The 288,358-nt window shown below is 34.9% G+C and overlaps 1 pseudogene; it reads left to right on the forward strand.

Moving 5' to 3' along the window:
- Positions 1 to 113,718: 113,718 nt before the first annotated feature.
- On the forward strand, positions 113,719 to 229,423 carry LOC137760593 (serine/arginine-rich splicing factor 4 pseudogene; annotated as a pseudogene).
- The last annotated feature ends 58,935 nt before the right edge of the window (positions 229,424 to 288,358 follow it).

Below are 288,358 nucleotides of genomic sequence, written 5' to 3' on the forward strand. Positions count from 1 at the left end.
AGTTTAATACAAAAACATTAAAATAAGCATTTTTCTTTAATTCTATTAAATGCTCATTATCTCCATAAGCAGTAGTTCTCAAAGTGTGGTCCCCAGAACAGTAGCAGCAGCACTATCTGTGAATTTGTTACAAATGAAAATTCTCAGATCTTATCCAGAAATACTGATTCAGGAACTCTAGGGGTGGGACTCAGCAATCTAAGTTTTAATGAGATCTTCATATGATGCTGATATGTTGTCAAGTTTGGGAGTCACTCGTTATAATATAAAAGTGAGTAGGATTTAAAACAAAATATATAAAAAGCCAGATAGACTTGATGGTCTGATAAGTAGGGCAATAATGCAGTAAGAGGAGGTGCAAGGGAAATAAAGTCACCATCACATGTGCCATGTTAACTGACTTTAGAAAATTGGTTAGAGTAATAATAGTTTATAAATTTGTAGTAAATTGAAGCTATAAAATTGTTTTCAGATATTACATCATATTGATTTCTCATATTAACCTTCTACATTAGATAGTAGAAACAGAATGTTGGTCCCAATCTACAAATAAGAAAACTCAAAATTTTGTCAAAGGTCACCCAGTTGGAGATACTATTAGAATTCATCTTCTTTCTTTGGGACTTCTTGTAACATATGTTAAAATAAGACCCCTATGAAAAGATACTGATTAAAATATGGTACATTTTAATCATTCTATATCAATAATGTTTCTAATTTTGGTTATTACTCTTAATATTAAGTAATATATTAAAGTGTATCAGATGAAAGATCTTCACTTATTAGAACTTTCATGATGTGTGTGGTGTGGTTTATTGAGAAACATTTACCCTCCGGTACAAGTTACATTTAAAGTTCATCTACTGTATTGGTTAGATATTGTTATATTGCAAAATTTATAATAAAATACAAATATTTGAAGAACATTTTTGTCTTTAGGTTTCTATCTCATACTAAAACTTTGGTCAAGTTATCACTATTTTCTTCACACATGAGGCATTTTTTGAGTGCGTACTTTATGGCATGTGCTTTTCTAGGCATTAGAAAAATAAATATATGTCCTAAGTCTTACACTCCCAGAGCTTTCTTTATCTAGAAATAAAACAAAACTTAGAAAAGGCCAAGCCACCGTCACATAGCCTGAAGTATAGCAATAGCCTCCTCAATGCTTTCCCTGCATACACTCTTTTCCCTGCCACAATAGACAATGAATCTTCTCAAACATAATTGGTTTTATATCATTTCTCTGCCCAAAACTGTCTAGAAGCTTCTCATTATATTTAATGAATAAAATCCTAAGTATTTTCCATAGGTGACAAGGCCCTACATTATCTGACCCCGTTGTGAGCCTCTGAGTTACTGTGCTTTAACTCTCTTTTTATTGTTCCTTCAGTATGATAAGTATATGCCTAACCTAGATCCTTTGGACCTGCTGGTCATTTGGTCTGGAACACTTTTGCCCTAAACATTTACATGGCTCGTTTTGTCATTTTATTCTGGTCTTTTTCAAATGTTACCTTCTTACCTCCTTCTCTGACTGACAACTCTATGTAAAATAGTCCCACACACCCAATCTAGTCATTTTCAAATCCCCTCGTTTTGCCATATTTCTTGTTCAAAGTGTGATCACATTATATACCTGACAGTATATCATATATTATATATGAATTTTATGTTTCTTGCTTAACATTTTCTATTATAAAGACTGTACCAATAATTAGATATTAATTATATTTTGTTTATAATTAGTTTCTTCCTGTAGTATTTGCATTACTTGAAAGTAGAATTTTTTGTCATTTTGTTCAACACTATATCCTTGACACTAAGACTTAAAAGTTAGAACATACAACAAACTATGCTTTAAAAATAATCAGGTCATTTTATAACGAGAAATTTTCATTAATGATGAAAAGTAGCACGTAGCATAATTATGCCTTAAATAACATTACTACCAGGTATCATGTACAAGATAAATAGATAGATTTGAATTAGGAAATAGACATAAAAAGATAGCAGGAGAGTTCTTCTATCCATTGTAAGATGCATACTGCTCTAGAAAATAGGCATAATGAAACATATGAGAGGTGAAAATATGATAAATTTTGTAGAACTTTTAAAAGAACCAAGTAACACAAGGAGAGACAGTCTCACCTCATCCACTGATTTTTATGTACATTGATTATCTGATAGGAAAAATAAAACTTTATGAGAAATTCAAATGTTTTTGATTTTTTTCATATTCTATAAATGAGTAAGTGATAAATTTTGTTAAACTATATGTTAAAGAAAGATGGGAACTTTCTACTTTTTACATAAAATCTATGGTGGAGTATGTGTATGTTTGTGATTTCTCCCACAAAACAAGTTCATGGAGATAGGACTTTTTTCTTATTTGTCATTAAGTCTCCACAAAATATAATGAAATACTTTTAGATAATAGGTTCTTAATATATAAATGAAAGAATAGCATGAATCTATGCTTTTATTTCCAAAGAACCGAGAGCTCTTTTTCTCTTTGCTATTTGAGGTCAGCTACTGGCTATCCTTTTTTAGAGGTAAGGCATTTTTCACTTTAATTTAGTGTAAATCCTTACTTTGTGGTGCTGTCAGCCTGTAGGTAGTGTTTTCATTAATCATCCATCGTTTTCCTCTTCCTAGTTATACAGGTCTGATGTGTAGCCTGCAAGATTCTGTACAAGAAAAATGCCCATTATAAGTAAGGCACCAATCTTTTGGAACAATTGCACTAGTGAATGATGACCTTTATAAAATGGTGGGCAATTAAAAAACCTCCAAAATATATTTGGAAGCATAAAGCATCTTAACTAAGTTCCTATAAGTAAATCTAATATCTTGAAAAGAAATAAGGCAATGATTCCCAATATTCAGTATTCATGAATCAGTGTGAAGAATTTGACTGGTTTTTAAGATACAAAGTGCTAATTTTAATGTTTCTTCTTTGGGTATGAATATAGATGAGAAGTAAATTTATAATATTTTTGGAAATCCTGCCTCAGTGGGAAATATTAATAATTAATAAATCATTATGATTTATGGTTGATAACAAAAAATGTTACTCCTGGTCTATCTCAAAGGGAAAATTAGTGCACATGTATTTGAAGAGGAATCAGGGAGCTCTGCATACTTTGAAGGTGAGGGTGGAGAGATGGACTCAAACAATTAAGTAGACTTGTTTCCCTTGTAGAGGGACTTAAATAGATATTATTTCTTATTGTTTCTTTTCTGCTCCTAGTCACTTTCAGAAATATTCTTTAAGGATTCAAAATTCACAGTGGTAAAATAAAATACATATTTAAAAGTGTGAGGTAATGATATAAAATATTGGTGATAGCATATTAGTACAAAGTGTTAATAAGTAATGGTAGTAGTTGTGTGGTAAATGTTACTTCCTGTAGGTGGATTTAAGATACACATCTGTTGACATAACTTTAGCATACCTACCATTGTTGAAATTTAGATATGGACTCTCTTTTTGATTTAAATTTCCTGTTATGTAGTACATGAAAGTATTTTCCTTCTCCCAACCCCATGGAGTTAACAAATAATAAACCAAAGAAATGTAGTTTGCAGCAACAAAGAAATTTGAAAAGTCATTATAATCGTCTTTGATGGACATTATAATAGTTTTATCATCTACCTGAAGTATAATTTTCAGGAAGATTTGTCAATATCATCTTTATGGTTTGTGGCATGTAAACATAATGACTTGTTTGAAAATGTTTGCTATTAACAATAATAGTCTCCATTATTGAATGCATATTATGTATTTATCATTATACTAAGCTTCTTACATATGTTATTTCATTATTCCTCACAATATTGCTATGAGAGAATTAATAACATCCCTATTTTACCAATGATATTTTACTGGGTTTGTACTGATTTTACTAGGGCTTCAAAGGGCAAGTCAGTATCCTAAGAGAAAGGAGAAGAAAGAATTTTAAACATGATATGTCTGACTCCAAATCCCTTGTTTGTTTTTTTTTCCACATTGTTAAAATGAAGGTCTCTGTAAATGTTGGCTATTGGGTGGGTATTGTTGCTATACTTCCCATGTTTCACTGAGGGATTAGTAGTACCATAAAAATACAAAGAATCTCCTTGCTTGTCCTTGGAGACCATAAGGAAGACATTAAAGCTATTGCTCTATGTAGTCATTTTGCAAGAAGATGGGAGTGGGTAATAGCAGAGCTCTATGGAACCAAATGGACAATGGCAGCTGGGAGGAAGCTGGTTGAGCATCTTGTTCTTGTAGAATTGATGGAGCTAGTATAGGGCTGAGCAAGAGCTGCCTGAATGAGAAATTAAATAGCTCATATTGTTCCTAAACTCTACTGTGGTCAACTGAGCTGGAATTTGCTCCTCAAGCACTTAGAAATTTTGTTTCAGTTGGATGTAGACTCAAAGTTAACTATACAAAAATTGATGTATGTTTGATGACTAAAGCTGTTGAAGCAAAAGTGTGAAACACTCAAATTTTTTTTTTTGGCCTTGCTACTCAGCTTGTGGAATCTTAGTTCCCCAACCAGAGATCGAACCCTGGCCCTCAGGAGTGAAATCGCTGAGTCCTAACCACTGGACCACCAGGGAATTCCCTGAAACACTCAATTTTGATGGATAAAATATCTCAACAATATCTTGAAGCAGATGCTATTGAAATTCCACCCTGTAACCCTTTGCCCACCTGAATTCCCTAAGGCTCTGATAGACAGTTTCCTGCATTTTGAAAAATTCTCATCTCAGGCACCATTGTTTCTCTTCTACCAAAGGATATTAAGGAAATTGCCCAGCCACAAGCCAGGTATTACCTGGAAGTAGAGGAAAATTTGTACCCCCCAGGAACAACTGTCACCCAATGGAGAGTGGTAGACAATGGACAAAATTCTTTAGCTTTTCTATTGTCCGACTGTCTTGTGTAGTGATTCTATTTCAGATTTCGAATGGTTTCTCAGAGGGTCCTCAGTGGAACTAAGCTGCAGTTATTTATGGCAGTAACTCATTTATGCACATCTTTAATTGGCTTTTCTTGCTTTGCTATCTCAGTTTCCTACTTCTTCACATGTACCTCCTGGTATCATGTCCCAAATAAACTACATGTACTGAAGTCCTTGTCTCAGTGTCTCCCTTTGGTGAACCCAATCTAAGACTATTCTCTAAAGAATTCCCTTAAAACTGGAGACATTGCTCCAATAAGTGTTTTTACATGATCACATTTAATGCTATCAATTGTTTAAACTTTGTTCTTCCTAATAGACTACAATCTCTGAGTATGGCGTCTGTTTTCTTATCTCTTCTCCCCATCTCTCCCTTTTTTTCCTCATAGCTAGTTTCCCCTTGTACCTAGCACAGTAGGTGGCACATATTAGGTATTTCATAAATATTTGCTGATTACCTGAAGTTCCTACCATGACTATGTGTGGTTGGTGTTATTGTATTATTTTATAAATGGAGTTAACTTGCCCAGTGTTACATTGACAATTGACAGAGACAAGATTCTAATTCAGGTCTCTGTGTAGAAAACCCATGCTCTTTCCACTATGTGATCTTCTCCAACAGCCTAGACCAGGGAAAAAATGGTCACATTATAATAGTCCTTTTTGAGATTCTATTTTACTGGCTACCAAAGAGAAGAATGATTAAATCTGAAAACTTTCAGATTCTGTAGTAAACCTCAGTAGTATTTCATAAGTTTATGGGAACATCATGGTCATAAAATGCTTTTATGCAGTTTACTTGTGATCTGCCACCCATGTATATGCCCTGGAAATTAGCGATTATCATGTATACAATTTAATATGAATGGTAACATAGCAAAAAAAAAGGGGGTGGGGATTCACATTTGAGCCATTTCTCACTCTCATTTCCTTCCCCTACAATTATTCCTTTATGTTTGAAGAGTGTTATACATTCAATATTTTTGTAGAAGATGTGGAATTGAATAAAATTTATGTTCTACTTTCATTTTACAAACCATGACAAGTTTATCAATCCAAATAGTGAAAGCACTAAGGAGGGAACATCTTTTGGAAACCAAACATTTGCCTATGACAAAGGTATCAGGAGATTTTCAGGATATTCCTATTAAATATTTTCATTCATGTCAAGTTTAATTACATATGCTTTATAGTATTTTATGTGCTCATATATAAGACAACCTGATTTTCTAATTGTGACTAACCAGCCAGAACTAAATTTTATCTACTAAGATTATAGAAATATATATTAAATAAATGCATTTAGCAATTTAAATATATACTTATAATATTCAATTTAATAATATAAGCATTTAAAATTGTATGTATAAAATATTAAATTAATTTAGAAAAGTAACTTTTGTCACTCTCACAATACACTTATAATTTTTTAAAACCATCACATGCACTTTCAGTATCAGTCTTCATTACCTCTAGAAGCATATATTGAGTCATCAAACTTCCAATTTCATCTTTATTTCTAAGTTATTTGAGATATAACACTTTCGGTCCAATGGGAATTGTATCCCAAGTCAGGATATCATTTACATAGCGTGAGGACAATTTCTGTCTCTCCCTCCCTCCCTCCCTCCCTCCCTCCTTTCCTTCCTTCCTTCCTGTATAATTGTGATCTTTCAACATCACTCATGCATGCATCCTCTATCCATTTCTAAACTGATATCTAAAAGGCCTTTTTTTTTTTTTAAGAAATCAGCACCACAGAGTTAATGAGTTTTTAATTTAGCCCAATCTCCTCTCTGGGCACTTTTTAAATTTTATTTATTTATTTATTTATGGCTGTGTTGGGTCGTCGTTTCTGTGCGAGGGCTTTCTCTAGTTGCGGCGAGCGGGGGCCACTCTTCATCGCGGTGCGCGGGCTTCTCACTATCGCGGCCTCTCTTGTTGCGGAGCGCAGGCTCCAGACGCGCAGGCTCAGCAATTGTGGCTCACGGGCCTAGTCGCTCCGCGGCATGTGGGATCTTCCCAGACCAGGGCTCGAACCCGTGTCCCCTGCATTGGCAGGCAGATTCTCAACCACTGCGCCGCCAGGGAAGCCCCCAGGCCTTCTTTTTAAAGACATCTCACACTTATAACTGTGAATTAATTTCTCTATAAATAGCTATTAACCCTCTGTGTTTATTTTCCTCTTTTTTTACTGTATTCTATGAGATTCAAAACTAGCATTAATTGAGGTCATTTCTGGCTGTTGTGCCTTTCCCAAACAAAACATCGCTGTTCAGTAATTTAGAGTGGCCTTTAAATAGCAAATATTTTAAGAACATAAAAAGGCAATTCTGCCTTTTATAGAGAAAAATTTTGGTAAAAAGTTATCCTCATATTTGAGTATGTTGACAAATTAGTTTGCTATCTAGAGCAGTCTCTTGGCCCAGTTTTCCTGCATTCATAGTGAATAAGGCATTTCTCCATTTTTAACAAAAAATTTAAGTGCTGGCATTGTTCTCAAATGTAGAAACTTTTATACTTTTTATTTTTAAAGATGGATTTTACAGCTATTTTTGCTTTAACTACATATGATATATGTGTATATGCCCATATATATGGATATATGTGTGAATGTATATGTATATGTATGTTTGTGTATATGTATTTATTTGTAGGAGCAGTGGTAGCCATTTTTAAGAGATTTTTGAAAGATATTTAGCTCAAATGAAATAGTCTATGAAACTACATAAAAACAGTAGTGATGATATGACTAACATAATAGGCTAATGTTTATTTAATGTTTACTTTGTATTAGAAATAGCTCTAGGTACAATATATAAATTATTTAACATATACATGTTTTACCACAGGTGAGGTTAGCTAAGTAGAGAATAAAATCATGTTTCTCTAATGCACTTAACCCAGTCTACTATGTTTGTATTCATTAATTATTCAGTTGTCCTCCTAGAGATAAGGCTTGATCATTTTTGTATTTTAATTATGGCAACCCCCTTTGGGGTAAAGTTGTTCCCAAGGAAGAAGAGGTAACTAAATGGTGCCTGTCAAAAACTTGTGCCATTGAGGTCTTCATTTATAATATTCAGAAGCAGAAGCATTAAGGTTAATAGCAGTAAGACTGGCCATTGATACTATGGATGTATGCTTATCCCATGTGTGGGTAGCTCTTTTGTCGATGCCATAACTAATTATGCACACAGACTAAAAATTCTAATTCCTTTTATATAATATATAGATTCATTTAACAGTAATAATTTGTATTTGCTTTTTCATTGTTTTTTGTTTTAATGAATCACTTGGTCAGCCTGCTCCTTCCAAAAATAAATGAATACACCTAATGAACAAAACAGAACAATATGGGTCAAATTTTTGCAACTCTTGACCCTGAAGCAAGACAGATTTCCAGATAGTATCACAGACAGCAAAGCCATTTTATGCTTTTATTTCCTCCTGTTTCTCTGCCATTCCCCATCTAGATGAAGAAGAACTGATAAGAATGGTGTCATTCCATGAAAAACCTATTGTATAATGTTTTTTATTAGCTATGCTTCACTTTTTTGGATCCACTCAGTAAAAATCATGACAAAATCTAATCAAAAGAATATTAGAAATAAATTGTCATACTCCTTTCCATAAAATGTAAAACAATTGCTAGTGTTTGTTCTGCAATGGTTTACTGTATATATAAGTGAATGGGCACACAGAAAAGCAGTTATCTGATGAGTAGGGGTGATAAATATTCATAAATATAGTTAATACTAAAACATTTTCTTCTCTACTACTTATTCTACTTTACTTATTTCCATTTGCTGGAGTGGTAGATATATTAAAATATTAATTTTCCGCTTTACTGGAATGATTTCAGAGTCAAGTGCCATTAAAATTCTGAATGTAAATATGAAAAAAGAGGATATGGCTCACTCTACTCTTCATTGGGCTCTTAAACTATTTATTTGCTTTTTTTAAAACAAGCTACTATTTCTAAAACTTTTATTGCTTTGCAGACTTATGCAGAGGCTAGAAAAGGTGTCACAATCTTGTGAAATATTGCCTGTAATTCAGAAAGCATTGGATAGTCCCCTACCATAAGCTTGTAAAACAAAGGGCAGCTTTTTGGAGACAGGCAACATGTGATGGTCAAGGCCACATTTCACTGCCATAAAGGGCACTTCTTCTGCACTCTTCTCTTTTTTAAGCTATTATATATTTCAATTATAGGGATAAGTTGAAAAATGCCACACAGGGCACCTCTATGTGTGTAAAGCAATAGTGAAACCTTAACAGGCTTAGAGCACTGGCCAAAAGTAGGGTGAAAAATCCTGACGAAAAGTTTGTCATTGTTACTGTCCAAAGGGGATCATAAACATTGGATTATGAATTTAACCTGATGCGAAGGAGATGTCATGATTTCCATCTCTTTTTTAATTATCCCTTATGATTTTTCTTTTCTTCACTGCTAAATCTAACTCAGTTGGCTTGTTGGATATAAGACCACGTAGAATCTATTACCAACCCTCCACCCCACTCCTCCATCAGAGGCACTTATTAGAGGTAGATGACTATACTGAAGCTAATTTAATAAATGTTATTTTTAAAAATCAGCACCCTTTCCCAATATTCATTAGGTTACCAGTTCTAAGACCTGTTCCCTCAGTGGCCATGCCACCTTAGGGCCCTGGTATATCATACCTGGTATATCATACCTGGTATACCCAAGAATATTTACGTATTGACCACAAACGGCTTGTGAGTCTCCTGCTCTATGGGAAATAACCATGTTCTGAACTGAACCTGACTCTGAAGAAAACTTTACCAGAGGTTGACAAAGGAGTTCCCACGCAATATGATAACAGCACCCAAATCTTTTGTTTCCCATCTGCATATCTCAATACAACCCGTGTTCTACTGATAACAAATAGCTAAACTTTTTTGAACCAAGCACATTTCTAAGTACTTTACATACATTAACTAATTAATACCTACAACCACCTTGTGAGTTATTATTTCCATTTAACAGATTTTAGGTAATTATCCCAAGGTCACATAGCTAATAAGAAACAGAGAAGGAATCCAAACCCAAGCAGCCTGACTTCAGCACTCCTGCATTTAACACCAGTGATGTACATCCTTGCCTTAATGTGGAAAAAAGAAGAGATACTCCTTATAATTTGTTTCTGATCTCATAGACACTTATCTCAGAGTTTTTTGCTTTTGATTATCACATTATTTAAATTTAATGTCATTTTAGAGGGCCAAAAAATACTGATGATAAACTAGATGAAGATTAGGTGGGAAAACAAAAGTGACAAAGGAACTTCATTATGACAATGTTAAGACTTTCCAAGTTATTTACCTGTTTGGAGATAATGGCAGTTTCCTGATATGAACACAGGAAAGGTGCTCAAACTTATTTTATTTAATTAACTAATTAATTAATTTGCCTCTTTTTGGATATTGTACTTGTGAATGTTAGACATGGTTATGAATAATATTAGGTGTCTATAGCATCAGATTTGCATAGCATTTTATTAGTTCTCTTGCATGTTATAATAATGCTCAAAACTTCTCTATAATAGAAATTATTATAGTTAATTTTTGGAGCAAAAAATATGTCATATAAATAAGCTTTGAAGAAATTTGAAAAAAAATGTGTTTCTAGGAAACATTAAAGTTGCTTGCTGCATGTCATAAGATACTGATTTAAGACACTGACATTTGTTAAACAATACTCTGACGTCAGTGATCTAGCTCTAATTAACTCAATATAGTTCATACTAGTTCTACTTAAATCTGTATGGATTCTATTTGTATTGGGATTAGAGCTAAGGGTACCTACATTCACAGTATAGGCACTCTTATCTCAAACTATTTGTACATTTTAAACGTTTCATATAGTAATTCTTACCTTTCTCCTTACATAATTTTTCATCTTCCTAGAATGCTAATTCACTTATTTATTCAGAAAATTCCTAAATATTCTTTAAAACTTAATCCAAGTATCAACTTACAATGACTTCCTCACCCAGCTTTCCAAATTTTATAAAACCCCCTTTGTGATATTGATGAAACTTTACTATACCTCAGCCATTATCATTTATCAGGTTAATTGTTGACTTAGTTGTTCTTCATCACCAAAGTGTATGCTTTAGGAGAACATGAATCATATTTTACATCTGTTTGTTGTGTATATATTTATTTACTCATTTTTTTCCTCTCATTCTAAACACTAAAAACCTCTTAGGTAGTCCATAACATCTTTTTGTCAAAGTTATTTCTCACTAATAATAATGTATTAATATTACATGTGAAAAAGTACTACTTAGAGATTGATGAATATTTTCTTCCTTCTAAGTTTAGAGTTAAAATACAAACTATGGAAATAAAATAAATGAAATTCGACACAAAAATACATTTCTAATACAGTCATCTGATATTAAAATGGATTACCAAGATTTGTAACATTTCCCTTTCTGTAAATATTTGAAATAAAATTGGTAAGTTTTTTTAATCCGAAGAAAGGTGATTAAATGAACACTTTTAAACGTCCCCTTAGCTTTAGAGGTTTTTAACTACTGTAGGAGCACAGCAAACAACCTACTAATGCTTTACTAACACCTTTTAAGAATGTAATAAACAGAATTAAATTTTTAGTAACATCTATAGTATTTTATATGCTTTATATGATCATATTAAAAGGTAGTATGGAGAAGTAATTTGCTGGTCTGAAATTTAGAAAACCTTTAGGAAAGAGCATAGCAGTATTTATGAACATGTCATTGGCATAATAAATAGTTGTGTTGAATTTAAATTCTACCAATCAGTTGTGTGATTTGGGTTAGATATTTCACTTCTCAAACCTTATGTTTCTCTGCAAAATGGGTATAATTAATATCCATATAAAAGAGATCTGCAAGTAAATTACTTATTAGGATAATTGCTTCACAAATGGTATCAATTTATTATTTCATACATTTCATTTTTTTTCACATTCTATCCATTTATCCTTTACTTTCCACATTTGTAAGAGAAAGATAAAATCTGCAATATTTATTTCTCTCTAACTTATGATTATTAGATAATATTTGAAGGGAATTTGGAAATATGAAATAAATGCTCTCAAAATGACAATTATTGCATTATTTCTTATCTAGAAAATTTAAATATGTCTAAATGATGCTGTATACACAGTTTGGTCTATATAATACTTTGCTTGTTTTAGAAGATGAATACAAATTAGATACAGTAACTTAAGTTGTGTATTTTTGGAATAAAGTAAAATTGAGGAGGAAAACTAAATACAATTGGTATAAAAATGGAAATTTCAGTGGCTTTCAAAAATTTTTGAACTTTACTTGCCAAAAGAAACATACAACTTAACCAAGTATATACTCACATATATGCAACAGACACGAAAGTTTCATGAAATAATATTTAATTTCTTGGCAGACTACAAATGCCCACAGATTTTTAGACATTTCTCCTAGATTTCCATTTATGCAGAGGTGAGCTCCATATCCCTGTTCTTGAATTTTGGCTGACTCTAACCGGTTTAACCGATGGAATATAAGTAGAAGTTATATTGTGCTTCTTTTCTGGCCCAGGCTTTGAGAGACTAACAGCTTTTACTTCATGGCCCTTGGAACATTTGTCCTTGGAGTCTGACACATAAGAAGGCCAACTATCCCAAGCCGCCAAGCTGTGAAGAAACCCAGACTATGTGAAAAGTCCATGTGCGAGGTTGGGTGGGGGGCAGAAAGGTGAAGAGAGAGACCTGACCAGTCCCCAGGTATTCCAATCAACAGCCTTTTGAAGCATCCCAGCTAAGATTCCAGCTTACCTGGAGCAGAAACAACTGTTCCCCAAGGTTTTTCTGTCTGAATTCTGGGCTCATAGAACCAATAAAACACTAGTGATTACTTTTCCTAATCACTAAATTTTAGAGTAGTTTGTTATATGGCACTTGGTGATCAAAAGTCTTATTGTTATTACACAATTTGCATTCAGTTAATCTGAAAAAATTGGTCTTGATTTCATGACCTACTGAGGGATTTTAACCTATAGTATGAAAAACACTGCTCTAGACTTTCTAATAAACAAAGCAGAAACATGTAACTTAAAAAAAATCAAACTCCTTGCTTCTTTGTAGTAGTTTTCCAGTGGGGGGCAAAAAAAAAAAAAAAAAAAAGAAATCCTAAATCTGAAATCTAGTGTAGTTTAGTGGAGAGTTTATGGCTTTTATTGTCAACTTAAAAAAAAATTGGCCTTAGTCCAGTCCCCGGTTCTTGACAAAATTCCTTTACCTTTCTGACCTTTAATTTTCTTTTCTGTATTATAAAAAAAGTAATTCTTACATAAAGTTTTTTAAAAGCATGATATGAAATAGAAAACCAGAAAACACCCCATACCATAAATTAGTATGAAAACATGTATATAAGTTGCCATATTTATCACTCCATCTAAAAATAATGGATAATAAAAACAAAGCTAATACATTTTTACAATTCAGTGTAAGTAAAAACAATACCACAAAAGCCACAGCCTTGAAATATGCCTGTGCTGTTTGAGGCAATTATTAGTGACTCTAGCTTTGTTGGTGAAAATCTCATGGTTCAGTGAAAATTACTTTACCATCTCTCTGATCTTCACGTGTGAACACAGTTTCGGGTAAATAAGGCTAAAACTATACCAAAACAAGCTTGACTTTGGCTTCTGCAAATTGGATTTCTTTGACTTTTTTTCCTTCTGAGTTAGAATTTCTCTGGTACTTTAAGATGACCTACCTGGTTATCTCAGAGCCTCTAACTCTCTTCTTTTCAACTACGAAAATTTCTTAAGCCAACCATTTGCACTTGTAACTGATGATACCTGCGTGTGAATAACATTGCACACTATGTTGCCCCCAGGCTATCTCCTTTAGCTCTAAAGGTGGAGTGAAAGTTTGATTCTTTTATGATTTTCACTATGAACAAGAGAGAAAAAGGACTTTGAAGGCCTTGGGTATAGGCATGGACTCACATTATACTTCATTTTCTCACAAGGCTGATCAGATGATGACTGTGGTTGACGAACAGAAGGGAAAGCCTTTAGACAGTTCTGCTTCCCTAGAGAGGACAAGCTCCCTTGCTCCTTTGTGGAGGGCGGTTTATGAGCTCTCTTGTAGGGAAAGCATGTGCCATTTTTACTCTCTTTTTCCAGTTCTTCTAATAATGGCACAATAGGACATCATCCAAAGCTTTCCTGAAGCCCACCTCAGCCTTGTGTAGAAAATACATTGTTAGAGTTAGGAGTATGAGCTTTTAAAGTCAGATATACCAGGTTTCAATTTATTCCCCTTCCCCCTTATTTGCTGACTGACCCTGGACTTCACTTTTATGACACTCAGATCTTTCATCTGTAAAATTGAGTTAATAATGCTAATCACATAGAATCATATTTTTCAGTTTAATGAAATAACATTTATAAAGCATCTCTCATATAATATGCAGAAGATGCATATTAAATCCCAGCTATCATCATCCTTATAATTCAGTACATAATTGAGATCCAGTTCTTTTCCTTTATTCCCTAATCTGAGCAAGGGATTGGAAATAATATTAAATACCTACAATAAGGTAGGCATCATTTTTAACAAATTAGATAAGTTATTTAGGCATCGTAACAAATCCATAAAGTAAATTTTATTATTTCAAATTTTTATATGAGGAAATTGAGGTACAAATAAATCACATAGCTAAATACGTAAATAAATCAGGCCCTTTAATTAAAATATGTGACTTCAAAACCCCTGCTCTTCCACACCATGCTGTCCTTCCCCCCATCTTCTCCCAATATGCATTTCTAAGACTAGATGTATTTTGTGCTTTGAAGAGCAATTTACATAATTCCAAACTGTATATATGGGACTTTTATCACCATTCTTTTCTTCACTTATTTTGCCACTTAAGAAAACATCTGTATTTCTCCAGTGATATTTTTACGGCTGGTAAGTATGTTTATTTACTTTTTAATGAAGAACTGAGGTGTTAAATGTATCTATATGTAATAAAGGAATTCAGGTGAACTAACATTTATGTGGTTGTTTTTAAACTCTTTCAAAGAACATCTCATCTATCATTTTATCTAATCCTCATATCCATCCTATATAATAGGCCCAGCAGATGTTATTCAGCTTTTAAGAGTGGGATTCAGAAAAACAAGAGTCAATAAATAGAGTAGACTCATTGGATCTATGTAATTCAAGGCTTACTGAGAATCAGTGTGAAAGCAAACATTTATTGCACCCTGGTCTTTATATGGATTAACTTGTATGAGTGTATTAGAGGTGTTCTTCCTGAGGAAGCATGTGCCAAGGGTACACGGGCACACCCTAACAGCAGCCTTCTCCTGCTTTTCAGATATGAGGGTTATCTAAGTTATTAGTCTAGATTCTCCAGGAAACAGAAACTAAGAAGGAAGTATTTGTGCAAAAGAGAAAATTAGGGAGGGAACTGGAGAAGCCTGGGAAAATCACGACTCTGCAATGCTGTTTGACCCCTATGAAGGAGAGGGGGAAGGCAGGAAGGAAGGAGAGTGGTAGACTGCAGTACTTCTAAGAATGTTTGGACCAACCTGGAAAAGGAATCTGTCGAGTCAAAGTGTCCCATTAGAAGAGCCTTCTATCTCCTAGCAACAGGCCTGACATTTTTTTTAGTATCCTGTTCAGTCATTGGCTGGGAGCAGGCCTTGAAAAGCATGGCCTTGGTTTAAATAAGGAAATAGATTTTAGAGCACAACACGTGGTACCTGCAATCACTTATGCGCCCCACACTAGGGAATCTGAGAAGTAGATTTCATGGTCATCACATGGAGGATGCCCTCTGTATTGGAAATCACCCTATTTTCCTTGCTTGCTTGTAGTAAAGAGCTTTTGGACTCAAACTGATATGAACTTTAATCCTATTTGCCAGTTTTCTACTTTTGTGTCTTTGAGCAATTTCCTAACCATTCTATTCCAGTTGATAACAATCTGGAGAGGATATTATGGCTTCTATCTTTATCTCTTTCAAGTGTGTATAATAAAATATACCCTCTAGGGTTGTGTCAATCAAAGAGATAATGTGTATTAAGGACTTAATACTCATTAGGTAAGTAAATAATAAATAGCTATCATTATTATTACAATAGAAGCCCTCATAACTTAAACTTGTTCATTATTTCTAAGACAAAAAATACTGTTTTTATGAAAGTAATTAATGTTTTGGAAGTCGTCTAAAAAGGTGTCTCTAAAAATTGATTTTGAATTAGACATGAGCAAGAAAAGTGAAAAGATTTGAGACAAATGATGAAAACCCAGGATTATGAATTTTGAATGCTTCACAACTTCTCACTCTGGCATAGCAAATAAAAATCATGTCATTGCATTTTAGTTGTCTTTGTGAGACAGAACTTGAGGAAATTAAAATAAGTAGACCCATGCTCAAAAAAGAAAAGCCCTTTTTTTCCCCAATAATGAATGTATCCTAATATGTTTTCAGTTAAAACCAAGTGTTTAATGCATGTATATGCTATTTATACTATTTTCATGATTGTCTGCTTTGACTTGTAAACAGTAATAAAAAATAACCTTTATGATCTTGTTGATATATTGTAAAGGGGCTTCTATTCTATTACAGTTAGACTGAGAACTGTCATTTATAAAACAGGATTAATAACATCCACCTGCCTCAGGTGGTTAAGATTAATTGAGATTGCTTATTTAAGAGCACTAAGTACAGTATATAGGGCAGAGAATATGCACAGTACCTATTAACCTTGACCCTTCCTTTAATTCTTCCCTTGCTCTTGCTCTTCCTTTTTACTTATTCTATCCCTCTTTATCCCATCATAACTTTCTTTCTTTCCTATGATCTCATACTGTTATGACCAAGAACATTAATTTCAAAAGTTTAGTTTCTGTTTTAATTTAGTTTCCTACTAGAATGGTTGCAATCAGATGGAAGTGCTGATCAGATTAAATCAGAAATGTGGTCTTCCATTTAAATTAAATATCACATAAAAGTACAGCCACTTATTCATTTTCTAATGAAGATTCAATACCTTCAAAACAATCTAGGAAATTTTTGGTGCTTCTTGATGGATTTAGGGAAGAGGGGTTTATAACACCAATTAGCTTCATTATTTTCCCTTTAAAGTTATGTAATTTTCAAAGAACAACTTATCCTTATAAATCCAATTTTCTAACTTAAAGTATTTCTTTTGAAAAACTGTTTAAAATTAATAAAAGTTGGATTTATAAAAAAAAAAACATCAGGAGTTGAAACACATTCATTGTACAATTCATTATCTAGCTTAAAAAAGTTCAGTTCCATTAATGATCTTGTGAGATATGTGGGTAGGGGGAAGCTGACCTTTAACAAATTCAGCCTAATCAGTATTAAAGTATTTTGTAAATATCTTGTTAAAATTGAGGTATCTAGGAAGAACACAAATATATGGATCGAATGCAAAAAAGTTAATTTGTGCCATAGTCACATAACTGAAATTTATTTTGTTGTAAAATGCTTTGAATGGGATCAAAGATCATATTTCTAATGCACACAGGAGAGGTCTTTGCTGAAACTTGATGTAATTAATTATGCTAAATATCTTAATATTTTATGTGCTAAGAGTATAATATGAATTTTATGAATTATTAAAATGTATATATATAGCTTACTTGAGTGCATTAAAACATTTCTTATGGTAGTAACTTTAGTTCTTTTGAGGAGAAATTCCTAAACAATGATATTATCCACAGAAGTGAGAAGTCATCAGTTTTAACTTCCAGTGTGTTGAGTTTATATTGCATTGTGCCATTAAAAAGTCATTTTCTCTCTGTGATTCTGTGCCTCCTAATAGGCAGATATTAGGGTATTTATCTACCTGGCAATATTCTCAGCCAATATTTGTCAGTTTTACTCTGCACAGTTACAGCAGAAAAGGATTGGAAAGGAAGGGAATAAAGAAGAATAGACCACTAAGAAAGCAAATATGTATACTACAAATGGGTTAATGTTTTCACTTTTCTATACTTTTTTAATCATTCCATGTATTTTTTTCACAGGGTGAAATTTCTTAAAGACAACCACATAGTTTCTTCATCTATACGCAGAATTGTTTTTTGAAAGGCAGCTTTCATCTCTCCTTGTGACAGGAAAATAGAATAAGAATATTTTAAAAACCTATTTGAATGTAGGATTTCTTGATTTGAAAATTTATCTTCTCTCTTAAAAAAACTTTATGAACAGAAGGATGCTTAGATGAGTGGAAGGGCGGTAAAATAAGTCAACTTGGGTATGTCTTTCAGAACTTTCTCCTGTGGTTTTAAAATTTTAACTACTGGGACTTCCCTGATGGCGCAGTGGTTAAGAATCCGCCTGCCAATGCAGGGGGCACGGGTTCGAGCCCTGGTCCGGGAAGATCCCACATGCCGCGGAGCAGCTAAGCCCGTGCGTCACAACTACTGAGCTGGCGCTGTAGAGCCCGCGAGCCACAACTAGAGAAAGCCCGTGTGCAGCAACGAAGACCCAACACAGCCAAAAATACATAAATAAAATAAATAAATTAAAAAAAAATTTTTTAAACTACTGATTCCCTGTATCCTAAGGCCATGGAAAGAGAAATATCCATGATGGTAATCAAGGTCCATGCTATTAGCCATAGGAAATCTTTTACAGTCATAAGCATCATTGAACAGACTGGTAGAATAGCTCAGAGTAGATGTTACAAAGAGAACAAATATAACCAAGATGATGACATGCCAAAATCTATTCATTTGAAGACATCTAATATAGTAGTTATTTCTCAAATAGGAGAATCAGAATGTAAACAAAACAAAACAAAAACAAAACCCACATAAGTATTTTCCCATGCTGAAAGATTTAGTTCATAATATAAAATAAAACTGTCTAAACTGTAATAAAAGAGTTTGTAGATTTAGTAAAGTAAATGACCATTTCAAGGGAAATAAAAAATATTTGAATTAGTCAGATTGATGTCCAAGTACAATCCACAGGACAATGAAAAAGTTCTAGACATTGATATAAAATCCTATAATACTTCTCAATATAATAGATATTTATGCTAAGGTTAATATGTAGTAAAATATGCAAGACTTATTTTTCTTTTTAATTTATTTTGTAAGAATATGATTTAGTTAAATGCAATGACCTTTGGAAACAGTTTTATATTTGGAATTGTTTATATAAGTTGAAGCCTAAGATATTAAGTAGTCTATACCACTATTACAAATAAACATACAATGTAATGACTCAACAACATAGAAATATAATTGTCATAAACAAAACAGCCCTGGGCCATACCACAAATGCAGGGATAAGGGTATTATTGGAGGGCAGTGGAGGTGGGCTGTTGCATGTAGTCTATAGGGAATCCTTTGTGATTCTTCCGTCTTCAAGACTTGACTTCAGGGTTGTTCTTGACATCTCTATCTCAGTCAGCCGGCAAGGAAACCAAGCATATAAGAAAATTTTTATGATCAAAGTCTATAAGTGACTCATATTACATTCCATTGGTTGTATATCATTCAAATAGCTGCCACTAACTTTGAGGGAAGCAGAAGACAACATCCAGTTCAATGTGCAGAATTTCTATGTGATGCATAGTCTTCTTCTTAGGTCAAGGTGTAGTTACTTCTGGTTTCAAGACGTGTGAACTCAAATGATAAGGCATCTACACTTTGAAACTCAATATACAACAGTAGATTGAGGTAAAGATATCTATACAAAACAAAACAGAAAAGTGGGAAATAAGAAAGCCCTGAAATTGCAAGGATGAAGAAAATAATGATTCTATTTTGTAAGGAGGCATTGTTAAGAATCCTACCCTGGCAATGAAGGAAATTCTTTGATTAGAAACTAAATGTTCTCTCAAAGAAAAACCTCAGTGTTCACAATGGCTCCAACTTTGCCCTCTTGGGAATTATTCCTTGCTTATTAATTTCCATGCCCACTTTTGTAGTGAGTGTTGAGAATCTAATTTGCTTAGGGTATAGTGCAGCTTTTATTTCCTACTTCCTGCTCTGTATAACCTTGGAGGCCTAAGGTTTATTTACAGTTGAGACAATTAAAGACATTTGGGGAGCTGCCTTCTCATTTCCTTGGCTATATAATTTCCCTTAAAATCATGATAGGCTACAGATCTATTATTTCCTAGTAGTCATTTCCAGGTGCAGGAAGGTGCACCCAAAGTTCTCTCTTACACATAGTTCTTAAGCCTTCTTTATTTTTATTGTTTCTTGACCCCATCATTTTCTCAGGCTCTCTACTTAATGGTAATCACCACGAGATCATTTAAAATAAAAGTGTTTAGTGGGAAGATAAACACTTTGTATTATATTGCCACAGATCTAAATGGGTCTTAAGATGTCTTAGTGGGAGTTTGTTGTCCAAAACCTTTTTCAGCCCAATCTTATATTCTTTAGGGTTCAGAAGCAGTTGTTTCCTCCAACCTATTAATGGGCTTAATTTTTTCTTTACCAATGAATAACTGTTTCCCTGAGCTCATCTCTATCTTGTAATACCATACCAAAAGGAATAAGGAGTATCTATACCTATGAATAGTTGATTTTTTTCCAACCATTTTCTTTAGAGCTGTAGGTCTATTGACTGACTTTCCTGTTTTTTCAGGTGGCAATTTTACAAAATATTTTGCCATTGCATAAAATAGGTTTCCAGATTTCTAGCCTATAGTTTTTTTCCCCTTGCTGTCTGCTTCCTAATCATTATGACAAGACCACATATTTTACATTTTTTACAGCACCTTTCCACTTTATAGTCTCAAAACAGACTCCAAATGTAATGGCTAAATACAATAGAAGCATATTTCTTGCTTGCTAATCCAGGACAATTCCAGGGCATGGTGGTATGGGGCCACTTACCTATTAGAAGTTATTCAGAAACCCAGTTTAATGGCATCTTTATTATCTTAAATTGTGATCTTGGCATCATAATAATTAACACTATTTCAATAAGCTGGAAGGGTTAAGATCATGGAGGGCTTCTCATGGAAAATTTTCTGGGCCATACATGAAAATGGCACATAAAAATTTCACTCACATTCTATAGAGTAGCATGCAGTCACATGACCACACCTACCTACAAGGGAATCTGGGAAATATAGTCATTGTACCCCCCAAAAAAGAGAATGTTTTTGTGGAAAGCTAGCAGTTTCTGTAATACTAGTTTTATCAAGTGAAAATTAGAATTGAAGTAACTAATTTGAGAAATGTTTCTAGGGTTAGATATAATGTATATTAAGCATGTAGCATTATTCAGTTTTCAAGTAATATTGTGTTTAATAATATTATTATTTATATTATTGACTATCACATTCAATCGAGGCTTTAATCAAGTCCCAAATTAGTGAATTCTGAAATTCACTGTTCTTATGTATCATATGTAGATATGAAATGCTTAATTATCACATTCAAATTTCTTTTGTGCATTAAATAGGGAGAGGAGTTTAGATGATTCAATGACAGATTATAATGGAAACATGATTATTTGGAAACAACATACAACTTTTTTCCTCTCCTTATGCCATATACCAATAATTCCAAATCAATCAAACACTTAATTTAAAGTAAAAATATGTTAACTCTTTTATTAGAAAATATGGGTAAATATTTTTGGAATATTGAGAAAACTCTTCTGAGCATATGTGAAATTTGTACTAGACAAACAAAAAGCATTTATATTGAGGAGAAGTCAATGGATATTATCAAGTCTGACAAACGGAAAAGAGGACTGCATAAAAATGAAAAGCCTGAGAAATCTGTGGGACATCCTCAAGCATACAAACATTTACATAATGGGAGATCTCAAAGAAAATAAAAAAAGGGACTGAATGAATATTTTATGAAATAACACAAACTTCCCAAATTTGATGAAAAGCATTAATCCTCACGTCCAAGAAGCTCCATAAACTCCATAGAGTATAAACTCAAAGGGATCCACACCTTGACATATCATATCAAACTGTCAGAAGTCAAAGACAAGAAAAGCTGAAAAGCAGCAAAAGAAAAGTAACTTACCACTTGAAAAGTATCTTTGACAAGATGAACACTTTTTTTTTTTTTCTTTTTTAATTGGAAAAAATGTGCACCCGAAGGAACTGGAATAATACATTCCAAGTACTGAAAGATAAAGACTCTCAACTAAGAATTCTATATCCAGCAAAACTATCCATTAAAGACAAATAGAAATTAAGACTGAGATTAAAAATACTGAGAGAATTCATCCCTAGCAGGACTATACTAGAAGAAATATTTAAAGGTGTCCTTCAGACTGTAATGACATGACACTAGATGATAATTTAAATCCACACAGAGAAATAAAAAGCATCACTAAAGGTAACTACATAGGTATATATTTTTAAAAAGTATAAATGTATTTTTGTTAGTAACTATTCTTATTTAAAAATAACTGCATAAAATAATGATTATAAAATTTGTTGATCAATTTATGAGGTGTAAAGATAAAATTTATATGATAATAAAAGATAAGGAGGAGCGAATCAAGATATGTTGAAGCAAACTCTTATAATCTATTGCAATTAATATCTTAAGAATCTGAAGTAGATTATTTTAAGTTAATATAATCATTGTAATTCCCAGAGAAAATACTAAGAAAACATCTCAAAAAATAGATTAAAAAATAAAATTAAAATGGCAGCTACAAAATATCTATTTAACACAAAAGAAGACTATACTGGAGGAATGGATAAACAGAAAGGATATAAGACACATAAACATGACAAAATATCAGAGGTAAATACTGTATTATCAGTAATTGTATTAAATATAAATGACTAAACATTCAAATCAAAAGGAATGAATGGAATAATACATTAAAAAATAATGATCAAACTTTGCTGTCTAAAAGAGACACACTAGATTAAAAGACACAAGTAGTTTGAAAGTAAAAGAATGGAAAAAGATATTCCATTCAAACTGTAACTAAAAGTGAGTTAGAGTAGCTATAGTAGACAAAACAGAATTTAAGACAAAAATGTTACTAGAGATAATAAAAGGCATTTTATAATAATAAATACAAATATATATACACCTAACAAAAAGGCCCAATATACATGAAGAAAAACATACGATAGATGGGAAAGATAGATAAATCAAAGATAACAGTTGGAGATTTCAATATCCATATTCAGTAATGAACAGAGCAAAAAGATGTCTTCTATTTCTTTGTTGCTCTTACATGAACAACATTACATACCAACTACACCTCATAAACATTTTTAGAACACTAAGCCCCAAAACAGTACAATATACATTCTTCTCAAGTACACAAAGAATGTTGTCCACGATAGACATATGTTAGGCCACAAAACAAATGTTAATAAATTTAGAAAAATTGAAGTAATATGAAAATATTTTCTGATCACAATGGAATAAAATTATAAATCAATAACAATAATTAAGATATTCACAAATATGTGGAAATTTCATAGCACATGCCTCAATAAACAATGGGTCAAGGACAAAATCTCAAAGGAAAGTAGGAAATACATTGAGATGAATAGAAACAAAACAACACTAGCACTTAGGGGATGCAGCAAAAGTAGTACTTAGTAGAAAATTTACACCTGCCAAGACCTATATTCAAAAGGAAAAACGATCTCAATTTAATAATTTAACCTTCTTCCTTAAGAGAGAAGAAAAAGAAAACTAAATCAGAAGCAAGCCTAAGGTAAATAATAATAGAGATTAGAGTGAAAATAAATGAAATAGAAAACAGAAAAACAATAAAGAGTCAAAGAAACCAAACATTAGTTCTTGAAGTTCAACAAAATTGACAAACCTTTAGCTAGACTGGCCAAGAAAAGAGGACAGAAAACTCAAATTGCTAAAATTAGGAGTGAAACATGGGATATCACTATTGAAGTTACAGAGGTACAAAGGAAAATAAGGATAACATAGATGATTGCATACCAACAAATTGTATAACCTAGATGAAATGGATGCATCCCTAAAAACACACAAATTATTGAAACTGACTCAAAAGGAAATAGAAAATCTGAATAAGCCTGTAGCAAGTAAAAATATCTAATTAGTAATCAAGCAGACACACACACACACACACACACACGCATAACACCCCAATATACAGTCCCAAATGGTTTTATGGGTGAATTTTATCCAACATTTAAAAAAGAATAGCAATCTTTCACAAATTCTTTCAAAGACTAGAAGAGCTAATATGTCTCAATTCATTCTATATATTTCTATTTATTCATTTCCATCTATTAATACCAAAACTAGACAAAGACATCACAAGAAAAGAAAAATGCAGACCAATATACTTTATGAATATGGATGCAAAATCCTCAACAAACTGCTAGAAAACCTATGCCAGCAACATCTACAAAGGATTATATACCATTACCTAGTGGGATTTATCTCAGCAAAGTTGATTTAACATATGAAAATCAATGTAACAGACCATTTTAACAAGGAACAAAAATCACATACCACCTCAATAGATGCAAAAAAGTCATTTGACATACTCCAAGATGCTTTCATTATAAAAACACGCAACTAATTAGGAATAGAGGAGCACATTCTCAACGTAATTTGGGCCATCTACAAAAAAACCCACGGCAAATATCGTACTTAGAGGTGAAAGACTGAACGATTTCTCTCTAGGATTAGAAATAAGACAAGGATGTGTCCTTTCACCACTTCTTTTTCAATAGTGTATTGGAGGTTCTATCCATGCTAATTAGGCAAGAATAAGAAATAAAAAAGACATCCACGTTGAAGAGGAAGAAATAAAACTCTCAATTCACAGACAACATGATCTTGTATATAGAAAGTCCTAAGGAACACACACACACACATTCATATGCCTATAACACTATTAGAACTTATAAATTTACAGTTTAGTAAGGTTGAAAGTTTCAAAATCAGTATTCAAAAATCAATTGTATTTCTATGTAATAGCAATGAACAATTCAAAAGCGAAATTAAGAAAACAATTCCCTTTACAACAGTATCGAAAATAATGAAATACTCAGGAATAAATGTAACAAATTAACAAGAGAAGTGTAATATTTGTACGTGGAAACTATCAAACATTATTTAAAGACATTAAAGAAGTCCAAAATAAATGGAAATATTTTCCATGTACATGGATTAATAGAATTAATACTGTTAAGATGGCAATACTCCCCAAAATGATCTATTGATTTAATGCAATTTTTGTCTAAATTCCATCCTCCTTTTTAATTTTTTGAAAATTAAGAAGATGATCCTACAATTCATATGGAAATGCAAGAGGCCCAGAATGGCCAAAACAATCTTAAAAAAGAACAACAAACTTGAGGAATTCACACTTCAAAACTCACTAGTAGGCTACAGTAATCAAAACAGTATGGTACTGGCAGAAGGATAGACATATAGATTAATGGAACATAATTGAAGATCCTCTAATAACCACATATAGTTAGAGTCAATTGATTTTTTCAAGGGTGCTTGTAGAATTCAATGGGGGAGATAGTAGTCATTTTGACAGTGGTTCAAATGCACATGAATGAAGTTAAACCCCAACATCGTACCATATACAAAATTTAACTCAAAATATATCATAGTTGTAAATTGAGTCAAAGCTAAAAATCTCTTAGAAGTAACTCTTAGACTAACATAAAATGGGAAAAAAAACATTTGAATATTTTCCAGTGATGACATACACATGGCCAATAAGCACATGAAAAGATGCTAAACACATTAATCATTTGGGAATTGCAAGTCAAAAGCACAATTAGATGCCCCTTCACACCCCCTAAGATGGAAATAACAAGTGGCAAAGATGCGGAAAATTTGGAACTCTCATACATTGCTGGTAAGAAATCCAAAATGTTACCATCACTTTGGAAAACAGTTTCTCAGCTTTTCAAAATATAAAAATAAAGTTACCATATGACCCAACAATTTCACCTCTAGTAATTTACACAAGAGAATTTAAAACATATATATACGTAAAACTTGTTCATGAATGTTCATAATAACATTATTCATAATAGACAAAGGTCTATCAACTAATGAATTTAAAACAAATTATGGCATATCCATACAATGGAATATTATTTAGTCTTCAAAAAGAATAATGTACTGATAGATACTACACAATGGATGATGGAAAAATGATGTTAATTTAAATAGACCAGACACAAAAGACCATACATTGTAGTATTCTGTTTACATAAAATGTATATAATAGGAAACTCCATGGAGACAGAATTAGATTTGTCTTTGCTAGGGACTAGGGAGAGTCTGAATGGAAAATAACTGATCTCATGTCAAATAATTTCATCTTTATCGTCCTCATTTCATTCTGTTTTGTATTTATATCACTTTGTCAGAGAGACTAGGCTCTTTCCCAATTTCATGTTCATTTTCGTTGTAACATTCATTATCACCTATAATTTTATTTTTTACTACTTTTCTCCCCCTACAAGAAGAAAGCTCTTTGAGGGACACAAACTTGGCCTCTTTTGCTAATTTCTATGTTTTTGATATGTAGTACAGTATTAATGCTGAATTTATTATTGAAAAAGAAAAGACTGTTATCTAAACTTGCTTAGTGCACCTCTCAATTTAGATACTTACATATTTGTATTTTTACTGTTTTGGAATTGTTGTAACTACATAGTAAAATTTTGTGCTGTGTAAGAACTTGCAGCATGATTTATACAAGTATTGTGCCCCTATATTTTTTTTTTATAGAAGTATTTATTGATGTACTTATTTTTGGCTGCATTTGGTCTTCATTGCTGCGCAGAGGCTTTCTCTAGTTGTGACGAGAGGCAGCTACTCTTCTTTGTGGTGTGCAGCCTTCTCACTGAAGTGGCTTCTCTTGTTGTGGAGCACGGGCTCTAGGCAATTGGGCTTCAGTACTTGTGGCATGCGGGCTCAGTAGTTGTGGCTTGTGGGCCCTAGAGCACAGGCTCAGTAGTTGTGGCGCACAGTCTTAGTTGCTCCATGGTGTGTGAGATCTTCCTGGACCAGGGCTTGAACCCGAGTCCCCTGCATTGGCAGGCGGATTCTTAACCACTGTGCCAGAAGGGAAGCACCCTGTGGCTCTACATTTAACATCCTATATGCGTATGAGCTTCTAAATAATTACTAGCTAAAATTAGTCATAATAGAATACATTGATGACAAGTACTCTAAACAATGTCTATAAATACCTGTAAAAGGAGCCAATCATTATTTTTAATTGTAATCTTTGATTTATAAAATTAGTTTTAAAATTTGTTGGTGACAGTATTTGTGCATAATTCCAACTACAAAGTAAATATGAGGGTGTAAGTAACTCCGTACAAAGCACAATTTCTTTTTTTTAAAAAAACTTTATTGGGGTATAGTTGATTTACATTGTTGTGTTAGTTTCTGCTGTATAACAAAGTGAATCAGCTATAAGTATACTTATATCCCCATATTCCCTCCCTCTTGCGTCTCCCTCCCACCCTCCTTATCCCACCCCTCTAGGTGGTCACAAAGCACGGAGCTGATCTCCCTGTGCTATGCAGCTGCTTCCCACTAGCTATCTATTTCACATTTGATGGTGTATATATGTCAATGCCACTCTCTCACTTCGTCCAAGCTTACACTTCCCTCTCCCTGTGTCCTTAAGTCCATTCTCTAGGTCTCATTTTTATTCCTGCTCTGCCCCTAGGTTCTTCAGGACTATTTTTTTTTTTTTAAGATTCCATATATATGTGTTAGCATATGGTATTTGTTTTTCTCTATCTGACTTACTTCATTCTGTATGACATATTCTAGGTCCATCCACCTAACTACAAATAACTCAGTTTCATTTCTTTTGATGGCTGAATAATATTCCATTGCATATAGGTGCTACATCTTCTTTATCCATTCATCTGTTGATGGACACTTAGGTTGCTTCCATGTCCTGGCTATTGTAGATAGTGCTGCAGTGAACATTGTGGCGCATGACTCTTTTTGAATTATGGTTTTCTCAGGGTATATGCCCAGTAGTGGGATTGCTAGGTCACATGGTAGTTCTATTTTTAGTTTTTTAAGGAACCTCCATAATGTTCTCCATAGTGGCTCTATCAATTTGCATTCCCACCAACAGCACAAGAGAGTTCTCTTTTCTCCACACCCTCTCCAGCATTTATTGTTTGTAGATTTTTTGATGATGACCATTCTGACTGGTGTGAGGTAATACCTCATTGTAATTTTATTTTATTTTTTTTAACATTTTTATTGGAGTATAATTGCATTACCATGGTGTGTTAGTTTCTGCTTTATAACAAAGTGAATCAGCTATACATATATATATATATCCCCATATCTCCTCCCTCTTGCATCTCCCTCCCACCCTCCCTATCCCACCCCTCTAGGTGGTCACAAAGCACCGAGCTGATCTCCCTGTACTAATGTGGCTGCTTCCCACTAGCTATGTATTTTACATTCGGTAGTGTATATATGTCCATGCCACTCTCTCACTTCGTCCCAGCTTACCCTTCCCCCTCCCCGTGTCCTCAAGTCCATTTGCTACGTCTGCGTCTTTATTACTGTCCTGCCCCTATGGTTCTCAGAACCATGTTTTTTTTTTTTTAAGATTCCATATATATGACCTAGAGTCTGTCATACAGAGGGAAGTAAGTCAGAAAGAGAAAAACAAATACCATATGCTAACACATATATATGGAACATCATTGTAATTTTGATTTGCATTTCTCTAATAATTAGTGGTGTTGAGCATCCTTTCATGTGTTTGTTGGCAATCTGTATATCTTTTTTGGAGAAATGTCTATTTAGGTCTTCTGCCCATTTTTGGATTGGGTTGTTTGCTTTTTTGATATTGAGGTGAATGAGCTACTTGTATATTTTGGAGATTAATCCTTTGTCAGTTGCATCGTTTGCAAATATTTTCTCAGATTCTGAGGGTTGTCTTTTCATCTTGTTTATGGTTTCCTTTGCTATGCAAAAGCTTTTAAGTTTCATTAGGTCCCATTTGTTAATTCTTGTTTTTATTTCCATTTCTCTAGGAGGTGGGTCAAAAAGGTTCTTGCTGTGATTTATGTCATAGAGTGTTCTGCCTATGTTTTCCACTAAGAGTTTTATAGTGTCTGGCCTTACATTTAGGTCTTTAATCCATTTTGAGTTTATTTTTGTGTGTAGCGTTAGGGAGTGTTCTAATTTCATTCTTTTACTTGTAGCTGTCCAGTTTTCCCAGCACCACTTATTGAAGAGGCTGTCTTTTCTCCACTGTATATGCTTGCCTCCTTTATCAAAGATAAGGTGACCATATGTGCGTGGGTTTATCTCCGGGCTTTCTATCCTGTTCCATTGATCTATATTTCTGTTTTTGTGCCAGTACCAAACTGTCTTGATTACTGTAGCTTTGTAGTATAGTCTGATGTCTGGGGGCATGATTCCTCCAGCTCTGATTTTCTGTCTCAAGACTACTTTGGCTATTCAGGGTCTTTTGTGTTTCCATACAAATTGTGAAATTTTTTGTTCTAGTTCTGTGAAAAATGCCATTGGTAGTTTGATAGGGATTGCATTAAATCTGTAGATTGCTTTCGGTGGTATAGTCCTTTTCACAATGTTGATTCTTCCAGTCCAAGAGCATGGTATATCTCTCCATCTGTTTGTATCATCTTTAATTTCTTTCATCAGTGTCTTATAGTTTTCTGCATACAGGTCTTTTGTCTCCTTGGGTAGGTTTATTCCTAGGTATTTTATTCTTTTTGTTGCAATGGTAAATGGGAGTGTTTCCTTAATTTCTCTTTCAGATATTTTCATCATTAGTGTATAGGAATGCAAGAGATTTCTGTGCATTAATTTTTTATCCTGCTTCTTTACCAGCTTCATTGATGAGCTCTAGTAGTTTTCTGGTAGCATCTTTAGGATTCTCAATGTATAGTATGTCATCTGCAAACAGTGACAGATTTATTTCTTCTTTTCCAATTTGGATTCCTCTTATTTCTTTTTCTTCACTGTTTGCTATTGGTAGAACTTCCAAAACTATGTTGAATAATAGCGGTGAGAATGGAAAACCTTGTCTTGTTCCTGATCTTAGAGGAAAAGCTTTCAGTTTTTCACCATTGAGAACGATGTTGGCTGTGGGTTTGCCATATATGGCCTATATTATGTTGAGGTAAGGTCCCTCTATGCCTACTTTCTGGAGGGTTTTTATCATAAATAGGTGTTGAATTTTGTCAAAAGCTTTTTCTGCATCTATTGAGATGATCATATGGTTTTTCTCCAATTTGTTACGGTGCTTTATCCCATTGATTGATTTGCATATATTGAAGAATCCTTGCATTCCTGGGATAAACCCCACTTGATCATGGTGTATGATCCTTTTAATGTGTTGTTGGATTCTGTTTGCTAGTATTTTGTTGAGGATTTTTGCATCTATGTTCATCAGTGTTATTGGCCTATAGTTTTCTTTTTTTGTGACATCTTTGTCTGGTTTTGGTATCAGGGTGGGTGGCCTCACAGAATGATTTTGGGAGTGTTCCTCCCTCTGCTATATTTTGGAAGAGTTTGAGAAGGATAGGTGTTAGCTCTTCTCTAAATATTTGATAGGATTCGCCTGTGAAGCAGTCTGACCTTGAGCTTTTGTTTGTTGGAAGATTTTTAATCACGGTCTCAATTTCAGTGTTTGTGATTGGTCTGTTTATGTTTTCTATTTCCTCCTGGTTCAGTCTTGGAATGTTATGCTTTTCTACGAATTTGTCCATTTCTTCCAGGTTGTCCATTTTATTGGCCTATAGTTGCTTGTAGGAATCTCTCATGATCCTTCGTATTTCTGCAGTGTCAGTTGTTACTTTTCCTTTTTCGTTTCTAAATCTATTGATTTGAGCCTTCTCCCTTTTTTTCTTGATGAGTCTGGCTAACGGTTTATCAATTTTGTTTATCTTCTCAAAGAACCAGCTTTTAGTTGTATTGATCTTTGCTGTCGTTTCCTTCATTTCTTTTTCATTTATTTCTGATCTGATCTTTATGATTTCTTTCCTTCTGCTAAATTTGGTGTTTTTTTGTTCTTCTTGCTTTAATTGCTTTAGGTGTAAGGTTAGGTTATTTATTTGAGATTTTTCTTTTTTCTTGAGGTAGGCTTGTATAGCTATAAACTTCCCTCTTAGGACTGCTTTTGCTGCATCCCAAAGGTTTTCAGTCGTCGTGTTTTCATTGTCATTTGTTTCTAAGTAGTTTTTGATATCCTTTTTGACTTCTTCACTGATCTCTTGGTTATTTAGTAGCATATTGTTTAACCTCCATGTGTTTGTATTTTTTACAGTTTTTTTCTTGTAATTGATAGCTAGTCTCATAGCGTTGTGGTCGGAAAAGACACTTGATACGATTTCAATTTTCTTAAATTTACCAAGGCTTGATTTGTGACCCAAGATATGATCTAACCTGGAGCATGTTCCATGAGCACTTGAGAAGAAAGTATATTCTGTTGTTTGGGATGGAATGTTCTATAAATATCAATTAAGTCCATCTTGTTTAATGTGTCATTTAAAGCTTGTGTTTCCTTATTTATTTTCATTTTGGATGATCTGTCCATTGGTGAAAGTAGGGTGTTAAAGTTCCCTCCTATGATTGTGTTACTGTCAATTTCCCCTTTTATGGCTGTTAGCATTTTCCTTACGTACTGAGGTGCTCCTGTTGGGTGCATAAATATTTACAATTGTTCTATCTTCTTCCTGGTTGATCCCTTGATCATTATGTAGTGTCCTTTTTGTCTCACATAATAGTCTTTATTTTAAAGTCTATTTTGTCTGATATGAGAATTGCTATTCCAGCTTTCTTTTGATTTCTATTTGCATGGAATATCTTTTTCCATCCCCTCACTTTCAGTCTGTATGTGTCCCTAGGTCTGAAGTGAGTCTCTTGTAGACAGCGTATATATAGGTCTTGTTTTTGTGTCCATTCAGCCAGTCTATGTCTTTTGGTTGGAGCATTTAATCCATTCACATTTACGGTAGTTATCAATATGTGTGTTTCTATTACCGTTTTCTTAGTTGTTTTGGGTTCGTTATTGTACGTATCTTCCTTCTCTTGTGTTTCCTACCTAGGGAAGTTCCGTTAGCATTTGTTGTAAAGCTGGTTTCGTGCTGCTGAATTCTTTTAGCTTTTGCTTGTCTGTAAAGATTTTAATTTCTCCATCGAATCTGAATGAGATCCTTGCTGGGTAGAGTAATCTTGGTTGTAGGTCCTGCTACTCCCTTCTTGCTTGCAGAGTTTCTGCTGAAAGATCAGCTGTTAATCTTATGGGGATTCCCTTGTATGTTATTTGTTGTTTTTCCTTTGCTGCTTTCAGTATTTTTTCTTTGTGTTTAATTTTTGATAGTTTTATTAATATGTGTCTTGGTGTGTTTCTCCTTTGATTTATCCTGTATGGGACTCTCTGCGCTCCCTGGACTTGACTGACTATTTCCTTTCCCATATTAGGGAAGTTTTCAACTATAATCTCTTCAAATATTTTCTCTGTCCCTTTATTTTTTTCTACTTCTTCTGGGACCCCTATTATTGGAATGTTTGTGCTTTTAATATTGTCCTGTAGGTCTCTGAGACTGTCCTCAATTCTTTTCATTCTTTTTTCTTTGTTCTGCTCTGCAGTAGTTATTTCCACTATTTTATCTTCCAGGTCACTTATCCGTTCTTCTGCCTCAGTTATTCTGCTATTGATTACTTCTAGACAATTTTTAATTTCATTTATTGTGTTGTTCATCATTCTTTCTTTGCTCTTTTGTTCTTCTAGGTCCTTGTTAAACGTTTCTTGTATTTTCTCCATTCTATTTCCAAGATTTTGGATCATCTTTACTATCATTACTCTGAATTATTTTTCAGGTAGACTGCCTATTTCCTTTTCATTTGTTTGGTCTGTTGGGTTTTTACTTTATTCTTTCATCTGCTGTGTATTTCTCTGTCTTCTCATTTGGCTTAACTCACTATGTTTGGGGTCTCCTTTTCATAGGCTGCAGGTATGTAGTTCCTGTTGTTTTTGGTGTCTGCCTCCAGTGGGTAAGGTTGGTTCAGTGGGTTGTGTAGGCTTCCTGGTGGAAGGGACTGGTGCCTGTGTTCTGGTGGATGAGGCTGGATCTTTTCTTTCTGTTGGGCAGGACTGAGTCCAGTGGTGTGTCTTGGGGTGTCTGTGAAATTATTATGACTTTAGGCAACCTGTCTGCTAATGGGTGGGGTTGTGTTCCTGTCTTGCTAGTTGTTTGGCATGGGATGTCTAGCACTGGAGCTTACTGGCCGTTGTGTGGAGCTGGGTCTTAGCATTGAGACGGAGATCTCTGGGAGAGCTCTTGCCAATTGATATTACGTGGGCCTGGGAGGTGTCTGGTGTTCCAGTGTCTTGAACTCAGCTCTCCCACCTCAGAGGCTCAGGCCTGACACCCAGCCAGTGCACGAAGACCGTGTTAGCCACATGAATCAGAAGAAAAGGGAGAAAAAAAAAGAGGGAAAGAAAAAATAGTAATAATAAAATAAAGTTATTAAAATAAAAAATTAAAAAAATGTTATTAAAATAAAAAGGTAACCAAAAAAACGGAAGAGAGCAACCAAACCAATAACCAAATCCACCAATGATAACAAGCATTAAAAACTGAACTAAAATAAACATAAAAATTAGAAGCTGGTTAGTCTCATCCAGCAAACCTCAAGTCTACAGTTGCTCCCAAAGTCCACTGCCTCAATTTTGGGATGATTCGTTGTCTATTCACGTATTCCACAGATGCAGGGTACATCAAGTTGATTGCGGAGATTTAACCCGCAGCTCCTGAGGTTGCACGAATTAATTTCCCTTTCTCTTTTTTGTTCTCTCAGCTCCTGGGGTTCAGCTTTGGATTTGGCCCTGCCTCTGCATGTCGGTCACTCTCTGGCATCTGTTCTTAGTCCAGACAGGAGGGGGTCAAAGGAGCAGCTGATTAGGGGGCTCTGGCTCACACCAGCCGGGGGGAGGGAGGGGTACAGAATGTGGGGCGAGCCTGTGGCAGCAGAGGCCAGCATGACTTTGCAACAGCCTGATGCACGCTGTGTGTTCTCCAGGGGAAGTTGTCCCTGGATTACGGGACCATGGCAGTGGTGGGCTGCACAGGCTCGTGGGAGGGGCATTGTGGATAGTGACCTGTGCTTGCATACAGGCTTCTTGATGGCTTCAGCAGCAACGTTAGTGTTTCATATCTGTTTCTGGTGCCACACTGATAACCGCGGCTCACGACCATCTCTGAAGCTCATTTAGTTGGTGTTCTGAATTTCCTCTCCTCACACGCCCTGACACAATGGTCTCTTGACTCAGGCAGCTCCAGACATTTTCCTGGACTCCCTCCAGTTTAGCTGTGGCACACTAGCCCCCTTCAGGCTGTGTTCACACAGCCAACCCCAGTCCTCTCCCTGGGCTCTGACTTCTGAAGCCTGAGCCTCAGCTCCCAGCCCCCACCTGCCCTGGTGTGTGAGCAGACAAGCCTCTCGGGCTGGTGAGTGCTGCTCAGCACTGATCCTCTTTGCGGGAATCTCTCTGCTTTGCCCTCTGTACCCCTGTTACTGCGCTCTCCTCCGTGGCTCCAAAGCTTTCCCCCACCACCCACCCCCAGTCTCCACCAGTGAAGGGGCTTCCTAGTGTGTGGAAACCTTTCCTTCTTCACAGCTCCCTCCCACTGGTGCAAGTCCCATTCCTATTCTTTTGTCTCTGTTTTTTTCTTTTTTCTTTTGCCCTACCCAGGTACGTGGGGAGTTTCTTGCCTTTTGGGAGGTCTGAGGTCTTCTGCCAGCGTTCAGTAGGTGTTCTGTAGGAGTTGTTCCACATGTAGATGTAGTTTTGATGTATTTGTGGGGAGAAAGGTGATCTCCACGTCTTACTCTTCCGCCATCTTGAAGGTCCTCCCACAATTTCTTTACTTATCAATGTGACATTTCAAGGAGGGTCTGGAGTAAATATGACATTGTTAAGGGAAAATTTTATTTATTAATAGTATAAATGTTTGAAGAGAGTTGTGATTATTAATGAATTAATGTATTACATATGCTCAAGTAGCTTACCAATTCCTAACTATTTTAGTGAGCAAGTATACTTATTTATTTATAAACTATTTTCATCAAAAATTCTATTTTTCACTGTTTTGTCTGATTCAGTGGGTTTGCAATACAAGTCTTTAATTCTGACTTTAATATCCCAAACCTACTGTACCTTTTCCCAAATTTATCTTAGCCAACTGAGGCTTTGGATAGATTACAATGTGGGTTTCAGCCATATCCACAGTGAAATTCAATAGGTTCATAGAGTGCTTTATTTATTTACTTTCTCAAATTAAATGTCTTCAGATGGAGCTTGAACTCTCTGATTTGCCCTTCACCTCATTATATTTATTATTTTCTCATATTACTAGGCTTATTTTTTTACATTTGTTGTCTGCCTCCTGCAGAAGTTTGGATTTTGATGCCTTCTAGAGTAATCTTTAAATAAAAAGCCTTGCTAAAATCTGACTTTATGTCAAATGAGCACTGATCTTAGATGTTGTGGTCTCTTGTATATGTTTTCCTACTATCATGTGTTTTCTTACTTTAAGAAAAGTTTTACTACAAAAATCACCTAACAAATTAATAGAAACCCATTACAGGTTAGAAATGTAGTAATATTATAACTTGTTTAGATTATTTTTGAATTTATTTTCTTTCTTTTCCACATTGCAAGACAATCCCTTTATTGCTGACAAGAATATATAGCAAATTGCACAAATATTTCAGAAATTTGTAAATTCACTGCTTATATTATTTCTTTAAAAAAATCTTGTAAAATTTTTTCTTGTACTGGAATGGAAGCCAGCAATCTAGAGATTGAATTTTGTCTTATTTTCCTTTAATCAGAGATAGTTTCAGTTCTTAGGAGGGAAATATAATGAAACAAGCAATGAACTTAATAATGAAACTATATATTTATCTACTTATCTATTTTTTAATTTTTTTAATTTGTTTTTTTTACTTATCTATTTTTAAAATAAATTAATGGAGCTTATTATTTAGCTCTTAAATGGAAAAAAATTCATTAAGGGAGAGATTTATATATGTAAAATATTATTACTTATATACATTATAAATTTATATTATAGATAGTATTGTATCATGTATATTATTTACATATTTCTTATTTATATTTACTGAGCATAAAGCAAAATCAAAATGTAGAAACCTTTCTAAAGAAAATTCAAAGCTATAAAAATATTTCCCTAATTTTTAGATGTTCTCAAGCAGAGTGAAAAACATGTTAGTTTATAGACAGTAACAAATATTTTAGTATTCTGTTCCTTTCACATCCATTTTTCATGCTTTAGTAAAGTGAAATTTTCTAATCAGAGTAAAGTGGCATGGTGAAGGTGTAGATAATATATTTGGATGAAGGTTTTTAATGAATGTGGTATTTATTAAGACACAATCCATTAAAAGAAGACTTGCATGGTTGTCTCACATTATTTCATTGATTTTTACTTCATGCATGATTCAAGGTGAGAATTATTCTTTATGAGAAGTACTCTCATTTCTAATCTTTAATCTGATAATGCAGTCCTTTTTATTTGTATAGTTTGGAATATTTCTCATGTATAAACTCTACATGCCCTAATAACTATAAGTTTGAAATGGAGAATCAGAATTAGCATAATTGTAGATATTTAAGGGGTTCAGTATATAAAAATTATTATTTTTTTCTGGTAATTTACTCTTATTTCCAAAATTTGGTTTTCTGACAGAAAATAATAGGCTAGATTTTTTTTTTATTAATTAATTAATTAATTTATGGCTGTGTTGGGTCTTGGTTGCTGTGCGAGGGCTTTCTCTAGTTGCGGCAAGTGGGGGCCACTCTTCATCGCGGTGCGCGGGCCTCTCACTGTCCCGCCTCTCTTGTTGCGGAGCACAGGCTCCAGACGCGCAGGCTCAGTAGTTGTGGCGCACAGGCTTAGTTGCTCCATGGCATGTGGGATCTTCCCAGACCAGGGCTCGAACCCGTGTCCCCTGCATTGGCAGGCAGATTCTCAACCACTGCACCACCAGGGAAGCCCCTAGATTTTTTTTTTTAATCGAAGATTTGAAGATCTGAACATGTCAACATCAAGTATGTCATTGGTAATGACATTACAAGGGTTTAAAATGGAATACAAGATTAAACTTTCCCATGTAATTTGAGAATCATTTTACAGGCTTACCAAAGTTTATGCCCCTGTATTAGTAGAATTGTTTAAAACACACACGTATACATACACAAGTTCTATGGTAGTAATAAGATTCTTACCTATAAGAAGTAAAATAGAGAATTAAGACAATTTTCTGGGTAGTGCAATCCTAAATAACAACCTTAATTGTCCAGAGAATTGTCTCAATTTTCCACCTCACTTTGTGTGTGAGTCTACACCTCAAATAACAGCCTTAGAAGGGAAACCTGTCACCGAGTTTGCAACTTTTGTGAGGTCAGACTGTGAAAATCCCACCTTATCAGGTAAATCAGAGACACAAAGCAATTGCCCTTTAGAATTACCTGGTACCTAGTTCATTGTGTGCAAATGTAGATTGATTGTTAATGAAAATGACATATACTGTGCCATATTAGTATGAAAAGGAATAATTGCATACAACATAATGTTTTGTAGTTTTCTAGTATTTTTCTTTCCCCTTTCTAGGCCATGAAATAATGACCTTATTAATCTCTTCATCCTTGGTTCCTTGAATAGTTTGAATACAGACCAACTTTAAAAAATAATACTTTTAATGATGAATATATGAGAGAAAAAATTACATGTAGAAAAAACAGCTTTAAAGCATTGACATCACTAGATGTTGTTGATACTAACTAAATTGTATTCCTGAGCCTCTGTTGATAAACTGTACAAGAAGAATTAATATCTTTCCTGTGAAGATTTTAGTAATGTAAATATATAGTCATATCCTTAAATAGACTGAATCGATTAGCAATCATATTGAAAGGAGGGCATACTGACTATTTCATATCTAAAAACGGTAACTTTAAACTGTATGTAAAATTGATAATAGTAGAAATGAAAACAATATTAAAATAATTAGGGATCCAATGTGCATCATTTACATTAATTATCAGTAAATAAGAAGACAGACTGTACTTCTTGCTATTGTTGATTTTAATGACTTTTAGTTCACTAACCACACGTCATGTTTTAATATATACATATTTAAAAATCATTTTGCAATAGTGAATCAAGAGAACAAATGACAATAAGCAGAAAGTTAATAAATCTATTTATCTCAAACCTACCTGTTCAACAGTATTTCTAATAAGCTGGCAGCTTTTTTAGTGTAAAACACACCAAGAAATCCTACACTCTAAACTGCTTTTACAACTCTGCATTTTTCAATCTCAGCATTCTTACATGGACAACAGAAACTACCAAAAAGGATATAAACAGTTTCACAGCTCTAATTTTGAGTAAAACATAATATAGTTGTTTTCTAATCACAAAATAGTACATCTCCATTGTAGAAAATTCTTAACATTAAAGATAACAAAGGAAATAAATATCATCCACTATTAAAAAATAAATAAGCACTGTTAGCAATAGAAATATAAATGCACAGAAACATACTAACACATAAGTACATCTTAAATAAAACTAATATGAGGCATGACTGATTTGAAAATATATATAGATTTATCACTTGAAAATATATATAGTTTGCTTCCAATTAAGATGGAGTAAAAGAGACTGGTTTTACGCTCCCATCTTAAACAGCTAAAAAAACAGACAAAATAAATGAAACGATGACGTTCAATTTGTTGGCCATCAGACAATGAAGCACAGTCGTCCCTGAGAGACAAAAACCGGACAGGGCCCTGAGATTTACTGTACTTAATGCCTAGAAAAGATTCCAGATTGCAGTGCAAGGAGCAGAAACCCAGTCAGAGCCCAGCAGTCTTCATGAGTTGAGGAAATAGATCTGGATGTTGGAGAAGACAAGGCTTCTAGTATTTGAAGGTCAGAGTACCAGAGAGGAGAGAGCTGCACAGAAGAGAGAACTCTGAGATCTGCTGAGGATCCCCCTTGAATTTTCAGTTGAGTACCAACCAGTTGATACATGTGAGAAAGCTATCCAAGCCTAAGGAAAGAATCACTTGAAATGATAAGAGGAAACAGTGTCTGCAGTGCTGTTGTATTCTAGGGCTGGAATTAGTGCCTGTTCCCTCCAGCCAAAGTGGAGGACCTCACAATTCATGGGGAATTGGTTTATAGTGCCTCAGAAGTGGGCAAAAATCAGCCCTATATCTTTTGATCCTATCAAAAATTGTAAAAAGCAAGACCCAAAATGAACAAATAATTTTCAAGAAACCATTGCATCCCAAAACAAAGCTGAAGATTATGGAATACAAAAATATCCAGGACATGAGATAAAATTCAGGATGCTTGGCATCTAATAAAATCACCCAATGTGAAGAATATACATGAGGAGAAAGATCAGTCATAACTAACCCAGAATTGATACAGATGCAATTTGTAAACAAGAACATTACGTTATTATGACTCTACTCCCTGTGGTCAAAAGCCTAGAGGAAAGGTTACAGTGGAAACAGAATATATAGAACATGATCAAATGGAAATTTCAGAGATGAAAACTGTAATGCCTGAGATAAAAATTACAGTGGATGGTAGTATCAGTAGATTCGATAGTGCAGAAGAAAATATTAGTGTACATGAAGACATAGTAATAGAAACTATTCAAAATGAAGCACAGAAAGACAAAAGACTGCAGAAAATTAACAATTCATGACTTTTGGAGCAATTTCAAGAAGTCAAATAAATGTGTAGTTGTAGTCTCTAAAGGAGAGAAGGTAAAGGGGAAACTAAAAATATTTGAAGAAATAATGGTTGAAGATATTCAATATTAGATGGAAACCGTAACCCCACAGATCCCAGAAGTTAAACAAACAAGCAAAAAGACCCCTAAGCACTAGAAGTATGAAAAAAAAAAAAAGAAACTACAGAAAGACCTATCAACATGACATTGCTAAAAATGAGTTATAATGAGAAAATCTTAAAAGAAGCCAGAGAAAAGACATATTATGTATATAGAGCCAAAGGATGACAGCACTTTTCTCATTGGAAACAATGCAAGTAAGAAGACAATAGAATAACATCTTTAAAGTACAGAAAGAAAAAAAAAATCTGTCAACATAGAGTACTAAACCAGGTGAAAGTGTCTTTCAAAATTGAAGGGGAAATAAAGAATTTTTCAGACATACAATAGCTGGAATTCATCATCAGAAGTCCTGCAATATAAGAAATGTTAAAGGAAGTCCTTCAAGCAGAAGCACAGTAGTATAAAATGAAATCTGAATCTACACAGAGGAATAAAGAAATGGTAACACCATTTGTAAATATGAGACTATTTTCATTATTATTTAATTCACTTTAGAAGATAATTGAATGTTGAATATAAGAATAATGGCAATGTATTGAAAAGTTTATAACATGTGTAGAAGTAAAATGTATGATGGAAGTAGCTCAAAATCCAGAAGGGGAGAAATTGAAGTATACTGTGGTAAAGTTCTTATACAATGTGTGAAGTAATTTAGTTTAATTTAAATTAGAGATTGATAAGTCAAACAATAAAATATAAATCCTAAAACGATATCAAAAGAACAAAAGCAAAAACAGAGTAATAGCTAATAAGTCAACAAAGGCACTATAACATTTATTTTTAAAAATCACTTAATTCAAAAATAGGTGGAAGAACAACAATGAAAAGGAACAGGCAACTGATAGAATACAGAAATATATAAAAGCAAGATAGATTTGAGTCAGTTATATTAAATAATCACATTAAGTGAAAACGGTCAAAGTATTCCAATTTCTTTAAATGCCAATGATTGAAAAACTTGTTTTAAATCCTCCTAACACATTTGGAGTTTTAAAAATTTGTTTTACTATTTATGATATTTTCATTATAATTTGCATTCTTTGTTATCTAGAGCATTACAATTTCATGATAGAGTGCTATTGATTGAACTATTCATTTTTTAACCTTTTTACATAAACATACAGTAGAATACTTGCTGATGTACATTCTATGAATTTTAATACAGGTATAGACTTATATACCCACCATCATAAGCAGGATCCAGAATAGTTTCATCACCCAGAAAACTCCCTCATGTTATCTACCTTTAATCTAAATCTTCCATCTTCCACCATGCTTAACCTCAGACAACTATTGATCTATTATCATTCTAAATAAAGATTATTTAGAAAACAAATAATAAATCATGAAAGTATTTATATATTTGTAATACCACCTATTGCAACATAGTTTTGTTGTTGTTTTTTGTTTTCTTTTGCGGTTGTTGTTATTGTGGTTTGGAATAATCTGGTGTGGAGAATAAAACTGGTGATACATAAGAGATAAGTGATGGGAGAGAGAAAAAGGGGAGATATGCAGAAGGGAGGTGTGACAATTGCTGGAGTAGGTTAGATGGGTTTTTGTTGAGTGGGCCAAAGGTTCGTTTGGTTTTCTTCCATAAGATGGCTCTAGTAGCACTTAATTGTCTTTAACTTCATTCAAAACAATTTTGTTAGATTGTGACAGCTGCCATATCCGTGTGCATTAAAAAGAAAATTATCAAAACTGGTGAATTTTTGTGTAACCATTTTAACATTAAAGATGGAAGAAAAAAGCAACATCTTCAGCATATTATGCTTTATTATTTCAAGAAAGATAAAAACGCAACTGAAACATGAAAAAAAAAGAGATTTGTGCAGTGTACGGAGAAGGTGCTGTGACTGATCAAGCATGTCAAAAGTGGTTTGTGAAGTTTCATGCTAGAGATTTCTCGCCAGACGATGCACGGTCAGGTAGACCAGTTGAAGTTGACAGCGATCAAATCGAGAGATTAATTGAGAACAATCAATGTTATACCACGTGGGAGATAGCCGACATATTCAAAATATCCAAATCAAGTGCTGAAAATCATTGCACCAACTTGGTTATGTTAATCGCTTTGATGTTTGCGTTCCACATAAGTTAAGCGAAAAAAACCTTCTTGTCTGTATTTCCGCACGCAATTCTCTACTTAAACGTAATGAAAACGTTCCTTTTTTTTTTTTTAATTTATTTTAATTAATTATTTATTTATTTATGGCTGTGTTGGGTCTTCGTTTCTGTGCGAGGGCTTTCTCTAGTTGTGGCAAGCGGGGGCCACTCTTCATCTCGGTGCGCGGACCTCTCACTATCGCGGCCTCTCTTGTTGCGGAGCACGGGCTCCAGACGCGCAGGCTCAGTAATTGTAGCTCACGGGCCTAGTTGCTCTGTGGCATGTGGGATCTTCCCAGACCAGGGCTCGAGCCCGTGTCCCCTGCATTGGCAGGCAGATTCTCAACAACTGCGCCACCAGGGAAGCCCAAACGTTCCGTTTTTAAAACAAATTGTGACGGGTGATGAAAAGTAGTTACTGTACAATAATGTGGAATGGAAGAGATCGTGGGGCAAATGAAATGAACCACCACCAACCACACCAAAGGCTGGTCTTCATACAAAGAAGGTGATGATGTGTATATGGTGGGATTAGAAGGGAGTCCTCTATTAAGAGCTCCTTCCAGAAAACCAAATGATTAATTCCAATAAGTTCTGCTCCCAATTAGACCAACTGAAAGCAGCACTCGATGAAAAGCATCCAAAATTAGTCAACAGAAAATGCATAATCTTCCATCAGGATAACACAAGACCGCATGTTTCCTTGATGACCAGGCAAAAACTGTTACAGCTTGGCTGGGAAGTTCTGATTCATCTGCCGTATTCACCAGACATTGCATCTTTGGATTTCCATTTATTTATGTCTTTACAAATTCTCTTAATGGAAAAATTTTCAATTCCGTGGAAGACTGTAAAAGGCACCTGGAACAGTTCTTTGCTTAAAAAGATAAAAAGTTTTGGGAAGATGGAATTATGAAGGTGCCTGAAAAATGGCAGAAGGCAGTGGAACAAAAGGGTGAATACGTTGTTCAATAAAGTTCTTGGTGAAAATGAAAAATGTGTCTTTTATTTTTACTTAAAAGCCAAAGGCACTTTTTGGCCAACCCAGTATCTAGGGAGCAAGCAGAGGGACAGACTTTAGCTATGTGCCTGGACAATTTATCCATAGTAGTAGAAAATAGTAGATATTTATGGACATAGTTTCAATGTCAATGTTCAATGTCAATAAAAAATTATAATGAAATAACCTTGGTGGAGTCTCTTTCTAAGTGGAGGAATGTAGCACAACCTCCCACACCTAAATATCACTCCCATTTCTCAGCATCTGTTAAAAATAGGAAGTTTTAGGGGCTTCCCTGGTGGCGCAGTGGTTGAGAATCTGCCTGCCAATGCAGGGGACACAGGTTCGAGCCCTGGTCTGGGAAGATCCCACATGCCGTGAAGCAACTAGGCCCGTGAGCCACAATTACTGAGCCTGCGCGTATGGAGCCCGTGCTCCGCAACAAGAGAGGCCGCGATAGCGAGAGGCCCGCACACCGCAATGAAGAGTGGCCCCCGCCTGCCGCAACTAGAGAAAGCCCTTGCACAGAAACGAAGACCCAACACAGCCATAAGTAAATAAATTAATTAATTTAAAAAAATAGGAAGTTTTATATGCATATTATTAATATAAATATAATTTTATTTATCTGTTATCTCTTTATATATTATACTTTCATCTATCATACTTTAAGTCTAGATTTAACTGGTTTTTTGTATTCAACACATCAAAATTTGTATAATGTATCTGTTTATAAGTTTATTTGTTTCAGAGTCATCTCTCTCCTAGGTTCTATTATCCAGGAAATGTCCAACCCTGACTGTATTATTGACCTATATTTAATAAACTTTTTCACAATTCGTACCTAGTAGTTGTATAAATGAGTAGATTACTTAGTATTGGACAACTTCATTGCTGAGAGATTAATTTTGGTTAACTTCTTAGTGGGCTGTAGTATGTATTTAAGCAAATACTTTTCTGAAAGTGTAATTTAGTAGTTTAGTGACCGATTCCTTGTAAGTCTGTAAAGAAACTTATCTTTATAAATCATGGACAGCTTGTCTGGGTATACATAAACAATCTATTTTTAGATCCGTAGTAATTTCACAGGTCTAATCTGTGTTATCTATCAGTATTCACATCTCTGTTTTCTAGCTCTCCTGTTTTTTTAACAATCACCAGGTGAAATGCAGTAATAATTACAGTCCCTTGCACTATCAGAGTTGTTTTCTCTGTCTACTTATAGCACTTTACCTCTGGGAAACATAGTGTATCCATTGCCTGTACCCCTCCCCTTTTTATCCCCACTGGGATCTATAGTTATTAAGTAGCAGTAGAAGGCTGGAAGAAATATACTACCATTTCAAAAAGCACCATCTGTAATCTGTGCAAGAGAGATTTTTGTTAGGTATAGGGCCTGTATCTCCCACAAAGTACTATGGGCATACTTCAGTGGGTAGGTACAGGATCATTCTCTTCATCCAGGTGGGTGAGATTGCTTTGTTCACTGAGGTGAAGTTTGGATGGGCCACTGGTGATTTTTGTCAATTCAGTTACAATGTCCTTTTTTTTATTTTGTTATTGATATTCTTGGTGTAGTTGTCTTAATCCCAGCTTAGTTAGATTTGTGTGGATATTGAGAGGGGATTTGAATGAATTCTGACTATAGTTTGGTAGTAGGAAACAAATAAAGAGCTTGGTCATACTGATTAAACTAAAAATATTGGCGACGCATGCCAACCTTTAAAAAGTGTCATTTCAAGTTATAGTTCATTATAGAAAACAAAAGGAAATAAACTTTGTGATTTTCTTAAAATAGGGAATTGATGCCTAGAAGTTGATTTTAGTAATAGAGTGAAGAATGTATTAGAGGGACAGAAAACTGTGTCACAAAAAAGTGTCTTGTTCTATGAGTCTATTTTATTAATTAAGGTTTATCTGCAAGCCATATATCTGCACCCCATGAATGATATGACACAGTTTAGCCTAATCTGTTTTATTTTTTTCATCTTGACTAGCGCCCAAAATCTCTGGCCTCAGAATCCTGAGATGGCAATTTGATTTAAACCATTGCCTTATCTACAAAGGCAGTATAGGATGCCATTTCACTGACTGTCTTCCTTTACTGCTAGATTACAATTTTTGCTCCCACTAAACACTTTCTGGGTGCTTCGTACCAGCATCACATTTGGCCTGACCTTCACATCTCTCCATATCAATATTGTTCTCATAGAATTGGGGAGGATAGCATAGAATATTTCAGACAAGATTTCCCTACCAACAAAACACAAGGACCTAGGTAAAAATATCCTAAGGGGTTCATAATATAAACCTGACATTCAAAGATGAAACAGCATAAAGGCAGTAACACTAGATAGTAAACTATTGTGAATTAATAATTAATTGGACTTTGTGAAAGATCTACTAGGTGCAAAAAGTAAAATATTTGAAAATAAATTCAAACCTCACACTGGTCAGAATGGCCATCATTAAAAAGTCTACAAATAATAAATGCTGAAGAAGGGGTGGAGAAAAGGGAACCCTTCTACACTGTGGGTGGGAATGTAAATTGGTGTAGCCACTATGGAGAACAATTTGGAGGTTCCTCAAAAAAAAAACAAAAATAGAGTTACCATATGATCCAGCAATCCCACTCTTGGCCATATACCCAGGCAATACTATAATTAGAAAAGATACATGCACCCCTATGTTCATAGCAGCACTATTCCAAGACATGGAAACAACCTAAATGTCCATCGACAGATGAATGGATAAAGAAGATGTGGTATGTGTGTGTGTGTGTGTGTGTGTGTAATGAAATATTACTCAGCCATTAAAAAGAATGAAATAATGCCATTTGCAGCAACATGGATGGACCTAGAGATTATCATACTAAGTGAAGTTAGTCAAAAAGAGAAAGACAAGTACCATATGATATCACTTATATATGGAATCTAAAATACGACACAAATGAACATATCTATGATAGAGAAACAGACTCACAGACATAGAGAACAGACTTGTGGTTGCCAAGGGGGATGGAGGTGGGGGAGGGAAGGTTTGGGAGTTTAGGATTATCAGATACAAACTAGTATATAGAGGATGGACAAACAACAAGGCCCTACTGTACAGCACAAGGAACTATGTTCAATATCTGTGATAAACCATAATGTAAAAGTATATATGTGCATAAGTGAAAAAAAAGAAAAGAAAAAAAATTCAAGGATTTTTACTCAGAAATCATTGAAAGAAAATAATACCTTTTAATTGTTTGAGGGGATAATGCATCATTCAAATAAAAATTCTGTAAATATAGTACTAAATAAAGAATTGTATTAACGTTGAGAAGTTAGGACTAGAGATGCAGGTTGGAATTACATATATTCCACAGAGTTGATTTGTGTTATTCAAGCTAGTTATGTTATATAAAGCTGTTGCATATTTTCAACTAAATCCCAGAAAGAAAATGAAGAAAAATCAGAAAAGAGGAAAAGGTACATGTGAAAGACACACTGAAAAGTTCTGGAAATGAGTAACTGGAGTGCCTGAAAAAAAGAAGAGAGAGAATGGGTATGAACTAGTATTTGAATATTGTTAGATAAAATATCAAAGTGGGTGAAAGATGTTAATTCACTATTAAAATTTGGTGAAATAAAAGCAGGATAAATACAGTGTAAATCACGGACCTGAAGTGAAAGGCTTTCAAGTATTTACAGTTTGGTATAATATTTGCTGTATATATAAAATATCCATCTTTATAATTAGAAAGTTTCCTTCTATTTCCAGCTAGCAAAAAGCTTTTATCTGAATGGGTTTTGAATTTTATTGAATAATTTTCCCTGTCTCTTTAGACAATCACATGATTTTTCTCTTTTAATATATTTTTGTGCTGAATAGCACTGATTGATTTTTAAATGTTAAACCACCCTCGCATTTCTGGAATAAACACAAGTGAGTTGTGATGTATCTCATTTTATATCTTTTTAGATTTGATTTCCTAATATTTTATATTGGAGTTCTTAATTTTTATTTATGTGAGAAATTGGTTTACAATTTTCCTTACTTATAATGTCTGTAAAATTTTGGTATTAATATCTTGCTGTTCATATTAAAAAGAATGCAAAGTGTTTCCACTTTGTCTCTCTTTTGAAAGAATTTGTGTGAGGTTGATATAATTTTTTCCTCAAATACAAGATTTCATATATAAAACTGATGCAAAGAATTTTCTCTGTGAAAATTACTTATGACAAACTTAATACTAATAGTAGACAAAGAATTTTTAAATATTCAAATTTTCTATTACATTTTGTACCTGTTTTGGTAAATCTAACTTTTCAAAAAATGTATTTTTTACGTAAAATGTCAAGTTTATTATCACATCTTTGTTATAAGATGGTCTAATTATATTCTTTTTTAAAAAATTTTATTTATTTATTTATTTATTTATCTATGGCTGTGTTGGGTCTTCGTTTCTGTGCGAGGGCTTTCTCTAGTTGCGGCGAGCAGGGGCCACTCTTCATCGCGGTGCGCGGGCCTCTCATTATCGCGGCCTCTCTTGTTGCAGAGCACAGGCTCCAGACGCGCAGGCTCAGTAATTGTGGCTCACGGGCCTAGTCGCTCCGCGGCATGTGGGATCTTCCCAGACCAGGGCTTGAACCCGTGTCCCCTGCATTGGCAGGCAGATTCTCAACCACTGCGCCATCAGGGAAGCCCCCTATATTCTTAATTCCATACTTGCAATTTTTTTTTTTTTTTTTCCTGTCAGATAACCAAGTTAGCTGTATTGGTTTTAAAGCATGTTTTCTATTTCCTTGATTTTTACTCTTATCTTTGTTATTTCATTACTTCTATTGTCTTTGGAATGTGTTTTGCGTTTCTTTTTCTGTCACATTGAGCTAGAAGCTTAGCTACTAAGGTCCTTAGATCTCTAACATCTTTTTTTGTTTGTTTGTTTTTTAAAGGCATGCACTTCAAGCTAAACATTTCCCTTAAAACACTGCTCTAGCTGCATCCCAGAAGTCTGATGTGGCATTACCTTATTATAATTCTCTCAAAGTACATGCAGGTAGAGAGTGGGGAAGGAATATTTTCTCAGAGAATGTTTGAGGTGATATGACTGAACATAGAGTGAATAGAGGCTGGATAGCAACATCAACAGATACCTGTTAAAAGCATTTTGTAAATAGAAGACAGAGGCTACAACGCTAAAGGACACTTACAATTGAAAGGATGATGGCATTTAAAAGAGAAGGAAAAACAAATAAATACTGTTCTTTCCCATATTATTATCTCACCTAAGATTTTGTAGCGCAATGTCTTTACAGAAATAGGCAATATACTAATTTTATTACAGTAGGTGCCAAGTCTATAACTTCCCATGTAGTTAATCATTTCCTTTTAATTGTATTCTGCTCTTTATTCTTTACTTTTAAGACTGTTTTCCATTTCATTTATGACATATATATTTGATATTTCACTTAATATTTGGACACAAACTGATTCATTGAGATTTTTAAAGCCCAGAAATAAGCCACGTATTATTTTTATACAGAGTTTGTTCATGAATTTTTATGTTATACTGAAGGTTTTTTTTTTTTATATCAGTAGCAAGAGAATTACATTTATGGACAATTATGTTGTATAATATAAAAGCAAAACTTACCCAGTGGTAATTATTTTTATATTCCATTTCTCATGGACCTAGTCAAGTGGAACTGGGTGAAATTTGTTTGTGTAGAAATGAATAAACTTAATCTGTATACTGTAACATTGTAAATCCTAATTACAATAATTTGAAAACAAGGAGAGCAATCCAAAAGGATAATTTCAGTACTTTTAGAATTTATGGCAAATACATTGAATACACAGGTTGAAAATTCTTATTTGTATAGCATTATTCAAGATGTAGGAAATTCTAGATCAAGAAAAAAATGCACAAATTATTAGATAAACAGTGAGTAACTTAAATATCACAAATAAGAGATCTGGATTTACATAATATATAGGACTTTGGTTTGAATTGCATTACACACACACACACACACACACACACACACACACTAGTTACTTAATTCAATGAGGGCTTATTATTATGTTCCATAGACTAGTTACTCTGCTGTAATAACAGAACTAAAATAAACATGGAACTGACCCTGAAGAAAGTCAAAACTGCTCTATCTTGACTGGTTACATAACTTGAAATCTTACCTGGATCAAGATATAATTTTAAACTAATGAGTAAATGAGAACAAATTTATTATTAAGAAAATTATTATAGAGGTAGTTATGATTTCTTGTAGTGTATACTGTGATTTTGTATGAATTACAAAGTAGTTTTTTACTATAAACATTTTCACCCTCATAAGAGTTGGTGAGCTGAGTGCAAGCTAGATTTTAGTCCTATCTTCCTCCCTGCCTCCCCCAAATACACTTCATCACCACATCTGGGTGCCCTTCCAGATGTGGTAGTCCTGGAGCTAGTTTACATGGGTCCCATGGACCCAAATTCATACTCCTGAAATTATGTTAACATTCAATCTATGTGATACATAGATTTTTTTTCTTATGGAAAAGAGGCGGAGCATTAATCAGATATTCATGATAGTGTATTCTCACAAAATGGTAGAAACAGATTATAGGATTAAGCAATTCAATTTTTAAAAATGAAATTTATTATTTTACTAACTTAGCTGTACTTAAATTATTTTGTCCTGACAATAATGGCCTAGTTAAGGTAATAAATGCATTAAGGCAATCATATTGTATTATCTGTTATAGGAAACTTTACAAACTGTAGATTTTTACAAAGAACTTGTAAACACAGATGACAAAATTTGGAGGGAGGACTCTTCTTTTGGAACTTATAACTAGAAATTCTTTTTTTTTCTCTTTCTTCCTTTTTTTTTTTTTTTTAATTCGGGGTATGGTTGCTTTACAATGTTGTGTTCATTTCTGCTGTACAATGAAGTGAATCAGCTATATGTATACATATATACCCTCCCTCTTGGACCTCCCTCCCACCCCACCCATCCCACTCATCTAGGTCACCACAGAGCCTAGAGCTGAGCTCCCTGTGCTATACAGCAGGTTCCCACTAGCTATCTTCTTTTACACATGATAGTTTTATACTTACCAAACTCAATGGGATGAGAAGATTGAAAGGAAAATTGCTTATTCATAGAACTGAAAGATAAAGCCTATGAACCTGCTTGAGTTGGCTAGTTTCTATCTATTTAAAATCAGTTTGAAAAACACAGATATTAACCATTTAAATAATGTTTCATTAAAAAAAATAGCAGTGACTGTTGTTTCAACAAATTTCAGAACTTTTATTCACAAAATTATGTTTGTGTATCTCTAGCCACTTTATATAATGTTCATTTAAATTCTCTACACGGAAATGCAGCTAGTCTTTTAAATTATGTTTTTCAGATAAATGACAATATCAGATGTCTGTCTTTGTCAGTAATTGTTTCACTTAATAGACATACATAGTATTAAATGAAGTTTTAGAAAAAGCTTTTCCTTTGTAGGTGTCGAATCCTTACCTTCAAATCTTTTCCTATAAGCTGTAAAAAAGTGAAGTATTTCTGTCCACTCCTAAACATGACACAGTTAGGGAGTGAACAGGAAGCTTTTCTACCCCTTGAACCCACTTGGCTCTGCATGTTCAAAAAGGAGTTTAAGAAAAATACAGTGCAAGTGATTTTGAATGATTTTGACCTTAACTAGAGTCTTTCCTAAGATGTGCAGTCCTGTTTTTTCTTGTTCTTTTGACAGATGTAAGGGATACTGCGTTGTGGACTGCGTGATTCCCTATGATTGACTTAGGCAGGGTGTGAATAGTGCTGCAAAGCAGGGGAGCAACGTTGAGCTTTCAAAGTGACAGACTGGATACAGAGTGATTGAAGAGGTGTATGTCCTCACATGTATGTGATGGGCTTGGGGAGAAAGAAGGAGGAGTGAGGGGGAAGGAACACATCACTTGTATTCATACTGGTTTCTTCTTTTTCATGTGCATTATTGCCACAGTGTCGGAAGAAATATATAGTTTAGATAGTATGGTTCAAACTTCTTTTCATCCAAAGAATAAAATAAAACTTACATGAATAGATATATTTCAGTTTTAAGACAGATGAATATATATACAAATAAGCATATAAAAATATGCTCAAGATCATTAATCATTAAGGAAATGCAAACTAAATTCACGATTGGACTCTACTACACACATTAGAATGGAGGAAACTGAATACTGGCTATACAGATTGTCTTAGTTTGAACTGTTATAACAGAGTACCGTAGACCAGATGGCACATGAAAAATAGATATTTATTTCTCACAGTTCTGGAGGCTGAGATCAGGGTGTCAGCATGGTCAGGTTCTGATGAGAGCCCTCTTCTGAGTTGCAGACTGCTGACTTCTCCTTGTATCCTCATATGGTAAAAAGAGGGCAAGAGAGCTCTCTGGGGTCCTTTTTATTAAGGAACTAATCCCATTCATGAGGGCGGAGCCTTCCACAGGCCCAACCTCCTAATACCATCATGTTGGGGAGAGGGTTTCAACATATGAATTTTGGGAGGACATGAATGTGCAATCCATAACACCAAGTACTGGTGAATACCTGGAAGAACTGGACCTCTCATACATTCCTGATGGGAATATACATGGTACCATTGTTTATATAATGTACCATTTATTTAATGGTACAAACACCGTGTGGCAGTTTCTTAAAGAGTCAAAGGTAAACCTACCATATGACTCAGCCATTCTAATCAAGTATTTAACCCAAAAGAAAAGAAATCATGTATTCAAACAAAGACTTGTATATAATGTTTGTAGCAGCTTTCTTTGTGTTAGAATTTGGAGAAAAAGATCAACAGATAAATGAATTAAAAAATTGTGGCATATCCAATCAATGAAATCTACTCAGTAATAAAAGGAAATGAACCATTGATGCTCACAATAGCATGGATGAATCTCTATTAATTTTGATGACTGAAATAAGTCAGACTAAAAAGAGAAAACACTCTATCATGCCATTTATATAAAATTATATATATGTATATATATATATATGTATATATATATAAGTGCAAACTAATTTATAATGACAGAAAATAAGTAAATGGTTTCCAGTGAAGCTAGGGTGGGGAGGGAGGAAGGAGATGGGGATTACAAAAGACCATGAAAGAACATTTGGGAGTGATGGATATGTTAATTATTGTAATTGTGCTGATGACTTTATGGGAATATACCTATGTCAAAATATCAAATTGTATAATCTAAATATGTAAAGCTTATTAGTATGTCAATTACACCTCTAAAATATGGTAAAATTTGATAAAATGTGGTGAAGCTATATTGTGTTTTCAGAAATGGTGGTAGCCCATATAAAATGGGCTAGCACAGCTTCTAAGATTCTTGGAGTCAGATTCCTACTTCCGAGACCCTAATATATATCTACTATACACTGTAGCTTTCGATGGTGAAGTACCCAAAAATCTCCTGGCATACAATTCTTGGTCAGATTGAATTCCCATTGCAAAAATGCCTATTAGAAAAGAAAATTGTGAGGTATAAATGGAAGAGGATTTATTCAGTCAAGAAGCACATATTTGTTGAGCATCATCATGTTGCAGACGTAGGTGTTGAGGCTGGGAATACCAAATAGAGCAACGTAAACAGGCTGCCATAAGAGGGGAAGATTTTAGGTGGAGCTGATAAATCTGGACTTTAATAGGCACCCTGTGTGATTCTGATCCAGAAGTTAGCAGATGATGTGGAGAAAAATTAGGTGAGAGCATTCAGAATGAACAACCTTTACACAGGAGGTGTCTCAGACATCTTGACACTTCAAGGAGTTCTCTCATAAAACTTGACATCATCATCACCAAATATTCATCTTACACATATAGGAAATATTTTGATTTGCAAATGGGAGAAAATTTTTTGAACTCATACAGTATATATACCACAGTGATTTTTAAATTAGAAATTGTTTAACATCTTTACTGATTTACCTAAAAAAATAATTTTCACTTGATTTCATTTTCACAGCATATTTTTCTCACACATTGTCTTTGGAGCCTAATATACAGTTCTTAGATGTCAGGTATACGCCTCTTTAAAATTTTTGTTTCAAAAATCAGTGTTTTCCTCCAGATAAGAAGTCTCTTTGGTGAAGTCTCTAGTCAAATATTTTGTTCCATTCTTACAATGTTTGTTCATTTACTTATAATTGAATTTTAAGTGTTCTTTACATATTCTGGATATAAATTCTTTATCAGATATGTAATATACAAATATTTCCTCCAAGTCTGTGGCTTTTTAAAATTCTCTCAACAGTATTTTTAGAGGAGCAAAAAATAAATAAATAAAATTTTATGAAGTCCAACTTTTCAAAGATTCCTTTTAAATGTCACGCTTTGGTATTGTATCTAAGACATCTTTGCTTAACAACAACAACAACAAAAATCCTACTGAAGTTTTATAGTTTGGGGTTTTACATTTAGAACTATGGGCCTTCCCTGGTAGTGCAGTGGTTAAGAATCCGCCTGCCAAGGCAGGAAACACAGGTTCGAGCCCTGGTCCGGGAAGATCCCACATGCCACGGAGCAACTAAGCCCATGCATCACAACTACTGAGCCTGCGCTCCAGAGCCTGTGAGCTGCAACTACTGTGCCCGTGTGCCACAACTACTGAAGCCTGCGGGCCTAGAGCTTGTGCTCCACAACAAGAGAATCCACTGCAATGAGAAGGCCACACACCACAATGAAGAGTAGCCCTTGCTCGCCACAACTAGAGAAAGCCCGTGTGCAGAAACGAAGACGCAATGCAGCCAAAAATAAATAAATAGATAAATAAATAAATATATTTATATTAAAAAAAAGAATTATGACTTACTTTGAATTATTTTTTCCTTGGTCGTTTAAGGGAAAAAAATCAAAGTTTGTTCATTTGTTTATTTAGCATATGAATATTCAGTAGTTCTAACACCAAAGGATGAAAAAAATTGTCCTTTCTTCACTAAATTACCTTTGCACCTTTTTCAAAAATCAGATGTCAACTTATGAGATGGTCTATTTCTAGACTGCCTATTGATATTTTGTTCCCTTGATCTATTTGTCAGTTTTGATTCTAGTTCCATGCTGTTGGTAATGACAGTTTTAAAATGTCTTAAAGTCAAGTTTTGTTTTGCAAGCAACTTTGTCCTTTTTGAAGTTGTTTTGGCTATTCTTTGTATTACCAGATTAATTTTAGAATCAACTTGTCAATTTCTAGAAAAGGGCTTGTGGAAATTTTGACTGGAGTGCATTGAAGCTAGAGATCTATTTGCGGAGAATTGACGTTTTACCCATATTGAGTTTCTCAGGCAATTAACAAGCTGTATGTCTCCATTTATTTAGGTCTTCTTTCATTCCTCTCAGCAGCATTTTATAATTTTCAGTTTACAAGTTTTGCGGTTTTTTTGATCTGATTTATCCGTAAATGTTTTATGTTATTTTATGCTATTGCAACATATACTGCTTTGTTAAATTTTAATTTCCAATTTTTAATTGTTGGGACATAGAAATGCAATTTACTTTTGTATATTGGTCTTGTATCCTGCAACCTTGATAAACTTACATAGTATAGTTCTCATAGCTTTATTTTTGTATACCCCACTGAATTTTCTATGTGGAAAAACATATCTGTGAAAAAGAACGATTTACATATTCTTTTCAAACTTGGATGACTTTTACTTCCGTTTTCTTTATGTATGGCACTGGCTGAACCTTCCAGTACAATGTTAAAAATAATTGGTGAGACATTTTTGTCTTGTTCCTAATCTTAGAGTGAAAGCATTCATTGTCTCTCACAATTAAATATGAAATTAGCTGCATAGGTTTTCATAGATGCCCTTCATCAGGCTAAGGATATTCCTTTCTATTCCTGATTTGCTGAGTTTTTAACAGGAATAAATGTTGGATTTTGTCAAATGCTTTTTCTCTTTCCACTGAGATGATCCTATGGTCATTTTTTTTTTAGTTGGTGAGTATAGAGAATAAATTGGTTTATTTTTGAATGTTATATTACCTTTGTTTAAATCCCTCTTGGTCATCATGTATTATCCTTCTTATAGATAGTTGACTTTGATTTGCTAACATTTTGTTAAGAATATTTGTGTCTATGTCTATGATAGATGTTGGCCTGAAGTTTTCTTTTAAAATCCTTTTCTTGTTTGGTCTCATAGAATGTGTTTGGAAGAATTTCCTCCTATTTAATTTTCTGGAAAAGATTGTGTAGAATGGTATTATTTAATCTTCAAATATTTGGAAGAATTTTCCAGTGAAGTTATCTAGGTCTGGAGTTTTCTTTGTGGGAAAGTTTTACTTTACAAATTTAATTTCTTCAGTGCATAAAGAGCTATTAAGATTACCTTTTCTTTTTGCATGAACTTTGGTAGTTGTGTCTTTCAGGGAATTTTCCCATTTCATCCGAGTTTTTGAGTATTGGCATAATGGTCACAGCTTCAAAGTCATCTTTCTAAAATCTTTGTAACACTGGATCTGAGATGGGCAAACCTTATTCCTGCTTTTCCAGCTGCTCTTCCCATTAGACTCTGCCAATAGAGGGCACCAGAAAGGTTACACAGCAGTGGGAAGAAGGCTTTGCTCTGATTACGTGCTTCCTAATTGCTTTCTGCTCCTGTTAGTAACACCCCCAACACTTCTTCACAGTGGTAGTTGATTCCAGCTTACATTCTCCCCACTAGTAGTAACCAAACTAGGCTTGAGTCCCTTAACGACATCAGTATCAAATAATTAAGGCATGTTCCTCCAAGGTCTGTGTGTCAGACCCACAGGGCATCTCTTTGATCTCAGGCTCTTTCTCAAATGTCTGAATTTTAGCTCCAAGGGAACCCTCCTCTAAACCTGTGAGTTTTAAAAATTATTATCTCTTCCTTTTGTTCTCCCAGCCACAGGGATGGTTCTGCTTCCTGCAGTTGCTGCCTTGTGACACTTTAGTATTGTTCCCGGTTTGTCTTCTCAGTGTTCAATACCTAGTTAACAATTATTTCTATTAAATTATATTTGTTAAAACAACTGGAATGGTTTCTGCATTCTACTTACACCCTGACGAATCTAATAAGTATATGTTTATTTTCACCTTATTCACATTCTCATATTACTTTTAATTTCTTTATAGTTGAATAGTTATAAAACAGAGACTAAGCCAAATAAAACATTTTGATTTAATTCAGATACATCTGATCTTTAAATTTGAGTGCAAGGAAAGAAATGGCTTGACATTTTTCAAACTTCTGCTTCTAATATGACACATAATGCAGTCTGTAAAAAAGAATAAACAAGAAATGTGAGTAAAAATGGATAAGGCCCCTTGTTTTAGTCTGGGTAAAGTACAGGCTAGACAACAGACATATTTTATAATGTCCTAAACATTAAAAATCAGGATTGTATTAGACTAGACTCCCGAATTATTCATGAGATTTGATTTGAATACTAAGACATGATGAGAAGAAAGAAACACAACTGAGATATAGTCTGATTGTCTCAAATTTCCTGTTGATGCCCATGAATTTGCTTATATTTGTGGGATTACTGCAAACGTTTTGGCATTTATTGCCTCTGTTAGCAATTTGGGATTTTAGGAAATATAAAAGTAGCTTTATGATATTTTATTTCCTGCTCAATTAGTGTCTAATACTTTGCATGACTGTCCAAGTGTGGAATTGTTTGGTATGGCAGATTTATAGCTAAAGACATGTGTATTTTAAAAAATTTCTAGACATCATAATCCCCTCTTGTTTTTCCCTAAATCTTCTGAGTATACTTGGATAAGCCATGTTACATCATGTCAGGTGTTACTGGATAATTTCATTTTCATGAAGGGGCTGTTTTCAAAAGTTGCATTGAAACTTATGTCCTCAAAAGTATGTGCAACTGCTTCTGTCTCAGCAAGAGATAAACTGGCTAAACATTGAAGATTAACTTTGGGGGATCACCATTTCTATTTGAAAGGAATTCTACATAGGTATCAAATTGGATTGGAGACTGCTGTAGCTTAGCTGCAAAATGTGAGCTAAAACTTAGGGCTGAATATTTTACTGTGCTGATTCATCACCTCAGCAGAGAAGAAATCATAAATATTTACATTTTACATCTCATAATCCTTGATTTTATTACCTCCCATTTGTAGACTGGTAATGTTCTTATGGCTATGAGAAAGGTATAAACTTTTTGAAAATCCTTTATAAAATACTTCAGTAACACTGATACTACTTCTGCTCTGCATCTAGAACTCCTATAACAAGGCAAACCTCAGTTGAGGAGAATCTTTGTGAGTGTGCTTATTTGCATATAATTTTACTTGTTTCATTTTCTTATGTTTAATATGGGTGCATGGAGGGGGAAAAACAAAACCTAAATTTATTTTTCCTGTCAATTGGAATGTCAAAAATATCCAGTCACATAATTCCAGTCAAAGATCTGTTCAAAGATTGAAAAATGATTAAAAACCATAAGTTAGCCTAATGGTAGAAAAATGCACATGTTCTTGGCTTCAAGAATACATTCTTCATTTTATGTAGGATGAACCATGTAGTAGATTCAGAGAGAAAGTGAATAAATAGTATACTATATAGAAAGCCTATCATTCCTAGGGAAAAATATATTTGTAGCCCTCACAACAAAATCCGTCCTATCAATTTCTTCCTCTTGATGGTGAATGCTCTTCAAAATAGCCATCAGACACTTTTAATCCCTATGCAAGTAATTTTAGCGAAGTTAATTAAAATGAGAGAGTGGCTAAATAAGAACGGAAACAGAATTATTAAGATTGTTAATGTATATCAAGATATGATTCCTATTTGCCAATCCTGTAAAATAACACAGGAATAACCATGCTACTTACCACTATAAGAATGCATAAAATCCTCCAAGGTTGTCAGCTCCAAATCTATCAATATTCAAGAGTAGTTGTTTCTATATATCACCATGATACTAAAACAATTTGTTAATTTCCTAATAATTAGAAATGTCAAGCCAATTTCTTCTTGTTTTTAATAGGACAAAAGAAATCTGTAGGTTAGCTGAAGTTTAATGTTTCCACTTATACTAGGCCTGGTGTTGATGGCAGAAGGTTAAATTTTGCTTGTTTTGACCCATTGTAAATTTTTCCATTTGACTATATACTAGTTCATCTTAAATAGATTCTCATGCTATAGTTAATACAAGCTTAAAAATTACTGACTGTTTAGTGCTTTCAAGTTTCATGGGTAAATATTTAGGATGAACAGAAGTAATTCATACTTATAGGTAGTTATTGAAACATGTTCTCATATACATTACAAATCTTTCCCTAAGGAACATTGCTAAAATCCTTAGCCAGAGTTGTGATACTGGTGTTTGTTCTATTCCTGTCAAGGACTATTCCTTCTAACATCGTTTTAATTCTTTGCATCGCTGTACGTGTTCTACATGTATCTTTTACAGTTCAACAGGTGTCTTGGTAGTTCCTCAGGCTTCAGCCTTTAAACTCTATCTTCACTAAAGAATTAATAAACTATATATTTTTTCTTTGTTTAAATTTCAGACATTGCCCAAATCCATGCAAAATGGAAGATTCAAAAGTTGTAACACTCCTTGGATATACAAATGTCTACAACCCCCTTTGCGCAGTATTTGTTGCTTGTGAATTTTCTCCAAAATAACCTTTCACAACAGTAGTGAGAACTTTATATAATTCCCTTGAAATTATATTAAAAAATAACACATTGAACTGAGTTCTGATGAAAGACTATCACAATTATTAAAAGTATTTTTCTCTAGTTCTGCACTCTATTCTCTTGGGGCCACTGGTGGAAAACTTGGGAACAGAAAATCTCTGTTTGCCTGGGTATTTCATTGTATACTTCAGTATCACTAAATGTAGCAACCATAAAAATATAATATTATAAGATGACAAACTATTTGTAAGATTCACTTCTCTACATTATTTAGGCATATCAAAATCTGAAGCATTTTACTTTGATAATGTTTTGAAATCATATCTAGACTAGTAAAGACAAAAGAAAAAAAAAAAACCCACATTCTTTTGTGTTTTGTTTGTAGACCATAGACAAAATACTTCTATATTCAATTTTTTGGTTTCGTTTTTTTGATACCTTGATCTATTTTGCTTTTTTTGGTCAGAGATTCTGGGAGTTTGATTAGTACACCTATTTTTAACAGATGATTTTAATTTTAGGACAAACTTAATTTTGGATAGATTCCTGGAAGGGTTTAAACCTGAAGCCTGGACTATTCCTTCAGTATACAGAATCACATATGTAATTTTTTAGTGAATTTTTTCTGAAAAATGTTCTTTGCTACTCTGAATAGAACACTGGCAGTTTTATTTATATCCATATTTTAACACAATATTTTGCTCAACTGAAATTAATTTGGTATAGCTAGGTATTTTAAAGATCTTAGAAATTTAACACATTCTTTTTTTCTCATTTTCTTTTTACTGAGTAAAGTTACATAATCAACCAATAGGAGTTCGATTTCTATAGATCCTAAAACTAGAAAATAATCTAATCTGTTATTTTTAATAAAGATTTTCTTCACTCTTGGTAGAATTGTGTATCTCCCAAAGCATACAAACCTGAATTAATTGCAATTAAATTCAGTTAAAATGCATTAAGTGCCCATCAAATTATTTTCCTATAATTTCTTATTTAATCCTTGTTATTTCATAGAAATGTGGGTATTTTTACCCCCATTTACAAATGAAAAAAGTTCAGGGAGATTGCAGAGGGTTAGAGTGCTAACTTTCATACATTATAATAAAAGTCTTAATTGGAAAGCTATATCTACTAATATTAAAACCACTGAATGGTTTGGAATGGCTTACTGATTAATCAAAAATGTCACATCATAGGGCATCTCAATCCATAGTGACTGAGTCTGTCAGTCTGAGGATGCTTTACTTTGAGCTTTCATAAAAGGGATAATTTGCAATTCAAAATTGGTTTCACCTTTTCTAATTAGGTGAAATTACAGTTGCCATATTATAATTAAAGGTTATGTGACAGACAGGAGTATTTATTTGGATTATATCAGATTATTTTTCTGGTTTTCTGAAAATTGTAGCTTTTAATGCACATGGATTTTTAAACATTCTGACAAATATCTACTTTTATTTGAGTATAGATATTCCTTTCTGAAATTGAAATGCAGCTATGATTGTCTGTATTATGGGACTCATATTCAAATGCATTTCTCTCTGTACCAAACTGCCTAAAGGTATTGATGTCAGAATATTTCCCTTCTAATGAGCACATGATGTCATAGAGATGCTATGAAAAATATCACCGTGCCTCAAACTGAATTATAGTAATACCACTTAATAATGCTTTTTAAAATGCCTCAAATTATATATCATAGGAATATTGAAATATAGAGGTATTATGCAGGAATTGCATTGCCAAAAAATAGCTTAGAGTTTTTGCCCATTGAAAAGTTTAAAATGTATGAAAAAAAAATCTCTGCCAAAAATATAAGAGCTTAGACCTTGATGTCTCTCTCTCCCCTCATAAACTTGAATAACCTAGGGGCAGTTTAGAGTAGTGCACAGAAAGTGAAGTCAGATTGCCTGGGAATCAATATGGAGAGCTTTTTTTTTTTGCCCCCTACCAATAAAATGGGGCAAATGCCTTGGACTGTTTTAAGAATTAATAGTTAAAGTGCCTAGAATATCGTGTAGCAAATAGTTTGCTCTCCAGAGATGTTAACTCTCTTTTGGACAGAAACTGTGTAATAGAAGTTTTGATAACTCTTTTCAAGTTAAGACAGCTGACCTTTTAATTTACTAAAATTCCTTATCTATAAAGTTTCTTTAAAAAGTGTGCTTTTTGCTACCATGTGATTTGTGAGTAACTAAATTGATCTCAGCATTATATAATTCTTGTCCCTATAACTCTTCTTGGAGTTTTAATCAATATTTTGCCTTTAGTTAATAAAACAGATTTAGCTCAGGATTGGTCTTCAGTGACCTCAAAAAATTTTAGATCTGTGGTATGTTGATTATATTCCTTATAGATTTTTCATTTAAAAAATTGTCTACTTCAAAATTTTAATATGTTTAATTATTAAAAGAAACAAGAACATATATCCAACTTCTATCAAATTATATGGAAATATAATTGATAGCAAAAATGCATTCTGAAACTCAATAACAATGAGAAGAACAAAACAAATATAAATTCAAGATTTATTAGGATATAAATGGGCATTTTTTTCTTCCATTAAGTCAATGGAGATTTATTGAGTATATGTATATAAGATACTCTACATTTAGAACATTAACTTTAGGACTAAACTAAAATGCCAGAAATGATTGCAAATGATATTGCAGTTTCCCTTTGGTATTTTGCATTTGAGGTCTCATCGTAAGATTTTTAATGTTTTATCCCAGTGTAAATGTCAAACAAATAACTACTTAGGTTTTATTCTTGGGATTGTTTATAGACTATTTCTTTTCCATACTAAGATATTATAGCAACCATTTTTATTCAATCAAAATATTTCATTTCAATATGATCCCCCCCAAAAGCTTTTTATAAAAATGAACAGCTACTTTCTCTAATAATTTTGCCACCATGGCAACTGGAGCTTTCAATGATGATACCATGCAAACAATAAGATTGAATTGTTATGTTAATAGAATTTTTGAAGTGATTAGTTTATGAAGATGCTTTGTCTTTTCTAGTTCAGAGATTTGTGTAACATTGCTAAACAAATTATTCTGAAAATATTAACTTGTTTACTTTAATCAGTTATTGTCATCTGACTCTATTATCACTGTCTTACAATCTTCCATCATATACGTGTTACAGAATTGCCTAGCTTGATTCTTATCAATTCACTGATTATCTCATGTTTTGAAATTCATTTGATGTCTTTTCCTGGCATCTTTTTGATTTTGTGGATGCGTTTCAATACATGGGACAATAACAGACTATAGTAAATAGAAAGTATCTTATTTAGGTCAGACAAGCTGACACATCAGGGAGTATGATTTGTGTGAGTTACCCTTTATTTCTTGCTATTTTGCAAGGGCTTTCTATCATGTATGGATTCTTAGAACATTTGTGTCATTTTGATATTCAGAAAATGTGTTTAAAGTTGGGTCTGTGTCTATATGTAGAGAATGCCATCAGCAAATTCTTTGGCCTGAGTTACTGAGTGATGTTAGGGCTGGGGAAACAGACCTGGCTGGGAATCTGTCACTTACAGATCTATCCTGTGTCACTTTTTCAATCACTGTGGATGGGCAAGTATAAATGAGTGTCAGAAAATAGATTGCTTAGACCATGTTTTCCTTAGGATATTGAAGTTGCCTGGAGAACATTTTAGTTTGTTATTGCAACAGAGCTATTAATCCAGATATAGCAAATAAAAAGTTATAGTATCCAAAGAATTGGGAGGAACTACCAAGTGAAGCCATAGATACAGCTGTGCACTGGCTCTTCCTCATTTTAAAACAGTCTGCACACAAAACGTGGAGATTATAGGAACTAACTGGAAGAGCGAAGGCTAACCAAACACCCTTGCCTAAAACTTTTAGGTAACTTTCAGCAAAGCCTTTTGTTTTCATGATCTGAGTAATTTGCCCAGTTTTACAATATGATGGATAAGTAGAGATATGTATGTATATACATGGAGAGGGCGACAAATTAATCTTTGACATATAAAAAGTCTCTACTGTTTTTAATAAAACAGGTATAGATACTGCTTTCAGAAAAAGTGTTTATCTACAAATCAGTATCAATTGCTTATGATGCTTGAGTCAAAAAGGACTAATGCTTTAAAAACTCTGTTGACTTGACATAATGTAAACCTGTTTATTTTACTAAATTTATAAATTTGGTTCATTAATCACACACCTAATATATGCAAAAAAGGTGATTTATATTTTATTGGTTATGTTAGAAATTGTCCATAATTTTAACCCAACTCATATTAAAAGTAGTAAGTCAACCTCTACACATATCCAAGCTCTTCAAAAATGTATTTCTGATTTACAAGCAGGTCATGCTGCTCAATATCAAAAAAACAAACAAGCCAATCCAAAAATGGGCAGAAGACCTAAACAGACATTTCTCCAAAGAAGATATACGGATTGCCAACAAACACTTGAAAGAATGCTCAACATCATTAATCATTAGAGAAATGCAAATCAAAACTACAATGAGATATCATCTCACACCGGTCAGAATGGCCATCATCAAAAAATCTACAAACAATAAATGCTGGAGAAGGTGTGGAGAAAAGGGAACCCTCTTGCACTGTTGGTGGGAATGTAAATTGATACAGCCACTATGGAGAACAGTATGGACATTCCTTAAAAAACTAAAAATAGAACTACCATACGACCCAGCATTCCCACTACTGGGCATATACCCTGAGAAAACCATAATTCAAAAAGAATCATGTATCACAATGTTCACTGCAGCTCTATTTACAATAGCCAGGACATGGAAGCAACCTAAGTGTCCATCAACAGATGAATGGATAAAGAAGATGTGGCACATATATGCAATGGAATATTACTCAGCCATAAAAAGAAATGAAATTGAGTTATTTGTAGTGAGGTGGATGGACCTAGAGTCTGTCATACAGAGTGAAGTAAGTCAGAAAGAGAAAAACAAATACCGTATGCTAACACATATATATGGAATCTAAAAAAATTAAAAAATAAAAAAAATGGTCATGAAGAACCTAGGGGCAAGACAGGAATAAAGACACAGATCTACTAGAGAATGGACTTGAGGATATGGGGAGGGGGAAGGGTAAGCTGGGACAAAGTGAGAGAGTGGCATGGACATACATACACTACCAAATGTAAAATACCTAGTGGGAAGCAGCCGCATAGCACAGGGAGATCAGCTCGGTGCTTTGTGACCACCTAGAGGGGTGGGATAGGGAGGATGGGAGGGAGGGAGACACAAGAGGGAAGAGATATGGGGATATATGTATATGTATATGTATAACTGATTTACTTTGTTAAAAAGCAGAAACTAACACACCATTGTAAAACAATTATACTCCAGTAAAGATGTTAAAAAAATGTATTTCTGAATCTCAAATTGAATTTTATTTACAATTTTGAATTTATATTTTTTGTCAGGTTTATTTCTTCATGGTTTTTGAACTTTCTTCTTACATCTTAAAATTATCTGCTTCCTAAATCAATCACTTACCTATACCCAACCATATGCAGAAATATTTGAAATATCATGGACCTTGTTGTAAATTTAGTGGTATATTCTCTTATGTTGAAATAGGGAATATACTAGTTAAGCTTGCTTATTTCACTAAATTGAACAGACAAGAATGCCTCATACTGTAAGAAGAAAAAATAAAGGTGACTAAAGCGTAGTATCAAAATAATTTCATAAACCCAGAGAAATCAAAACAATAAAGTTGTTCATAAAGAAGAAATGTAATTGAACACTTAAGATCAGGAATAACTGACTTTCTTATGTGGTTGCCAAAGAATCATAAACATTTACTGAAAATGTATTTTGGGCAAGGGAATATTTGCTGGAGATTGTGAGCTGAGAAAGTCACCAACATTGACCTCAAACAACTTATCGTTTAAGTGGATGGGGTCAATTAAAGTTGCAAACTGGTTATGAATAAATAATGTTTTGTTGGAATTTATAAAGAAGTAAATGAAAAAGAATGCTGACCAATAAAATTATATCCACATATGTATGCCATTTAAATTAAAAAATAATAATTTAGGGAATTTCAAGGAGAAGAAAAGACCATTAGAGCTATAAAATGTAAAGAAAGTAATGAAGTGTTTTCCAAGGATCCATATATTCAGATTTTTCTCCTCTTTACCTTCCTCCTTTTTTCCTCTTCCTCTAAACTCTCTCTACCTGGATATCTGATAACTAAGGTCATTTTCCTGCTCTCCCTGTTTCAGGTCAGGCAGTCATTCCCTTACTTCCTTGAAGGCATCCTAATTCTCTAATCTTCACATATCACTGCTCCACACTGTTACTACCATGACCTTTCTAAACAGAAATCCAATCAGTTTTTCTCTTGCTTTAAGACCTTCAATGGACTATTATCTTCTAAAATACAAACTACTTAATGACATGCACTCATGAACTGGACCTGGTTTATCTTTTTTGTCTAATTTCTTGATTTTTACCTGAGGTTCTAGCAACACTAAACTAATTATAGTTTTCCACATATAACTTGCAGTTTATTTCATCAGTGACCTTGTATATGGTCCATTCACCCAAAACATTGCTTCCATTACTTCACCTAGCTGTGCCCTGCTTATCATTAAGGGCATATATTAGAACTCTCCTACTCCATAAACATGTCCATGATATCACCCTCAACTCCTGCACTTTGTTATGCTTTATAAGCATCACCTTTTTATACTTTATCAAAGCATAATTGATGTACAATAAACAGTACATATTTAATGTGCAAAATTTGGTGAGTCAACATGTATACACTTATGAAACCATCACAATAAAGATAATAAATATATTCATAACTCCCTAAAGTTTTCTCATAATCTAGTATAATCTATCCTTCTGTCTCTCCCACCTCATCCCCAGACAACCACTGATCTGCTTTTTGTCACATTAGATTAATTTGTAATTTTAAACATTTTGTATAGATAGAATCATAGAATATAATGGAATCATAGAATATGGGTCCTTTTTTGTTGTTGTCCTGGCTTTCTTCAGTCACAACAATTATTTTAAATTTCATCCATGTTGCTTCATGCAGCAATGATAGGTCCTTTCAATCGCTGAGTGGAATTCATATTGTATGGATATACCACAAGTTGTTTATCCAGTCACCCGTTAATGGAAGTTGGTTTGCAAATAAAACTGTAACCAACATTTGCATATAAGCTCTTGTGAGGACATATTGTTTCATTTCCCTTGAAAGACTGTGGAATGACTGGGTCATTATATGGATATATATGTTACTTTTTAAGAAAATGCCAATCTGTTTTCCAAAATAGTTGTTCCATTTAATATTCTCACCAGCAATGTATGAGATTTCCTATCTCTACAGTCTTGCAAGCACTTGGATGAGCAGCCTTATTAATTTTAGCCATTTTAATAGGTAAGTAGTGGTATCTGATTGTAGTTTGATTTGCATTTTCCTACAAAGGATGTTAAGCATTGTGCTCATTTGCTATTCATATATCTTCTTTAGTAAAGTGTGAAAATTGCCCATTGTGGAGGGAAGTTTTTTGTCTTTTATTATTGTATTGTAAGAATTCCTTATATTCTAGATACATGTCCTCCGTAAGATTTTTTTACAAACATTTTCTCTAAGTTGGTGGTTTGCCTTTTCATTTTCTTAATAGCATCATTTGAAAACATTTCAAATTTTGATGAAGTCCAGTATATTCCTTTTTTTTTTGTTTGATAGTTTGCAGTTTTTATCCTAACTACTACTTTTTGAATGCTCTATTCAATTCTGTATGAATAGTGAAGTCTTTCTATTCTGGTTAGTGAGAACACGAACTATTCCCAACCTCTGCGTGAACTCTGATGATCATTCGACTTTTCTGTCTTGTGGTTCTTTCCCCAGCTTTAGGTGGTTTCCTTGTACATTTTTGCTGACCAGAACTCAGCTGAAGATTTGAGGGATCACTGTATAAATTCTGTCTCCTCAAGTTAGGGAGATCACTGGGTCCTGTTTGGACTCTCCCTTCACACTCTGTGGCCTAACACTCTCTCCAGCAGTAAGCTGGACCAATTGTAGTGCTTATCCTGTCTATGTCCCTTCTCTTAGAGTCACTCTGTTGAGCTACCTATTGTCCAATGATTGAAAACCATTTCATATATTTTGTCCATTTTTAAAAATTCTTTGAGGCAAGAGAATAAACCTAGTTCATTACTCTATCATGTCCAGGAGCAGAAGTCTATAATTGTCTTTCTATGGGTTTATGTCCCTCAATGAAACTTGAACTCCCTGCAGGCATAGGATCTAATCCATATAAGTATTCAACAAATCTGTGTGAATAAAATGAATGCATTTGCTCTGGATCCATGGTATTTATTTGGAAATGAGAGGACCTGCTTTTATTTTATTCTTCTATTTTAATCCCAATATATTCTATTGGAGAGCTCTAAAATGAGTAAAGAAACAAGGAATGGAAACTAGAATACAAGTCCTTTCCTCATTGTTGGGCATTTCTTTGCTGTCTTTATTTATTGTTCTTTTTAACTTGCTCAGCTCAGCTTTGGAGATAGAGCAAGGCGGATCTGGTATCTATGTTCAAGGAGCTTGTGTGACTGAATATACAAATGGACAAGAGCCATACCACATATTAAAATAGAACTCTGACTCACAACCCACAGCACCAGCCCAGGAAACCAAACCATAACCTCTCTAGCCTTTGGCCCAAAACAGTCAGGATTCACTCGATCAATAACTGATAGCTTCCCTAATATTTGGCTCTGCTGCCAGTTTAGGACACACCAGAGGAAGCCAAATTTACTGCTCTAATAAATCAGTTATGACGTCCCATTTCTAGTTAGCCTGACTCCAACTTCCCCGTGCTAACACCTCCAATCAGGGTATATCTGAAGCCTTCTTTTTTTTTTTTTTTTTTTTTAGTTTTTACTCTAAAGATTTTTCATTCCTCTGCCTGCCTTTGAGTCTCAGCCTGCCTTTGAGTCTCTGCCAAATGCAAGTGATGTTGGCTGACTTCCTTGCTTTAGCAAGCACTGAATAAATAGCTTGTGCTTGTTCTCATTTGGGTGGTCTTCGTTTATTTCCACAATCTTATAGTTCAGTGGGAAATGTAGTCCTAAACAGATTAGTGTGTGTGTGATAAATCATGAGAAAGAGGAACTGTGCCTGTAGAAGGGAACATAACCTAGGGCTTTGGTGATGAGACAAGTCATTGAACTGAAAAGTATAAATGTTAAATTTCATCTGTTGATATCTTTAGATAAGAAAATCCCCCCATTTAATCTCCATGTACATTTATTTCTATTATTTATTTATTTGGGCAAGAAATTTTGGCATCCTTATGTACTATAAAAATTATGACATTGTTTCTAACTCATAGAACTTGCTATACCGGGTACGAAGAAAAACAACATATACTTCATACATTATTTGCTATTGCTTTATTTTACTCCATTCCAAACTTACACCATGGAAAGAAAAAACAAAAGAAAATAATATCTATTACAAAGCAATCTAGTGCCAGACGGAGTGGTAGTGATTTTCATATTATACGAAATCTCATTTAATTCTTAGAATTCTTAATTCTATATTGTTAGCCTCATTTTACAAGTGAGGAAACTGAGACACAAAGAACTAAAATAACGTGGCCAAGGTCACGCACCTAGCAAAGTTTTGAACCAATATGAACACAGGTCTCTCTAACTATAGATAGAGGTTTCTTATCCTCCTCTGAGCTATTGACAATTTGAGCTGGATAATTCTTTGCTGTGCTGTCCTGTGCACTGCAGGATGTTTAGCAATATTCCTGGCTTCTACCCTTTAGATGCCAGTTGTACTCTCCAATCATGACAATCAAAATGCCTCCAGATACTGCCAAATAACCCCTGGGGGGCAAAAGTTGTCCCCAGTGAGACCCATGGCTGTAGGTTATCTACGTATGAGCTTTCCATCAGCTATCCTAATCTTTCATAGTTGATCATTCCATAATATTCAGTCAACTCCTTGAAGTGCATGAGTGCATACATACACACACACCTCACTCACTGTCCCCCCTCTCCCCCTCCACATCCCTATACATTCCCTAATGAAGTTAGAATTGTTTTCTTTTCAGCAGAGAATTCTCTTTTAGTTTTGTAATTATTGTCTTGGGAGTCAACGTATTTATCAATAAGGCCTTAAAGGAAATTCTGACAAACGAGCTGATTGTCTCAGTCTTTAACTGCTTGGGAAGAAACCCACATTTGTAGGTAGAACAACTTCCTACTGATCATTTCTTTGTTTTGAGAATCCTTTAAATTAGTCTAGCCACCTTGCTCTCTGTCACTCTCTCACAGTATTCTCTCCCAGCCTGTCTCACTTTTGTTTTTACTTCACATTCCTTCTACTTCTCTTTCTTCCCTTCTCTCTCTCTTCTCTTCTCCCTTACTCCCAATCCCCTTTCTTCACATACCTCTACCTCCTCTATTTTCCTTTTCTTTCTATCTCTCTCCAAGTCTTGCATGGCCCAAAATACATAGACCCCAGAATCCCCTTTCTCTCTCTCTGTCTCATTCTCTCTTCTGCCTTTGTAGCTCCCTGCCAGTGCAGCTGTCCAATACAGCCTTTGATGCTACTCTGTTATCTTTGGCACCAGCTCACAGGCTCCACTGGGCTGAAATTGGAACTCTTCCATCCCCATCTCCTTTCTTTTGTCCTGCAATATGGTTATCCTGGAGGCCACTCAGCTGCCTCGCAATATTAGAGTAGGTGACAAGAACAGGGAATCGACTCTCTGAAGCCAGAGCTAAGTGGCTGAACATCTTACAATAGTGAACACCTTTGTGGCTGCTAATACTTTATTCCAAACATATGCAGGGGGTATTTTGAAATGAATTTCAGCATCTCTCACTTTTCCTTCAGCAAGCTGTGGTATCTGGCAGCGTTTTTCAAGAAAGTACTTATCTTTGAAAATCAGACTGAGCTGAAATTATCCTGATTTCATTGTAAAACCGCAGACTTGAAGCAACATATTTTCTAAATTCCATGGGGTATGCCAAATATTTTTAAACTGCACAGTAAAATTGAGCTGAATAAAGGGATACAAAAAGCCTGAAATAAAACATTTCTTGTGACTAATTTGACACTGCTTTAAGCCTGACTCCTCCTTTTAAAAACCTCATTTCCTATTTAGAGTTGAATAAAGAGTATATATTAACTCTGAACCTTGGACAAACTCTTTGATAAGAAAGAACTGACTCTTGATCTTAGGGTCAATGATGTAGCATCAAAGAGTATGGATTTATTGTGGCCTGTGGCATCTTAACACTGGCGCAGAATTGGTTTAGATGATTTGGAGGAATAGAAATGTTAAAATTGTGTACTGCTTCAGTTCCACATTACAGTAAGATGTTCCTGTGGAGAAAAATCTAATTTTAAGCATACCATGATTTTCCTGCATAAACATGAAAAGTTAAGAACACACAACTTCTCTTTAGAACACTGCTCGTACAAAAGATCTTTATCTGGTTCATTCTTGTTTGCTGTTACTCTGTGCGGAAAACCATGTGCTACACTTAGTCCCATTTGCTTATCCCACTATACAGCCACCTGCAGACTGATTATTTCCTTTTAAAGCAGGAGTAAAATCTTCACTTCCCTCCCTCCTCTAGGCAGCCTCAGCAAAAAGGCAGTTCACACAATGATGTTTTGTGAGAATAGATCCCATTAGCAACAACAGCAACTTAGATTTATATAGTGCCTTATCACACATACAGCAAAGCAACTCCAGGCATTTTCTAAAATGGAAAGCATTTCCTTTTAGGTTTCCAAAAACCCTTATTAAACAACAGCAGTGACAACAACAAAGACTAACTGAACATGTGAACCAATAAGGGGAAACAAATGTGTTCTCATTCTAAAGCAAGGTGAGGCTGACTTCAAATCAAATTGCCCATTTCATTGTTTTGTAAGCAGATAACACTGGCATTCAGAGGCCTGATGAGAAAGACAACTTTATTTGGAAGAGATTTTGTCCAAATGTAAAATACTGTTTACCTTAATCCAAGTGCTTTGTTCAGTAGAGCACTTCTTCAGCAAGATTTTAAAGAACTTTGATTTATTACTATGATGCGTTGCATTACTTTTTTCTAGGTCAAGTTTAAGGTAGAATGCTGATTTTTATTTTCCTGTGTGACTAAGAATTTAACCAGTTGGTGATTAATTTTTATGGACTCAATTTTAAAAGTTGTCTTTTATAAGGGTACCTAGCTGCTATGGCTCTGGGTAGCAAAATCAACCCATGAATGTTGAAGCCATTTAGTTGCAGAGTAAATAATCTGTATTAGCATATGCATCAATTGATAATTAGTGTAAAAATATGAATGCTTCTATAATAGATATATCACAGTATTATCTTTATTATCTTTTTAATGTTTTTGTTTCCACTTTTGATAAATATGGCATTATGTATTAGATTATATTCAACATCCAAAGTTAATTTTATTTATTTATTTGACTGTGCCACGCAGCTTGTGGGATCTTGGTTCCCCAACCAGGGACCTAACCGGTGTCTCCTGCAATGGAAGCACAGAGTCCTAACCACTGGACCACCAGGGAATTTCCCGAAAAGCAAGATAAATAGTTGTAGAAAAGATAAAAAGAAGGCAAATGAGAAAACAGAAAGTAGTTGCCATACAGCTGACAATTGTGACCAAACATTTTGCCAAGAATTAAGAAAAATTGAATAAAGTAAATGCCTTTATTAATAGAAGTACAAAGCAGAGATAAAAGAGCTCTTAATGATACAGTAAGACAAAAGATGAAAATAAAGCAAGAGCAAGCAAGCATAGGAAATAGGGGGAAAAAAAATCACCCCCTCTTCTGAATTGATATTAGCCCCAAATAGAATAAATAGAGCTAAAAAATGTAGTGAAGCAATATGGAAGAAGCAAGCAAAATGGGATAGAAAACAACAAAGAAAATTAAAAGATTACACAGTAAAATAACATTCACAATTATCTGTAGCAACTTTCATATTAGCTTAAGACTGAAAATAGCCTAAATGTCCATCTATGTGGAACTAGTTAAGTACATTGTTACAATCATTTAAAGAAAGATGAAGTGAAAAAAAAAAAAAAAAACAGTTTAGATAGCTAATTATACACTAACATGGAACACCCTCTTGCATGTAATATTAAACAAGATAGCAAGACACTTAATCATGTGTATATAATAATACTGTGTGTGTGTGCATGTGTGTTTCTGAGCATTATTCTTTTGTGAGCATATATTATCTCAACTAGGACTGCTAATATTGACAGCACTGACTGCCTCAGAGGAGAGAAATGGGTGGATGGAAAACAGGGATAGGAGAGAGATGACTTTTACCCTTTTTGAATATGTCCTATATGGATATGTTTATTAAAAAATGAACCTAAGAAAATAAGTTATGTTATATTCAAAAACTTTTATAGTTATTTGAGTTATGAGTAAAAATACAATAAAGTTAATCCCATGATAGCAGGATTGTTGCTTCACTTTTTCCTTTATTCATATCCAGCAGCTTGCCCAATGAATAAATGGCAATTACCTCAAATAATCCCATTTATAGGAGGAGGTCTACCTGTTTATATTATTGTACTATAACCAAGCCACTATCTTTTTATTGTATAGTCAATTTTAAGTCTACTTCTAATGCCCATAATAATACTTACCACCCTATGAGTTACAAATCACTTCTAAATATAGGCATGCAGACTTGAAAATATGGAACCACTTCATGAACCTGAACATGAAAACACCTCTGTTTCTTTTCACCACTTTCTTTTTAAATTATGTCCCTTCACTTTTGTCTGCAAGATTATCTCCTATATTAGCTCTGTCCCTTCCAATAAAAAAAATGCAAAAATGCTGAACCCACTTATATTCTAAAAATGACCCTTTTATCTAGCCACTCCCTCTTAAAGTTAAACTCTTAAAAAGAGATCTACACTTGCTTCTTACACATTTTTCCTTTCTTTTGCTGTAAAATCAAATCCAATCTCACTTCAACCCTGACATTGTTGCAGAAACTGCAACAAATGCTGGTTCTGAAAGCTAACTTGTTCTGTCCTCACTTTCCTGCACCTTTTAAAGTTGTTGACCGCTCTCAAATCTCCCTTCTTTTGTTGGTTCTACATACCACTCCTGATTTTCTTTCTGATTCTGCTTATACCATCTCAACACTTTGCTAGTTCTTCTTTCCTCTTGCCTCTTAAATATACATGTTCCCAATTTCCATACTTCCCCTTCTCTTGACTAATTCTACACATCTTCTGGGTGAACTTTTCTACTCCCAATGTTTTTACTACTATATGCGTGATGATCACCCTCGTCACCTGTAGACCTATACCTTATATGAACCACTACAACTTTCTACCTCAAATTCTCTTATATAAAACTGTTCTTGTCTCCACACTTGTTCTGCTCCTTATTCCAGTGCCATTCAAATTGTTAATATTGTTGATTTTTCTATCTTCTAAATGTTTTTTGAATCTATCTTTTCTTCTCATAACCCCTCAGCCATTGCCCAAGTTCAGAATCTTTTAATCCTTTACCCGAACAGAGACCACATATGAATTGGAGTGTTTTGCCTTCAAAGAACCATAAATTGACTTCTTACTTTGCCGTTTCCAACTTTTCCATTGTACCTTTCTTTTATCAACAAATACAACTTTCACAAACACATGTTTATTCTATTACTTCCTTTCATTAAATATTTTATTATCTCTTTATTTCTATAGGCTTAAGGTCAAATGCCTGAAAGTTGTGTATAAAACCTTTCATAATCTGATTCCAGATTGTCCTACTTGCATTATTTCTCACTATTTCTTTTTGAGTCCTTGTTTCACTGAAGCTTTAGGCTTTTCATTTCTAAATGTATGCCTTTGTGAGAAAACCTTTTTGTCCTAGCAATGCACTTCTATCTCTTTTATGACCACTGAGACATCACCCAAACTTTCAAACTGAGCTCAGCTATCATAACCTGTATGATGCTGACTTCTCCATGCTAGAACATGTATATATTTTATCAAAATTAGACTATTTATTACATTATATAGTATATTTTGATTCATGTGTTTGCTTCCCTCACTTTAATGCAAGCTCTTCTAACAACACGGGCTTCGTCTCAGCCATCATATAGTCCTGATGCGTAGCTTACTGCCAGGCACATTAGAAACCCTCTATAAATGTTTTTTGAATTGATAAATACATTGTATTTTATTAATATTTGAAAAATACTTCTTATTTTTCAATGTAATTATATATAATCTCAATTGATTTAATTAATAACTTTGTGAAACTTTAAATATTATTTCCATTTTACAGAGGGAAAAATTAGGGCTTGTAAAAGTTAGTTTCATATTGTTCATAACAGCAGGCTAGGTTATGCAAATTAACACTCATGCTGAAAACAATCAAAAAAATGAATAAAACATTTTTGAAAACCTCACACTTTTAAATAAATGAAAGAAATGACAAAACAAAATGGATTTACCAGAAGCCATGTGAAAGGAAAAATAAAATATAGAGAGGTAAGAAGCTTGGAAGTGTTTTACCCTCAAGGGAAGTTAGCACCTTCATTTTGACAGCCATATGGAGACTGAGGAAAAAAAAGTCAAATTCAGGCTGAAACAAGGGAGTAGGTCTCACAGTAGGCCATGCCCATAAAAATGGAGTTCCAAATTGCTGGTTTCTCAGCGTCACAGTAAATCAGAGGAGAAAAGATCTTGTGGAATTACTGTCTGACATTATCTCTTGAGTAAATTGCCTGATTCTAATCCCATGGATCTTCCAGGGAATTTCAATCCTTGAATTTATTTTAAGGTAATCTTGGCTTAATAATGACTCATGTGCTCAAATAGGGCTAATACAATCCTCTCTTAAAGAATGTATCCTCAATGTAGTTCTGAAGTAAGTTTTTGTATTTGTAGTTGTATTTCTACAAATAGATTTCAAATAAAATATCCAGCACATAGTCAAAGATAGCTAGAGGTACAGGGAAATTAGACTTCAGGATAAAGACCCAATAAGATGCCCAAACTGTAGAAATAGACCTACAAGTATTTCACATATTAGAATCATTGAATGGAGACAGTAAAAAACAAACAAAGAAACAAAAACCTTCCGAAACTGTATTTTCAATGGTTAAAGAAATAAAAGGCAGTTTTTAAGGTAGTAGCTCTATTGAAGAAGAATAAAACAAAACTTACGGGAATTAGAAAAAAATGCAATAACTGAAGTTAAAAACTTGATGAATGACAGAATTACTGTTTAATTCATGAAGGAATATCTGGTTTTGGACTTGTCTTCGTACAATAGAAAAAAAGAGAAGGAAGGAAGGAAGGAAGGGGGAAGGAGGAAGAAAGAGGGAGAGCTGGAGAGGAAGGAAGGAAAAGATATTTGACACAACCATTTTCAGTCTGAGATCACAGTTCATAGAAACTGAATAAGCTTGAATTTGCAAGGCAGAGTAAAGAAGAAGACAGGTAGGCAGTGAAGCGACTCCAGAAATTAGCATCTTTGGCTGAACAGCTTAATGAATGCCTTTAGCTCAGAATCTCTTATGAAGCTGTAATCAAGCTGTTAGATGAGGCTGCAGTCATCTTAAGGTTCTCCTAGGGAGACACACTTCCAGGGTCATTCATATGGCTGTTAGAAGGCTTTAGGTCTTCACTAGATATTGCCTGAAGACATCAGTTTCATACCATTGGACCTCTTCATAGGAAAGCTCTCAAACGATGGTTTGCTTTCCCCAGAGCAAGAGTTCCAAGACAATAAGGGAGAACCAGAATGGGAACAAGAGTGAGAGCAAGAGAGTGAGAGAAAAATGGAAGTCATTCTTTTTTGCAACCTAATCGTGGATATGATAGCCCATCACTTTTGGTATATTATAATCACTAGGTCAAGTCCACACTCAAGGAAAGATGAATACACAGGGGCATGAGTACAAGGAATTGGAGATCACTGGGGGTCATTTTATAGGCTGTCTTCCACAATATGCCCTCTGGTTTCACAATAATTTACTTCTCTCCCACATTTAAATACATTCACCCCTTCCCAAGTTGCCCAATTATGATCCCGTTATAGCATCAGCTCGGTTCCAGAATCTCATCATTTAAATCAAATCCACTTGTGGATGAAACTCCTTCAGTGTAGTTCTTTAGGTACGGCTCCTCAAGTTTGTTCCTCTTAATCTTTAGTTCTATGAAACTAGAGAGACAAGTTATCTGCCTCCCACAAATCCAACATACAACGTTGGGACAGACATAGGGTAACTACTTCAGAGATTTCTGTTCAAAAATGGGGAAAATGAGAGCCACAAAGAGTCACTATAGCAATTCTAAAATTCATACGGGCAAATGTTAAAAGATTCTTAATTAGGTTCAGGATTGAGAATAATTCTCCATGGTTCTCAACTATGCCTTCCTGGCTCCTGATTCTACCCCGGGAATTATCCTTCCTTTTTCATGAAAGGTAGCATCTGTTTGTTGCTGAATAGCAATTTTCATTCTGTGTTCTTCCAATAGAATATGGGGGTGGCGTCCAACTGTTTCTTTTCATTTTGTACCATCTCTGTCCCATTTAGGTCAAACTGCCAGTGTTTCTGCTGTTAAAATTCTCTCAAAAATTTTGTGGAACTTCTGTGGATCTCATGGGATTCACACCACTAGATAAATATCATACCTACTAATCTCTTCAGGATCAACCTTTCTCCACCTTGGGCTCTTGCTGCAAATACTAGGACCACACATTTAATCTTTCTAGATGTCCTATTTTTTGATTGAGAGAATCGGTAAATTGCATCCTTAATCTCTTTATAGGTTATTTCGTATGGCTCTATAATATTCTGAGACAACAACTTTGATATAATGTCTAAACAAGATTTTATATTTACTCTTTGGCACATTTTTAGACAACTCCTAGAGAGAGAGAGAGAGCGCACGCAAGAGGAAAGCTAATTGGAAGTCACAATATTTTTGTAAGCAAACGTGGAAGCAACATTCCAACATATTGGCCATATTCTCTTCATTAGATGTGATTGCCTAGGTTCAACCCATACAAGAGCAGAGGATTACACAAGCATGAATAATAGGAGAAGGGAATCACTGGAGGCAATCTCAGAGGATGCCTACCATGTATGATTCATTACCAGGAAGCTATGAGGTGAACAATTCTGAGAGTTCACACAAGATGGGGAAACATTCCAGTTTGAAACAGCCAGAGTGCAGAAATCCTGTTGTGCACGTATGTCATTCAGGAGAGATACCTGAAGTATTATATCTTCATAGTAGAGCTAAATTCGTTGCCAACTAGAGGCTTCCCTAAACCCACACTAACAACATTTTTAAAAAGCTGAGAAAGGATGCAGCTGACCCACAAGTAACTAACTGTCTGTGATGAGAAAAAAAAAAAATCAAAACTCTTTAAAGAAAGGCTACAAGATTCAGATATTTAACAATATAACATCCAATCTAACATCCAATCAAAAGTAAGTAGTCATGTGAAGAAGGAAATGTGACCCAATACCAGGAGAAAAATTAGCCATTGACACTAGCTAGCAACAAATACTAAAATGATATAGATGGTAGAATTAGCAGATAAGGAGTTGGTAAAAGTTTTATATGTGTCAAAGAAGAAGTCTCAAGGGGAATAAAAAACTATTATAATTGAATCAAAATAAAATGCAACATTTTAAAATATGTAGGATGCAGCTAAAGAAATGCTGAGAAGGAAATTTATAGCACTAAATGCTTATATTAGAAAAGATGAATGGTATGAAATCAATCTATGTCCCTACCTCAGTACTTGAAAAAGAAGACCAAAATGTATCCAAAGCAACTTGAAGAAATGAAATAATAGAGAACAGAAATCAATAAAATTGAAAACAGGAAACCAATACCAAAATTTAATGAAACAAAAAGCATGTTCTTCAAAAAACTCAATAGAATTGATAAATCTCTAAATGTCCATCAGCAAATGAATGGATAAAGAAGATGTGGTATATGTACACAATGGAATATTACTCAGCCATAAAAAAGAATGAAGTAACGCCATTTGCAGCAACAAGGATGGACCTGGAGATTATCATATTAAGTGAAGTAAGTCAGACAGAGAAAGACAAATATATGATATCACTTATATGTGGAATCTAAAAATATGATACAAATGAACTTATTTACAAAACAGAAATAGACTCACAGAAAATAAACTTATAGTTATTGAAGGGGATAGCAGGATGGAGAGGAAGTGATAAATTAGGAGTTTGGGATTAACATATACACATTACTATAAAAAAATAGGTAAACAACAGGGACCTACTGTATAGCACAGGTAACTATATTCAATATCTTGCAATAACTTATAATGGAAAAGAATCTGAAATAGATTATATATGTATAACTGAATCACTTTGCTGTACACTTAAAACTAACACATTGTAAATTAATTATATTTTAATTAAAAAATCTCAATAGAATTGATAAATCTCTAGCATGACTGACAGAGATAATAAAAGAGAAGACACAGAGCAATAATACAGGAATTAAAGAGTATCACAACAGATCCAGTGTTAATAAGGAAATACTATGAACAACTTTATACTCATAACGTCAACAATTTAGGAAATTATGCCAATTCCTTGAAAAATACAAGTTACCCAAATTCAGCCAAGATGAAATAGATAACTTGAATAGTACTATAAATATTAAATAAATTAAAATTTTAATTTAAAGTCTCCCTGAAAAGAAATTGCAGGCTTAGTTGGTTTCACTGGAGAATTTTGCCTAATATTCAAAAAAAAAAAAAAAAGTTAACATCAGTTTTATACAGTCTCTCCCATAATATGTATATATATATTTGTAAAAGGAAACACTTCCCAACTCATTTTATGTGACCTGCATTACCCTGATACCAAAACCAGTCAAAGAGAAAACAAGGAGGAAACTACCAACCAATATTTTCCATGAACTTACATGCAAAAATTCTCAAAACATATTAGGAAGTCTCATTCACCAATGTATAAAAAAATATATACATGATGACCAAGTGAGCCATGCTGTACACAGAAACTGCTGTTAAGGCAAGAAAAAAAATACATAATGATTGGATGGAAAAATATAAAAATGTCTTTAATCACAGATGTCATGAATGCATACTTCAGACACCAAAATGATACTGGATTTAATATGTAAATTTAGTAAAGTTCCAGAATACATATTAAATATATAAAAGTAAAATGCATTTTATATACCAGCAACAAACAATTTGAAAATAAATTTAAAATCACACAACTTATTTTAACATCAAAACCATAAAATTTTAGGGATAAATTTAATAATAGGACTGTATTTTTCAAAACTCATTGAACTGTAGACTTACAATGGAGGCCTTTAATGTATGTATGGAAGTAATTTATACCTCAATAAGTTAATAATAATAATAATAAAAAGTACAGATTGGACAGTTATCTCCTGAATAGTCTTCAAGAAAATTCATTTAAAAAAGAAGTGAGAAGTAATCCTTGTTGGAATTCCAAATTACTAGTTTTCCCTTAACCAATAATTAAATGTTGTACCTTTAAATAAGTCCTTTAACCCTTCTGTATAATTTGTTGCACAACTTTTTGTTTAACAGTTGTTATGCAATGCACTGTCAGAGATAATAAGAATAATCAGACACGAATTTACAACATCTACAGCCCTATCTACATCAGATATTCTGCCTACATTCCTGTTTAAAAAAAAAAAGAGAGAATGACATGTCCCAGCTCTCATCAAAGGCCATTTTTATTACCTCTTGCCTTTCAAGGACACATTCATTTCTATTATCTTCTTATTCCTGAGTCATCTGTTTTTCCCAATGGACCACTACCAACAGCATATAAATATGTCATAATAGCTTCCATTTTAAGAAAATATAGGTAATAGCAACAACAGTCTCCCTTAGCTGTACAAGACCTCTTCAATTACCATCTCACAACTCTTTCCTCTTCAGAGCAAAATTTCTTGATTATTCTGTATTTATTGTCTCCACATCTAAATTGTCCATTCATTCCAAAACACATTCAATCTAGCTTTTGCCCCCACCATATAGTAAAAACGGCCATTACTATGACTAACAACAATGTTTCTTTTAACAAGACTAATGAGCATTTCTCTTTATCCACTTATAGGACCTTTCACTGTCACTCATCCCAGTTGACTATCCTTTCCTTGAAGTATGTCTTCCTTGAAACAATTGGCTTCTGTGTTACAAGCTTTGCTAGTTTTTGCTCTAATTCTCCCCTGTTGCCTCCTTTCTTCTCTATCCAAACTCTCAACATTGTGGTACCCAGGGCTCAGCTACTGGGCCTTTGCTGTTTTTTCCTAATCTATAGAGAAAAATAAGAGCTACTTAGAAACATTTTTCCATCTGTCTCCTTCACAAAATCATGGTGATGAAATGAAGTAATGGTGATGAAAGTACAGTAGAGGTTCGCAGTAATAAAAATGATTTTACTTAAATCCATGAGAAAATATTTGTGGAAAAGAAGAACAATAGAAAATTTGCTTTGCCCCAAGTTTATGAAATTTTGTGAATTCTTCAAGCCAGGAATAATTTTATTTTTTTTCTCACTAGGCTTACATTTACTTTCCAGAAACTTTCAACTCACTGAAAACTACCATGTTATACTTACTGTTTTAGAGTAATTTGAGAATAAATTATAATTACTAGTAGGTTTTTAAGAGATTTTATTTCAAATCCATTAGCACTGATCATAAATCTATTATCTTCTAAATCTATTTCTATAGTAGGTTACAGGTGTATGACAAAGTATTTTCTTAGAATTTTTAGAGCTCTCACACTGCATAGTATAATTCAGCACTTAATAGAGCCTTTATTGTTTTGCCATTGTTTTCTTTATATATGTTCTTTCTTACCAAATTGTATGTTTCTGATAATAAGTATACATTTTTGCTATCTTCCTTTCCATATATAGCCCTCCCCTCCCCATCTACCTGCCCTGGCCACCTACCCACCTGTCCTCGTAATTCAGTACTGACAAAATACTAGGCACTCAACAAGTATTTTCTATATTACTGCTTGAGGCTCTTCATAAAAAAAATTATAATGTGGTAAAAATGGCCCAGAAGGGAGAAACAAAAGCAGAAAACCATGGTGAGGTCAAAGCTCTGAGTGAAAGAAGAGGGGATTTATCCTGGAGCATGATGAAAAGAGGAAGGAAATAATGGGGGTGGTTGCTTTCTCTGGGCCAAGCCCCAGCAGCCAGCTCTATTGGAAAGCCTGAATCAGCAGCCTCATGGACCTAAATTAAACATTTTGCTAATATGTAATTCTCTTCATTTATCTAATTTTACTTGGGTATTAAGTAAATCAGATGTGGGCAAACCTTTTGCCAAATTAGTGAGTAGCTTTCGAATAACAAGAAAAATGATCATTTGCAATATTCATTGAAACTTGTTAACGTGAATTATAGTGAATGAAGACCTTCAGCAAGGTTTATTAAAAATTCAAATTTTTAACAATTGTAGCAAAAGTTTGGCTATCGATGCATTGTTGGTAAGACAACAAGGTAAGACAACACGTAAAAGGAAACTTTCAACTTTGCCAATTAACGTGATTAACTTGCATGAGGGAGAAGAATACAGATCCAAATGCTTTCTTACATTTCATAAAAGAGTTGCAAAATGATTGAGCCAGTACCTTGGAGCATTTTTTTTGGCATATGGTATTTCCACCTAAAAACCTAGCAACTTAGAAATGCTTGCAACTTGAAAAATATCTGTTGCTTAAAGAATTGGTGAGTGTACCAAAATTATCATTGTCACTGTGGCTCTGAAAGTTTGAGATATTATTAAGCAAAGCCATATATTTCTTGCAGGTACATGGCCATTATAGATGACTATTTTTTGTTGTGCTCAATTGGATTTGCTGCTTCCCAGTCTAGTAAACAACTAATTCTCCCAACGCTGTTCGCAGGGAGTTGAAGCTGCAGCTCTTGCCTATTCAGCATCTCCTTTAATTTGTAAGCAGTCCCATAAATCTTTCCGACTTCTAGGGACATAAAGACTCCTATGATGAAGTGGCCAGCGTGGTGCTTAACAAGCTGAAGGCTAGCTTTTTCCCTTCATGCATCCTAGGGACCACTGTCTTATTCCTGGCAAAGTAGATCAGATTTTGAATTCCAGCCAGGGTAATTAACACGCTTTAGGATCTCAATACACAAAGCAGAATGGTCAGCATTAGCAAAGATGTCTTGTGAATGTTCTCTGAGTGGTAGAAAAGAAAAAGAAATGGCCAGCTGCAGCAGGTCTTTGGGAGTTTAATGAAAGTGACCCATTAAATACAATTCCACCTTGGGAAGAGTTGTGTATATCAACACTCTAAGCTTTGAGGCAATGTCTTTATTATCTGTTTTTCAAATGCATTTAAAAAAATAGGAATGAAGAATTAGCTGGGGTGTCCTTAACATTCCCTAGAAAGCCAATTTCACTGAGAAAGTTACATTCCCTAAAATACAAGTATCGAGAAAAATAATGTTTCTGTTCTAAGAAGAGCAACCTTCCTGATAGTCATTTAGCTTACCATACTCTGAAAACTCAAAATTGAAAGCTGCCCTAAAATAGGTTTACTGATGGAGCTAAAATGACTGGATATTTGACACATTTGTTATCAAGTTTTCATAAAGGTTGCATTTGTCTAGATTCTGAAGCAGTGTTTTGGAACCTTGACAACCATGGTGAAATAATTTGGAATTGTTTAGGGAGACTCAAGAGCTATGATCAACATTAAACATTCTATGCTTTAGGCTTCATGTTATTTCATTGGTTTCCTACCAAAATATTATCTGAGACAGATAAATCAAATGTGTATGTCATACTTTTTTGAAAACTATACTTCATTTTTTAGACCTGTTTTAGGTTCAAAGCAAAATTAAGTAGAAGGTACAGTGATTTCCCATATATCCCCTACCACCGTATATGCACAGCCTCTCTCACTATCAAAATCCCACACCACAGTGTTGCTATAATAGATGAACCTATGCTGACACATCATTATCCCTCTAAGTTTATAGTTTACATTGGGATTCTCTCTTGGTGTTGGGCATTTTATGGGTTTTGACAAATGTTTAATGACATGTACCCATTATTATACTATCATACAAAGTAGTTTCGCTGCCCTAAAAAAATCCTCTGTGTTCCACTAATTCATCCCTCCCCACCCCAACCCCTGGCAACCACTGATCTTTTTACTGTCTCCATCATTTTGCCTGTTTTAGAATGTCATATATTTGGAATCATACAGCATGTACCCTTTTCAGATTGACTTACTTCACTAAGTAATATGCATTTAAGCTTCCTCTATGTCTTTCATGGCTTGTTGGCTCATTTCTTTTTAACATTGAATATTAGTCCATTGTCTGGATGTACCACAAAATTTCTGTATCCCATCACCTGATGAAAGATATCTTGGTTTCTTCCAAGTTTTGGCAATTATGAATAAAGTTGCAGCAAATATTCATGTGCAGGTTTTTGTATGGACGTAAGTTTTCAACTCCCTTGGATAAATACCAAGAAGTGCAATTGCTGGGTTGTATAGGAATGTTTAGCTTTGTAAGAAACTGCTAAACTGTCTTCCAAAGTGACTGTATTATTTTGCATTCCCACCAGCAATGAATGAGTGTTCCACATACTTGCTAGCATTTGGCATTCTTAGTGTTTTGGATTTTGGTCATGTGTAATACTTTTGAAAGTGAGTTCCTTTGATCAGCTCATTTCAGAATAACACTTTTGTATTGATTCTATTATATATAACAATATGTAGCTTAACATGATATGATATAAATATTATAGTATACATATGCATGTGTGTATGTCTGTAGGTGCATTTGCATGTAGGCACAGTGCTTTTAAATTATAACATTTTTACTTGAATATTTAGCCACATAAAAAAGACAGAAGATTAAATTGTCATTCCTATAAATAGCAAGTGCCTGATTAAATGTATGTTTAAGATAGAGAAACTTGTAACTCTCTGGTATGGGACTGTATATATTTGTATTCGGCAATAGGGAAGCAGCTAAGGAAGCAATCTCAGAAATGGTGTCTGATGTTAAGTTCTAAATCATGCCCTTTACTCACTGGCTCGTTAGCATAGCTTATTCTTTTTCAAGAAACTACTTGAGAGATGCTCCAAATTATTGGTTTGAATGCGGAGAAGCAGGGCAAATCCTCATGGTACGTTTTTGGTTATTACTATCTATTACTCATTAACCTCTTGGCCAAGGAGTGGGAGTTACCAATCTGTGTAGTAAAGACGAGAAAAATGTCAGTCTATCAAATTAAAAATATAACATCAAAAACTAATTTCTAATTAAAGCCAGAGTAGGTCGCTTATTTAAAACATTTTTTTTCAAACTCCTGGAAATGGTTATTTTCCCCATTTTCCTCTTTTATAAAGAGAGAGAAGTCGAAAATCATGTGTTAGGTTTAAGGCAAGATAATTATTTGTTTGTGTCATTGCTTTAACTAAGGTTCTAAATGAAAATCAAACCCTATTATGAGGACATATAAAAAATTCATCAAATAATAAAGGTAATAATCTCAAGGACTAGGTTATCTCCTTTAGCTTCAATTACACTGACTATTTTCTTTGAAGCAGTCAGCAGGAGAGGGTGTGTTTCTGTGTGGATATGTGTGCATGTGCTTATGCATACTGCATCTAGCAAGAATAGTCCAGGGTACACAATCTCTTTTGCAAAGGTAGCAGAAGTCACCAAATCCATAGATGCAATTGCTTTGACACTAGAATGTTTTACACAAAAGTTAAATGAATTCCCCCAGTAATTACGAATGATGTGCTCTAGTAATGCATCTGTAACTTGTGTTCTCCTAAGCATAAAGAAGAACTATGAAAATGTTGCTTAGACTCAGATGAATAGTCAAAATTTTTTAAAAATTATTTTCTTTAAAATGTTTGGGGTGAACAGATTATTTTGTTGCAAATATAATATGAGTGTGTTAATACATATCATCTTTGTCTCTTTCTAGATATTAAACATAGATATACACATGCACCTATATCTATATCTATATATATATATACCTTACATCATTGATCACCATATAATTTACATATATACTGTTGAGCTTTTGGTTATTTTCTGATTGATCACCAATGTCCATGTTCTTTGCCTTTCAAAGTGTTTATTCCTCAGGAGTAATATACGTCTGCTGAAGAAAATTAGGTAGCACTAATAAGCAAAATAAAGGTAATAAACATTGATAAGATTCCAAAAATATCAGCTATTAAAATGAATAGCATCGATGAACTTACAGGAGTAAGAAACAGTTGTGGTTTGGAGTCAAAGAAATCTGGATATAAAACCTGATCAACAGCTTATAAGCTCCATTACTTTTGATTAATTTACCTTACCAAAAAGGTTCATTTTTATCATCTGCACAACGGAAATGATAATCGGCACTTTTTTTGTGAGGACAAAAATGAGAGAATGTAGCTATTGCTATTAACTGTTTTTATTATTACTATATTATTCACCTTTGCTATTATTTATTCAAGATGTAACAATTGATACTTATTCACTTCCTTTATTTAATATATTATACTTTTAAATATACTCTTTTGGTAATTTGTTATTTTCATTTAATTGTGCATTTTGAACATTGCCCATGCCAATAGATATGGTTTAGCAACACTCTTTTGAATGACCCTTTAGTGAATGTTTCATTGAATGAATGTTCTATCATTTGGTTACTAAATGCATTATTTTGAACACTTAAGTTATTTCCAATATTGCGTTTGTTAAATGATGCTTGAATAAATATTCACATAGCCAAACTTTGTGTAAAATCTTAATTATCTCCAAAGATTATTATATTTTGACAGCATGTGTATTTTATAAATTTGATAGATATTTCAAAACATCTCCTAAAACCTTTATACCAATTTATATCACATTCTCCAGCAATATATGAAGCTGTCCAGTGCTTCTGTCATAAAAATGTACCAATGACTAAGATATTTGGAAGCTGGTCTAGCCAGTTGGTAGTATAGATACATTTAAACAGTTTTTCCAGTTTCTTAAGAAAGTGTCATTATCCTTGGAGAACATGGAATTTAAGAATCTGGATTTTGAGAGGGCAGACAGAAAAAACAAGAAGAACTACAATTCTGCAGCCTGTGGAATGAAAACCACATTCACAGAAAGACAGACAAAATGAAAAGGCAGAGGACTTTGTACCAGATGAAGGAACAAGATAAAACCCCAGAAAAACAACGAAATGAAGTGGAGATAGGCAACCCTCCAGAAAAAGAATTGAGGCAAAGACCGAGAAGATGCAAGAAAAGTTTAACAAAGACCTACAAGAATTAAAGAACAAACACCTAGAAGAATTAAAGAACAAACAAACAGAGATGAACAATACAATAACTGAAATGAAAAATACACTAGAAGGAATCAATAGCAGAGTAACTGAGTCAGAAGAACAGGTAAGTGATCTGGAAGACAGAATGGTGAAATTCACTGCTGCAGAACAGAATAAAGAAAAAAGAATGAAAAGAAATGAAGACAGCCTAAGAGACCTCTGGGACAACATTAAATGCAACAACATTCACATTATAGGGGTCCCAGAAGGAGAATAGAGAGAGAAGGACCCGAGAAAATATTGAAGAGATTACAGTCAAAAATTTCCTTAAGGTGGGAAAGGAAAATAGCCACCCAAGTCCAGGAAGTGCAGAGAGTCCCAGGCAGGATAAACCCAAGGAGAAACACGCAGAGAGACACAGTAATCAAATTGACAAAAATTAAAGACAAAGAAAAATTATTGAAAGGAACAAGGGAAAACCAAAAAAATAATATACAAGGGAATCCCCAAAAGGTTAATGGCTGATTTCTCGGCAGAAACTCTACAAACCGGAAGGGAGTGGCACGATATATTTAGAGTGATGAAAGGGAAGAACCTACAACCAAAATTACTCAACCCAGCAAGGAACTCATTCAGATTCGAGGGAGAAATCAAAAGCTTTACAGACAAGCAAAAGCTAAGAGAATTCAACACCACCAAACCAGCTCTAATACAAATGCTAAAGGAACTTCTCTAAGTGGGAAGCACAAGAGAAGAAGAGGATCTACAAAAACAAACCCAAAACAATTAAGAAAATGGTGATAAGAACATACATATCAATAATTACCTTAAATGTGAATGGATTAAATGCTCCAACCAAAAGACACAGGCTCACTGAATGGATACAAAAACAAGACCCATATATATGCTGTCTACAAGAGACCTACTTCAGACCTAAGGAGACATACAGACTGAAAGTGAGGGGATGGAAAAAGAGATTCCATGCAAAAGGAAATGTAAAGAAAGCTGGAGAAGCAATACTCCTATGAGATAAAATAGACTTTAAAATGAAGAACGTTACAAGAGACAAGGAAGGGCACTACATAATGATCAGGGGATCAGTCCAAGAAGAAGATATAACAATTATAAATATATATGCACCCAACATAGGAGCACCTCAATACATAAGGCAAATGATAACAGCTATAAAAGGAAATCAACAGTAACACAATAATAGTGGGGATTTTAACACCTCACTTACAGCAATGGACAGATCATCCAGACGGAAAATTAATAAGGAAACACAAGCTTTGAATGACACAAAAGAGCAGATAGATTTAATTGATATTTATAGGGCATTCCATCCGAAAACAGCAGATTACACTTTTTTCTCAAGTGCACATGGAACATTCTCCAGGATAGATCACATCTTGGGTCACAAATCAAGCCTCAGGAAATTTAAGAAAATTGAAGTCATATCAAGCATCTTTTCTGACCACAACGCTATGAGATTAGAAATCAATTATGGGGAAAAAAGTGTAAAAAACACAAACACATGGAGGCTAAACAAAACATTACTAAATAACCAAGAGATAGCTGAAGAAATCAAAAAGGAAATTAAAAAAATACATAGAACCAAATGACAGAGGAAACACGACAATCCAAAACCTATGGGATGCAGCAAAAGCAGTTCTAAGAGGGAAGTTTATAGCAATACAATCCTACCTCAAGAAACAAGAAACATCTCAAATAAACAATCTAACCTTATACCTAAAGGAACTAGAGAAAGAAGAACAAACAAAACCCAGTTAGTAGAAGGAAAGAAATCATAAAGATCAGTGCAGAAATAAATGAAATAGAAACAAAGAAAACAATAGCAAAGATCAATAAAACTAAAAGGTGCTTCTTTGAGAAGATAAGCAAAATTGATAAACCATTAGCCAGACTCACTAAGAAGAAGAGGGAGAGGACTCAAATCAAGAAAATTAGAAATGAAAAAGAAGTTACAACAGACACTGCAGAAATACAAAGCATCCTAAGAGACTACTACAAGCAACTCTATGCCAATAAAATGGACAACCTGGAAGAAATGGACAAATTCTTAGAAAGGTATAACCTTCCAAGACTGAAGCAGGAAGAAAGAGAAAATATGAACAGACCAATCACAAGTAATGAAATTGAAACTGTGATTAAAAATCTTCCAGCAAACAAAAGTTCAGGACCAGATGGCTTCACAGGTAAATTTTATCAAATAATTAGAGAAGAGCTAACAGCCAGCCTTCTCAAATTCTTCCAAAAAATTGCAGAGGAAGGAACACTTCTAAACTCATTCTATGTGGCCACTATCACCCTGATACCAAAACCAGGCAGAGATACTACAAAAAAGGAAAATTACAGACCATTATCACTGATGAATATAGATACAAAAGTCCTCAACAAAATACTAGCAAACAGAATCCAGCAACACATTAAAGGCATCATACACCATGATCAAGTGGGATTTACCCCAGGGATGCAGGGATTCTTCAATATATGCAAATCAATGTGATACACTGTATTAACAAATTGAAGAATAAAAACCATATGATCATCTCAATAGACATAGAAAAAGCTTTTGACAAAATTCAACACCGATTTATGATAAAAAAACTCTCCAGAAAGTGGGCATAGAGGGAACCTACCTCAACATAATAAAGGCCATATATGACAAACCCACAGCAGACATCATTCTCAATGGTGAAAAACTGAAACCACTTCCAATAAGATCAGGAACAAGACAAGGATGACCACTCTTGCCACTATTATTCAACATAGTTTTGGAAGTCCTAGCCACAGGAATTAGAGAAGAAAAAGATATAAAAGGAATACAAATTGGAAAAGAAGAAGTAAAATTGTCACTGTTTGCAGATCACATAATACTGCACATAGAGAATCCTAAAGATGCCACCAGAAAACTACTAGAGCTAATCAGTGAATTTGGTAAAGTTTCGGGATACAAAATTAATACACAGAAATATCTTGCATTCCTATACACTAACAACAAAAGATCAGAAAGAGAAACTAAGGAAACAATCCCATTCACCATTGTAAGAAAAAGAATAAAATACCTAGGAATAAACCTACATAAGGAGGTAAAAACCTATACTCAGAAAATTATAAGACACTGATGAAACAAATCAAAAATGACACAAACAGATAGAGAGATACACCATGTTCTTGGACTGGAAGAATCAATGTTGTGAAAATGACTATATTACCCAAAGCAATCTACAGATTCAGTGCAATCCCTATCGAATTACTAATGGCATTTTTTTTACAGAACTAGAACAAAAAATCTTAAAATTTGTGTGGAGACAGAAAAGACCCCAAATAGACAAAGCAATCTTGACGGAAAAAAAATGGAGCTGGAGGAATCAGACTCCCTGACTTCAGACTATACTACAAAGCTACAGTAATCAAGACAGTATGGTACTGGCACAAAAACAGAAATATAGATCAACAGAACAGGATAGAAAGCCCAGAGATAAACCCACACATTTATGGTCAACTAATGTATGACAAGGGAGGCAAGGATGTACAATGGAGAAAAGACAGTCTCTTCAGTAAGTGGTGCTGGGAAAACTGGACAGCTACATGTAAAAGAATGAAATTAGAACACTCCCTAACACCATTCACAAAAATAAACTCAAAATGGATTAAAGACCTAAATGTAAGACCAGACACTCTAAAACTCTTAGAGGAAAACATAGGAAGAACACTCTTTGACATAAATCACAGCAAGATCTTTTTTGACCCACCTCCTAGAGTAATGGAAATAAAAACAAAAATAAATAAATGGGACCTAGTGAAACTTAAAAGCTTTTGCACAGCAAAGGGAACTGTAAACAAGACTAAAAAACAACCCTCAGAATGGGAGAAAATATTTGCAAACGAATCAATGGACAAAGGATTAATCTCCAAAATATACAAGCAGCTCATGCAGCTCAATAATAAAAAAAACAAACAACCCAATCAAAAAATGGATAGAAGACCTAAATAGACAGCTCCTCAAAGAAGACATACAGATGGCCAAGGAACACATGAAAAGCTGCTCAACATCACTAATTATTAGAGAAATGCAAATCAAAACTACAATGAGGTATCACCTCACACCTGTTAGAATGGGCATCAACAGAAAATCTACAAACGACAAATTTTGGAGAGGGTGTGGAGAAAAGGGAACCATCTTGCACTGTTGGTGGGAATGTAAATTGATACAGCCACTATGGAGAACTGTATGGAGGTTCCTTCAAAAACTAAAAATAGAATCACCGTATGACCTAGCAATCCCACTACTGGGAATATACCCAGAGAAAACCATAATTCAAAAAGACACATGTACCCCAATGTTCATTGCAGCAATAGCCAAGTCATGAAAGCAACCTAAATGGCCATCGACAGCCAAATGGATAAAGAAGATGTGGTACATATATACAATGGAATATTACTCAGCCATAAAAAGGAGCGAAATTGGGTCATTTGTAGAGACGTGGTTGGACCTAGAGACTGTCATACAGAGTGAAGTAAGTCAGAAAGAGTAAAACAAATATCGTATATTAATGCATATATGTGGAATCTAGAAAAATGGTACCGATGAACCAGTTTGCGAGGCAGAAATAGAGACACAGATGTAGAGTACAAGTGTATGGACACCAAGGTGGGAAAGTGGAGGAGTGGTGGTGGGCTGAATTGGGAGATTGGGATTGACATGTATACACCAATATGTATAAAACAGATAACTCATAACCTGCTGTATAAAAAATAAATTAAAAAAAAAATTTTAAATCAATTAGTATCAAGCATCAAAAAAAAAAAAGAATCTGGATTTTAAATAATTTTTTTTCTTTGGTTTTAAGGGGAGAAATCAGTAGGTTTTTCGTTTTCTGTTCCAATTTTTCTTGTACTCTATTTAATGTCTTCTGATTTGTTTGGTTTTGTTCTGTTTCTTGTGAGTTTGTTACTATTTCACTATTTTGAATGTTGATGATACTCTCCACTTTTTTTCTTCTTTTTAAAGTTAATTAATTACTTTTCATGTGTTTGATTCTTTTTTCTTCCAGTTTTATTAAGATATTATTGACATACAACACTCTACATGTTTAAGGTGTACAGCGTAATGATTTGAATTACACACATAATAAAATGATTACCACAAGTTTAGTGAGCATCCATAATCATACAGATACAAAATGAAAGAAATAGAAAAAAATATTTTTCCTTGAGCACCCTTAGGATTTGCTCTCTTAACAGCTTTCATATATAACATACATCAGTGTTAATTATATTTATCATGTTGTACATTACATCCCTAGTACTTAGATATTTATCGTATAACTGGAAATTTGTACCTTTGACTACCTTCATCCAATTTCTCCTCCCCCCATGCCACCCCCACTTCTGTTAACCACAAATCTCTTCTCTTTTTCTGAGTTCGTTTGTTTTTGAAATATAAATGACCTACAAGACTCTGTTAGTTCCTGTTACAGAATGTAGTGTTTCAATATTTCTATACATTTCAAAATGATCACCATGAAGAGTTTAGTTACAGTCTTTCACCATACAAAGATATTATATAATTATTGATATTACATAATTGTAATTATTATCATATTCCCCACACTGTACATTTCATACTCATGATTCATTTATTTTGCAACTGGAAATGTGTACCTGTTAATCTTCCTCACCTGTTTCTCTCCTCTCCCCACCCCCCTCTCCTCGGGCAAACACCTGTTTATTTTCTGTATCCAAGATTCTGTTTCTGTTTTCTTATGTTTATTCATTCATTTTTGTTTTTGTTTTGTTTTTTGTAGATTCCACATATAAGTGAAATAATGAAGTATTTGTCTTTCTGTTTTACTTACTTCAGTTAGCATAATACTCTCTAAGTCTATCTGTGTTATCCTAAGTGACAAGATTTTATTTTTTTTATGACTGAGTAATATTCCATTGTGTGTGTATGTGTGTGTGTGTGCATGTGTGTATATATATATATATATATACACACACACATATACCTATATATATATATCTCACATCTTCTTTATCCATTCACATATTGAGGGATCTTAGGTTGCTTCCATATCTTGGCTGTAGTAAGTAATGCTGCAGTGAACATAGGGATACATATATCTTTTCAAATAAGTGTTTTCATTTTCTTGGGATAAATATCAGGAGTGCAATTTCTGTATCATATGGTAGCTCTATTTTTAAGTTTTTGAGAGCCCTCCATAGTAGCTGCACCCATTTACATTCCCACAACAGTTTATGAGGGTTCCCTTTTCTCCACATCCGCATCAACACTTGTTATTTGTTATCTTATTGATAATAGCCATTCTGACATGTGTGAGGTGATAGCTTATTGTGGTTTTGATTTGCATTTCCCTGATGATTACTGATGTTGAGCATCTTCTCTTATGTTTGTTGTCATCTGTATGTCTTCTTATGAAAAATGTATATTCAGGTCCTCTGTCCATATTTTAATTGGGTTGTTTTATTTGATGTTGCGTTATAAGAGTTCTTTGTATATTTTGGATATTAACCCTTCAAAGGATATATCGTTTGCAAATATATTCTTCCATTCAGTAGGCAGCCTTTTAATTTTGTTCATAGTGTCCTTTGCTGTACAAAAGATTTTTGGTTTGATGTAGTAATTTATTTTCACTTTCTTTTCCCTTGTCTGAGGAGACATATCCAAAAAATAATACTATTAAGACCAATATCAAAGAGCATACTGCTTCTGTTTTCTTCTCGTTTTATGGTTTCAGGTCTTACATTTAAGTCTTTAATCCATTTTGAGTTTATATATGTTCATGGTGTGAGAAATTAGTCCAGTTTGATTCTTTTGCATATAGCTGTCTAGTTTTCTCAACACCATTTATTGAAGAGGCTGTCTTTTCCCCATTGTATTTTATTGCCTCCTTTGTCATAGATTAATTGCTCATATAAGTGTTGCTTCATTTCTGGGCTCTCTATTCTGTTCCATCAATCTATGTGTCTGCTTTTGTGCCAGTATTATACTGTTTTGATGACTGTAGCTTTTTAGTGTAGTTTGACATCAGGGAGCATGTTACCTCGAACTTTGCTCTTCTTTCTCAAGATGTTTTTAGTTATTAAGGGTCTTTTGTGTTTGCATACAAATATAAGATTTGTTTGTTCTAATTAAAGAGAAGAAATCCATAGGTTTTTGATTTTCTGTTCCAATATTTCTCATACTCTATTCTCTGTGATTTATTTGGTTTTGTTCTGTTTCTTGTGGCTTTGTTATTATTTCAATACTTTGAACATTGGTAATGCTCTCTAAATGTTAAAATATTAAAAATTTCATGCATCTTACTGAAAACATTAGTTTGTATTGCTTAGTCAGAAACAGAGAACTGGGGATATCATAAACATACTCATATCTTTCTCTCAATAGATTCGGTTTGTCCCTGAATTTTCGTAAGAAGCCCATATTTGATAATGTTCTGTCAAATCCATAGTGGAGGCTTGGCAGATTTGGCCAAGCTATTGGCTGACTAATATCAGGTGTATCAAGTTGTGCATTTGTTCTTGGGCACATTAGAATTCATAAAATGTACATGAATTTTTGCATTCTTGTAAGAAAATTAACTCAAGCTTAATAGAGGTTATATATTTATAAAAGCAACATATATGTGGAGAAAGAAAGTGAGGTAGTAATTTCACCACTACTGGTTTTCAAATGCTGGAAAGTTACAAATATGGTAAAGTGAAAGAAGAATTAAATCAATGACTGGGGACAAAAACAGCAAGTTTGTAGGCATTTAGAGATTCAGTTGAATTATTGTACATTGTCATTGTTGTTTAATTAAACTTTATTTTTCATAGAATCTATAGACTATTTTTTTATAGAATCTATTTTGTCAACAAATTCCTGGGATGTTTTGTACATCATCTCTTCTTTGGACATTTTCTTATCTGTGCTCTAGATCATATTCCTCCCTGACTTCTCATAAATCTTACACTGGAATATTCAATTTTAATCTTCACTTTTTCCGTGTCTACTATCATTCCTAAAAACATTCAAACATGTATGAATATTAACCATCTAAAAAAAATGGGAAACAAATATATGTAAAAGTTTCACAGTGCTCCTTTTTATAGGTATTATAACCATTACTGTTCTATCTTTGAGGACACTAAGATTCAGAGATAGGGTCTTGTCCCAAGTCACAAGGAGAAGCATCACTGACATTGAAACTCTGAGCTGTAGGATTACAAAGTCAGTGTTCCTTCCAGTATTTCACATGACTCATTGTCTCTCTCAAATGTAGTATTGTTCTACTGAGCTTATGGAATATAGTGTACTAAGATACCAAGGAGCTAATTTTTCTAAGAAAGCCCTGAAGTTTGCCAAATATTTTAATCTTTTCTTAAAGGAACCATGCCAGCATGGCGCTACCTGGTTCAGTGAGTCATATTTTTCTATAATTCAAGTACCTTTCTCAACTTATTCTCCTTGTGAAAAACTGATGAAGAATCACACCAACTGCAATACATTGTGCCTGATTTTTGTGAATTAGCATGAAGACTAAAACTCCTAGAAAATTGATGGTTGGTGGAATTTACATAATTTTGGTCATATTAAGAACTTCCAGTTATTTAAATATAATTTGTCCCTTTCTACTAGAATAGCATTCTTTTTTTATGAAATGAAGCTAGCAGCTGAGGCCTAATTCATTTAAATTCTGTTATACAGTCAGTGAGCAATTGATAAGTATCTCTTCCATAAAAATGATACTTTGAGGATGAATTATCTATGCTAATATAACTTATTAATACAGTCATCTTTTATAGACCACTAGAAATTCCCTCACACATATTTTCTTCATAGTAAATTAACTATATGTTTCTAAGTCATCCAGATACACGAGTTGCTTTGTTTCAGGTTCTAGTACATTCTGGTACATATAAAATGAAGAAGAGTATTTCCAATTATGTGCTCCTTACTTTCTGAATTCTCATCAAAATTTACTTTTGACCTGTGATGTCATCAATATTAAGGGGCTATAAATTATCTAGATATGTCCGGATTCTTACTATTTTTCCTTCAGCTGTGTTGGAAAAGTTGTTTCTTCCATGTAAGGAGAATGTTTTTCACCTGTATTCTACATCTAACCCCCACTGCCATCTCATTGTTCTGGATGCATCAATTATTCCTTCTCACAGTTGAATCTTCAAATCTACCTGTGTGTTCCTGCTTTCCCTTCAACATATAACCCAAGTTTCTTCATTTAAAGTAACAAATACCCCCAAATCTCTATCTCAACCTTATATCTCCCTCTAGAAACTTCTCTATATTTCTGCTTTTTGTGACAGCTTTCATGTTCTTTATATATATGACCCTAACTTTTTATTTGCATAATGGTCTAACTTCTTAACATTGCCATGTACAGTTTAGTGTAGAGCAGATAAACAAGAAATCTAAATGTAGTATAATGATGGCTTTGAGTAGGTCATTGGTAAGAGAGATAGAGAGAAATGGTCAGATTTGGCATATATTTTAGAAATAGAATCAACAGAACTTGATCATGAATTTTATGAGGGGTAAGATTGTTAATGTAGTAGAAAGGTATCAAGAAGAACTTCCAGTGTACTAGGTGGGCAAGAAAGTTAAGCCTCAGGAGAACATGTTTGTAGTAGAAATGCCAAGAGTTCACCTTTGCCATTACAATTTTGAGATACCTAAGAGAATTCCAAGTAGATTTCGATTCTGAAGCTCAGAAGAAAAATCAATTATAAACATGCATCTTGGAGATGTTAGGATTAATATGTTTTTTAAAATTTTGGAAATAGAATGACTCTATAAGGCAGAGCATCATGAATGAGAATAGACTTGAGCCTATAACTGGATCATAAGAAGTGCCCCAATTATACTTCATGTTCTAGATGTAATATTTACTTATGTCAATTTTAGTCAATTTATTTGAGACAAATAAATAAAAACCCTTATTTGAAAATGTCAAAAATTTATTTGGGCAATTAAAGTGTTAGACTAAAATCTTCAGGTCATTATCTGGCTCTTCCATTTCAATCACAACCACATCTATCTATCATTCAGTTCTGCCAACACTTCTTTCAAACACGTTTCAACAGTTCCATTGTTATAACCCTTGTTCAAACTACTGTTTTCCAGGTAGGAGTCAGAGAAAGCCTTTCAACACATAGGTAAAATCAAGTTACTCCCCTTCACAAAGCTTTCAAATGATCCCATCACACTTAGACAAAAATCCAGAATCCTCATGAAAGCATAAAAGATCTTTTCTGCTCCCATCCCTAACTATGTCTCTAACCTCACTTCCTAATCGTCTCTTCATTACTCTCTGCATTCCAACCATACTGGACTTCTTAATACTCCTCCAAGCCTGGTGCTTCCTCTGGGTATCCATACTTATAATTCTTCAGCCTGTAAAGCTCATCTCCCACATACACCCAATGCTTTCTCTTTAATCCAGTATCTACTCAAATATCAACTTCCTAGGGAGTATTTCCCTTTTCACTCTATGATTGCACTTGTTCTTGTCCCCTTACTATATATACCCTAACTAGGTTTTTGGGTTTCAAAAAAATTTTTATTAAGATTTTGGGTCACAGCAAAACTGAGCACAGAGATATCTCATATACTTTCTGCTCCCAACGTGCATAGCCTCACCCATTATCGACATCACCCACCACAGTGGTATGTTTGTTGCAATTGATGAACCTACACTGACACATCATAATCACACAGAATCCACAGTTTACATTATGATTCATTCTTGGTGTTATACATTCTAAGGATTTTGACAAATGTATAATGACATTTATACATCATTATGGTATCATACAGAATATTTTCACTGCCATAAAAATCTTCTATGCTCTTCTGATTCATCCCTCCCCTCCCCCAAGCCCCTGGCAACCACCTATCTTTTTATATCTTCATAATTTTGCTTTTTCTGGGAATATCACATATTTGGAATCATATAGTATATAGCCTTTTTAGATTGATTTATTTCACTTAATAACATGCATTTAAGTTTCCCCTATGTCTTTTCATAGCTTGTTGGCTCATCTCTTTTTAGCATTGACTATTAGTCCATTATCTGGATGTACCAGAATTTATTTATCTGTTCACTTACTGAATAATGTCCTTTTCTGTTTTCAAGTTTTAGTAATTATGAATAAAGCTGCTATAAGCATCTGTAGGAAGGTTTTTGTGTACATAAGTTTTCAACTCTTTTAAGTAAATAGCAAGGAGTGCACTTGCTGGAATATGTAGTAGGTTTAGTTTTGTAAGAATGAGAGGTCCTGTTGCTCCACATTCTCACCAGTATTTGGTGTGGCCAGTGTTCCAGATTTTGTCCATTTTAATAATTATGGAGTGGTATCATTGTTGTTTTTATTTGCATTTCCTTATGGCATATGATGTGGAACATCTTTTCATATGCTTATTTGTCATCTATATAACTTCTTTTGTGAGGTGTCTGTTAAAGGTCTTTGGCTCATTTTGCAATTAAACTGTTTGATTTCTTATTGTTGAGGTTCAAGTATTCTTTGTATGTTTTGGATAAAAATACTTCATCAGATGTGCATTTGCAAATATTTTCTCCGAGTCTGTGGCTTGTCTTTTCATTCTCTTGGCATTCTCTTTCTTGGAGCAGAAGTTTTTACTTGTAATGAAGTCTAACTTATTAGCTATTTTTTTCATGGGTTATGCCTTTGGTGTTGTATCTAAAAAGTTAGTGCCATACTCAAGGTCATCTAGGTTTTCTCCTATGTTAACTTCGGAGAGTTTTATGATTTTAAGTTTTACATTTAGATTTGTGATCCATTTTGAGTTAATTTTTGTGAAGGATGTAAGGTCTGTATCTAGATTCATGTTTTTGTTTCATTTGGTTTGGTTTTTGCATGTGAATGTCTGCTTGTTCCAGCACCATTTGTTGAAGAGTCTCTCTTTGTCCCATTGTATTGCTTTTGCTGCTTTGTCAAAGACCAGTAGATTATATTTATGTGGGCCTATTTCTGGGATCTCTATTCTGTTCCATTAATCTGTTTGTTTATTTATTTATTTATTTTGCCAATACCACATTGCCTTGAACTGTAGCTTTATAGTAAGTCTTAATGTCAGGTAACGTCATTTCTCCGACATCATTTCCTTCAAAATTGTCCATTCCAGGCTTTTGCCTCTCTACATAAACTTTAGAATCATTTTGTTGGTCTCTACAAAATAAATTGCTGGAATTTTTATTGGGGTTGTGTTGAATCTATACATCAAGTTGAGAAGAACTGACAATTTGGCAGTATTGAGTCCTTCTATCCATAAAGGTGGAATATCTCTTTATTTATTTATTTAGTTAGTTAGTTTTGATTTTGATTTTATTCATCAGAGTTTTGTAGTTTTCCTCACATTAACATTGTCTATGTTTTGTTAAATTTATACCTAAATTTAAATTTTTTGGATGATAATGTAAATGGTATTATGTTTTTAACTTCAAATTCCACTGGTTCATTGTTGACATATAGGAATGCAATTGACTTCTGTATGTTAGCGTTGTATCCTGCAACATTGCTATAATCACTTATTAGCTCTGGAAATTTTTTTTGCACAGTTCTTTCAGATTTTCTATAAAGATGATTATGTCATCTGTGAACAACAGTTTTATTTCTTCCTCCCAAATCTGTATGCTTTTTATTTTAGTTTCTTGTCTTATTGCATTAGATAGTACTTTTAATGTTACGCTGAAAAGCAGTAATGGGGAAAGACTACATGCATTGTTCCTGATCTTAGAAGGAAAGCTTTAAGTTTCTCACCATTGAGTATGATGTTAGCTGTAGGATTTTTGTAGATATTCTTTATCAAGTTCAGGAAATTCCCATCTATTCCTAGTTTACTGAGAATTTGTATCATGAATGAGTGTCAGAATTTCTCGAATGATTTTTCTGCATCTATTGATATGATGATGCGATTTTTCTTCTTTAGCTTGTTGCTGTGATGGATTACATTAATTGGTGTTTGAATGTTGAACCACCCTTGCATACTTGGGATAAATCTCACTTGGTCATGGTGATTTGTTAGTATTTTGTTGAGGATTTTTACAAATTTATTCATGAGAGATATTGGTCTAGAATTTTCTCACAATGTGTTTGTCTGTGTTTGGTTTTGTAGTAATGCTGGCCTTATAAAATGAGTTAGGAAATTTTCTCTCTGCTTCTGTCTCAGAAAGAGATTGTAGAGAATTGGTACCCTTACTAGGCTTTCACTTTTTTCTATAACTCTTTATTAACTTGCTCAATATTCATATGTTTATTTGTTTATTACTTTTCTTTCCCCCTCAGGAATGTGAGCGTAATGAGATTAGGATTCTGTCTATTTTGATTACTCTAGCTTTACTGCTAGTACAGTATTGGACACATAGTAGGCATTCAAATATTTGTGAAGAATAAATAGAAGAGGGTATATATAATAAGTGCATTTATGCACTTAAATATTAATGTCATTTATTAACTTAGTGTTTATTCATTATCTACATCTGCCATTTTTTAAATGAGGTACAAAATGGAAGATTTTCAACTTCCTTAAATCCAGAGTAAGAAAAGCAATTTAAAACGTCCTGTTGATGAATAATTTTGTGATTGTACAATACTGCCCCCTACTATTTCAGATCCTTATCGAATCACCCTTGACAGATTTATTTTCAAAGGTTAAGAGATGAACTTTTGGGAGTATTTTTTTCTATTTGTCACAGATGTGTCTATAATGTAGGTATATTTAGAATATTTACTATCTTTATTGTCCTGTTCAGCACCTTTTTTTGCATTAACAAGAGTTTTCCATGACAGAGTTTTGCTCCATTGGATAATTCAGATTAAATAATTAATTTAATAACTTAATTATTAAAATACAGTGAGATTTTGCTGAATTCAATGAACACTACTTATATTTAAATGAATATTAATGAGCTTTGTGATTGTCCCATGGAGCAAAACTCATCTCTCATTAGGTGGATTCCCAGAATGCCTAAAGGTGAGCAGACACAGCTTTAGATATGTAAGGTAATTTCATACTCAATTAGTTCTTTACTTGACACCACAGATACATTTCCAGAACTGTGGCTTGAAATGGCAAACTTGTTTTCTGCTGTGACAAGTCAATGAAATGGTAGAATTCACAGAGAGTTTCTGTGATTGGTTTAAGGCCATTCTCTATTATATTAATAAGTTGGCATGTTATGACTCGACTCACAGAAAAGAGAGTATAACGAAAACAGTTAAAAGATTCCTAACTTGAACTGATATTACTTTACATTTTGTACAGAATATAGCATTAGAAGTACCTACATGCACATATTCATATGCACATATCAGTGGCATTGCTTGATTTCATTAACTGAGTGATTACCACATGGCGGGAAATTTACATATAATATTTTTCTTTCTAATAAAAACTCTGAATGTTGGAACTGTTATTTTCATGTTATGGATGAGAAAGCTGATTGTGATGTGTTTAAGTTACTTGCTATGTTAGCTTGCTAGTGCTACCGTAACAAAATACCATGACTAGGGGGCTTAAACAATAGAAGTTTATTTTCTCAAGTTTTGGAGCCTGGATGTCCAGGATCAAAGTGTCAGCAGTTTGCTCCTGAGGCCTCTCTCCATGACTTGCATATTGCTGCCTTTTTGATATGTTCTCCCGCAGCCTTCCACTGTGTAGGTACATCCTTCATATCTCTTTCTCTTCTTATAAGGAAGTAAGTCATATCAGATGATTTCACCCTTATGACTTCATTTAACCTCTGTTACCTCTTCAAAGGCACTATTTTCAAATGCACTCATATTCCATGGTGCTGGAGTTTAGGGCTTCAACATATTTGGGGGAAACAATTTAGTCTATAACATTTGTCAAATATCACACTGGTAATAAGTGGAAGATCAGTGATTTGAATTCAGCTCTTTTCAACTTCAAAGTCCAAATTCCCATTCTGTATACCCCATAACATAAATTTGCACAGGATTCAGAGTAATGGGTATTAAGCTAAAAAATATTGATATACTTGAAGTATCAACTGCAGTTCATTGTGTCATTACAACAGATGAAGAAACGTTTCAATTTATCTAATAGTTTTTAAGTTCTCAGTACTTTTAAAAAGATTTTCTTATATGTAATATAGAAAACACACTCAAGCAGGGATATGCTGATCAATTCTAGTTATTAATTGTACCTGCACACGGAACATTAATCTTTAGTAAACTTTTGAAGATCACTGTTTTAAATTGGCTTATGTAATATTGCTCCCAACATAAATTTTCAAAAATGACACTCTAGTTGCTATTATCACTTAGTATAACTAAGAGATAGAAAGTCTGAAGTAAAATTCTTGTTATTAATGGTTAATATATTATGGCTCATAAGAATATAGAAAACAGGGATTTCTTTAGAATTGTGCTACCCTCTTGGGGCAAGCTTACAACACTCCTGGTCTGTTTAAAGTAGGAAGACAGCATTTTGGAACTCTGATTATTATACCCCAGCTGCACTAGGCCTGGGTATCCTGTTGCTGCATATACATAAAACTAACCCACACATCGAATTAATAGTGAACATCTGTGAAATTTTTGTTAGAGTTCAGAGGGTTTTGAGTTTTAATCACAACCCTTCAAATATGTACTTACTCGTATGGAGACCTATAAGGTGTCACTGAACACTGAAAAATCCTTACACTTATTACAGCATTATAATTAAAATGGGCTTTTGGACACAGAGAATTGTGGGTTTGATCCCTACTCTCATGCTACCATGTTGTTTCCAGAAAGCTACCTATAATCTCTAAGCCCCAGTCAAATTGTTTGAATAATGGAGAAAAGTAACTATTCACCTAATAGGATATGAGATCACCTAACATGGTTTTTGGAGCATGGTAAATACCTGGCTTAATCAGTGGTAAACATAGTTATTACAACGATTTTCAATTATCAATTTAATTGTGTAATGATTTACTTAAGGTCTGTCTCCCTCTTTTGAGGCAAATTCCATGGATTTACAGACTGTTGTTTTTTCTAAATTTTTTGCATAGCTAGCTCTTGGTATTTGATTTATAGAAGGCCCAATAAATGGCTGTTAAATAAATGCATTCATTAACGATTGAGCTTTTTTATTTGCGTACTATGTTCAGTTATATTTGTAAAATTCCAAATCAAGTGACTTAGAGAAGAGGAAGAAAAAAAACAAGGTGCGTATCTTCGTATTCAGTAATAGTTTCTATCAGTTATCAACAGACTGGAAACACTATTGGATAAAGGAATGGATGATATTAAGCTGTAAGAACAACTATGTTGATTCATTATCTTTGATATGTTCCCTGTGGCTAGTTTCAGTTCAAAGAGCAGGAAACTGCAGTTTAAAGATTCTTGTCCTCATTAACTTTGTCATGCATAATTTTTCTTATATCTTATCCAGCCTCTTCAATAACTTGTAGTTGGAGAATCTTCAGGTTAACTTAGTCTGCCATTGTGCTAAAGCACAACTTCAGAGAAAGACAATAATGTCTTTTCAAAGATAGTTTTTAATTCATTCAGTAATTATGTGCCAGGCAATCTACTAAGTTCTTGGAAAATATTTGTGATCAGTACAAATTCCTGCCCTTGTGGGGTGGTAAAAACAGATTTAAAAAAATATATACACAAATAAAATAGCATATTTAAAGATGCCAATTACTATGAATAAAGAAAATGAGCAGAAAAGGTCAAAAAGGTCTGGGGTGGGTAGATACAAGACAGAGAGGAATAACCCTTTTGGAGAAACTAAGATCTGAGTGAAATTGTTGGGAGCTGAGGGAGTAAGTCAAAGAATGTTTGAAGAAAGGCTGCTCTAGATAGAGAGAATGGCTACAACAAGGTATAAGTTGAAGACAACAAGGAGGACAGAGGGGCTGAAACAGAGTAACAAAGGAAGGGTAAAAGTAGAAGAGGTGAAGTCATGCAGTCAGAGAGATTAGATTTTATAGAAAATTATCTTTGGCTTTTTGAAAACATTGAATACTGTAATTCTATAAGCTAATAAATGTTGGCTTCCAATTATGATATGATCTCTTTAGGGCATTCACTATTCCTCATTGTATTCCTAGGGCATATCATTGAATCTGCCACAGAGTAGTTGACTGATAAAACTGAAGAAAGAATCAATCACTTGGATACTGATTATGTAATTTTTGTACCAAAAAGAAAAATCGGATTTCTAAAACTGATCATCTAAAATATCAAATATTTAGTTCACTTAATAAGCCCCTCTAGGGGGCACCCCTGGGGCTCCCCTGGTGGCACAGTGGTTAAGAATCAGCCTGCCAATGCAGAGGACACAGGTTCAAGCCCTGGTCCAGGAAGATCCCACATGCCAGGGAGCAACAAAGCCCGTGTGCCACAGCTACTGAGCCTGTGCTCTAGAGCCCATGAGCAACAACCACTGAGCCTGCGTGCCACAACTGCTGAGCCCGCGTGTCTAGAGCCCGTGCTTCACAACAAGAGAAGCCACCTCAATGAGAAGGCCACGCGCCGCAACAAAGAGCAGCCCCCGCTCGTTTCTCAACTAGAGAAAGCCCGCGCGCAGCAACGAAGACCCAACACAAATAAATAAATAATAAAAAGCACCTTCTGTACATTTTGATGGCTATATCTTTGTCATTTTTATGGGAAGTATCTCAGAGATAGTGTGCATAGAGCAATAGAGAAAAAAATTCCCATACAACTCCACACAGAAAGAGAAAGAGAAAGAAAAAAAAAAAAAAAAAGACAGGGGTGGAGGGAGAGAGAGAGCAAATGAGAAGGGATTTTGTCAGTTTTTAAGTACAGTGTCTCTTTGGTATTGGCAAGGGATTGGTTCCAGACCCACCCAGGATAACAAAATCTGTAGATGTTCAAGTCCCATAGCCAGCCCTCCCTATTCACATCCGCAATTTCAACTAACTTTGGATCATAACATAGGTAGTACATGATCCAGGGTTTGTTAAGTCTGAGGATAGGACGGTCTAACTGTAAAGATTTTGTTTTAAAAATCACAGTTTGTCTTTGTTTATCTTCAATTAGGTTTGTGAAAATGATGTAATTAAAATCCAATCCAACTTGTTTGGAAGCTTCAATTATCACCCTCTATTTTATTCTCCCAAAGTAAAGGAGAAACATCTTTGTGCATTACTGGAAGTATATCCCATGCCCATCATGACTGGGAGGCAAAAGTTGGTTAGCTATATATGTATATGTAATCAGTAAATTGAAATATTAATCTGATATGTGGGTAGATATTTTTATTAAAATATGAAATATTTCCATAATGGCAAAATTCCTAGGGCCAACTAGACATTTTTCTAGACATAGATATCAATAGGAATTACATAGATAAGGAAAAGATTCGTAAGCAAGTTTAACTCAACTTTATAATAATATAAATTACAGTATAATTGAAAAAGCTTTTTCTATGAAATTCGATAATGTTAAGGTAACTTGGGAATATTACAGTCATTTCAGAGTTTCTTTGTACTTGATAGATTTCCTCAGATATTAAAGTGATATTTTTTTAAAGTGATTTTTTTGCCACAAGTTACTTTTTTCCCTTTAAAAAAAGAAATATGCATTTACTTATTAAACTTGTGTATACGTTTATGTGTCATAAAAAATGTTTAAATATTCATACATCTCTGCATATAAACTTTATAATATAATTTAACATCTATAATTTACTTTAAGATTACAATATTTTCACCTCTGAACTGTGAGTACTATAAGACTAGGAGATTGCTACACTAATTATTCTTGTTCTTAAATAGTAAGATAATTACTGCAGCAATATTCTATTCAAAATGAATATTGGATCTACCCCCTGGCAAACTTAAATTAGGAATCTTTTTCTTTCATTTTTGCAAGATGTTCTTCTTTTATCATTTTTAAACACATATTTTAATGTTAGAAATAGCAACGCCATTAAGAGGAGACTCCGTATTAGGTAAGAAATTCATCAATGTGGTTTTACTGCTTGTATTCAAATTTTGAAGTTATTCCATGTACAAATAATGGCTCCATTAGAATCTGATTCTGCTGACTTTGCCCAACCAAATGCACACACATTAGGGTATGGCTATCAGAATAGCATCAGCTAGGTTGAAAGTTATTAACACATCTGAAATAAGGAATGAACCAAACCATGAAGATCATCAATATTTTGATGAAAAATTATTATTTTTTCTATACGGAAGTACTGCCCACCAACCCCAGGCTGAAATGAACATTCCCTACTTAGAGTCCCACTGTACACTGAATGTATTTCTATAAAATACCTTTAACATTTTCTTGCAACTGGTTTTGCATGTGTGCCCATTTGTGCTTGAGGACAGTAACTATGGGTTACTCTTTGGTATCCCCAATTCCAGAAAGAAGCCCTGGCACACAGAATGAACCTCAACTAATGTTTGTTCAATTAATGAATTAATCTGAGTTTTAAAAATAAGTCACTTGTTTCTTTCCCACACAACACATTCTATGATTATATAAGGCCTTTTTATTAGTCAACATAAGTCATATTATTCAAAAAGACAGACCCCAAAGCATAGTGGTATAATAAGCAGGCAGGCACACACGTGCATGCGTGCGTGCACGCATGCACACACACACACGCACACACACATACACTACATGCTCAGGTCAGTCTCATGGGGTTGAATGCCATGGTTACACTCCTTATGACAATGCCATATAGCACATTTGGTTCCAAGGCTTCTGTGGTAGGAAAATAAGGAGATAGATGAGCCCCAGCGGTTCCTAACAGCCTTTAATTACTTCTGCTCCCCTTTCTTTCAGACACACCAATTATAGAATTCCAGCCTAACTGCAAGGGAGTCTGGTCATGATAAAACACTGGATTGATATTTAGTGACCGCACACTGTTTCTGGCACAGTCTTTTTCTTTAATGGTTTCAGAAGTGTCTTCCCAAAGAGATTGCAAGCATTAAGGACAAAATACATCATATTGTTTTTGTATATCTCCTAGATATACAACATGACAGATATTTTGGAACTTACTTATTTTTTTGAAAGTATTTTTTTTCCAAATTGTAGTGATCACTATAAATATCCACTTGTGTATCTTTCCTCTAAAAATTAGGTGGAGATATTAGAAGTTTCTAATTGGTTGATGTTATTAAAACCACGGTGTTCCTTTGAGGAGGAGGGAGGAGTTGTTAAGATGGTAAGATGTGAGCATCAGAATCCCTTGAGGTGATTTTCCAGGCGTATGTGCTAAGACTCCACCTTTGGAAAGTAATGTGTTTTGGGTGTGGCATAGGGGAATATTATTTCGAAAAAAAAAGTTCTTTTAATTATTGTTCAAACTCCCATTGTCTGAGAATAATTGGTAAGCCCTCTAAATTTTGAAAAATTAAACAATTTCTCAGTTAAGTAATTGCTTTGACAGGCCTACCAAACTTTTGGAACAAGGAAAACCAGAAAACCATGTGAATGGTTTATTTATGTGAATGGCTACATTTGGTATCTTGATGCCTTGGGTTAATCATTATTTTGCTGTCTCTATTTGGATAGTCCAGAACAAAAGAACTGTATTCCTATGTTCACTCTTTCAGTATGATTCTGAGGAGTGGCATTGATTTATTTTCTACATAATCTGTATTGTGTGCCAGAAAATTCGAGCTGAGCTTGTTCCTGGATTTAAAACTATACCACATGCCTCAGCCTCTCTTGTGGTTACTTATGAACTATAGTCAATGCAGTGGGAGAAATGATGTATGTCACTTTCAGGTCTGGATCAAAAACAAACAAACAAAAAGCAAACAAACATATCCATGATCCTCTCCCCTCTGTCTGACTTGACTTGAATGGATAAAGTACTGAAGATGTATTAAATATGGGAGTCCTATTATATGGAAAAAGTCTGCAACCCTGAATCATGTGTTTGGGGGGATTCTCACCAAGAATACTTGCGTTGTCTGGACCATGAATGAGAAGTAAATTTTTCAGTGCCAAGTCCTTCAGTTTTTGGAATTTATTTGCTTCAGCAGTTGGTATTATCTTAACCCTATCTTAACCCTTAATCAGATTGTTTTTACTAATTTTAGGTAATCACTAATAAATGTTATCTTCTAAGTATTAAACCTTACAGCTTTTAAAATCTGTATATTCCTTTAAATATCTGTCACATGGGCTTTGTGGCATTAAATTTCTTTAGGTTTCCACTGCTAAATCTTCATTGGAAAGTACGAGTATCTAGATATGTATAATCTAAATGACATTTATTTTCAGTCACAAATTGTGATTCTGTTTGTATTTCCAGGAAATGAATATATATTTATTTGCATTCAATACATACATACACACACATACACAGAGGCTTGCACACAACTGATTCTATCTTCACCAGATAATTAATTGTAAAATGAGTTGAAGACACCACATCAATTGTGCTTGAGTCAATATGTGAGCATATGTATGGAACAGCAATGCTCACCCTTTTTCACTAGGACATACACGTCTGATAAAATTCACATAAATCTTATGTTCCCAATGGTTGTGGCATGACTAAGATAGACTGCTAGTTATGCACATTTCCATAGCTGTAATTTCATTCATTTCCCTTCCTCTCAAGAAAGCATATGAATCAGCCTGACATTAGAGCAATGGCCTCTGAAATGTTCTAATCAAGTAAATCATTTACTTTCAAATTTTTAAAGTAAATTCCGCAAAAGTTGGTTATCTTAACTATGATTAATAACAAATTACTTGTGGCACTTTCTATAATGAGTCTCACTACATAAGTGATCCTGACTCTGGCCAGGTTTCAATCTTGGCTCGCTATCTATTAGCGATATAGCCTTCTAGAGCTCAGTATTCTCGTCTGTAAAAAATGGGAACAGTAATATTAATGATTTGAGAGGTAATCTATATCTATATATTTCTATATATTTCTATATATATATGTTGCTTTTCATTATGTCTGCCTCATAGTAACCATTTAGAAAATATTAGCTGTTGTATCAGTCAGGGATGAATAGCAGGAAATTAGATTAACTTTATCAAGTGAATAGTATTTTATAAAATCCTCTGTTTTATTCTTCTTCAAGTCAATCTTGGTTTCCATATCTTTCTTCATTGGGGCACTCACTCTTTCTTATCCTGACGTACAGCAAGGGAAGTTAACTAAATTTGCAAAGGGATTGTATATATGGCAAAAGAGAATACTGGATTAACCTAACGGAGACACAAACCTGACAGGCACTCACATTAGAGAGAATTTCTCTGCTCCAGGTCAATGTGCACAAATATAATTAACTTGAATAGGAATTAGCTATTGCACTTAAAAAAGAGTAACCTTATTTTTAAGTTGATTATTTTCCTACTTAGGAAAACACATTTTTTTTGAGAGACATCAGTATTACCTTTATGATAATATCACAGTCATATCTGTGCATATAGGAGAAAAGATTATTGCCCTGCATTCTAGGGATAGACCTGTGAATTTTATAATAATGAGCAAGGGCCTGGATGTACAATAAATCTCTAACAATGGGGCTAGATGATTTTTTCCAACATAGTAATGTTTGTAAGAGTAGAAGCTAAAGAGTGGAGAGCGTAAGAAATTGTTCTCCCTTCATTTTTTTGTTGAACGTATGTGACAGGTCCTAGAGTTAAAAGTATAAATGATATGTTTCTCATTGTCTATTTAGGACTGAGAAGCAAATTAATATTTATAAAATAATGTGCATTAATTAAAATTTGTTTAACAGTATAAATAATAATACAATTGATGAGGGGATATAAGACCCATAAGAAAACAGATTGTAATAATTTTCAAATAAAAATAGTAAAGAATTTCAGGGGATAATGTAATTATAATCCTAAAGGGAAGATGAAGAAAAATTCATTGATGGGAAGTTGAAAAAGTATATGAAAGTTAAACACTGAGATATCTGAATAAAAATAATAGACTAAATAAAGACAGGAGATCTATGCCTCCTTCCAAAATCCCACTAAAATGAGGATTTAAAAAAATAATTAAATATATGCTACTGGAGAGACTAGGAAAAAAAGACAATGGCAACAAAATCCTCCAAGTTGGAGAGCAGATAGTTGAGTGATAAATAACATAGCCAAACCAAGAATACTCAATCATAAGAGGGAAGAGGGAAAGTTGAGAGGCAAACTTGATTTACCTTAGAGATTCCCTAAAAGACTCAAGAATTATATGCACAAGATACTTTTGGAAACAAGAGGAAGATGGAACTAAAAGCCAAATAGCTGGTAGGAAGCCTAAGAATCACTTATAGGACTAAAAACTCAGAGACCAAGATGACAAATATCTGAGGAGAACATTCACTTAAAAAATCCTAACAGACTAGAAAAGTAATATCATCAGATGCAACAGGGAATCACACATAGATGAACACTTTTTAATAAGCATAATAAATATATACTTATCAAGGGAAGCTTGTATAATATAAAGGGACAAAAATGATAAAAAGAATGAAGTATAAAAATTAAGCATAAAAACATGAAAGTTGAGTTTTTTACACAATGAAATGTATGGGACTAATATAATAAGTGACTTTTAAGATCAATCCAAGTAATTCTCTAAGCAAAAAAAAAAAAAAAAAAACAGGAAAAGATAAATATGGGAAAAAAGGTAAAGAAAACTATAAGAGAAAAGTTAAGAGATAGGAGTAAAAGTACCATCCAACCATGAAATAGGATAATAGGAATTCCAAGAAGGAGAAAATATTAAAATGTAAAGAATAAATTCTTTAATTAAATAACAGAGGTAAATTTTTCAAAATGAAAAGAAGATGAAAGATATCAGATTGAAGGGCCTATGGAGGATTATCAGGAAAAAAAACAGCACAACACTGATCAAGATGATGGAGTAAGAGGACATGGAACTCACCTTCCCCTATGAGCATATCAAAAATATATTTATATAGAAAAATTCTCACTAAAAACTAAATGGAGACTGGCAGAAAGACTCCTGTACTATCAAGGCTGTAAGAAAGATCCACATGGAATAATCAGGGAAGAAGGGAAGAAAAGCAGTCAGGTTCAACCTGTGCTCCTGGGTGGGGATTCAGAAGAAAAGGGAGATGACATGGCAGAGATCCTCCCTGGAGAGTGAGTGGTTTGAGCCACGTATTGAGTGCCCCAGCCCTGGGGTCCAACAAAGGGAAGACAAGACCCCTTGGCTGGTTGAAGTGGGGGTGGGACTAACAGAAGGGCTGTGGGATGCCTGGGAACCTTCCATGAAGAGTGCACGAATACTTTCTTGCTCCTGAGGCAGGGCAGAGAATGTGAATTGAGAGCGCACTCTTGGCTGACTGGTTTCCCACAGCCACCCCAGTGTGCACCCCAGCCTGAGCTGAGTGAACACTCCAGCCCTGCTTGCCCATGTCACAGCTTTATGGTCAAGCAAGAGCTGCCATGACAGATGAAAGCCTTCAGCTCTGAGACACGGAGGGGCTCAGACCTGAAGCAGTATCTGAGCAGGGAAGGGGCAGCCATCGCCGGTGCTGACATGGATGGTGCATCAGAGCCAGTCCAGATCTCTGATCATGGCCAGACTGCCACAGCTTGTGCTCCAGACTTTGCCAAATGCCTGCACTGGCCCCTCTTGCTCCAGTGCTGCTCCCCTCTGGAGCAAGTGTGTCAGTGTTGGGAAGGGGGTAGAGCTCACACTCAAAGGGAGCTGAGTTGGCTCAGACCCAAACTTCAGGGCTTCTGCACCAGCAACTTGGGACCTGACCCCACCCCCCAACAGGGTGATGACAGTCACTGAGCACAGTACAAGCTCTGGCTGAAAATTGTCTCTGGCCCTAGACCCTCCATCTCCATCCCCACCTCCTACCAAGGTGATAGTAACCGGAATACCCTGAGGAAAACCTGTTTTGTATTCACATCAAATCCAGTTCTCCCTCCAAAGCCACTGGACACAGCAGACTGTATAGTGACACCCCACATAAGGATACCCCTTCTAGACTGCAATAGGTAACTGTTCCACCTTATTACATAAAGGCAGAGAAATTTGTCTCAACTGAAAGAGCAAGAGAAAACTCCTGCAACAACAACTAATGAAACAGAAATAAACAATTTACCAGATAAATAATTCAAAGCATTAGTAGTAAAAATGCTAACTGAATTAAAGGAAAGAATATATGAACACAGTGAGAATTTTAATAAGGAACTAGAGAATACGAAAAAGAACCAGTCAGAAATGAAGAATACAACAACTAAAATGAAAAACACACTAGAAGGAATAAATAGCAGACTAGGTGACAGAAGAATGCATAAGTGATCTGGAAGATAGAATAATGGAAATCTTCCAAATGAGAGCAGCAAAAAGAAAAACAAAAAATAAGATAACAGTTTAAGGGATCTGTAGGAAAACATCAAGTGTAACAACATTCACATTATAGATGTCCCAGACAAGGAAGAGAGAGAGAAGGGGATTGAAAATGTATTTAGTGAAATGGCTGAAAACTTCTCAAACCTGAAGAAGAAAATAGATATCCAGATGCAGGAAGCACAGAAGGTCCCAAATAAGATGATGTGTGTGTGTGTGTGTGTGTGTGTGTGTGTGTGTGTGTGTAATGATCTGGATGTTCCCAGTGAGACTGAAAAAGAAAGCATACGTCGAAAAGACAGTTAAGAATGTCTTAACAAAACCAAGATTATAAAAATAAATGTAAATGAATCCTTTAATGTCACAAACATACGTCCACACAGAAACACACATACTTGCGCAGATATGCATTATTTATGATCAGGCATAACGCAGGCTTGTAAGTAAAACCAAAGATTTTGATCTTTCCTTTGCCTCTGATGATATTCAGTGAAAAGGGGAAAATGACTTAAGTTATGGCAGCTGAAGTCAGTTTGGAAATTTGAGGGATGACCTTATCCAGAAAACTCAGATAGTATGTATTTTGAGGCTGGATATCATTCTGTGTGTATGTGTGTGTGTGTTTGTGTGTAATAGTATGTATGTGTATGTGTATTTTTGCCCTCTGTAAATATTAAGCTTCAGCATTCAAAACTCTGCTTTGCAATTATACATTGCTTTTTGTAATAATCCGATTAATTGAAGGGGACCTTGGCATGTGTTTATAAACATTTTTAGGAAAAGCTAAATGCAAGTATTTTGAAGGAAAACACTTCCACTGTGCTTTTCAACTAGTCTAAGACAGAACAGTTCAACACAGCTTCCGAAAGACAGGGCTGAACTTTCCCAGAGTTCTCCTTTGTGCTTGAGAAAATAATGTATCAATCAATTAAAAACACCTCAAATAGGGGCTTCCCTGGTGGCGCAGTGGTTGAGAGTCTGCCTGGCAAGGCAGGGAACACTGGTTCGAGCCCTGGTCTGGGAGGATCCCACATGCCGCGGAGCGGCTAGGCCCATGAGCCACAACTACTGAGCCTGCGCATCTGGAGCCTCTGCTCCGCAACAAGAGAGGCCGTGATAGTGAGAGGCCCTCGCACTGCGATGAAGAGTGGCCCCCACTTGCCGCGACTAGAGAAAGCCCTCGCACAGAAACGAAGACCCAACACATCCAAAAATAAATAAATTAATTAATTTAAAAACAAACAAACAAAAAAACAAACAAACAAAAACACCTCAGATACAATCTATGAAATATACTTCTCTATTCTACAATCAACAATGTTGATCAATAACGGAGCTCTTTTTCTTTACTTTCGTGCTTCATCAAAAACTATTTTTTCCATGAGAAAGAAGTGAGGGAATAAAAAGAAATCCAAAATTACAGTGGAAAATGTGTATCCTTTCCACAGTAGGAGGGACGTTAACTGTGCAAACAGGTTATTTAAAATGACTCAGAACTGGCTTGCATCTGTGCCCCTTGGACTGAGTGCTGATTATTTACAAAGCAGTTTTACCCCTGACATGGACCTCTCTGGATGGCCGTTAAGGAAACCCAGGGTTGCTATAACAGGCCTTTTATTAACACCAAAGTGATAATTTCAAATAAGTGGTCAATTCTGGAACAAAGGACAGGAATAGCATTTACTTGTTATGCAATGTTCAGACCTCGGACAGCATAATAAGGACAAGATTGCAGGATGCATTTTATTTGCATATTATTTTATTAACATTGACACTGGCTAAGCAAATAGAGACCACATATGGAGCCCCAAAGAGGTCACCACCCTTGCATGAGAGGTTTTTGACCTATCTAACCAGACCCAGGGATCAGTAAAAAGAGTGGTATGAACATACACATCTTGGCTAAATTCCAATGGTGTAATTACCTTCTTCCTACATAAAATTCTTCCTGCCTTTCTCTCTTGAGAAGTTATTTTTCCACCTCCCTTCCTAAATGCCGTTGTGCTGTGGAATGGCTGTCATATTGGATCCCACAGGTGCCTGCCTTCAGCTGTGAGCGAGTGATCTCTGTAGATAAGGCATTTGGAGATCCTTCTGTATGAAAGGTGTAATATAAATATATTGTTCATCTCCCTTGGGAGGTTCACTTAACGCGACATGCCAAGACTTATTGGTAAGGCAGTCTGGTAAACCCACTCTCTTATCAGGACTTGGTTTCACTTTAAGAGTGAGTTTTAAATTGTATGTCTGATTGTGTAAATGCCATATAATACTAATACTTGGGCCTTCAAATGTGCCTTTGCCTGAGAATGTCAAGATGTCACAGGAACTCTGTGATTTCCTCTGCAGTTTTTGGGTGTAGGAGGTAACTGAGGTGATGCCAGCATTGAATAGGGAACTATTTTAAACTGTTCCCGTTAAGGTAAAAATCTCTGAGAGGCTCCCCACAGTAAACACATGAAAATCCCTCTAATAGTTATTAGCAAATTAAGCAACAATAGAAGGCATTCAAAGTATAACACCCAGATTTTTATGTCGGTTTTGAAATTTTGGATCCAGTTGAATCCTAACAATATAGCCTAAGGTTGGCATTATAATTACAGGGCTCTCTCTGCTAAGGATAGTGATTTACCATCTATGCAATCTGTATCTTACCACGAGTGTGCTGAGATGTATTCAACTTCCCAAGGCCTCAGTTTCTTCTCCCGTGAGTATTTCAGAGGGTTCATCGTAGTAATTAAATGAAAGATATTTATTAAATACATATAACATAATATATTCTCAGTGTATGGTGTGTATAGTGGCAATAATTATAATTATTGAAATTAATTACTAATAAATTACAGTTTCTACTTATTTTCTAAAAGAAATAGATGCAGAGATGACTTCCCTATATACATAAAATATTAAAAATTATGAAAAGATACTTACAAATCTCAAAAAGAAATAGAGAGATGTGATGATATCAGAAAGTTAACTCTTGAGAGTTAAATTGTATTTTGAGTGTTTTAGCAGCAAAGGCTCAGAAATATGGAAAAATGAAAAATTATGAAATAATAAAATGTTTAGATAGTTTTCATTGTTTGATAAGATAAAAATTCCAGATCATTAGTAGAGACAAACATTCTGTGATATTGAGGTAGGTTTCTTTTAAGTTAGTGGTTTAATAAATTTTTAAAAAATTATCATTTTTAATGCAACTATGCTGTAATACCTAACCTAACAAGGGATTTTGACTCTAGGAGATTGATTCTGTCCAAAGGTTCTGCATCAGTGTCGTCCAATGGAGATATAACAAATATAGACACGTTTATCATTTAAAATTTCCTGGTAGCTACATTAAGAAATGTAAAAATAAATAAGTAAAATTAATTTTATAATATATTTTATTTGACCCATTATATTTAAAATACTAGTATTTCCATGTGTAATCAATATAAAAATTCATTAATGAGATATTTTGGATTATTTTTTCCATACTAAGTCTTTAAAATCTGTTGTGTATTTTATACTTACAGTACATCTTCATTTGTGCTAGCCACATTTTAAGTTCTTAATTGTATTCAGATGTCATGGTTCTAGATTCTAGTGCTTACATGTTGGATAGCATGGTTCAAAATTAACTTTACATGGACAGACATAATATTCAATGATGTAGAAAAGCAAACAGAAAAGGAAGAACAGGCATGAAGATGTTACAGAAGTTCATATACCCACACTCTTGATGATATGATCATTGACTGCTATGTCCAAACTTGCATTAATTTTCCATTTATTCTTATATTTAACAAATATTTGAGTACCTATTATATTTCTGAATATGCAGGGGAAATGTTTAACCTTTCCATAGTAGGAGGATTATTAAGTAGGCAAACCATTAGCGTCAAACAGTGCAGGAAATATTATAGTCACTGAGGAAATAGCAGCAAGCAAAGTGAAATCCCTGCTTCTGAAGCTTGAATTCAAGTAGGGTCAGGCAGACAATAAAAATATAAACAAATAATGTATTTTTCCAGGTGATGATAATTGCTATGAAGAAAAAATAAAACAGAATAATAATGAGGTAGTGGAATTCTTGAACCCTGCTTTAAATAGAGTGGTCAGTGAAGTCCCCTCTGATGTAAAATGTGAGCAGAAACCTGTATCAAGGGGGGATTTGAACCAAGAAGTTGCAGGGGAAAGAGCATTCTGGAAAGAGAGAAAGCCAAGCACAGAGGGTTTCAGAAGGAAATTCAAGATGAGCAGATTGGCAGATTTGAGGGACAATAGGGGAGCCATTGTGCTTAGAGAGCTGCTACTGTGGTGGAACTTGTTAGATGATGTCAGATAAGAATTTTGGATGTTTCTGGGGGAGCTGGAGGGTCAGTGGAAGAATATGAGCAGGGAAACAACATGATGCCGTATAGGTTTTGAAAGTCCATCTGTCACTGTACTTTTTTTGGAGAAGAGATAGTACTAGAGGAAGAGTGGAAGCAGTGACAGCCCAGATAATAAACTATGTTGTCTTGGCCCAGACTAGTAAAGATGATAAATCATCTTGATGAAAATCAAAATCAGCTACTAAATATATAAAGCCAGTGGCTTTGTTTTACTTCCTATTAAAATCATTATTGAATGAACTGTTCTATCAGTAGGGCAAGCGTATTCGTATCTTGCAAATTTAATTCCCTATGTGGCATTTTGTGAAAATTTCAATATTGAATTCAATACAAATTGTTCTTGTGTGTCTTTGACATTGCAGTGCACTGTGTCATGATACGAAGAAAACAATCCAATGATCCAGTGCTCTCCTTTCTTGCTCTCTGTCCAGGGGCTTATGGTCTGATAAGGAAGACAGCAGCACAGATTTATATAGAAAAAGTCAGACAATGGTATGTGTTATCAGAAAAGGCAAACCAATGTAAAATGAGGAAATAAACAAGGAGAGAATTGAATTAAACATAGAGACTCATTTATTCGTGTACCTATTCATTCAATGACTATTGTCAGAGACTGTGATATGTATTAACTATTCAAAGATGACTAAGATTGCAGAGTCTAGAGATGGTTCATGGACAAAGGGTCTACCTGTGAGGGCTTAGCCTGAGATGTAGAGTCACAGAGTTGGGTAGGCTACTTGGATGTTTACTCAGGACAGTTGTAGGTAAGTAGCATAGTTAGAAAAAGATTCTGAAACACAGTGGCATAAGTCAGGAAAAGGCCAAATCCAGAGGGGCAGTACCAAGTACAAGGTCCAAAGGACAAGGTGAAAATCCAAGTCAGAAGACATGAAGATCAGGAACTGGTTAAAGCAGAATATGAGGTAGTTCAGAGCAAGCAGGCTGGTTAACACAAAGACAAAGAAAATGATGGTTGTGTGAATGAGGGGCAGGCCTTAAGGTTTAAAGGAGCTGGACCCCACTGGATAGGTTGTGCCTTTGGTATATAATTGGAATTGACAATGTGGGAGGACAGTGACAGACAGGTTTGGATAGAAAGGGATTCCTTCCAGAAGTAAAATTTGAACAATGGTATGTATGCCGGGGATTTCAGTGTGTTACCAGAAGAATAGTATGTGTTCAGCAGATGTAACATACCAGATATTTGTGGGAGGACAGGTGAAGTGAAACTGAGGCAAAGCGATGAAGGGTTTTAAACGTTAATATATATGTGTGCGTCTTGATGAACCATTGAATGTTTCGATCAAAGTGTGAGTGATGTGATGCAAATTATTATTTAGGAATATATTTTAGGGCTCAATGTATAGGACAGATCAGAAAGAAGATGCAGAAAGACAAAGCTCCTGTGAAATCCAAAAATGAAGTAATTAAGTATAGGACCAGGGTAGGGAGTGGAAAAGAGTAAAATGATACAAGAAAAAAAAAAATTGAAACATAGTCAGTGTTAGCTAACAAAGACAGGGCAGTACAATTGTATAATTTTTGCCTGGTCAAGCCTTCTAGACTTCCCCTCATTTATATAAGCTACGTAAAAGAGATCATGTGTGGTAACAATTTTAGGCCTTCAGGGAATATGACTTATGACAAAGGAGAGCATGGCAAACCTCCCCAGGGAAAACAGGCAACCTAAGAATAACAAAGTCTGTTGGGACACATGCTTCTCTTCTACCCATCCATCCCATCTTATGTAGTCTACTACTTTAGCACCAACCCAGTTATATTCATTACTTTAATTTAGAAATATTGGTTGAGCAATTTACTCTTGCCAGGCATTGTACTGGATGCTTGACTATAGTTGTGAACACTCTGCTTGGACCCTGTTGATGAAGTTTAGTTGAGGATACAGGTGATAACTATTAAGGCACACTTGATAAATGCTATGAAAGAAACAACATTATCTGAGAGAAAATAATACAGTCAGATCAGTGTGTAGATACTTGATTTAGATAGACTAGGCAGGGAAAATGTAGCTCTCTTCTACCTTTTCTCTCTTTCTTTCTTCCTCCCTTTCTAATTTCTCTCCCTACAGAGATTTCAGGAGAAATCAGAAATTGGAGGTAAATTTTAGAGTCATTTATATAGAGAGAGTAATTAAAATAATGGAATGGAATATTAATCATGGGATCAGATAAAATCTGGGTAGAGAATGTATATAGATAAGAAGAAACAGACCAGAGCTTTGGAACATTTGAACAGTCAGCACCCATAGAAAGTGAGATGAGCCAGCCATGGATATTGAGGGATGAACTGGAGACTGTAGTATAAGGAAAGACATGCAGCAAACATAAAGAAGAATAAAGAAGTTGGGAATAGCCTATTTTGTCAAAACCTGTTTGAAGTTAAGTAAGAAAATAATAAATATGTAACCATCGACTGTGCTAGCATAGAGGCCATCAGAAGGCACATCTTTGACTTATAAACCCTGAATGCACAAAACTAGCTCGTCTGCTTCATCACCCTCTTTATTTTCCAACTGTTTCTGTTGAATGAAGGCTTCTCATTCTTTCAAAACACTAATCTTACTAGAGTCAAATCCCTACTTGTAAGAGAAGGACTTAATCCTTCTATAATCCTCTTTACCTCTCTATTGAATCGTTCTCCTTAGCAAACAATTAATGCTCCACTCTCCTCTGTCTTTAAAATCAAGTATACTATTCAACAAAGCTAAGTTTCCAGTTCATAGCGGTACCCTATGATTACTTTTACTTTGTGTCTTCCTTGAGAAACCAGGAAAACGGCTTTTGGTTTTTGAATGAAGCGTGAGGTTAGGCCATCAACAGAGAATGAAAGTTTGGTGAAGCTTGGGACATTTTGAGAAAGACAAGATAGAAAATAGAATGGTGGGGAAAAGGTTTTAGGAAGACATAGTAGGAAGGCTGGTAGTGATGATATCTCAGACAAGGCTCAAATTTTCACTTTGTCTGAAGTTTAGGATACTCAATAAAGAATAAAAAAGAATGAAATGGAACTTTCCCCCTTCTCCTCATCTGAAGAAAGACATCCAACCCAATATGTGTATGCGTTTCATAAAGTCTCTATTTTTCTCAGCAATCTAGGACGTTAAGGGCTCTTTTTTTGCCCAGAATACAAAGAGACAAAAGAACAGTAAAAATTATTCATCACATTCAACTATTAGTTAAACTGGAGTTACATAAAAGGGTGTGGCGAATTGAATTGGAGGCACAATTCCAAAGAAAATTATTATAGCCCCAACTGAAATATTTATATGTTAAGATACCAGTGGCCTAAAGCATCAGAGACCAAATATGCATAATGAGGCATAGTATTAAACTGTAATTGAGATCTGCTAGATACACAAATAGGCCAAAAAAAAAAAAAAAAAATGACCTTTCTCCTATGTCTAAAAAGGAGGAGAACAAAGCTCATGTCCTCAACATGAAATAAAAATTAGTGATCAGGGATTTAGGCTATAATTATTTTCCCTTAATTTTGCTGTTATCATTACACTGTATCTATAATATATACATTGATATATTTACCTTCAGTTTTTTTTGTTTTTTTTTTTCCATTTGGAATTCTGTTCCCATGGCACATAAAATGTCCTGGACTCTTCAGTAATACAATGTTGAACTTGATCCTAGGTTGTATCTGTAAATAGTGATGATGACATGGAGTATTAGACAGAAGATTAGGTATAGGAAAGAAGTTTCCCTTTTTTACTTGCTATTGGAAGAAGAATATACCGCATATCTTTCGTATGGCCCTATCCACTCTCCACCCTTCTCTACCCACTTTGGGCCCCTGGAATCTGCTTCAATTACTTCCCTTTCCCTCCATCTTCCTTTTAGTTCAGCAATGGAAGTTCCCAGTAGGATATATGAAGATGGAAGGAGACAGAAATCTGAAGAACAAGTTGGCTACATTGGGTTGGCTGCATCCTTTCTCTAAGGAGCCTTTTTATATATGGCTATTTTGTCCAGGATTCGGTAACCACTTCCTGCACTGTTCCTTAAAGACTTAAGGGATGATAGCTTTCTGCTTTTACTAGGCCTAGGATAGTGTATTATCTCTTATTAAACTCTGCTCACACTTTGTAAATTATCCTTTATCAAAACCTTCAAATTACCAGATTATGATATATGTTTCCTTCTGGGACCTTGACAGATCAAAGGACTGTCATAAGACAGAAGATATTTGATCTGGGAGATTAGGTATGATAAGGTAATATTAGAGTTTATAAGAACATTGAGTCAGGCTTGGAATGGTACATATATGGTCTGACTCAAGATTCAGTGAGACAAAAATCCCTGCCTCTCTAGGTGACGTCAGGAAAATAGGAGACCACAACTGCTGAGGAGATTGAGCACAGAGCTCTACCAAATTAACTTAAGAAATTAAAAATTCAATTTAATTCTAGGGCCATGCAAGGAAAACATACAATGATCCTGAAACACCTTGTAGTACCAGAAATAGAGGATGTGTTCAAAGCACAAAAGGGTGGGAGCAAGTCAAAGGAACACAGGGAGCCAAACTGAAAGAGCTCTCAAAGGCCAAAGCTGGAACAATTTGAGCAACAGAATAAATAATAAATAAATAGCATAGCAATGGATTCTCACCCAAAGTAAAAAAAATATATATGCATAAACATATGATGATGAATACATGATAATGTAAATAAAAGACTAAATAAATATATAAATGGAGATGAGAATAATCTTCTTTGTAGAATAATCCCATGTAATAAATATAGGTATTCCCCTTTTTAGGAAGCAGAGCTTAATTTCCCTCCCTTCCCCTGAGGGTAGGCTAGACTTCAGTTTTTCTAAGTTCTTTAGCTATACAGTTTGACTCTTCACTGAGAAGAATGTGATGGATTTTTGAAAGACTGAAAGCATGTTATTCCTGCTAACTCCAATACCCATACCGTCCCCCAGCCCACAGCCTCATCTAATTTTGGCTTATACAAATGGTACTTATTATACTTGTGGTAGCAAGAAACAAATTGATCCAAATAAGGTCTGTTTTGTTTTGCTTCATTTTTTTAAAAAAGCCTCTACTCTACATTTTTTCCAAAGAGGGGAGAATAGACAGCAGTTTTGTGTGTTCCATTGATTTCTATAGACAAAGAAAAATGTACTTAATAGTTCATGTGCTAAGATGTATTGACTGATTTTACCCGCTGACTTCAGGAGGATAAAAGGAACGTATCTTTCTGGACGCAGAGATGAGAAAACTTTCCTTGTGCTACTGTCTGGGTAGTTCAATGCAAATCATGATCTGACTGGAGAGTCATTGTTCGGAAGGAACCTATAGAGGCACAATTTCCCCTTTGCTCTCAAAGAACTATAGGGAATGGTTATCACAAATATTGTACAACTGAAAGAACAATAAATTAACATGAATTTATTGAATACCTGCCTTTTCAAGACAATTTACTAGATACCAGTAGATATTGGGGAGGGGGGAGAAAAAAATGATACATGTTTCTAGTGTTGCATTATACATTTTAGAGAAAAGAAGCCTGGGCAAGTTTTATGAAAAGCAGAGTTCTTTTTTTTTTTTTTTTTAAAACATCTTTATTGAAGTATAATTGCCTTACAATGGTGTGTTAAATTCTGCTTTATAACAAAGTGAATCAGTTATACATATACAATATGTTCCCATTTCTCTTCCCTCTTGCATCTCCCTCCCTCCCACCCTCCCCATCCCACCCCTCTAGGTGGTCACAAAGCACCGAGCTGATCTCCCTGTGCTATGCGGCTGCTTCCCACTAGCTATCTATTTTACATTTGGTAGTGTATATATGTCCATGACACTCTCTTACCCTGTCACATCTCACCCCACCCCCTCCCCATATCCTCAAGTCCATTCTCTAGTAGGTCTGTGTCTTTATTCCCGTCTTGCCACTAGGTTCTTCATGGCCTTTTTTTTTTTTTTTCCCTTAGATTCCGTATATATGTGTTAGCATACTGTATTTGTTTTTCTCTTTCTGACTTACTTCACTCTGTATGACAGACTCTAACTCCATCCACCTCATTACAAATACCTCCATTTCATTTCTTTTTATGGCTGAGTAATATTCCATTGTATATATGTGCCACATCTTCTTTATCCATTCATCTGTCGATGGACATTTAGGTTGCTTCCATGTCCTGGCTATTGTAAATAGAGCTGCAATGAACATTTTGGTACATGACTCTTTTTGACCTATGGTTTTCTCAGGGTATATGCCCAGTATTGGGATTGCTGGGTCGTATGGTAGTTCTATTTGTAGTTTTTTCAGGAACCTCCATACTGTTCTCCATAGTGGCTGTATCAATTTGCATTCCCACCAGCAGTGCAAGAGTGTTCCCTTTCCTCCACACCCTCTCCAGCATTTATTGTTTGTAGATTTTTTGATGATGGCCATTCTGACCGGTGTGAGATGATATCTCATTGTAGTTTTGATTTGCATTTCTCTAATGATTAATGATGTTGAGCATTCTTTCATGTGTCTGTAGGCCATCTGTATATCTTCTTTGGAGAAATGTCTATTTAGGTCTTCTGCCCATTTTTGGATTGGGTTGTTGGTTTTTTTGTTATTGAGCTGCATGAGCTGCTTGTAAATCTTGGAGATTAATCCTTTGTCAGTTGCTTCATTTGCAAATATTTTCTCCCATTCTGATGGTTGTCTTTTGGTCTTGTTTATGGTTTCCTTTGCTGTGCAAAAGCTTTTAAGTTTCATTAGGTCCCATTTGTTTATTTGTGTTCTTATTTCCATTTCTCTGGGAGCTGGGTCAAAAAGAATCTTGCTGTGATGTATGTCATAGAGTGTTCTGCCTATGTTTTCCTCTAAGAGTTTGATAGTGTCTGCCCTTACACTTAGGTCTTTAATCCATTTTGAGTTTATTTTTGTGCATGGTGTCAGGGAGTGTTCTAATTTCATACTTTTACATGTACCTGTCCAATTTTCCCAGCACCACTTATTGAAGAGGCTGTCTTTTCTCCACTGTATATTCTTGCCACCTTTATCAAAGATAAGATGACCATATGTGTGTGGGTTTATCTCCGGGCTTTCTATCCTGTTCCATTGATCTATATTTCTGTTTTTGTGCCAGTACCAAACTGTCTTGATTACTGAAGCTTTGTAATAGAGTCTGAAGTCAGGGAGCCTGATTCCCCCAGCTCCATTTTTCGTTCTCAAGATTGCTTTGGCTATTCGGGGTCTTTTGTGTTTCCATACAAATTGTGAAATTTTTTGTTCTAGTTCTGTGAAAAATGCCAGTGGTAGTTTGATAGGGATTGCATTGAATCTGTAGATTGCTTTGGGTAGTAGAGTCATTTTCACAATGTTGATTCTTCCAATCCAGGAACATGGTATATCTCTCCATCTATTTGTATCATCTTTAATTTCTTTCATGAGTGTCTTATAATTTTCTGCATACAGGTCTTTTGTCTCCTTAGGTAGGTTTATTCCTAGATATTTTATTCTTTTTGTTGCAATGGTAAATGGGAGTGTTTTCTTAATTTCACTTTCAGATTTTTCGTCATTAGTGTATAGAAATGCAAGAGATTTCTGTGCATTTATTTTGTATCCTGCTACTTTACCAAATTCATTGATTAGCTCTAGGAGTTTTCTGGTAGCATCTTTAGGATTCTCTATGTATAGTATCATGTCATCTGCAAATAGTGACAGCTTTACTTCTTCTTTTCCGATTTGGATTCCTTTTATTTCTTTGTCTTCTCTGATTGCTGTGGCTAACACTTCCAAAACTATGTTGAATAATAGTGGTGAGAGTGGGCAACCTTGTCTTGTTCCTGATCTTAGTGGAAATGGTTTCAGTTTTTCACCATTGAGGACAATGTTGGCTGTGGGTTTGTCATATATGGCCTTTATTATGTTGAGGAAAGTTCCCTCTATGCCTACTTTCTGCAGGGCTTTTATCATAAATGGGTGTTGAATTTTGTCGAAAGCTTTCTCTGCATCTATTGAGATGATCATATGGTTTTTCTCCTTCAATTTGTTAATATGGTGTATCACGTTGATTGATTTGCGTATATTGAAGAATCCTTGCATTCCTGGGATAAACCCCACTTGATCATGGTGTATGATCCTTTTAATGTGCTGTTGGATTCTGTTTGCTAGTATTTTGTTGAGGATTTTTGCATCTATGTTCATCAGTGATATTGGCCTGTAGTTTTCTTTCTTTGTGACATCTTTGTCTGGTTTTGGTATCAGGGTGATGGTGGCCTCGTAGAATGAGTTTGGGAGTGTTCCTCCCTCTGCAATATTTTGGAAGAGTTTGAGAAGGATAGGTGTTAGCTCGTCTCTAAATGTTTGATAGAATTCACCTGTGAAACCATCTGGTCCTGGGCTTTTGTTTGTTGGAAGGTTTTTAATCACAGTTTCAATTTCAGTGCTTGTGATTGGTCTGTTCATATTTTCTATTTCTTCCTGGTTCAGTCTCGGCAGTTTGTGCATTTCTAAGAATCTGTCCATTTCTTCCAGGTTGTCCATTTTATTGGCATAGAGTTGCTTGTAGTAATCTCTCATGATCTTTTGTATTTCTGCAGTGTCAGTGGTTACTTCTCCTTTTTCATTTCTAATTCTATTGATCTGAGTCTTCTCCCTTTTTCTCTTGATGAGTCTGGCTAATGGTTTATCAATTTTGTTTATCTTCTCAAAGAACCAGCTTTTAGTTTCATTGATTTTTGCTATTGTTTCCTTCATTTCTTTTTCATTTATTTCTGACCTGATCTTTATAATTTCTTTCCTTCTGCTGGCTTTGGGGTTTTTTTGTTCTTCTTTCTCTAATTGCTTCAGGTGCAAGGTTAGGTTGTTTATTCGAGATGTTTCCTGTTTCTTGAGGTAGGCTTGTATTGCTATAAACTTCCCTCTTAGCACTGCTTTTGCTGCGTCCCATAGGTTTTGGGTCGTCGTATCTCCATTGTCGTTTGTTTCTAGGTATTTTTTGATTTCCCCTTTGATTTCTTCAGTAATCACTTCGTTATTAAGTAGTGTATTGTGTAGCCTCCATGTGTTTGTATTTTTTACAGATCTTTTCCTGTAATTGATATCTAGTCTCATAGCGTTGTGGTCGGAAAAGATACTTGATACGATTTCAATTTTCTTAAATTTACCAAGGCTTGATTTATGACCCAAGATATGATCTATCCTGGAGAATGTTCCATGAGCACTTGAGAAAAATGTGTATTCTGTTGTTTTTGGGTAGAATGTCCTATAAATATCAATTAAGTCCATCTTGTTTAATGTATCATTTAAAGCTTGTGTTTCCTTATTTATTTTCATTTTGGATGATCTGTCCATTGGTGAAAGTGGGGTGTTAAAGTCCCCTACTATGATTGTGTTGCTGTCGATTTCCCCTTTTATGGCTGTTAGTATTTGCCTTATGTATTGAGGTGCTCCTATGTTGGGTGCATAAATATTTACAATTGTTATAGCTTCCTCTTGGATCGATCCCTTGATCATTATATAGTGTCCTTCTTTGTCTCTTGTAATAGTCTTTATTTTAAAGTCTATTTTGTCTGATATGAGAATTGCTACTCCAGCTTTCTTTTGATTTCCATTTGCATGGAATATCTTTTTCCATCCCCTCACTTTCAGTCTGTATGTGTCTCTAGGTCTGAAGTGGGTCTCTTGTAGACAGCATATATATGGGTCTTGTTTTTGTATCCATTCAGCCAGCCTGTGTCTTTTGGTGGGAGCATTTAATCCATTTACATTCAAGGTAATTATCGATATGTATGTTACTATTCCCATTTTCTTAAATGTTTTGGGTTTGTTATTGTAGGTGTTTTCCTTCTCTTGTGTTTCTTGCCTAGAGAAGTTCCTTTAGCATTTGTTGTAAAGCTGGTTTGGTGGTGCTGAACTCTCTCAGCTTTTGCTTGTCTGTTAAAGGTTTTAATTTCTCCATCGAATCTGAATGAGATCCTTGCTGGGTAGAGTAATCTTGGTTGTAGGTTTTTCTCCTTCATCACTTTAAGTATATCCTGCCACTCCCTTCTGGCTTGCAGAGTTTCTGCTGAAAGATCAGATGTTAACCTTATGGGGATTCCCTTGTGTGTTATTTGTTTTTTTTCCCTTGCTGCCTTTAATATGTTTTCCTTATATTTAATTTTTGACAGTTTGATTAATATGTGTCTTGGCGTGTTTCTCCTTGGGTTTATCCTGTATGGGACTCTCTGTGCTTCCAGGACTTGATTAACTATTTCCTTTCCCATATTAGGGAAGTTTTCAACTATAATCTCTTCAAATATTTTCTCAGTCCCTTTCTTTTTCTCTTCTTCTTCTGGGACCCCTATAATTCGAATGTTGGTGCGTTTAATGTTGTCCCAGAGGTCTCTGAGACTGTCCTCAGTTCTTTTCATTCTTTTTTCTTTATCCTGCTCTGCAGTAGTTATTTCCACCATTTTATCTTCCAGGTCACTTATCCTTTCTTCTGCCTCAGTTATTCTGCTATTGATCCCATCTAGAGTATTTTTAATTTCATTTATTGTGTGTTTCATCATTGCTTGGTTCCTCTTTAGTTCTTCTACGTCCTTGTTAAATGTTTCTTGCATTTTGTCTATTCTATTTCCAAGATTTTGGATCATCCTTACTATCATTATTCTGAATTCTTTTTCCGGTAGACTACCTATTTCCTCTTCATTTGTTAAGTCTAGTGTGCTTTGACCCTGCTCCTTCATCTGCTGTGTGTTTTTCTGTCGTCTCATTTTGCTTATCTTACTGTGTTTGGGGTCTCCTTTTCACAGACTGCAGGTTTGTAGTTCCCGTTGTTTTTGGTATCTGTCCCCAGTGGCTAAGGTTGGTTCAGTGGGTTGTGTAGGCTTCCTGGTGTAGGGAACTAGTGCCTGAGCTCTGGTGGGTGAGGCTGGATCTTGTCTTTCTGGTGGGCACATCCACGTCAGGTGGTGTATTTTGGGGTGTCTTTGGCCTTATTATGATTTTAGGCAGCCTCTCTGCTAATGGATGGGGCTGTGTTCCTGTCTTGCTAGTTGTTTGGCATAGGGTGTTCAGCACTGTAGCTTGCTGGTCATTGAGTGCTGCTGGGTCTTGATGTTGAGATGGAGATCTCTGAGAGATTTTTACCGTTTGGTATTACGTGGAGCTGGGAGGTCTCTTGTGGACCAGTGTCCTGAAGTTGGCTCTCCCACCTCAGAGGCACGGCCCTGATGCCTGGCTGGAGCACCAAGAGCCTTTCGTCCACACAGCTCAGAGTAAAAGGGAGAAAAAAAAGAAAGAAAGAAAGAAAGAAAGAAAGAAAGAAAGAAAGAAAGAAAGAAAGAAAGAAAGAAAGAAAGAAAGAAAAAGAAAGAAAGAGGCTATAGTATAGTAAGCAAAATAAAGCTATTGTAAAGCAAAGCTATACAGACAAAATCTCACCCAGAAGCATATACATATACACTCACAAAAAAAAAGGAACAGGGGAAAAATTAATATATCCTGCTCCCAAAGTCCACCTCCTGAATTTGGGATGATTCGTTGTCTATTCAGGTATTCAACAGATGCAGGCACATCAAGTTGTTTGTGGAGTTTTAATCTGCTGCTTCTGAGGCTGCTGGGAGAGATTTCCCCTTCTCCTCCCTGTTCACACAGCTCCTGGGTTTCAGCTTTGGATTTGGACCCGCCTCTGCGTGTAGGTCGCCTGAGGGCGTCTATTCCCCGCCCAGACAGAACGGGGTTAAAGGAGCAGCTGCTTCGGGGGCGCTGGCTCACTCAGGCCGTGGGGAGGGAGGGGTACGGAGGAGGCGGGGCGAGCCTGTGGCAGCAGAGGCCGGCGTGACGTTGCACCAGCCTGACGTTGCACCAGCCGGCGTGACGTTGCACCAGACGGCGCACAGTGCGTTCTCCTGGGGAATTTGTCCGGGGATCACGGGACCCTGGCAGTGGCGGGCTGCACCGGCTCCCGGGAGGGGCGGTGTGGAGAGTGACCTGTGCTCACACACAGGCTTTTTGGAGGCGGCAGCAGCAGCCCCAGCGTCTCACGCCCGTCTCTGGGGTCCGCCCTGATCGCCGCGGCTCGCGCCTTTCTCTGGAGTTCGTTTAGGCGGCGCTCTGAATCCCCTCTCCTTGCGCGCAGCGAAACAAAGAGGCAAGAAAAAGCCTCTTGCCTCTTCGGCAGCTGCAGACCTTTTCCCGGTCTCCCTCCCAGTCAGCTGTGGTGCGCTAAGCCCTTCAGGCTGTGTTCACGCCGCCAGCCCCAGTCCTCTCCCTGCGATCCGACCGAAGCTGAGCCTCAGCTCCCAGCCCCGCCCGCCCCGGCGGGGGAGCAGACAAGCCTCTCGGGCTGGTGAGCGCTGCTCGGCGCCGAGCCTCTGTGCGGGAATCTCTCCGTTTTTCCCTCTGCGCCCCTGTTGCTGTGGGGTCTGCGCTGATAGCTGCGGCTCGTGCCCTTCTCTGGAGTTCGTTTAGGCGGCGCTCTGAATCCCCTCTCCTTGCGTGCAGCGAAACAAAGAGGCAAGAAAAAGTCTCTTGCCTCTTCGGCAGCTGCAGACTTTTTCCCGGTCTCCCTCCCAGCCAGCTGTGGTGCGCTAACCCCTTCAGGCTGTGTTCACGCCGCCAGCCCCAGTCCTCTCCCTGCGATCCGACCGAAGCCCGAGCCTCAGCTCCCAGCCCCGCCTGCCCCGGCGGGGGAGCAGACAAGCCTCTCAGGCTGGTGAGCGCTGCTCGGCGCCGAGCCTCTGTGCGGGAGTCTCTCCGCTTTTTCCTCTGCGCCCCTGTTGCTGTGGGATCCGCGCTGTTAGCTGCGGCTCGCGCCTGTCTCTGAAGTTCGTTTAGGCGGCGCTCTGAATCCCCTCTCCTCGCGCACCAGGAAACAAAGAGGGAAGAAAAAGTCTCTTGCCTCTTTGGCAGCTGCAGAATTTTTCTCGGACTCCCTCCCGGCTAGCTGTGGTGCGCTAACCCCTTCAGGCTGTGTTCACGCCGCCAATCCCAGTCCTCTCCCTGCGATCCGACCGAAGCCCGAGCCTCAGCTCCCAGCCCCCGCCCGCCCCGGCGGGGGAGCAGAGAAGCCTCTCGGGCTGGTGAGTGCTGCTCGGCACCGCTTCTCCGTGCGGGAGCCTCTCCGCTTTGCCCTCCGCACCCCTGTGGCTGCGCTCTCCTCCGTGGCTCCGAAGCTTCCCCCCTCTGCCACCCGCAGTCTCTGCCCGCGAAGGGGCTTCCTAGTGCGTGGAAATCTTTCCTCCTTCACAGCTCCCTCCCACTGGTGCAGGTGCCGTCCCTATTCTTTTGTCTCTGTTATTTCTTTTTTCTCTTTTGCCCTACCCAAGTACAGGGGGAGTTTCTTGCCTTTTTGGAGGTCGGACGTTTTCTGCCAGCGTTCAGTGGGTGTTCTGTAGGAGCAGTTCCACGTGTAGATGTATTTCTACTGTATCTGTGGGAAGGAAGGTGATCTCCGCGTCTTACTCTTCCGCCATCTTCTCTCCTCCTAGAGATTTACTTTTAATGTCCTTGACACTGGTGGCTTTGACTGGTTCTACTGAAGTGCAAGGCTGGCATAGGCTAATGTAGTTGCCCAGTCCCTGAACGGAACCGTTGTCCCTGGAGTACTTCCGGTTACAGAAGACGTCTGAGGCACAAGAAATGATCATCAAAACTCATCCTTCCCGAATACAGTGAAAAATCAACAATTTTCCCAAGAAATCTGCATCACCAGAAGTCCTTCCTGAGTGACGTCTGTCGGCAAGAGGAGATTGCTTGATGGGAGGTGAAGGTGACGAAGAACCAGCTTTCAACGTTATCCTTCCATCCTCACAGCCAGCTTAGAAACGGAGCAGAGAACGTAGAATTATCACCATTTCACACGTGTGAAAATTGATCTCAAAGAAACACCTCTATCCAAATGACAAATAGCAGAATTCAGACTCTAAGCTGATTTCCTGAGCCCAGGTCCAGTGTTTTTTCACTGTAGCTCAGCTGCACAGAAACCGCCATCATCCCGAGCTTACACTGCTGAAATGTGTGCACGGTTCCTCCGCCATAAGCTTCTCTCAAAAGCAGAGTTCTTTTTGAAATATATGGATAAGTAACTAAATTGACTGAGAAGAGAGATTAAGTGTGTATAGAATGTATGATCATAAACTTTTATTTTGGTGGACCAGACAAAGCCAAGGTGCTGTGAAACATCATCTTGTAACCCCTGGCTGTTAGAGCAGCCATGCCCAGACTAGCATTAGGAGGCACCACTCCTACTAATAGAAACTTTAAGGGACTTACTTCTAAAGAAAATTGATTTTAGCAGGTAACATTTCAAGTTCTCTTAATTTGAGGACCTTAATACTATAGCAAGCCTAAGCACAGCAATGAAGACAAAATATAGTCTGAGAATTCTGATGCAACTTCAGAATGACTCGTTTGCAGACCGTAATTAATGAAAAATGTTTCACATAAAGAGGATAAAACAAATTTCTCATGAAACAAATCTCTGTTTGAAATATAAGGGTGAATGCAAGATGCAAAATGTTGAAAAGATTAAAAATTCACAAAACATCTCACAGAATTATTAAATTACTAGTAATCCTTACTTAAGATGATCTATTCCTAAATTGTTTTATTTGATTAAAAACAAATACAAACATTATTTGCAAGGGTTTTGGCTTTCTCTGAAGCTCCATACACACTGTTAAACAAAAATTATTTGGATAAATAGTCACAGTTATTCGAATGCTGGAACCATTTATAAGGAAGCAAGATGGCTAAATAAAAAGACCTTATCCAGAATCTTGTGTTTGAACTCAATTAAGTTTATCAACAAAGAAAGAGAAATTGAGTTTATCATCAGTCTTCAAAAATGTTACAACTTTTACAATGTCTGTTTTGGTACATATTTGTCTCTGTGCCTCTAATATCTTGAAAGTATCCTTCCTATGGCAAAATCCTGGTTATTCTTATGACTATCCTCCTGTGTTTTGACTCCCTAATGGTTTTCTAAAGTCCTTTTGCCTCTCCTGGTATAGTTTTTCCACATTCATTCATTTGACATCCTTTTATTTTCACCTTAAAATTTATTGGCAATCTATTATATTTTTTGTCTACCCAGATTGAAATTTCTTTCCCTTCAGGGCAAGAGGGGATCCCTATTTTCTTTTCTTTTTTTTTTTTTATGAGTGTTCTGAACATTTAAATTTTATTTTTAAACTAAGTTAACCTGTTAGGGGCCCCTCCATCCTTCTATATAAAATTATCATTTTTGACCACATGTTTATGCAATTTAAAATATTTACAATTTATTTACAAAGTCAATTTCAAAAGCACATACAGGTTTAAAATCAAATTGATAAAAGGAATTTAAGTCAGAAAGCATACACCGTAAAGCTGAAGTATTCTATTGTGTTCAACTTCAGCTTCACTTCAGCAGTTACTTTCACTATGTATATATAAAAATAGTTGTATATTTTGACACTTCAACTTCTTTTCGGATTGGTATATTATAGCTCATTTCTACACAATTACAAATTAGGTGTTCATCACCATCAATTTTTTTTTTATGTGTATTAACATTCAGTAAAATTTTGCCTTTATTTTTTTTATTTTATTTTTTTTTAACATCTTTAGGGATCCCTATTTTCTATCTTAAAAGCTTCACCCTAGCTAGTGAAACTGTAATTTAAAACCTGTAATTTTAAATGATTGGCTGGATGTTGCAATACTACAGAATGTAGCATGAGTTTGTCTGTGTCAGTGGCTGTTTAGCTGCTTAGCTCATGGAGAGTTTTTTCCTTTAAAGAAAGTGAATATTATTCTCTAGAGGAAAGAGATGAGCTTGGGAGAAAAAGCTGATATTGGGAGCAGTTTAATGGTAGAGACGGCAAGTTAGACATGGAATGGAATTTCAGATCTAGTACTTACCAGATGTATGAATTCGGGTAATTTCCTCATGAAACTGGAAATGGACAGGCTTTTTGAGTCTAACTGCATTCTCTTTAAACCAAATCTCATCAGGTTAATTAATGTGAAAACAAAGATTCTATCTTACTTCAAGCAATTGAAGAAAAGCGTTGTCTTTCCTAAAATATGGAGGAAACATCAGCTACGTTACTTCACAAACCATCCTGAAAATCCTGTTAGAATATGACTATCTTCTTGATAAAACTGCACTCTTAGTTTTCCTCAATGCAGTTCCTTTTCAAATGGCTGCAGCTCTCTTCTCTGGAACCCTCTAAATTCCCAGTTTTTCCACTCCTCTGGTCTGTGTCTCTCCAATCTCATGGAAAACAGTTTTCGCTTCTCTTGACTTCTCCAAATCTCCTACTCAGACTCACCTCAGCACTCAACTCAGCAGAACAAAGCTGAGTCAAGCATCCTGTGAGGTATCTTGAGGAAGCAAAGGAATCATCCTCTTTAGAAACAGAATGGGGCAATGTAAATGGTGACTTTTCCCATTTCTGAATCCTGTTACATTTCAACTCTCTTATTTTAGTTACCTCATCTATAATGATAGTAATAGAACAGTACACACCTCCTAAGAATGTTATTAGGATTTTAAATGTGATAATGCATATAAAGCACTTTACAATTGTCACATAAAAAGGGATTAATAAGTATTAGTTTTGTAGTAGCTTGGTCAGTAGCTTCCATGGATTTAGTGGACACTTCTGGTCATTAAATCATTTCTTTACTTGACCTACTAAGATTGCACAACTGACAAATTCTAGTAATTTTGTGGAAGCCATTTTCATTCTTTGTTTAAAGTTTACTTCCATGTTTCTAAGTTCTTGGACACCTGGAAAATCACTTATCTCAAATGATTTTCTAAGCCAAGTAGATGATCATGATTTCCCAAATGAAATGATCAAATTCTCACAAGAATTCAGTTCACTTGTGCCTTCCTCTACAATCTGAATTTTCTTATAATTAAAAATAATTGTTTTGGCATGAATTAAATACCTCAAACACAAATCCCTCCTTTTGGAAGGTACACAAACTTTGATATTTATTAGCCCTGATATTCTGGAGGAGTTATTTAATCTCTTATAGTTAATGCACTGAATCATAATTTTCTATCTTGGATTGCCCCCAAATCCTGTGCATATCTAATTTGGATATATGGAGAAATGCTCCTATTTACAGATTGCTGGCATGCTTCATTATAATATGTATTCTAATGTACTAACCTAGATTGTGCCTTCAAGACAACCTAATTTCTAGGCATTTCTGTCATTGAATCAAAATTGTTAACTTAGTACATTTTTGTAGACTCAGTGACCATAGCTTCACATACTTTGATAAGAGGAACGAAGATTAAGTGCACTGAAATATATAGAAACACCCAGAATTAACAATACTTTCTCTACATTGTACATGTGCCAGTATGAATAGGTAATATATAAAAATAGTTCTGTATTTCTTTTTTCTATTTCATAAGACAGATTTACTCCAATTTCATGGCTTGTATAGCTTGATGATTGTGCTTGATAGATGATATATTTGATCATATTGCAAATATAGTTTCTCTACACTGATAACCTGTAATGAAATATCATTTCCTTCTAAATGAAAAGAACTAACTATATCTTCCCTTCTAATTGCTAAGGTACTTTAATAAAGCATGAAATCTATTATCCAGTTACTCTAAGAATGAGACTCAAGGTAGAAATTCACCATAGCCCAATATTTGATTATTAAAAAAAATTGCCTGATTGTAGCTCTAAAAACTATATATCTTGACATCGTGATTTTATTTTTTCTATTTGTTGCAATGTGGAGTGACCTTGTTTAAATAAAATGTACTCAAAAAGTGAGAAATTACTCCTAAAGCTAGTTAAGGAATGTTGTTTAAATATTTCTTTAAAGAGTAAGAATAATTTTGCAATTTTTCAAGCAATTGTTTTAGGTAGTATTAAACTTTTATGTATTAAATGGAAGCCTATGTTTATATACATTTGTTTCAAAAAAAAAACAAAAGTACTAAGACCAATAAGAGGAAATTTTTGTTCACTTTGGCTTTCTGATACATATTATAAGTTAAGTATATTTTAGTTGAAAAAGATATATCAAAGAAACATGGAAAACAATCTGAGTTCAAGCTTATTTTTATTTATTAAATATTGGTTAAATTACCCAGACTTATAAACCTTATATATTTTGTCTTAAGATGTTTCAAAATTAGCTTGAATAATGTCTGAAAACAGCAAGAAGAAAATTTTGTCTGTTTTCAGTTTTATGTGAACATCAAATTGTCCATGTAATGATTGACTTGATTAATCTGTTCTCCCAACATTAGTCAATTACTTATCTGCCTTCTGTAAATGATATTCCCCTTCTCTGAAGATTTTAACTCTATGAAGAGTTAACACACATGATAACTCAACACATTGAATTGTGTGCTGCAAAACAAGCAAAGTACTGAAGAGCCCAAATAATGGACTAAATAGAATATAAAAACTCATTAACAAGTGTTTCTTGGCACTGGCTCCATGTTGAATAGAGTTATTCTAATCAACCCTGGACTTTGAAATAACAACTTAGGAAAGGAAAATTTTGCCACAGGAGATATGAAAGTTATGCTCTCATTTCTGAAAAGCAGATTCTAGCTTCTGATTTAATATTTGAGACAGTATATATGAAAGTGACGAAGGGAGTGGGTTTTCAGTAGGACTTATTTGGTTTTGACTTAGTTCTGCCATTTAAACAATATTGAACAAATTGCCTAAAGTTTCCTTATCTGCAGGTTAATACACATGCAAAAGCTCAAAAGTAATTCAAGTAAGGTATTTAGTATTAGTATATAAAGCATTTAGTATTAGCAATTAAAGTATTTAGTATGATGGACATTATACATATAAGAGCTAAAAAATAAGTAGCTAGTATTTATGTATTATTATGTATTTGTTAAATGTGTATATATTTCTTTCTTCTAATCTTTCTTCTAGGTATTTATTGCAGGTTGGTTTCCCTAGAAGCAGAGATCAGAGTTCAGGAAGAGAAAGAGACTCTTTCTGATCTCAATCTCTCTGATCTCGAGAAAGAGATCAGAGTTCAGGAAGTTTATTAGGGAGTACAGTCAGAACTAGTACCTATGAGGAAAGGGATGGAAACAAGACTGGGCAGTGGGAGAAGCTGTGTGTCAGTGTAGTCACAACAAGGTTTCATTCAAGTCCATGGGCAGCTCTGCAGCTGGGATGGCCCTTCAGAGTTGTCTCTTATGGTCATGAGGGGGCTGGATATCTGTACTGTGATTTCTACTAGTCACTGGATATAGGCTTCTCCGGGAAGAGGGTAGGAACTTGAGCAATGCAGCTGTCTTCAACTAAGAACAATTCCCTGAAATGACTTACAGCTGAGCATTGTCTTCAGGCAGCATTCCCAGCAGGTGGAATGAATCCTTCTTAAGGGGCATTCAAGCAGCAAATCACAGCATCCATTACAATGGTGTATTTCCTCAAGGGCTGCGCTTCTGGTGCTTGTTCAGAAACTAAATTTGTTTCTCCTGTTTTTGTTATTTTTTAATGTTTTAATTTTTAGGGACTATCCACTGCTGTACCTCGTTTGGAATCAATTAAAGAAAGGTAAGTTTGCTATTAGTAGATGTCTCAGAATTCATGGATTGAACTCTTTGACAATTTGCTATGCTTCTTGTATGTACTGGGCTTGGATATGGGTTTACAAATGCTTTTGGAACATTTTGGATAGCTATATGCTGAGTCAGTGTTGACAGATAAACAACACAACTAAAATGGACCTTGTAAGTAAAAGAAAAGGAAACTTTCAGGTAAGTGAAATAATTAAGGAAAGGAACTATCATTATTCAGTCTAGAGAAGAAACTTTGCTTAGGTTTTGAGACCAGGGATGGTTCATCCCCACTGTGCACAGAAAGGATAAAAATGGCTGTATTTTTTATTTAATAACAAGTGGAAATTTGATAACAATAAGGTTGGTTGTGTGTGAATTGTGCCAAATAATGGGAAAAACCAAAGCCTAATTTTATTATTTAAATTTGATTTGGTTGCAGTGTTTAGCAACATTAAGAGAAAAGGAAATTGTTGGAAGGTTACTTGTTTAAAAAATCTCCCCATATTCCAAGGAGGAGTTGGAAAACCGAGCCACAGGGCCTCTTTCATGGACTGTGTATAAGGAGTTTGAGATCTTTCTCTCAAGAAGACAGACATTAATGTGATTTAGCTATCATTCATCCTACCATAATATTTCTTACTTTCAAATTTCAATTTATCAGGGATGATTGTGACTGTCTCAGATTCAGTAAGGTGTCCATTCCTAGATCAAATAATTATAGGCAATGGGTAGGATCATCTCACATTCTTGTGGAAGCTCTCTTGTGGTAAATGGTGTATCAGGGAGATGGAGTTCCCAGAAGGTGGAGACTCTATCCCAGTAATAATTTATTTTGTTGAATTAACTACTGTTGGCCAAATTGAGACTGTATTCTGCTGCTTATTCTCTGTAGGCAAAGATCAAAGGTGTGTGTGCATGGGTGCGTGTATGTTGTAATATGGAAGTAAGTAACTGAGAGAGAAAAGTTTAGAATGTATTTTAAAATAAGATAGATTCTCATCTGTTTGGAATAATTTAAATCATGCTTCTTTACTAAATCAAGAAAACTATATCATATATATGATTGTAAAATAACATACCCCCATATACTGGGCCTGAAATGAAAGAAAGCCTATTTCCCAAATAAAATAATAAAGTGTAAGTATATATTTATCCACGTATGTGGGTATACGTATATGTGTCTATATATTCCAGTATATATTTTAAAATTACAGAATAGCATTGTTTTCACCTATTCAAGTTATAATAAACCTTGGTATTTTTCATTAATTTTGTTGGTAATATATCCATATCCTTGATTATTTTATTGCCTACCATATTGGGTGAGTAGTTGTGTGATGTTGGTTGAATATAAATATAGACTTAATTTAGAAATTAGAAATCTAGAAATTTGGTAGCTGGGTAACTCTACCAATGAGAACCTGTATCTAAAGTATAAATATATTTTTAAAGCAGCTTTTGAACTTTTTAACCTATAACAAATAATTAGTCTGTCTATAAATCCTAGTCCAAAAACAAATTGACAGATTTTAGTAGGCTCTTGATCTATAGAAAAATATATGACAGAATATTTTCTGTAATTAGTAAGTCAATTAGACATTGATTATAACACTGTAGCATCACTGCAATTTTTATTGTCACCATTCTGGCTTAGCAAGCTGGTATACTTCCTTAAATGTTGTAGCAGTTTTTGGTTTAATATTTGGAATTAATTTCTGAAACAGCTCAGATAGACTAAGCATTCAGCCTGTCATTTTTCTAAATCTGATAGGATGGAATAAGAAGTAGCTGGAATATTCTAGAGCTATATTACAGGCTTCAGTAATCACAGGGGTCCATGATTCATTTCCAAAGAAAAGTTTCTTTCCTAATATGTCTGATGTATCGCTTTTTATTGGCAATTTTCATATATGTGTTGGCGACCCTGCCATTTGTTTTTATTGTTGTTGTTGCCTTTTTGTGGAGAAGGTAAAGAAAACCAGTTCAGGCCCTCTGGTTGTTTATGTCTGCAGCCAGTTACTAGTGCTGCTCCCCTCCTTTGCTGGGTTCCTTTTTTGCCAATCTTTTCTTGGAGACCTGATTTCTGAGCAGATGCTCTTTTTAATCTCATCTCATGTTAATTTTAAATATTTATTCATCAAATGTTTCCAGTCTCCAGTAAACTAGGAATTGGTTTTTGTATTGCTTTCATGGCACTCATTGGATTGTTGTCTCATAATTTACATGTCTGTCTCTTTCAAAGTATTGTTAGCTCAAAGGGAGCAAGGATTGTGTTTTGTCATCTCTACAGAACCAGAGTCTAAGCACAGAACATATTCTAGACACCTAATAGCTTTTGATTGAAGAAATAAGCAATCACAGAACATGACTGCAGAGTTGGAATCTTAGCGAATAGAAATTCAAGAAATTAAGACAGTAGAGAATGGAATGGTACTATTTTATTGGTTTGTAGAAGATTACATTAAAAAGAGAGTTATTTTCAGGGGGAAACAGGGTCTACCTATACTTTCTCATTCTCTTTAGATGAGTCTGACTAGACTGTGCATTATGACACAGAAAAATTAAAGTCACCAGAGGTCAGAATTCTCTGCCTTTCTAATTCTTCATGAACATCCGTCCACATTCATGTTTGACCTAATATGTCCTCCTCTCTTTCCTATGGTTTTCTCTATTCTTCTGACTCTGAATTCTTAATTCTATATCTCGTTCAAGCCTATCTCCTTTTTTGATGATGCTTTTAATATCTTTTATTCAGCTTACTGTATTTACTTCTCATCCTCCTACTCCCACCCTGTTCTAGCTTTTCCTTTGTGTTTTTTCCTTCATTCTTTAGTTTGAGCAAATGCACAGCTCAAAGTCATAGATTGTCTCTGAGTAGCTACTCTACTTATCAAGATTTGTTTTCAAACTAGAAGGCCGGGAAAGGGGCTCCAATAATCATATGTAACTGTGCTATTGGCTTACTTAAAGCTTGGGACCTGCATTCCTGTAAAATGAATCCTACCTGTGAGTTTTTTCCAGAACTCCAGTATGTATGATCTGTATTGATTAACAAAGAACACCCTTCAGTCCCTAACATTTTTTTGCCAAACCAGTAAAATCTAAGCCTTCAGAAGTATAGGAAGGATCAGAAAAGATGAATACAGAACCATAATTTTAGGCAAATCCTACCAGTTTATGTATACCTCTGTAGCAACTAATGAACAAGATTCTGTATGACCTCCTAGAGAGAGGTGAAATGCTTAGGAGTCTTGAAGTCAGAGAGCCTGATAGCGACTCTCAGCTATGCTTTTACCTGTTGGTGACCTTTGACAAGGTGCATACTTTCTCCGTATCTCATTTGATTCATAGGATTTTGGGGAATATCAAATATAGAAACTCATGTGAATTTCTTCACTGTTGCGTAGTAAGTACTCAATTAAATATGTTATTAGTATTACTATTATTACTTTTTCTACTACAATATATTTTTGATCTATTCTCTATACTTGTTCTTAAGCAATTTCCTAGACCAACTATAATAGCACTGGCAAGAAATATGTTTCTAATTCCTAAGAAAAATTTCCAAACTACAAACTACAACTTACAATTTTGCTCTCATATTATTGGATAGCTATTGGTGTTTCTGAAATCAGAGGTCTTCAAAAAAAAAAAATCAAAGATATTCAGTGTTTAATAGGGTTTGTCTTCTTAGAGAATTGCTTCATAAATTTTCCTCTAACCGAAGGAATCTTCTTCTGTTCTCTGAGCATAACTGGAATTTTTAGCAGCTGAATACTCTATTTACCTTAACATTGTCCTTTCCTAATCTAGCCCAGTCCTATGCCATCAAAACTGATACCGCCATAACAGTTGTAAGGCCCATTCATTCCAAGGAGGACCCAGATACTGGTGATCTCCACTTTGCCACTACTTGTGAGGATGAAGCTGTAGTTTATTGACAGTGATATGTATTTCCACTTTGAGGAGCTAAAAAAACAGAAGATCAAATTAAATCTAAATTAAATAGAATAAAATATATGATAAGGATGAGATTAGAAATCAATGAAATAGAAAATTTAAAAACAGAGAAAAATAAAAAAGCCCAAGGTTGATTATGTGAAAAGACTAATAATATTCACAAATATTACCATCAACAAGATTAATAAAAAGAAAAAGAGAGAAAACACAAACTACCAACGACTGGAATAAAGAGGATATCACAAATGATCCTATGGACATTAAAAATAATAGAGAAATATTATAAACTATTTGATGGCAATAGATTTGACAGTTTTACTAAGTATATTCCTTGGAAAACACAATGACTAAAACTGACCAAAAAAAATACAACTACACATGTAATCTATTAAAAAGGAACTGAAAATTATTAATATATCCACAAAGAAAACTATAGTCCCTGATAGTTTCACTGGTGACTTCTACCAAATATTTAGAAAAATTCCAATTATATACAAACTTTCACAAAATGGAGAAGCAAATACTTCTTATTTTATAAAGCTATGATAACTTTATGCAAGTTACTTGTTTTTTCACACCTCATTTTCCTCATACCCAAAATGGAAAATTGATATCTCACAGAATTCTTGGAAAGATCAAAGAAATAACCTGACAATATGATGGCTATATATGCCTGGAACATGGTTGGTGCTGTTCAATTTGAATTTTTATCTGTAAGTCTATTTCAGAAGGGAAGAATGAGACACCTGTAAACAGCACCCATATCTGGGTTTTTATTTCAAAATTTTGGTAAGCATGTTGACACTTGATAATAAATTTTTCTTGTACATTTAGTACAGCTCCTTTCTCTCCTTTAGAAAAACTAAGAAAGAAAATTTTTTCCAAAAATTTCAATATCTTCATTTTATTTTCCATGAAAATAAAGAAGCATCTTTTTCTAACCTGTCTTTGCTTACTTCTTTCAACAGTGTATTTGATTATATTTATTCATCCTCAGGGCATTGTGATGTTTGGCTTGTGCTAATTCAGGACTCCTACTGATTTTACTTCAATAAGGTTTTCATTCATGTTTTTACTCCTGTTGTGATTAGAATAAAGAGTCCAGAGTGTTAAGCAAATGTGGTTCAGTGAGTTTCTTTACTGTTCTTTCATCCCTCATATCTGAATGGAAGGAATAGCTCTTCCTCACCATATGCTTTTGCTTGGTTTGTCTTTCTTAATTGTCCTGAATCCATTTTGAGTTGGAGTAAAAACACTCATATACTTAGTGTAGAGAGAGAAACTTTAAAGTCTCAGCAATTTCACTGATTTGGTAAATACTAGGATACCAAATTATCTGCAAGGTACTTACTACTGCTGAAGTTCTTTGAAGTATATGTATAATGAACCCATTCCAGAAAGATACAGACATTATAGCTGGCTTCTAGTCCCTATACTAGTTATCTACAGTTGAACATACATATCTGTAATTGTTTGTCAATGTCTTACCTAAGTTAGATTATTACAGACACAATGACCTAGTTGGTAATTTTCTCTAAGATCCCTAAAAACTCAAAAGCACTGAAAAAATATTTTAACATTTCTGCTGCTTCTATGAAAAAAATCTGTAGCTTAATGTTGTATATAAATTGTGCCTCTTTAATCTTGCTATTATTGCCTTCATTACTGATAACTTTCTCCCATGAGGTTGTGTGGAAGGGATAAAGGGGAAGTGAACCTGAAACTTCACCAAAGGTGAGAGTTCATAGCCAATAATGTGCCTTTTCATATTTGACTTAATCCTCACAATAAAACTTAAAGACAAATGTTAATGACAATTTTATAGCAAAAAAAGTGGTAAAGAGAAGTCAGTTCACTTGCTTAAAATCACACAGCCTTAAAGGGCAGGATCAGGGTTCAAAGTTAGGACTTTTTGACTCTGGAGTTTATAATACTTTTTTTCTAAATCACTACTTGTTTGAAGGACTTTGAAAAAATGATACTGAATTATAGTAGACCCAGCAATAACTCTCTGTTTCATGCTGTGTCAAATGATATCTTTGTGATATATAAAACAACATGACACAACTGTCATATAGTCATTTTAAAATATTTTTAAAGCCACCACAAAATTGCTTTTCATAATTTCTATTGTGAATAATGGCAAAGGGATTAACTATTGAAGTGTTAAATTATATGTATACCCATGCTGTGTGTGTATTCGTGTAAAATCTATTTTATGTAAAATAGATAATACATAGATCTAATACATTTCAAATGCCATTGTTTTCACTAGACTGAACTGTCATCTGTTCTAATAACATGAAACTCCTATTCTACTGCAGTATCACAAACAGCTACACTATGTTTTTCTGACAAGCTCTATTTTTATTTTATGCTTCATTTTTGAAACTTCAAAAAATGATACCAGTTCTTTTCAAGACAATGTCTTCAACACAGTGGGGCAAACCTTGCTTTTTTTTTTTTTTTTTTCCTGAGTAGAAGAATTATAGGTGATATAGTTCTGATATAAACTTTATCTCTGTTCATAACTTTATCTCTGTTCAGAAGCTTGTAGAATACCTTGATAGTTATGCAAACATGTTAGATTTCAGTCAAAAATTGTCATGCTGTATATCCATGAATACATTCATATTTGGGAAGTATATTTCCTTGTTTATAATTCAGGTTTTTAAGTATTGTGGTTCCTGCTTCAAGTGTCTTGAAAAAACTCTTTTATTTTTAAGTATGCATGTATACATACATGTGCACATATAGGTAATTATAAAGTATTCTTTTATTCTGGGCAAAGTAGTGTTTGTGAGTCATTTTATGGAGACTACTGGTCTTTTTTTTTTTTTTTAACTTTCTACTCCTGTTCAGTCTGGCTGTCTGGATTAAAATCGTCTATGTCATTAGTTTTGTTACTCAGCCTATGTCTGTATAAGGCTAATAATCCAAATGCAAACTGAAAAAGTATCTGAATTATGAACATAAATAGAGACTACATGAAATTAAAAATGAATATTTACAAAAATGTACGTTACTTTTTCATTAAAATCTCCATGTGCATTAAGCAAATCTATAATCATCTATGTATTTGTATGTATGCATATATATACACATATATATAAAATAGCTATGAATGCTAATATTTATCAAGCAGCTACTATGTGACGGGTACAAATTCAGATTATGTACAGCAGAAATTTATGTAATTTGGAAAACCTTTAAAAACAAACAAAATACAAAATAACAAATATAAAATAAAGTAGGAAAGTAAATATTTACTTAGGATAAAAAATAAATTACTACCAGTTACATAATTTAAAAAATCAAACCAAGCCATAAATGGTGCCAAATCCAGAAAAATTATATTTTATTAAAATATCTATAAAATTCTATTTTTTCTGGTTACATGTTATTTGACCATCTCTTCATACAACCATTTTGTCATTTATTTTAGAAACAGAATAGAAAGATAATTCAGTCTTTCTACTAGGCTGGTAGATTTTCTTTTTGTCTGATAGTTTAGAAAAGATTCTCTCAGCCTCACAATTTATCTATGATAATGCCATATAACTTTTTGGATTGTTGTCAAATTTAAGAAAACTTTTATCAGGTTTCTTTTATATATTATTGTAAGATTTCAGAGTATTTCAGGTATTCTTTTGGAGTGACTCATCTTCAATACTTTAAATTGACAATACTCATTAAACAATTTGTCATTCATGTCTCCTCACTGCAGTGGGTTATTATGAATATGTTATCTTTGTAAATATCAGTATTTTGTGTGAAAACAGTAAAAAATTTAAATCTTTTCCAATGTGAAAAATATTTGTTAAATAGATTAGCAAATAATTCAAAACTATACTACTTCTATTCAAAATGTATCTTCCACTTAATGAATTGCTGATTTTAGAATGATCTAAAAAAAATTACACTTTACTTCTCATTGCTAGAGAAATTTCTACTGATTTTATACAACAGATGCAAAAATTATTTTATTGTGTATAATTCATTTGTAATTGTATATACTTCTCTATCAAATGTATTTCTGACAGGAGGAAAGACTCCATTTGACTTGGCATCTAAAAAACTGAGTTCTCTGCTTACAGTTGTACATGTTTGGTGATTGGAAGAATCATTCACTAATTTGATTCTGGCTTTTTATGTTTCAGTTCTCAATTTCCCTCCACACTCCACATGCTTCTTTTGCATGCAGAGGACATTTTCCATATTAGGACTCAGTCTCTGGCCCTGCTTCTTTAGGTCAAAATGGTGAGTTAGTTTTCAGAGTGAGCAGTAGCAACACTTTTCCTGGAAGCCATTTCTACATTTTCATGACTGACATATCTACCATGACTTCTGTGACTAACAATATCTAACTGTATAGAAAATGACTACAAACCACTAGAGTATATCTCTGGAACCCAGACACAGTATAATCTCAACTCAACATCCGTCTAGCGAAATCTCCCAGCAGTAGTTGTCACTCTAATGCCGTCATAGAAAAGAGAAAGTGTCATGAATGTGAGAAGACTGAGTGGGAAAAGTCATTGGTATTCATTAATTACAGGTAAACTTTTTTTGTTGTTTCAAATTTTCCAAAAATCATAACCATTGGAACACATTGCCAAGGCCTCTTTATGGGACGTGACGTATACTAATTTTCATGATAGCATTACTCTCTAGTGCTATTTCACATAAATTATTTGATCCAGGAATAACAGAAATTTTTGAGGTGTAAACAATTTTAGTCTCTAAAATGAGAGGAGAAAACTGAGAAAGAAAGAGATGAAAAAACTTTCTCAAGATTACAACTAGACCCCAGGCAACTTGAGTCAGAAGTTTGCTCTCCTATACCTCTCAGGCATTTTTATTTGGATAGAAAAAAGTGACTTCAGAAGGTGTCAGTGTCTATAATTGGTCTTGCATCTAATCAGCTTACCCAGTGATTGTTTTAAGCTTCATTTAGGTTTTTATTCTCTTTACTCACACAAAACTGAATGGTGTGTAAGGCCTGAATTTGGCCTTATCCTAAGCAATCCTGTTATCTTTAACATCGATAACAACTAGAAGAGTGGCAGACACAAAGCTAGTTCAATGAAGAGCAGAATCAATGTTAGGATACATTTTGGTATAGAGCAATGTAAATAAAGGAATTACAGCTACATGCATCAACACAGATAAACCTAATGAAGATAATATTCATCATTAGAAGGAAATTGTGGAAGATTTTACACAGTATGATTCCATTTATATGAAGTTCAAAATATACAGTATGTTGGTGTGTGTGTATGTATGTGTGAAGAAAGCAAGAAAATGCAAATGATAACCACAAAATTTAGAGTAGGTATGGTACCCTAAATGGTATGGTACCTTGAATCATAGAAGGGCACAAAGGGAACTCCAAAGTTATTGGTGTTACTTATTTTATCTTTCTTTCTTATGCCTTTGAAATATATTTAAATATCTTAGCTATTAAGTATTTAATTAAAACAATCAACACATTTCAATGGGATTAGAAATAACCAGGTAGATAGTAGAATAGTTTCAGTGTGGGAAAGACCAAGCCAAAAGTATATAAACAGGAGTAGAAGAATTGGGTGAAGTTGGAGGCTTGAAGAAAAAGTATTCAGGCTGGACATTGTTATTCTGTGGATGGCTTCATGGAAGAGCACATCTAAATGTAGGTCAGAATTTGTGAGTGTGGACTCATTGAAAAGGCCAAGTGAGGTAAATGCATCAATGGCCAGTGTCCAAGTTGAGTCAAATCTCCTCAATAGAGAATGAAATAAGAATGGCTCTATGATTACTACTGTTGGAGTGGCAAGTGTTTGAGAGCAATCCAGGGAGCCAGAGGGCTGATACTGCAATGTTTGGCAGCATTTCAGTCTTTTTCAGCAGATATATGTCAGACTTTTACTATCAGCCAGAAATTGTGCCAAGCCCTGTACTAAGATATTGAGCAAACAGCCACATGGATACTGTGATTTTCAAAAGTACAAGTTCTCTTGCCATTCAGGAAACATGCTTCAGAATAAGAGATGGAGAACACGATAAAAATCTGGTTTCTAAAATACTGGGGCAGACCAAAAAAAAAAAAAAAAAAACACTCCAATTTGGCAAAACTGAGTTATAAGATGGAGATCCCAATTACAGGGCAGTTATTATTAAAAACTCAGCAATTGCGGACTAGGAATTTAAGCTAGAATTTCGTTCATTGGTTAAGTAAGGTAAGAAGATTAGAGAAACAACAGCAATGTGGTAACTGAAGAAGGAAAACCTCTTCTTTGAGTTTATAAACAGAAGGCTAAAAAGGATGATTTTGTCTGGGATTAAAACAAAGAATATGTTGTCATAAAAGATATGTAGGAATGAAGTGGTTTTCTTTGATAAGAAAGAGTTGTTATACTACTTACATATTTTGTGTGTAGTAATGAGGGTGGGAGCAGGAGAATTGAGAGAATGTTGTAACAGTGAATTGAAACCGACTTCGCTTAAAAAATGTAAAACTTTGAATTTAAGTTTAAAAAACCAACTTTACAGGTATTACAAGTGAAAAGATCAGTTTAGCAATATTTCATGTAAAATTAGCTGGATATTTTAAGTGGAACACAAGTTAAAAACAGTAGTTTATTTATAAGACAATGAAATCAGATCCACGTGTCAGTAGTCACATCTGCCTCTGTGATTTCATAGATTATTTTTTTCTTACGACTATATTAATATAGGAACATTTTTGGTTTATGTTCATTGATGTACTAAATGTTCATCATATTCAGTGATGTGTGAGGCTATTATAATAATCTACCATAGTTTCTGGTACATAATTTGCTAATATTTCTTTGCACTTTCTTGCTCACTCTTCACATTTCTCTGCCTGGCTCTGTGCCCAGGGTGGCTGATCTTTGTGGATTGTGTCAGTGAGCATTCTGCTTCTGGCTTCTGGTTGCATTTAACTAATAAGAGGTATCAACAGGAGATCAGAAGGCAGGAAGATAGATGAACAGGTGTTTAACTTCTTAACTCCCTCCCACTGGGCCACTTTGGTCTCTACCAAAGTCCACAGCTCCTGCCAAGCACCCCTGTCCTACAACCAAAACTATGCTCACTGGGTGGCAGTAACCACTCCATCCTCTTGCCCCTTCAGGCCTAAAGGAAGTAAGAGCTCTTCTCTGTTGCAAGCCCCAGAATGCTTCAGCAATTATTACTGGTTTCATATAACACTGCCCACACTTTGTAACAGTCCCTTTTAAACCCTCCTCAATTACCCACTTGAAAGTGACATCTAATTCTTTCCAGAATCCTATTTGTTACACAAAATAACCAAAAGTTATTATTTGAATGAAGTTTACTTTTAAGATTAAATGAGATAGCAGCCCCAGTTTATTTGTATTGGTCAACCTACACCTGAGGTAACTATTTAGTTCTGGAAGTCAGTTCCAACAGGAAAGATGTGTAATATGGTGGATGAAAGAAGGGACCCCAGAGCCCCCGACTGACACACCAAAAGCACAGACAAAATTTTACTTTTTAAATTTATATTTCCCTAGATAAAAGGCAAAATATTTTTAATGCCTACAATTATCCAGTGATAAAATAGCAACTCTTTGAAGTAATGCATACCCTTTCATTGGAAATGTTCAAGCAGAGGCCCAATTACCATTGTCAGGGCTGTCTGAGGAATATTGCCATATTAGGTACAAGTTGAACTTCGTAAGCTCTCAGATCTCTTATTATTCTGAGTTGTTTTTATTTTAAGGGACCATTTGCATGTTCTTCTAGAACAGACTACAGAACAGCATTCTCCCACTACAAAAATGTGGGAGAATGCTCCCAATAACCCTAATCATAATATGATATAATTCGAGACTTTGAGCATAAAAATCCAATTCCCAGGTTACACAATTGCAAGGTTAGAGATATTGCAATACCTCATTGTTTTCCATACCATTTTGACTCTTAAAAAAATAAGTAGACTATATCACATTATATTAAAAGAGTATAGAAACCAGGAGGTGGAAGACAGTTGGAAATTTGCAGGTATTGAAGGAAAAGGGAGAGGAAAAAACCTAATGTTTCTGTTGCATTATTACAAAGTCAGTGATTTCATACCTTGGTTTTAAATATTTATCAGATTAATAGCGATTTTCTAAAATTTGGATTCTAATTACACTTAGTTTTTTTCTTTTCTTTAAAATATGGACTCATTTGGCCTTGTATCTAACTCTTTTAAACTCTATGTGCCCAATCTAAGAAACATAGAGTTCAGTGTATGTTTTGAACAAGTGTGTTTCTAACCTCATGATTTAGGAAGGAAACCTGCCTTCTCTTCCTGTCAAAAGCAGCATTCTTTTTCTGGGTTTATGCAGTGAACTTATGCAAGAATTCAATATCACCTAAATCACTGGGGCATGCTGCCATCAAGTTAAAAATCATATTTTACACAATGGTGCTTTCTTTCAAAAAAAGTGAGAAAACAATGAACTTACCTTACATTATGGGGAGAGTCTTAAGAAATGGAATCAATGAAAGAGATCAAGGTCTGTCTAGTTGCAGTTATAAAACCTATCAGCCTCTTAAATATCCCAAGTGTCAAAAATGAGGGAAGGTAGACAGCTTTACCTCTAGAGATATCGTGACCTTTCTCACTGGGTGGTTCCCTTTGCCTTCATGAAATCCAGGTCGGAGATGTCTGGAATTGCAACCTTTTAAAACTAAAGCACGTCTTTCATTACTTAACTTAGGGTCCCTGGAAAACAGTCTTGTGTGATACTTCTCTGTGAGTGCTAATTTATGATTGTTGTTTTGATGGAAACCTGTCAGGTGGCCTTCTCTCTCTCTACTTCCTCTACATTGATTTATTGGTAGGAAGAAGATGCAATTGCAGTGGCAACTTTTTCCATTTAAGCTTCACAGATATAGTGCACACAGTTTCCAGTGATTAAACAGAATGCAACTGACAGACTGCTGGCCGGCAAACTTTCATTACTGAATCATGGAGAGGAGATGACACAATTTTTAATGGCATCGGCTTTTTCTTTCTTGGTTATTTAGGTCACAAGTGATTACAATTTTGGCATCTCCAACCTTATCCCCATTTGGACATATAAAAATCATCTAAGTTGGCACCCCAAATGTCAAACCTTGATAGGCAGCTTTAGTTTCAGAGTGATGGATGATCAAATGAGAGGTCCTACAAGTCAAGTATGTTTGGAGAAAGTATGCAGGGAAAACTTTAAGTACTTACCCAAACTCTACCTGATGCTTTTTGGGAATAAATATTGTGTTTAATTATTTTCCACAGAAGAAAATGAGTCAGACACATTTTAACACATAGATAACAAGGGTGGGATTAATAATAGATCTTACGTCTACGCCTATCCTTCAGTCCATTTGTGTTTCTGCCTAAGTGCTTTTAGTTACTGGCAGAGCCAACAAAGGTACTGGCCTAAAATGGGCAGAGCAAGAATTTAGGGGCACATGCCTATGGCAATTCAATTTGATTTGATGCAAGTCTTGTTAATGCATTATGAACCAAGATCTTGGGAATTAAATTCAAGGAAAGTGATCCCTGAGTTTCTGTTGCTGCCTTGATCTCCAGTGCTTAAAGAACCTACACTGCAAAATTTTAGATATCTAACTTTAAGAGGCTTTGCTTGAAAATTAGAATTAATATTTTCAACTATTTGGAGCTGCCAAATGATTTTCTTAGGCATCTAGTTACCCACAGAGATTTTAGGCAAGTAGGCCTTATTCTTCTTTGCATCAGGGTAGGAATATTGAAAGGCTATTGAAAACTATTTTTAAGTGTACACATTTTAGAAATTGTAATTTAACAATATGATTCAATTCAGACTTTCTAGGCATCTGCTATGTTTAGGTTCTCTGTTAGGTATGGAGATAAAGGATAAAAATTTTAACTAGGTCAATAGTTTTCTTTTTTCTCCTCAAGGAAAGCATTGATAATTGTAGAATAAAAAAGAATGCTATCAGTTCTATAATAAATATACAATCCATGTGCTCTGTTATACAAGAGGAGAAAAAATTATTTCCATGTATCCACACACCAACTCACCTAAACCCATTATTTTTTCTGTGAGTATTGAGGAAAATTCCACAGATGCTAGCCTAGAAGAATAAGAACATGTCCCTAGTTGGACACTAAGGTGATTTTAATCTGTGGGAAGGTAGCCAGGGTGCAATGATTAGCTGAATACTCCAATAGTAATATGCATGAATATGAGTTTGTATGAGCAAAGTTTCCCCACATCAATCCATACAAAGAGATATGTTGTTAAACATTGTGGATATTATCTCCAAAAGACTTAGTCATCTAAGTAGTTAGTGGACAAAGCCCTGTTCTTTACAGAGTATTATAGGCCAAATAAATATAATTATATTCAATAGAAATGGTCTTTATAATTTCAACTCTAGTTTTCACAGAGGTAAATGGGCATATGAACAATATCTTAACTGAGAAAATGGGACCTGGCTTCATGTTTCTACATCATACATACTTAGAAAAAAAAGGAGGATTTATGACTTTAAAGGTTAACATATCTGTTTCTTATATGGGATTAATAGTGAATTCTTTTGAAACATGCTAGGATTCTATCTGGAAGGAATAAAGCCATATTCACTCTAAGACATGCAAAGTTTATAATCCCCCTTTGGTTTCCTAGCCCCTGGTTAACCTAGTGGAACAGAAATACTATTGGCGAAGGAGGTTAACTTAGAACCATACTGATGGTTACAAAAATGTTCTTTCCATGATGCCCCTATACCTCTCTTAATATTAGCCTAGTTAGACTGGACACCTTTATAGTGGAGGGAACAGAAGCAACCAAAAGTACTCAATACCAGTGAAGTCATGCAGACACTGACCAAAAAAGTTTAAGTGCAAAGATGATACCTAAGCTAGCAACCGTAACAATCACCATAACAACAACCAAATCACTCTGGAGAGATAGTGTTTAATATGTTAATCCTACATTAATCCTACTATTAGGTAGATTGTTTAGACTTGAAGCTAGCATTCACCTCAAGTTGAGGGCAGGGAAAGCTTGAAGAAATTGCCCAAATGACTCCAAAATGTGGGTGGAGAATTGGGATGAGGATATTAAGAAACACAATAATGTTGCATATTATTGGCTCAATTTAAAAAAAATCTAGCACCTAAATTAAAGTTAAATGCAGAGTAATTTACGTGGAGGAGTGTTAGTTTAGATAACATTTGTTTTGAACCTGCTACCAAGACTTCCCACACTGGATAAAACTCTTCAAATGTGGGTACATAGGCAAATTTTGGAGAAGAAATATTAGACCCAAATACATCTGGGAAGAATAACTTGAAAGTGGCCTTACTGAGTTATACACAGAAGTTAGATGTGAGAGAAAGAGAGGAGAGAGAAAGACAGAGACAGACCAAGAGACACAGAAAGAGAAAGAGGGAGAGGGAGTGTGAGTCATGGGACATGCAGGGGCCTCATTGTGCTAATGAAGTCACATCATAGAGGAGCATCACAGAAAAGATGTCATGCAATCCGCCAATGTAGGCTCACTTTCCTCAAGGACTGGATGAGTGCCAGCACTCTGTCCTTTACCGTGATCCTCTCTTGAACCAAATGACACATCCTGCAAAAATATATGGGCAGGAGAGAAGTTTTGAATAGGATTGTTTTTAACTGAAATGCCTAATAAATGACAGAAATGACTGACTTTTCCCAGAAGTTAGCATTTGATATAGAAATTGAGCTCTATAAAAATAAAGTTTTATTTTTTGCATACCTGAATTTCTGTGGAATTTATATCTTTTCTGTCCTTTTCCTGGGATTCTTGATCCATATAGGCTCAAGGAGAAAAATTCCATTATCCAGTAGCACTTATAATTGGAGAAACCCAAGTTCCTGTACTTTGATGAAAGATAACTGAGTCTATAAACCTTTACAGAAGGTAATAAACACTTCTTCATATCTACTTATATGAATTAAATATTTATTTATATCTATTTATTGCTACCCAGTTTTAGATATTACCAAGTGTTAACACCATTTTTGTGTAAGGGCTGATTTTTTCTTTTATAATTTGTTTTATTATTTTATAATTTGTTTTCTAGGTATTTATTTTATAATAACACTGTTTTTCATTTATAATTAATTCAACAATATAATTCAACTCAGCATTTCTAAACATCTACTATGTGCAAGTTCTCTGCTAACATTTAATATGTGCTAGAAACTATGCCAGGTACAAAGGATACAAGGGTAAAAGTTTTCCTCTTTAAATGAGTTTCCATTCTAAAATATGTCTCTTTTATAATGAAAATGCTGTTTCATTATATATATTGTAAGCAAGTAGATGGAGAGAGGTTAAAAGAGATTACAGGAGCCTCCTTATACTGGAGCAGTAGGCAAAGGTCTACTAGGTCTTGCCTTTTCTCTCTGCTACCACTAAGCCGATCCTTGGCAATCTTCACTGGAACTATGTTTTTTTGAGTATAATCTCTGCTCTCGAAACAACTCATCTTAAGCTTGGTTTTCTTGAATGCCACAATAACTTACAACTAGAGTGAGAGCAATATATATATAAAACAGTTAAAGATTAGTTTCATATTAAGTAAATTAGTATAAATTAACAAGTTAATTTCAATGAAGACAGTTTTGATTTTGATCAATAGAACTGAATTCTAATTCCCCACAAACCAAGTGTAGTAGGCCGATTTCTGAAGATGGTACCTGCTACATTCCTATGCCCTGGTTATTCAGTCAAACACTAATCTAAATACTATGTTGAAGGAATTTTGCAGAGGTAATTAATCTCAATTCAGTTGATCTTAAAATACAGATATTATCTTTGTAAGCCCATTGAGCCCATTGAGTGAGTCTTTTCAAAGCAGAGAGTTTTCTCTAGCTGGCAGCAAAAAAGGAAGTCAATTAAAGATGATACAAACAGATGGAGAGATATACCATGTTCTTGGATTGGAAGAATCAACATTGTGAAAATGACTATACTAACCAAAGCAATCTACACATTCAATGCAATCCCTATCAAACTACCACTGGCATTTTTCACAGAACTAGAACAAAAAATTTCACAATGTGTATGGAAACACAAAAGACCCCGAAAAACCAAAGCAATCTTGATAAAGAAAAATGGAGCTGGAGGAATCGGGCTCCCAGACTTCAGACTATACTACAAAGTTACAGTAATCAAGACAGTATGGTACTGGAACAAAAACAGACATATAGATCAATGGAGCAGTATAGAAACCCCAGAGATAAACCCATGCACATATGATCACCTTATCTTTGATAAAGGAGGCAAGAATATACAATGGAGAAAAGACAGCCTCTTCAGCAAGTGGTGCTGGGAAAACTGGACAGCTACATGTAAAAGAATGAAATCAGAACACTCCCTAACACCATACACAAAAGTAAACTCAAAATTGATTAAAGACCTAAATGTAATGCCAGACACTCTAAAACTCTTAGAGGAAAACATAGGCAGAACACTACATGACATAAATCACAGCAAGATCCTTTTTGACCCTACTCCTAGAGAAATGGAAATAAAAACAAAAATAAACAAATGGGACCTAATGAAACTTAAAAGCTTTTGCACAGCAAAGGAAACTTAAAAGCTTTTGCACATCTTCATAAACAAGATGAAAAGACAACCCTCAGAGTGGGAGAAAATATTTGCAAACAAAGCAACAAAGGATTAATCTCCAAAATATACAAGCAGCTCATGCACCTCAATATCAAAAAAACAAACAACCGAATCCAAAAACGGGCAGAAGACCTAAATAGACATTTCTCCAGTGAAGGTATACAGATTGCCAGCAAACACATGAAAGGATGTGCAACATCACTAATCATTAGAGAAATGCAAATCAAAACTACAATGAGGTATCACCTCACACGGATCAGAATGGGCATCAGCAAAAAATCTACAAACAATAAATGCTGGAGAGGGTTTGGAGAAAAAGGCACCCTCTTGCACCGTTGGTGGGAATGTAAGTTGATACAGCCACTATGGAGAACAGTTTGGAGGAGGTTCTTTAAAAAACTAAAAATAGAACTACTATACGACCCAGCAATCCCACTACTGGGCATATACCCTGAGAAAACCGTAATTCAAAAAGAGTCATGTACCACAATATTCATTGCAGCTCTATTTACAATAGCCAGGACATGGAAGCAACCTAAGTGTCCATCGACAGATGAATGAATAAAGAATATGTGGCACATATATACAATGGAATATTACTCAGCCATAAAAAGAAATGAAGTTGAGTTATTTGTAGTGAGGTGGATGGACCTAGAAACTGTCATACAGAGTGAAGTAAGTCAGAAAGAGAAAAACAAATACTGTATACTAACACATATATATGGATTCTAAAAAAAAAAAAAAAAAAGTTCTGAAGAACCTAGGGTCAGGACAGGAATAAAGACACGGATGTAGAAAATGGACTTGAGGACACGGAGAGGGAGAAGGGTAAGCTGGGATGAAGTGAGAGAGTGGCATGGACATATATACACTACCAAATGTAAACTAGATAGCTAGTGGGAAGCAGCTGCACAGCACAGGGAGATCAGCTTGGTGCTTTGTGACCACCTAGAGGGGTGGGATAGGGAGGGTGGGAGGGAGACGCAAAAGGGAGGGGATATGGGGATATATGTATATGTATTGCTGATTCATTTTGTTATACAACAGAAACTAACACATCATTGTAAAGCAATTATACTCCAATAAAGATGTTTAAAAAAAAGATATGAAGCATGAGAAGGATGGCTTTGAAAATGGAGGTGGCTATGTGCCAAAGAATGTAGCAGTGCTAGAATCCTAGGGCAGCCCCAAGCTCACAGGTAACAAGGAAACAAGCACCTTAGTTCTATAACCATGAGGAACTGCATTCTGCCAACAATTTCAATGAGCTTGGAAGTGGATTCTCCACCAGAGCCTTCAGATAAGGTCTCAGGCCAGCCAATAGCTTGAGACCAGAAAGAAAGAACCCATCCATAGCATGCTAGCTTCTGACCTACAGAAGTTTGAAAAGTTTGAGTTTTAAGCCACTGTTTGTGGTAGTTTGTTATACATCAGGAGAAAACTAATACACCAGGAAATCTTATTCAATTAAATGAGAAGTGCTGAGAGTCAGTCTTTTCATGTACAAAATGGAGGGAGTTACAGGACATACAGGTTTATTGTGATCCTTGAATGGGTGAGAAAAAAATGCTTAATAGAGAGTGAAATCTAGTGCAAAGATTATTGTCATTATTAATAGACCATCCGCAGGGCATAAATAGTGATATTCAGAGTCTAGTTTTGCCTGTAGCTGTTGCTAATTTTCACAGTGGCTAGTCATATATTCCATTCTATTCCTGTCTGGGGGTCCTTTTGTGCAATCCTGTGGGATTCCCGTATGTTTCTGTGAGCCTTCCAATTAGAATTGCTATTTCTTTAAGTGTTTAATAAGTATGTATGTTAAAATTTTTAATCTCCTTTTTGCATCCCTCTTTAAAAATTTTTAATAGTGATTTTGTCCATTCCTATTTCTATTCAGGTAGTTAAGGACACAGTCCTGGTCTTCTGTATCTTCAGCAGACAAATTAGGCTTATACAACTATAGATAAACCAGTTTATCATGAGACCTTCCATAGTTATGCAAAGGAATGGGCCAATTCCCCTTATATCTTTACATAGAAATCTACCATGCTCACAGCTGACTTTGTGGAAGCTGACTTTTCTCTACAAGTAGACATTAAAATTTTTCAAGGGTTTCTGGTGGTAGGGTACAAAGAACAATGAGAGTGGGATGATGATTACCTGACGTAGGAAGGACTGTATATTCAAAGTGGCATCCTGACTCCGTGTGAAACGTATAATATTTGGCAGCCTTGGCAAGGCTTTTTAAATATTATTTCATAAATACTCTACTTATATGCCTCACAAAACAGCACACACGTTTTATTCTTGTAAATGTTGAATCAATCTGTTGTAGTCTAAAATTGTAAAATTAGAACGTTATAAACATATGTGTAAAACTGTTTGGATTGAGCCAAAAGGCTTGATCCTGCTCCTTGAGATGAAATGAAGGGATTCTTAATACAGATCCCATTCAGCATAGCCAACTGACTTCATTCTTGTTCATCAAGTGATTTTATCCATATCTATTATTTCTAGCAACACGTGCCTAATTCCTCTCATCCAAAAGTATTTTTTAAAATCATGTGTGCTGAACTTCTATCCCAAATATGGATAACATATCTACTTCTAAATAATGCCTGGAAATAACCCTCTAGGGAATGAGGAGCAAACGTTGGACCATTTGTATTTTCTCTTCTTCAATTACTCTTGTATTTGCAAATTTAAACAGTCTCTAAATTAGAACAAAATATCTGAGTGCTTTTAGAATGTTAAATCTTAACCAAAATATTCCTATAGATTCCCAAATGTCTCTCTGTATTTTCAGAAACTGTCTGAGGAGACAGAGGCATATCTTCAAAAACTCTGTGACCTGTAAGACTGCTAGACCGTTGAGAGATTGTAAAGTTATACCACAAAGAAGCAGAGACAGATCAAGAATGCCTAGACAGCTGGTCTGCACTATTTGCCAATTACTGCGTCTGAGATTGCAGTCTGGCCTTCATGTACAGAATTGCTGTGCCAGATATTATCTTTTATAGTGTGACAGTTTTGAAAAAGTTGGCCTAATAGTCAATTAAATTTCCAACTGTGAGAACTCATTGATTTGACGAACTTATATCATCGAGCTTATTCTCTGATTTCTTTCACAATTTCTTGCTGATTGGCAATCATTAATTCCATGTATTATTGAATTTCTTCTGGCTGCAGACTCAGTTTTCCAATTTGGAGGAGGCTAACTAACCCATAAGACCTAGGACCCAGGATTATCTTGGTTTACATTAAATGGGAATGCATGATTATGAGGTAAAAAGTGTGAAAACAAGAGAGAGTAGTACAAATATTCCTCTTTGAGCGTTTACATAGTTCAGTGGAAAAAGGATATAGCTATCATTTGCTTGACATCATGCCACAATATTTTTCTTGCGTGTCTGAAACTACGCGCTGATTAGTATTTTTTACAATTGTTTCAGTAAGTTTTCATCTCTATGTGTTTTTCTGCTGCTGTTTATATAAAGAAGCAAAACATATGCAAATAATACTCAAAATATCAATTGCTGATGACCCTAAAATTGTGAAAGGCAATACTACATTTGATTATTCCAGCATTTCAACTGCACTTACTGCTGTGGACCAATGCAGAAGAAATATCAGCTCAAGAGTTCTTCAGTTATTATCCATATTTCTTACTATTTGGATTGAAAATGGTCGATTAATTACATTGATAAGGGAAGGAGGATGACATTTATCTCCTTGTGTTGTCCCTTCCTAGCCCAGTGGCTGCTTATATTTTAATTTGAATGAATGAGCAACTTTCACACCAGAGAAAATTTATCATTACACAAGAAAATCACATATAATAAGAAACCAAAAAGAACTCTCCTTAACCGTCGTTGATACCACATAGGACATATCAACGCTGGATGGTTGCATAGATTGTTTGTTCACATCACTTCTCTGTTGAAAATTCATTTTCTGTGGGGTAAAATACTAATTTCTTTTTTAAAATTTTTTTATTGGAGTATAGTTGATTTACAATGTTGTGTTAGTTTCTGCTGTACAGCAAAGTGAATCAGTTATACATATACATATATAAATTCTTTTAATGACATTAAAACTCTTTCATAGGCTAGTACAAACCTACCGTATTTCTTTTTTCAGAATTGAATCAGCGATTTATTCCTTTTTCTGACTCTTCTGTATCTTATGACCTTCCAAATGCGTCATTTACTTTATACTGTCTTCCTAATACCTTTGTTAATGGTGTTTCTTTGATCTGTAGAGCACTTTCTGTCCATCTTTTGCCTATTTCTTCATGTGATAGTCTTAAACTACTATTTCAAGATAAAATTTAAATACTACTATCCATGTGAAGCTTTCCCTAATCCCTCAAGGCAGAATTTTCTGGGTGATCCCATCATTTCTACAGACATCCATCATTAAGATCATTCTGTATTATACACAATTGTCTATTTTTCTGGCTCACTATTAGACAAAAGACTATTTTTAGGTCAGGAACTATGTTTTATTCATCTTGTGCACTTTTCTTTATCAATTATTGTGCAAACAAACCCTTTCTAACAGTAAGACATAGGATCCAAAGGTACAATTGCATGAGAAATACGGGGACTTATTTCTCTTGCCTGATATAGTCCAGCTGGCCAGGTGGCTGTGCTCTGTGAAATCATTAAGGGACCCAGGATTTTTTCATTGCTTTATTATGCTTGCTCCGTGACTGTGGCTGATGGTGGCTCCTTTCTTCTTTCCTTTCTGAAGAAAGGAAAAAGAGGCAGTACTGGGAAAGAAGATTTTTTATAGATGACCTGGAAGTTGCACACAATATACACACAATAATTTATGCTCACATCTATTGGTTTAAATTCGGTCTCAGGGCTATCCCCAGCCACAAGATAGACTAGGAAATGTTAGTCAGGTGGTCAGGCGCCAGACAAAATCCTGATGTGTGGGGTGGATTTTATTGACAAAAAGAAGGACAGGATAATGGATACAGGGGAATCATTAGCAGTCTTTCCCAATGTACCCAAATGGAGTATTTGGCATATAATAGGAGGTGAGTGGTTATTGTTTAATAAGTGAATGGAATTGCGTATGGAAATCAGTATAAAAAGGAGACTATATTTTCTAGATATTTAAAGAAATATTAAACATTGAGCAGATTCTATACCTTAGAATTTGCAATATTTCATGTGAATACAATTAAAGTGATTCATTCCAATGGGACTCATTTATATGTGCCAAAACCTTACCTGCCAAAACAGTAAGATCTCTCAAAACCAAAAGGGTTTTGTATTTGTATAGTTTTGTATTTTGTTGGAGTGACCTAGTTTAGACAAGATATTGAACATTTCATGGCACTGTAGGTATTTTGTATTTAGCATTTTGAATGTCATCTTAATTAACTTTGGTGGAAACTGAGAAGGTGAGAGATACTACAAACATCTAGAAGTTTCTAACATCCAACTAATAAATGAATAATTTGTTTTCTCCTTCTGAGAATAAAGAATGATTATATGACCTTAATTATGCATTAATTATATACTTTAGTTATAATTACCTGAGCATTTATAAATCTGCTCTATTATATTATAATTGGAATATTAAGATTTTGTCATCACTTGAGGTACTCTTAAAACAGCTTACTTTTCTGCCTTGATGAAGTCAGGTGGGGAAGTAAATGCAGATAATTAAATAAACTTACTTTTACAATGCTTTATGTTTAAATAAGAATCAAAACAAATATACCTGTGATTTGTACTATCTATAAACACTAGATGGAGCTCTATCACTAATGCCAACACTAATACTAATACACAATATATATGTATATGTGTGTGTGTGTATGTTTGAAAAGACATATGCACACTTAAGAAGGAACCTACCCTACAGATATTGTGAAAGTCAGAATGCAAACATGGAACCTGGGAATGATGAAGCATTGTTAAGGACCATTTCTTGTTAAAGATTATGTTAACGACAGTCTTAGTGTTTTTTCCATACCACTTTCACCCTCTTCAAATTCATGATTGTTTATATGTGAAAGCACAGGACTATACTAGTAGGAAAGGGTAACTTTTCTTTAAATCCCTGGATTCTTTTGTTGTTCATAATGACCTGTGTATTTTCAAGACGCTGCAGGGACACTTCAGGTATTGATAAAACACAGTAGTATACGGTAAGTAAAGAATATTCGTTTATATGCAAAGAAGCCGATTAAATAGGCAAAATGCCTATATATTTTGTTACTCAAGACATAATATAGGACCAATAACAAACTCCAATATTAACCTACAGAGAATTCCAGAACGGAAATTTAATGCCTCAAGTTTTTTTTTTTTTTTTTTTTCATGGAACAGTAATGTTTTTCCCGCTAACAAAGATATTAATGGTTCTGAACAAAAATTTACCTTTCTGATTCTTTTCTTTAGTTATTTTCTCTAAGTATTCTTCATTCACCTAATCAAGTAGAAGAATACTGGGACAATTTTGGTTGTAGGCTCAACTATGGATTATCTATCCAAAAAAAGAACATATTTCCTTTAGTTATCAGCCATTATCTAGTCTTCCTTTCTTATGATGTACAAGATTTTTGCTAAGTTCCTGAGTGTCCAGATACAGATTAAATTTTCCAACCTTCTTTTGCTAGACAGGCCAATGAATACATTATTTCCATGATGTCCATATGATGTGTGCAACTTCCATGCTGTGACCTTAAATGAAGGTCTTATGCCCACCCTCCCCCTTTTCTAGTCACTCTGCTTGATTGTTTCAGTGCAGATACTTGCTGGAGCTGGAGCAGAGTCCCTGAGTGGCAGAAAGTGGTGTCATCAGATACAAGACACTATACTCCTGACAGCATGAATCTACCATACATAGGTTGGATTGCTTTTGACCAGATGATAACCTGAGACAGAAATAAAATACTGTTTCCTTTAAGCCACTGTTATTTCAATTTTCTTTGTTGTTACAGCTCAATCAATATCCTAATTATTATATATTCCTTTGTTTTAGAGGCAGTTCTTAAGTAATTTCGTTCTATTTTGTGATCACATTGATTAAAAAAAAAAAAAACAACAAAACAGAATCCATTTAGTGCTTATTATTTACTTTTCTAAACCCATAGAACAAATGTAGAAGAAAAGGACCTCAGAGAACACCTAATTTGACTCCATTTATAGAGAAAAAAATTAATTTAAAAAATAAAAATTTTAGCATGGTAATTTTTTTCTTACCAAGTGGATTAGAGAACAGATTTGGAAATCAGAGAGAATGTGGTTGAGTCATTGCTCTTCCACTGACTGTATGTTCTGAGGCAAATTTACTGGACTCTGAAAGCCTTAGTTCCCACATCTGTACATTGGCAATAGGAACTTTTCCACAAAGTACTGGTGAGGATTAAATGAGACAAATAAAGCATTTATCATAGACTCTGACAAATCACAGGCACTGAAAAAATGTTAAACATTACAGAGTCATCATGATTTTCATCAAAAATTTAAATTATTTCTGCCACTACTATTACTTGGAAACCATCTAATATGACACACAAAAGAGATATCTTGTCAACGCCAAACTCTAAACCAGCTATCGTCTCAGATCTTTTGAATATTGTTCACTCTTCTCAATAAAAATAAAAGTCCTAATGACTTGGCTTATACATTGAAATTATGATCAGGATTATCATCAAGATCTGGCTAGTTGAAGAGATCCAATTCTTTTTAATTGTAGAATCATAACAGTTGTGATAATTCCATGTTAGAATTCATAAAAACATTTATGTTCTTTTACCTCTCAATAACCCTAAGTAGATATATCTTCATAAAAATGAGTGAACAGGAAAAATAAAATCAACTTGAAGCCCGTGTATGAAAAAGCACTGAGGCATAAAAGATTGAAGACTCAGAGGTAAATATTTTCCTCTGAAGTAGATATTTTGCAAATAACAGATGTTAACCATAGTATTTAATTAAAAATTTAAGATAAAATGGACACTGAATCTGTGAAGCAAGATTAACCCACATTCAGAAAGCAGAATGAGATGAGTAAACCTGATAGAAAGAAGTTCTTCTAGGGACTTCCTTGGTGGTGTGGTGGTTAAAAATCTGCCAGCCAATGCAGGGGACACAGGTTCAAACCCTGACCCAGGAAGATCCCACATGCCAGGGAGCAACTAAGCCCGTGCACCACAACTGCTGAGCCTGCTCTCTAGAGCCCGTGAACCACAGCTACTGAGCCCGCATGCTGCAACAGCTGAGGCCCACGCACCTAGAGCCCGTGCTCCGCAACAAGAGAAGCCACCGCAATGAGAAGCCTGCGCACCGCAGTGAAGACTAGCCCCCACTCGCCGCAACTAGAGAAAGCCCACGCGCAGCAACAAAGACCCAATGCAACCAAAAATAAATAAATAAATTTATTTTAAAAAAGTTCTTCTAAATAACTATTGAGTCAACAGTTATGCTAAACAAAAAAATACCTATAATCAATGAAAGAATGACAATCACTTATAATTTATTGAAAAAATTGTGAAAAGTAAAACATTGTATAAGTGATAGAAAATGCAGACCATCAAATAATTTATTATTAAGTAAAGAGAAAACAAAAATTAGTTAACTCATCTTTCACCTCCCAAAAAGTGAAAAAAAGAAAAACCAAAACCCAATTGACCTAAGGAAGCAAAACTGATAAAATCTTAAATTTGAGGGTATTGATAAATACAATCATAAAAATAAAACCAAGATAATAGTCCCAGGTCATATATGTATATGAAATGAACAAAGCCTTACAAATCAAATCAAGGAAAAATATAAAATAAAAACAAAATAAGAAAAAGATAGTGGCTATAATGAAAGTTAGAGTGGATGTCCGTAGTATATACATTATAAAGAGAGAGTAAAATTCCAAGTTTAACATGGCTCTCATCTGCTTTAATTGCAACTCCCTGACCTGCCCCAGTCACCTTCTCTCCTTCTCTCTCACTACGATACCGATGTGTAGGCTTCCAGGCTGTTCCATAAACAAATCAGTCACGCTTCAGCCTCAGGGCCTTTGCATTTTGTTTGCTCTGTCTGGATTGCTCTGCTCCTGCATGTCAACCAGATTAACTTTCTCTCTTTGTTCTGGTGTCTGTTCATATTTTATCTTGCTAGAGAGGCTTTCTTCCGCTGCTTTATATAAAATAATCCTCTTATATGCCTATTACTCTTTGTTTTCTTTAAATAACACTATTTTTCTTCGTAACACCTATTGCATAGCATGCTATATATTTATTTGTTTTTGCTGTCCCCCCCTTAAAATGTAAGAAAATGAGGACAGTTATTTATTGTTTTACTCAATGTTGTTTCTCTAGTATTGAATACACTAATGAATGAAATAATTATATGCTTAACTAATATAAAAATTTCATCAAAATAGATGGTTATCTGGAAAACACAAATTATCATAATTCATTCAACAAGAAAGAGCAAATTCTAATGTATCAATCTTAGAAATCATTATAGATAGTTCAAGACAGGACTTGTGGGGATTAAATGAGATAACTGAAACATTTAGCATAGAGTTTTTACAAGTCATAGACACTAAAAATATGTTAAACATCACAGAATCATCATGATTTTCATCCTTTGGTAGTAGGGACTCTCCAACCTCTTCTTGGACCATCTAGGAAGGAATTCACTTACCATTAGCTTCAAAAATATCCAGATGCTAGGCACCTAGTATTACAAGACAGCTTCTGTAAATGCCTAGCATTTTAACCCCTACTATGTGATACACAAATAGTTTGCTGATCTACCAATAGCCTTTATCTCAGTCTATTCTATTTAAAAAAAAAAAAAAAAAAAAACCTGCATGAGGAGGTCTCATTATATCCAGTACTGCCTGGCCCCATCATCATTCTCTCTGTGGGATGATGAGAAGATTGGGAGACTTGTGGCTTCTATTGCTGAAATGTAAATTTCTCTTATAAAGCCTAGTCCCTAACCCACTGTTATGAGACTGTGGACACAAGCCAAGTTCCATGATACATGGTAACCTAAACAGGAGGTGATGATTGTCCTCCCCTACCTTAAATGATAATTTTGTTACCTTAAAAATTGTATTAATTTTTAAATTATATTAGTTAATAATTAAGGTTAGAAAATTGACCATGTGGAAAATGAATATGCATAAATTAATGGTATTTCATATTAGAAAAATTCAAATAGAATAGAGAATGCTTACTTGATTGTCTCTTTAAAAACTAACTGCAGCTAAGTCTATTGCAGAATAAAAGAAATTCATTTCTTATCTATTTTTAAATTCTATTAAATTTAATTATAAAAAAAAAAATCATTCTCACAACAACCTTTATATCCTAGGCAGTGCTTGAGGCATTTTCCTATAGTCCAGAAATCAATAAAGAGAGCATCTTCTCTATTTCTGTTTGGTGTGTGTGTGTGTGTGTGTGTGTGTGTGTGTGTGTTTGTGTGTGTGTGTTATAGCTTGAAGAGGGAGGCTGAGATGAATCTTGCTGCCTAATAAACTGTAGGAAAAACTGTAGTCTAACCAAAGGAATAGGCTATTTAAATCTCTTCTGCAAGTTTTCTTAGACCATTTTTAGCTTTAACATGTCTGTTGGCAGAAACCCTAGAACTATATGACTTTGAGTTTTAAATGGTGCATCCTCAAGATTCACTGAACAATTATTTGCTACTTATTACATGCTAGATGCTTTACTAGGTTTCATCACATGTGTTTTCCTGTATAATAATATGTGCAATGGACCTTGAGAAATTTGGACTGAGTTCTATGAGAGGAATGTCCATACAACTAATGGAATGTCCTATGGCTAATTAACAATACTCCCTGTTTCCATCTCCAGCAAATATTTATTAAGTGTCTTCTACATGACAGACTTGCAGAATCCAGGGAGCAGTGATGGGAAAGGAGGGTGTAGGCAGATACATCAGCCACTTGGTTCACTTGTATCATTTGTTTACATATAGCGTTCTTTCTGATTAACTGGTTGTTAAATTTTTTTAATATTATCTTTGCCACTGAAATCACTAGAATTAACTATGGAAGTCAATAAGATGACAAATATAACAAACGGTTGGCTTCATATTTTCCACATTTTAAGAGGATTTTAGTTTTAGCATACTTAACAGTATCATGATGTACTAAGTCATTTAACCATTGAAGAAACATTTGATTATGGATTATTCTCTATAAACAAAACTTATGGTCTTCTGAGAAGAATACTAGTGCTACTAAAGTCTTGCTATGAGTGCCACTACTATTGATACTACTTATACGTTTACTAGTGCTAAACTATGCAGTCCTCAAATGACTTCCTGATATGTACTTTAAATAAAACCAAAACTTCTAACCATGGCCTATAAGACTCAATATGACCCAGTCTCTGCTTGCCTTCCCTAACTAATCTTTATTTACCCTTCTTACTGTTTCAATATTTTTAAACCATAGTTGCCTATCTCAGTGTTTTTGTACATGCAGTAATGTTACTTTGGAATGCATTTCCTATAACTTTTTACATGGCTGCCTCCTTCTCATCAATAAGTTTTAAATTAAATATTAGCTCCTCAGGGAGATTTCTATCCACAATCCTAAACACGATAGCATCCTCTCTTCTCCAAATCACCACTTTATCTTTTTCACTGCACCCAACAGTTCCAGAAATTATCTTTATTTATTTATTTATTTGTATGTTTCTTGTCTTTTTCTATCATGGGCCTTATGTATTTCTCTAAGGAAGTGATTTGTCTGCCATTGCCATATCAGAGTCTAAAAGAATGCCTAGCATATACTATACCTGTGTGACAAACTAACATTTGTGCTTATTCTTTGATAGGTAGGTACTGAGATATGTACTTTACGTGGATCTTCCATGTAATTTTCTCAACCACCACATTAATCTGTTAACATAATTAATGTCAACTTAATCTTTCCAATAAAAAAAAAAACTGAGACATATAAGCATAATAAATGTTTATTTATTAAACATAAATAAATGTCCAAGGTCACCAAGCTAGTATAGTCTGGAGCCAACACTGCTTGATTGCTAAATCTAGCTCTTCTCCAATATCCCATTTACATGGAACTACCTTCATAAAACATTTAACCTATTTGGGCATTAAAAAGATAGAAAGAAGGAGAATATTTTCTTGTATATATTTGTAGGGACGTAGGGTGGTTTTTGGGTATAAGTTTTATAATATGACAATTTCATTCAATTTAATTCTCTTTAATATTATATGCAGGTTGATCATATCCTCCTGTCTACAAAATCATAATTATTAATTTGTGGAAATGTTTCAAGAGAGTTGAAGGTAGAGAGAGGTGTAAAATATTGTTATTACTCTAATATTTATTATTTAGAACATTCTTCATATTTTGAAGATGAATTCCAGTCATTAATTATTCCCTGTCATGTTGCCTTGGTTACAATTATAGTAACTGAAGCTGTCAAATGCTGCAGGCAGAGCATGAAGAGTATTGGGTCAGATTAACACTGAGTTACATAGAATGAAAATGTAGTCATCTTCCAATTTAAAGCTCTTTCCAAATTCTCCTAAAATGGTTTTATTAGAAACATATGGCACAAATAAAACACATATTTGGATAATTTCCTTACTAAAAATATTCACTTCAAATTGGTGTCATTTTATTCTACACTAGAACGTCTTGCATTTTATAAATGATCTCATTCAGCCACATGCTCAGATACTTTGTACTTTACATGCATTTACAATGGACCTCAATTAGTGTGTTTCTGCTTAGTAAGTAACTATTCAGAACACAGAGTATAACGACAAAGATACCACATAATTCCACCATAAGAAACCTGAATATGCAGTGCTAGTAAGTTATACCTAACTTGGAGAATAAGAGTTTTTTTTTCCCCTCACTCAAGGATGTGAGATACAAAGCATTTTAAAATCCTTAAGGTCTATCAAAAAGCTATGCTTGTATACCCCGAAGGAAATGAAATTAAAGAAAAATCCATGATAATACTGTTCATTTTTATATATGCTGAGAATCTTTAACTGGTATTAGTTTTTCTGCTTCAAGTCATGGTATACCAAAGAAGTGCAAGATAGCTGGCTTACAAGTGTTAGGTCAGTTTCCATTCACCAGGGTTATAGAGGAACAACAAGCTCTCCGCATTATTTTTAAAGGAATTATTTTTATTTCACAGCTAGGATGTGTTTCTTTTTGTGTCATTGCTCATGTCTTCTAGTTCTAATAGTGCGCTGACCTCACAAGATTGTCACAAAAGTGAAGTAATCCTGAGTACTGTATTATATAAAATTTTGTTTCACAATAGGAATGTGCATATATACTGTAATAATATTGTTTGAAAACATGCTTCAGAAAATTTTAGATATCAGGATAGAAAGATTTTTATATCATAAGAACTCAATCAGTGTTCCTTGACAAAAATCATGGAGCAGATATTTAAATTGAAAGTCCTATCATGGGGATACCCAATTGTATAGCCATGTGAAAATTAAAAAAAGACAAAATTATAACCTCTTATTTCAGGGACAATACCCTTGGTGCCTGGACAGGAAACCAAGCTGAGGCAGAATGCTGATATGACTGTTTTTCATTCTGATAGTCTAATAACTCTGATTGGTTGTTATTGAGAAGTCATGTTCAAAGTCCATACAACTTTTTCTCTTGTGAACTTTCTACTAAAAATACACAGTCATTGATGAAAAAAATACATTTCTTCAAAGTCAAGAGTCATGAGACAAAAGTTTTGAAAATGCCAGCAAAATGTGCTGTGAGAGATTATGGTATAATGTGGTCCAGTGCATCCTTAGAGTGGATAAAAGAGTTATTAACTGTCTATAATTCATGTAGAAACTTTTAGGGTGAGATCTGAATATGGAGTAATGTTTTGCCAAGGTAAGGTCAGATCTCAACTCTTTGCATCTGGACATGTCATTACAGCCGATGCATATGGACATGTCATTACAGCCGATGCCTTACTCGTGAACACCATACAGTAGAGTAGCAATCTCTCTGTGTCTATCTCCATTCACATTCTAAGCTGAAAGCTCCTATGGAATCAGGACTAAAATAGGTTCAGCTGCCTATCATTTTATAGTCAGAGCTTTCACCACATGCTTTCCTGACTCTACCTATCCTTCTCCTTATTCCCTCAACTTTTACTTTTTAATACCCACAAAATACCTTTACCACCTATTCCTGGAAACTCAGCCACCATTGACTTCAGAGTATAATTACTTTGGTGACGATCATGGAGGGCTCCTTTCTATGCCTTTAATAAATTTTAGGCTCTCAGGGCAATGGCTCCTCCCTTGTTTATCTTTCCATGAATGGGGAAAAAGTCTTCTTTTTTTTTTTTTTACATTTGTTTTTCAGTCTGTACCAAACCATCTCATTTTTTAGAAATACCAATTGTACAAGATAGAGATTTCTTATTCCTCATACATAAGTAAAATGAAACTCAGAGAAATTCAATTCTTTGCCCCAAATCACTATACCTGGATTGACTACAGATCTTATAATGTTACAATAATGAGAATTTCTATGGACATGAGCATTTTTTATTCTAAGAATGATAATCCAATTTTGAAATGATTCTGAAAAACAAAGCATTCCCAAAGACAATAGAGAAGATTCTTAATTTATTGTACTTTCTTAATTATTATTCCAAATTTTGTTTAAACTTTATACTGAATATTTTATATTTGATGAAATACTTTATAATATTTTATTACTTATTTTTTATATTATTTCCTCTGAGTGAAGTCATTATTCTATTATTGTCCCCCTCCAAACAGTATATGAGATTTAGCAAGTCATATTAAAACCTTCATTCTTGAAATATGCTAGAAAATAGTATGTCTCCTTCCCACTCCAACATTTAAGGAGATTAATTTGCATTAAATTACTTAAAAAGACAAGTATTATTTGATAAGATCTCATTAATCTTCATTAAATATCTAGTTTATGTCTAACCAGGTATCCAGAGACAAGGAAGAAATAAGAAATAAGACAAAGAAGTCCTAAAAATCCTATCTAGTAGGAAGCATGTTTTCTGCAGTCATGGATTTTCCCATATTCTTGGCAATAGAGTTGGAGAGAAACAACTGTAAATCTAGTCCACTTCATTTCAATATTAATAGATACAAAATGAAAATAACTAAAGTTTTCTTCATAGTGACATCCTAAAAGGTGCTCTTATGATAAATTTAAGAAAGAAGAAGAAAGAAAACTTTCTTATCCAACAAACAAGAATGTTTAATCAGTGTCAGCCTAAACTAAAATGATTTTTTTTTTTTCATATAAACTAGATTATTTTAGAAAAGTCAAAATGAGGAAAGAGGTGGGGCTTCTGGCTATGGTCAAGTGAGGAAGCTGGCAAATTTTCTCCCAGAAAAGCAGCTCTAAAGCGGAACAAAATTGACAAAAACAGCTGGTTTTAAGCTCTGTAAATTGACCAAAGGCTATTTATGAGAAGTATTTATGCTTGAAGAACTGCTGAACTTTGAGTAGTAAGGAAGTATGTAGTGTTCTTGCCTGTGGCTACTCTCCATAGTTCAATCGATGTAGCGGTTTTGCCAGGGCGGAGCCAGCCTGAGAGGATAGGCCTCTTTGTTACTGCTGTCAAAAAGGGAGTGATGAACAATCCCATAACTAATAGTATTACTGATGAAGTAGGTGACCTTTGTGGTATGTGAGTAAGGAGGGATAATTGTTCTACTTGCCTGAGGCTGTGGCTGGTTGAGGCCACATGCTTGGTTGAGGCTGCACACAGGCACAGTGGAGACCACAGAGAGCCCAAGCTCCCCACACACTCCTGGTCAATCCTGAGTCTGTGTACATGTATAGAGAATACTTGAAAGGGACCACCAGAAAGAACAAGAGGCATCAGATTGGTAAAAAAGACAACAACAACAACAACAAAATCCTCTGAAGTTTGAATGTGTAGCCTTAACCGTGAAAAGATGTATTGAAAGCCTACTGCTTCAAGGTGGTTGAGCACAATTTTTCTCAAATCATTAGTAGCTACTAAACTACACAGACACAGAGGTGACTCCTAGGAAGCCTGGATAAAAATAAATCAAGAATTAAAACAAAAATAAACTGACTGTCGTCATTAGGGACTACAAATTTGGGGGTAAATAGATTTCAAAGATTTAGTGCAGGCAAGTACCTAAACCTCCAAACCCAAAACAAAGCATACTAGCAAACAAAACCCTAGCAGTTATTTTAACGTATAAACAGTAACAGCATGAATCTACAGGTGTAAAAATAGAAATCAGAGTTGCTACAATATATTATTTTTTAAAACATTAAGAGACATGCAAAGATGCATAGAAGGTAAGTGGAAGAAACAGTAAATAGATGTTGATTTAGCAGATAAAGCCTTAAGAACAGTTATTAAAACAAAGTCAAAGGACTAAAGGAATCCATATTTAAATAATTTAAAAATAAATTATAATAACAATGACTCAACAAACACAAGAGTCCAAACAAGGACATAGATATTATTTTTTAAAGGAAATTATGCAGTTAAAAACTACAACAATTGAAATTTAAAACTTCATTAGAAGGGCTCAATAGCAGAGGTGGCAAAAGAAAGAATAAGTTTGGGAATAGATCAATAAACATTATTCAATAAAAAAACAAAGAGAAAAAATGAAGAAAAATGAGCAAAGCCTCAGAGACCTGTAAGATTGCATCAAATGTACCAATATATGTGTAACAGAAATCTCAAAAAAAGAAGAAAAAGAGGACAAAAAATAATTGAGAAAACAACAGATGAAAAAATTTCAAATTGACGAAAAACATTCCTCTATACATTTGAAGATAATACATAAACCCTAATGTCTAAGTAGAATAAATACACAGAGATGCATACCTACAGGTATTATAACATGCATGATACAGGTGTATCAAACTGTTGAAAACAAAAGACAAAAATCAAATCGTGAAAACAAGAGAAAACCAAACCATCATATACAGGGAGAGGGCATCAGTAAAGTTAATCATTAATTTCTCATCTGAATCAACAGAGACAGGAAAGCAATAGAATGAGATATTCAAAGATCTAAAAGCCATCAAACAAACCAACCATGAGAAAATAATTCTATCTCCAGCAAAACTCTCTTTCAGTAATAAAGGCAAAATAAGGATATCCACAGATAAGCAAAGACTGAGATAATTTGCTGTTAATGAACTTTCCTTAGAATACTAAAATTATTTCTTCAAACTGAAAGAAATTTATATCACAATGAAGATCCTCAGAAATGGTTGATATGTAGGTTAATATAAAAGGTGGTCTATATACAGGGTTCAGTTCCAGATCACAGCAATAAAGAGAATATTGTAATAAAGGAAGTCACAAATTTTTTGGCCTCCCAGTGCATTTCAAAGTTATGTTTACACTATATTGTAGTCTATTAAGTGTGCAATATCGTTATGTCTGAAAAAAAAAAAAAAACAATGTGCATAGCTTGATTAAAAGTACTTTATTGCTAAAAAAATGCTCGCTATCATCTGAGCCTTCTGTGAGTTGTAATCTTTTTTTTTTTGCTGATGGAAGGTTTGAAATATTTCAAGAATTACCAAAATATGACACAGAGACTTGAAATGAGCAAACGCTGTTGGAAAAATGGTGCCAACAGACTTGCTTGTTGCAGGATGCCACAAACGTTCAACTTGTGAAAAACACAATATCTGCAAAGCACAAAAAAGCAAAGTGCAATAAAATGAGGTATGCTTATATGTTTATTCAGTCCTTCATTTAACATCTTTAAAACATTTAAACTTGATTGAAGAAATAATTGTAACACTGTATATGGTTTATAACTTGAAAAAGCCAACTAATCCCAAAGCAAACTGAAGACAGGAAATAGGAATTAGAGCAGAAATTAATTAAAGAGAAAAAAAATGCAGTACATAAAGTTAATGAAAACAAAAGTTTATTCTTCAAGGAGATAAATAAATCTGACAAAACTTAGATACATTGATGAAGAACAAAAAGAGAGAAGACACAAATTACCAAAATGAAAAAAGAAACAGGAGACATCACTACCAACACTACAGATATGAAAAGCTTATGAGGGGATATTATGAACAACTTTTGACAGCAATATTGATAACTTAAATGAAATAGACAAATTTCTAGGAAGACATATATGACCAAACTAACTTAAGATAAAGTATAAAATCTCTATAGACCTATAACAATAAAGAAATTGGATTAGCGTTTTAAAATATTCCTGTAAAGAAAGACCTAATCTCACATGGCTTCACTGGTGAATTTTTCCAAATATTAAAAGAATAAATAATACAGAATTATACTTCAAAACTTCTAGAAATGGAGGGAACACTTTTCAGCTTGTTCTGTGAGGTCAGTATTATCCTGAGACCAAAGCCAGACAAAAGAAATCACAAGAAAATAAAATGACAGTAAATTATCCATCATGAAAATGGAAGCAAAAATCCTTAACATTATACGAGCTGGTAGACTCTAACAATTTTTTTAAAGATTGTGCTCTATGACTTAGTGGGATTTGTCTCAATGATGCAAGGTTGATTTAACATCTGCAAATCAATTAATGTACTACACCATCTTAATAGAATAAATCAGAGTTGTTAATATTTTTCTGTAATGGGCCGAATAGTAAATATTTTAGACTTTTCAGTCCATGTGACAGCTGATGGGACTACTCAACTATGCTTAAGATAGTAAACAAATGGTCATGGCTCTGTTCCACTAAATATTTATTTATAAAAATATTTATTTACAGGTGGTAGCGTAGACTTGGCACATGAACCGTATTTACCAGTCCCTGGAGTAAAGGAGGAAAAACACATGATTATCTCAATAAACAGAAAAAGCATTTGTCAAAATCCAATACCTTGTTATGATAAAAACTGGCATAAGTTAGAAGGAGACTTTGTCAACCTGATAAAAGACATGCATGAAAAACCCACAGTTAAAATTCGGCTAAATGGTGAAAGACTGAATATTTTCACCTTAAAATCAGGAACAAGGGAATAATACCCAAACTTACGACTTTTATTTAACAAGACATTGGTGGTTCTAGCCATTGAAATAATCCTTCCCTCTCCTCCACAAACTGATCTACATTGAGAAGCAAAACTGTCTTTATTCACATATATCGTATTTGTTTAGGGCGGAAACACCAAGTAATAATTTTTAAAAAACAGAATTAGTAAAGAAGTTTAGCAAAGTCACAGGATAGAGAGGAGAATACAAAAATTTAAAGCCACCTATATCACAAAAAGAAGAAAGGAACAGGTTTGGAACAAGGTACCCAAATGGTATGAGGTCCTTGTTAGCTCTCCTCAATGTTAGTGGAAAAAGCAGTGATAGGTGACAATGAGGTGCAAACACCAGAGCTCAGTCAGACACCAATGTGGCTGTAGCTGCTGAGACAAGGGGACTCCAAAGCTGAAATAAATGCTGTTAGCAATGAACACCTATCCAGTATAAAGCTATGGGTGTTTTGAAAGCATCAGAAGTTCATTTAGTTGAGCCTTAAGCAACCAACCACTCGAAAATGAAAGCGAATGCAAAATCTTGCTCACTGGTGTGGAGTAATCTCTTTCTTTGTGTCCCCTAATTCCTTTATAGTCCATCTAGTCCAATCTTAACTAATTTAAGAAGATGATTATGGGTGGGGCCAAAATCATCCTTTCCCCAGTAGAAGCCAAAAGCCGTACACGTATATCTGAGTAAACTGGGGAATTTGCGGGGAGGTGAATGACTCAAACGTGGTTCTGCTTGATGCAACCAAACAAGTAACCATCCTGTGGAGTGGGAATTCGTGAATTCAACTGATAAAGTTTGGACAGATTTCACAGTGGGGAAAGGAAGACAGTATGATTTTGCAATAGAACTGTTTGGGCCAACTTAATGTACTATTGTTGTGTTTTCCACTGCTGAGTGTATATTAAGTTTTTGTTTACATGTTTTTATTGTGAATTTTCATAAAATTCAGAGGGGATTATCCTGATCTGAAAGGTCTGCGTATAGAGTAATACCAATATCATTGGAGCATCACAGCTCTAAAGACCCTTTGAGCTATAGGTCTCTCTGACTGATTATTTGGCTTATTAGAGCCTATGACAAAGGGAGGCAGATCCAGAGATACCCTTTAAGTTTATCACTTCTTTGACATGACTGCCAGTTGCACATCTTTTGAAAAGTATCTACTAGCTTCCTACTGGGTTCTGTCCAAAACAGAATGCCTAACCTATGGAGATTTTGTGTTTATCTGGTCTGACATTCTCAATTTGGGGTGGGCCAATTCAGACTAAATGACTAACAAGGTGAGAAGGACCGAAAAGCTTCTCTGTCAAATGGAAATTCAAGAATACAACTGACCCCCAGTGGTACCTCAGCTTTACATAAAAAAAGTAGTAGTTAGGTCTTTGTGGGAAACTTTTCAGCCATTCTGCTGTATGAAACAGAACTGCCAGCTCAGTAAGACCTTTGATTCACAGAGGTTTCTGTAAATGTCTGGGCCTGGTTTGGTTAAGCTGAACACAAATTGTGTCCACTAAGCTACTGCAGTTATTCAAACTCAGCTATTCCAAACCAAAATGTTTGTGGCCACTTCACTCAGTAGGCAGAACTCAAGTTCATTTTCATAACCCTGGCCAATACTTCCCTTAGTGAAGCTTATTATATTTTATTGACTCATGGGCTCTTGCTTGCATCTTGTTTTGTTTTCAAATTAGAATACTACAGACTGATAGATTAAAGATGGGTCAAACTGTTTGGGGCACTCGCACATTTACCCATGATAAGGGTTCATTCTCTGATGAGACTAATTGTAATAATGCTGTTGATTGAGACTGTGCCACCCAGAATGGCTACCATTGTTGCCTGGATCCATCATCCTACAAAACATGGAAATATATCCACTATTATAAACTGGGCACAAAGTAAAAGAATCTGTTTTTATTGCAGCAGCTACCATGGCATACTAGGTTTGTGAGTCCTGCCAAAAGTTGGCTGAATCTCCCTTACTTACATTTTCAGGACCCCCATTAAAAACTGGACATCCAGGCTTGGGTCAGCTTTCCTGGTTGGCAGCCCCTCATACATGTTGTCAGACAACTTTGCTGGGATAGTTAAGTACATCTTCATGAAACTCCCCTGGGTGGGACATTTGAAAGCTTTTGTCTGGTTTCTTCTGGACCTTGACCCATATGTCCTTTCTCTTTGCTAATTTTGACTGCTATCCTTTCACTGTAATAAACCATAACTTTGAGTATCACAGATATTTTGAGTCCTATAAGTCATTGTAGTGAATCACTTTGCCTGAGAATAGTCTTGGGGTTTCCAACATAGTCTGCCATCCTCTGCCAGAAGGCTCTGACTATTATTTGATTGTAATTCCCCTTAACTTTCCTGAGAAATCAATGAGAAATATCAGGGATGGCTCCAGCTCTTATACCTCTGTGCAAAACACTTCTCAATACCTCCAGATGTCTTCTAATCCCACCCCTATAGCCCTCACTCGATTATTTCTTGTGTCAGAGGACTGCCACTTGGCTTGTTGTATGAACAAATAAGACAGGTTGGACAGACTGCACTCAGGCAGTCCCTTCAAACAAGAACTTAGTTGTTTGCACTAACTGTGAACCCTAAGGACTATTCAGCCAGCCAAGAGCACACATTGGAAGCAATGTCAACCTGTGCCCTCAGACTGATAATGGCTATGCTAGTAGGGCCTCAACAAATGTAAGCAACACTTTCATGCCAGAGCTACCACATGTGGCCCTTGAACTATACTTCTTGTGTGGAAGTCAGGCATTAACTTGCAATCCTCCCCCATAAGCAATAACTTTCACCTTAGAGGTGGTCATAAGAACCGTCAAGTGTTTAAGGAAACAACAGCAATAGGTTATGCAATCCTCAGATGAGATAGCCAGAGGCACAACATACTAACTATTTATGTAAACCCTGTGGCCATGTATTTCTACAAATAGATCTATTCAATTAGAAAAGGTGATCCAAAATGTTTTCCTAACTTTAACTGAAGTGAGCTATCAATATTATATCACCTCAGCTCTAGAGAGCATTCAGGACTGATTCAGTTCACTGAACAGGACTGTTGTGAATGATAGAATTGCCCTAGATTTCCTCCCTCCAGGCTAAATCAGAGTCTGCACATTCACTAATACATCCTGTTGTACCTAGGTTAATTGCTGAACAAATGGCAATGTCAATATACAAACTTAAAGAAAATGCCACTGGCTTTTGAAAGTAGACCATGATGGTTTAAGGGATCTATTTAGCTGGCTTATTCTGGGTCCTTAGGCCATGGATGACATTCATTTGCACATTAACCTCATCCTGCTGATGATAATCCTATTGACTGTATGAGAGAAGTTGAACAGATTTGGCCCCAGCCTCTGCTGGCCAGATGAATCAGTGGTCAGCAGAATTCATAATCGTGGAAAACTTCATCAGAAGCCAAGACAGTGTAGAAACAAGGGATGGATATTATCGAGATACAGTTCTCCATGCTTCTCTATTTTCTGTGCATCTTGCAAGTCAGGCACTAACTGTTCTTTGTTCTGGATATCTTTTCAATGACATTTATAAATTTAACAGCCTTGGGAGACAGAGAAAGGGTTTCCCACTGGAGCAAATGGAAGGCCTGATTGCTGACCATTTCAAAAGATTCTAGTTCCCAAAGCTCAGGGTTCCTCTTCTGAGAGCATGTGTAAGCATCTGTGCCCATCTGTGTCATTCCTGTGGAGCAAGGAGAAATGGAACCAATATGCTGATGCTTATGCTGCCTTTTGTGCCATGAGTAAGAAAGGCCTTTGTCTCTAACCCAGAAGTCTTGTGCCTCTTATTAGCATCTGTGAACATGTGACAGACTAATTTGTTAACTTGTAACTAAGATAAAATATCAGACCCTTCAGAGTAACAACACCAAAAATAAGAGTAATTCTGTTTGGGATCCTCCAGATATACCCTCCTTGGGTGTCATAAAAAGCAGTGCTTTAACAGCTCCTAGGAAGTTATTTTGTCAAATTCGAAAGAGCCTGGGCTGTAGAATCAGAGGCATATGAAGAGAAAACCCAGGCTTTCTGCTTGTAAAAGACCAAGAACATCCATAACATAGGGGTATTGTGACAAATAATGTGATGGTATTAATAAGGTTCTTATCCAACACCTGGCCTGCCAAAATCAATCAATGATATTTTTTTCTCTAAGAGTTCTTAAAGATTTGGATACTAAATTGAGAGGCGCATAAAGAAAAGGAGTACAATATACACTAATATGTATAAAATAGATAACTAATAAGAACCTGCTGTATAAAAAAAATAAAATAAAAAGAAGAAAAGGAGTACAAATAAAAATATTTTATAGTATCCTTATAAAGATCATATACTTATTTAATAAAGGAACTGAAAATACCAAAAAATAAATAGAAAAAAAATCAACTATAATTTCATCATATAGAACAAATAATTGTTAATAATTTATTGTATCTTCTTTCTTAGAAAATACTAAGAAGCAGATTTTAGAAAATGGGATATATACAATTTTGTATCCTGAAGTAGGAACATCTTGAGAGTGGTTCTGGTGAGTTTATTTTCAAGAAAGAAAATATAATAATATCACAAGCCAGAGAGCTTGCTGTTGAATTTTTGTTAAATCCACCAGTTAAGAACATAAATAAGACTTTCATAGAGTCTTTTCTTTAGCCCAACCATCTGGGCATTTGCTGTATTTTGATTAAAAGCAAAAAACCCATTAGACAAAAACTTACAATGCAGTTAAATTCCAGGCCTCCACAGAGAGAAAACCAGAGATAAAATAATACGTAAAAAAATCTAAAAAAAATCATTGTTGCATCAAAAAAGTCCATTAATTATAGTAATTATCCATGATTGGAACTTTTAAAACATCTGCAATAAAACAAGTGACTATGCTTAAGCATGCTCATTTCATTTTTCAATCATTTAAATATAGCTATTGTTAAGGAATTAGTTGGAAGTCATTAAGAAAGTAACTTTCAAAAAACCGGTTCTGGCACATGACAGAGACAAAATTGAAGGATTAGTCAAGGAAAATGTGCCCAAACATTATGATCTTAATCATTATATCTAAATTAGTGTAAAATGAAGAAAATCCAGTTGATAATTGACTTCAATTATACTTCTTTATTTAGGTAAGATCATTAATTATATTAGCTAATTAAAAACTGCAATCACGCAATTGTAATGAATTCTTATTCAGTGAAGACAAAGACCATTTATTCATTTAACAAGCATTCTGTCAGATAACTGCCATATGCCTTGCCAAGAGGTTGTCATCATAGGTACAGAGAAAATATGGTAATGATTCCAATTCTGATTATCCATTTGAATCACTATGTGTCTAGAGTTAGAAATCCCTTCAAAACTGAGAGTGCAAAATAGGTGAAGGGGATTGAGAGATACACACTTCCAGTTATAAAATAAATAAATCACAGGAAAAAAAATTTGAGAGTGTGTGTTGAAAATAACGAAGAGGTATAACGTAAAATTTATTCTGTGATAATATAAATAAAATTATAATTACAAAACAAGAAAAAATTTCAAATATATTATTAAATTAGAAGAATGAACAAAACAGATGTATATCATCTCAATTTTTAATATAGATATATTAAATAGATAAACTGAAAAGAGTACTTATACATGGATAGTGGGGCTGTGGGTAATCTTTGTGTTTTTTGGATTTCCAAAATTTCAGCAATGGACAAGTGTTTATTTTACAATATGAAACAGTTATTTTTAAATGGGAAAAGTCCTATATGTCAATCCCTTTTCCACAGGTCCTTATCTTGTTGAGTAAAGTATATAGTTATTGCAAATATATGAGTATAATTAAAGCAGAAAAAATCAAATCAAGTCAGATGACCTGGGTTTCAGTCTGGGTCAACCATTAATCAGATCTTTGATTCTGAGCATAAGATTTTGGGCCTATTTTATTTGTATGTTGATGGATTTTGACTGGGTGAGCTCTATACTTTATTTCATCTCTAAGAAAATAAGCTCTGTTCTTAAAGTAGCTAAGAGGAGTCATATAGCGCCAGTCTCTTTAAAGCACACATGCACCCACACACATGCACACACACACACACACGAACATGATTGCTTAACCTTGATAATAACAATAACTCCTGTCTCATAATAGTTCTTCTTCACTATTGATTCAACTACTTATATTTCCAATAATAACTGTATTTATCAGGGTTTTGCAGAGAACCAGAAGGACATATGTATCTCCTGTTGAATTATTATGGAGTGAATCATTTCCACATTTGGGCTATTATGCTACTATGAGTATTGTGTACTATTGATAGTTTGTGTGTGGACACATGGCTTTTAGTTGTTGAGTTGTGTTTTTCTTATATTCTAGATATGTCTCTTATTAGATATATGATTTATAAACATTTTCTCTCATTTTGTGGATTGTCTTTTCACTTTCTTAATGGTTTACTTTGTAGTACAAGGTTCTAATCTTAATGAAATGCATTTTAAAAAAATACTTTGCCTAACACAAAATTGCAATAATTTATTCCTATGTTTTTTAAGTGTATTCTAGTTTTAGCCCCTAAATTTAGGTCTTGGATCCATTTTGAGTTAATTTTTGTACATAGTGTAAGGCAGGGAGGGACCCAATCTCATTGTTTTGCATGTGGCTAAAATCCAGTTGTTCAAGCACCATGTGGTGAAAAGACTACTCTTTCTCAGTGAATGATTTCAGCATTCTTATCAAAAATCGGTCCATCATAAACATATGGGCTTATTTATTGGCTCTTAATTCTATTCCAGTGATCTACGTATCTACTCTTATGCCAATATCACACTGTCTTGATTAATATAGCTTTGCAATAAGTTTGGAAATCAGGAAGTGTGAGCCCTCTAACTTTGTTCTTTCATATGATTGTTTGGGTTATTCTGGGTCTCTTGAATTTCTATATGCATTTCAGTATCAGCCTGTCCATTTCTGCAAAAAAAGTCACCTGGTGCTTTGATAGGGATTGCATTAAATCTGTAGACCAAAAATTGGGAAGCACTGCCACCTTAACAATATCATGGCTTCTAATCCATGAACATGGGATGTCATTTCATTTATCTAGGTCTCCTTAAATTCACATGCATTTTTATTATGCTGAATACAAATCCCTTCATATCTAAGACATCTGTAGATCTCCCTCCTTATTTAGTTCTACCACCTATTAAAATAGAAATACATATAAATGCTGCCCATTTTCAAGAGAACTCTGAAGACTGTAAATGATTTAGGGTTTCTCTATTATTGGGAATGCATTATTTAGGTATCAAAATCATTGTGGTTAAACGTTCTGCTGTTTTCTGAGTGTTCTTTGTATAAAACTTATCAAAGAAAAAGGTAGCCAGTGAAATACATGATCTTTTAACTTATACATAATGTACATTATCCTATTTATATATAAGTACAAAAGTACATGTGTATGTAAGATCATAGAAAAACTTTGGAGGAAAATACACCAATTTATTATAGTAGCTACTTCTGCAGAGAAAGGAGCAATGAGACGGAGGAGAAGAAGAGGACTAAGCACTCCTTACTTGAATTTTTTTTTTTTTTTTTTGCCATAAAAATGTTTTCAGGTATTTTTGGTGTAATTTTAAATGTGAGTAGCAATAAATATAAATATGCCCCAATAAAATGAGTTTTTTCAATATGTATCACCCTAAGAGTAAATAACCTGGCTGACCTTGAGATTGCAGGTGGTGCTCAATAGCAGGTTGAAAGGTTTGAGGTCATGGTGCTGTACGTTAGCTGAATGAATATATTTTAACCATCTGAAGATCTGGTAAATAAAGTAGTATATTTGGTCATCACTGAGGTGTTGTGTCTTCAAGAGCTGATAGAGATCTGTTTCCATGAGGTCCTATACCACATACACATGTTTCATTTGCTTGATGTTTGGCGCTTGAAGTTTCTTTCTCCAAGAAAGAGCTAGTGTAGCAGTTCAAGTCCAAAGACTATCTGCTGGTAGAATTTCCTCTTACTTAGGGGAAGTCAGTCTTTTGTACTCTTCAGGTCTTCAGCTGATTAGATGCAGCCCACCTGATTTCTGGAAGGTAATGTGCTTTATTCAAAGTCCAGTGACTTAAATATTACTCTCATACAGAAACACCATCACAGAGTCTTTCAGAATAATGTTTGACCACATATCTGGGCACTGTGGCCAGCTAAGTTGACACATAAAGTTAATCATCATAATGACTAAGTACTAGTTATCATTTAAGATCACTTCAGTCCCCAATATTCAGATATCACAGTAGAGATATATTGGTGTCCCTAAATAGGTATTACATATTACTTCTTTTCCAAACTCTAGGATTTATACTCATTACAATAACTTCACGTGCTCTCTTACTTACGTAAATGAGCCAAATGAATTTAGTTCCAGGTATACTTCAGTTTACCAATAGACTTGCTCATAAAGATTTGTGTGTATATTGAATTGTTCCATATGATTCCCCTTGTAATATCAGATACATTTTCTCTGTATTTCTCATAGATTTTCAGTTGGGTGTGGCTCTCAGACTTTCAGCCTTATGTTTTTGACCCTTTGTATTTCCATTCATTTATTATATTAAATAGTGAATACATCTATGACTAAACAATTAAGAATGCTGAAGCTCTTCACCATTTCAGGGAGGTCTGTAATAGTGATTTACTGTGATAAATGGGAAAATGTCAGTAAAATATTCAACCCATTAGTTATTTGTTTAACGGCTGCTATATTTATAAAATGGAGTTTACTGCCATAGGTGAGATGAAAGTTAGAATTCTTGTTTTTAACACAGGCTTTTATAAGATATATAGTACTTTAAATTATAAGTACTCTGATATGTTTTCCCTGATTGAGTGTTTCACTTACTCATTGAGAAAACTACTGAAAGGTTACCATGTGTAGAGAACTGTTTCAGGCCTTCCCTGGTGGCGCAGTGGTTAAGAATCTCCCTGCCAATGCAGGGGACATGGGTTCAAGCCCTGGTCCGGGAAGATCCCACATGCCGCGGAGCAACTGAGCCCGTGCGCCACAACTACTGCGCCAGCACTCTAGAGCCCGCGAGCCACAACTACTGAGCCCACGTGCCACAACTACTGAAGCCTGTGTGCCTAGAACCCGTGCTCCACAACAAGAGAAGCCACTGCAGTGAGAAGCCTGCGCACCGCAAGGAAGAGCAGCCCCCGCTCACCACAACTAGAGAAAGCCCGCGCGCAGCAACGAAGACCCAACACAGCCAAAAATAAAATAAAAAATAAAATAAAAGAAATTAAATTAAAAAAAAAACTGTTTCAGATGCTGAGGGTACCAATAATAGAAAAAGGTACTCCCTCATACCCTAAAAAAATCAATGCCATGATAAAGCGTATATTTAAATTAATCATAAAACTAAATATGTGTGTAAAATGTGTAGCCATTTTTAATAATTGCTATGGAAAAATAAAGCAGAAGAGAAAAATGGAGTGAAAGTGCATTTACAAATAGAGTTGGATCAAAGACAGCCTTGTTGAGAAAGTGACCTTTCTAAGTGGTAGAAGGTATAAATAAAAAGGCCCTAAGGCAGTAGTGTCCCCTGCAGTTTTTTAGAAGGCCAAATGTTGGCCCATGTGGCTGTTGAGCAGTAGCTGTTATAGTGGGAGAATGGCAAGAGATAAGGTCAGAAGGGTAATGAAGCATTGAGCTTTGGGAGCAAATTGTGGAGTCTTATTAGTGATACTCGTTTTTACTCTGAGTGATATGGGACACCACCAGCAAGTTCTTAACACAGGAGTGATGTTAACTGATTATAATTTTGATAAATGCTTGGGCCATGGGGAAACCCCTTAGAAGAACACTACAGTAACCCAGGACCAGGGGAAAAGCAAGGGTGGCTCAGACTAGGGATGTAAAAGTGGGTGAAGAAGATAGGCTATTATGAAGAAGCAGACTTTTTTGTATTTGCATAGAGAAAATGAAAAATCAGGAACCACTCCAACCATTTATCCTTCATATGTGGAAGCAAGGGAAGAGTGTGAGAAGAATAAATTCCAGATATTTTTCTTTTCACCAACTCTTTTAAACATACCGGTCAAATGAGTAAAAATATGTAACTTCTCCTGCCAGGCTTTATGTATCTTGTTGGGACAATGAGTCAAAGTTCCTAAATCAATAATTGTTTATATTATATGGTTCCAGAGAAACAATGTATAAAAATACATTCCAGTGTAATTTCTCTGTAATCTGTTCCTCCTGTTCCATCAAGTGTGACAGTATATTATTATATATTGACAGAAAACGTCAATATGGATGACGTTAGACAGTGGGCGGAAAGCATTTTGGTGTGCTGGTTTTGTCTTCATAATGACAGCATTGATCTGTATTTCAGTTTACCCGTTGTGGCAGCTCACAGTTAATTTGCCCATATCTACTTTGGTATGAGAAGTAATATGGTGAATGTCAGATGGGATCTGCAATTCATAGGAACAACTCTGCAGTCTAACGATTTTTGTCAATTGTGAATTAATTATTAATCTGATTTGTCCTTCTTTGTTCAGATTTCTGCAAATGTTAGTAAATCAGGGTCTGCTCAAACTTTTAGTAGAACTGGCGTGATAATAAGCAGTCACTTTTTGGTTTACTTACTTTCTTTCCTCTTGCCTGATTAAATCAACTATTCTGGTACTGTCATGGCTTTGGGAATTACCATTTTCTCAATTTTACAATCCTTTACTCAAAATAAATTGTCTGCTTAGTGATTTTCATGTTCTTTACCCTTCATTGTTTGAGACTTCCAGCATTCTTCTTTAAATAACATGAAGGCGTTCATACTATTCGTAGGTCACCAAATCATGGTAGCAGTGAGGAGGGGGCTTTGGATGTTGAATACACCCAATTAATGGTTAATAACATAGACAAGTATTTATAAGAAGCATCATGTTCCTTATCTATGTTATTGTATTAAAAATACTTGTTTCACAGGCTTATAATGAGCATTTAATAAGATAATGTACACAGAACTCCTCAGTTTCTGAAAATTGCTTTGTTAGTGTGCCTATTAGGGTTGGAATGGGAGGCAGACCATAAGCCCTTTAAATCAAGTTATTTATTCAAAGATGACTAAAGATGTGGCTTGCCATTTACACACAGTGTATTGACTCTTTTTATCTATTTAGTTGGGGATTCAGTCAAATCATTAACTGAACTGGTGGAAAGTCAGCACAATTGGCATACGCATGATTGTATTAAAATCATTATTACAGTATTTATTTGATTCGTTCATCTTTTATACATAGAATCTATAAGGAAAGCTGTGTATTAAAGTGGTTTGCATTCTCCAGTTAAAAGCTGAGAATCTGTATACCCTGCTGGCTTAGGGTGCTTTGCTTTTTCATAGTTTATTGGCTGATTTTGAAAGCAGCTAGTCTAGAAGGCTGAGAGGGCCATGTTAAATTCCAGCTTAACTGAAGTACGAGCTGGGCTTGCAGAGGTTGTTCAAAATAGCCTGGCTTCCCAGTTCATACGCGTGAGTGTGACAAGGAGAAAATTAGACACCTGGCAGCTACAAGTGTTTTGTTTTTATGTTTTTAGATTCATGGCCAAGATTACTTTGTGAGTGCCAAATTACTACCTTAATTTAAAAGCACACAAACACATTAGATTTTTACCACCTAGAAAATCATGTTATATCCTTGCTTAAAAACATCTCCATTAGCAGAGAGAGGGAAAAAAATATTTTTTCAAAATTAATTCCCATCTGATTTGCAGGGTTTGGACCTTGAGAAATGTCTGACAATACTACTAAACTGTAGGAACAGTTTCTGTGTTTTGAAATGTTAATTTCATTGCTGGAAGCCTATTAGGATAAAGAGTATAACTGAATGGCTTAGGGGTTGATGGTGTTAAATGAAAGTCAAAGGTCTGTTTTGTTTTGTTTTGTGTTTTTCATTTTGCTTGCAGTGTGGTTTTATTTGACTTTTCCAGTAGACACAATCGTCAGCTTTAACATAGGATGGAAAAGAAACTTGTCATAAAACTTTTATTAAAATAGATCAAAATTCTATACAAGTTACACCTAACTCTAATATCCACTTTTAAGAAGCAGAAAACAGTGCATTTAAGAAAAACATAATCCAAGAGGCAACTATGTCACATATTTTTGCTCGAAGGTAGTTAATCAGTCAGAATTTAATGATGGAACATCCGAATATGGAGAAAAAGAACACTGGTGACCAAGAATGTGAGAAATGTATCTTACTGTTTGATAACAAAAATACATGCCTAAAAAAATGAGCTTAAAGCCCAATTTCTGAAAGAAGTGGGTTTTTTTTGTCTTTTTTGTTACATTTTCAAGTTTGTTAAGCTAGCGAATTGTGACATGAATTTGGTTAAACAAAGACAAATGTGCCTGGCAATGCAATTGGGGCTTTTGAGTGCTTCCTCATTCATAATATTTGCCTACATAATATTAGGCAAAATTTGTTCTTAGCAGCCAGCTTTCCGTGCCACGCTCCTGTTCCTATTCCACATTCCTATCCCATTACACCTATTGACCCAAAGCTGTTCACTCTGCTCACTTTCACTGTCCCTCTTCTTAAGTCAATCGCAATGATTTAGGGAATATTAACAGCTTTGGCTCCTTCACAAATCATTTTCCCAAACTTCCAATTCCTCCCTAAATTTCTTCCAGTGCAAATCAAATACGGGTTTCGGTACTCTTAGAGGTAGCTCTGGGTATCTCTACTGACACAACAACAGTTCTCCCTTAAGCCCCCTATTGGCATCCTTTTCATGGTGACTTCTCTTCTAATTTCCTCTCTAAGTTTCCACTGCTAATTATCTCTGGCAACTTTCAAAACTGGAGACCTTTCAGGAATCTAGAAGAGCAGGAGAGAACCTGTCAATGTGCCTTCTTTCTATTGCCTACATAAAGGCAAGTAAGCTTAGCATGTTATTCAGGATCCTTCCTGTTCTGTCCCAAATCTCACTTTCAAGTCTCATTACCTGCCCCTTCCCCAGGGCACCCTAAACATCTTCCCTAATAAGTATGCCATTGTAAAACTTTGTTCCTTTGGGTGGTGTTCCTTTTTCACAGTTTCTTACCCAGTAAACCTCTACTGATCATTTAAGCTCAACTTTAATATTGCCTCCTCTATGAAGTCTTTTCTTCCTCTATGAAGTCTTGTAATTACTTACAAAGGCAATCACTACTCTCCCAGAGATACTATAGTACTTTGAACAGCTCTAGGAGAGCCCTTAGGATCCAAAAGGTGGTTGGGTCTGCTCTGAATGAAGTTATTCCAGAATATATCAGCAATGTAGCACGGAGAATTTTGAATCAACTCCATCCTAAACAATGCAAGAGATGACTCAGAAAGAGAACAGAATGCACCTTATCAAAAACTCACGAGTGACTTTCTTCCCAAAAGTATAGTTGAGGCTCAGAGATTAAACATTCCCAATACAAAGGCATTCTCTTTGACATGACCAGTGAAGGAAAATGGATTTTATAATAATCTACTAATGTTCTAACAGGATTATGTCTTCTTGCCTGGAATTGGAGAAAATGACCTTGGCAAGACGTTGTACGGATTCTTTTTTTTTTTTTTTTTAAGGTTTAGAGAGTGACTGTGGGAGCAAGGGTAGGGATGGAGGTTATTTTATTTATTTATTTATTTTTGCTGTGTTGGGTCTTCGTTTCTGTGCGAGGGCTTCCTCTAGTTGCGGCAAGCGGGGGCCACTCTTCATCGCGGTGCGCGGGCCTCTCACTATCGCGGCCTCTCTGGCGGCGGAGCACAGGCTCCAGATGCGCAGGCTCAGTAGTTGTGGCTCACGGGCCTAGCCGCTTCGCGGCATGTGGGATCCTCCCAGACCAGGGCTCGAACCCATGTCCTCTGCATTGGCAGGCAGATTCCCAACCGCTGCGCCACCTGGGAAGCCCACGGATTCTTGATAAGGGAGTTTCCCTGAGCCACTATAAGGTATGGAACAGAGGGGATATACTTAAGGAAGAAATATCTACCTGACTAAGTATTGAAACTGAGCAGGACCCTGTGAGGCTCCTGGATACAAATCCTTTATGTGTCCCCCATGTTTCTTGTTTGCAGGAAATAGACTTCATTCAGCCTCCTTGACCTTCGCTGAGTTCTGAAGGGCAGGTTCACACAGTTGCTAATCAGGGAAGGGAGACAATATTGTCAAGAAATAATAGTGCAAGTTTGGAGCAGGGTCCTCATTCCTCCTTAAGGAATATGCATAACACTATCTTTGAGCTCTTCTGCAGAACTAAGGCCCCCACCAGGTGGAGGATGGCAACTTCAGACGGAGCACAAGATTCCTGGAGCACCACCCTGCTACCTCACCACCAGCCAATCAGAAGAAAGTCACACACCCTGCAGCCCTCACCCCAAATTTTGCCTATAAAAACTTTTCCCCCAAAACCATCAGGGAGTTCAGTGTTTTTTTAATTTTTAAAATTTTTTTTTATTTTTGGCTGCATTGGGTCTTCGTTGCTGCATGCGGGCTTTCTCTAGTTGTGGCAAGCGGGGGCTTCTGTGCATTGTGGTGAGCAGGCTTCTCGTTGTGGTGGCTTCTCTTGTTGCAGAGCACGGGCTCTAGGCGCACGGGCTTCAGTAGTTGTGGCATGTGGGCTCAGTAGTTGTGGCTCGAGGGCTCTAGAGTGCAGGCTCAGTAGTTGTGGCGCACGGGCTTAGTTGCTCCCTGGCATGTGGGATCTTCTCGGACCAGGGCTTGAACCCATGTCCCCTGCTTTGGCAGGTGGGTTCTTAACCCCTGCGCCACCAGGGAAGCCTCGAGTTCAGTGTTTTTGAGCAAGAACCACCCATTCTCCTTGCCTGGCCCTGCAATAAACATTTCTCTGCTCCAAACTCCAATATTTTGGTTTATTTGGCGTCACTGTGCATCCGGCACATGAACTTTGTTCGATAACAATTACTTTGTTTGGTAACAGTATATTGTTTTGTTTTGTTTTGTTTTTTTAATTATTTTTGGCTGTGTTGGGTCTTCGTTTCTGTGCAAGGGCTTTCTCCAGTTGCGGCAAGCGGGGGCCACTCTTCATCGCGGTGCGCGGGCCTCTCACTATCGCGGCCTCTCTTGTTGCGGAGCACAGGCTCCAGACGTGCAGGCTCAGTAGTTGTGGCTCACGGGCCCAGTTGCTCCGCGGCATGTGGGATCTTCCCAGACCAGGGCTGGAACCCGTGTCCCCTGCATCGGCAGGCAGATTCTCAACCACTGCGCCACCAGGGGAGCCCACAGTATATTGTTTATGGCTATGTTTTTCTCAGTTCTGAAAACATTTTTTCACATTAACTAGATTATAATAAAGACCAAAGAAGCATTAGCATTATATGGGAGATATACTCCTTAGTTAAAAGATTGAGTGCAACTTTCATCCAATCAAGAGTAGGAGTGGTGCTCTCCTGTTGTTTTCCCCATCCTTCTTAAGAACAGGTTAATTGATGACTAAGGAAAAAAACAAAACAAAGCAAAACAAAAGAGAAACTAGAAAAGAGGGGCAAAAGTAGAATCTCATACAATTTGTTAGATAAGAAGGAAGGCTGGACTTAAGAAATGGGTGGAGAAATACTGTCTAAATAAAAGTGTTGGAGAAGAGAGAACTGGCCTTCAGTAACTTGCAATATCTGCTGCTCAGTACTGGCCATGTGTTGGTTGCATTAACAGTGAGAAAGATTAGGGAAACAAAATGTGGCTAAAAGTCAGCTATGGGTCACTGCACCCAAAGACAGATTATCCTAGAAAGGCTACTCAAAAATAAGACCTTATCAGGCAGTGCTTAAGTTCTTCAGAATTAGTTGTAATTGGTTTCTCTATTAGAACAGAACTGAACATGCAAATGGGACCACCTTTTGAAAAATAAGGAAGATGGAAACGGGGAAATTAAGATGGGGGCTGACAGTCTCTCTGTCTGTCAACACCTAGGGAGGGACTGTAGAGGACTAACACATGAGTGAACTAAGAATATTGATGGGCAGATTTAGATTCAACATATGATTTTAGAAAAACTGCTGGGTTTATTTCACCACTAGTAAGTCTGTCCAAAACGTAACAAGAAGGAGGAAAACTATTAGTACCAAGTTATACAACTACCACTTCTACAGTGAACTCTTTTCTTTGGTCACAAAATAATTGAATGAAGAATAAGAATTCTTTCTACTCTTTCTTCTGGAAAAATTGATACAGGGCCAATAAATGAACTGTCTAAAATGGTACTGGGTGAATTCTGACACCGAAGGAAAGATTCTAGTATTTTATATTCTAAGTTACTCTTTCTTTTTTCTAAAGAACTCAAAATTTTCCTCATTTGTTTATCTCCTTAAATGTATGTGGAAGTTTGATTTTCAGAGGCTTATTTATAGTTTGCATGCTCTCTTGAGCAACAATCTTTTTAAATGTTTAAGTCAATATGTTTTTGTTCCTTTGTTTTTATTTTTCTCACTACATTTATGATCTTTGCCTTTTCTGCTCAGTTAATCTTTGCAAACTTCTGATATGGCTGAAGGTACCCTATCCACTTATTTTATTAATCTCCCTTACTTCTCTACTGGATTGTGACCTCTAGACAGCAGAGCTTGTATCTTTTTTTCATGTGCATGATCTTAGCATCTGTTACAGTATTTCATATATAACTACTCAGTATATTGTTTGATAAGTAAATTCTATAACTTATTTTAAATAATATTCTGGGAAGTAAGATGAAACTTTCTATATAAAATTTTAGGCAATAAGCTGTTTCAGTGATCTATTTCTGTGTAATAAATCATACAACACTTAGGGACTGAAAAACAATACCACAGTTTTGTGGGTCAGGAATTTACTCAGGGCTCATCTGGGTGATTCTATGCTCCAGTTAGTGGTATTCATCTAGTCACTGGGCTGGGCTCCCTCCATCTCAATGAAATCTCAAGGCCCCTCCATGAGGCTAGTCAGATGTTTTACATGATGGCTCAGGATTCCCAGAAACCAAGGTAAAGACTGCCAGTCTCCTTGAAGCCTAGATTCAGATTTGAATAGTTTCACTTCAGTGGTACTTTATTCATCGAATTAATCACAGATCATCCCAGATTCAAGATGAGGAAAGGTAGACTGCATTAACAATGGGAGGAGTGTAAAGAAATTATAAATATTTCCAATCTCCTATATATGAGGAGAAGAAGTAGAAACTTGCTTTACACTTAATCTCACTTTCTGTGCCTGCATTAGATCTCCATCTATGGATGCTTGAATAGAAAAATAAATTTTAGAAAGGAAAAATATTTATTCATCTTATGGCTCAAGCAATTTTGGCATAGATTTCTCTTGCCTTGATTACTCTAATTGCATATGTTCCTTCAGTGTCCAAATTCTTCTGATTTATTCTTTGCAACGCCTTTGTCATTGCCTTTTACATTTTCACACTGAATACTGAATGCTGTCAGTCCCCAAAAACTTGGTTAGGTCCATAGTAGTCCATTAATTACATCAATACCTTTCCAAATAGAGATGAAGAAGACAAGGTTCAAGGCTTTTAGAGTCCTCCTCCAATAGTCCATTGCCCCTTGTCTGTGCCACTTCCAGACTTTCTTTATTTATATATAAATATCTATATTATTCTTTCATGTGCCTGCTCATAAACCTGTCAAACTAAGTACTAGCATTTCCATTTATATTTTTATTAATTTATTTCTATTCTAAATTTTAAAACATTTTTATAAATCAAGTCAAATACATTTTAACATGAGACAGAGAAGAAACAAATAATTAAGTAGTTAAATATGAGCCAAATTTAAACTTTGTAACCTGGCACACAAGAACTTTGCAAATTAGTCTCCAGATTACTTTACACTCCGCATGAATAAAGACTCCACTTAATATCTATGTGACATTCCTCAAATATACTTTGCATTCTCCCAGATCTCTGCTTTGGCTGATGCCACTCCCTTCGTCTAGAATGCCATTCCTTTGGCCCCATCTGTGGAATCACAGTAATGTTTTAGCCCCTGCTCAAATGTCACTATTTTTATGAAAATCTGACTGTCATGATTAAAAATTATCCCTTCCTTCTAAGGATTCCTAAACTGCTTTCATTGTACTTCCTACTGTAGTTCTTATGTTATAAATCATTATAGTATTGATATTTACAAAGCAGTTTGTCTTTGCAAAAATAAAATGCTCCAGATGAGAAGAAATTGTATGATTTGCACAGTGTAAAAACTCAGTAGATGTTGGAATTAATAAATGGATAGAGGTATCAAAGATTCAGTAGTTTTTTTTTTTTTTTTTTTAATAATTGCTTCTTACTTGAAAATATATAAGCTATAATGAGAAAGCAATTTCTGGACAAAAACCTAGGAGAATGTCCCGCAGAGAATTCAGACATTTGATTAAGTAGAATCACGCCTATTTTCTCCAAAGAAGAGAAGAGTGTTTTACCAAACACTAAGCAATAAAATACTCCTCCTTCTACATTAAAATTACAAATATATATTTAAAAAAAGAATGTTGAATCATACTTGGTAAATTCAAGTATTTTTGTGGATTCTTAATGTGTATGCAGAAATGTCCTTATACTTAGTTATCAGTATTTTCAAACGTTTAATCATAAGAGTTAAGGAAATGAATACATAGTTTTGTTTTGTAAATGTGAATGTCTTGAGCATTCACAATGTTTTCATAATTTACAAATATAATCAACAATACACAATTTTTGTTAAAGCTAATATACAAAATGTTTGAATTTCCTAAATATTCCTTTTGTCTAAATTGAGATATGGCTGAAATTAGTAGAACAATGACATTTTGTACACGTTATGAAGCATAGGCCTTTAACTTAATATAAGAACATCTTCCCTTTACTCTATTTTGAACAAATGATACTAAATGAAACTAGAGAATAAGTAGCTCAAAACATCTATATGGATCGTGTTGACATTTCACAAGAGGTTTAATTTGCATTGATTTTCTGTTCCAATAGCCCTAGTTACTAATTCACTTATGACTAACTAAAGCATATTACTGACTGGCTTGACTTATGCAAGTACAAAACTTAGAGTTTTTGCATGGCTAGAATAGACATGAATAACTTTAAGTTATTATTTAAAGTCCTTTAAAAGTCTTTAAAATTTACAGGAATGTCTCACTTTGCACTAATATACCCATTTTCACTTTGTAAACGGTTCAAATGCTTTTAGTCCCATACTGAATGTCTCTTTAGGACAGCCCCTGGTCTCTCAAAGGCAGTATACATAATGAAATGGAAATTTCAATGACTTTTTTCCAGAAGTGTGGAACAATTTAGTAGTCTCTAGAAAATGAATATCAATAGACAGCTTGGTAATCATAGGAAACTTGTTAAAATTTGGTCACATTATAACTCCCTGCTGTCTCACCTGTAAAAGTCTCTCACATTTTTTAGAATATCTTTTCTTTTTCCTTTGAAATAGTAAAAGTCTTCGGCTTTATATTACCTGTTTCAGTCTTTGTATTGACTAGTTTATAAAAGCTCCTAATTTATTATCATATGTAGATTATTGTTGAAGAATAAAGTTTGGGGAATTTTTAAGGAATAAAACTAAGAATATTCATCATAATAGCAATACTAATAGCTGATACCCAATTAGGTTAATGCCTAATTAATACCTAATAACTATTATATATTATATATTGAACATGGACTATCCATCCAGTGTTATAGTGACCATTTTACATACCTTATCTCATTTCACGTTCCACATTGGTGATCACATAGGAAGGTAGCTTTTATTTTCCCTTCTCTATAGGTGAAGGAACTGAGGTTCAAGGAGGCTGAGCATCTGGACTAATTAAATGTCAATTAAATGGCAGAGATGAGAGTCAAACTCAGGTCTCGTATATTCTAAGTCAAGTGCACATGTCTAGCACACATATCATACAATTCATTCACTCAGTCATTAAAAGTCTCAGTTTCTAATATGTATCAGCTGAAAGGAAAACAGTAAAAAGACAAGGTTCATGTGTAAGTTCAGTTTGGATCAACGGAATCTTTTCAGTATTTACTATAGGCTAACATGTGAAACATTAGTAATAATTACTTAAGTAGATATTTAGAAAACATTCATTAAATTCAATAGAATAATATACTTAGGGTATATAAGAGAACAGAGGAGAGACAGGATATAGAAAGACTTAACAAAAGATGTGGATATTGAGTTGGGTTTAAAGGATACAGGAAAAGCAGACGGTGGGAGGGGTCTCCAAATAGAGTGATAGCATATGCAAAGATACAGAGAAGAGAATGTGTGCATATAAGCACTTCATATTACCTAATGCAGGATTTGAGATGAAGCTGGAAAAGTAGATAAGATTGCATATTGGAGAAAGTTTTGTCCAAGTCTGCACAACATACAATGCTATGGTGTACCTCAGTCTTTGCTCAGATTTTCTCTTATTTGACAGTCTGTCAAATCTTGTCTTGTCCAAGTTGCAAATTTTTACCTATCAGAGGCCGGAGAGCCTAAGGCTTAAGATTATATACTCTAGAACCCTACTAACTGGATTCAAATACTAATGTTGCCACTATTTGTGTGACCTGGGGCCAGGTTTTTTTTTTTTTCCTTTCACTTTGTTCATCTATCATATACTGTCAGTTTTGCATTAATGTAATTAATAAATGTTATTATTATGTTTCTTAAAACTCCAGCTCCTGCATGACACTTTCTAACTGTTTCTGTAAAATTATTGCTCATTTCTTTCTGTCTCCACTTAACATACATGTAGTAGATACTAAATAAAAATAATTAAATAAAGGAATGGAGGTGTGGTTTTTTGATAGTGTAAGCATTGCATATCTTGAGGTTTCATATTCTTCCGAAACAACTGAAATAATTATGTAATCTGGGTTATCCCTCAAATAGCTTAGAAATTGTATAACATATCTCATACCATTTATATATTTATACACATACACAAATATAATAAAATAGTAAACAAAATTATCTGTTGAACTTCTAAAAGCAGCTAAAGAATTATAATCCAGGTAGTTCCTTCACTATTTTTTTTTTTTTAGCAAAAATTGAGTCCAGGTCTCAAAATAAGGATTTTCTTAAAAATAAGAACTATTAGATTTATTGCCTGAAATGTTTTCCTATGGAAACGTTTTTCATAGTCAAAAGTAAGAAAGTAATATCCTTCAACTAACAGAAGTAAAATTATACAGAGGAAACAATTCTGAACTGGTCAAAATCTCATTAAAATTGCATGAGGAGAATTATGTATGCCCCTTTCACAATTTTTCTTTATAGCAGAATATCAAGTAATCCATGATTTGAGAGCAAACTTTAGTTTTATCCTAGACCTACTTGACCTTGTAAGTGTTTCTTGATTTTAAAGGATGACATTTAATTAAAACTGCCTTGCTGAAGTAAGGTAATTATTGGTGCAGATAAAAGAGATTTACAGAAACCCAAGGCAGCGGATTGGCTAGAGGAACACGGATTTATCTTAACATCATGATGTATCGTTTATAAATTGTGATATACTGTCTAGCTTTGTATCATTTGAAAGCACATCGAGTTTGCTGGTTGAAGTAGCACACACAATTGTGGAAAAGGCATTTCAATTAAGCCAAAGTCAAACAGACTTCAAGAATTTTCTACCTTTATTTGTAATGCTGTGCATAAAATTATTCAAGCATTACACTGAAGAATGAGAACTCAGGGAGTATGAAATCAGACCAAAGTCTCTTCCCTTAATAGATGATATCTTTCCTTCCTCATAGTTTGCTGCTTTTCAATGAGTGACATTTAGTAATATGTATGAGTAATTGCTGAGTTTACTGCTCATTACCTGTTTAAAAATCCAAGGAAGTCGTAAGTACATTTTGATCCTTTAATGATAAAACAATTTTCATTATAAAGGTTAAAACAAAATAAGTGATTTTTATTTGTAATTTAAAAGCTTAGTTGTGGATTCTTTGTGATACCAAAATACGTATGATTAACCTTTCATTTATATTTGTACAGACGGTCAAAAAAAAAATGAAAGGACTAAAAAAGGCGATCTATTCCTTTTATACAAAAAACAATGCTTTTAGAATTCCTTACAAGATAATATTTTAGTAGCAAAAATTCTCCTAATAAAAATTACATCTGATTTATTTCCCCAGAAGGGCATAAGAGATATTTTCCATACAAATATTCATAATTAAAGATATTATGAAAAATCATGTATACATATCAACTCTATAAGTTTAACATATGAAATACAAGATATTATCATTTTCCAGCTTGATAATCATCTAAAATTACGTACAAAACTATTTAAAACAGTTTTGCCTTGTGTATATAAACTATACTTTTAGTGACTAATGTCAGTTCAAAGAAAAATATTGTTAGCATCAATTTTTTTTTACCAACTTTGACTCTAATTGACATTGTTTGATTGGTATTCACTTTAGTCTATCCTAACAGATTCTACATGTTAACATAGTACTTCATAATCATTTATTGTTGAGCCCAAGATAGCAGATGTTTAGCATATTGTGTTCTGAATTGGTACCAAGGTATAATTTCCTGGTCCTTGAGGCATTTAATGGATGCTTTCAGAACCCTAATGACTAAGGTGATAAGTGTGTTTAAAATAACATTAGCTAATTGTACCTTTTCTTATTTTAATAAAAAATGACGTATCAGTTTGCCTACCTAGATCCTGGCTTATAATTATCATTCAACTTGATTTCTATAATCTCTAAATCAGAAGAGAAGCATACATTATTAGAGTGAAACTTTGGGGATTCATGCCGTAGTCACGTCATAGTGTTCATCTCATACAGGATAAGTTACGGATTTTATTTCATGACTCTGGAAGGCATAACTTTGATTCCTAGAAAGGTGGCACTGAATATCAAAATAGCTTTCATTTTATGTTATAAATATGACCATGACAATAATGATGATGCTACAGATCACATTGTAAGCTGCTCATGAAAAATAATAAGCCTTGTTACTGTGATGTCCAAATTAAAATTAAAGAAGGAAGACAGGATCCACAATTTAAGGGAAAATCTACCTCTTTTCTTAAATATATTATACATAGGTAAAGGACAGCTGAAAAAGCAAAATGGCGTAATAAGGAATGCATGGTATTCAAGCTGATCCTCACCCACTTTATTCATCTTAAAATATAAGGCACAATATGAAATATTTCACCTTTACAAATATTGATTTAATGACTACTGTGTGCCAAGGAATGAGGTTCATTCAATTTCAGTTTCTCAAACTGTTAACCATATTCACATTCCAAACAACTTTTGGCAACAATATTGTCCCTTTTTGATTCCACCAAAGAAGAAAAAGAAGTAACGCATAGGAAGCAAAACTTAAATCACCCTTATAATTTTTGATCATCCTTATTTTTCTTGTTTTTGTTTTGAATTAATATTTGAAATATATATATATATATATTTACATATATTTTAAAGGTCTTTCAATGGAAAAAAAACCTTACTTTTCTTGTTAAAAGAGGAAATCGAGACTCAAATAGATTACAAGATTAAACTAATATCACATAGAAGATTTTTATACCCCATCTTTTTTTTTCATAAAAGATTTCTGGAAGCACACTGTAAAATGAGAGAAAGGTGATGGAACAGTAGGTTAAAAAGAGATCAGAGGAATAGGAAGATGTTTTAGATAAGAGAAGAGTTGTGCAAACTCACTACTCAACTAAAAACAAAAATCACTGAGAAGGAAAAGAGAGAAGATGCAGTAGAAAGAGGAGGTGTTAGAGCCTGATCCTAAAGAAAGAGATGGGCTCAAAGAAACTCCTTTGAGTGAAGATGTCCTCCTTAGAAATATCAGTAGAGAGAAGGAAAAGAAAGGAAAGACAGTCATATCCAGCTAGAATAAAGGAAAATTGAGAGCATATACAGTGAAAAGAAAAAGATTATACCTACAATTAAAAGACTGAGCTACCTACAGAGATTAAGGTGTTCAGGTACTATAGAAGAATGAAATAATAGGGGAATCAACTAGGAATATTAAAACTATTGCTAAGTAACATGAATGCCAATTGAAATTTGATATCTAACTTTTCAGTAAAATACATAGATGTCTTCTACCAACTTCTTTCTTCAGGAAAAAACCCAGAACATTGAAATAGAATACGCTCTCCCCAAAATGGACCATGAAGCCAAACAATTGGCTTTCTTTTTTTTAAACATTTTTATTGGAGTATAATTGCTTTACAATGGTGTGTTAGTTTCTGCTGTATAACGAAGTGAATCAGCTATACATATACATATATCCCCATATTTCCTCCCTCTTGCGTCTCCCTCCCACCCTCCCTATCCCACCCCTCTAAGTGGTCACAAAGCACTGAGCTGATCTTCCTGTGCTATGTGACTGCTTCCCACTAGCTATCTGTTTTACATTTGGTAGTGTATGTATGTCCATGCCACTCTCTCACTTCATCCCAGCTTACCCTCCCACCTCCCTGTGTCCTCAAGTCCATTCTCTACGTCTGTGTCTTAATTCCTGTCCTGACCTTAGGTTCTTCAGAACCTTTTATTTTATTTTTATTTTAGATTCCATATATATGTGTTAGCATACGGTATTTGTTTTTTCTCTTTCTGACTTACTTCACTCTGTAGGACAGTTTCTAGGTCCATCCACCTCACTGCAAATAAATCGATTTCATTTCTTTTTATGGCTGAGTAATATTCCATTGTATATATGTGCCACATCTTCTTTACCCATTCATCTGTTGATGGACACTTAGGTTGCATCAGTGTCCTGGCTATTGTAAACAGAGCTGCAATGAACATTGTGGTACATGAATCTTTTTGAATTATGGTTTTCTCAGGGTATATGCCCAGTAGTGGGATTGCTGGGTCATATGGTAGTTCTATTTTTAGTTTTTTAAGGAACCTCCATACTGTTCTCCACAGTGGCTGTATCAATTTACATTCCCACAAACAGTGCAAGAGGGTTCCCTTTTCTCCACACCCTCTCCAGCATTTGTTGTTTGTAGATTTTTTGATGATGGCCATTCTGACTGGTGTGAGGTGATATCTCATTGTAGTTTTGATTTGCATTTCTCTAATGATTAGTGATGTTGAGCATCCTTTCATGTGTTTGTTGGCAATCTGTATATCTTCTTTGGAGAAATGTCTGTTTAGGTCTTCTGCCCATTTTTGGATTGGGTTGATTTTTTTTTAATATTGAGCTGTATGAGCTGCTTGTATATTTTGGAGATTAATCCTTTGTCAGTTGCTTCATTTGCAAAGATTCTCTCCCATTCTGAGGGTTGTCTTTTCATCTTGTTTATGGTTTCCTTTGCTGTGCCAAAGCTTTTAAGTTTCATTAGGTCCCATTTGTTTATTTTTGTTTTTATTTCCATTTCTCTAGGAAGTGGGTCAAAAAGGATCTTGCTGTGATTTATGTCATAGAGATATGCCGATGTTTTCCTCTAAGAGTCTGATAGTGTCTGGCCTTACATTTAGATCTTTAATCCATTTGGAGTTTAAATTTTTGTGTATGGTGTTAAGGAGTGTTCTAATTTCATTCTTTTAAAAAAAATTTTTTTTTAAAACATCTTTATTGGAGTATAATTGCTTTACAATGGTGTGTTAGTTTCTGCTTTATAACAAAGTGAATCAGTTATACATATACATATGTTCCCATATCTCTTCCCTCTTGCATCTCCCTCCCTCCCACCCTCCCTATCCCACCCCTCTAGGTGGTCACAAAGCACCGAGCTGATCTCCCTGTGCTATGCGGCTGCTTCCCACTAGCTATCCATTTTACATTTGGTAGTGTGTATGTGTCCATGCCACACTCTCACTCTGTCACATCTTACCCCTCCCCCTCCCCATATCCTCAAGTCCATTCTCTAGTAGGTCTGTGTCTTTATTCCCATCTTGCCACTAGGTTCTTCATGACCTTTTTTTTTTTTTTTCCCTTAGACTCCATATATATGTGTTAGCATACTGTATTTGTTTTTCTCTTTCTGACTTACTTCACTCTGTATGACAGACTCTAACTCCATCCACCTCACTACAAATACCTCCATTTCATTTCTTTTTATGGCTGAGTAATATTCCATTGTATATATGTGCCACATCTTCTTTATCCATTCATCCGATGATGGACACTTAGGTTGTTTCCATGTCCTGGCTATTGTAAATAGAGCTGCAATGAACATTTTGGTACGTGACTCTTTTTGAATTATCAGAAGACCTAAATAGACATTTCTCCAAAGAAGATATACAGATTGCCAACAGACACATGAAAGAATGCTCAACATCATTAATCATTAGAGAAATGCAAATCAAACTACAATGAGATATCATCTCACACCGGTCAGAATGGCCATCATCAAAAAATCTAGAAACAATAAATGCTGGAGTGGGTGTGGAGAAAAGGGAACCCTCTTGCACTGTTGGTGGGAATGTAAATTGATAGAGCCACTATGGAGAACAGTATGGAGGTTCCTTAAAAAAATTAAAATTAGAACTACCATACGACCCAGCAATCCCACTACTGGGCATATACTCTAATTTCATTCTTTACATGTAGCTGTCCAGTTTTCCCAGCACTACTTATTGAAGAGGCTGTCTTTTCTCCATTGTATATTCTTGTCTCCTTTATTGAAAATAAGGTGACCATATGTGCGTGGGTTTATCTCTGGGCTTTCTATCCTGATCCATTGATCTATATTTCTGTTTTTGTGCCAGTACCATACTGTCTTGATTACTGTAGCTTTGTAGTATACCCTGAATTCAGGGAGCCTGATTCCCCCAGCTCCATTTTTCTTTCTCAAGATTACTTTGGCTATTCAGGGTCTTTTGTGTTTCCATACAAATTGTGAAATGTTTTGTTCTAGTTCTTTGAAAAATGCCATTGGTAGTTTGATAGGGATTGCATTGAATCTGTAGATTGCTTTGGGTAGTAGAGTCATTTTTACAATGCTGATTCTTCCATTCCAAGAACATGGTATATCTCTCCATCTGTTTGTATCATCTTTACTTTCTTTTATCAGTGTCTTATAGTTTTCTGCATATAGGTCTTTTGTCTCCTTAGGTAGGTTTATTCCTAGGTATGTTATTCTTTTTGTTGCAATGGTAAATGGGAGTGTTTTCTTAATTTCTCTTTCAGATTTTTCATCATTAGTGTACAGGAAAATGCAAGAGGTTTCTGTGCATTAATTTTGTATCCTGCTACTTTACCAAATTCATTGATTAGCTCTAGTAGTTTTCTGGAAGCATCTTTAGGATTGTCTATGTATAGTATCATGTCATCTGCAAACAGTGACAGCTTTATTTCTTCTTTTCCGATTTGGATTCATTTTATTTCTTTTTCTTCCCTAACTGCTGTGGCTAAAACTTACAAAATTATGTTGAATAATAGTGGTGACAGTGGACAGTCTTGTCTTGTTCCTGATCTTAGAGGAAATGGTTTCAGTTTTTCACCATTGAGAACGATGTTGGCTGTGGGTTTTTCATATATGGCTTTTATTATGTTGAGGTAAGTTTCCTCTATGCCTACTTTCTGGAGGGTTTTTATCATAAATGCATGTTGAATTTTATCAAAAGCTTTTTCTGCATCTATTGAGATGATCATATGGTTTTTCTCCTTCAATTTGTTAGTATGCTTTATCACATTGATTGATTTGCGTATATTGAAGAATCCTTGCACTCCTGGGTTAAGTCCCATTGATCATGGTGTATGGTCCTTTTAATGTGCTGTTGGATTCTGTTTGCGAGTATTTTGTTGAAGATTTTTACATCTATGTTCATCAGTGATATTGGCCTGTAGTTTTCTTTCTTTGTGACATCTTTGTCTGGTTTTGGTATCAAGGTGATGGTGGCCTTGTAGAATGAGTTTGGGAGTGTTCCTCCCTCTGCTGTATTTTGGAAGAGTTTGAGAAGGATAGGTGTTAGCTCTTCTCTAAATGTTTAATAGAATTCTCCTGTGAAGCCATTTGGTCCTGGGCTTTTGTTTGTTGGAAGATTTTTAATCACAGTCTCAATTTCAGCACCTGTGATTTGTCTGCTTGTATTTTCTATTTCTTCCTGGTTCAGTCTTGGAAGGTTGTGCTTTTCTAAGAATTTGTCCATGTCTTCCAAGTTGTCCATTTTATTGGCATAGAGTTGCTTGTAGTTATCTCTCATGATCCTTTGTATTTCTGCAGTGTCAGTTGTTACTTCTCCTTTTTCATTTCTAATTCTATTGATTTGAGTCTTCTCCCTTTTTTTCTTGATGAGTCTGGCTAATGGTTTATCAATTTTGTTTATCTTCTCAAAGAACCAGCTTTTAGTTTCATTAATTTTTGCTATTGTTTCCTTCATTTCTTTTTCTTTTATTTCTGATCTGATCTTTATGATTTCTTTCCTTCTGCTAACTTTGGGGATTTTTTGTTCTTCTTCCTCTTATTGCTTTAGGTGTAAGGTTAGGTTGTTTGTTTGAGATGATTCTTGTTTCTTTAGGTAGGATTGTATTGGTATAAACTTCCCTCTTAGAACTGCTTTTGCTGAATCCCATAGGTTTTGGGTCGTCGTGTTTTCATTGTCATTTGTTTTTAGGTATTTTTTGATTTTCTCTTTGATTTCTTCAGTGATCTCTTGGTTATTTAGCAGTGTATTGTTTAGTCTTCATGTGTTTGTATTTTTTACAGTTTTTTTTCCTGTAACTGATATCTAGTCTCATAGCATTGTGGTCGGAAAAGATACTTGATACGATTTCAATTTTCTTAAATTTACCAAGGCTTGATTTGTGACCCATGATAGGGACTGTCCTGGAGAATGTTCCATGAGCACTTGAGAAGAAGGTGCATTCTGTTGTTTTTGTATGGAATGTCCTATAAATATCGATTAAGTCCATCTTGTTTAATTTATCATTTAAAGCTTGTGTTTCCTTATTTATTTTCATTTTGGATGATCTGTCCATTGGTGAAAGTGGGGTGTTTAAATCCCCTACTATGATCGTGTTACTGTCGATTTCCCCTTTCATGGCTGTTAGCATTTGCCTTATGTATTGAGGTGCTCCTATGTTGGGTGCATAAATATTTACAATTGTTATATCTTCTTCTTGGATTGATCCCTTGATCATTATGTAGTGTCCTTCTTTTTCTCTTGTAATAGTCTTTGTTTTAAAGTCTATTTTGTCTGATATGAGCATTGCTACTCCAGCTTTCTTTTGATTTCCTTTTCCATGGCATATCTTTTTCCATCCCCTCACTTTCATTCTGTTTGTGTCCCTAGGTCTGAAGTGGGTCTCTTGTAGATAGCATATATACGAATCTTATTCTTGTTTCCATTCAGCCAGTCTATGTCTTTTGGTTGGAGCATTTACTCCATTTACATTTCAGGTAGTTATTAATATGTATGCTTCTATTACCATTTTCTTAATTGTTTTGGGTTTTTTATTATAGGTCTTTTCCTTCTCTTGTGTTTCCTGCCTAGAGAAATTCCTTTAGCATTTGTTGTAAAGCTGGTTTGGTGGTGCTGAATTCTGTTAGCTTTTGCTTCTCTGTAAAGGTTTTAATTTCTCTGTCTAATCTGAAGGAGATTCTTGCTGGGTAGAGTAATCTTGGTTGTAGGTTCTTCCCTTTTATCACTTTAAATATGTCCTGCCAGTTCCTTCTGGCCTGCAGAGTTTCTGCTGAAAGATCAGCTATTAACCTTATGGGTATTTCCTTGTATGTTATTTGTTGTTTTTCCCTTGCTGCTTTTAATATTTTTCTTTGTATTTTATTTTGATAGTTTGATTAATATGTATCTTGGAGTGCTTCTCCTTGGATTTATGCTGTATAGGACTCTCTGTGCTTCCTGGACATTACTGACTATTTCCTTTCCCATATTAGTGAAGTTTTCAACTATAATCTCTTCAAGTATTTTCTCAGTCCCTTTCTTTTTCTCTTCTTCATCTGGGACCCCTATAGTTCAAATGTTGGTGGGTTTAATGTTGTCCCAGAGGTCCCTGAGACTGTTTTCAATTCTTTTCATTCTTTTTTCTTTATTCTGCTCTGTGGTAGTTATTTCCACTATTTTATCTTTGTGCTCTGCCTCAGTTATTCTGCTATTGATTCCTTCTAGGGAATTTTTAATTTCATTTATTGTGTTGTTCATCATTGTTTGTTTGCTCTTTAGGTCTTCTAGGTCCTTGTTAAGTGTTTCTTGTATTTTCTCCGCTCTGTTTCCAAAATTTTGGATCATCTTTACTATCATTACTCTGAATTCTTTTTCAGGTAGACTGCCTGTTTCCTCTTCATTTGTTTGGTCTGGTGGATTTTTACCTTGCTCTTTCATTTCTGTCTTCTCATTTTGCTTAACTTACTGTGTTTGGGGTCTCCTTTTCACTGGCTGCACATTTGTAGTTTCCGTTGTTTTTGGTGTCTACCCCCAGTGGCAAAGGTTGGATCATTGGGTTATGTAGGCTTCCTGGTGGAGGGGACTGGTGCCTGTGTTGTGGTGGATGAGTCTGGATCTTGCCTTTCTGGTGGGCAGGACAGCATCTGGTGGTGTGTTTTGCAGTGTCTGTGACCTTATTATGATTTTAAGCAGCCTCTCTGCTAATGGATGGGGTTGTGTTCCTGTCTTGCTAGTTGTTAGACATAGGGTGTCCAGTACTGTAGCTTGCTGGTCATTGATGGAGCTGGGTCTTAGCATTGAGATGGAGATCTCTGGGAGAGCTTTCATTGTTTGATATTACATGCACTTGGGAGGTCTCTGGTCAACATATGTCCTGAACTCTCCTCTCCCACCTCAGAGGCACAGGCCTGACACCTTGCCAGAGCACCAAGACCCTGTCAGCCACACAGCTCAGATGAAAAGGGAGAAAAAAGTAAGTAAATAAATAAATAATAAAATACAATAAAATAAGGTAAAGTAAAATAAAATAAAGTTAGTAAAATAAAAACTAAAAAAATTATTAAAAATAAAAAAATTAAAGAGTAATAAAAAAAAGAGAAAAAAAAAAAGAAAGAAAGAAAGAAGAGAGCAATGAAACCAAAAACCAAACCCACCAGTGATAACAAACGCTAAAAACTATACTAAAAATAAAACACAAAGAAACGGACAGACAGAACCCTAGGAGAAATGGTAAAAGCAAAGCTATAAAGACAAAATCACACAAAGAAGCATAGACATGCGCACTCACAAAAAGAGAAAAAGGAAAAAATCAATCTATATATAAAAAACAAGAAAGGAGTAGAGCAACCAAATCAATAAACAAATCTACCAATGATAATAAACTCTAAATACTAAACTAAGATAAACATAAAACCAGAAAAAATTAGATGCAGAAAGCAAACCCCAAGTCTGCAGTTGCTCCCAGCATCCACCGCCTCAATTTTGGGATGATTTGTTGTCTATTCAGGTATTCCAGAGATGCAAGGTACATGAAGTTGATTGTGGAGATTTAATCCGCTGCTCCTGAGGCTGCTGGGAGAAATTTCCCTTTCTCTTCATTGTTCGCACAGCTCCTGGGGTTCAGCTTTGGATTTGGCCCCGCCTCTGTGTGTAGGTTGCCTGAGGGCGTCTGTTCTTCACTCGGACGGGACGGGGTTAAAGTAGCAGCTGATTAGGGGGCTCTGGCTCTCACAGGCCGGGAGGAGGGAGGGGTACAGAATGCGGGGTGAGCCTGCGGCGATAGAGGCTGGTGTGACGTTGCACCAGCCTGAGGCACACCGTGTGTTCTCCCTGGGAAGTTGTCCCTGGATCACAGGACCCTGGCAGTGGCAGGCTGCACAGTCTCCCAGGAGGGGAAGTGTGGATAGTGACCTGTGCTTGCATACAGGATTCTTGGTGGCTGCAGCAGCAGCATTAGTGTTTCATACCCACCTCTGGTGTCCACGTTGATAGCCGCAGTTTGTGCCAGTCTCAGGAGCTTGTTTCAGTGGTGCTCTGAATCCCCTCTTCTCGTGCACCCTAAAACAATGGTCTTTTGCCTCTTAGGCAGTTCCAGACTTTTTCCCAGACCCCCTCCCTGCTAGCTGTGGTGCACTAGCCCCCTTTAGGCTGTGTTCACACAGCCAACCCATCCTCTCCCTGGGATCTGACCACTGAAGCCCAAGCCTCAGCTCCCAGCCCCCTCCTACCCCGGCGGGTGAACAGACAAGCCTCTCGGGCTGGTGAGTGCTGGTCGGCACCGATCCTCTGTGCGGGAATCTCTCCGCTTTGCCCTCTGCACCCCAGTTGCTGTGCTCTCCTCCGTGGCTCCGAAGCTTTCCCCCCGCCACCACTCCCTCTCCGTCTCCACCAGTGAAGGGGCTTCCTAGTGTGTGGAAACTTTTCTTCCTTCGCAGCTCCCTCCCAGAGGTGCAGGTCCTGTCCCTATTCTTTTGTCTGTTTTTTCTTTTTTCTTTTGCCCTACCAAGGTACATGGGGAGTTTCTTGCCTTTTGGGAAGTCTGAGGTCTTCTGCCAACGTTCAGTAGGTGTTCTATAAGAGCTGTTCCACATGTAGATGTATTTCTGATGTATCTGTGGGGAGGAAGGTGATCTCCACATCTTACTCCTCCGCCATCTTGAAGGTCTTCAAACAATTGGCTTTTAATAATGGTGGCTATAAGTTATTGGTACCACTATAAATGAAGTGATTTCATTCACTCAAATATTTATACTGTCTCTATGAGGTAAAAATTATTACTCTCCATTTTTGATAAAAGATGAAACTAATGTTTAGAGATACAAAATAACACGTCAAATACCACACAGCTATCACATGTCAGAACCAGATTTTGAATCTAGAGAATCTATAAATTTTATGTTCTTCCCACCATAGAGCACTGCCTCATCTACAGAGATGTGGCTTTCAAAACCGGTAATGCTGACTCAAGGATCTGGGCCATAGGTTATCGTAGAAATTCATCAGTTGGGCAAGCAGGCTCTGCTCTCCCTAATGAGTGATATAGATCTACTTCAGATTAATGTGCACATGTAAACACAAACACTGATGTTGCATTTTGAATCATGGAGTTTGGGAAAAACTTACTGTCTCTTCAAGGAGTAATGTTGACTCCTTAGTGGATCTGAGGTTTCTAAAGACATTAATTTTGGTAAATTTTGAAGGATTAAAATGTACTTCCTTTGGGCATCATTAATCCAACAGTGGTCTTTTAGAAAGATGAATATAGCAACCTGCTCTCTGACATGGGTGGACTCTTAACTCCTCAGAAATATATAGACTGACCTTCCAAGAACTCCAACTACTTAGTGCAGAAACAGAATTAATTTGGTTGTCTCTGTGTTATGCTAGTCTAAATTAAAAGGTACAAATTCCATTAGGTTTCTAGACCCCCACAAAAATAGAGAACTCCATCTTACCATTGGGGAAGGTCTGCGGAGTAAAGTGAATGGTAGAATTTCATTATTCCGTCACTAATACAGATTGAAGATGGATTCAGTGTTTCAAGTGAGAAGATTTCTAGAATTGAGAATATTAAATTTACTTTCTATAATTCAATGAAGACAATGAGAATAGAGTTCATCTTTTATCAGACACTATTGGTCAACAATGAATCAAAGAAGACCAACCCAGATGATAAGGTATTAGTAAATAGTGAGAAAATTTCTTCCTGGCCATTTCTCAGATTCTTAAAACTGTTCTAAATGGCTCAACCTTTCAGACTTCCAATAAACTATATCTCAAAGTCTCCATGACAAAGAGGAAACAGCCCTGAAAGATAGTAATTACTCAGAAAAAAAAAAAATGAGTACTGGTAAAAATTTTAAAATAAAAATAAAAACAAAATGAGTTCTGAACTTTTTGTTCAGATAAGAAAACCTTTGAGGAATCAGCAGGCCAGTGCTGGGGAGGAGAATATCTAGCATCCCAAAATGAGTTTTCTGTCTTTTGGTTCCAATGGACACTATTTCAGGCAAGAGGATCTCTCTAATTATGCATTTGATGCTCCTGGTAGGGTATAAAATGAAGGCTAGATTATACCATGATATAAACTGTGATAGGATGCATAGGGTGTGGGTGATAAAGCAGAGACCTGGAAGCATTAATGCTCCAGCATCAACTTTAGAGCCCATAGGAGATAAAGGAAAAGCTGTAATGTCAGGTTTCAGGAGGTAAGAGATGAGTGTTTTATACAGGCAAGAATCAGAAGAAGGACCTAAGCAATAGGAGTCAAAAGCTAGACAAATAAACTAATAGCAGGCATTGGAACCCAAGCTGACTCTATAAGCTGAACCCCTGTATTTTCTGAACAAGTGAAATTGACCTCACAAAGAGGTTTTACCCCCCTGTTATAATATTCAGCACAGCTGGTAGGAATTTTTTTATTTATTTGAGCAGGTGAAGGAAGTAGAGTACTAAGAGTTTTACAGTCACATCTCGAAATATTCTGCTATTTAGATGACAGTGATTTCCAAAAGCTGGTCCTGATCTGACACAATGTGTCTATAAGAAGGAGTGCAGATGTTTCAACTGCGTTTACTCTTTAGATCCATTCCAATCACAGCAAGTCTTAGGAAACATTTTCAAGTGGAAATATACAAGCAACTCATTAATTTTTAATCCTGTCACTTTCTTCTGAGGAAGGTAGTGTAGGTATGGTAGAAAAAACAAGTTCTTTGAAATTGCCCTCTGATATGAGTTCTGGTTCTGACAATTAATAGTTTTGTGATCTTGAACTAGTTACCTCTCAGAGCTTTATATAAAATTTCCTAATGTGTAAAATGGGACTCTGTCTTCATTTTTGTATTTAACTACTGACGGCTTTAAAGTGCCATCTCTCCCTCTACACCTTCTGCCTCACGTCTGAGCAAATTGAAAAAAGAAAGACTGCTTGCTTCTCCCTTTGGTTTGGGAAGAAATTTTAAGCCATGCAGGATCAGTAACCCCAGTCCGAACCTTAAAAATCATAAAAGCTCCAAGCTGGTCTACTTTCCCTGCTTCTCAAGCCATTTTCAAACCTGCTTGTGACCCACCCTGCTCTCCCCAGAAAGGCTCACTGGGTGAGTAATAGACTTTTTCATATCCCCTTGGTTTGCATGCACGTGTGTGTGTAGCACCATCAGTCTTGATATCTGAACCAAATTTCGGGTAGGGGGACAATTCTACTTCTGTAGGTGTGACCCCCCACCCCCACCCCAACAAGGTAATTCAATAAAACCCTGCCATAATGCAATGTGATGTTCAAAAATTCTACTAACTAAAATGCAGGGTATTATAACTACCAGATTAATGATAAATAATATTTTCTCATTCAGTATGTACTATAGTATAAGGCATAAAAAAATAGTAAAAATTGACATACATGCAATTGATGATATACCGAGAAAGCTCCAAGCGATTATGAAACTATCAATTCTAAACCCATCTTTCCCTTTCCAACAGAAAGGGAGAGATTCAGCCCTCTCCTTTTTGAAAACATGGGTTAGGCCAAGGTTGGGAATCAACTGAGTATATTTGCATTATCACCGGAAATTTTTCTGTGGAAGTTTCCCTACTACCTATCTTTAAAGAATTCTGTGAAGATTAAAGAAGTAGTGTTTGCTCAAAACAGTATGTCAGTAAGATGTGTTTCCTCATGTCTCCTCCCACCTCAACACTAATTGCTCATAAAATGTAGGCAATCATGAGCCTACAACTTCATAAATCTGGCTACCATAAGTGAATAAGGGAGTGGATGGCCAGATGGTTTCTATTACTTTTAAGAATAACTTCTAAATAAAGTAAATTATACAGGCTTTCATTTATAGTGGCTATAACTATATGGTAATATTACTCCATAGAGGGAATAGGAATTTAGATTTTGCTAACTCTTTGAGGCTTAAGGGCATAGAGCTAATAAAAGTTCTACAGCATCTCCCTGGGGAAGGAAATACAAATTCATTAAAATCTACCCTTTGACTTTCCAAATGCCATTGGTCTCAACACTCTTTTTATAGGCCAAAGTCATGGGAATTATCAAAGCAGGGCAAAAAGAGTTAATTTTAAAAATCTGGTACTATTTGTCGGAAAGCAAAAGAGTTGCCAATCCTTCCTTTCTGTAAAACCCAGTTGAATTACCAATATATAGTAATAGGAAGCACTAGCACCAGTTATATTTAATAATTTTTAACACATGGATGATCTGGAAGTAGAAATACAGGTGAACTAATTCGTGACTATGAACTCATTTCATTGAACATATATTAAGCACTTCCTATATGCTGTATGTTGTGATGATGATGACACCTGGTTGATGGGGGTGGTGGTGGTGAATGAAAGTACATGTGAAATTTAGACTCAACTCTCAAGTGATTTAAAATTTAGAAGGAAGGGAGATTTGCTGAATAATTAATATCCTGAATAATAGAGTAAGTGCTAAATAAAGGTATAGGATCATACTCTAGACAAAAGAAAAGAAGAATTAGTATTTAACTAAAGGTCTGAAGAGTAAATAGCATGTTAGGCTAAGGAAATAATGCCAAAAAAAAAAGGCCTGAAATATGGATTTGAGCAAGCTGCTTTGGAATGACAAAATGTGTTTGAAAGAATGTGAGAAGAGATGAAGCCAGAAAAAGTTTGGGCTCCTCGGCATATAGAAGGCATTGAGTAACATACAAAGGAAATTTTTTCTTTGTTTGTTTTTTCCCTCTAAGGTTCTTTGGGATAACTGAAGATATTTTATTTTTAAAAACTAGAACTTATTTTTGAATATAAATCTATAAAAGTAGTTACCATTTGTTGCACATCTGTTAGACCCAGCATATACTAAGGGCTTTGTCATCCTGATGGAGGAACTGTTCTTCCCTATTCCAAATGTTTCCCTTTATGTAATTTCTTCTACCCTCTTTCTCCACCTGCTCATTCACTTCTCTCAGGGAAAGAGGAGATACCTGATCTGATTGGTGAATTTACAAAGAGAAACTAGGCAAGTGTAGCCCAATTCCGTCTCTGTCTCTGCTGTCCTAGAAGTGAGATACTCATGGGAGCATGCATTCTTCTCTCCTCTTCCATGCCATGACTTTTACAGGAAGTGTGCTATGCTCCTATGGGGAGGGATCTCCCACTTAGTATTACTTATGACCAGATGGCTAAGTCTGTTTAATTCTGGGATCCAAATTTATGAGGCCCACATGGCCACAGATACAAGTCACACTTTACAATATCAGTGTAATAATAATAAAAGTGACATTTCAATTCCAAATCTATTAAAGATTTTGTAATTTCAAAATTGATCTTGAACATGGTATGCAAATAGGGGTATTTCACCTTTCAATGCTCTGCTACTTATTAGTCTCACAATAAATATGTAACCGCCTTTATATATTTGATGCAAAGTATTGAGCCCCTACATCTAAAATGTCATGCAATTAAATCCTTTTTACAAATTGAGAGAGAAGTTTTATTATATGCATTCGAGAGACAATATTGAAGCTGAGAGTAGTTAAGTAATGTTCCAAAGATCACCTCTGAGTGGTTGAAAAAAAGACCAAAATTAGGATTATCTGACTTGAAAACTAAGTTCTTTAAACATAGCATAAAATTCCTCTCTATATATGTAAAATAATGCATGTAAATAAGTATATTTTAAAAAGGTTTGGGAAACAAGAACAAGCAAGTTATATTTTAATGATATAAACTAGAGAAATAGAAACTTGAATTAGGCACTAGAAAAAGAGATTTGAAATGATATGCAGAAAATGAAAATATAGGGGTGACAACACTTAAAATGAGAATTACTGCTATGGAGTAAAGGAGACCTTGGAAAGAAATATTTCTGAGACTGATAGCCTTTATTGCTAAAGAAGATGAGTCTATAATAGAAAGAATAATGATGATGAGTTCAGCTGTGGGAATAGTGAGTTTCAGGTATTGAACTAATATGTATTTATCAAGTAAAAACTTAAATATGAGTCTGGAGCTAAAATGGACATTGTAAATCCTCACAATATTGGTTCATAAATAAACTGAAATTATGTAACTCCCTTAGAGAAAAATATAGGTAAAGAAGAATACCTATATTTTGAGGTGCATCTGTGGATGGCAGTGTGGGATACAAAGAAAACTACTGAGTAGGAATCAACAGAGAGGAAAGGAAAGAGCTGGGAGAGAAGATGCCATAGAAGTGAAGGTAGAAGAAACAAGTGGTGAGGTACTAAGAGGAACTGTATTCTAATGGCAGCTTAATTAAGTTCTCAGAGGAATTAGGAATACTGTTCCTTTAGGATCTCAAACAATTTTGTGACTTCATTCAGACTATAGGTACTCATTTATTTGTTTACTTATTCACTTAGAAAATAGTAGTGTTTTGGTTTTCTGTGCATGGGGGTTACAGGAAGATAGACTAAGTCTACCTGGGGTGGAGAATTTGGGGAAAATTTAATAGAGTAGAAAATACTCTAGTGAGGCTTTGGCAACTGGGAAGGGAATAAAAGATATTTTAGGGTCTAGAATGGCATAAGCCATTACGCAGAGTCATGAAAGTGTATATAATTTCCCAAGCATGTTGGCATGTTGGATATTGTAGGAGCACTGGAGCCATAGTAGTAGGTCATACATAGACAGGAGCAGAATATGAAACTGGATAAGTCCTGAGGACAGATAGTGAAGAACATTTCATACCATATTACAGAGATTACTGATATAGTCAGTACCAGAAAGCCTTGAATATTTTAAAATATGGAAAGATTACAATCAAATATATGTTTTAGAACAATAACTGTCAAAGCTCAAGAGAATGTCTATGAGGTAGAGAGGCAGGGAGGAGATTAATTTGAATATTGTAATGATATAGAAAAGAGATGGTGATAATCTGAATTAAGTCACTAGTACTATAGGAAGGAAAGTATAGGAAGGAAAGTATAGGAAGGAAAGAAGATTATAGTTTTTTTTTAATTATAAAAGTAAATTGTATTTCTTGATGGACATTTGAAATATAGAGTATATATGGAGATTTGTCAATTTGTCGATGACCTAAAGAAAACCACAATTAATATTTTGTACTTTCTTGTTGATGTGTGTGTGCATGCAAATGTGTGTAATATATATGTTTTATATATACACACCTATATATTTAATGTATATCAATATATACTATATGTGAAAAATCATCTCTGATATTTAACTTCACATTATGTCATAAACATTTCCCCATATATTGACATAATCTTCAAAACATTTGATGTGATTCCACAGTAGTAAACCTCACTTGAAAACATCATATCTAAACATTATTTGAAATTTAAATGGTTTCCAATTTTAAGCATTATGCAATATTGAAGATCTTGATTTACATTGACAATTGCTCAGAAATTTTATAGAGATTTTCATTTTTTCAAGCTGTACATGAGGTTCATGTCATTCCACCCTTACTAATTAGCAGTATGTTTTAAAAATTGCCAATTTATTAATGCATATATGTGGAATCTAGAAAAATGGTACAGATGAACCTATTTGCAGGGCAGGAATAGAGATGCAGACATAGAGAATAGACATGTGGACATGGGGGGGCAGGGAAGGGGAGGGTGGGATGAATTGGGAGATTAGAATTGACATATATACGCTACCATGTGTAAATAGATAGCTAGTGGGAACCTGCTATATAGCACAGGGAGCTCAGCTTGGTGCTCTGTGATGACCTAGATGGGTGGGATGGGGGCGGTGGGAGGGAGGTCTAAGAGGGAGAGGATATACGTATACATATAGCTGATTCACTTCGTTGTTACAACAGAAGCTAACACAACATTGTAAAGCAATATACTCCAATTTAAAAAAAAAATGAAATTGCTTAAGGATAAAGAAGATGTAGTATAGATACACAATGGAATATTAGCCATAAAAAATGAAATAATGCCATTTGCAGCAACATGGATGGACCTAGAGATTATCATACTAAGTGAAGTAAGTCAGACAGAGAAAGACAGATATCATATGATATCGTTTATATGTGGAATCTTAAAAAATGATACAAATGAACTTATTTACAAAACAGAAATAGACTCACAGATATAGGAAACAAACTTATGGTTACCAAAGGGGAAAGGTGGGGGGAGGGACAAATTAGCGATTTGGGATTAACAGATACACACTACTATATATAAAATAGATAACCAACAAGGACCTACTGTATAGCACAGGGAACTATACACAATATCTTGTAATAACCTATAATGGAAGAGAATGTAAAAAAGAATATATATATTATATATATACGTATAACTGAATCATTTTGCTGTACACCTAAAAGTAACACATTGTAAATAAACTATATTTCAATAAATTTTTTTAAAAATGAAAATAATTGCCAGTTTCACAGATGAAAATAGAATATCTTATGGTTGAATTTTTTTCGGGCTTATTTGACACATGTATCAACATGAATGAATTACCTAGTCATATAAAGACACATTCTTTATGTTTGTATTATCATTGCTTATGTATTGCAGTAACCTGATAAATTCAGTGTGTATAGAATTCCAGAGAACCATCTAAGATTTATTGGTTGAGTAAACTTTTTGTGTCCTTGATAGGGGCCAGGAACAGTTCTAAGTTATTTATATTGCATGGATATTTACTAATTTTGAAGTGCAGCATCAACACCCTTTGCATCTATCAGCAGTCATCAATTTTGCTTTGTGAAACATCGTAGTTACCCTAAACTCAGCTCATATGTTTTGGATGAAGTCCGCCTCATTTCTGGTCACCAGAGTTGGAGCATGTGACTTGGGAAAGCCAGTCAACACACTTCATTTTTCTTGCTACGATCATTTCTTCAGGGAGGGACATCAAAGCTAATGAGAACCAATTTTCTAAAAGGAAATCACATTCTCTTGTCCACTTGGTTTGTTTATGTTGTAAAGCTGAAGAAACCTGGGGCAACTGAGTAACATTTAGAAATGGCAGATATTCAACAGAAGCAGACCAAGATGATTCTGAACTTAGCCACTCCCAAAGTCACATCCAACCTTGTACTGTTGAATTACATGAGTTTATGAAGATTATTCTTCCTTAAGCTGGTTTGCATTTGATTTTCTGTTATTTATAAGAGACTTTTCATTGATAGAGTAATGAAAAACTTACAACCCTTTCCCTCAGCTTTTTTATATCAGTTATTCATTTAGCTTGAGAAAACATAAGTTCTCAAGTCTTTCAACATGTCAGAGTCTCTAGGACCCTGGATACTGAGGTTACTTTGCTTCAGTGTAAACATAGTATACTGATGTGTCCCAGATTTTGTCATTTTAATTTTTGGAATTAAGGGTATTCCTATTGTTCTTGGAAAAACTTCATTATGAACAGAGATTAAAATTAATGAATATTTTATGAAACACATGAATGGATCAGCTCTTTGTATATTTAGCAGAGTCAATTGCCTGTGTCATGGTGTAGTTCAAGGATTACAGGGGTCTGCTACATCATAAGGGCAAAGCAAAAACACAACCCTTAATCACATTAATAAATTCCTGTTTTTAACTTCTCAACTTTCTTAGTTTCTAGGAAAATAATATAGGATTTAGGTAAACAAGTTTAATATGAACACAATCAGTGTGATTTCATTTCTTATTCCATTTGGAATTATATTATTGGTAGAACTTTCTTTGCATTTATTATATACTGAGGAGCATTAGTAGGAAATGAGATATTTTGCTCTTTGATCATACATGTTTCTTTTCAAAATAAAAGTGATAGTCTTACTGTAAATAAGTAGTAGCTTCCTGTCCTTGCCACCTATTTTTTTCCCCAACTGTTTTATTATCTCAAAATGGACAAAACTTAACACATTTTTCTTCTGTCAAGCCCCGTTATCTAGTTAAATAATGTCCAAGGGAGACACCTGGATTTGTCTGATGCTACTTTTTATACCCACATTCAATTGTTCACCATAGCTTATCACTGTAACCTAAATATCAACTATAGTCTTTTCTTCCTTTCCATCCCTAAATCTTTGGCTTTTTTTTTTTTTTTTTTTTTTTTTGGCAGGGCCAGTGGGGTACGGTTCTGGCTAATAACTTCATGTTTGGATTACTGAAGTAGATTGCATACTTTGTTTCCCTGATTCTACTGTCTCCCTGAATCACCTAATCTGTCTTAAATCTAGCATCACAGGGACAGAACAGTGATTTACTTAAAACACAAATGTGGTCATACATTTGTTTTTCATTTTAAATTCTTTCATGTGGTTAGAATCTTGTTTTTTAAAATAACAATCATAATCATTGTTATTTTTTAAAATAACAATCATACTCAGAATTTATTTGAAACTCCTAATTTCACAAAATTTCCTTTGTCCCCTCACTCTTTCCTCTTGCTTACCTGTGAAGTTCATTTTACCATATCCTCTCATCCACCCTTTCATCCAGCCATTTAACCATTGTATAAGTTCCTGCTTTAATAATAGTACATTTGCTATACCTAATTCTCACATTAATCCTATAGTGTGAGATTTATTATTTCAAGGTAAGAATTACTTTACAGAAAGGGAAATTGAATGATATGGATCCCTGAGAAAAAATGATAATGCTTTTGCTAAGGTTATCATCAGGTGAGGGAGAGGTTGACGAGCCACACCTTCACACTATAAGCTTTCATCACACTGAGTTACTTTCATTTTAACAAAGGCACCCTTTCTTTCCTTCTCTCCATGACTCTCTGCTTGAACACTCCTTCCTTCCAACCCACTTCAGTAACCATGCATGTACAGCTCAATCAATTTTTGATCCAGTGTATACAAAATGGTGTTTATTCAATATGGAGGAAACTTATATAATTTACTTTGTTCCTTTTTGCAAATACTTAAGAAGCTATTCGTGTAGGTTAATGATTCTCAACCCTTCAAGACACACTGGAGAAACTCTGAAGCATATTCCAACAGTATTGAAAAATATTGCCCTTTCCAAAGGTATCATTTTAATGTTCAGTTTTATTGTGTTGGATAAGTTTATGGGCTTGGGCTCCAGGGAGATCTAGGTCAGAATGACAGCTCTTTCATTACCAGCTAGGAAGTCATAGGTGTTAATTAAAGTCTCCAAAGTGCAATTTTCTTATGAGTGAAATGGAATGGTAAAGGTATTTTCTTTTTAGTAATAAGTTACTGTGAAGATTAACTGAGATTGAGCATGAAAAAGATGATCAGAGCACAGTGCTTGCCACATGTTTTTCGTTTATAAGTATTATATATTTATTAAAAGTGTTATTATTGGCATTCTTTTGTTGTTGTTATTGGGTTTCCTAAAACTATGTTTTAAAAATCCTTTTGTTAAAACATAAAAAAAATGCCAGTTATAAATTGTGATAATCTTTTCAGAACAATATAAATATGCTAGGTAGACAGACATAATACTGATATCATGTAAAAACTGGTTGGATGTCTTTTAGTAATTATTTAGTCTTGCTTCTTCCTGTCATCCTGCTTTTAGGATAGCTTTTAGGTTTACAAATGATGGAAAGTCTGAGTATCTAAAAATATCTGTTTAATAATATTATATTTTTCTAGATGATAATAAAAAATTTGATAAAGAAAATTTGAAGGACACAAAAAGTAATCATTGATTAGAACACATATTCCTTGCAATATGCCCGCATTTTTTTTCCCCTTGTACTTCAAAAGTGTCAAATTGCAAAGGCTAATATAACACCTTTTATAAACCTAAAGCACTGAACAGGCATAATCCCTCTAAGCAAGGAAGAAAACTCTTTAACAATAGTGTAAATTACTTATGGACCTCCTGCTGGAACAAGATAAGTTATTAAGATTTTCTGAAATGATTGACTATTGTTTTAGCTGCTCTTTGTATTTCAACACAGGGGAGATAAACACACTTTGGATGGAAGTCCAGAGGCCTCCTCTCTTATTTGTTAATTGTATGGCATTTGGTAAGGCATTTTTTGTCTCTCTGTACCTCAGTTTCTGAGGTAAATTTTCTGAAAAATTAACAATTTTGAATGCACAATGTCTAATCTATACTGATAGTCATGCTGTGTTGTTATAGGAAGATCCTGGAACATCACAGATCTAGAGACTCTGTTCTTTACAAGTTGGGTAATTTGACATGTTACATAATCTAATAGAGCCTCATTTTTTTAATCAGAAAAATGTATATAATTGAGTTTACAGATTTGTCATGAGAAATATACATTAACCTATGTAATTAGCCTGGCAGATAGTAGGTGTTCAATAAATATTAGCTAAATTAATATTTTATAAAAGCTTGGAAAACATGCAGCCCCTAATTTTCCTCATTAATATTTAATCAAAATCCATATCCTTTTAGTTATTTATTTGAGTGTTTATTTATTCAACAATTATTTTATTAGACTTGGATTATTTGCTATGTTTTATACAAGTCTCTGGATATACTGTGATCAACAACACAGTCATGGACCCAGCCTTCATGGAGTCATGTGGGGAACAGGCAATATGCAAGTAACACACATGTTAAGTATTTAATTAGAAAGTATGATACGGTCCAGGAAGAAACAGAAATTTTTTTAAGAGTAAAGAATGAGGAGATTTTTCAGATTGAATGTGGTTATGGAAGGTCTGTCTGAGGAAGTGTTATTTATGTTGTAATCTGACGTTTGAAAGCAAACAACCGAGGGGAAGAGTGATTGGATGCGTATTCCAGAATGATAAAATCTCATGGGCCGAGGGGATGGGGAAGGTAGGGGGAAGAAGGGCAGCCAGGAGGAAGGCCTTGGCATACTTTAGGAAAAGAAAACCTCTTTTGGCTAAGAGGTATGAATGAAACATAATGAAGAGTAGCAAGTTTTGAAGTTGGAAGGTTGGGCAGGGGCCAGATTATATTTGGCATCACAGAACACAAATATTTTCAAAATCAATCTAATTGCAAAAGGATATCATAGAGGATTTTAAATCAGATAAATAATGTGATTCCAATTTATATTTTTAAAAGCTTATTCCTACTGCTGACTAGATATGTATAGGAAGGGGCAAAAGTGGAAGGAGAGAAACCAGTCAAGTGATATTGCAGAGGATAAGGCCTATTGACATAAACTAGGCTTGTAGTACTGGCCATGGATGATAATAATAACAATGACAATGACAACAACAATTATAATAAAGAACCTTTACTGAGACTTTATGATGTGCCACACACCATCCTAGATATTTATTTTCCTCTGAAGTTTGTGCAGTTTATTTTTTGACTTTTTTTTTTTTTTTTGAGCAGCACCAGTTTTACAACAAAGTTAAGAGACAGGTATTGAGATTATTCTTATATCACCAGCCCCCTCATATGCATAGCCTCCCCCATTATCAACATCACTAACCAGAATGGTTCATATTTTCTTTTTTAACCAAGGATGAGCTACATTAACACCTCACAATTACCCAAAGTCCATAGTTTACCTTAGGATTCACTCTTGGTGTTGTACATCCTATGGATTTGAACAAATGTATGATGACATCTATGCATCATTATGGTATGATATAAAATATTTTTACTGCCTTAAAAATCTTCTTTGCTCTGCCTATTCATCTCTCTGGACTCCTACCCTTGGAAACCACTGATCTTTTTATTGTCTCCAAAATTTTGCCTTTTCCAGAATGTCATATACTTAGAATCAGACAGTATGTAGCCTTTTCAGATTGGCTTCTTTCACTTAGTAATATGTATTTAAGTTTCCTCCGTATCTTTCCATGGCTTGATAGCTCATGTCTTTTTTAGCTCTCACTAATATTCCATTTTCTGAATGCACTACAATTCATTTATCCATTCACTTACTGAAGGACATCTTGGTTACTTCCAAGGTTTGACAGTTGTCAGCAAAGTTTTGATAAACATCCACGTGCAGGTTTCTGTGGACATAAGTTTTGAACTAATTTTGGGTAAATATCAAGGAGCACAATTGCTGAATCTTATTTTATGTTAAGAGTATGTTTAGTTGTTTAAAAAACTGCCAAACAGCCCTCCAAAGTAGCTGACCCATCTTGCATTCCTACCAGCAGTGAAGGAGTGTTCTTCTTGGCTCCAAATCCTTGCTAGCATTTGGAGTTATCAGTGTTCTAGATGTCAGCCACTGTAACAGGTGTTCAGTGGTATCTTGTTGTTTCAAAGTGCATTTCTCTGGTAGCATATTATGTAGAATATCTTTTTATATGCTTATTTGCTACCTGTACATCTTCTTTGGTGAGGTGTCGGCTAAGATCTTTGGCTCATTTTTTAATCAGGTAGTTTGCTTTTTTTATTGTTAAGTTTTAAGAGTCCTTTGTGTATTTTGGATAACAGTCCTTTATCAGATGTGTCTTTTGCAAATGTTTTCTCTCATTCTGTGGCTTGCCTTTTCATTCTCTTTATAGATAGTTCCGATAGCAGAATTTTAAAAATTTAATGAAGTCCAGCTTATCAGTTATTTATTTCATTAATTGTGTCTTTGGTGTTGTATCTAAAAAGTGATTGCCATATTCAAGATCATCTTGATTTTCTCCTATGTATCCTCTAGGAGTTTTATAGTTTTGTGTTTTATATTAAAGTCCATTTTGAATTAACTTTTGTGAAGGGTGTAGGTCTGTGCATGCTAAGCATTTTATGTATGAGTTATTATAACTAATATATGATGAGAAGATACAGCTTAGAGGAGTTACTACTTCCTGCAGATCATGCTACTAGTAATAGAAAAGAGTGGGCATCAGGAAGCTTTATATCACAGTCCATGGTCTTAATTTTGATGCTACACTACCTCACTGTAAAACAGTGATCTGATTAAAGACAGGTTTTAATGTAGAATATATCAAACTTAGAAATGGGTTGCATTTGGGAGGTAGGAGAGAGTGAGAAATCAAAGAATCAAAGATGACTCTGATGTTTTTAAGTTAAAATTTCTGTATGTATCACTAACAAAAATTAGACAAGAACAGTTTATGAATAGCATGGTAGCTAACTAAAGTCATGGGCTTGAATAAGATTATCTATGGAAAGATGGTAGAGACAAAAAGGAGAGCCGTAAGGAAATTCAACATTATTCTGCATGATAGAGGAGGAAGAAAAAGATTTCAGGAGGAGAAGCCAGAGAGGTGGAAATAAAAATCCAGGAGTGTGTGAGAGCAGGTAAAAGAGAAAGTTGACTACAGAGTCGACTATCAGGGAGATTTTCAGGAAAATGAGGAATTAGAAATGTCTTATTTAGAAACAGAGGTGGTTGGTGATATTAAAGAACCTGTTCAGTAAGTAGAGGATTGAAGTCATACTGGAATGTGTCTTAAGTGGTTAAATGGAGTATGAAAATTTGAAGAAAATATATGTAGATAATATTTTCAATACATCAAATAAAAACAAAATATTTGTTTACAAATGCCTGTAAATAGCAAAAAATAAATTGTGAGTTATTGAAATGTAGAGAGACTAAGGGAGAAATGTGGATGTTTTGAGGCATGAGAAGGTTTGAAACAGTCTATATGGGGCACTTCAGATGATTATTACTAGTGAAATGTGAAGGATTATTGGGCAATATGCAGACTCTCTTTGAGTGTGGGGGTCATAAATTTATATTGACCTCTATCTTTATTGTATATGATTTTCACATCAATGTTCAGCTTCATAAGGGCAGGTGTAGAGAAACTAAGTGGTGAGTATATGTAGGAATGGTGTTTTTCCAAATAATTCCTAGAAGAGACTCAGTCAGAAGAAATTAGAATATTGTAAGGAACTGATCACTTTAATAAATTGTGGGATATTAACTGAAAAAAAAAAAACTGAAGGCAGGTGGAAGTTAATAAGAGAAAAATAACATTTGGGACAAAAAATGGAATTGGAATTGATTTAATATTTTGGAGGCATTGCAGTTTCTAATATTAATAATATCAAAAGTAAAACCAAGGTCCTGATGTAGAATGATACAAAGACTATTAAAGTTAAAAAAGTTTAGGAACTAGTAGAATAGATTGTTCCATGACTTGTCCATATGGATATACATGGAATGATAACATGAATCAAGATGGAAAAGTGCTTAAGTTTTCAGTGAACGAAGGGCAGACAATAGCAAAGTATATGAGAAGAACAAAATAAATTATTTTTATATAAACCTCTAGGGTAAGGAAGCTTTTTAAAGAAGAAAAGGGAATAATTTTCTGAAGGTGAGAATGTACAATAGGATATGCCAGATCAACCCACCAACCCTGAAGGATGAAGCTTCCCTCAAAACAAACAAACAAACAAAAACAAAATCCTGCCTCTGTTTAGGTATGCTATTGGCAAAGCAACGTTCTTCTTATGTAGCCATTTTGTGTTAATAATACATATTTTTTATAATTTTTAAATTTGATATCCAATAGATTTTTTCAGAAAGTATAAACAGGGCTCTTGCTCCTAATTTCTCAGTTCCACCCCATACTTCTCAAATGTGAGGAGGAAATGGAAATGTGTGGATATTCATTAAAAGCAAAAGTAAATCAATGGAACTTCTACTTCTGGACAAGATAAAGTAACTGGGCTAGAATTAATTTACAATCCTACCTGAAAAGCCACAATTTCATATATTAAATAACATATGTCATAATATAAAATCACAGTTTTTAAGACATTGGATATTAGGCAATGAATGATTGCATTCCTTGATTGATGAGGAACAGTAGATGTTAGCTCTATAACTGCCCAGGTAAAAGAGTTTTCAGGCCACAAGACAGGGGCGGGAAATACAGATAGAGCTCAGAGGACTCCCAGAGTTGAGAAGACATTGCTGAGAGTCTGGGGAAACCAAGGTGGCTAGAGTTTGCAGGACAGAGTATGGGAGAAAAGTGAATGCACAGAGGAAAAAAAAAAAAAAAAAACAAACAAACTCCAGAGAGCTGCAGAGGTTCCTCCTAGGGTATTCAACAGAGTACCAATGACTGTGTTCAAACCCGGAAAATACTTAGGGAAAGAATCACCCAAAGGATTAAAGGGAATAGTGCTCAGTGCTCACATAGGGTCTGGAATAGTGGCTGTTTCTACCAGCAACTGAACAACCTTGTAAGTCATGAAGAATTGGATAAATAACTCAGAAGAGCCTTTTCTCAGTAGATGGGAATAATTACCCTAGTGTTAACACTTCTCTGCTCCTGCCCAACAAAGCTAAAGGGCAATATTTGAAAAGACAAACAGTTTCTAAGTAACTTCACTGCATCCCAGAGCAAAGCTCAAGAATATTTATAGAAATACAAAAATATCCAGCACAGAAAAAGGTAAAATGCACAATGTGTCATATCCAATCAAAATCCCCAGGCATGCAAAGAAGTAGAAAATAGAATGGAGGATGAGGTGAAAAATCAATCATTTGAAACTTACCCAGAACTGATGTGGATGTTAGAATTAGCAACGTTGTTAAAACAGTTAATACAGCTCTATTATAGCTATTCAAAAGTTAAGTGTAGAAATAAAATGTGTTAAAAAAGACACGTTGTACTTCTGAAGATAAAAGCTGCAAAGTATGAGATGAAAATTACAATGGATGAAATTAATGGTATATTAGACATTGCAGAAAGAAGAAGATTGGTAAACTTGAAGATGTAGTAATAGAAACCATATAAAAATAAATATAGAAATGAAAAATTTTACTCTAAAAAAATGGTGACCACATTTTTTTTTCAAATTCGGTAGAAACTACAAAGCTACATATACAATAAGTCCCAAACACACACACAAAATAAACTGCATCAAGACACATCATAATTAAATTACTCAAAACTGAGGATAAAGGAAAAAATCTTAAAAGCATTCAGAAAAAGAAAGATACATCATGAACAGAAGAAAAATGGCCAGGGTGAGGATACCAGCATATTTTTCATTGCAAACAAGACAAGGGAGAAAGTGCTAGAGTAACAACTTTAAAGTACTGAATGAAAAAATTATCCACACTGAATTTAAACTCTGGAAAATATCTTACAAAGCTGAAGGTGAAATAAAGACATTTTTGATATGTAGAAGCTAAGATAATTTATCACCAGCAGACAGATCTATACTACAAGAAATGTTAAAGGAAATCTTTCAAATAGAAGGAAAATGACATCAGATGGAAATGTGAATCTACACAAAAGAATGAAGAGTTTAACAGTAGTGGCAATTACATGTGTAAATATACAAGATTTTTTCTTATATAATCCTTTTTATAAGACAATGACAATTTAAAAAGATAATTACAATGCAGTATGGATTTTAAAACACATGTAGAAATATAATGTAGATAACGCAAAAACTAGGAAAGGAAAAAAAGGAAGCATGCTATTCCAAGTATTCTTATACTTTATATGTAAAGAGGTATAATAACACTTAAAGGTAGATTGTGGTAAGTTAAAGATGTATGCTGTAAATCCTGAAGTAACCACTAAAGTATATTTTAAAAGAATGTAGTTAATAAGCAAAAAATAAAAAGAACTAGAATAAAATATACTCAATTTAAAAAAAGGCAAGAACAGACAAAGGTGAACCAATAACAGAAGGGACAAGTAGTAGTAGATTTAATCCTAACTATTTAAGAATAATCATATTAATGTAAATATTCTAAATACCCCAATTAAAAGGCAAAGATTGTCAGATTGCATAGAAAATAATCAACCATATGTTGCATATGAGAAACAAACTTTAAATACACAAATGATTAAAAATGAAAGGATGAAAAAAGATAGACCATGTGTATACTAAGCAAAAAGAAAACTGGGGTGCCTATATAAGTATTAGGCAAAATAGATTTCAGACAATGCATCATGCCAAATGTGTGGTAGGCAGAATAATACCCCTCCCCCCAAATATGTACATGTCCTTATCCCAGAACAGTGAGAAAATATTACCTTATATGGCAAAAGGGACTTTGCAGGTGTGATTAGGTTAAGGGCCTTGCAATGGGGAGATTATTTTGGATTATCCAGGTGTGCCCAATCTAATCACTTAGGTTCTTACAAGAGAGAACTTTACCCGACTATAGTCAGAGGGAAATATGACAATGGAAGAATGGCAAGGGAGATGAAATGTTGCTGAGTTTGAAATGGAAGGAAAGTGACCACAAGCCAAGGAATTTGGGTTGTCTCTAGAATTTGAACACGGCAAGGAAACAGATTTCATCTAGATCCTCCAGAGAGGAACATGGCCTTGCCACCTTAATTTTTTAAGCCCACAGAGACCTGGGTCAGACTTCTAACCTACAGAACAGATAAAACATTTGTGTTGTTTTTAAGGCACTAACATTTTTGATAGTTTGTTACAGGATGTTATAGATTGAATGTCTGCATCCTCTGTACATTTATATGTTGAAATCCTAAACATCAATGTGATGGTATTAGGAGATGGGGCCTCTGGGAGGTCTTACATATGGGACCAAAGTACTTATATATGGGATTAGTTCCCTTTTAAAAGAGACTCCAGGGAGCTCTTTCCCCCCTTCTACCCTGTGAAGGCACAGTGAGAAAACTGCCATCTATGAACCAGGAAGCAAGCCCTTGCAGAATCTGCCAGTACCTTGAACTGTGGCTTTCCCAGCCTCCAGAATTGTGAGAAATAAATTTATGATGTCGATCCAGTCTATGATATTCTGTTAAAGCAGCCTGGACTGAATAAGACACAGGAACAATGCAAAACTAACACAATGGATAAAGAAGTTCATTTAATGATACTAATTACCCACGGCACTTTTCACAGAACTAGAACAAATAATCGTAAAATTTATATGGAACTATAAAAGACCCAGAATTGCCAAAATAATCCTGAGGAAAAAGAACAAAGCTGGAGGTATAACCCTCCCAGACTTCAGACAATAGTACAAAGCTACAGTAAGCAAAACAGTATGGTATTGGCACAAAAACAGACATATGGATCAATGGAAGAGAATAGAGAGCCGAGAAATAAACCCACACACCTACAGTCAATTAATCTTTGACAAAGAGGCAGGAATATACAATGGAGAAAAAACAGTCTCTTCAGCAAGTGGTGTTGGGAAATCTGAACAGCCAATGTAAATCAATGAAGTTAGAACACACCCTCACACCATACACAAAAATAAACTCAAAATGGCTTAAAGGCTTAAATATAAGACATGGCACCATAAAACTCCTAGAAGAGAACATAGGCAAAACATTCTCTGACATAAATTGTAGCAATGTTTTCTTAGGTCAGTCTCCCAAGGGGGTAGAAATAAAAGCAAAAGTAAACAGGTTGGACCTAATCAAACTTGCAAGCTTTTGCACAGCAGAGGAAACCATAAACAAAACAAAAAAAAAACAACCTACAGACTGGGAGAATATATTTGCAAATGATGCAACTGACATGGACTTAATTTCCAGAATATACAAACAGCTCATACAACTCAATAACAAACAAAAAAACAACCCAATCGAAAAATAAGCAGCAGACCTAAATAGACATTTCTCCAAAAAAGACACACACATGGCAGATAGGTACATGAAAAAATCCCCAACATCACTAATTCTTAGAGAAATGTAAATCAAAACTACAGTAAGGTATAACCTCACACTGATCAGAATGGCCATCATTAAAAAGTCCACAAATAATAAATGCTGGAGAGGATGTGGAGAAAAGGGAACCCTCTTGTACTGTTGGTGGGAATGTAAATTGATGCAGCCACTATGGAGAACAGTATGGAGGGTCCTTAAAAAACTAAAAATAGAGTTGCCATATGATCCAGCAATCCCACTCCTGGGGATATATCTGAAGAAAACGCTAATTTGAAAAGATACAAGCACCCCAATATTCAAAGCAGCACTTTTACATAGCCAAGACATGGAAGCAATCTAAATGTCCATCGACAAATGGATGGATAAAGAAGATGTGTGTGTGTGTGTGTGTGTGTGTGTGTGTGTGTTTATATTTATATTGTGTATTGGTATTCCATTGTGTATATATAATCAGCCATAAAAAAGAATGAAATAATGCCATTTGCAGCAACATGGATGGATCCAGAGATTATCATACTAAGTGAAGTAAGTCAGAAAGAGAAACATAAAAACCATATGATATCACTTATATGTGGAACCTGAAATATGGTGCAAATGAACTTATTTACAAAACAGAAACAGACTCACAGACAGAAAAAAACTTATGGTTACCAAAAAGGAAAGGTGATGGGAGGGATTAGGGAATTAGCAGATACAAACTACTATATATAAAATAGATAAACAACAAGGTCCTACTACATAATGTAGGGAACTATATTCAATATCCTGTAATAAACCATAATGGAAAAGAATATGAAAAAGAATATATATATGTATATATGTATAACTGAATCACTTTGCTATACACCAGAAACTAACACAACATTTTAAATCAACTGTACTTCAATAAAAAATAAAAAATAATAATAATGCTAAAGGATCAATACATCAAGAGGAATAACAATCCTACACATGGATGTACCTAATAACAGAGCTTCAAAATACATGAATCAAAAAACGGATAGAAATACAAAGAGAATTTGGCATATACAAAAATATAGCTATAGATTTCAATATTGCGCCCTTAAAAATGGATAGAACAATTAGACCAAAAATCAGTAACGATATAGAAAATTTAAAAAGCAATTTCCATAAACTGGACCTAGTTAACATTACAGAACATTCTTACCAACCACATCAGAAAACACATTCTTTTAAAATGTATGCCAATTATTTTCCCAAATAGACCATATTCTGGTCCACAAACCCCTCTCAAAGGATCTGAGTCATACAAAACATGTTATCTGACCACAGTGGACTTAAAAATCAATAAAAGGAAGATCTTTCAAATATCCCTAATACTTAGGAATTAAATAACACACTTTTAAATAGCATATGGGTCAAAGAAAAAAAATCAAAAGTGTCATTAGAAAGTATTTTGAGTTGAATGAAAAATGAATACACAACATAACAGAATTTGTAAGAGGCAGCTTGGACAGTACATAGGGGGAAATTTATAGAACTAAACACAAATATTAGAAAATAAGAAGGATCTCAAATCAATGATCTCAACTTCCCTCTTAAGAAACTAAGAGAATGAGAATAAATGAGACCCAAAATAAGCAGTGAAAGTAAATAATAAAGATCAGAGCAAAATCCATTAATAGCAAACAGAAAATGAATTCAGAAAAATAATGAAATCAAAAGCTTGTTCTTTGAAAAACTCAGTAAAGTTGGCAAACTTCTTGCTGGGTTAATCAGGAAAAAAAGAAAGGAAGGACACAAGTCTGTGTCAGGAGTAAGAATAGTGACATTAGTACAGAATCTACAGATATTAAAAAGGAGAAAAAGGGAAAGTTGTAAGCAATTTTATTTTGACAATTTAGAAGAAATGGATTAATTTTTTGACTGACACTAACAAAATTACTCAAACTAACAAAAGAAGGAATATGTAACCTAAATACCTCCATCTCTTTTAAATAAGTTGAATTTGTAGTTAAAAACATTGTCACTGTGCAAACTCTGTACTTAGATGTATTTGCTGGTGACTACCAACCATTTGAAAAAAATAATACCAATTCTATTCTATCTCTTCCAGAAATTAGGAGAGGAAGAAACACTTTCAACACATTCTATAAAGTAAACATTACCCTGAAACCAATACCAGACAAAACTGTTACAAGACAACTGCCGACCAATACTTTCTTGAACATAGATGCAAATAATCTAAACAAAATGTTATCAAATTGAATCTAATTGTATGTGAATAATACATCATGACCAAGTGAAGTTCATCCCAGAAATGCAAGATTTATTTAATATTCCAAAACAAATAAATGTAATTTATGATAATAACAATTCCATTGTGTGATTGATGCCCATCATTCTGATTCAGTCTTAAGCACATAATGACCTGCTTCAATATTTAGGAAACTGGTAAGACCAAACACTCTGCATCAACCAAAATGAAGAGTTTTCTGTAACCATTATATTTTTCCTTATCATTCTTCAAAGTTTGAGAATCATTTCAAGCTAAAAAGTGAGGCAAAGTAGTTGGCCAAACACATAACTGTCTAAGGCACAGATCTATGAATGCATAAATACCTCCTTGACACTTACTAGAAATAAAGACTGATATCATTTGAAAAGTCCTTTGTCAACACTTTTTCCCAATGCTCTTGCTCTCTTTGTGAGAGACTTGAGATTAAATGAGGTTAAGTGGTTTAAACTCATTTACTCCCTGATTATAATTTTTTCCTACTTTACTTAGGGATCACTTTCCAATCAATTCACCTAAACTCCTACCTGGAACTGTATTCTCTTTGGTTCTAGAAATTTCTCTTACACTTATATGACCAAACCCCAGCTGCAATAAATCTAACTGTTCTTCCTTATCTACTATTACTATTATCAACTTTGGCATCTCAACATTCATGTTAACATAGTAGATGATCCATTTCTGGTCCCTCAGTTTTTTGAAATATTTAATATCAGTGATCTTTTCCTCTGTTCCACCCTAAGCAAGCACTCCCATGCTCATATTCCACTTTTCATCATCAAAAATGATAACACCTGTCAAATCTACATATTTTTAGTATTCTACTCTAGTTTTAATCACCACATGTTTTATTATCACACATTTACTCAAATATTCACTCCAACATTTCTTCAATCTCCTCAGGACCTACAGTCCACTTAAAACTTTTCACTCATGTCCTCACCTCCCCGTAACCCGTTTAGAGTTCATGCTTCAGCACCACAATCACTCTCTTGTAAATCTTCTGTAAAACTTCTTCACGTCTTTCTTCTCCTGCCATATCCACTTGGAAACATCAAGTCTGAATTAATTCTAAGTTTAACCTGACGTGTACCTCCATCTGAAATGCTCAGTGAATAACACAACCATGCTGATTTGTGTCACTTAAATGTATTTTGCAAAGTTACAAATGGACATTTGATATTGTACAGCATTATGCTCCATTCCCTTACCAAGTTTAACTCTCCAGTGACAGAGACAACACTCTCACCCTTCTTTTGTCAGAATACCAACACCCATTTCCCTTTTCAGATAATGAGATCTTTTCTTTCATGTTTCCTCCTTTTAATTTTAATAACATTATTATGATCTCTACTTTTTCTTTCTTCCTAATTATATCATTAACGAGTAATTGTTGAGCATGCCCGCGGCCCGCGACGAGATGGCAGTCACGGTTCTGGACGCAGGGGATATGGTTATAGAAGAATCGGCCGAGATAAATATAGCCCTCCTACCCGCACAGAATACGGACTTATTGTGGAGAATTTGTCAAGTCGGTGCAGCTGGCAAGACCTAAAGGATTATAGGCGTCAGGCGGGAGAAGTGACCTATGCAGATGCTCACAAGGGACGCAAAATTGAAGGGGTGATTGAATGTGTGTCTTACTCTGCTTTGAAAAGGGCTTTGGAAAAGTTAGATGGAACTGAAGTCAATGGCAGAAAAATCAGATTCGTTGAAGACAAGCCGGGTTCTAGACGACGCCGGTCCTACTCCAGGAGCCGGAGTCCCTCAAGGTCTCGCTCTCGAAGCAGACATTCTCGTTAAGAGCAGAAGCCGAAGCAGCAGCAGCAAAAGCAATCATTCTAAGAGTAGATCCCGACCCAGCTCAGGCTCCCGTTCCCGGAGCAAGAGCCGCAGCCGCAGCGCCGACGAGCGTCGCAGCAAGAGCAAGGACCAGGCCGAGGAGAAGGTCCAGAACAACGACAGCACCGGCAAGTCCAAGAGCCGCAGCCCCAGCAGGCAGAACAGCAAGAGCAAAAGTAGACGCCGCAGTCAGGAGGGGGGCGCGCAGGAGAAGCGGGGCAGCGTGAGCAGAAGCAAAGGCAAGGAGAAGAGCCTGCGCAAGAGCCGCAGCCGGAGCCCCAGCAGAAGCAAGGACAAGAGGAAGGGGAGGAGGAGAAGCAGGGAGGAGAGCCGCAGCCGCAGCCGCAGCCGCAGCCGCAGCAAGAGCGAGAGGAGCAGAAAACGAGGCGGCAAGCGAGACAGCAAGTTGGCAAGAAGAAGAAGATGGAAGACAACGACCGCTCCCAGCCCAGATCGCGATCCCGCTCAGGCTCGGAGGAGCGGGAACACGCCAAGTCCGAGTCTGGCCAGAGGGAAGGCCGGGCGGAGAGTGAGGATGCTGGCGCCAATCAGGAGACCCGGTCCAGGTCGAGGTCCAATTCCAAATCAAAACCAAACCTTCCGTCAGAATCACGCTCCAGATCAAAGTCCGCGTCAAAAACCCGATCCCGGTCCAAGTCTAGATCCAGGTCTGCGTCCAGATCGCCCTCCCGGTCTAGATCTAGGTCCCACTCAAGGTCCTAACTGGCTACGACCACAGCTGGAACTACCCGAGAAGTCTTTCGTACATGTGTGGTAGCCGTAGCACAAGTGATTGAAGTAAAACATATGTCACTGCTGTACATTTTTAACTCCCCTAATGGTGTGTCAACAATTGTGAAGTCTAAGCGCTTCCTCTCTGTGAAGCCTCCTGGCGTCAGGCCTTCCTGCTCGACTGAAAGCAGTCCTCTCTTTGAAACACCCTTTACTCATGGCCCACAGTAGAATATCCAAAATGCCTTGGCTTTGAGGCCTGGCCTTTCCTACAGGGAGCTCAGTACCTGGATGGCTTTAAGGCTGGAATGATGACATAGGTAGGTATGGTGAGTTCAACCATTTTGCCCTTGAATTGATGCCCTTTGATGTATGCCATTTAGTGAAAGTGCTAAGTCTTAAGTTTCCTACCACTTTGGTTTCATATTTTTGGACTTAACAAAGTTGTGAATAGCACAGTCGAGGAAAATTGATACCTGCAGTAACCCATAGGAAATAAACTGTAGAGTTCCATATTCAGGTATTGTGATTATATTGTTTTATATTAAAAAAGAAAAGAAAAGAATTTTTTTTAATTTTATTTTTCCCTATCTTGCAAAGTATAGTGACCCCTGTTTCCATTAAATTTGCATAAAGGCTATTTTTGCTTAACAACAACAACAAAAATTTAATAACATTATTATTATCTCTACTTTTTCTTTCTTCCTGATTACATCATTAACCAGCTTCAAAGACTCAGTGGCTTTCTATTGCAATTAGAATAAAGACTAACTATGCCTTACAGTATCTTTTAAGGTCTAGCTCCTGCCTACTTTCTAACCTATTTCTCTTAACGTCTCCAACTTTTACTACACTCTAGTTACATATGTATTGCTTTTATTGTTAATGCTGACTTCTTTCTCTTGATTCATCAATTTTAAAAACAATGATTTGTATTTCCTTCAAAAATACCCATTTCTCCCACTATCATCACAAACTTACACATATGAAAATTTCAGATGTTTTAAATTTACTTGATAATTATTTTTATTGATGCTCAGATTGTCCTATCATTGGTCAGTGTGTGCTTCTCCACACTCCTGAATCCTTCTGACATATCTGTAGTAAATTTGATAGTTTCTTTGCTTTCACGTTTGACAAGATGTTTCAGGTGTGTCCAGCCATAAGCATGGGATCATCCATTCATTCAGAGGTGCCCATTTTCTTCTTAGCAGAAAAATTACAGTAATTCTAGCAAGAGGTAGGTGGAACAATCTTGCTTAAATCACCCTCCTCTATATTGAAGTCTTTTAGAAAGTGACCCAGACAGTTCACACTTAAGGATATTCTCCTTGTCATTAAAAAGTGATGGGAATAGTCTACCATAAGGACAATTGCTTCTCACCGTATGGCATATTTGTTTTAATATCCTAGTTCAAAAAAGATACTGAAGTCATGTGACAAATACCTCATTAGTGACACAAGTTATGATCACATGAATTCTCATATCTCATCTGCTTTTACTGTATATTTGAATATGGCTCAATTTGTTTCATAATGAGCTCTTATACGGTTCTCCTGTGTACAGTTGCTTCCGTCATAGCTGTATTTAAGATGAGTATTTCGAAGGAATATCTACAGAATGCGTAGCCAAAAGAGGCAAAAATTAAAATAGTAAGCAGGCACTGACAAACTCAAGGACAGTAAAATATTTAAGCCAGATTGCAAAGCCTATCCAGGGAAATGTAATCCATAGATAGAATTCTGAGGGGAAGAAAATGAGAGCGGTGGTTGTATCCAAGTATTGCTGCTGGTGGTGGGAACACTTCTTGATTATCTGTGTGGAGTGTAATGTATTTAAATTTTTCTACAATGTACAAAATTCTGGCTTAAGAAAATTATGTTAAAATACATTAAAATGACAGGTCTATCTCAGAATGAAACTTTAAACCATAATTGGCCATTTCAGTATTTCTTAACATTTTGTTTTCTTTTCTGTGCCTTTATCTACTATCTTACATGATGATTGTTCTTTTCTCATTTTTGCTTTGTTTTAACTTTCTTTGCATAGTCTTATTTAGAGAAGCCTTTTTAAAAATGTATAAATGATGTCATATTGTTTTCATTGGGGCAATGTGATCTCTAAGTCCCCTCTCCCCAAACCTGCCTAGGGCCTTCATTCATTCATTCATTTTGCTTTTGTGTTGATCTTTAAAGCTTTGACTTGTAAATCAGAGGTTTTCAGCCCTTGTTTAAAGGCATCATAAAATCATACTGATTATATGATGCCTCTGATCCATTGGGTTGTATATACTATGAATTATTTTGTTAAACATGAAACAATTAGAAGGGAGTTTGCTTCAATATTTTGAAATCAAATTTATACTCAATGTTCAGATATACCTTTTTTTCTATGTAGTTTAGATGTTAATGGTAAAATAATATGCATTTATCTGGTAAGTAGATTAAATTAATGCCATTAATATAATGGGATTTTCTTATATTTGAAACATTTTTTAAAAAGAGAGATACTAAAAGTTATCTCAGTCCATTTTACATGCAATTTAATGTCAAGAAGATAACCTTTCAGGCTAGTTTGGTTTCCTTGTGTAAAGATCAAATATATTTAGGAAATTTATCTCAGAAAACAATGGTCTGTTTTCCTTAAGAACCTACTGATGTCAAATGTGCCTGTGTTTTATGGTCATAGGAGGATAAATGTCTTCAATCTGCCCACTAGAACTTGATCTCTAATTTTGTTCACTTTAGAAAATAAAAGGTCCTCCAAACAATTTTGTCAAAGAAGTGTGTAAGGTTAGTAGTCATTCTATATACTCTATTATAACAACAATAATAAAGCTTCTAAACTTTGTTTAAAATTCAAGCTTCTCTTTTCCCTTTTGGAGTGCCTATCTATAGTAGGAAAAAAATGTGTAGATTCTCTATATATTACCTACCTGAACCAATTTGCCATGTTTCCTCTGACTGTGGCAAAAGCTTAAAGCTGATACTCTCTCTCTCAGAGGTGCTTTTATGGGTTACTTAGAAAATTCTCTCGTCACAAGGCTGTCTCTTCTCTACTTCCCTTGACACATGCAAATGTATCTCCTCCAGCTGGACATTCAAGATTCCTCCCTCATTTCCTAAGCATTTGGCAACACTCTCCCAACCTCTTTCTGCTAAAGTCCAATTGCCCCTCCATTTGTCCCTCTTTGCAGTATCTAAACCAAATCTGGCCAAATTTCTTTTATGTAATAGTACAGGAAAGATGCCCCTTTGATATACCATCAGTGGGAGTGCAGTTATTTTCAATTATACTTTTATTTTCATTTAGCTGCCCAGCAGGCAGCTTCAGCTACAGCCTTTTGCCCTTTAAAATTCTCACTTGTGAGTCTGACCCTCATCCAGTGTGTCACCACACTGCTGGGAAGACAATCAAGCTTGCTGAGTTATCTTTTTGAAGATTCTCTCACTAAGATTAAGGTCAGAAGACTACCATCCCACCCCAGTCCCCTTTGGGAGATGGGACTCATAGCATAGCTCTTGTCAAAGAAATACTTGCTTTAATTACAACATACCTCTTGGCTTTTCCAACTTCTCTGACAAGCTGGAGACAGATGGTCAGATTACAGTAGTAAAACAGATAAGTTCTTGCCCATCTCCTTAGCAAGTTAATGTGGTCTTGAACCTCACATTAAAATATGTATTTTATTCTGAGATGGAGACAAACTAATATTGAGACAGAAAGTCTCAATTTACATATTTTTGATGTGTGTGTGTGTGCATGCCCACCTTTATGTGTGTGTATGACATATAAGACTGTTTTTACGTACCCTCCACATTATGAGTTATCAAACTGATACACAGTAAATGTTAAATCACACATGAGAACATCCAATACCACTGAAGTGATGCACTGTTTCCAGTGGCATCCTGTGCTTACAAACCCATGGGGGCTGCTGACTTCCTGTTGGCGCCTTCTAGCACCAATCACAAGCAAAGGAGTCTGAGTTGGGATTGTTGGGAACATAGCTGGACAGAGAAACCCAGAGAATGGGTAAATGGACTGCAAATAAATGATAACAGCACACTTGGCTTCAAATTCCAAGCCTTGTCTTAGTGTAAGATGTAAAAACTTCTCTTAAATTCTTTGGGGAAAATCACAAACTTTTAAGGGATTATCACCAAAACTGGGTAATAGTATCTATTCACAGAATTGTTGAGAAGATGAAACAAAATGATACAAGAAAAAGTATTCTATAGAATGCAAATGCAGCCTTTATGGACGTTTAGACTAAGAACTTTAGGAATGCCTTAATAGGCATGGGAAAAAACTACTGGAGCTGCTTAATAAAGGAAGACACAAAATGTTAATCTGATAACACTCTATATGGCAGATTAAAGCAGGTGCAGACTGGAGGCCAAGAAATCAATTAGGAAGTCATTATAATACTCACTTATATAATAACAAGTGATAAATAAATGGAAGTAGGAATTAGAGAGAAAGAAGATCATCTATTTATTTATTGCAGGGACTGAAAATACAATAGAGGACAGAATGTATAGTATTTGTTACATAAATTGGTATTGTCAAAATGCTCACAATGTGTTTAAATCTATGTATGAGCTACAGCTAAGGGAGTAAGTAGACATAGTCACTGTCACCCAAATATCCCCTTGGTACTCACCATTTCCAGATGTGTTTACAGCTTCCTGATAGGAGCTGTAGTCTGGATCTAAGTCTCTACCTGAGATCTGGCCACAGGAATGTACTTGGTCAGTGCTCAGGGTAGGCTGGAAGTGTCCAGGAGTTAGTGCAACCTGCAGTAGCACTCAAACAATGTTATGGGAGGAATTGGTGGATAAAGAACAATCTTCTTTACCCCTTCCTTCAGCGGGTTAACTCAGAAGTGTGTCCTAGGCAATCTCCGGGCATTTCCAGTGGGATTATCCCCAGGGTGTCATGGCAGTAGCCTGCTCCTTTAATGCAGCCAGTACTGGCTTCCTTCCCTTTCTTGTCTCATTTCCTCATTTCCCTACCAGAACTTTCTAAGGTTACTTCTCAAATCAACTAACTACTTGCATTCAAGTCCTTATCTCAGGATCAACCTAAGCTGAGAAAGGATGAGGGGTGACATAACATGGTACTGACCTTAAGATGTTTGTATAATCTACTTGAGGAGTGAGAGTAATTTATAGCTCCTTCTTTTACATTTATATGTTTACTCATCCCAATAGATTTTAATCTCCCTGGGGCAAAACCTGTGTAATATTCACCTGTGGCTTCCTTAGCCAGTGGTATATTGTGCTTCCCAGAAAGATACACAATAAATATTTGTTGAAAGGACAAACCAATAAAAAGCTAAACGCCTTCTTTAATATAAGCACTGCTCTTGGTTGCTGTAATAAACTGATAACCTTTGCATTCAAACTTTCCTCACATGATTTTCCTGCCAGGTACATGTACTTTATTCAGGAAATGGTCTTCACATTTTCTTTTGAATCTAGGCAATATTATTGTTATGCATTTACAGAAACTCACCAGAACAAAACACACAACTGCCCAGAGTTAGGTTGATAGCAGATTCATCATAGCTCTTTTTCTGTGGCCTTTGGTGTATATTGACAAAATCATAAGCTAAATGCCAGACTTTCAAATGTAAAGCAAAACTGTTTCTTATTACTGGCTGAACAAATTGTTATGTTAGACATTTCAGACTGATAGTTCATTCCACAGTGATTGGTTTACTGTTCTGTGCACACAGTTTCAGGAATACATCCTGATTCCAACAGGAAAACAAGGCGTACTGTGGCTTGAATGAAGCTGGAATTCTCTTCTCAGCTGAGGACACTATGTGCACACAAAACAGATTTAGAACCCAAAATTGGCAGAAAGTATTCCCTGCAGAGTTACTCAGTACTGTCTGCCATATGCAGCAATCTCTCAATTCATGTGTTCGCCTTGCTTGATTGAGAGCTGGCTAACGAAGTGGCAACAATCCAGTTAGTTGACATGAGGAAAGAAACACCATACAAACAGGTATAAAACACTAAGACATTCTTTAGAAGATTGTTTTACCTTCAAACAATAGAACTATGCTTATATATTTAGGAAAAATAAGATTAAAACAAGGGGAAATGAAGTTGAATATGATATGTAAGTTTTATTTAATAGGCTATAAAACATAGCATATGTGTGAAATAATTATTTCTAATCACCTTACTAGAAGAAGGAACCATATTCATTTATAGGCTGTTTTATGGTTTGATGATGCTTTTATAAAAAGCTGGCAAATGTCTAAACTGACAGTTTAACTTTGCAGCAGGTTGGGAAAATATTATTTTTCTGTCAGAGCAGATTTATAGGATTGGATGACCTCCATAATGCAAGCTGGACCAGTCCCCATGATAGGAGAATCTGAGGTGGTTTCCAGGAATGGCAGGCCTCTGCAGCTTCCTTGCTGATTTCAGAAGAAGCACAGGCTAGCCCCAAGGCCAAGTGCTGAATGGCCCAGTTGTCCTGTCTGACCTACTATTTCCATAGTCTCACAAAAGTACAGTGCTTATCTGAAATCAGATTGGTGGCCACACTCCCACGTCCCTAAGCTGCCGTCATTAAGGAACCACTCAAGCCTCTCTGCAGCTGGCTCAGAGCTTGTGAGATTTTTCCCAGATTCTTTTCATAAGTGCAACTAGCTGAAAAGTGAATTTTCTCTTTCAGGCTGCATCCAAACAGAGCAAGTAGAGTGCAAGAGGAAAGAAATCACCCAGTTGTCTGTAGAAACTTGGAGTATACTACCAAAGCTTAAACCCATAATTGACTTCTCTTGTCTATACTTTCTTAAAAGCCTTAACCTATCATAGTTAGGACAAAAGGCTTTTATCCTGACAGAGGAACACAAAAGAAGAGATGTGTTATTCACAGAGGATAGGGAAAAAGACAAAGTTCTTATTTTTCTAAGAAACAAATTCTCCACTAAGGAATAGATTCTTTATTTTAGAAAACTAAAAAGAGTCATCCTTCCAGCTCTCTCATTTTGAAGATGCAAAATCTGAGGCTGAGAGTTTTTTAAATATCTAGCGTTATATATGTCCAATGTTATCCAGTTGGCAAATGTTGGAGTTTAGATTCATTAACATCTACTTGTATCAGAAAATCTTTCCTAGGGAGCTATGTCCACTTAATGAAAGAGAATTTGAGAATTAAATTTAGATGGTGTAGTCAGTCCTATTATATCATAGTCAAGGAGTTACATCACTTTCAAACAAAAGAAGGATCTTCAAATATTATGTATTATAACATTATCATTGCAAAAATCAGAAATATATAACCTGACATAATTGATTCCCTAGGTAATAACAAAACCAGAGTCAAACATTCCTGATTCTCAAACAAGCTTTCTAGCCTGCTCTGTCTAAACACAAAGAAAATAGTGGTGGTGCATATGGAATATAATCTTTCCCCTCAGTTTGACTGCAAGGCTTAGGATAATTTTAGAAAATGCTGAATATCTTATTACGTGGAGATGAATTTCTACTTAGAATCCATGTTATTTAGAGATTAAACGGATAATTATAAAGGAATGAAGGCTGTAGGCTTTCACAGAAGCACATTACTGATCAATAAAAGAACAAAGTCCTAGATTTTATCTCCATGAATGTGAGAAAATAGAGCTATTATTCCACCCAGTGAGAAATAATCATAATGTAATGAGACTCTTTGACTAAACATTTAGCGTGTTGTCTAAATTCCTAATGTCCCACCCATACAATTATTAATAGTATTGATATTATCATATCTGCCCAACCCTGAATGTTCCAAGGAACCCAGATGTGTAGAGAGATCAAGTTTCCAAATCCAGACTGAGAGAAATTGAGAGTGGAATCAGTTCACTTCTGCCTTTTAGTCTAAATGTAGAGGGACCATGTCATATATCACCCAAATCAGGATACACTGACAGATACAATATTTACTAATATCATTTCTTGGGGACAACATGTGTAAATCAGATGCAGAATCTAAGAAATCTGTGAGCTATGGTCATCCAATCTAAATACTATATAATACGGCTATTGAACATTTGGTAGAAGATGCTGAACCACTGCTAGGGCAATGACTTCTACTGTATTTTTTGATTAGGGTAATAAGGGAGGGTGATCCTACTAACTCACTGATAAGCTTGGCTAAGGTCAGTATTCTCAAGTTTTTAAAAAAATCTCAGCTCTCTCAGTTCCCTTCAAAACTATTTTCCAGGTTTGTGGGCAGCCAACTAAATCTAGATTTGGAGACATGTCTTTATTTGCAGCCTCATAGACGTAGAGTCAGTGAATCTGCTTCTCTTTGGGAGATCCACAGTAGGTGCTGTTCCAAAAACGATGTGCTAATTATCCTTTCTCTCCCTCTGTTCACTGTGGTTTGCTCAATGAAGATGAGCACTGAACTCCAGTGTGATTTTTAAACGTGCCAAACTGCATCTTGTCCTACATCTACTCTTCTGAATGACAGTATTATCAGTGACTTTAGGAGACCCTGTATCCAGCCTGATCGAGGAGGCTATATGTTCTGATTCTTACATCTTTTTAAGTGAACAATGAAAGTGAATCCAAGAAGTCTACCATTTTTAGACATTTCCAAGGTGGTTTCCTGGTACTTTGCTTACCAAAGAAGAAACACATACACACATATACACAAAATGCACAGGGGCATACTAACACACACATTAGAAGTAAACCAATTTGTTTTTTCCCAGAGTACCCCTCTATTATGGTAACTTGTTACATTATTAATAATAACTTATACTCTATTTGTTTTCAGTATTCTGTGCCTACAGGGGTGGCGCACATAGAATATTGCCACTTGACTATAACATATATTTTTCCAGTATTTAAGTTCTAGGTTAATCTATGTGTAGTGAGAGACTGCAGAATAGTGAGTAAAATATTTATAAGATTTTGTTATTTTAAATAACTAATACTTGTATAGCTGCTTGCAGTTTATCTAATGCTTTGATGTGAAGAATCTTATCTAAGGAATCAGAGTCAAAAAATAGCAATTTCTCCGGGAATAAAGAAATGACTTCATACTTGATACGAAGACCTGTATTCTGTTAGTTTGGTAGTTTCCTTCCCTCCCTCCATTCCTTCCTTCCTGTTTGCTGTGGTTTACTCATTGAAGATGAGTACTAGAGTTCAGTATCTTGGGTGACTGTTAAATATGCCAAACTACAATGCTCTTTGATGTGATCAGCATTTTTACAGGTAGCTTTAAAAGTCCAGATAGAGGCAAAGCTCATACTTTATAGAGAAGTGATAGCAGTGACAGCTTCAGACTGTGAGAGTCGGCCCTGTAATTGAAATCACATGTTTCATCTCAGTTTCATTTGCATGGGCTACAGGCTATAATTAACATCAAGTGGCAAGACAAGATCACATACAATAGAATCCGGGAGTACAATCAGGCCACCAAAATTGAAACAAGGCTTTCTGTTACTTAGCTACGAAAGACTGGGTCTGTGTGGCCACGGAGAGATGACTACAGAGTACGTAGAGAACAGCTGTGTGTGGAGAATGACTACATATTACTAAATGTAGTGGTAAATAAGATTGCATTTCATTTTGATATCCTTTAACTTGTCCTTCAAAGCCTGATGCCTAAATTCGTTAGTAATGTGGCCTTCACCAAAATAATTTTATGCAAACTTTATATATGCCAGGCATATAGATATAACAGGAAAATCCCTGTCAAAAATAAGCAAGTAAGATAGTCAGTCTCTGCTTCTATGCTGTATCATCTTTTATTTCATAGGCAAGAATGCTTTACACATGCTCCTTCCCTTAAATAACTCTATGTTTTTGGATTAATTCCTACTCATCTTTTAATATTCACCCCAACTGTGACCACTTCTGGGATGATTTTCCCAGGCATGCCCCCAGATTGCACACTAGTATTGCATTTATCACACTGTAACATTATTATTTGTCTAAGTGTAAACTACAAACCTTTGAACCTTTTCTTATTTTTATTTCACAGCACAATATCTGACTCATGTAAAGGGATCAAAAAGTGCCTATCTAATAAATAAATGGCTCCCTCTCGCTCCCAAACAGTGTCCTTGTTCTGTGCCAAACACCTAATATGAGTTCAGTTCATATAATTTGTTTCTACATCAACATGTAAAATGTTTCATGTTTCCAAATAATATTCATATTTTCTGAATTAGAGTACTTTTGAAGTCTGTAAAGCTTCTACAAAGAAAGAGGATAATGTTGGCATGGTGAGACTTGGAATACTTTTGGAGGCAGTAGTGAATTTTTGAGCTCTGCATTTTTTTTTAATCCATCAAGCAGAGGTTATATTTCTATCTTTCTAATGAATTGTTATAATTACTGAATTCAGACTGAATGATACTGTGTCCTCTCATAAGCAATTCCTCCTAAGAGGATGCCTGAAGTAATCTGTAGATAATTACTTCTAGCTGGGTTGGTCTAATCATATGCAGACCTTGGACCCCAGACCTGAGCTGTTGAAATGCTAGTTGCTCCTCAAGAGCCTTCTTCATTGCTTTAATGGGATGTGAACAGGATTATCTCTCAGGACTGCTCTTCCTTGTGCTATATCTGCATGCTACGTAATTGAATCTGCAAGTGGTCTTGGTAGGTCTAAATCAAACCATAGAGATCCAGTGGGTGTGTTTCTTATGAACTGTAATCTGTTGGCAGGAATCCTCTGTCAGTGACATTTGAAATCTGTCCTTAGTATTTCTGTGACCTGTAGGAAAGCAGTTTCATTGATAGGGTCCTTTTCCTTAGCCATTATAAACAACAATTCTGTTTAGTCAAAAAATACTATTGAAGTATGAGTTCCACAAACTGGAAAAACTCTGTTTTTTTCTCCATATAATTGATGGATAGATGTTATTCATTTTTAAAGTATTCAAACTGATAAATATGTAAGGGATTATAAAATTATATTCTCACCATTTTGCAAGCACAGATAAAATAATGTAATCAATCATTGGCAGAGGCTACCAGCACCATAAAGATATACACAACACATTATGTGACATCTGATGGAAGTCAGTGATGAGGTATTCATGCCCAGACAAAATCAAGCCTAGATTTGATCAGCTCTTGAGTTCTAACAACCAATGGAAATAACATATATGCAAAAATATACACTGAAACTTAGATACAGTAAGTAAAGTCTTGGCTGTATGAATCTTTACCAGTAAGTAAAATGTAAGATAAACCACCTAATTTCTTCATCAAATACCTTGCAAGAAAAAAGTAAGATGGATAGGGAGCCTAAAGATCAACATTGCCCATTAGAAATAAAATGTAAGCCACAAATATAAGCCCCATGTGTAATTTTAGATTTTCTGTTAGCCACATTAAAATAAGTTTTTTAAACATGAAATTTATTTTAACATATTTATTTAAAAAATATGTGCATACACTTACACATACATGTACATAAGAGACTTATTGTAAGGAATTGGCTTACTGGGACTTGCTAGGAAAGTCTAAAATCAGAGGGCAGGATGGCAGACTGGAAACAGCTGGGGAGATGTTGAGGCTGCAGCCTATATGTAGAATTTCTTCTCCCTCAGTGAAGCTTCAGTTTTACTCCTGAAGCCTTACAACTGATTGGATGAAGCTTACCTAAATTACCAAGGAAGGAACAATCTCCTTTCCTTAAAGTCAACCGATTGCATGTTAATCACTTATGAAATACCTGACAGCAACACTTAGATTAGTACTTCATCGAATAACTGGATACTACAGCCAATCCAACTTGATATATACAACTAGTCATCATACTAAGGAATCATTAATGGGGAAATGGTAATTATAGACTGAAGTTTGGTTTCTAGGAGAGTTCATTGCTACTCAATTGGTCACTGTTTATAGCAGACAGAGTTAGAAAATACATATATATATATTTTTTAATTTTATTTATTTATTTATTTATTTGTGGCTGCATTAGGTCTTCTTTGCTGTGCATGGGCTTTCTCTAGTTGCAGCGAGAGGGGCCTACTCTTCGTTGTGGTGTGAGGGCTTCTCATTGCGGTAGCTTCTCTTGTTGTGGAGCAGGGGCTCTAGGCGCGTGGGCTTGTAGTGGTAGCACGTGGGCTCAGTAGTTGTGACTCGCAGAGTCTAGAGCGCAGGCTCAGTAGTTGTGGCTCATGGGCTTAGTTGCTCTGCGGCAAGGGGGATCTTCCCGTATCAGGGCTCAAACCCGTGTCCCCTGCATTAGCAGGTGGATTCTTAACCACTGCACCACCAGGGAAGTCCAGAAAATACATATATTTTTAAAAGATAAAATACTTTGTATTTAAACTGATGCTTCAAATTCAGGGCTGTGATATTTCTGTTTAAACTTACAAAATTGTTTGTATTTTTTATCTTCTTTTTCTCATACTGATAATTCCCAGTTATCAACCAAATTATCATAAGTATTCATTCCTTTATCCCAAAATACACACTTAGCCTTAAAATCACTATACCAACACTACCACCAAGAATATGATTATTGAATCTATTATAAGCTATTGTTTGCAGTTCTTTTTGTACTTTGGATGTATCTCATTAGAAAAGTACTGTCAAACCACTTTTTAAATTAATAAACATTTTTTTCAAGCAGTTTCAGATTCACAGTAAAATTGATTGGAAAATACAGAGAGTTCTCATCTACTCCCTGTTCCCACACATGCATAAACTCTCTGATAGTTGACCTCTTGCACCTCAGTGGTACATTGGTTATAATAGATAAACCTACATTAACACATCATTATCACCCCAAGTTCATAGTTTACATTAGTGTTCACTCTTGGTATTGTATGTTCTATGGGTTTGGACAAATGTATGCTGATATGTATTCACCACTATAGTATCATACAGAATAGTAACACTGCCTTAAAAAATCCTCTATGCTCTGCCTATTCATCTTTCCTTCTCCCTTAACCTCTGGCAACCACTGAACTTTTCACTGTCTCCATAGTTTTGACTTGTCTAGAATATCATATAGTTGAAATCATACACTAGGTAGACTTTCAGATTGACTTTCCTCACCTAGTAACGTGCATTTAAGTTTCCACATTTTCTTTTCACGGTTTGGTAGCTCGTTATCTTTTTAGCACTGAATAATATTCCATTATTTGGATGTACAATAGTATATCCGTTCACCTATTGAAGAATATCTTGGTTACTTCCAAGTTTTGTAAATTATTAATAAAGCTGCTATAAACATCTGTGTGCAGGGTTTTGTGTAGACCTATGTTTCAAATTCATGTTGAGTAAATATCAAGGAACACAATCACTGGATCTTATTTTATGCTAAAATTATGTTTAGCTGTGTAAGAAACCACAAAATTGCATTCCAAAGTGATTGAGCTGTTTTGCATTCCTATCAGCAATGTATGAGATTTCCTCTTGCTCTACATCCTTGTCAGCATTTGCTGTTGTCAGCGTCCCAAATTTTGGCCATTCCAATAAATGTGGTGGTAGCTCATTGCTGTTTTATTTTGCATTTCCCTTTTGACATATGATGTGGAGCATCTTTTCATATCCTTATTTGTCATCTGTATATCTTCTTTAGTGAGGTATATTTTCTTTTGATTAATGTTAGTATGTAACATTTATCTGTTGCTTTACTTTTTATCTATCTATCTATCTATCTATCATGTCTTTGTACTTTAAGTGGGTTTCTTGTTGAGAACACAGATTTGGGTCTTGATTTTGATCCACTGTGGCCACCACTGTATTTTAATTGATATGTTTAGACCATTGCTATTTAAAGTGATTATTACTAATATAGTTGGATTGATATCTACCATGTTTTCTATTTGTTGTCCTTGTTCTTTGTTCCTAATTTTTGTCATTCACACTTTTTCTGCCTTTTACACTTATCATTTTATATTATTCAATTTCCTCTCCTTTCTTAGCATATCTATTATAATATTTTTAGTGGTTGCCTTATAATTTATGATACACATTTACAGCTAATCCAAGTCCACTTTCAATTAACACTATACCATGTGACAGTAGTTCAAGTATCTTATAATAATATTAATATCACAAATTCCTAAGCAATATATATACACATACATACATATATATAGTTATTCATAATCAAATAAATTGTTACTGTTATCATGAACAAACTATTATCTGTTAGATCAATTAAGAATAGGAAAAATTAAAAAAAATTATTTTACCTTCACTTATTCTCCTATGTTCTTCCTTTCTTTATGTAGATCTGAGTTTCTGCCCTGTATAATCTTCCTTCTCTCTGAAGAACTTCTTTTAACATTTCTGGCAAGACAAAGCTATGGCAAAATGTTCCCATAATTTTTGTTTTTTTTTTTCTGAGAAAGCGTGTCAGGAAATCAAGTGTTGCCTCTAGTCCTTGCTTACAGATAGCAAGAAACTGAACCCCTCAGTCCAACAGCCCACACAAAAACTGAAGGCTGCCAACAATCACATACGCATGGAAGTGGGTCCTCCTCAACTGAGCCTCAGAAGAGACCACAGCTCAAGCTGATACCTTGATTACAGCTTTGTTAGATCCTGTAGCAGAGGATGTCTGGATTCCTCATCCATAGAAGCTGTGAGATAATACATGTGTGTTATTTTAAGTCTAATTTTGTGGTAATATTTTTACATTGCAATGGTAAACTACTATAGTTACCAGTAGAATATTATAGTAAATTATTTAATTTGATTTTAGGTTTTAGTGTCAACCTATATTTGTTTTCAAACAGGATCAAGTCTTCCTTGCTGGAAGGAATAACATGGCTAGAGTAACAGTGTTCATCAATTATCCTTGAAAACTTCATTAAGCAAAATCTTCAATGATCAAATTCTATCTTGATTTACTACAGTTATCTACAGGAAACAAAGCTCAACACTTCAATAACAAAGAACTATAGTGTCTTTTACATACAAACAACACAAAATGTTCTTTACAGGAGAAAAGAATTTGGTTAAAAAAATTATGAGACTAAGGAAAAATTTTCCGGGACCATATTTCAGTTTGGGAAGGTTCATCTTGGAAACCAAAATTGTTTCATAAAAAAGGTGCTTGAATGATTATAAGATCTTGCCCTTAATTCTGTTTATAACTTCTAGTTGGATCTTTGAATAAGTCACTTAAATTCTCAGTTTTATAATCTATAAAATATAGATTATTTTTAATAGTCTCCATGTAGATACTGAGACTGCTTCTAGCTCTAAATTTTCACGATTCTCTGAAATGCATGAATCATTGCCAGAACAAGAAACAGGAACCACTGGGGTGATAATCAGTGACCCCCAATCAGTGTTGTATCAAGTATTCATGAATATTTTAACTCATATGTGTCTAAATATTTTCAGGGTAGATATACCACTTTTATAGTATGTAGAAGGACTAGGATTTATAGTTGCTTTGGAGAAAGTACAGACTGAACTAGTTTACCATTATATTTACTGAGTTTTTACTGAGTTTTACTAATTTTATATTCTAAATAGTTTTTTTCCTCTTTCTTAGTTGTGGATTCTGAGTTAAAGAATTTTAGTACTCTTTATTTCCATTAAAATAAAAAATAATACAAATTATATTACTTGAGTACATTTGAGGTGATTCGTCCAAAGAGATAGGAAAGCATTACATTTATTTGTATTAGTCTTTTTATCTGAATTCACTTAAAACAAGTATTCGGTTTTTGGTCTCTTTCTCAGTGAATTACCACCCCCACTGGAGACATGTTATTTGAATATTTATACTGAATTATTCTAAACCAATCCTGACCAATTAGGAAATCACATATATTAAGCATATCTATGAAAGAGTTTTGAAAGGTCAGGCCTCATTCAACTTTCCTTATCATAAAAAAAAATTACCAGTTCTGTACACAATACATTAATAGTCTGAAATAGACTCCTGTAACAAACAAACAAAGTGTCTTCAAAGGTTGATGCTTTTATTTATTAGTGTAGCATGAAAGAAAATGATAATACAATCGCATTTCACAGTGTGAAATGTACAAAGTTGGATAGAGGCAGCATGTGTTGTCATCGGTTAATGTGCAAATGCTCACTGCCAGGGTGAAGCAACCAGGAGTGAACCATGGAATTATTGCATTCACCCTGAAATGTCAGCAAAGCAAAGAACTGATGAATAGTAAGCAACTTTTCCTGAGCGTGATGAAAGTACATACTAGAGCAGCAAAAATAACTTATTTAATACTTATGTTTTATTAAGAGAGGGACAATTATGTCTTTGCATAATATGACTTCAGGAGGCAGAGGCTGGGCTTAATTTGTAAATGCTTATTTTGATGTGTCACCATACGTAGCCCTTTTCCTTTCCAGCTGGCTGGTCTTCCTGCCTCTCTCCTTTCGTCTGTATCCAACCCAAAACTCACCAGGAAACTGTTCCTAATTAAATTTACCCATTTTTTAGTCTCACAGTTTCATGGACCTTTGGACTATCAGTATTGGAACAAACTTTATAAATAATTTAGTTCAGCCCCTTTTGCCACCCTCATCTCACTTAAATGGCCACTTGTGTATGTATGCACACGTGGACAGGTGTTTCTGATTCTATTTGTTAGTACACTTTTCATCAACAAATTCTATTTTAAATCAGCTTGGAAAATATTTATTTAATAAGTTTTCCCATTCTTGAATAATCGAAAAAGCCTATTGACAAAATAATTTGAAGGATTACTGTTCAATTTTGTATTTTATTTTGGTCTGTTCTGCTGAAGTTGGATGCACCCCATTCGGGAATTACTGAGGTGAATGATGCAAAATTCCAAATTCATCTAATCTATTACAACAATTTTAATGATAACATGGCAGCCTCAAAAGAATGAGATGAACAGTATAGAACCTGAGTAAGAAAAATAAATAAATAAATAAATAAATAAATAAATAAATAGCCTTCAATATACGAACAACTTCAAGTATACCCTCTAATTATATATTGGCTAATTAACAGTTAACGCTTGAAGAACAGCTTTTTCCTTTCTAAGCCTGAATGTTTACCTCTTGTCTATGAGACATAATTAAGGAATTTGACATGGCATTAGCAATAATATCATTAGCTTTGGTTATTGTTGAGTGAAGTAGCAAAGGTTTAACATCCATTACCTTCCAAAAAATAATACTTCATGGTACGTACTATTTTTTTTTTTTTTTTAATTTATTTTTGGCTGTGTTGGGTCTTCGTTGCTGCGCGCAGGCTTTCTCTAGTTGCGGCGAGCGGGGGCTACTCTTCATTGCAGTGTGCCAGCTTCTCATTGTGGTGGCTTCTCTTGTTGCAGAGCATGGGCTCTAGAGCGCAGGCTCAGTAGTTGTGGCACATGGGCTTAGTTGCTCCGCGGCAGGTGGGATCTTCCCAGACAAGGGATCGAACCTGTGTTCCCTGCATTGGCAGGTGGATTCTTAACGACTGCGCCACCAGGGAAGTCCTGGTACCGTTTTTTAGAAGGATGAATCTTAAAAGTGAGAATTAGTGGCAGAATTGGAACTTGATACAGTATCTCAAAGATGCCGTAATTTGAGTGTTCTTACCCATTCTACCCTTCTCTCCTCTTCCTTTGTACTACAGGATGATCAACTTTAATTAGTTTAATTAGAAAGGGGTTTATTAAATGATCTCACAGAATTTTTGGAAGGACTGAAGAAAAATACACTAGGAGCATTTCCAGGGTTGACTACCAGAAACACAATCCCAAACAAGCCTGACAAAGTTGCTTCCGCTATTTGGAAACACGGATAACAGGAAAGCACCATGAGACCTTCCAGCTTCAAAACCATTCCACCTTTGCCACAGTCAACAAGCTGCTGAATCTAGAAGCTACTGACAAGGCTGAAAATTCTAGAATCCCTTTATCTCTACCACATTTCACACTATCAAAATGAATGGCTGGCATTCTGTCTCTTTCTCCAGTTAATTTAATCCCAGATCTAAGATTCATGACCGTGTATCTTATTAGCAAAAGCTGTATCATGAGTCTGTACCTTATGACATAATAGTGGCTGGGTAATGTAGTTGTAGGGTTTAGTGCTGTTAATTTCACTGTGAGTAAACCAGCGGAGTGTGGAGAAAGCCTCATAAAAATGTGAACAGCCTCCATTGAGAACTGTTCACCACAATGTCCAAATATTATTCAGTGCCTAATAATTTACACATTGTGTAAATTACCTAGTGTAAACATTCACACCTGGAAATCAAAGAATAAAATGCATTACTTACATTTATTATTTTGGGCAGGGGTTGTGCAGGAGATGGGGAATAGAAAATACAATAAAATGTTCCCTTTCTCTCATAGCATTTCATTGAGGTAAATTAAACTTACATCCTAATTTAAATCATTATCTCTTTTGAGAAATAGATTACTTAATATATGGTTTGAATCTCTTTTGCCTGTAATTTTTCCAACTGCAGTGTACCTCCATATATATCAATTGTTGTATTTTATATACATATATATACATATATGTATAAATTACCATATTGTAAGATTAGTTCATTGTCTATATTGTTTACTGGGAATATTAAAAAAATTAATACCACACTGATACTTATATAATTGGATAGCATATAGTGCAAACAATGCCCATTCTTAAACAGAATTTTATTTTCATGTTAAAAAATGGAATTAATTGCTAAATAGCAGCAAAATATTATCTATATGGTTTAAGAAAGTCACATTCTTCACTTGGTTTTTATTGACTCATCACCTATCATCAGTGTGGTAACAGTAATAACTAAAAACATGCTTGGGATTTTCACATGACTCACCAAAATTAATTCTCAAAATAACTTCTAGAGTACATAACATCAATATTATTATTACTATATCTATATACTGCAAAGGAATTAAGACCCATAGAATGTAATTAGGCAGGAAAGAGTCCATTCAGCTGATTTGGGATGCTCAAATCCTATACATTCCAAAGAAAGGCCTGCCTTCAGGACTCTTCCTTAGAATATTCGAAGTAATTAGGATTACATATGTTTGAGGCTTTGGACCACTCTGCTGTGCCATTTATCCTAACAATGTGATTTATGGTGAAGACTGATTTTTGCTTGGGAGAGTGGGGAAGGACTGGAATCTGAGTAACTAAGGCCAGTCATGTGGGCGGATTCCCAATAAAAATCTCTACACAAGGCTCTGCTGAGCTTTCCCAATTGGCAACACTTCACACATGTTATCTCACATCATTGCTGGAAGAATTAAGGGCATCTCCACACAACTTCACTAGGAGGAACACCTGGAAATTTGTGCCTGATTTCTCCTGGACTTTGCCCCTTGTCCCTTTCTTCTTTGCTGACTTTAATCTGTATCCTTCTGCTGTCATAAACAATACACATGAATGTAAGAGCATCTTAGTCCTTCTAGCTTTTCATCAAGCCCAAGGGTGATCTTAGGAACCCTTGACACAATAAGATGTGCTGAATATCACATGGATTTCCAGGAAAATTTAAGGAGTTTTGATGAAAAACATCACACATTTTCTTTTAGAGCATATGATTTTTTTACATATGACAATAGCATAATTTTGCAGAGCTGTAGGCATGTTTGCCTTCTCTTTGGTAAGGTACATGTTGCAAGCAGGGGTGATTTCCCTTCTCCACTCATCAGTATTGTCTTACAGAGTAGAAATGTTCGTTGCTCATGAAAAGTAAAGCACAGCTGTGTTCTATAAATGAGATATTACGGACAAAGTGGGTTTTGTAATGGACTTTTTTGTTGCTAGATGTGAGGAAGTACTGCATTCTCTGAATCTTCCTTTGTTATTAGGAAATATCCAATGGAGAAAATATTGATTCTTCTTTTCTGTAGTCTCAGTGGGCAAACTTCCTCTGGCTTAGTTTGCAATAATGCTTAAGCCTCCTGGCAAGGAAATGTCATTGGCTTGGCATCCTACATGTACAGGGATTCCATTGGGACCATCACTGCATTCTTCGACTTTCCTGGTTGAATTATTTTATCTTATATTGGACTTAATACACTCATTGGTATTGTGATGATTTGGTCTTCCATAACTTTATTTGTTCTGATATCGAGAAGTCCCTATGATGATCTAACATCCCTTTAGTTGCTAAGATTTAGAAGTACTTGTTAACTTCGAAGTCATGCTCAATCTAGATACCTTTTTTGTTTGGTTTTGTTTACTTTAAGTGCAAAATTGAGTATATATTTATATAGATGAACCTTATATTAAAATTGATATATGTGAATTTATATGAAATTAAATATATATAAAAATATATTTATATATGAACCATATATTAAAATTCATATGTGTGAAATACATATGAGGGACATAACACTACATTCTCTTAACTAGTGGAAGTGACTACATGTTTAGAAAACAACTTATTCTACTTATATTGGTAAATAAATCAGTTTCATATAATGAAACATAGTTGAGAGTTTTTAGCGTTTTACTTTAGTTTTGACTTCAAAATACTATATGCTATTTTAAGAAGTTGGAATACTTGAAGAAATTTCAAATATTGGCAATCCACAAAAAGAAAGAAGAGAAAAATTCAATAGTAGTTCAGTAGGATATAAACCCCGCAGGCCTGACTGATATTTATATTCCATCTGGTTCATGCTTATTTCTAGAAAAGGAACACAAGCTACACACTGAAATGAACCTGATGACTTTCCATAGCTAACCAACAAGCTGTTGCATTTCAGCTAGTTATAATATTCATATGTTATTCAGTTAGGTTTACTTTGAAAATATATTTTCAGTCTACTGAGATTTATGGATTCCCTTTTACATGGAGGTTCTTTACATGCTTCATATGTTTATTCTTATCTTCTTGTCTTTTTTAAAAGCCTTGCAAAGTAAGAACTATCACAACATGCTATTTTGTTCTGATTTTGACCAGAGGGTGTATGTATTATTCAAGTGGCAGACCAACTGGAACACGAGTATGGCACAGAAGTATTTTTATTATGGTCATATAGGATTATCTGAATTTCATTAGCTGATGCTGGTTTGTGCCTGAAAGAAATGTCTTTCATTACCATTGAAAACTTGCAAAATTTCATTCCCTGAGACTGGGCTAAATTGAGATTTCTGGCTTAAGATAATTAGGAACTGGTATATTTACATATAATATAAAATGTTGATAATCTACCATTATATTTACTTTTTAATTTATTTCTTTAATCCTCACTTGAGGCAATATTATTTCCTGCCATGGCGTGCCCATTCTAGAGGTGGACTATATAGGTGTGGATGCCAGCCTTGACATTTTCTATTTAGATTACCTTGGCAAATTATTTTCTCTCTCTAAGCCTCAATTTCCTTATCTGTAAAATGGAAATAATAGTATCTATCTGGACCTTTATGAGAGTTAAATTAGATAATGCAAATGAAGCCATTAGGAAGGATTTAAGATTTAGGAAGAGTGCTATAATGGATGCTCCTGAGGGACTCCGAAATTTTGAGATCCTGCTTTTATATAGGTGCTTCTGGCAGATTCTCCTCTCCTGTCTTTTGAAGATAGAAATATTATCTTATGCTGACCTGAAATGTCTCTGGAGAGGGGAGGGAGATGCCTCTAGCTTTATTACTGTAGAGGGAGTCCAGGGAGAGATAGCTCTAAATATCTACAGGAGTTGCCATTTTTATTTCCAAGGCTGTTAGGCAAACATCTCTCAACAAAGCTGTATATGCTTCCTGCTCAGAGGATGAGCATAAAAATCAGATCCAGGGAGAATTATATCCCAACACAGGGAGCTATTTATACTATCTACTCTGAGGATCATGTAAATATTCCAACCTGATGGTTTTATGCATAATAAAAGCAAGATTGAAGAGTTAAAGTGAATTAAAGAAAAGCTAAGGTAAAATCACAGGTTTTCATGCTCAAATCTAGGATAGGCTACTCAATATTTGATTGCTTAATTTTTTTCTTTTTTTGGCTAGATAATTATTTCTGTTGCCTGATTTACATATTTTACAACGCAACAAAATTTTGTTTTTAAAATTATTTTTCTGGAAGTGAGCTTTTATTCAGTGTGGCATCATCAAGAGACTTGATTTTTAATCTTCCTTCAAATTTTTTTGTAAGAATCATTCATTTTTTGCCACCTCAAAGTGAAGATGTTATTGGTGAAGAAATAGTACTTTCATACTACCTGCTTTTCAAGAAAATAAATTACACATCAAAATTCAAAAGTGCCAAATGAAAGCATGCTCATAATTTTTCATAAATATATCTTCAGAAAAGTAGATCATTCTATAGGAGTACCATCATATTGAATTTTAAAATATTTATAAAATTTTTTAAACTAATAAAATTTATATAATTTTATTTATTTACTTAAAGTAGTCTTTAGGGATATCTATATTTATCATATATATACAAATATGTCATGATGCATTTCTGCTTATATCTTAGACATACTATTTAGTGGAGTTATACCATTTGAGAGAACAATAAATGAGGATGATAAAGAAACCTGTTGAAATGCATGCCCTAATGTTTTTGCTACAATATTGTTTTGATATAATATTATTACTTGCAGGTCATATGTGTTAATTTTGTATATTTAAGAACCAGCAGCCCAAAAGTCTATTTCTCTCATAACTGATAAGGGGGAAAATAAACATCAGATATTGCCAGACACAAACAGGAAATGGTTATCTTTCATGGAATTTACAACCCTGCCTTTATTCATGAGGACAATGATACAGTAAGTCACTACCCCCCCAAATTCAGGGAAATCAAGCCTTTATTAGGGTGGTACTAGTGATAGAGAATGGATAGAAAGTATATAAATTATACTTCTGTTTCTGCTACAACAGTTTTTGACTCAATATCCCATTTATTTCATTAGTAGTATGACAAGCAATAACTTTTTATATTATTCCAGGAACTAGACTAAGAGCTTTATATAAGTTACCTCACTTAATTCCGAAATAATAATAGATTCTATTATTTTCTTGATGGTAGAATAAATGAGTATCCACTAGATTATACCCTTCATAAGGGCAGAAACCATGTTCATTTTGTTTATCAACTTTTAGTCAGTGCTGTGGCACTTGGCACATAACAGAAGCCAATACTAATTAATAAATGAATAAACAAATCCCCATTTTTAAAGTAAAAATTTGGGTCTCTAATTGACCAAATAACTTGGTTATAGTTTCACAATGAGAAAGTGATGTAATCAGTTTGCGAGCCCTAGCCTGTTTGGCAGCTTCAAATTCCTCTTTTCATCTGTAATTCTAAGGAAGAATCATAGCAAACTTTGAGGTCAAATGTACTATACTCTCCTTACCTTCTACATCAAGAGGGCTGAAAATGAGAGTACCCCCCTAATAGTTTCTGGGAACTAGCATATTGCATTTGTCTTACTGAACTCAGAAGGATGAATTAAATGCATCCTGTCCACTGAGTTGGTTGAAGATATTATGCTAGAGTGATAGATTTGTGCCTGTATTAAAACCTCATTGTTTTGAGGAATAAAAGTTAATTGTCTATGATTATGTAGAAAATGGTCTATAATCTCAGTAGCTTTGTCCCCAGTAGCCCTACCAAAGGAAGTGGGTGGGGAGAGAGAGAGAGAGAGGAGAAGGGAAGAGAGGAGAGGAGAGGAGAGGGGAGGAGAGGAGAGAGAATGAAAGTGTTTTGTCCTCGAGATTGTTTCAATAAGTTACCTGCAGCTTAAATGGACATTTTCGTTTCACAGCTGAACCTTTCTTTCTTTACCTTCTCAATACATTGCCTGTCGGTTGAATTTATGACAACTGACCTGCATTTTGCTTTATTCTTTTAAAAGTGGTTTAAAAGCATTCTGGAACTCTCCAAACAATAAAAAAAACTAACAAGAGTAATGTTTTCTAAACAATAATTCATTTTTTAAATGGTCAATAAATACAAACAAGTCTCCAAAGTTCTCTTTGCAACTTACTAGTGAGAAGAAGGATTAGGAAGAAAAATCCATCAGGACTTGCTGTGTTGTGACAGCTACATGGATCCCTTCCAGGCCTGCACTGAACCCCAAGCCAGCTCACTGTGGGTCATTTGGCACAAAATGGTTGGAAAACAACACCTGAAGCAATGGCTCATGTCTTTTAGACCAGTTTATCTTCAGCAGTTCCACTAGGTGGGATTGAAATGGAATGGGAAATTCTACTGATTTTGAAGCTAACTTGACTTCTCCCGAATCCCAAGTATGAGGTTGCATGTGATTAATGGTGACCACATAATTAATCATCTGCATCAGAATAATTTGAGAGTAAAAGACTGTGATGTTAATAATTACAATGGGACAACTAGCTCAAAGAAGAATTCTCTCATGGGACCTATGATCATGTTAAAAATGACAAATTCTGACTAATTTTGGGAAGAATCTGCTGGCTATGGAGGACTGATACCCATTATTGGAGCTAACATTTCTTTGTCTCTTCTCTATGTAAGTACAGCACTATTTTACCCAGAGCTTTACTGAGTTGTGTTTTTCTTGGCAACTCTGATACTAAGATACAATGAACTGGAGTGTTCAGACTTCTATTTCCTGTGAGAGGCAAGAGATGTCTTTTGCCCAACATGTAGGTTCACAGCCTATGATGTAGAAAACCAGCTAGATAACCTTGATCCCAGTAGTCATACTACCCCCTCAAAGTCCTATGTCACAGATTGTATCCAGAATTTACTTGCAGCTTGAATGTGCTATTCATGGCCCATGAAGAATCTGAACATAAACGATGACCATAAATCAGGACAAACAGGATAGTGTAAAGCAAATTTTAATTTCCTATTGGGTACTATTTTACAGTTATTCTCAAATGACATTTGCAACATTTTTTATTGGGTTCTTTTCTCCCCTCTTCCTTTCCTGTCCTTCACTTCTACCCTCACTGCTTGATCCTGGCTCTATTTTTCCACTGCTCCAAGTGGTCAAGCTAAAAGATCTCATTATTTCCTTGGCTCTGTGGTTGAGCCTTGCACCATCTTCTCCCACCCTGTACTAAAACTACCATTAGATAGAGTGTCTAACTTGTATAGGGCCTTGGGAAGGGACTCATTTCTATCTTTTATGAAAGTTACAGAGAGTTATATACTTACTGCAGACAGTCAGAATCATAGAGATGAAATTTTATTTACTGTTAAGGTTAAGTGCCTAGAGTAACGATTTAAATTTGTCAAAAATACTCAGAATTTTGGGGGGGGGGGTCAACTCATTCCATCCCAGCCTCCCTATATCTAGCCATTCCCTGATCAAAGATTATTAACTAACTTTGTGTACAGCATTTTGTTCTCTAGCTTACTTCACCTGAGTTTTAATTGCTTTTCAGGTCATTTTAGTATCAAACAATGTGTTGAGTGTTTATTTGTTTTATTTCCTTTAATATTTACAATAATCCTATAGGGTGCCTACTCTGGTTATCTTTATTTTATAAATCTGGGAACTCTAGGAAATCATACAGCTAGTAAGTGGGAGGGTCACGGCATGAAGTTTTGCTTTCCAGTCTTCAAAATATTCTATGTATATGAATAATTGCATATTCACCTGTAATTCTCTATAACAAAAACATAAAATTCAACTTTTAATACCATATATTTAATTGAATTGCTTATACATATACAGGGGCAACCGTAAATTATAGCTGACTTCATACTTGACTTTAAATTTTGAGACCCAAAATACCATCTCATTTTATATTGCATGAGTTGGGTTCAATGAAGTCAGTGAACGTCATTTATTAGAGCATTAACAAATGAGTCATTTTTGGTAAATCACAGCTGTTTCTTCACAGTTTCTATAAATGTCTTTTCCTGAATTGGCAACAACCACAAGCAAAGCAGTTTTATTTTCATCTTGGTATCAAGGTGCAACATGAGCTACAATGGATCATGTGCATGCTCGTGCTCGCAATTGCTTCATATGCTTTAAATTCCATTTAATTGGGTATTCCAAATTCCATTCTGACAACAGGTAAGGTCTAGAAAAAGAAAAAAAAAAAACTACGAAATAAAGCTGCCTTTTCTAAGAGTTAGAAAAATTATAATCTTGTATACAAAATGTTTAAAACTCACATGACAGTTGTGATTAAAAGCTATGCAGGAAAGTCACAAAGCACTCAAAAAGGTTTCAGCTCCTTGCCAGATGTAGCTTAGATTGTAGTATTGAAGCTTTTCTTAGTTCAGTTAATGAGGGAGACCTGTGAGGGAGATCGTGATCATTTCTGATTCTTTTTTCTCAAAGATCATACGTGCATTTAACACTCATTTCCACTTGCCACTAAGTGAAAACTTCATTTCCTGCTTGCTTTCCACTTCATAGATGATATGAGAGAGGTAGAAAAAGAGAGAAGTACTAGTAGATTATTCTTTAAATTATAATGTATTACATTTCAGGAAAGAGAAATCCACTCCAAATAGCTAAAATCAAAGGAGATGGGCTATTTTGAGGGTGAAAAGACACCTCATAGAAATTCAGGAAATTCTTATCATTCTGACATTACAAAGGGAAAGAATGTTGACATTTGTGGGTAGAGCTGGGCAGCAGGAATTAACGTGCCCATGTGCTAATAATGAGCAATTAACACTAATCAGTTATATCCAATGTGTCCTTTTTTTCCCTATCCTGCTTCTGACTGTACAGCTGTTCGTGTACCTCTTCATTCAGAATCCAGGGAAAGAACACATTTATTTCTGGCCAGAAAATAAATTGGAAATCAAATCATCTCTAGCTGGAAATACAGAATCATGTGATACATACAGTTGGCTAGGTCCGGGGGTTATAAGGAGAGTAGACATATTAAGTCTACTTAATATGTCTTAAAATGTGGGTAATTGACATACCAATTTCTTATCAACCATGTTTTTGTATAGTCCATATTAGGGCAGTTAATCTACTTTTGACTATACTCCTTATCCCAAGTGACACAATTCATATCCTTGCATCAGCATCAAAGAACAAGTGCAAAGACTTCTCAGTCTTTCTTTTTTCAGTTATCTAGAGCTCAGTCTTTAAAATGAATGAGCAGTTTTCCTAATAACTACAACAACCACTTTTCTTGTTTTCCATTTTAGAAATTCATGAAATGCTGAAGCTGTTTATCTCCTAGAATTGCCAAAGATTCTACAAATGCTTTCTAAAAATCAACATGTGTGTGCCTTCACAGGATATGGTTTAATGTTTTTTATAGTCTCCTTGGGTTAAGTGGGCCTGTTAAACTCTTCTCTCCTGATTCAGAAGTCCTGAATTCTATATTTCCTGTCTCCTACCATCAGAAGACACTTGAATACCTTAATTTACTGTCTCTCAGAGTTTCCGCTGTTTAACTATGCCTCCCTAATTCTATTCTGTGACTTGTACGTGTTTCAAATTTGTATCATATAAGCAATGATAATTCAGATAATATTTGATTTATTTTGAAATATTATTTTATCCTTATTTGAGGAGAATATCATTAGAGAATCACAGAAACAATAATATATGGACAAGTAATTAAGTTGCTATAAAACATGTTATTCTGTAAAGAGAACATTATTGAGCACAAATTGGAGAAGATCATTGTCAAGCTGTGGTGCCAGAATAGTGAAATAATCTGAAAGAGCTTAGATGTCTGTTAGGTATTTTTTAAATTTTTGTTGAGAATAAAATACAGCATTAACCGATGGTGCTGCCTAAAGTCTACTCCATTTCTTCTGAGTTGCCAAACAGAATCAGAAGCAGAGCTATCACTGAGTCTGAAACATAGTATTTTTACAGGTCCATGGCTTACCAGTATAAGAATCAACTGGGAAAATGATCAGCACGTTTAATATGGAGGCACTCTGGTCACAACCTCAGAGATTCTGATTCAGTAAACATCTGTATTTTTAAACATTATTCCACGTGTTTTACAAGTTACTGAAGCCCATCCATTTGTGGTTGGAATTTAGAATAAAGCAGGACTGGTATCTAATACTGATCCCCAAATTTTCTAGTTCTCAGATCATGGACAAAATAAAACACTTAATAAATCAAAACCCCCTTTTCCTCATCTGTAAAATTGATACAAAAGTACTAATAGTCAATTCATAGATTAATTGAGATAACAGATGAAAAACAGTTAATCTCAGGGCCTAGTATAAATTTGCTGAAACTTGGTAATCAGTGTTAATATTATCATAATCAAAAACAACAAATAATGTTTGTTCACTAGCTTTGTTACTTTGAATGAATTAAAAAATTTTCTGGGCAGAGGGCAAAATGCCTCTCACTCTTCCATACACATTAAACCAGAAGCCCTCTAAGACATACTGTTTCCTAAATAAGGTTGCCAGCTTTAAAACAATAATATGAGACACTCAGTTAAATGTGAATTTCAGATAAACAATAGATTGTTTTTAGCATTTTAGTATTAATATTAATATGCCCCATACATACTTAAGTATAAGTATATTCTATGCAATATGTGGGACATACTTGTAGTAAAGATGTATTCACTGTTTATCTAAAACTCACATATAACTGAATGTCCTGTTTTTGTTTTTGTTTTTGCCAATCCTACTCATAATGGTAGTACTCAATGTTCATCTTAAACTGATTTCTCACTGGGTAAAAATGTTCATGAGGGTTGAACCCACAGGCTAGATGATCCCCTCTCCCAAAAAGATGTATGGTTGAGCCTGACTGCAGGCAGCCTCAAAAGGCATTTTCTGATTCTCAATCATCACAAAGATTAAGACGCTTGGGTAGTAAATCGTTATCTATTTGACTAACCTATAATTTTCCTCAGCTGGCTAGATAATGTCAGTCATTTTAATTCCATTTCTCTGCATACTCTTTTTTCTCCTTCAGCTCTGCAGCATTTTGCCCTCCTCACAAAGTGGAAGATGTCCATAATGCATTCCTTATTACTACTTTGCTGAGTGTCCCTGGGGACCCATCTGTCTGAAATGCTCTCCTGTCAGCAGTTAGGGAGTCAGGGGTGACCGCTAACCTGAGAAAAAGGCATTGCCACTATTCTTGATATGGCACCTTCTCTTATTTCTCAACTTTTGTGCCAAAACCAATTTGAAAATAGCAAGCCTTGCTTTGTAAGTAACACATAATAAAGTCTTGTTTGGAGCTGATGAAAGAAAAGACTCTACATGTTTATACACTGCGAGATCAGTGGATCTAGGATTTCCATAAAAAGCTGGATTAAACAATAAACAAACCAAACTGCCAGTATGGTAGATTGCTCGTGACCATGAACTAGCTGTAAAACAGGAGATCTGTACATCAATTCCCACTCTACCGAGAGATTTTAGCAAAAAATAAAGATTTCAAATGCAATTCCCTACTTAATAATTATATGGTAAAATATCTGCTGAAAAATAGAAATGTCTTAAAAATAATAATACATTACCCTAAATACTTATCTAGTTTTATTTTAGATATTATATTGTATAGTTTCCAACAATATTGCATACATTTTTTGAATGACCACTCTGAAGTCTGCACAGACAAATAACACCAGATAAGCTGAGGGCAAATCATCCTGCAGCAATTGGGACCATAAGGTTGAAAAACTATGGGCTTGCCTACTCCTTTATTATAGTGTCTTCTGTCACAGCCCTGAGACTGTGCTGTGATGAACTGCATTCCTCTCCAAGCTCTCTTGGAACCTTGTTCACTTCTCTCTTAGTTCCTATCACACAGTGCAGGTATGGTTGACTGACCAAGCTGTAAGTTTCTGGAAAGCAAATTCCACCTCTAAATAAGAATGGTAAAAGTAGTACTATTTATTGAGGGCTTATGTGCTGGACAATGTACTGAGTTCTTTCTCAACATCGTCTCCTTTAATCATAACAATATTATGAGTTGGATATAGTTATCCCAATTTAAGTAATTTGTCCAGGGTGACCCAGATACTATGTATTTTGAATTGAAAATCAAACTGTAGTCTAATTCAAATCTTCTAATCTCTATAATATAACATCTTGTGTTCCACATTAACTTTCTTCCCAGTATGTAGCATAATGACTAACAAAATAGTATGCAATGAAAGACTATTAAATAAATGAATTAATTACTGATTAAGTTATATGTTCAAGACCATGATTATGCTTCTGCCTCTTTCTTTTTAACTCTTTGTATTGAACACTTCTTTCTATTGTCTCAGAAAATAAGCAAGGAATTCCATTGCAATAAATTGTACATATTGTAAAATACTTTGTTATAATATGATTAGAAGTAACAAAATGTTAATTATGTACAGAGTATCTATATAGCTGTTAGAATAAATGAAATATTTACATGCATAGGGAACAGAATATTTTGTCATTCTTGCTACAGGGTTTTAAACTTCTCTCAAACTCCAAAAATCAGCATGTTTAGAAAGAAATTATATTTTTGGACAGTTATTCACAACATGACTTCAAAGAAGAATTATCAATCTTATTTCACCATACTCCATAAATATATGTTAGTGAGTGTGTGTGTCTTTCGGCGGAGATTTTTAATATTTATATAATACATATTTGTGAGAGTGTGTGTGTGTGTATATATATATATACATATATATATATAGTGAGAGGTTCTTAAATATAATGTCTTCAAAGAAATCAGAAATCAGAGTTAAGAAAAAAAATAGCAAAGCAAGTACAAATATAGAACCACAGAATGAGCTTTAAAAGATGGGTGTGATATGAGTCTAAAATGCGTTTGGAATTTGACAAATACTAGATAATGGAGATAAATTTATATTTCTTGAAAAAAGTAAAATATCTGTATAGCTAGGTGCCTATTTTAATCAAAAAATTTATCAAACACTAGGGTTCAGTTTCATTTTGGAGCTAAATAAATAAAGCCTCAAGTAGAGAGTATACAAACCACACATATGAATTAATTTTTCCTACCTTTAATCTTCTTATACTTTAATTTATTACATAACTTCAGTGTCAGGGGAAGATTTCTAAGGCAATATATTACACTTCCAGTATTTTGAAGAAGCACATGCATCTAAGTACTCCAAATATTTTATTAGTGGCATTTAACAAAAGCTTGAAGATAACTTTACGCTTATTCTAAGCTACATATAATTTATTTGTGAGTTTTTCCTATTGTTATTTGCTTGCTGATATTAAAATTCTTGTCAATCACCAGTAAGGAATTTTTTCCCATGCAAGAAAGACCAGAGTGTCTAAAAGGAAATTTTACAAAAAGGACAAAAATACCTTTTAATAAAAAAATTGTTATTATTCTGATCATTTATATCACAACCGTTTTTCTTAAAAAACTTAAAGACTTTGTCTTAGAACAGGAAATTTTTACTCAAAATAATGTTTTATGCTTTTTCCTGGTACTTTTTATTTTGAGAGTATTGATTTTTTTAGTTGTTAAGTTGTACCTTCTATTTCCTGATTAGCAGTACAGTCATATTTTTCAAACTTTTGCTTCTGAACAATTTTTACTTAAATATAAACTGGCATTCATGTGTATGATACTGCTTGACTCTTCTGCCCAGGTTTATTAACAATTACTATAATATTGCCTCTGTGGAACTTAGATATAATTTCCAGTAGCTGTTCCACAATAGAACACCACCAAGAGGGTATGTCTGTGTCCTTCATTCAGATGATTCACTATCAGCCAACAGTATTCAATTTCCAAAAAACTCTGACCCTGACTTCACTCATTTTGGAGTTATCGTCGTCTTATAGAAAAAAATCCATCCATTTTTAAATGGAAGTACATTTTCTCATTTAGACATCCTCCCAAAAGGCATGAAAAGTACTATTCTACTCTTGAAACTTCTGTGCTTAACATTTTATTTTGTCTGATCTTATGAAACATGATACCAGCAGATTTCACGAGGGTTATGTGGAATAGAAAGTGTTGAGAACAATTAGATCGGGCTTTCATTTAATAAGCACCAAAATGAAACTAACATCATATTCAAAATGATTCTGAAAAAAATGATACTTTACCATAGTGAATGCAGTTTTATCAATGTGTTTCAATAAACATTTATTATACTAAAATATGTATCTTTTTTTTAGTTTAGAAGGAATAACGAGGAACCTTTGGTTTTCACAAAATACTATGACCTAGATAGTAATACATTATTATCCCTGCTTTATAGTTAAGAAAACTAAAGTTGAGATTATGAAGACACTGGTTCTAGGTCAAATAGCTAGCTTGAGTAGAGCCAGCATCAAATGAAAATCATCATGTACCCAAATACAGTGTTTCTCCTAGTATTCTATTGTGCCTCCACATACGAGATGTGTAACAGACTATGGATAAATATACAACCAAGATGTGGTCCGTGCCCATGAGAGGTTTACAGACTATAGAGGATAAAAGAGAAGTAGCCTAAGAGTTTGAATCCAGGTAAAAATGTGATAAGTAATTATTTACTTCACTTATTTATCAGTTATTGCCTCTCTTCAACTATTAGAATGCAAATTCCATAAGGGCAGGGATCTTTATCCGTTTTGTTCAAGCTGTATCCACAGAGCCTAGAACAGTACCTGATAGTCATTCAACAAATAGTTTTGAATGAGTGAATAAAAGTCAAGATTAAAATACCAGTGAAAAGATAAGAAAACATTGAAGTGAGGAAATATTTTCCCACTAGTAGTTAAGGAAGACTTTGTGATCTGGACACTGCGTATGTCTAGGACTTTACCTCCTGCCATGACCCTGCTTCCTCACTGTGTTTCAGCTCCTCTGGCCTTCTCTGATCACCCAGTTAGAATTAGCTAAGTAATCCCTCTGACATACCCTAGCACTTGCCACTACCTGTTAATTAATTAACTTTTTTATTAATTTGTTCATTCTGGTAGTTGTTGGTCGCCCCCTTCTAAGCAATAAGCTCAAAGATCTTTCTTTTCAAATCTGCCACATTATTCATAGCACTTAGCTCACTAATATAAGGGCTTGATATCTGATGACTGAAGAAATAAATAGGGAGGCACGGAGAGAAATTGAAGATTAAGTTAGTAGCCTAAGAGACAGCTGATACAAAATTCTGGCTGGAGCAAAATGTTGACAATTGCTTAAGGTGGCAAAGTTCTTTTAGGAAATTAATCTGAGAAATATTGAGAGAATCCAATTATTGACAAACTGGCACAAAAAGGGGACAATTCTGTTTTGGAGACCAGCTTAAACAACAATGAAGTGAACTGCAACTACTGGGAAAGAGACTCCATCTCTAGAGTTTCCTGGTAACCTAAATTACCTTCCAGGTCTAGTTTCCATGAAGTCCAACAATATCATGGCTCTTGTTCATCTCTGGAATTGTGCCTTTTTGTTCCCTGATTTGATGTGTATTTTTACATCACAACTTCATTGCAGAGTGTAGTCTGCAAAATCTGTTGCTTGCAACCAAAAGGATTTGACACAGAGTCAATCAGACATACTCAGGTCCCTCCACAAACAGCTCTTTAATTTTTTTATTAGTAGACTATTTCCCTGTCTTATTTTTCTTAAATAATTGAAAACAGAATCCACTCTTTACATCATTTTATCTACATAGACCATGTTCAGCCAGGGCAGATAACTAGAACTCACTCTTCTATCCACTACCAGCCTTGGTTGGTCTTAGTAATTTCTAAAAATAAGACGATCTCAAGAGAACTGCTATCTATCAATGTGATGTAATTTGAAAAACACTGATGTACAGCAAAGTGAATCAGTTATACATGTACATATATACACTCTTTTTTTCTTTTTAGATTCTTTTCCCATATAGGCATTACAGAGTATTGAGTAGAGTCCCCTGTGCTATACAGCAGGCTCTTATTATTTATCTATTTTATATATAGTAGTATGTATATGTCAATCCCAATATCCCAATTTATCCCTCCCCCCCATCCCCTGGTAGCCATAAGTTTGTTTTCTACACCTGTGACTCTGTTTTGTAAATAAGTTCATTTGTACCCTTTTTTTTTTTAGATTCCACATATAAGTGCTATCATATGATATTTGTCCTTCTGTGTCTGACTTACTTCACTCAGTATGAAAATCTCTAGGTCCATCCATGTTGCTGCAAATGGCATTATTTTGTTCTTTTTTATGGCTGAGTAATATTCCATTGTATATATGTACCACATCTTCTTTATCCACTCCTCTCTTGATGGACATTTAAGTTGCTTCCATGTCCTGACCATTGTAAATAGTGCTGCAATGAACATTGGGGTGCATACATCTTTTTGAATTAAGGTTTTCTCCAATATATGCCCAGGAGTAGGATTGCTGGGTCATATGGTAGTTCTATTTTAGTTTTTTACAGAACCTCCGTACTGTTCATAGTGGCTGCACCTATTTACATTCCCACCAACAGTGTGGCAGGGTTCCCTTTTCTCCACACCCTCTCCAGCATTTATTGTTTGTAGATTTTTTGATGATGGCCATTCTGACTGGTGTGAGGTGATACCTCATTGTAGTTTTGATTTGCATTTCTCTAATAATTAGTGATGCTGAACATCTTTTCGTGTGCTTTCTGGTCATCTGTATGTCTAAAGTTTCCTTGTGACTATAAAAGCTTCCTTCCCCTATGGGTCATAGCTATAAAAAAAAAGAGCTTATAAATCAAAGAGTTAAGAACTGAAGTGGATCCATATAATGGAATGTTAATCAACAATAAAAAGGAATGATGTAATTTAGAGTGCTCAGAATCATAGGAAGTAGAATGGTGATTGCCAGAGACTGGGGGAGGGGGAATGTGGAGTTATTATTTAATAGCTATAGAGTTTCAATTTTGCAAGATGAAAAGAATTCTAGAGATGGATGGAGGTAATGGTTGTACAAAATTATGAATGCACTTAATACCATTAAATTGTACACTTAGAAATGGTTAATATGAAAATATTGTTATGTGTATTTTAACACAATAAAAAGAAATTAAATTTAAAAAACTTTTGAAAAGAAAAGAAGACACCGAAAGGATCGTCTAATCAAGCATACTTCCATGATACACCACTCTGTGATTCCCTAAATATTTATTTTTGAGCCATTTTTAGAAACCCCTCTAAATACAAGCATATTTAAATACAGCTATTGAACCATATTTGTCAGTCTGAGGAATTTTCAATACCAGGAGTTAAAATAATAAAAACGTAGAATATTATTGTAGGTGATACACAGGAGAGAAATTGGCCTCAAAAGACATGTTATAATTTTACAAAGTATAAGTATTTGGCACTTTACCTTTTCTTTGTTTTATTTCCTTTTTTCCCCGGACTTGCCACCATTGTTTTACATTCTATTCTGCATACTATTTTACTTCCTGCTTTTTTTTTGTCCCATCTGCAGAAATGTTTCATCATAAATTTGAACAATTGATCTTTAAATAGAATGATTATATACATATATCTGCTGAAGAATAATGTCTCCTAGCTATCTTTCAACTACTTGTTAAGCTGCCTGTTGTTTTGTCATAATCTGATTCTTTCTTTCCAGTAAAGGAAATTTTTTTTTAAAAAAAGAAGGTAGATGCAGAAAAAAATCCCAGAGGCCAACAAGACTGATAGTCTCATTTTTCTAATGAAGAAACTGAGGTCTTGAAATATGACATGACTTCATAAGAAGTCAGTCTCTCGGAGGGCCCTTGGCCTATGTTAATTCAACTAGCCATTTGTAGGAGTAAGAATCCTAGGCAACCAAAGCCTTATAACACTTTGAAAGGTACATAGTGCCATATTCTCTGTGGGACCTCAGTAAATATTTACTGATTTTAATTACAATTATTTCCAAGGAGTACGCTTTCCATTTTAAGTGTCAATTCATTTAAGAACAGCATTCATGTTGATCTTTGTCTCATAATTCTAATTATTTTAAGATTTTGTATATGTGTCCTCTTAAAATTTTTATTAGCTTTATATGTCCTAGTTTCCAGTCCTCTCCAAGTAAATTTACAAGTAAAACAAAATCTCGATTATGCATTTGGCAAATATGGATTATAGTATAGTTCTGTGATTACATTTTTAAAATACCTGCATTATGTATATCCTTTGAGCCAATCCATTTTATCAGTTAATTATGTAATTAGGGCATTGTTTTGGTAACATATTATGAACTTCATAGGATGGGGTAACTTCTTCAAAACCATTCTGGTCTATTATATAATTAAGTAATTAAGTTTGATTCTCATTAAAGAAGAATACCCTTTGAATAATTAGTGAAAAAGACAGACCATAAGCAGTATACAGTATGTTTTCTTTCACAGCTTCTTTACTGAAGACATAATGTGTCATACGATAATACATATTCTTGATTAGCATAATATGAAAATGACAGAATAGTATTTCCGACTATGGTGAAAACATCAAGAGCAATTTATCCATATATAAATATAATTCCAACATAGTAGAATGTAGTGTGCTTTGAGAAAAATCTGAGTCTCGTTTGATTGCTAAAGGAAAAAAAAGTAAGTTTTTAAAAGACAATATTAAAATATGCTTATAGTTTAAAAAAAAACTTAAAAATGGTTAAAAGTCTTTTAAGACAAAGGTAAAATTTTCTCAGAAACAAATTATGATTCTAATTTCCTGTTTTGTTCCTAGATCCCATTTTAAATTTATTTTTTAATAATAAATTAATTTTAAGTGTAACAGTAGAATAATTATATTTAAGACTTTATTTTCAATAATTATATTATTTTAAAATAAGTGGGTTTAGAAGGAAATTTTAAAAAGAAATTAGTTTCTAAAGAATATTATTACAATTTTGTTTGAGCCTCAATAAGAATTATTTAATTTTACAAAATATAAAAACACAGATCAGAGAGTATATTCAGCTCTAAATATTAAGTTAAGAAAATTCCTGGATCATTTCACATCCTTTCAGTGAGAACCAACGATTCCATCTTTGTAATAACACTAGGGACAGACAAGACAAGGCTGCTTGCCACCCTGGGTCAAGTGGCCTGGGACTTGAGACAATCAATACCTGAGCCTTGACAGCTACAAACCCATTCTTGCCACAGCAATGATGTGCCACACAGTTTGGGAAGATCCTCAGTACAATGTGATGCATTCAGTAATGGTCACGGCATGGGAAAAAGACTAAATAAATCATCTGTGGCGTTTAACAAAGGCTTCAAATAAATGAAGAATTATTCAGAGGATTCCAGGCAGGGGAAAAAAAAAAAATAGGAAAGGATGTTGTAATAAGAAAGACAACATTTGTAATGACTCAGATAAAGCACCTCCTGCTCAGAGAACCGCAAGTGATTTTATATTGCAGTTATGTTGAAGGGAAGTTGGGATTGAAGTTACCTATGACAGGAAATGAGGCTGCAAGTTAAGTAGAATCCAAATCTTTGAATACTTTTATATGCCTTGCTAAGCAATTTGAACCTTCTACTCTAGTCATGAGGAGCTATTACGTGGTTTTTAAGTAGTGTATTTGAATGAGCAGAAATATGGTTTGAAAATTCATCATAGAAAAAATGGAGAACTGATTGGGGAAGGAAGAGACCTGAAGTACAGAACCCAGTTGCCAAAGCAATAATTCAGAAACAGAATTTAAGTTCTAAAATAAAGAAGAAGCTGTGGAAATTAAAGCAAAAGAATACAGATTTCTGAGTTATTTCAGCGTCACAATTGGTAGGGATTGGGCAGATGAGATAGAGAGTGTGTGGTAACCAGCTTCCAAAGTAGCCCCTAACTAATCTCCATATCCTGGTATTAACAGCCTTGTGTCGTTCCCTCCCACATTATACCCAAGTTGATCTGTGTGACCATTGAATACAGAAAAATTAATGGTAGGTCACTTCCAAGATGAGGTTATAAAAGGTCTTCCCACTAGGTCGCACAGCTTCTTTGTTGGGTCACTGTCTCTGAGGGAAGCCAGTTGTATGTCATGAGGAACCTTATGGAGAGGTAAGTCCACATAGTGAGGATCTGAAGCCAACAGCGTCATGAATGAGCTGTCTCAGACACAGATCCTCCAGCTCTCTTCAAGCTTTTAGCTGAGTGAGTGCCCAGTTAACAGTTCATCTACTTCATAAGGAACCTGAGGCAGCACCACACAACAGTAAATATTCTTCACTGTATTTTAAGCTTCCAAGCTTTGAGGTAATTTGCTATGCAGTGAAACAACTGTTAAAAGGGGGAGTACAAATAGTGCACAATTTTTTTGCTTTGTGTAGTTAAGGAGATAATGGGACCATGAAGGAGAGCATTTTAAAAATCAGAGAGGATGAAGAATGACCAAGGGGAGAAAATAAGTTGTTAGCCAAGAGGAGTTCTCAGTCGGTAATTTATCAATTGACATGGAGCTCAAAAGAATGATCTCAACTAGAGATAATGATTTGACTAATTGACAAGCAAGAATATGTGTTTGAGAAATAATTGAACTTAAGTAGTTTCATAGCAGCACAGCAATCCCATTGTGGTTGAATATATTTTGAAGGAAAAATAATTTGTAATATCTCTAAACTATCTGCTGAATAATGTCCAAACTCATTGGCTTTAACTTCCCCAGCATTATTTCCAAGTAATAATTTATATGTATCCTATATTTTATCAAAACTGTGTTGCTATTATCACAGTCTCCGAAGTAAATTCTCTATTGGTGTTTTTCCTTACTGGGTTTCCTGCTAATAATCAATTTTACCAATCAAAATTACTTCTACTCTAGATACCCAATTCGAATGCCATGTCCTTTATTAAAACCTTCCTCAATCTCTCCAAGAGAATTTGTTGTCCCTCCTTTGAACTCTCAAGCACAGTGTATGCTACTGGAAAATTATGGGTAGTATAGTTGGACTTACATCATAGATATTTGTGTACTTCTCCAATTAAACTATAGGTTTTGTGTGGGACTATGGTTACTCATTTTAATACATTACAGAATCCTAGGGGATGTTTTGCACATTGTACATCTTAGTCTCCAAACAAACAGATACATGACCTGCCTCAACTTCACAAACCTATGTCAGCTGACCTCAAAGAACTGCGTTATTTCAATAATAGAATTTCACTCTGTAGATAATGCACCATGTAGTGAGTCCATTTTGATTCTACAATTATATTTAATCAGATTTAAGTTTTCTTAAATGTATAGGATTCTTACTAATGATATCAAAGTAAGTCAGCAGCTGCCCATTAAAGAACTACATTTTGATGCATTTATTATTGCTGGCACCTATGCAGCATATTCAAAGTAGCTGCTCACCATTTTCATACCAACTGAGTTCTTTTCTGAGCAACAACCCTAAAATACGGGTATTCACTAATATTTGGATCTTTACATGCTATTTAAGTATCCCCCCAAACACTACCCTGTATTTCAGCTCTGGGAAGAAAAAATATCTTATATATGAATGATTGGTTGCCATATTTCACACAGTATAATTTTTTAATTGCCAAATTTCTCATAATATATCATGCTAATTTTAAATAGTGGTAAGGCTGACATGATGAGTTTATAAAATTTGCAGGACTCCTACTTAGGTACTAACTGTCTGTCAATAGCTTCTGACCACTTTCAGGAAAATTTATTTAAATTACAGCATCATCTAACCTCTGCCACGAACTAAATAGGAAACACAGAGGACCTCAGTGATCTGCACTAGGCTTCAAAAGTGTACCACTGAGCATAATGGAACTTATGGAATCAGTTCAGTTGTAGAGCTGCTGTATTGCACAAACCCAGGGAATACCTTTCACATTATGTACCCCGTGAATGATGTACTTCAGAGTTGGACAATGAAGGAGCTCCACTTAACGAGCATAGTTTGCAACCCAGTGTTTTATTTTGATGTTATGCAATCTTTCTGATTTCCAAATAATTTCACAAAATACCTTAGGAATCTGACCTTGAAGAATGGGTAACTCAAACTTTAATTCTATTCTGATCTTCAATAAGAAAGTTGTAATATTATAGAAAAATATATGCTCTTGGTTATATTTTTTGCATGTTTGATTTGTGTTTTGTTATTTTTTTTATAAGATATCTTTTTTAGTTTTTTAATTTTTATTTATTTATTTATGGCTGTGTTGGGTCTTCGCTTCTGCGCGAGGGCTTTCTCTAGTTGCGGCGAGCGGGGGCCACTCTTCATCGCGGTGCGCGGGCCTCTCACTGTCGCGGCCTCTCTTGTTGCGGAGCACAGGCTCCAGACGCGCAGGCTCAGCAATTGTGGCTCACGGGCCCAGCCGCTCTGCGGCCTGTGGGATCCTCCCAGACCAGGGCTTGAACCCTTGTCCCCTGCATTGGCAGGCGGATTCTCAACCACTGCGCCACCAGGGAAGCCCCAATGTGTTTTGTTATTTTTTTAATCCATCCCTTCTCCATTTGTGATCATATGAATGGCAGTTCTAAAATAGTAAAATCTTAGACTGAGAGTATATAGTACTCCTGATACAAGGGAGAATATTCTGCCTATTTAACTTACTCTCATATCTACTTATTTAATTAGAGGCCATTACAGGGTCTACAGCTTTTCATTTAAGGAGCAATGAGAGTTAAATGACTGGTTTCTTTTGTTTGTTTATTTGTTTCTTTAAGACAGTCATATAAATTCAGAAGCATACAAATAGCCAGGTAATTAGAATGTGTATAATTATATAGACTTCGGAAATATTTTTTTCTCTCTCCTTGTACTATTTTCTTTCATTTTGTGTGTGTGTATGTGTGTGTGTGTGTGTGTGTGTGTGTGTGTAGAGAGAGGTAACAGGCTGTTTTTCTAAAATATACATCAAGCACAACTGGCAAGGACACACACTCTCTTGGCAAAACTGAATTCAGAGCATATCATTTTATTCATAGATTGGAATGAAAATGGATATTGTATTAGTCAGGACTGGTGTCCCTTTTATTTTTACAAATGTCAAAACTAAAATCCTTATTTTTTTGTTAATAATAGATGTTTTTATTTTGATTGTAGTGAAGTTTGAAAATTATTATGAGGTTAATTTCCTCATATGCTGAAGTTTTAACCCTTCTTTGTTGGGCTTATGTACAATTAGAAGTAAAGAGTTAAAGCATCTGATATTTTTTCATATCTTTCCTATGATTTGGGATGTTTCATCTTTTTACTATTCTTGAAGATAGTTGCTTTATTTGTGGTTATGCTAACTGCACTCTGAGCCTTTAATAAAAATTCTTTGGTTTTGAAACCAAATATTTGTTTTATATTTTTCTTAAGTAGTTTAGTAATTATTTTATATGTGCAAATTACATCTACCATGCTCTTTTCCTACTTGTGATAGCTCCTTTTCTTCCCCCCTCTGAATTTTTCTGTAAAAACCTTATCATTATGTATCTTTATTGTAGTACCCTATATTCTTTGCTTTCATATAAAGTATTTCTGTGGACATTTTTATAACGTTTTCTTAGAAACATTATTCAACAATAATTTTAATTGCTTCAAATTCTTCTGGACAATTAAAGTATTATTTATCGACCCATCTCTTGGTTAAGGTTTATTCTTCAACTCAAAATTGAGTACAATTGAATTATGATCTGATAAATTTGTTTTATCATAAATGTAAGAATATTACATTTTTCTGTCTTGAAGAGTCTCCCTTGGGTAGTAAACAATAATCAATTCCAGTGTGTCATTTATTTATTACATGGAATATGTAAAGCCTTTTTCATTAAGATGTTTTCAATCCTCATGGTTCCAGTCGCAATATAAAATTATATTTTAGTTGATTATAAGTTGATGTGTGTTCCATTATAGTGTATCAATCTTCATAAATGACTAATGCACAAAAACAAATTTAAATTTGCAATCTCACTATTATGCTTTTATTTTCTTTAAAAAATCTAAACACGTAATCGCTATCCTGTTTCACTTGATAAATGGTCTAAGTCAAAATAAATGCTTTGATGACTTCAAATATATAATATATGTTGGAGTCATTACTCACAGTTGGATATATTTTTACTTCTGATAAACTTCTGTGTTTCTCAGAATGACTAAAAGCAGTAAAAAATTTTCTTTACTGAATTGGAGAAACATACATATTCACTAAGTAACTCTAGTTATAAACTAGTATTTCAAGAATAGGGTATTTGTATAAGGCCTTTCAAGGAATGCAGTGCAGGACCTCATGCAGACTAATAATATGTTGTCACTTAAAAATTTGTCCAACCTATATTTAAATAAGAGGCTATTACCTGAGAAAAGAGCAAAGAAGTGCTTCTGATAGAATAACATTTTATTTCATATATCAGCCTTGCTATGGACTGAATTGTGTCTCCCATCCCTCTACCCCCACGTCCAATTCCTATGTTGAAGCCCTAACCCCCCAATGTGAATTATTTGGATATAGGGCTTCTAAGGAAGTAATTAAGGCTAGATGAGACTATAAGGGTGGGATCCTGATCTGATGATAGAATTAGTATCCCTTTAAGAAGAGAAACTGGAGAGCTTGTGCTCTCTTTCTGTCTCTCTCCTCCCTCCCTTCCTCCTTCCCTTCCTCCATCTCTCCTCTCTCTCTCTCTCTCTCTCTCTCTCTCTCTGTCTCTGCCAGGTGAGGACATAGAAAGAAAACAATCAGCTACAAGCTCTCTTACGAGAGCTCTCACTAGAACCTGGCCATGCTGTCACCCTGATCTCCAACTTCCAATTCTTTAGAACTGTGAAAAAAATAAATTTCTGTTATTTAGGCCACCCACTTTACAGTATTCCATTATGCTAGACCAAGCTGACATATACAGGCTTGAGTAATTAAGTTCTTGAAAATTTATTAATATAAGGGGCTAAATTTACCTTCTTCCATGAAGGCATGAAGTGTTCATTGTAATCTGAGCATTTAGTGTCACTGAAAGGGATACCACATTGTATACCTTCCAACTATATACTGTACTTATGCTGTATACAAGTTTCTCAATTCAGTACTCTTCCAGTGACATTTTAGCACCTTTACTGGACTTGTATCTTAGGCCTCCTACCAGGATGCCAGGCCTATAATCAGTTTTCATTACTGCCATACATCTCCATAATGTATTATCAACTCTGTCTGGCACTATAGATTCCCAATACAGACAATTTTCCTGTCAAGTAAAACATGAAAATTTGTATCATATGCTCCTGAACAAAAATAGCAAATTTTAATATATAAGTGAAATTATTATGCAATTCCTAGAGCCCTCTCCATCCCCGTCCCTAACCATAAATTAAAGATGACCTGGGTTCAAATGATAGATTTGACAGTAGAGGTAACAATATTAATCTTATAAGAGTATTGGTAAATTAAAGGTAAATTTCCTAGCCCAGGGACTAAATTAAAAATAACAAAAACACTATCCCCATTTTTATTTCTTTAAAATTGCTCTTACCTCCTTGAAACCATACTTGGCAATGGAAAATAGAAATATTTTATAGTCTGAATTATTTCTGTTAAATAGGCTAGATTGGACAAAATCCTTCAATTTCACTGATTTTCTCCCCCAACGATTGAACATAATCACTGGACAATTCTGGGACTAATCACTGGACGGCTCTGGGACTAATGGGTAGCTAAAATGACTAATTCATAAGTCCTTGAGAAAATGGAATATGCATTGCCAATTTATATGGTTCTTTCAAACTTGAAAGTTCTGTCCAGTAGTTCAGTTGCACTGATGGAGATAACTACATTTTTAAATAAAACTAAATTCTTGATGTTTTTATTCATAAAATAATGAGACATTAAAAGCACCTTGGAGGCCAACCAGAGTTCACCCAATGCATTCTTTTGTAACTTAAACTCCCTGAACCACATGTGTTAATATAAGTTCTTTTTTTTCAACGTCTTATACAATTTTCAAGCATAAAAAGAAATCAAACAATTATACAATGAACACTCATACACCAATGCCTATATTTTTCAATATAGCATTTTGTTATAATTGCTTTGTGACATATCTGTTCTTCTGCCCATTCCTCTACTTGTTCGTAGATCCATCTTTTTCTTTGATGGATTTTAAAGTAAGTTGCAAATAGTAGTACACTAGAACTTTTAGCATGCATATCATTAACCAGAGAATGTTACTGCTTTTTAAGTTCTTCATATTGTGTGATTATCACTACATAATGGAACATTATTTTTGCTTCCCAAATGAGTCAAACTTTTTCTAGACATGGGCCTATGCATATGCTAATATATGGCTGGAAAACTCATATTTTCTACTGTCCTTTAGCCATAAAATTTCTACTTATCTTTCAAATATCAGCTCAAACTTCATTTCTTTAGACATCTTCTCTACATCCTGAGTCTAACCTAGACACATCCTATTATTCTCTCTCAGGGCACCCTATTATTATCAATGATGTACTTATTATTTATCAGTTATTTGTTTTACATAGGAATCCCTCAGAAGACTATGAACTTAATAGTTCTTTATTATATACTTGGAAGCTAGCACAGTGTCTAGCATAATGTTCCTGAAACATATCAGTCTAATAAATATATGGAAAAATGACAAAAAATTGTAAAAAATGAGTAATAAATACATTTAAGGGTTATGTGAAAATGGAAAGCTGGTACTATTGTTGGAACCTCAGTTCCCTTCATTTTTTCAGGATGCACATATATTTGTGTGTGTGTGTGTGTGTGTGTGTGTGTGAATGAACTCTAGGTTTTTTGTTTGGTTGTCTGTTACCATTTTATGTTAGGGCCACGCTCTCCTTTCATCTCATATGTCCCAGCTTCTCTTCACAGCTCCTCAAAGTATGTCTCTAGAAATGTCTCTGAGAAATGCTCCAACCATTGAGGAAAAAAATTTCAAAGCAAGGAAAATAATATCAAACCTGAAAAAAAAGAAAAACTCCCTCTGAGTTGCCTCACTTGTTGTCTCCTCCAAAAGGCCCCAAACAGAGTTAATGTCTCAAAATGAATTTTTCTACTTTCGGAAAATAAAATGTCGGGTCTATGATGGCAGGATATTTTAACCATCTTCCAAGTATTACTTTCAATAAATATACAAGAGAAAAACAAGGAAGCCTAATACAAATCTCTTTGTATATGAACATGTATCAAGGCTTCTGATACTGAAGCAGTAAGCTTGTAATAGGCTGGCATGGTGGTTTCCAGTCTTCTCCAAACAGGCCCCATTAATTGAAATTCCAGGGAAGGAGGAAGGACAAATTCTCGCAGGAAGTGAAATACTATATTCCTTGGATATCCAGAATACAGATTAGCATTTTACAAGCTTTAGAAATTCTATTGTAAATGAACCCCTTTATCAATTCTAATATTTCTCAAACTTTTTTGACAAAATAATTCCCCGGCTTTGTTTCTTAGTAATAACTTTTAATAGACTATATTATTAGCTTATGTTAATAGCTCATAATTTCATAAAATAATTTGGGAATTGCTGTGCTTAAGTTTTGATCCTCTGGTGCTTGTGTGCAGAGTATTGATCTTAGAGTAACAATAATTTACATAATCATGAATAATCATAAGCTCATTTTTAATAAAAACATGTTCCTAATCTGACGTCAATGGATTTATCAGAAATTTTGTTCTTTTGTGCACTAGTAAAGTTGCCATGATGATTTAGGATATTAATATTCTGGTAGGTTGACAGAAACATCTTTCTGAAGACCTATAGTGTTCATCTTACCCCCACTATGTATTTTTCATTGCACCTTATAGTGAAGTTATATTGTAAAACATCTCTGTCACTTGGAAATTCTTTGTAAAGAAGATTCTATTTGTGAGAGAAAAAACATACCCCATATTTTCTCAGAACTTACAAACTTAGCTATAGCTAAGATGGAATATTCCAGGTGCATTTTTTTCACCTGGTTGGTTTCCACTAAAGTGACTTTTTTCCTTTCACTGTCTAATATGTATGTGATATTTTAGGTAACATATAAAGGTATAAATATTAAGAAGTCCCTGGGTTGTCTTCTTATGATAAGGTCAATTTTTTAAAACTTACTTAAGGCATATTTTGTTATTAAAGGTACTATTTTCTGTCAAATGTGGCACAAAATTTTCAAGTATGTATCATGCATTCATTAGCACGTCTCAAATATGAAACAATTTTAAGGGAAATATGTAAAAATTGCCTAATAAGCAATGCGCAATGTATTTAGGACATTTTGTTGGTTAGTTTCATGGCAAGGTATTGGAACCATGATAGTTTTTAATAAAGTGTGAATAGTTTTAAAACTGTCATTATCGAAAATTACCATTATTATTTTCACACCATTCACTACCTCAATGATATACAGCTTGTCAAAAGCTCTCCATTTAGGTTAAATTTAGTTGCATATCAACTGAAGAACTTCAGAGAAATTAGGATAAATGTATCCTATTATATAAAAGCACAAACCGTCCTTTTTTAGTAATAAGGTATTTTTATTCTTTATCTTGGCATGAAAATCTTATTTAAATAATGAATATTTTAGAAGGTGATATAACATAACAATTGGGCTCCAAATCTACAATAAAAATGTTAGTTTAGTACTGAAAAATCTAGAAACTGTTTTGATTTTGAAATCTCCCTGAAACTATACATATTGTTGATAAAAAATATATATAGTAGAAAGCAAGAACTGAGGAAGGTCCCTCAGGTGGCTCAGAGAGGCCAAAAATCTTTCTTGAAGGGAGCCAGCCATGATCAAATGATGACAAATGCCCTGTTTTATAAAGAAGGCATTGGAAGATTCTAGAATAAACCAGTTAGCATAATTTTGATCTAAGATGGTGATACTCTCCTTTTAATTCTGAATTTAAGTCTTTTGCTTCCAGTAATAGGAGCCCAAATCCACTACTAGGAAAAATTGGAAAAAGTATAATTTTATATATATGTGTGTGTGTGTGTGTGTGTATGCATACATATATATAATATTTTTGAAGGTATTAGGAGCAAACAAGAAAGTATTAATGATGTATTGGAAATAAGCCTTAGCAAAGGCAGCAATTTAGCAATAAATCGTCTTAGTCCCTGATACTGGATTAAGGTTACCCTTGATTCCAGGAATCTACAAGCAGCAAATATATACCTTCTTTGAAAGAAGCCATTATCCTAGCTAGCAACCTTTTTAATTTTTTTTAATAACCATTTGGCATTAATAATTTCTGACAAACAAGCAAACAAACAAGTCAGTCACATGAACAGTCAAGACAATATGAGGTAATAATAAAAGAAGCAAAGTAACGGAAGCAGATGCACATGAGTCTTGCCAGTAATCAATCAGTTTTATCAGTCTTTTCAAAAGAGTCAACTTTAGGCTACATTAGTCCCTTCAATATTATATTGGCTTTTTATTTCATTAATTTCTGCTTTTTAGTTCCTTTTTTCTAAATTTATGTATTTAATTTGTTCTAAATTAAATTGTTTTGTATTTAATTTGTTTAATATTCTAAAGTCTATTATCCACAGGAATATTGGAGATACTAGACAGAGACTTTAAAATAACTATGAATAAGACCTTTAGTAGATAACTAAAAATTCAAAAATAGAGGTAGCAAATAGATCTTAGAGCTAGAAATTAAAATCCTCCAAATTAAGAATTTAGTGTATGACCTAGATGTAGATTAGAGAAAACTGAAGGATTATTGAACTGAAAATTAGATAAAGTAAAGGAGAGAAATTTAGTAAGAGTATGAGAGACATAAAGTATATGAAAAGAAGATTTAACAAAAGTAAAATTGAAGTCCCAGAAGGAAAGGAGAGATGGTGCAAAAGCAATATTCACACTGATATGGACTTGGGAATTTACAAATGAGCAGTACATTAAACTGTGCATTTCAGGAGTCTTAGAAATTCTAAATAATGAAAACAAGGAACTCTTTCTAAACATACCTTAGTACAAATGCTGAAAGCCAAATAAAAGTAAGAATCTTAAAAGTAGTAAGAGAAATAAAGACTGATTTTCTTCAAAGAAGCAAAGATGAAAGCTAAATTCTACAGAAACAATGGAAATCAGCAACCTGTATCTTTACCATGCTGGAAGAATGTACTTACCAAACTGGAATCCTATATCCAGTCAATATTTCCATCAGGAAAGAAAGTGAAATAAAATGAACTTCAGAAAAACAAAACTAAGAGAATTCATTACTTTAAGATTGGCAAAAAATAAAATTAAAGTGGATGATCTCTTGGCAAGAGGAAAATATCTCAGATTGAAAATAAATCTAACCGAACATTGAATGTAAAAATTATTTTGCTTACAGGACTTCCCTGGTAGTCCAGTGGTTAAGACTCCACACTCCCAAAGCAGGGGTCCCAGGTTCAAGCCCTGGTCAGGCAACTACTACAGATTCTGCATGCTGCAACTAAGAGCCCATATGCCACAGCTAAAGATCCCACATGCCACAACTAAAGAGCCCGCATGCCGCAACACAGGTCCCACATACTGTAACTAAGACCCGGTGCAACCAAATAAATAAATAAATAAAAATAAATATTAAAAAAATTATTTTGTTTACTATTTATAGTATTGATATATGCAACAAAAATGCTATATAATTTGTGAGGTAGGATAAACCTCACAATTATCACAGTTATCATTTATGAAATGACCATGTGCTAGTCCATCAAGAAAGTCTCAACAGATAGCAAAGGATGGAATCATACAAATGGCTTTCTCTGATCACAACACATTGAAGGTACAAATCAATTTTAAAAAATTAGATAATAGTCATATATTTTAAAATAAATAAATAAATAATGTGTAGGTCTAAATAAATTGTAAGTAACCAATCATAGACTTTAGAAAACATATCAGATAAAACACAAATAAATCAAAAGAAAGAAAATAATAAAAAGCAGAAGTTAATGAAATAGAAAAGCAATATAATATTACAAGGAACAACTTAACACAGAGTTGGTTCTTTGAAAAATATAATAAAATTGGTTAATTGCTGGCAAGAAGAATCCATAAAAAAGAGAGGACAAAAATAATCATTATAAGTAAAGATAATTTAAGTATCATAAACAACTTTATTCCAGTAAGTTTGATTATTAAACATAATGGACAAATTCTTAGAGAAATGAAACATAACAAAACAGAAACAAGAAAACCTGATTTTTCTTATAACTATGGAATAAACAAAATCTGTAATCAAAATCTTTTCCTTGTGAAAACTCCAGACCTCGATGGCTGGCTAAACCAGTGAATTCTACCAACAGTTAAGGAAAAAAAATTATACAAACTCTTCAGGAGGAAAGAAAAAGAGGAATAAGTATCCCCAAATTTATTTTGTGAGTCAAGTATAACCATGATATCAAAAATCTAAGAAGAATGTTAGGAGAATGAAAAAACTATAGGTTTTCCACACTTAGGAACATGGGTGCAAAACCCATTAAAAAGCTAACAAGGGACTTCCCTTGTGGTCCAGTGGTTAAGAACCTGCCTACCCATGCAGGGGACATGGGTTCGATCCCTGGTTGGGGAACTAAGATCTCACATGCCATGGGGCAACTAAGCCCGTGTGCTGCAACTACTGAGCCCACGCTCTTTGGAGCCCGAGTGCCAAACTAGAGAGCCCGCGCATGCACTGCAACTACTGAGCCCATGCCCTCTGGAGCCCACACACCACAACTAGAGAAAAACGCATGCACTGCAACGAAATGTCCGCGTGCCGCAATGAAGATCCTACATGCTGCAACTAAGACCCAATGCAGCCAAAAAAAAAAAAAAAAAAGAAGCCAACAAGATTAATGTGGAATATATAAAAATGATAATACATCACAGACAAGCTGTTCCAGTAATTTCCATCCTACCAGATTACATTTGTAATATTTCAATGCACCATTTCTTAAGAAGTGTGAGAAACATGGCAGAAAAGATTTGGAACACAAGTAACTTTTTAAAACTGTTCACACTTAGATTAAGGAAAATTGATAAGAAGAAGCTCCCAGGTGTTCTTGATATTAGTGACTCATTAATTTCTTATTATGCTGTTAATCTCTGAATCTTATTGTAAGGTATTAAATGAACTGTTGAGTTTTCTAATAAAAATGTTTGGAATTATCAAGGGAGCTCAATTATTCTCCTACTTTGGCATAAAATTATGCAATATAAAGGATATTAAATTGACCAAAAAGTCTATCCTCTTGCCACCTGACATATGGAAAATTTCCATTCATAACATAATGAGTAATTTCTTTATACCCATCATTCTTTCTTGGGCCCTAGCAGTGTGCTTATTCAATCAACAAATAATAATTGAGTGAATTATGATTTTTTCTCTTGAAACTACTCTAGTCTTGATAGGAAGCATGTGAAAATACAAAAATAACAGTAATAGATAATAGAAAATGAGAAGTGCCATTAGAAGGGAACAGCGAAAGGAAGAAATGTGTTCAAAAAATGAGACATTTCCTCTGGTAAAGGGATGAGTCAGGGTTTGTTAAGAACACTATGTTTAGTATCTATTTCATATCTCATTTACAATTTTTGTACTGCTCAGTGAAAGTGGGAACAAGATAGTCTTAATCAACTTATGTGTCTTTTCCTTGATCTGCTTTATTTAATAATTTATTTTCTCTCAGATAAATATAAGTATGTTCCACTAGACAAAATGTATGTGTTTCAGAAAGTTCATATATAGAATACAGTTTCATTACATTGTAACTTAAATGTTTTTAAAATATTCTCAGTCTTTTAAGATCCTTTGACATGACCTCAGGGACCATCTTCAGTGGGCAAGAGGGAAGTACTATGTCTTCAGGGCTCCAGGCTGCTCCCTTCACACAAGAGACCTACTCAACTTTCATTTCTTTAATGTATCAATAGTCTTCATAAGATTTCATTTCATTTTGGACAAAGGTTCCCATCAAAAAAGAAAGAAAAAAGAATTCCATTAACTTGCCACTTAAAGGAGATGTAATGAATATCCTGGTTACCCAGAAAATTGACACATTGTATTCAATGTGCTTTTTCTGTTTCACCTGCGAGTTCTACTTGAATTCCAATACTTGGAAACCTGCTTGACCTTCCCAGCATTAATGAAATATCTATCAGTAGTCTCCCACTTCCAGCATGTACACATTTCATCATTCATTTGTTCATTCAACAAAAAGTTTATTCCTACTTTGTGGCAGGTACAGAAAATACATTGATAGGGGGAAAAAGACACCCTCCTTTGTCTTAACTTTCTCCCTGGTTTCAAACATTTGTTTTCACACTAAAACTGATCTTTGCCTCTGGCCATACCTGGCTATGACTCTGTACCTTGTTTTTCTTGCCTTATTATTTCTTTTTTTTTTTAACCGCACCCCTCTCACTTCAGCCTTCTCACTGCCTGTGATTGACATTTTCTGTGCTCCAGGCACACAAAATCTTATTACTTCACATTTCTTAAGGTGCTTTAACTAGTTCAAGCTTACACTGCCCTCCCCCGCCACCCAATAATCTGCTTCCGCCTCACCTGCCATTAAAATTTTTTTGAAAGACATGTCAAGATTGTCTGGTTCAACATCTTCATTTTCCTTTATTTCTTCAATCCACTTTAATCAGATGTCACTACATCACTTTGGTCAAATATGCCAGTTCCATCTTGAGAAACCCAGCTGTGAAGAATTAGTTAACTTCTCTGTGACATTTTCACCATTTATCACTCTTTTTGCTTAAGAGACTTTCTTCAGTTTCCTTTTGGAACAGTGCAATCTTCACATGATTTTCCTACTTTGCTATCCATGTTCAGTGCCCTTTACTGGATGGATACTCCTCAACATTGCAACGTTGGAGTCTCAGTGCTCAGTCCTATTCTTATACCACGGTCTACCTGCACAAAATGTGCTGTGATCTCCTCCAGTCTCATGGATTTAATATCACTGATCACGCACAAATTTACATCTCTGAGTGTGATATTTCCACTGAGAAACAGACCGATACATGGAACTGTCTGCTGGACATTGCCTCATAAACTGATGTCTAAAACTTAGTATGTTCAAGACAAAACTTTTCATTCTCTCATCTACACCACACATGTAAACAAACACACATGTACATACACACAATCATGCATATTCCTGATTCTTTTTAATAAAAGATTCTGTGTCAGAGTAAGTGATACCATTTCACCCAGTTCGCATGCTAAGACCTAATGGTCGTCCTTGATTTCTCTTTTTTCATGGAGGTCTCTTCAGAGCTGCCTTAAATAGCCCCTCTCCTCATCTTTTGTCTCACTCTACTCATTTATTTTGATTTATCATTATAACATGTCATTATCTGAAATGATATTACATATTTAACAGTTTACTGATTTATTTTCTGTCTCTGCTACTGGAATATAAGAAGCATGAGGGCAGGAACATTGTTTATGCTTTCCAAATGGGTTCTCAGAACCTAGTTCTGGCACATTATAGGAACTAAAGAAGTATTCATTGAATGAATACATGGGTGGGCAATAGATTGGATATAAGCCTATAACTTTGTTGGTACTATCCATTCTGCTGGTAATGTTCTCCTTACCTTCTCCCATTTAAAGGGTAAAATATTGCTTCATCTTTGGTACTAAAATTGCTTCTTCTGAAGCTTTTCTTGATTTTTCCAGGACGATTGACCCTGCTTATCCTGCTAGGCTTCCATAGAAGCCCTGTACAAATCTTAACTGCAGTAGTGTCAGGATGTGTTACAATTTTGTGATTTTATATCTTTATCACCACTAGCTTATATGTTCTTGCAGGGTAGAAGTTTGGTTTTTGTTTTGTTTTGTTTTTTCATCTTCCTGGCATATAAAAGACCCTGTTGGATATATGTGGTGAACAGATAAAATTTTTAATATTTTAAATTAAGATTTATTAGAGGGACACATCAGAATCTCACTCCATACAGAGATTACTTCTAAAAGGATTTATTTCCTCTCAATAGGCTCTGATGGCCATATATTATTTGGCTCTGAAACAAGGGTTCAACATTCCAATAAAGGCTTGTTCCATACTCTGTTGACAGAGGGACATCTTCATACTTTCTAAGTGTTAGTTTCTGTCTAGATATGATTGTGAATAGGATAAATAGTGTACTTTGGGGAAAAGCAATATAATAAGAGCTCTACTGTATGAAAATAAGAATAGAGTTGTCCAGTGGGTTGGTCTATTCTCCCAACATGGTTCCCCTAAGCTACATGTGTAATGCTCATTGATAATTTGTCCATAGCTTAATAGGTATTTAGCAATACTATAAGAACAATTATAATATTTGCAATATTGCGTATGCAATATTTTATAAAAAATGCATGAGTATATTTCCTTGCTATAAAATACAGAATGTAGAAGTCTCTATTCAGTGATGTGAAAGTTTCAGTTGTAGTGTAACAGTAGGGAAATTTCAAACAAGATTTTAGGAAAAGGGTGACAATTATTACTTCATTCCTTATATTTCTATTGAAGGATGTGTATTTTACTATACTCAGTGAATGGCTTCATTCTCTTCTACAGTCTTTCTTTCCCCTAAAAAAGAATGAGTGAGTTACCAAATAGGTAACAATGAGTTTAAAAAAAAAAAAAAAAAACTATATACATTTAGCTCAAACGATTGGCTCAGTCTTGCATATCTTGCCTACCACGTTGACCAGTAAAGGGACATTTACCTTCACATGATAAACATAGTTGTAACTGAACCCAGATCTGCCCCTCAAGACAAGACTGAAATGTTATTTCCTTCTTGTAATCTTATTTTCAGACCTGATAAGGTTTGAGGCTGGCAGTTGGTACTCTATCACTCCCCAAAAGATTCTGCAGAGCCATTTTGCTTAGATGTGGGAGTCAAGGTCTATTTTGTATGAAAAGTGAGTAGGTGGCTGGAAAAGGAATAGAAAGTTCAAGTTTTGGTTATGATCTATACTGATTTCCCTATTCCGATACTTACCACTAATAAAGCAGAAACACTATTTTAATACTTATTTGTCTTCTTATTGTCTCCTCTTATCCAACATGGTCCAGGAAACATATATGAAGATCATGATCTGAAGCCATGTTTGGTTACTGGGATTCTAAAAAAAGAAAATTCCAGTTACCAGATTTGGAGAAGACAGTCATAGCTGTGAGATAATTAAGATAAAAGAGCAGATAGCAAAAGCCAGAAATGTGCCAACACCTGTGAGGTAGTCTAACACTGATGTCTACAGCTCCATTTTTACAAAGGGGACACACTTGTGGAGAACACACCTAGAACCAGAGACAAAACACTAGAACAAATCCAGAACGTCTTCCACTCCTTCCCCTCCCCAGGGATAACTATTTTTCTAACTTTGAACACAATAGAGTAGGTTTTTTGTTGTTCGTGTTTTGCTTTGTTTTGTTTTGGCTTACACTTGCTTTTCTCTTTAGCATCTTAAAAATGCTCCCTTGAAAGGGACAGTTACGTGAATACATTTCCCACCCTTCTTTGGTTAAACTGACTCTGTTCAATGGATACAGATTAACTACCTTGGGTTTCTGGGTTGCAGAGCTTGCTCAGGTTCGTTAGAAAAGCAAGAAAAAAATATTTGAATAATATTAAAGAGATATCTTGAAATATTAGAAATACAGCCTGGGACATATTTGCTTTAAAAAGATAATACGGTGTAACAGAAAAAAAAAAAAACACATTACAAATGAAGTTTGTGAACTGTTGGTCAGATTACTTAATCACTGAACTTCAGTTTCTCATCTGTAAAATGGATTTAATGATACAAAAAAGAAATAAGAGATTATTTTGAAAAATAAATAAGAAAACCCATGTGAAATCTCCTTGATTACTTGATTTATTCAGGAAGATTTACTTGAACCTAAATGTTATTTGAATAATGTTGATGACTCCCATAAATTTTGTGATGCATATTAAGAGAATGGTTGTAGAATAAATTATAGCTTCATGTATGAATTTGGTTGAATTTAACCATTTTCCTAAAATTGTTAATATTCTTCACTAGAGATAGATTTTTGATGCTAAACGACATCCATTTAAATAAGTTTCTCTTGGTTTCCACAGACTATAAATTTTAAAAGTACAAACAATTCTCTAGGTTTTTCATTTAAAGCTTTGTCCTCTGAAGTCCTTTGATGAATATTGTATTTATAGCCTCTGATGCCAGCCGCTTTAAAATACAAGGCTTTTATAACTGCCTCTTTCATCTGTGGCATTAGAGATGTTCAGAGGACAGGCAGCACAAAATAGCATGATTTGCATTCAACGCAGAATCTGTACAGTTAAACTTTCAAGTCTTAATGAAAGGTCATAAAATCTTACAGTACTGACCAAATAGATTTCCTAGAACATTAAATCCCCCATGAATCCTCCTGTACCACTTTTAAACACAAGTTAAAATTGCAAATCATAAATACTGAATGCTTTCTTCCCTAATGTAAGTTCACTATTCTAACCTTGTCTGGCAGAGGTGCTCCACTTAAAGGTCTGTAACATTTTCATTATCAGCTCTATCTCTGAGGGGTTGACAATGCAGCTGTTTCTGTTTGTAATGGGCTGAAAATGCTTATACTGATTTTTTCTTTAAGTCAGCTGCTAAAGTAGCTCTTTTTGGGTCCTGAGTTAAAACAAATGGAATTTCTTTAGTTTTCAATTGCTTTTTCCTTTATTGTCCAGTTAAAAATACAGTTCTGTAATAGAATATATATTTTTATGAATATATTATATCCAGAGCTTTAGTTTTCTTCTAACATATGGGTTGCCTCATTGTGTGCATGTGCATGTGTTTGTGTGTGTGTGTATAGGCATATGTATATGTATATGTAAGAACAAAGAGTATGTTCTCAAAACTTAATATTCTTTGTGGTAGAAGAGATGCAAAAGAAAAAAAAATCCCATTAAGATGCATGAGAATACCTCCACAAATTAAGTTCTGTACTTGAGTGGCAAGAGTAGACTCCTACTAGTATGAAGTGTACTTGAAGCATACAAAAGATTGAAATGTTCTGAATTATATTGCATTTCACAAAAGCAATGGCTCCACTTATCAATGAGAATATATAAAATACATTTTTGAATGAAGTGACATGTTAATAAGAAATCAGTTTCCTTTCTGTATTATGTGCAGGTGTTTGCTAAAATGCATTAAGTTTTAGCAATGTCACAGAAGACCACGCTGCATCTCATATCTAGGAAACCTAAACCACCAAGGTTGCCAAGATATTTTGAGACATTGACCTGCTTATTGACAGATATGCAACAGGAAAGAGATGCTGAATGGTACAGAAAGGGACTCACTGGATGGATGAGTAGTCCCTGATTTCATCTCTGAAATTTCATGTTTGTGTAAATATCCTTGTTATTAGTGACAAGATCCATCATCCCATTTTCCCTGGCCCCTTAAGTTACTGGAGTAATTTACTTAGAAGACAGAGGAAAATCTGACTCTCAGAAACTTAGAAGGTTTTATTGAACACTTGGCATTCACCAAACCATGAGAGTCAGGGAATGACCTGGCCTAAAATACAGAAAGGGGGTCTCAGTGATATTACAATATGTTCTTTAGTCATCTCCCAATTCCACTCACAGCTATCAACATACAACATACAGGTTAGGAAAAGTCATTCTTGATATTAACTTGTCCAGACACTATCCCATCCTTTGATATTCTGAGATTTACAACAGCACAGAATAAGTCATAGTCAGAGACTTGGGGCATCACACCACCCCTTTACATTCAAGTTATGTGACTTTTACATACTATATAAGAAGCCTATAAAATATTGTATCCTTGTTCAACTAATGTTAGGCTTTTTACCAGACCTAAGTAGACATTTCATTAGTGGTTTGGGAATAGAAATACATATGTAGCCTCACACCATAAATAACAGAAAATAAATGCCTATTTTAGACAGTTTCACTTTGAGAAGATATCAGGTTTCTATCGGGATTGAGCTGTGAAAGATCCCAAATTTTCCATCCAGCTTAATTTACTTCAATTATGTTTGAATAACTGATACACTTATTACTCTTAGGCAGGCCTCCTTACTGTGTATATATATATTTGAACTTGCAACTAAAAGTAAATAGCTCTTGTGCTTTCCTTGGGAGACATTCTGCAATCTGATGCCACTTGGAATCTTTCCCTTCCTTTATCAAGTAATAACTTAATTATTATTTTTCTTTCTTTCTTTCACTGAAATACTTGAAACTCTAATAGATTCTGTCTTATCAATTCAGAGGGGGTTGTACCCATGGTACTGAGTCAGAAAAGAAGCAAATGGATTTATCAGGTGTTCTTTTAAGACCTTTATTGACACACAGGGTAAGCGAGAAAGATCCTCACTGGGTCCCTTTAGTCCCATCTCCCTCCACAACTTTATCATTGGGATGGTAACTGTCTGACCCTGCTGTCCACTGGAGCAGCTTAGATAAGTTATTTCATTCATGTTCTCTGTTACCAGGTTGCCCTATGCCAGTGATTCATGCTCTGGTCAAGGACATGCTTCCTTGTCCTTTTTTACCTGAGCTGGAAGTGCTAGATGCTTGTGATCACTCCTGTCTCTATGGTTATGGTGGTGATTTGCTTTGGGGCTGGCTACTATGCCAGTCCTGAGGGCCTGCTATACTCAGCCATGGATAGAAGCTAGAGATTATGGGGCTATTATAAAGGGTTCAGCCTTCAAGAAGGAGCCTTGATCATGAAAACATATTTTTCTAGGATAAGATTGGAATCTTTTGCCATTATAATCTGTATGTGTGTGTGCATGTGTGTATATGTGGCACACCTTCTTTAATGAATTGTAAGTCTATGATAGGTAGGGTATATTAAAATAAGTGAGGTGATTTCACTGACCTCTCTCACTTTTTACCATCTTTATTTGATAATGTGTTGCCTTATTACAGAGATTCAGAAGCCTTCTACTGAGAACGTCTTCTGTCAGGCCCTTCTACTGGTCAATATTTTTGACCAGTAGATTTTGTTCTAAGCTTCTATTTTCTGTTCACCTGACACTATCAAACCTTGCCTTACCTAAGTGCTCAGTAGAAATAATTTAATCAAACAATTCAGTAAAAATGTTAACTACTCATAATATTGATAAAATTAAATATCAAAACATGCTTATATATGACAATATGTATTAGTTAACAAAGATAATGCAAGAAATTATAATATACTCAGGTGGGACAAAGATATCAATATTCAAAGAATTAAGGGGAAAAAAAAAGATTAAGCCATTGATTTAAGTCAACTGTATGCAATTGGTTTACCTACATTCTCCTGGTATAATTTCCTTCCCTCTCCATTCTTTTTCTTGTTCTTTTCTTTTTAACATCTTTATTGGAGTATAATTGCTTTAAAATGGTGTGTTAGTTTATGCTTTATAACAAAGTGAATCAGCTATACATATACATATATCCCCATATCTCCTCCCTCTTGTGTCTCCCTCCCACCCTCCCTATCCCACCCCTCTAGGTGGTCACAAAGCATCGAGCTGATCTCCCTGTGCTATGTGGCTGCTTCCCACTAGCTATCTGTTTTACATTTGGTAGTGTTATATATGTCCATGCCACTCTCTACTTCATCCCAGCTTACCCTTCGCCCTCCCCGTGTCCTCAAGTCAATTCTCTATGCCTGCGTCTTTATTCCTCTCCTGCCCATAGATTCTTAAGAACCATTTTTTGTTTTTTAGATTCCATATACTTGTGTTAGCATATGGTATTTATTTTTCTCTTTCTGACTTACTTCACTCTGTATGACAGTCTCTAGGTCCATCTACCTCACTACAAATAACTCAATTTCATTTCTTTTTATGGCTGAGTAATATTCCATTGTATATATGTGCCACATCTTCTTTATCCATTCATCTGTCAATGGGCACTTAGGTTGCTTCCCTGTCCTAACTATTGGAAATAGTGCTGCAATGAACATTGTGGTACATGACTCTTTTTGAATTATGGTTTTCTCAGGGTATATGCCCAGTAGCAGGATTGCTGGATCGTATGGTAGTTCCATTTTTAGTTTTTTAAGGAACCTCCACACTGTTCTCCCTAGTGGCTGTATCAATTTACATTCCCACCAACAGTGCAAGAAGGTACCCTTTTCTCCATACCCTCTCCAGCATTTATGGTTTGTAGATTTTTTGATGATGGCCATTCTGACTGGTATGAGGTGATACCTCATTGTAGTTTTGATTTGCATTTCTCTAATGATTAGTGATGTTGAGCATCCTTTCATGTGTTTGTTGACATTCTGTATATCTTCTTTGGAGAAATGTCTATTTAGGTCTTCTGCCCTTTTTGG

The sequence above is a fragment of the Eschrichtius robustus genome, chromosome 3 (genome assembly GCF_028021215.1).
Source record: "Eschrichtius robustus isolate mEscRob2 chromosome 3, mEscRob2.pri, whole genome shotgun sequence".
In the NCBI taxonomy this organism is placed as follows: Eukaryota; Metazoa; Chordata; class Mammalia; order Artiodactyla; family Eschrichtiidae; genus Eschrichtius; species Eschrichtius robustus.